This window comes from Microtus pennsylvanicus, chromosome 12 (assembly GCF_037038515.1).
Source record: "Microtus pennsylvanicus isolate mMicPen1 chromosome 12, mMicPen1.hap1, whole genome shotgun sequence".
Lineage (NCBI taxonomy): Eukaryota > Metazoa > Chordata > Mammalia > Rodentia > Cricetidae > Microtus > Microtus pennsylvanicus.
In genome coordinates, this window is record NC_134590.1 from 87905135 (window position 1) to 88146015 (window position 240881).

At 40.5% G+C, this 240881-nt stretch overlaps 3 protein-coding genes and 1 pseudogene across 9 annotated transcripts; 2 read left to right on the forward strand and 2 right to left on the reverse strand.

The window, feature by feature from the left end:
- Positions 1-5578: 5578 nt before the first annotated feature.
- Positions 5579-6404, reverse strand: LOC142832408 (large ribosomal subunit protein eL32 pseudogene; annotated as a pseudogene).
- A 53033-nt stretch (positions 6405-59437) lies between these two features.
- Pnpt1 (polyribonucleotide nucleotidyltransferase 1) lies at positions 59438-96441 on the forward strand. Its single transcript, XM_075942461.1, has 29 exons — positions 59438-59656; positions 62009-62069; positions 62903-62977; positions 63771-63876; positions 64680-64729; positions 65870-65933; positions 66030-66077; positions 67408-67521; positions 67662-67848; positions 68413-68464; positions 68967-69024; positions 71269-71365; positions 71674-71776; positions 75952-76022; positions 77307-77343; positions 77951-78017; positions 78097-78186; positions 79124-79177; positions 83652-83758; positions 84465-84536; positions 84623-84686; positions 85126-85209; positions 85862-85945; positions 87208-87314; positions 87840-87895; positions 90485-90563; positions 91623-91670; positions 92758-92931; positions 94851-96441. The coding sequence occupies exons 1-28, from the start codon at positions 59487-59489 to the stop codon at positions 92914-92916; spliced, it is 2364 nt and encodes a 787-aa protein (XP_075798576.1). The 5' UTR covers positions 59438-59486; the 3' UTR covers positions 92917-92931; positions 94851-96441.
- A 6049-nt stretch (positions 96442-102490) lies between these two features.
- On the forward strand, positions 102491-159892 carry Ppp4r3b (protein phosphatase 4 regulatory subunit 3B). 6 transcript variants are annotated; one of them, XM_075942455.1, is made up of 16 exons: positions 102491-103134; positions 104339-104394; positions 119977-120075; positions 125874-126497; positions 129648-129725; positions 130665-130781; positions 131740-131856; positions 135830-135961; positions 140664-140766; positions 142027-142068; positions 144278-144436; positions 147914-148083; positions 149879-150018; positions 150594-150778; positions 152730-152932; positions 158342-159892. In XM_075942455.1, the coding sequence occupies exons 1-16, from the start codon at positions 102993-102995 to the stop codon at positions 158435-158437; spliced, it is 2463 nt and encodes an 820-aa protein (XP_075798570.1). In that variant the 5' UTR covers positions 102491-102992; the 3' UTR covers positions 158438-159892. The 6 variants fall into 6 exon arrangements, with proteins under 6 accessions (XP_075798570.1, XP_075798574.1, XP_075798575.1 ...); XM_075942459.1 differs by having other exon boundaries at positions 102668-103134; positions 126053-126497; XM_075942456.1 differs by having other exon boundaries at positions 102676-103134; positions 150615-150778.
- Positions 159893-161664: 1772 nt separating this feature from the next.
- Cfap36 (cilia and flagella associated protein 36) lies at positions 161665-183768 on the reverse strand. Of its 2 annotated transcripts, none has more exons than XM_075942463.1 (10): positions 183453-183768; positions 181672-181736; positions 180334-180435; positions 176254-176368; positions 171627-171714; positions 168983-169034; positions 165491-165593; positions 162760-162809; positions 162469-162618; positions 161665-162109 (listed from the first exon to the last, which is right to left on the reverse strand). In XM_075942463.1, exons 1-10 carry the CDS (start codon positions 183565-183567, stop codon positions 162008-162010), a joined length of 942 nt encoding a protein of 313 aa, XP_075798578.1. In that variant the 5' UTR covers positions 183568-183768; the 3' UTR covers positions 161665-162007. The 2 variants fall into 2 exon arrangements, with proteins under 2 accessions (XP_075798578.1, XP_075798577.1); XM_075942462.1 differs by having other exon boundaries at positions 162760-162899.
- Positions 183769-240881: the final 57113 nt, after the last annotated feature.

Here is a 240881-nt window from a genome sequence, read left to right on the forward strand (position 1 = left end):
TGGACATCATCACAGACTCCAGTTGTAGCAGGACAATGGACCCAGACATGGCCCTCAGCAGCAGCTCAACTCTGGACATCACCATGGCTCCAAGGCGCAGCACAGGCTACCCAGATCCATATGGTCCTGGCAGCAGCATGTCCCTCAGACTGTCTAGACCTGGTCTCAGGTGACTGTCTAGACCCCAGGTATCTGCACAGTCCTCAGCGGTAACAGGATCCATGACCATCAACTCAGAACCTGGCTGCTTCTGGGCTATGGACCCAGACATGGTTGTAGACAGCAGCCCAGGCCCATATGACACCATAGCCCTGTGTGGCAACATAGGCCACTTAGATCAGCATGGCCCTCATGGCAGCATGGTCCTCACATACCAACAAGGCCACAGGTTTTGAACTAGACCCCAGGCATCTGTGTGGCCTTTGGTGGAAACATGGGACACAGATGTTAATATAGACCCTAGCTGTGGTAGGACCATGGACCATATACTTCCTGGGCTCAGATGTCACCATGTCCCCAAGTGACTGTGCACACCATTCAGATTGACATGGCCCTTGGACACTGACATGGTCCCAGGTGGTAGCCCAGACCGCTGGCATTGGCATGGCCTTCAATGGTATCCAGAACTATAGAAATCAGTACAGATATTGACTGTAGTAGGGCTTCAAACCCAAACATGACCCCCCACCCAGCTGCAGCCAGGGCCCAGACATCACCATGGTACCTTATGACAGAGCAGACTAATCAAATCTGTATGGCCTTAGCTGTAGCATGAGCCTCAGATCCCCACCTGGCCTCAGGTGAAGGCCCAGCCTTGGGGTTGTTATGGAATTTTCCCTTTGTACACTGTGAAGATTTGTCACTGTGATTGGTTTAATAAACAATAGTTTTGTAATTGGCCCATAGTTAAACAGAATAAGGTTAGGCAGGAGCGCCAAACTGACAATTCTGGGAAGGAGAAGGACAGAGTCAGAGGAGTCACAGTCAGACACAAGGGAGCAGAAAATGAGCATGCCATGTTAGTAAAGGTACCACCACACAGCAGAGTGTAAATAAGGAATATGGGTTAACTTAAAATGTAAGATCTAGTTAGTAATAAGATTGAGTTATTAACTGAGCATTTGTAATTCATGTTCAATCACTGAGTGATTATTTAGGACCAGGTGGTTGGGTCAGGAAATGTCTGTTTACATATATATGGTGTTCAATATGGTACCAAAATTTCCACATAAAATCTGACAAAGCTTAAAAAAAGGATTCTAAGCATAAAACAGCAAAGTCAAGTATGGCTTCTTGGTAGCTGCCCGTTCCCCAGTGGCTCTGTTCACTAGCAGTGAACAGAGGAATAGGTCCTTTAAGAGATGGCTTTCTGACTCAGTGCTAGCAAGAGAAATGGGTGGCTCTTTTAAGAGGCCCTGCTACCAAACACTTATATGGTGTTTATGAGCAGTCAACTGCACGCTACTCAGTGGTAGCATAGACCTAGAAACTTCCCAGAGTTGGGGCAATAAACATGGCTCCCAGAGCTGGTGATAAACATGCCTCCAACATGAGACTAGACTCTCAGGGACCTGACAGAGAGGAGCCAGCACCAGCAGGCCATGATCTAACTTACACAGCAGTATTTTGTGTGTTGTTTTTTGGGGATTTTGCTCATGAAGTCAGAAAAAGTTATGGATGCACAGTAAGGACAGATTCAGACAGAAAGAGCCTTTACATAGGTCACAGTGTGTCTGTGTGTGTGTGTGTGTGTGTGTGTACATATATATGTTGGCTTGAGAGAGAAAAGGGTAAAGAAAGTCTCTAAAAAAACAAATAGAATAATAAAAAATATAATAACCACATAAAGATGAAAAATACACAGAGAATCTAGATTATGTATATTATTGTGTTGTCTTTAAATTTTTGGGCCACTAAAAGAACTTGGATTATGAAAACTGCTATATTAAACCAATCTATATATTTCAAAATTATCTTGACTGTAATGATCTGCCAGATCAGGTGACCAAGTTCTCCCATCTTTACTGAAGTATGCCCTGCCTTGTCCCCGGTTTACTTATGTTTATTTCTCTAAATTCTTCTTGCTAACTTTGTTGCATGTGTTTTGTGCAGTGGCAGGCCTTTGGTAGGGCCTTCCAAGAGGTTCCACTTTGCCCAATCTCTGTTCACTCTGTGTGTGTGTGTTCACAGATGTGACTTAAATGCACCTATGCTTAATGTTACAATTGTTCAATGCATCTCATTTCAGACTACAAAAAGTCTCATGTTTTAAACTAGTATGTACTTTTAAGTCTCTTACAAAAATACTTTATATTTAATCTAACCCTCATTTAAAATATATTAAGCTGTTCTCTACTATTGTCAGTTCTGCTATTAACGTTCTGTTGCAAGTTGTTTTTCTTCTTTCTATCTTTTTACAAGTATAAATCTTACCTGTTAAGAACTAGTATAGTCAAGCTCAGACCCAGCCCTCCAGGCAGATTCTATACTGTAGTTTTACCTGATAGCTCTCAACTGCTCAGATATCTGGGGAATATGGCATTTAAATATTTAATTATTAAAAACTTTTCATAACAAAAAGGGACAGGTTGGCTCCTAGCAGCAGCACTCTATTTCCTCCAAAGACGACAGAAGACAAACGGGCACAGAACAACGTCTATCCTCAATAAGCTTCAACTGCCAAGCACTGACTACTGGGCAAAACTGTTTTTCATCTAAACTGAAGATCACCAGAAGTGGACATAAATATGCTACTGTTTATACAATACATATTTCTAAAACTTCTGTTTTCACAAACCTAAAGAATTCTTGTGAGTTCCAGGGAGCTGAATTGAAGGATCCGCCTTAGAGAAGCCAGATAAACCCCCCTCAACTCCCTGGTTCTAATTTTTTTTCCCTCAATTTAACTTTGCCCTCTGTTCTGCCAACACCTTAAACAGGTGTAAGAGACACCAGACATTTCCATGCCACAAACACCAGACAGAAGCAAAGAGACCAGCTATGTTCATGATTGATAATGAGTACCTTGATAACTATTTCTGTTGTACATAGTTTTATTTCAAAGTTAAAGCTTTCTTTTTAATTAGACAAAAAATGGGAAATGCTGTGGAATAATCCCATTGTACACTGTGAAGATTTGTTGCTGTGGTTTAATGAACAAGATGCCTGGTCAACAACTGAACAGAAAAGGTTAGGAGGGAGAGTCAAACTGAGAATGCTGGGAAGAGAGTGGAGGCAGAAGAGTCTCCAGCCAGATGCAGAGGGAGCAAGAGATGAATGTGCTTTGCTAATAAAGGTACCACCATGTGGCAGAGCATAAATAAATATGGGTTAGCTTAAAATGTAAGATCGAGTTAGTAACAAGACTGAGCTATTGACCGAGCATTTATAATTCATATTCAACTACTGAGTTGATTATTTGGGACCAGACAGTCGGGACAGGAAACAGCCATTGATACTGGGTGTTTGCATGGCCTTTGGTAGTAGCAGGAACCAGGGATATCAACCCAGATCCTGGCTGTGACCCCACACTGATGTCACCATGGACCCAGTGGCAGCACAAGCTATCCAGATTAGCATAGCCCCAGTAGCAGTAAGGTCCTCAAACACCAACACAGACTCAGATGTCTAACCAGACCCTGGAACTTCACATGGCCTTCAGTGGTTACTGAAGCCATGGACATCAACATAGATCCTGGCTACTGTGTAGTCACAGATCCAGACATGGCCCCCAGCAACAACTCAGGCCCAGATATGATCATGTCCTCTGTGAGAGCACAGGCCATTCAAATCAACCTGACTCTGATGGCAGCACAGCCCTTGGACACCCAAATGACCACAGATGATGGCCTAGACCCAGGCATCCCCATGGCCTTGGTGGCAACTTGGGTCATGGATGTCAACACAGACCCTGGCTGTAGTGGGACCATGGGCCCAGACATGGCCGTAGCAGTAGTCAGGGTAGAACGTCAATCTAGTCCTGGGTGGTAAGCAAACCACATCATCAGCCCATTCCTCACTGCCCTTGCCTCTTCAGCTCCGCTTCTATCCACAGCACATGAACCATTCTGCCTCTATTCCTCTCCCATTTCCCTACCACATACTTGGTCTTCATAATGGCACCAGAAGGGTAGCGGATGCCTTTAAGCAGCCCAGACAGTGGGACCGTGAGGATCCAGGCTATCCTGTGGGGGTCTCACCCTCCTGAGCCACATGGCACCAAGCATGCTTGCAGATCCAGTATTGCTTTTTAACTACCAAAGAAAAGGAAAAGCTATAAAAGAGACCAGGGATGTGGCCCCAACCTGTGAACTCAATTTCTAACATTAGAAACTTCCGTTTCACATAAGATTGAGCTGCATGGCGCAGAATTCATTCACAGTGATAATGCGTCACTTCCAAGGGTAGATCAAAGAAAAGCCTTGTCACTCCTGCTTTGCACACTTGAGTGCCGTACAGAGAATGTCAAAACGGACCCATGGAGAGAGACACGCGGCAAGGAGCACGGGGTCTCCCAACAGCTAGACCAGCTTCAGAGGAGTGTGCCACACCTTCAAGTGACTGCAATCGTGAAATGTTTTGACTACACCTCAGGAGAGACCCTGACCCTTGCCACACAACTAAACTGTTCCTAATCCCCTACGCTCGAATGCATGAGACACTAAATATTTGCTGTTTAAACCCACTAACAAAAATTTAAAATAGGTATTTGCCTTTACATTAAGTCAATATTTTTAAATACTAGCTTCTAGATTTTTAAATCTAATTGAGTTTATTATTAGGAGAAGTTAATTTTATAACAGAATTAATCTGTTTTTTTTGTTCACAAGAGTTACTAAAGTCTAGGAAAACTGAATGTCTTCCTAACAACAAATAATATTATTAAGCTGTTTTGAAAATGAAAGTTTAAGTATAGCTTGAAGACAAGATTAAAATGCAGAAAAGAACTTCATTTCTCTCCTACACATTTTAATCATACCAAAGAATCCTGGAATCTTTCGTATATGTTAAACAACCAAATGAAGCTAACTAATCTATAGTGAGGGAAGACACAGCAAATGTCCTTCTGTAAAACTGTGGTACCGTGTTTGAAATAATTATTTTTTTTTTGTCTTCTAACAACATAACTGCAATCTGGAAAGAAAACCACACAGATATGAAAGGAGAGAGAGAGAGAGAGAGAGAGAGAGAGAGAGAGAGAGAGAGAGAGAGAGAGAGAGAGAGCTGTTAGTTCAGGTGTTATTTCTCTTTTCCCCAGTGCCAGCGATGGAATCCAGGGTCTCGCAGGCAGGTACTCCATCCTGGGCTACATCTCGCAGCCTGAGACCAGGTCTCTTTCGGAGCTGGAAGTGGGGAAGTGGAAGGTTGTCAGAACGGATGTGAGAACAGCTGTTTCCAATTACATTTATTTTGACTGCTGAAAATGAGTAAACAATCCAAAAACCATTTACCATGTGACCAGGATAGCTCATTAATACTAAGCCATCTGATTAAGATTGACAGGGATATATAATTTAAGAAACAATTTCTTCTTTTTCCCCCTTTGGCAGAAAATACCCAGAGGGCAGTTTTTGTCGTTTTATTTAAAGACAAATAAAACATGCATGCAAGCAATCTCATTTTCTTCGCTGCATAGCCTGGCGTTGGGACGGGTGAGTCTGATGGCCAGCTGTGCTGTTCTTTCTCCGATGGCCTTTCGGTTCCTGGAGGAAACATTGTGAGCAATCTCAGCACAGTAAGATTTGTGCACATCAGCAGCACTTCTGGCTCCTTGACGCTGTGGACCAGAAACTTCCGGAAACCGCTAGGCAGCATGTGCTTGGTTTTCTTGTTGCTCCTGTAACCAGTGTTGGGCATCAGGATCTGGCCCTTGAATCTTCTCCGCACCCTGTTGTCAGTACCTCTGAGTTTCCACCAGTTTCGCTTAATTTTGACATATCGGTCTGACTGGTGCTGCATGAACTTTTTGGTCCGCTTTTTGTCAATCTTGGGTTTCACCAGAGGCCACAGGGCAGCCATGATGCCGCAAAGGAGATGGCAGCCACCTCGCAGGTAGCGCCGAGGAAGAAACAATTTCAGTGCTAAAGAATGATATTAAGTTGCTGGAAATTTGCTTTTATGCGAATTCGAGTATTTGATACACACTGTTTATTTTCTTAAACACAGAAGTCCCAAAGAAGTGTTGCCTTGTCTGTAAGTCAGATGTCAGATCTACCCCATTCGCGCACCATGAAAGATGTCTGATGGTTTATTTCTTCTCTTTCATTCAAATTCAAAGTGTCAGAACTTACCAGGTGGCCTGCTCTGGCTGAGACATCCACCACACTGGTTTTTAAGAATGAAATGTAACAAAATGCCAGCATAAAGATTACAGAAATGTCTTAAATGTTTTCCATTTATCAGGGAGATTGCTGACCTCGGTCTAAAACAGAAAACAAAAAAGAATTAAACTCTCAGAGTTTCATGTTTTACTCCTCAGAGAGAGCAGAAAGAAAGATATGTAATAGAGAATAGGGAAACAGGAGGGGAGGGGCATGAGCAAGAGAATTCACTGCCAAGCAAACAGAAGACCCAGAATAAGAGAGCAGAAACAACACAGCAATCTGGGTTCTCCGGCTCTGCATGGTGGTTGGGGCAGATACAAAAGAAAGCGCAGATCTAGAAATTTGGGAGGCTAGGACTGGAAGATCAGGAGTTCAAGGCCAATCGCAGCTACACAGTGACTTCGAGATCAGCCAAGTATGCACAAGACAGATACCAAACAGGGAGCAGATTCAGTTAGCCTGGCATCGCCTACTATACCCCTATTTGGCTGAGTCAGAATTCCCTTAAGGCTAAGGAATCAATTCTAATCTAAAAGGCTTCTGTTATTAAATTGTGAATATTATATTCATGTTAGTTTTTCTAATAAGCCAGCTAGCTAGGTATGTATAATGGCAACTATATAAGGCCATAGCCAAGAGATGTTCGTCCTAGCATGTAAGGTTGAAGAAAGATTCAGAACACCAGCCACTGCCTAAAAGCAAATCTGTGGATAGTATCCTTAAGTCTATGTGGGAACAACTGTCACGTGAGACACTTGAGACAGCAGAGAATGCAAATTCTCCTTCACCATTTTCCTTCTTTGAACTTGGTCTCCGAAACCCTTTCATTACCAGAGGAAAAGTCGCATATTACTGTCGAACATCCAAGAAGAAGAAAACGCATTGAAATATTACAACGTATATGCCTCCCCGTGTTTGAGAAATGGGGCTGTTGTACGTTGCCTCCTGCTTTCTGCCTTCAGATACTAACTCTGTATGTTCCTGACTGGTAATCCATGCTGTCCTACCACAGGTCAGGCAGGAAAAAGGTATGCTCAAGACCACGTCACCTTCATGTTAGACCACCAGGCCAGAGGCAGGAGAATCGTGTGAGTAGCCAGCCTTAGTCAGCCTTCTAAAATGGAAAGTCAACAACTCCCTTATTCAAAGTGTCAAATGGACTAACATTAGGATCAAAACCAGATGGTCAGTCGACTAAACGATTACTTTGTTTTTCCTAAGGAAAGCACCCTACACCCTACTTAGCTGTAAGACTCTAATATAATTTTTATCTTGAAAAACAAAAAAAAAAAGATCATTACATGTCACACACACACACAAAGAAAAATGACTTACTTTCATGGAAGGGAGGGGAGAAATCGGGAAAAGAGAAATAAATTGAAGTTTGTGTAGGCTTAAGCAATTTTAATTCTGTACAGAATTCTGCTGTGTTACTTACCCCAGGGTAGAGGTGAGACAAAGTTAGACTTAAAAAAAAAATCAGTATTGACTAGATATCCCAACTGGGTTGGAGCTAAGACTCAGAAGCCGAAGAGACCCCTGTCTCCTACACCCTACTTCTGGGAACTCACAGACCAGAAGTTGGCAGCTGCAGATTAAACATCATAACAGCTGGATGAGGCAACACTTCAAAGAAGGGCCACCCGAAAAGTCAGGAATAAAAAAATGTCAGAGGAAGGAACACAAGAAAACCCATCAGGACAACATATCTGGCCCTGGGCAGCTCATCCTCGGTGCACATTAGAATTTTCTTCCTTTAAAATCAAAATTATTATCTCATTCTAGAAGCTATCTGCTCTTGAGTTTTCATCCATCTCTGAGGGATTTTGGTGGGGAGGGTGAGCCTAATTTTCTGATCTAGAGTTAGAAACATTCCCTAGTGAGAGTCAACAGAGCAACAGGAAGACACTGGGTAAGTTGTTTCTTCTCCTTTCCAAGGACATTGGTTTTGCTGCACCAATCTCCTGTGGGGGCCAGATCACTGCCAGTGCCTCTGGGCAGGAGAACAGTGGCAGCCCCATCTTCACTCTGTGCCTCTGCTTCCCTCGACTTGGTTTTCTTCCTTCTGATGTCCCCCGGCACCCCAGGTCAGTGACAGCGCTTATGCCCTCACTCCCCACACATGCAAATCCTATTTCTACATGAGAGTGGTGAACTAAACTTAGCCCTAAATGTTATACATTTTTCTTTGCATGTATGTAGTGGCCCTCTTCCTGCTGTTTTTCATGTGGTATGAAAACTGGGGACTTAACAACCACAAAAGTGGGGAATCTGACCGAGCGGCAGGTAGTCAAAAGGCCCTGGAATGTAAGAGTTTGATCAAACAAGGACTAAAACCAAAAGCAGAAAGAAGGTCCCTGCAGACAAAAAACATCCTTTACTCAGCTTTTTAACCTTAAAGAGAAGTCCAGAAAACCAAAGTTTTCATTTGTAATTTCTATTTTTCCTTGGAAAACGGTGATGGAACAGGAGTCAAATTCAAAGGTAGAAGGGGGATCCAAATAGGCATCAAAAGTGTGGGTTGCTCAGCTGAGCTTTTCAACATTAAAGAAAAATCCAGGGGGAAAAAAAGCTTCCATATACAAATTGCACTTTCCCTCCACTGAATGCTGAATCCCAAAATAAATGTGCAAGGAAATACTGGAATGTTTTGACTTTAAGCTGCCATTATAGATAGACATGTTTCTTCTCTGTACTAAGGCAGAAATAGCACTCAAACACAACTGATGATATTTTTGTTTCATTTTTCAAACTGATTTTAGAGGAATGTGTCTCTACGAGATCCTTCTGGAAGCTGAAGGGTTAAGCTGGCTGTTAGCCAAGGATTCCTGGGAAAACTAGGCAAGTGCTCCTAGAGGAAAGCTTTGTATGTAAGTGCAGGAATACTGGCTTGATAGCCAAGTGCGTCCTGCGTCCTGCACATGACTCTCCCCATCAGTGACCCAGCACTGCTGCTCTGTGAGCCTGTTGGTTTCTCTAATATGAAACTGGAGGTGATATCAACCTCTTTGTTGGGCTACTATGAGAATTAAATTAAATGATTGTATAGTAACAGGAAATAGTCATCAAAATAATAGTTAATAATCACTAAAGTAACTAGTTATTAACAAGTACCAGGTATAATCTTAATTCAGTATTCACAGAGAGCCTATAAATGGCTTGCAGTTACTTGCTGTATTTCACAGATGCCACTGAATACGAAAGAGAAGGGGGTTGGGGTCACATACCAGTCTTCTTACACACCATGTGACTTACTGTTACTCAACTACTATGAATCATTATTTATTAATATGTCTCCAGGACCTCACAGAAACCTAAGCATTTAATAAGTATCTCTTAACTTGAGAACTCTTTATTTCTTTCTTTCTTTTTTCAGAGACAGGATTTCTCTGTGCTTCTCTGGCTGTACTGGAATTTGCTCTATAGACTAGGCTGTCCTCGAACTCACAGAGTTCTGCCTGCCTCTGCTTTCCTAGTTCTGGGAGTAAAGGCATGTGCCACCACTGCCTGGCAACTGAACAATACTCCTTGGAGCTTTGAAAGGCAAAAAGTAAAGCAATAAAATAAATAAATCAACCAAGTAATTTATATTAACGTTCACAACACCAAAAAAAACATGTTTGTTCTATTTTATCAAATTTGAACAAACTGGAAGTTTAGGTAAAATACACTCCACTACTCATAAATATCACAAGAAAACTGCAGACCAATATTCTTTATGAACACATATAATAAAAAAATCAACAAAGCACTAGAAAACATCCAGCAACATATAAAAAGAATCACATACTGTGACCAAGTGGGATTTATCCCATAATTGCACTGTTATTTGACAGATAAAAGTAGACATGACAATCATGAGTGACCTCCAAGACATGACATGTGCCATTTTTTCATCCTGCTAAGAAGCAGATATGGAACTCCCAACAGGAGGCCTGGGTGAGTGTGAGAGTCCGTCACGAAGAGGAGCTGGGCTTGTGTGCCGGAGCAGAGAACAGGGTGTCTTTGCTAGGAGTTTACAGGGGGAAAAGGCTGAAACTGTAATCAGTCAAATTATGACAGCGTCACGAACTTAGTCAGCTACAAAAGGACCAGGCACAAACAAAACCCTCAGGAGACATCAAGGCTATATCAGACAGAAAGTGATTTTCTGAAAACTTAGATTGTTTAAGGTATTCCAAAAAAATTAGACAAATACAACAAGCAGTGCAATCTTTCAAATTCCAGTGGACCTTTATCTGCTACAGTTTTTCTAAGTTGCCGTATGTTCATGCTGTCTTGTTTGTTTTAAAAAACGGTCATATTTTTGCGCTTTCCAATATGTGCGCAGCTGAATGTCAGAACCACCATAATGAAAGGATCGGAAATGTGCATGCAGAAATATGAAAGGGTTTTGCATTGTGACATTAACTTAACCACAATACAGAGTAAATATTATGTTCTTTCGACATTGTGAGAGTAAACTAATGGCTCAGAAACAACGTGTGGGAGCTGACTAAATTAGCGTTACTATGGAAACATGTTTTCAATTTCCTGACCCTTAAGGTTGATTTCAACACTGCAGTATGCAATGTTTTCCTTTTCAGTGCTATTCTTTCGTACAACACAAATGTTCTCTGCAAATCAAAGTTAGTAAAGGTTCTGAAACCAGGAAAGAAAATGGGGGGAAAACTATATTCTCTCTTTAAAAGGGCAGCCATAGGTCATCTATGGTTCATTTCATGACACAAGTCCTCATCTGGATTGTCTTGATTTTTTCCCAGCAGTTTGCTGGCAGATTCACAAACTCCAAATAAATAGAATTTTTTTTCCACTATCTAATTCAGCATTTGGCAAGAAAACTCAATGATGAATCTATTCCTACCTCAAAAAAAAAGTTTTCTTTTACACATTTCAATCACTCTATAGTCAAATACTAGAGAAATAATGCAAATTTACTCTAAGAGTTACTTCCACAGTATTTCTCAGGGATAAGTAAAACGCAAATTAGATCTCAATATCTAAAATGTCAAAGTAGGATAGTCAGGTTATTCCACCATGTGCCATGTTGGGTACCTTCCTGGGTATCTGAGGAGAAATGATGTAGCCTTCCTTACTGTAAAGATGATGTTCCAATGTACCATGAACCAAGAAAGAGGCCCTCACAACAGAAGATGCTGATGGGCACTTACAGATGCACTTACCCCATGAGTGGTATATTTTCATCATTTCAGTCCCCAGCTCCTCTGTCCCTAGCTTTCTCTCAAATGTATGAGCTCGTGTGTGTGTGTGTGTGTGTGTGTGTGTGTGTGTGTGTGTGTGTGTGTGAATACAAACTGCTTTGCCAAGCCCATCTGATTTCTAGCTGCATTCTAAACAGTACACTTATGCCTAAGATCAGTGTCCACTAGAGTTGCTCCTACGCTTATGGTATTGAGTAACCTACCAGGGGTCTGCTTCTGTCAGCACCCATTGATTTCCTGTAGCTCTTCATCTAGAAGTAGGGCCTTGAAAACTTTCTCCTTCACATTGGCACGTCAACCGGTGCTGCCATTGTGCTGGATACCACACAGTCCTGTCACAGGACTTGAGAGAATGGAGCTGGAACTGACTCGGAAGCATCCTCCCTAGAGACTAGCTTTCGCAGTAGCGCAAGGTGTTTTGTAATCTGCCAATGGAGAGAAGCAATCAGCAGTCCAGTCCAGCTGTAAGCCTGGGAACCACAGCAATGACCACCACAATAAGACATCCCGAGGGTGCAAAGGTGCCACTTAAATCTTAGGGATAACCAACTCCCGCCTAACTGGAATTACATTCCTAATACTGTATGCCTAGCTGAGTACCCGTGGTTGGTGAGGTTTTAACATTTCAAGAGAGGAGGCACTACCGCCGCTTTGCCAAGCCCTTCTGATTTCTAGCTGCATTCTAAAGAGTACGCTTATGCCTATGGTAAGTGCAGTTCTCACCCTGCATCAAAGAAGTTTCTTTCAGATGCAGTTGGGAACTGTTGTAGAGATCCACAATTGGTCAAAATGTCCAGAACTACTGACCATGGGGCGTCCAGCCCCAACTGCTGCATCTACAACACAGCCCCTACATCCAGGGCTCAGGAACCATCACAGAAGGAGTGGAGAGATCGTCAGAGTCGGGGGACTCCGATGCCTGCTGGGAGATCCTGTCTTCTGTATCTTAGAAGGAAGCTGCACCCGTGAAATATGGTTCCTTTTTAAGGCATGCGTGTGTCACAAACCACACAAACTTTTCACCAGTTATTGTGCGGGTTCTGTAAAGTAAAACAAGCAACAATTAGATTATTTCCCCACTATGCGCAAGTAAATGAAGAGTTATAGTTATCCAAAATATGTTCTCTGATGATTTTCTTTCTTCTACTTAAGCATCGTCCCAGTCAGCCTGTATTGCCACCTTCTATGCAGACCTTTTCAGTCTTAGAAACTCATTTGTTCACCTCTGGGATGGGTGCCAGGGAAGTGACACACAACGAACCACACGGTTCCACGTCAGTACCTAGAAACAACTCATAATTCCTGCCTGGAAAGCTGTAGACCTGTGCTATACACAGCCCCTCACTGTGGCGTCCGTTTAGCATTTCTTTCTCAGCATCACTTTCCGTTTATTTGAGGAAACTTGCCCCCAGGGCACTCTTTTAAAGGGAATTATGTACTTACACCACCTCCAAATTGAGTTTTCCAAAGGAGTTTGATCATGTCACTACCCTATTCAAAAATCTTCAATGATCGTCTTTCTTTCTCCTTCCCCTCCAGGCTAATGTTCCAGAAGGCTCTCCACAACCTGGTATCAATTAATAGCTGCAACCTCACTTTCTGTTCCCTTCTACCCAGATTCTCTCTGCCAGATGTGGCAGGGAGAACTTGAAACTCCTGCCCAGGGGCATAAAATATTAACTGTGGACCACGAAAAATGTGTATTATATTCCAGACCCTTTTCCAATGAATTCTTTTATTCTTCACAATTCTTTGCTAGCTGTGTTAGTAGTGCATTCCTTAAATCATTAGACTGAGAAACTGCTCGTATCCAGACCAGATGAGGGGAAAGGAGGATACCTAGAGATCCTGGACATGAACTTGAATCTGATTTTGGATGATCTCCCCTTATAAAGGATGCTGTAAATGCAGGTGAAATTTTTGGGTGGGCAGGAGGATATATGTGATGGATGCTGAGTAGCCTACTGCAGCGGGCCCAACATGGGACCCACCCACTCTGGGGTCACCAGGCTGTTTGAGTGGCAGTGACTCAAGTCCTGCCTTTAGGAGTATCATGAGTTGTCTACATCAGTCCTTGGCCTCCTCTACCCTTCACTGGCTCAGTAACTCCTACCTCAGTCTTTAGACTTAGATATGGCATACTCAGAGACAGTCTGAGCTACTTTACTTATTGGCTAATTGAAGCAACTAGCTTCCTAGACAAAAGCAAGAAATTACATGAGTCAGATATGTTATCTGGCATCCAAAATGGCTGTCAAAGATTTGAGCCTAAATCATAGACAGATAAACGAGATAGGTAGATAGGTAGGTAGGTAGGTAGGAAGAAAGAAAGAAAGAAAGAAAGAAAGAAAGAAAGAAAGAAAGAAAGATGATAGATAGAGATATATATAGAGAGTAGATAGATAGATAGATAGATAGATAGATAGATAGATAGATAGATAGATAGATAGATAGATGACAGATGATAGATATTGACAAGATTGATTTGTATGGTCAATGGAATAGGAAATACAGTTTTAAAAAGAATTGGAAATAAGTGGTACCCTGTCACCACTGAGATCACCCTATAATGTAACTATTTTCACTATTTCTTTTTCATCCTTTGGGAGAGGTCAGGGACCTTGCTGTGAGAAGCAGTGTAAGAAGGCACATATGACAAAGAGCTGAAGGCTTCACCAAAAACACTGGGTTAGTTTAGAAGTGAATCCTCCAAACCTAACAAAGTCTCTGATGACAGTAGCCTATGTGACTCCTTGAGTACAACCTCAAGAAGAAGGTGAAACAGCCATTCAACTGAGCCATCCCCAGATGCCTGCCTCACTCACAGGAATGGAGATATCATATGCTCAGTGCTTAAATCTGCTGATTGGAGGGAACTCATCTCAACAGCAACAAATATACCTAGGGAAGTGTCTTACAACTAAGGAGCAGACTGTAGATCAGAGAATTGTGAGTATCACATAAAAACCACTGTACATAATGAAAAAAGGCCATTATTTGATGGAGAGCAAGGAGGGACTAGGAAACACAGAGGGAATAGAGAGGAAGGAGGTCTAGAGAAGAAAGAGGGGACAGAAGCAAGGAGCGGATAGAGAGAAAAGGGGAGATAGAGAACAAGGAGGGAAGAGAGCACAGTACATGGGAAGGTTTGGAAGGAGGAAGCGGGTCAAGGAAATTATGTAATTAAAATAACAAAAAAAATAAAAGAAATAATTTTTAAAAACCCAAATTACAACTTCTTGCCCATTCTGCCTGTTGTTCTCTTCAGTTACCTGGGGGTGGGGATGCCTCAAATTTTAGCCTTCTTGATCACATGAGTCTTTGATAGAGTCTTCAATTCTTGTGTATCTACCATTTAAAAAGCCATTTACTAAGTATTACCATTTGGTTGACTCTATAAGTGTCTATAAGAGTTGACTCCCTATGAATGAGTGCAGGGCTTCATTCCAGAAGATAAACTGTAATGAAAGGGAAACAGCAAGAGAAGAAGGTGACCCTGTTGACTGTTGTGGTGAGTTTTTCCATTGATTACTGGATGCACAATAACAGAGGGATTTTTAAAATGCTACTTGGTTCCTAAAATTATCACCTCTTAATCCTTCTGCATATTTGAAAAGGATTAAAACTATTCAGTGAGCTATAGGTACATTATTTTATATGATGTGTGTGTGTTCCCTACATGAGATAATGCACACGTAATAGGCAGTCTAAATAGCCTAACTTCATGAAAGGTATAAAATATATTTCTTTCTCCCTACATTTTTTGGGGGGTTCAAGACAGGGTTACTCTGTGTAACAGCCCTAGCTGTCCTGGAACTAACTCTTGTAGACCAGGCTGACCTTGAACTCACAGAGATCCCCCTGCCTCTGCCTCCCAAAAGCTGGGATTAAAGGTGTGCACCACCACTGACCGACCTCTCCCTACATCTTCATGCTGCTCACTGAATTTCCCTTTCTCATCCTTTGCAAACACCTTTGAAAGGACTCGATTAGTAAGATATCCAAACTCATTTAGAGCCTCATATACAATGCTTGCTACCTATAGCTCAGGAATTGTGGCCAGAAACAGAAACAGAAGAGAAGTAGGACCGTCCTGTCTTTTTATTTATTTATTTTTTTTAAGAAAAATGAAATTAGCAGTAGTGGATTTGGCCAACTTAATAAACAAGTATAATTTTAACTTCATTTTTAATACTTATTTTTTTAATTTTATTTTTATTTTTTATTTTTTTATTTTTATTTTTTTTATTGAGAAAAGGAAATAAAACAAGTTTCCGCCTCCTCCCAGACTCCCATTTCCCTCCCCTTCCTCCCACTCTTCTCCCCCTCCCCCTACTCCTCTCCCCCTCCCTCTCCAGTCCAAAGAGCAGTCAGGGTTCCCTAAACAAAGCGCCTACCTTGCTTGGTGCAGGCAGGCTATAGAAACAAAGTAACTCCTGCCCGCTTGGGTGCCCTGAGGATTTGGACCCAGTGCCCAGACAGGCTGGGCTGGGTGATGTTATGTGTCGAAAGAGAGCAGGGGGGCTGAAGTGGGGAGGGCTCTGGATGCAAGCTGGGTGGGATAGGAAGAAAGAGGCAGTATGCAGGGAGTAGAGGCCCTGCAGAGAGCCCAAGAAGGATAGGGGGCTGAAGAACCCCTGAGTTCCCTGTCCCAGGCTGGCGCCAAGGGGTCAGAAACTCACCCCAATGTTGGCTCTCCTGGCGCCGAGAGATCAGGTCTCCCCCATCCAGTCTTTTTAATTAAGTAGTAGGCTTCTGGTGGGACTTATAATAGAGAGAGACAGAAGGGAGAAATGGAATCCTTTTCAGCATTGATGTTGTAATCTCCATGAATGGATAAGGAAAGTGTGGCACATTTACACAATGGAGTACGACACAGCAGAAAAAATAATTGCATCTTGAAATTTGCAGGCAAATGGATGGAGCTAGAAAACATTATTTTGAGTGAGGTACCCCAGACACAAAAAGACAATTAATACGTGTACTCACTCATAGTTGGTTTTTAAACATAAAACAAAGAAAGTCAGCCTACAAATCATAATCCGAGAGAACCTAGTCAACAATGAGGACACTAAGAGAGACTTACAAAGATCTAATCTACATGGGAAGTAGAGAGTAGAAAAAGACAAGATCTCCTGAATAAATTTGGAGCATGGGGACCTTGGTGGAGGGCTGAATGGTGGAGGGGAGAGGCAGGGAGGGGAGCAGAGAAAAATGTAGAGCTCAATAAATACCAAAATAAACATATAAATAAAGAAAAAAAGGAGGAGCTAAAACAATCCTGTACAATAAAGGAGCTTCCAGAGTCATCATCTTCCCTGACTTCAAACTTTACTGTAGAGCTATAGTAATAAAAAAAAAAAAAACCAGCTTGGAATTGGCATCCAAACAGACACATGGATCAATGGAATCAAATTGAATTCCTGGACTTTAATCCACACACATGTGAAAACCTGATTTTTGACAAAGAAGCCAAAAAGGTACAATGGAAAAAGAAAAACATCTTTAACAAATGGTGCTAGTGTAACTGGATGTCAACATGTAGAAGATTGCTAATAGATCCTTATCTACCACCTTGCACAAAATTTAAGACCGAGTGGATCGAGGACCTCAACATAAAGTCAGTTACATTGAACCTGATAAAAGAGAAATTGAGAGTCAGCCTTGAATGCACTGGCATGGGAGACCACTTTCTAAATAGAACACTAGTAGCACAGACACTGAAAGCAACAATCAATAAATGGGACTTCTTGAAATTAAAAAGTTTCTTAAGGTGAGGGACACAGTAAACAAGACAAAACAACAGCCTACAGAATGGAAAAAGATCTTCAACAACCCCGCATCTGACAGAGGCTTATCTTCAAAATATATAAATAACTCTGGAAACTAGAGAACAAAATACCAAATAATCTAACTTAAAAAATGGGATGCAGACCAAAACAGAGAACTCTCAACAGAGGAATATCAAATCCTTGGTCATCAGAGAAATGCAAATCAAAACAACTCTGAGATTTCATCTTACACCTGTAAGAATGGCCAAGATCAAAAAATCAAAAACACTGATGACAACTTATGTTGGAGAGGTGTGGGATAAAGGGAACACTTATGCATTGCTGGTGGAAATGCAAACTTGTACAGCCACTTTGGATGTCAGTGTGGTGACTTCTCAGAAAATTAGGAAATAACCTTCCTCAAGACCCAGTAATTCCACTTTGGGGTATATATCCAATGGATGCTCAATCGTGCCACAAGGACATGTGCTCAACTATGTTCATAGCAGCATTGTTTGTCATAGACAGAACCTGGAAACAACATAAATGCCCCTCGACTGACAAATGGATAAGGAAAATGTGGTACATTTATACAATAGAGTACTACACAGCAGAAAAAATAATGACATCTTGAAATTTGCAGGCAAATGGATGATCTAGAAAACATTATTTTGAGTGAGGTAACCCAGATCCAGAAAGACAATTGTCATATGTACTCACACATAAGTGGTTTTTAAACATAAAGCAAAGAAAACTAGCCCACAAATTACAATCCCAGAGAACTCAGACAACAATGAGGACACTAAGAGAGACTTACATAGATCTAATCTACATGGGAAGTAGAAAAAGATAAAATCTCCTGAGTAAATTGGGAGCATTGAGCTCTTGGGAGAGGGTTGAAGGGGAGCAGAGAGGCAAGGAGGGGAGCAGATAAAAATGTAGAGCTCAATAAAAATCAATAAAAAAGAATTAAGATATTCTTTTCTTTCAGTCCAGCTCTGTAGGTGACCCCAGAGTATCCCATCTATGATTTCAAAAAAGTGACCACTGTAGGCCAAAGACATGAGCCTCTGACTACAGGTCTGTCTCCCTTTGGCTTGTCAAAGTTTAGTGGTCTTGGGCATGAGGAGTTGTTGGGTCTAATGATTAGGGGAATCATTAGATCCTGGAATTAGCACCTGAAGTTGTCAACTGTCTTTGATACAATCTTAGGTATATATCAAAGAGTCTGTGCTATAATCTTAAGTATATAACAAAGAAAGAGCCTGGTGTGACAGGAAGAGCTGAATTACTGTCTCCACTAATCACTGTCAGCTGGTCCATGTTCAAGTTTTCTCACTGATAAAAATAAATAAAGAACACTAGTTAATTTACAATTGAATTTAATACATATGTATGCTAAGAACATGAAATTGCATTATTTTTATTCAACATTTAGCTTGCATCTATGTAAGATCATTAAGTAAAGAACCAGTTGTGCAACTTTCTTAACTCTTCTTAATAATCCTCACTTGTCACATATCATGTGTAGATAAGAGAGCTACAGTGAAGATTTAATGTAAATATACATTGAGGAAGCCTTGGTATAGAATAAGCATTCAACTGACACTAGCTATCATTGTTATTATTATCTCTGCCACCTCAGACAAACAATGTTACTCACAGACTCCAACTTCTCTCTTTTAATTGATAATACTAATAAAGTTCTGAAGGATCTATAAAATAATGTTATCTGGATGCAATTTAAATTTTCTTTGAAAATATTAAATATTACCTGTGAAACAAATGCATGAAACTTTCAAATATTTTTTCTTTTTTTTAAACAAAGTAAATCTTTTTTTTAAATATTTATTTATTTATTACGCATACAATATTCTGTCTGTGTGTATGTCTGCAGGCCAGAAGAGGGCACCAGACCTCATTCCAGATGGTTGTGAGCCACCATGTGGTTGCTGGGAATTGAACTCAGGACCTTTGGAAGAGCAGGCAATGCTCTTAACCACTGAGCCATCTCTCCAGCCCTATTTTTTTTTCTTAAATGCATTTGTGGTACAGGAGAATTGTCTGTATTCTGTCAATCTGTTTATTTTAAATAAACACTGATTGGCCAGGCAGGAAGTATAGGTGGGTCAACCAGACAGGGAGTAGAGGCAGGGCAATGAGAACAGAAGTATTCTGGGAAGCAGGAAGCTCCCTCGGCACTCCTGCCCAGACCACAGAGAAGCAAGAAGTAAGCTACCCTGCTCAGAAAGGTACTGAGCCATGTGGCTAACATAGATAAGAACAATGGGTTAATATAAGCTACAAGAGTTAACAAGAAGCCTGAGCTAATGGGCCAATCAGTTTATAAGTAATTCAGACTCTCTGTGTGATTTTCTTGGGGGCTTTCCGGCTGTGGGGTACTGGTCCGGACAGAAACCCCAACAAGCCAGCCCTCATGTTACACATTTGCTGTATTGTAAGAAAGAAAATAAAAATGGTTCCTTTTCAACAAGGAATGTTGAAGTCTTTAATAAATAAAGTCAACAATCAGCCTCATTTTCTCCATGAGATCACAATTTCCACAGAAAAAAAGACTTCTGCTTTAGTCATTCTGATTCTTATCTATTCCCCAGAGTGTGTGTCTTCTTAACAAATATAATACGAGCACCTTCATATCACTTAAAACAGAAAGAAAATGACAAGACTTGATGGAAAACTATTGACAAATCACAATAAAATGTTACTTCTTGGCATCTAAAATGTAGAGGAGTCTTCTTTCTTCCACACCATCATTAAATATGAACACTAATTATACCACAGAGGAATTAACTCACTCTGAAATTCCAAATATTATACTCCTTTCCTGTTGAATAAGGTATAAGATACATTTTAAAACTGAACATCTTTTTATTTATTTTTTTAAATAAAATATAATAATCTTTACTATTTATAAATAAAATATATCTTTTTAAAGAGGAATCTGGTACATCTAGGAAGCTATAAACCTTTTTTGCATTTTTTTAAATTTATTTATTTATTAAGGATTTCTGCCTCCTCCCCGCAACCGCCTCCCATTTCCCTCCCCCTCCCCCGATCAAGTCCCCCTCCCTCATCTGTTCGAAGAGCAATCAGGGTTCCCTGTCCTGTGGAAGCCCAAGGACTGCCCACCTCTATCCAAGTCTCGTAAGGTGAGCATCCAAACTGCCTAGACTCCCCCAAAGCCAGTATGTGCAGTAGGATCAAAAACCCACTGCGATTGTTCTTGAGTTCTCAGTATTCCTCATTGTCCGCTATGTTCAGCTAGTCTGAATTTATCCCATGCTTTTTCAGACCCAGACCAGCTGGCCTTGGTGAGTTCCCAATAGAACATCCCGATTGTCTCAGTGCGTGCTCCGTCTCCTTCTGCTCCTGATTTGGACCTTGAGATTTCTGTCCTGTGCTCCAATGTGGGTCTCTGTCTCTGTCTCCTTTCATTGCCTGCTGAAGGTTAATATTCATGAGGATGCCTATGTGTTTGTCTTTGGATTCACCTTGTTATTTAGCTTCTCTAGGAACATGAATTATAAGCTCAATGTCCTTTATTTACGGCTAGAAACCAAATATGAGTGAGAACATCCCATGTTCCTCTTTTTGGGTCTGGCTTACCTCACTCAGGATAGTGTTTTCTATTTCCATCCATTTGTATGCAAAATTCGAGAAGTCCTTGTTTTTTACTGCTGAGTAGTACTCTAATATGTATATATTCCATACTTTCTTCATCCATTCTTCTTTTGAAGGGCATCTAGGTTGTTTCCAGGTTCTGGCTATTACAAACAATGCTGCCACGAACATAGTTGAGCATATACTTTTGTTGTATGATAGGGCCTCTCTTGGGTATATTCCCAAGAGTGGTATTGCTGGATCCAGGGGTAGGTTGATCCCGAATTTCCTGAGAAACCGAAACACTGCTTTCCAGAGTGGTTGCACAAGTTTGCATTCCCACCAGCAATGGGTGAGTGTACCCCTTTCTCCACAACCTCTCCAGCAAAGGCTATCATTGGTGTTTTTTATTTTAGCCATTCTGACAGGTGTAAGATGGTATCTTAAAGTTGTCTTGATTTGCATTTCCCTGATCTTTTTATTTTTAATTTATTAGATTTTAAAAAATACTAATATAAGTTCCCACTCCCTCCCAGCCTCCCATTCCTCACACACACACACACACACACACACACACACACACACACACACACCACCCCATCCAATCCTTGGGGAAGGTCCAAGTCCCACCCTACTATATCTAGGCTGGGCAAGGTATCATCCAAAAAGAATAGGTTCCTAAAAAGCTAGTACAAGCAATGCCACTGCCAGTGACCCCTCAGTCTGCCCCAGCCATGCAACTGTCAACTCCACTCAGAGGGAATAGATTGTCCTATGCTTGTTCCTTCCCAGTCCATCTGGAGTTGGTGAGCTCCCATTAGCTCAGGTAGGCTGTTTCAGTGGGTGAACCCATCGTGGTCTTGACCTCATTACTCACATTCTCATTCCTCTCACTCCTCAACTAGACTTTGAGAGCTCAGTCCAGTGCTCCGATGCGGGTCTCTGACTCTGTTTCCATCAACTGCTGGATGAAGGTTCTATGGTGATCTTTAAGATATTCATCAGTCTGACAACAGGGCAAATCAAGATCGGGCCCTCTCTTCTCTATTGCTTCGGGTCCTAGGTGGGGTCATCCTATTGGATTCCTGGGAATTTCTCTAGAGCCAGGTTTCTGCTAACCCTATAATGGCTCCCTCAATCAAGATATCTCTTTTCTTGATCTCATCTCTGTCCTTCTTCCTTCTCAACCATCCCAATTCCTCAAGTTCTCCTCAACCCTGCCCTTCAGTCCTCTTTTGCTTCCACCCTCCCTTCTCCCCCTCGTCCCCCATGCTCCAAATTTTGTCGGGCGATCTTGTCTGTTTCCAATTTCTAGGTGGATCTATATATGTTTTTTGGAGGGTTCACTTTATTATTTAGTTCTTCTACTATCATGAACTATATAGGTTCAATGTCCTTTGTTTATAGCTAGTATCCACTTATGAGTGAGTACATACCATACTCATCTTTTTGGGTCTGGGTTACCTCACTCAGGACAGTGTTTTCTATTTCTATCCATTTGCATGAAAAATTCAAGATTTCATTGGTTTTTTTACCGCTGAGTAGTACTCCAGTGTGTAAATTTTCCACATTTTCTTTATCCATTCATCACTTTAGGAGCATCTAGATTGTTTCCAGGTTCTGGCCACTACAAATAATGCTGCTATGAACACAGTTAAATAAATGCCTTTGTAGTATGATTGAACTTCTTTTGGGTATATGCCCAAGAGTGGTATTGCTGATCCTGAGGTAGGTTGATTCCCAATTTTCTGAGAAACGACCATATTGATTTACAAAGTAGAAGTACAAGTTTCCATTCCCACCAGCAATTGATGAGTTCTCCTTACTCCACATCCTCTCCAGCATAAGCTATCATTAATGTTTTTGATCTTAGCCATTCTGACAGGTGTAAGATGGTATCTTATAGTTGTTTTCATTTGCATTTCCTTGATGGCTAAGGATGTTGAACATGTCCTTAAGTATCTTTTGGCCATTTGAAATTCTTCTGTTGAGAATTCTCTGTTTAGTTCTGTACCCCATTTTTTAATTAGGTTATTTAGAATTTTAATGTCTAATTTCTTGAGTTCTTTATATATTTTGGAAATCAGTCCTTTGTCTGATGTGGGGTTGGTAAAGATCTTTTTCAATTCAGTAGAATGTCATTTTGTCTTATTGACCATGTTTTTGCTTTACAGAAGCTTCTTAGTTTCAGGAGGTCCCATTTATTTATTGTTGCTCTCAGTGTCTGTGCTACTGGGGTTATATTTAGGAAGTGGTCTTCTATGCCCATGCATTGAAGATTTCTTCCCAGTTTCCCTTCTATCAGGTTCAGTGTGATCAGGTTTATATTAAGGTCTTTAATCCATTTGGACTTGAGTTTGGTGCATGGCGATAGATATGGATCTATTTTCACTTTTCTACTATTGCCATTCAGTTATGCCAGCACCATTGTTAAAGATACTTTCTTTTTTCCATTTTATAATTTTAGCTTCTTTGTCAAAAATCAGGTGTTCATAGGTGTGTGGATTAAGATCTGAGTCTTCAATTTGATTCCATTGGTTAACATTCTGTTATGCCAATGCCAAGCTGTTTTCATTACTGTAGCTCTGTAATAGAGCTTTGATGTTAGGGATGGTGATGCCTTCGGATGTTCCCTTATTGTACAGGATTGCATGGGCTATCCTAAGTTTTTGTTTTTCTATATGAAGTTGAATATTGTTCTTTCAAGGTCTGTGAAAAATTGTGTTGTGATTTTGATGGGGATTGCATTGGATCTATAGATTGCTTTTGGTAGAAGTGCCATTTTTACTATGTTGATCCTACCTATTCAAAAGCATGGGAGATCTTTCTATTCTCTGGTGTCTTCTTCAACTTCCTTCTTCAAAGACTTAAAGTTCTTGTCAAATAGGTCTTTCACTTCTTTGGTTAATGTTACCCCCAAGATATTTTATGTTATTGTAGCTATCATTAAATGTTATGTTTCTCTAATTCCCCTCTCAGTTCTTTATTTTTTGTGTATTGGAGGGCTACTAATTTTTTTGAGTTCTTGTATCCTGCCACATCATTGAAGGTATTTCTCAGCTATAGGAGTTCTCTGTAGAGTTTTTGGGGTCACTTATATATACTATCAGATCATCTGCAAATAATAAAAGTTTAACTTCTTCCTTCCGAATTTGTATCCCCTTGATCTCCTTTTGTTGTCTTATTGCTCTAGCCAATACTTCAAGAACAATGTTGAAGAGATATGGAAAGAGTGGACAGCCTTGTCTTGTTCCTAATTTTAGTGAAATTGCTTTGAGTTTCTCTCTATTTCATTTGATGTAGGCTGTTGGCTTGCTGTATATTGCTTTTATTATATTTAGGTATGTTCCTTGTATCTCTGATATCTCCAAGACCTTTATCATGAAGGGGTATTGGATTTTGTCAAATGCTTTTTCAGCATCTAATGAAATGGTCATATGGCTCTCTTCATTCAATTTATTTATATGATGGATTACATTGAAAGAATCTCATATGCTTAACCAGTACTACATCTCTGGAATGATGCCAACTTGATCATGGTGGATGTTTTTTGATGTGTTCTCGGATTTGGTTTGTCAGTATTTTATTGGGTATTTTTGCATCCATGTTCATGAGTGAGATTGGTCTATAATTCTCTTTCTTAGTTGAGTTTTTGTATGGTTTTGGTATCAATGTAACTGTAGCCTCATAAAAATAGTTTGGCAAGGTGTCTTCTGTTTCTATTATGTGTAACACTTTGAGAAGTATAGGTATTAGCTCTTCTTGAAAGTTCTGGTATAATTCTGCACTAAAACCTTCTGGCCCTGGGTTATTTTTCATTGGGGGTGGGGTTGTATGACAGCTTCTATTTCCTTGCAGTATAACTATATTTAAATTATTTGCCTGGTCTTGATTTACTTGGAATATGGTATCTATCTAGAAAATTGTCCATTTTTTTACATTTTCAAATTTTGTGAAATACCTAATGATTTTCTGATTTTCCTCAATTGTTCCTGTGTTGTTATGTTCCCCTTTTTATTTCTGATTTTGTTAATTTGGATGTTCTATATCTTCTTTTGATTAGTTTGGATAAGAATTTGTTTATCTTGTTGATTTTCTCAAAGAACCAGATCTTTGTTTCATTGATTCTTTGTATTGTTTTCTTTGTCTCTATTTTGTTAATTTCAGTCTTCAATTTGATTATTTCCCGTCTTCTACTCCTCCCTGGTGGGTCTGTTTCTTTTTGTTCTAGAGTTTTCAGGTGTGCTGTTAAGTCCCTAATGTGAGCTTTCTCTGTTTTCTTTATATGGGCACTTAGTGCTATGAATTTTCCTCTTAGCACTGCTTTCATAGTGTCCCATAGGTTTGGGTACATTGTGCCTTCATTTTCATTGATTTATAGGACAACTTTATTTTCTTTCTTTATTTCTTCCTCTGCCTAGGGGTGGTTCAGTAGTTCACTGTTCCATGAGTTTGTAGGCCTTCTGCAAGTAGTATTGTCGTTAAATTCGAACTGTAATCCATGGTGATCCAATAAAACACAGGTGGTTACTCCATTTTTTTTATATCTGTGGAGATTTGCTTTGTTACTGGTATGTGATCAATTTTAGAGAAGGTTCCATGAGGCGATGAGAAGAAGGTATATTCTTTTGTGTTTGGGTGGAATGTTCTATAGATGTCTATTAAGTCCATTGGATTCATGACATCTGTTAGTTCTCTTATTTCTCTGTTAAGTTTCTGTCTTGCTGACTTGTCCACTGGTGATAGTGGAGTATTGAAGTCTCCTAGTATTAGTGTGTGAGGTTTGATGTGTGATTTAAGTTTTTAATAATGTTTCTTTTACATATGTGGGTGCTCTTGTATTAGGGGCATAAATTTTCAGGATTGAGACTACATCTTGATGGATTGTTCCTGTTATGAGTAAAAGGTGTCCTCCATCTCTTCTGAGTGATTATAGTTTGAAATCAATTTTTTTATATATTAGGATAGCTACACCAGCTTGTTTCTTGGGTCTATTTGATTGGAAAAACTTTTCCCATCCTTTTACTCTGAGGTAGTATCTGTCTTTGAGATTAAGGTGTGTTTCTTGTAAAAGCAGAAGGCTGGATCCTGTTTACATATCCATTCTCTTAGCCTGTGTCTTTTTTATAGGTAAATTGAGCCTATTGATATTAAGTGATATTAATGACCAGTTAAAACTGAATATCTTTAAATAACCTATTTAATTCATATTTGTTAGTTTGTTGAAAATATCTTGACTGCAATAGCCGGTGGATATTTAAAAAAAATAAATGGAAGCTTCTGTTATGGAAATATATTACACTTTTTATTGCAATCTAGGTATTAAACTAAAATAAAATTAGGCCAACAAGGTGACTCCACCAGTAAAGGTTCTGGCCACTGAGACTGATAGCTCAAGTTCAATCACCAGAACCTGCATGATAGAAGGAGAGAATTGCAAGTTAAACATTGACCTCCACGTGTGTAAATGGACATACACATGAACTCACTAGACAACAGATGAAACACATGAACAAGTTTTTAAAAACCTGAAACAAACCCTATGATGTCTGACTGTAATAAATAAAGTACTCACACAGATCTCTCTCTTTCTCTCTCTCTCTCTCTCTCTCTCTCTCTCTCTCTCTCTCTCTCTCTCACACACACACACACACACACACACACACACACGGTTTTTTTTTTTTAAATCTGAAACAAGCTGGGTGGTGGTGGAGCATGCCTTTAATCCCAGCATTCGGGAGGCAGAAGCAGGCAGATTTCTGTGAGTTCAAGGCCAGCCTGGTCTACAAGAGCTAGTTCCGGGACAGGCTCCAAAGCCACAGAGAAACCCTGCCAAAAAAAAAAAAAAACCTGAAACAAACTCTACAATATCTGCATTAAGAAATAAAATGTAGAAACCCCCATGGGCCAGCCCGGGCCCTCACAGTTCATGCTGGCTAAAGGAATCCACAGGTCTACCCAGCACCCTGCAGTACCAGGTGGGAAGGTGCCATTATGATGAGCAAACATATGGTGGAGAAATGGGAGAGAAAGAGAAGCAGAATGGATCATGTACTACGGAAAGAGGCAGAATGGAAAATAAAAGGTAGTGAGGAAGAGGTTGATGGGGGTGGCCTGCCTGCCATCTGGGCCCAGGCTGGTACCTAGGGACATGTCTGGATCTGTGATCCTACTGCAGCCAAGGTAGGTTGTAGGCAGACATTTCTCTCCCACCCACCAGTTCTCATAAACCAACACAGAAGCTTAATATTATTTATAAATGCTCAGCCAAGAGCTCAGGCTTATTACTAGCTAGCTTTTATATTTTAAGTTAAGCCATATTCCTTATTTACTCTCTTCATGTTATCTCTCTCATTTATCATGGCATGTTCATTCCCTTCTTCCTCCTTATCTGACTGGTGACTCCAGACTCAGCCCTTCTCCTTCCCATCATCCTTAGTTTGTTCACCCTGTCTATACTTCCTGCCTGACTATTGGTCAATCAGTGTTTTATTAAACTAAGTCAAGTGACAAATATTTACAGTGTACAAGAGTATTATTTCATAGCACTTCCCCTTTTTGTGTAATTAAAAAAGGAAGGTTTTAACTTTAACATAGTAAGAGTATATACAACAAAAACAGTTTGTCAATTAAGAATTACAGTTAGCCCTTTTGTCTGCGAAGTCCTTGGCCAGGAAGAGGCCCTTCTCCTGTAGCAGAAGATCTCTCTTTAAAAAATAAATAAATAAAATGAAATAAACAAACCTTTAACAATTTTAATGATAAATAAATGGGGGCTCTCAAGAGTTAAGAGCATGTACTGCCCTTGGAGAGTACCTGCGTTCAGTTCCTAACATCCATATTGCAGCTCACAAGAGCCTATGTCTTGCCCTAAAGGAGGAGATGTCCTCTTTTGTACTTCTCAGGCTCCTGTACTCATACATTATGTTCCCACATGCAGAACACATAATTTTGTTTTTTAATCCTTAATTGTAATTGGAGGTTTCTCTTTTGCCACCAGTTCCCAAATAACCACTCAGAGGCTTATTACTTATAAATGCTTGACTGATGGCTCAGGCTTATTATTAGATAGCTCAGACATTTAAATTAACCCGTAATTTTTTTTATCTATGTTTTGCCATGTGGTTTGTGGCTTATTATCTTATTTTCTACATGCCTTGCTTCCTTGGTGGATGGCTGGTGTCTCCCAGACTCTACCCTCCTCCTATATCTCTGCTTGGATTTTCCACATGGCTCTATCCTGCCTTGCCGTAGGCCAAAGTAGCTTTATTTATCAATCAATGAGAGCCACACATATTCATAACATACAGAAAAACCACCCCATAGCACTTAATAATAAATAAAGACTTGATGTTGTTTTCAACTAAGTCTATTACGTTCTAGCGTGTGGGAGAATTGTCTGTATTCTGTCAATCATGTTTTAAATAAATGCTGATTGGCCAGTTGCCAGGCAGGGAGTATAGGCAAGACAACCAGAGAGGAAATAGAGGTGGGGCAATGAGAACAGGAGTATTCTGGGAAGAAGGAAGCTCTTTCTCCAGTCCTGCCCAGATCACCAAAGAAGCAGGATGTGACCTGCCCGCTGAAAAAGGTACTGAGCCATGTGGCTAATATATACTAGAATAATGGGTTAATATAAGCTACAAGAGCTAATAAGAAGCCTGAACTAATGGGCCAATCAGTTTATAATCTTCTGGAGACCTCTGTGTGGTTTTCTTTGGGGCTAAATGGCTGCAGTAACTGGGCAGAACAAAAACCCCGATGAGCAAGACCTCAGGTTACAGTTCTATTTTATCAATAATGACTCAGGAGCCAGATGCTGGGTTGAAAACCTGCTAGCTCAGAGAGGTAAAGAAAGCAACCAACTGATCTTCTTCTGCCAACATCCCAGAAAGAGATCTTTCTCCTATGCCATCTGAAACAAAACTCCTCAAATTCAATGTCCCTCCCTTCTACTTCCTGTGCATCTCTATCCATCCTCCTGATTCCCTCTTACTTTCTAGGGTTTTTTTTTTCTGTCAGTTGATTGCTTGCTCCACCTCTTAACCTATGGTTGATTTTATTTAATCCTATTTACAATATTCAAATCGAAATCTCTTGAATTAAAGGTGTGTGCTAGGGCTGAGCCACACCACAACTAGAAACAGGTTTTTCCAATAAATAACACAATCTCAGGGTTCACAGTGTGATCAAATATCTTGCAACACCTGGGTCCTGAATTTCTTGTGCCAGCCTAAGGACTAGCTTGGTGATCATCCAGTTGAAGCATAACCAGAAGCACTCAGCAAAATTGTTAACATACAAACTGGAGGACCCTGATCCCAGAACTGCTGCTTCGGCAGATCTGGGGCAGAGCCTACACGCATGCCTCTGACCAAGTGCCAGCAGCTCTGATGCTGCCAAAGGAGAAACAGGCTTTGGGAATTTTCAACACGGCCTGACCCAAGTCAAGACTCAGCTAATGCCACTGCTCTCAGACTTAGAGTTCCTCTCATCCCAGACCCTCGCCCCACCCATAACCTCAGCCAGAATAGGTAAGCAGCAGAGGAAAAAAACATACACCTCAATTTGCAATAAACAACTGGACTTGTTTACTGAAAAAAAAAAAACAAAGTAATCGATTTTAGAATGGTAGAAATTTGAATGTCTCTCTTTTTGAAATCGGTGATTACTTCTTTAAATTTTTACGTTTATTTGCTTATTGCATGTGTGGACGTGCATGTGTCACAGTGCCTAAGTAAATGTTAGAGACCCGGTTGCGGAAGAAGGCTCTCTCCTTCAACCCTGCGGATTCCAGGAATGAACTCCGGCTTCCAGGCTTAGCAGTTGGCACCCTTACGAGATACCTCACCAGTCCCTAATTGCTTCCAGCCTGAAAGGATATCAGAATATATTCGTTTGAAACTCTTGGTGTCGCATTAGTGGCAAAATATCTAATTAAACCCGCCTATCAGTGTAAAGAATAAAAATTTCATTTGAGTTAGAAAATTCCAAAAACCTGCAGAAGGGGATTAAACAACACTCATGCGCCCTCTAGCGGGGAGTGAGTTCTTCATCATTCAAAGACTGGAAGATGCAAAACTCAATCTCACCTAAACAATAAATGAGACCGCTATATGTTTTTTTTTAACACTTTAAAGTTTATGGGTATTACATTTGTTAAAGAAAAGGGTGAATTGATAAGATATATTTGGAAAGTTCACTCATAAAAATAAAAAGAAGCTAAATTTTAGAGCATATAAATTTTGGTTACTCCTTATGTTATCATCTGTTGACAGTTCTTGCCTAAACCAATTATTATTGTGCTGGCAGAAAATATTTAATGTATAGTAGCAGAAAGAGATTTAACATATGCTAACATACAACCATAGAATTCTAGTAAACTCTAGTGATTACCCCATTGTTAATATTCTGTTGGTCTCACTTGAAAATGCCTGATGTTATTGTCGTAGCCTTGTTCCCATTTGCTTAGGCCTCCATAGAAGTAGTTTTTAGTCCTGTAACATTTCCTGACACGGTAACCCAGTCTCTCCAGGTTTAAGTTAGCATTGTCTCATGTTCAGAGTCAGACCTAAAGCATTCAGTTAACAATACCTTTTTACTTTAAGATTTTATTTTATTTTACATGTGTGGGTGTTTTGTTAGCATGTCTGTCTGTGCACCACATGTGTATCATGTCCTCAGAGGCTAGAAGAAGGTGCTGGGTCATTTGGAGCCGAAGTCAGACAGTTGTGATGGAGTTAGACATGCCAATGTTGAGAACCAAACATCTGGGGAAGCAGAGGACCACTAAACAGCTGCTTCATCTCCCCAGCCCTTTTTAAATTATTGTTATCATTATTATCATCTCATCATCATTATTATTGTGTGTGTAAGATGGCGTGTGCATAGAGATAAAAGGACAACAGGTCAGTACCCTCCCTCCACATGAGGTCCAGGGATCAAAGTCAAATCAGGCACAGCAGCAAGGACTTCACCACTGAGCCATCCCACCTCACAAGTCCGTGGCTTTCCATTCTTAACTACCAAGCCCAAACTAAATCCAGTTCAGAACATATTGCTATTTTGCACTTTTCTCCCTTTCTTTTCACAGACTGATTTTCCATTCGATTTCCCCTACTCTCCCAGGGCCTCTGTGTTGCATTACCTACCCCCGGGGCATCATTTACATAGGACAAAATTACCCTAGTGCCTTCAATGCCACGTTCAGATATGATGAAGTCACACCTGTCCTTCAGGCTCCTTTCAATATTCTTCTTTCTCTGGAAGCTTCCAGCGAATCTTTGAGTAGCCTGTGGACATGGTTTCTACCACAGGCCCCTAATACCTTTGTGTTTTTAAATTCTCTGTTCTGTTATCAGATTTGAGGGGAAAGACTATGACTTCTCTTTGTAGCCTCAACTCCTATCCCAATGTCTCATATGTCAAGTGAGTACTAGTATTATAATGTAGATACAATGTGTCCCCAGAAAGATGACATATGGGGAGAGCTTAATCCCCAACAGAAGAAAGTATCCATTATTTTAACCTCATATTGTACGGCAGTATTAATAACAAGCAACTCATTTTGGCAACCAAAAGGAACATAATCTTCTCTGCAAAGGTCTCAAAGCTGAGACGTCCTGGTCTGCCCCTTCCTCCTCTTACCCATCATTGAATCACAAACCAAAGGAGTTGGGAGGCGATGGGAGGGTGCTAGCCTCCTCAATGACTTCTGGGTAAATGGGCTGTCTGGAGGGGGTCCTGCATGGAGAAAGAGGTCACTAAGACTTGACTTGGAAGGGATCTTTGTCCCCAGACCCTTCCTTTTGCTTTCTCTTTGCTTCCTGGCTGCTCTAAGAGTGACTTTGCTCTAAACGCTTCTGCTGCCACGCTGTTCTGCTTCCCTTCAGGCATGAGCACTGGACACTAACCGTGAACTGAAATCTCTAAAACTGAAGCAAAACAACCCTTCCTTGCTTGGGCTGCTTACCCAAGGCATTTTGTCAAAGTGGCACAAAGCTTGAGAGACCTAGTTGCTTACACCAAAATCATAACTTCATGCTGTCTGACTTCCAAGGCCGAGTTGCTGGAGGAGAGAAATTCTGGCATCCAGCGTGTCTCTTTACATTATCTGTAAGGACCACGTATATACAAGGTTAAGTGAATTTTAGAATCTCCTGTTGAGATTTGCACTTTTTCTTTTGCTACAGTTTCGTGAAGTTAAACAAATCACAAAGTTACCCTATGTGAACTGAAGTTCCCAGAAAGGGAGGGGGAAAAAACCCTGTGTTAAAAATTCTAGTAGGGATCTGGATGGTGGCGGTGCACACCTTTAATCCCAGCACTCAGGAAGCAGAAGCAGGAGGATCTCCATGAGTTCGAGGCCAGCCTGGTAACAAAGCTAATTCCAGGACAGCCAGGACTGTTTGTTACACAGAAAAACCCTGTCTCGAAAAAAAAAATCTTCTAGGCCAAATGGCTCCAATTTGATCTCCCCATAAAAAGATGGCTGAGGAGACATGTGCTTATAACCCTAAAAGTGGGGAGGTGGAGACAGGTGGGTCTCATGCTCACTGGTCAGCCAGCCTAGCCTTCAGTGATCCCAAGCTAGTGAAAGGCCATATTTCAACACACAAGGAAACAAATCCCTGAAGCTGTTCTCTGGACTGCTCTACATACACACTCATACAATTGCACACATATACACACATGATGAAACCAAAGAATCTATGAGTTAGAAGGAGCTGAGGCTTTTAAAACAATAATAATGGTGGTGATAGTAGAACACAACTTTAATCCCAGCACTTGGGAGGCAGAGGCAGGGAGATCTCTGTGAGTTCGAGGCCAGCCTGGTCTACAAGAACTAGTTCCAGGATAGCCAGGGATGTTATACAGAGAAACCCTGTCTCAAAATACCATAAATAAATAAATAAATAAATAAATAAATAAATGCCAAATTCAAAATAGTTAATAGACGTGCTAAATAATAGGCAGAAATTCATAAGACAGAGACTACAATGACAATCAGAGCTGTTTATTCCAAAAGGTAAATAGGAATTTCAGATCCCCAAGCAATTTAATCAAGGAAGAATAGCAAATACCTACACTAATAAAATCAGTAATGGAAAAGAGGGAATGTTACAGCAAATTTCAATGAAATTCTGAAAGAAATGGATAAATTCCTAGACACAGATGGCATAGCAAAATCAACTCAAGGGAATATCAACAATTCAGAGATCCCTTAACAAACATAAAGACAGAGACAGCAATACACCATCTCCCAACATGGAAAAACCCAAAAGCAAATGGATTCCAAATCGAATTCTATCAAACCTTTAGAGCAACAGTCCTCAACCTGAGGGTCACGACTCCTTTGGGGACTGAATGGCCCTTTCACAGAGATTGTATATAATATATCTTGCATATTAGATATTTACAGTATTATCTATAACAGTACCAAAATTACAGTTATGAAGTAGTTACAAAAACTATTTTATGTATAGAGGGTCACCACAACATGAGGGGCTTTATTAAAGGACCACAGCATTAGGAAGGTTGAGAGCCACTGCTTTAGAAAGGCTAACACCAACACTTCTCAAATTGTTCTATGAAATAGAAAAGGAAGAAATGCTACAAAACATAATAAAAATCATTATAAAGAGTATCATGGTAGAATATGGAACCAGCAACAAAGCTGTAAAGCAATATCCTTGATAAGCATAGACACAAAATTCTTCTTTCAGTCTTTTAGCAAGGGGTGTGTGTGTGTGTGTGTGTGTGTGTGTGTGTACAATGGAGGTCAGAGCTGGTCCTCTCCCTCACCATGTGAGCTCTGGGGATCAAAAACAGGTCATCAGGTTTGCCAGCAGGCACCTCTACCCACTTAACCATTTCACCAGCCCTACACAAAGATTCATAATAAATAGTGCATGGTGAATTCAAGAACACATTAAGAAGATCATACATCACAGTCAAGTTGGTTTCATTTAGGGATGTAAGAATGGTCCAACATACACAAATCAAATAATGTAATTCAGCACGTATACACAAGAACAGAAATCACTACTGGTCATGGTGAGACATGCCTTTACTCCCAACACTTAGAAGAGGAATCTTTGAGTTTAAGGTCTAGATAGAAGGTTCCAGGCCAACCAAGACACATAGTAAGACCTAGTCTCAAAAATAAAACATTTTGTATTGTTTTTATTGAGCTATACACTTTTGTCTGCTCCCCTTCCTTCCTCCCTTCTCCACTTCTACCCTGGCCTGTGACCCCCACACTCCCAATTTACTCATGAGATCTTGTCTTTTTTCTCCTTTCTATGTAGATCCATGTATGCATCTCGTAAGGTCTTCTTGTCCAATTTATCTGGGACGGTGGACTGTAGGCTGGTATTCTTTTGCTTTATGTCTAAAAGACACTTATGATATTTTTCTGGGTCTGGGTTACCTCACTCAATATGTTTTCTAGACCCATCCATTTGCCTGCAGATTTCAAGATGTCATATTATTTTTTACTGCTGAGTAGTTCTCCATTGTATAAATGTACCATATTTTATTTACCCATTCTTCAGTTGAGGGGCATCTAGGTTCTGGCTATTATGAATATGCTACTATGAACATAGATGAGTACATGTCCCTGTGCTATGATTGAATATTCTTTGGCTATATATCCAAAGGTGGTATTGCTGGATCTTGGGGTAGATTGTGCCCAAATTTTCTGAGAAACCGATATACTGATTTCCAAAGTGACTGTACAAGTTTGCACTCCCGCCAGCAATGAAAGAGTGTTCCCCTTATCCCACACCCTCTCCAGAATAAACTGTCATTAGTGTTTTTGATCTTGGCCATTCTGACAGGTGTAAGATAGAATCTCAGAGTTAGTTTGATTTGCTTTTCTCTAAAAGCAAATGGCTAAGCATGTTGAACATTTCCTTAAGTGTCTTTCAGCCTTTTGAGATTCATCTGTTGAGCATTCTTTGATTAGGTTTGTATCCCATTTTTTTATTTGATTGTTCTTCTGATATCTAGTTTCTTTCTATATTTTGGAGATCAGTCATCTGTCTGATGGGGGTTGGTGAAAATCTTTTCCCATTCTGTAGGCTGCTTTATCTTGTTGACTGTGTCCTTTGCTTTACATAAGCTTCTCAGTTTCAAGAGGCCCCATTTATTAATTGTTTCTCTTAGTGACTGTGCTACTGGGGTTATATTTAGGAGGTTTTCTCCTGTGTCAATGTGTTCAAGGGTACTTCCCACTTTCTTTTTTATGAGGTTCAGTGTGATTGGTTTTATGTGGAGGTCTTTGATCCATTTTGACTTGAGTTTTGTGCATAGCACGTTGATATCCAGGACAATTTGTTAAATATGTTTTCTTTTTTTCCATTTTATATTTTTAGCTTCTTTGTCAAAATTCAGGTGTTTGTAAGCATGTGGATTTGTTGTAGGAAGTCACTTGTTTTTTCCCAGCTACTTAGCTCCAAAATAACCACACAGAAACTGCATTAATTAAATCACTGCTTGGCCCTTTAGCACTTGCTTCTCATTGGCTAACTCTTACATCTTAATTTAACCCATTTCTATTAATCTGTGTATTGCCCCATGGCTGTGGCTTACTGGCAAAGTTTTAGCATGTTTGTCTTTGGTGGTGGTTTCATGGCTTTTCCCTGGCTCTGCCTTCTTTCTCCCAACATTCAGTTTAATTTTCCTCCCCTACCTATATTCTGCCCTGAACAGACCTAAGACAGTTTTTTTTATTAACCAATGGTATTCACAGCATACAGGGGGGAATCCCACATTATGGATTGATATCTGGGACTTCAATTTGATTTCATTGACCCTCCTGTCTGTTTTATGCCAATATCAGGCTGTTTTCAGTACTGTAGCTCTATAGTAGGATTTCAAGTCAAAGACTGTGATGAAGTTCCTTTTTTGTACAGGATTGTTTTGGTTATCCTGGGTCTTTTGCTTTTCCATATGAAGTTGGGTATTGTTCTTTCAAGATTTGTGAAGAATTTTGCTGAAATTTTGATGGGCATTATATTGAATTTGTAGATTGCTTTTGGTAAGATTGCCATTTCTTATTGTGTTAATCCCAATAGCATAGGAGTTCTTTTCATTCTTTTGGTGTCTTATTTAATTTCTTTCTTCAAAGATTTAAAGTTCTTGTCATGCAGGTCTTTCACTTGTTTGGTTAGAAATTACACCAAGATATTTTATGTTATTTGTGGCTATTGTGAAGGATGATGCTTCTTTGATTTCATTCTCATCCCATTTATCCTCTGTATAAAAGAAGGCTACTGATTTTTTTTAAAGGTTTACTTATTTATTATGTATGCAACATTCTGCCTCGATGAATGCCTGCACGCCAGAGGAGGGTGCCAGGTGTCAGTACAGATGGTTGTGAGCCACCATGTGGTTGCTAGGAATTGAACTCAGGACCTCTGGAAGAGCAGCCAGTGATCTTAACCTTTGAGCCATCTCTCCTGCCCGGCTACTGAATTTTTTAAGTTAATCTTGAATCCTGCTACATTACTGAAGGTGTTTATGAGTTGAGGAAGTTCCCTTGTAAAGTTTTTGGGGATCACTTACATATACTATCATATCATCAGCAAATAAAGGAGTTTGACTTTTTCTTTTCCAAATTGTATCCACTTGATGTCTTTTTGTTGCCTTAAAAATAAAACATTTTTTAAAGAGCAGAAATCACATAAAAGACCTTTGACAAATTCACATTTCCTCATGACTAAAGCCCTGGAGAAACTAGAAATACAAGGCATATAGCCCAACAAAATACAATTATCTGAAATGGGGAAAAACTCAAAACATTTCATTTAAAATTAGGTATTCTATTTACATGCTTAATCAATATACCATTCATAGTCTCAGCTAGAGTATTAAGACAAGAAATGAAAATATAAAGGCTCCACATAAGAAAGAAAGATGTCAAGGTGTCCCTATGTGGTAGTTTGAATGTAATCAGTCCCCATAATCTCATAGGGAGTGGCACTATTAAGAGGTATGGCTTTGTTGGAGTAGGTATGGACTTTTTGGAGGAAGTGTGCCACTGTGTGGGTGGGCTTTGAGGTTTCCTATGCTCAGGATACTGCCCAGTGTCTCAGTCAACTTCCTGTTGCCTGCAAGATGTAATTTTGCTATGTTAAAGTTAAAGCCTTTCTTTTTTGTTTAAACAGAAAAGGGGGAAATGATGTGGGAGTGTCATATATCAATCTGTTGATTTCATTGGTTAAGTAATAAACAAACTGCCTTGGCCCATTTTGATAGGCCAGCCCTTAGGTGGGTGGAGTAGGCAGAACAGAATGCTGGGGGGAAGAGGAAGTGAGCTCGGAGACACCATGCTCCCCTCTCCCTAGCAGACGCGATAGCTCTGCTCTCTGAGGCAGACGCGATCAAGCTCCGGCCCAGGATGGATGTAGGCTAGAATCTTCCCGGTAAGCACACCTCGGTGCTACACTCTTTATTAGAAATGGGCTAGTCCAGGTACGAGAGTTAGCCAAGAAGGGGCTAGATATAATGGGCCAAGCAGTGTTTAAAAGAATACAGTTTGTGTGTTGTTATTTCGGGTAAAGCTAGCCGGTGGCAGGCGGCCGGGTGCCAGGAATGTAGCCCCTCCGCTCTTATTACCACACATTAACAACAAGGAAGGCTTTCAAGGGTGATGACTCCAAAGTCTTGGGTTTCTACTAGCAAACTGAAACTCCATATCAACTCAAGCACAACACATCAGACACCAACCATCTTCTATCTACGGACTTTCATTTTAAATAATAAAATGTTTCCTTTGTCTTCTTTTGGGGGGGAGGAAAGAGTTGAGACAGTCTCACTATGTAGCTCCACTGGCCTAGAACTCAACATATAGGCCAGGCTGGCCTTGATCTCACAGAGATCCTCCTGCCTCTACCTCCAGAGTGCTGGGATTAAAGGTGTGCATCACTATGCCAGACCCTTTCTTTGTCTTTTTTTCCATAAACACCTTACATAAGTTTTCCCTGGCACCCCCTCAATAGAACCCAAGTGATTTGTAACCTATGATTTGTGCGCTCACAAACCTTTCCTCAAATAAATCCTTCACAGTTTGAAGGCATCTGAATATATCTTTTTTTTTTGTTGTTGAAAAAATTTCTGCCTCCTCCCCGCCTCCCATTTCCCTCCCCCTCCTCCCACTCCTCTCCACCTCCCCCTACTCCTCTCCCCCTCCCTCTCAAGTCTGAAGAGCAGTCCAGATTCCCTGCCCTGTGGGAAGTCCAAGGTCCTCCCGGCTCCATCCAGGTCCAGGAAGGTGAGCATCCAAACAGGCTAGGCTCCCACACTTAAGGTCATGCTGAATATATCTTTAAACACTGCAAGCAAGCTTTACAAATGATAAAAACTAAAACCAAATTTTTCCATAAAAACATACCAAGCTAGCTTGCAATTGCAATAAAGAAACCTTGCTTTTTGCAGTCTGGTCCTCTCTGGTTCCTGGTGGTCTCTCTGGAAGTCATAATCTGGGCACAACAGTCAAGTCGGGTAGGAGACTATCTCACAATCCCTGTACATAGATACTAGACAATACCTAGTATCTCTAGGTGTTAGTCCATGGAAGACCCTCTTTTAAGGGATTAAAATGTAAATGAATTTGTTTAAGAAATAACTGTGTTTCCTCACATGGTGATATTGACTCCAAACATGTTTCGTGATAATGACAACAATGGATAAGCAAGGAGGAAGGGAAAGGAGAGGCACGAAAACGTAGATGTTCAAACAAAATTATTTTGAATTTAACAAGTTTTTTAAAAATATATGAAAGGGAAGGTAAAAGAAGTCATGGACTTGCCCAACACTGTTAAGTCTATGCAGGTGAAGGAGACCCACGTGCCTGCTTGAGGCTGCTTTCCCAGGAGGGCAGAAGAAACTATGGGCCTGTTTGACACCTTGTAGAGCCAGATAGTCAGGTACCATTGTGGTGAGCAAATATATGGTGCTGTATAGGAGATAAAGAGAGGCAGAATACTTCTTGTCTTATGAAGAGAGCCAGATCTGAAGAGGCAATGGTGGTGAGGAGCAGGCTGATGTAGATCACCAGGCCCATGGTGATGTCCCCGTCTGGCCCTACCGCAGCGGCAGTCTGTGTTGATATCTGTGACTCCTATCACCGAAAACCGTAAGGATAGGGCTGCCCAGAATTGGTCCTGCCCCTTACTCCCTGCAGTATGAGGAAGAGCTGGCCCTGCACCTCCCCTGGGCTGCACATCAGAACTGGCCCTGGTGGTGTGCGTGCCATTGATCTGAGTTCCCAGACGAACTAGCCCCATCCCTTGCTGCCTGCTGCATCTGGTGTGCTAGCTGGGCAGTCAGTGTTTGGAGAGCTCTCCCTGGTGGTGAGGATGAGGGAGAGAGCCAGAGGGCTGACCAACCCAGCTACCACCCAGGTCCACAACTAGGGCTGAGTTGACCCACCCCAGCATCTACCCCGTCTATTTATTGCTGGAGCATGTGAAGGGGAAGAACCTACGGATCTAAAACAGCAAGATCTTCATGACACAGGATATCCAAGAGAAGTCCCAGTGAGGGCCCAGTAGCAACAGTGCAGCATAAACCAGAGATCTCAAAACAGACCAATGAAGACATATGGGGTAAAGGGCATACCGTGTGTCTCACTGGCCACACTACAGCTTCAACAAGAATTTTTTCTTTTAAATTTTATTTTATTTTGGAGGGGAGGTTGCAATGGCAGAGGGCAAATACGAAGGGACAGGGAGATAAATAGAATTAGGATGCATAATGGGAAATCCACAAAAATCAATAAAAAGTTAAAAAAATATATATGAAAGACTAAAAATACAGTAAAATACTAAAGTTAATATAATTTCTCAATTTTAAAATCTCTTTTTAAATATATTTATTTATTACATATACAGTGTTCTGCTTGCATGTATACTTGCAGGCCAGAAGAGGGCACCAGATCTCATTACAGATGGTTGTGAGCCACCATGTGGTTGCTGGGAATTGAACTCAGGACTTCTGGAACAGTAGCCAGTGCTCTTAACCTCTGAGCCATCTCTCCAGCCCCCTTAAAAATCTTTTTTACTGTACTGATTTGTTATTTGTGAACTAGGGTTGGGGGATGAGGCTGTGGAGCAGTTTTGTGCAAGACTGAAATATTCTATCCTGCCAGGAAGCTCCTAATCCAGAAGGTAAACAGCTCACACACAATAGCTTCAGGAAGTCCCAGAAACTGATCAGATTTCCTATGCCCCGTCCTCCCAAGAATAAATAATAAAGACTTCTGAGAGACACTCTTAGACAAGGCAAGCTTCAAAGATTCTGAGACCAGATCACAGTTGCTTAGAAGAAGCAGAAACATACCCCAGCTGCCTGGAAGAGACTTAGATCAACTTAGTTCTTGGGAAGAATATTCCCCAACCTGTTGAGCTGCCTGCAGGCTGTGCAGTGTGCTCCAGATTCCTAGCTTCCGGTGAGTTGTCATTCATGCCCGGCCAACCTCGCTGATACAATCTGTCCTCAAGCCATTTCTTCTCCTGTAGGTAACTATATTCCTTTAAGTAACCCCGATAACTCATTTGTTCACCAAGTTGTACTTTGGTGGTACCTGAGCTTTGATCTATCATGGGTTCCCTATATGGCGTGAGTAGGCATGTGTGTTGTGTCTTCCCAATAAGAGTCTTGTCACCCTATAGGGTAACATGTAGTTTGCATATGTGCCCTGACCAACATTTGAGGACCTGAGGCTAGAATTGTGGGTGTCAGTCTTGGCCTAACCACCTTTACCTGCTGAGCCATAGCACAGTCTGTAATAAGCCTTGTTTTTATAAGCGATACCTATAAATAATCCACAAAGAAAAGTTTTACTTCAAATACAAGCATTTCAGAAAATACCACATAGCCTTGGATGCCATCTCTTTAAAAGATAAGTCACAGGAGACATGGGATTGTGATGAGGGCTAAGGGAGATAAAAACTAGGCACCTTTGTGTCCAGTAGTTCCTCTGCTACCAGCAGCTCTGTCTGTCTGCTGAGCAGCCTGTTCCGGTTATGTCCCAGACACAGTGAATACGTTTTAACAGAAAACCTCAAGCTACTCCGAGACTACTTAAATCCAGATCAATGTTATCATTTTTCACAGCTAGCCAAGGTCCAAACGCATGGTTTCCTTCTCTCCTGACAAACCCTTGGGTCAAATGTCAAAAGGAACCAGAGAAAAAAGGGTGGAGAATGATTTTCACATTCTCCCTTGGCAAACTTTGAAGTGAGCCTACCCCAAAAACCAGTTAAAAGACATCATCATTCTGTTAAGAAAACAGAGCGAGTTTCAGGCAGAAGAGAACATGTTAAAGTCATCCGAAATTCCCTCCAGCATCATCAACTCGGAACAACTCCCAAAATCTCCTCTAGATTTCAGGGCACATTAATTACAACTGTCAAACATCGGCACTCTGAACTGTAATCGCCTAAGCGCTTTTGACTGAGCGTGCAACGCAGGGTTGGCAAAGAGAACTCGTGCTCAATTGCTGTTCATTCATGCTGACTTGAAAGAGCTGTTTTGTTTTGTCTAAGAGAACAACATCCCCACTATCCTAAAAAACAGTTGACCAAAGGTGAATGTTTAAGCAGCAGTCCAGCGTTGCTCATTTCATTAGAAACCAACACAAGCACAAACCCTAATTAAAGCACATTTGCAGAGAACGCTGGTTATGGCGAAGCTATAAAGCTTTCTCTGAAACAGTGTGTGACAAGGCGTGAAAGCATGAGGACTGTGATCAGCAACAAAACACATATGTAGGAAAGAATGACACCTATAGGTGCCAGCAAACCAGTTCACAAAGTAACAAGGCAACCACCAAAGCGGTGATTGGCAGCACCACGGCCCTAAGAGTACCAAGAGGGTCTAGGTTATTGTACCCCGCTGTGATGAGACCTGGGAAATGGGCCAATCCCCACTTTGGGACAAATGCCTTTCTGACTCTTTTATTGAACTGAAAAAAAAAGTCATATCAAGACACACACACACACACACACACACACACACAAAACAGGCTAAAGGGGATTTTATTACCCTTTAACTTGCAAAAAGAATAGAGATAGAATAATCCAGGCAATACCTGCTGCCCCTCTGCCTTAAGGTTTTAGTTAACCAAAAGGTCAGAACCCCAGAACTGCTGTTTACTTGGTTCATGGGGAAGAAACAATAAACTATGCCTTCCATCTATACCAGCAATTCTGGGTGACAATTAAAAATAAGGAAATAGTCCTAGCTACCATTAGGGTTTCCTCGCAAACCAGCAGAAGTTTCTAGTCACGGACTTCTTAATGAGCCCACCTAAGAAGGAAGGGCTGTTTCTGCTTCCTATTTTTAAAAAGTAGGGAATGAAGAAAATCAAGCAAGGAAGCCCAGTTGTATATGCATGCTTGCTTTCCACTGATGGGAAGGTGAACACTCATCTTCATTACTAAATGATATACCTGAAGCAGGGCAACCCTATAAAGAAAAGTGACTTATTAAAAGGCAGTTTTGCAAATTTGGGGGCATCACACTGGTAATGGCTTGGTTCCAAAAAAAAAAAAACCTTCTTATCTGCATTATGTCACCATAAGAGTACACGTGAGAGGAAACATCTCAAAACAGAAAATCCGGAGAGAAGCTAGAGTTCCACAGTTCCTCCCAAAGGCACAACCCCAGTTGACCTGAAACTTGTCACTAGTTCCCATCTTTAAAGGTTCCATACCATCTCCCAATACTGGCAACCTGAGGGCCAAGCTTCCAATACATGAGACTTTAGGGGTCAAGCAACATCTAAATCAAAATAGTTCCCTGTCTTGTCTGTTCCAGGAGTGTGATCTGTATCCTGGATAGTACAACAAAGTGCCCATTATGGACATCATCTTCACGAAATACAATGCCATTGGCATCGCTGCATTCACACACTCTTGCCATGTGTTATTTGTGATTGTTATACACTTTTGAAAGGATTCCAGAATCTTGCATAGTTTCGGAGATGATGTTTTTGTTTTGGAGTGCAGTCTCTCCTCCCTTTGAGAATACAGCATCTTATCAGATCCCATATGTGAGAGCCCGCAATGAACTCACTCTCTCTTGGGAATATTATGTCAAATTTTATCCGATTCTCCATATGTGAGTTACTGACCTCAACCACTGGACCTCAAGTACTTATGAGGTCAGGAGTTTGCCTGACACTGATGGCAAGGCTGCACTCTGTCGGCTGTTCCTGAGGATGGAGAACATGCATTGTGATAGGCTGCACTTGGGTTAGCTTTGTATGAAACACTCAGCTCAGGCACAGGGCTCTAAGGTTCCCCACCCCAGCACCAGAAAGGCCCACCAGCACCAAAGACCTCATGTAGAAGGAGCTGTGGGCAGGCCTGCTTTTGTCCTGCCCCACTCCCCGCACGGCTAGCTTAACACTTGAAATAACAACACACAAACTGTATTCATTTAAACACTTCCTGGTCCATTAGTTCCAGCCTCTTATTAGCTAATTCTCACATCTTGATTAACCCATTTCTAATAATCTGTGTAGCACCATGAGGTGGTGGCTTACCGGGAAAGATTCAGCATGTTTGACCTGGCTCCATTGTGTCTTCCTGACTCTGCTTTCTTTCTCCCAGCATTCTGTTCTGTCTTCCCCACCTACCTATGTTCTGACCTATCAGGCCAAGCAGTTTTCTTTATTAATTAACCAATGAAAGCAACAGATAGATAAAGACCCTCCTACATCAACCTCATGCTGTCGCAAATCTCTAAGATAGTCAGGCTGGATCCTCCAAAGGATCACAGCTACAAAGCCACATCTGAAACATTTGGCGGCTTTGTATTTGAAGCCACATCTCCTCTAATAAGGACACTAACTCCACCAGGACCTACCATTAGGATCTCATTTAACCCTACTACTAATTCAGTAACACTGGGGGCTAAAGCTTCAACATGAATTCACAGGGGCAAGAGGCACTTCAGTCCATTGTCCCCTGGAATTCTCAACCTACATGGATCCTCTACCACTCATTCACACACCCACCTTTGTTTCACAAAAGAGGTAAACTAGCTAGCAAAATTCTTCCAAATGAATATGCCTGCTTCCTTCAAAAGCTTGTATCATGAACTGTAACATGGAGGGGGCCTGCTCGTTGGGGGTTTCCATCCCACCCGGTACCCCACAGCCAGCAAGCCCCAAAGAAAATCACACAGAGAGTCTGCATTAATTATAACCTGATTGGCCTATTAGCTCAAGATTCTTATTAGCTCTTGTAGCTTATATTAACCCATTATTCTTATCTATTTTACCCACGTGGCTTGGTACCTTTCTCAGCAGGGCAGGTTACATGTTGCCTCTTCGGTGGTCTGTGCTGGACTGCGGAGGGAGCTTCCTGCTTCCCAGAATACTCCTGTTCTCATTGCCCCAACTCTACTTCCTGTCTGGTTGACCCACCTATACTTCCTGCCTGGCCAATCAGTGTTTATTTAAAATATGATCGACAGAATACAAACAATTCTCAAAGGCACACAGCAATGTTGCTGTCTGGTGATGATGCTGTTTCTCAAGAAGATTCATTCTTCCAGCGTCTAAAGTAAGTTCCTTCGAAACATCACACACACTCCTCTCCTCTGCTGTGGAATGATACTTCTGTACACTGTGAAAATCTGTTGCTCCCATTGTTAATAAAAAGCTGATTGGTCAATAGCTAGGCAGGATTTGGGGAGCAGAGAGAATTCTGGGAAGATGGGCAGAATCTGAGGAGTTGAGAATGAGACACTGAGAGGAAACAGGAGGTGCAAGATGAAAGAGAGGTAACACCACGTGGCAGAATGTAGATTAATAGAAATGGGTTAGTTTTAGTTGTAAGGGCTAGTTAGTAATAAGCCTGAGCCATCGGCTGAGTTTTTTATACTTACTTAATAATATGTCTCAGTGCATTTACTGGGGAGCCTGAAGTCCAGATGAAAAACTCTGCCTAGGCCGGGCGGTGGTGGCGCACGCCTTTAATCCCAGCACTCGGGAGGCAGAGGCAGGCGGATCTCTGTGAGTTCGAGACCAGTCTGGTCTACAAGAGCTAGTTCCAGGACAGGCTCCAAAGCCACAGAGAAACCCTGTCTCGAAAAAAACCAAAAAAAAAAAAGAAAAAAGAAAAGAAAAACTCTGCCTATACCTTTTTCCCTTACTCTCAGCTACTGTCCTTGTCTCAAACTTTACCAAAGAGGAAAACCTTCAAATTCATCTGCATCTATGCCAAATCTCACATTCTCTCCTACCTTTTACATGCAAAACAGCATGTTTATTGAGAGTTTTTGCTAATATATTAAAATCTTTCTTAAGCCTCTGAAACTGACCATGACTTCTCGTCAACTTCAACTGTCAACTTGACATAATCCAGAATCTGAAGCATTGAGGAATTACATCTATCAGACTTGTCTGTAGGGAACTCTTTTGATGGTTAATTGATAGAGGAAAACCCAGTCCACTACAGGTGGTTCATGCATGTGCTGGTGGTATAAGAAAGCTAATGTGCATATACATGTATGTGCATGCATGAGAGGAGAGAAAGAGAGCACAGTGTTTCTCTGCAACTTCTGCTTCAAAATCCTATCTTGAGTTCCTGCCCTGGTTTTCCTTAATGAAGGATTGTGATCTGGAAACACAGGTGAAATACATCTGTTACTTTCCCAGTTGCTTTTGGTCATGGTATTTTATCACAGCAACAGGAAGTAAATTAAAACACCACTCCCAACATTCTACAAAATAAAAAGTAGTAGACCAACTCCATAGTAAATTCTCAGCATCCATGCCAAATGAATGAGAACATTAATGTTTGAAAGCAGGATTAAGGAGAACCGTTAAAGAAGAGCTGCCACAGGATTACCCACCCCACGAGAGAGGGGGCATACCGAACCATCCTCACACTCAGTCAGACCAAGCAAAGGGCCCAAGAGAACCACTGGCAGAGAAAGGAAAAGACAGGCATCTCCCCCAATTTCACTTGTTTATTATCAAGGAACAGTCCTCTGTTGTCATGAGACAGGAGTGTTTGGGAATCTTATTTTAAGGTATATGACTTTTTTTTTTGTTTTTTTTGTTTTTGTTTTTCGAGACAGGGTTTCTCTGCAGCTTTGGAGCCTGTCCTGGAGCTAGCTCTTGTAGACCAGACTGTTCTCGAACTCACAGAGATCCGCCTGCCTCTGCCTCCCGAGTGCTGGGATTAAAGGCGTGCGCCACCATCGCCTGGCGGTATATGACTTTTGTTTATGCTGCATTTGTTTAACTCTGTGAAGCTGTGATCCTTTGCCTGTCCAAAACACCTGATGGCCTAATAAAGAACTGAATGGCCAATAGCGAGGCAGGAGCAAGGATAGGCGGGATTGGCAGACAAAGAGTATAAATGGAAGAAGAAACAAGAAAGAAGGAGCAATGAGAGAACATGCGGAGGAGGACATCAGGGGCCAGCCAGCCAGCCAGCCAGCCACAGAGTAAGGGTGAAAGTAAGATATAGAGAAGTAAGAAAAGGAAAAATCCTAGAGGCCAAAGGTAGTCAAGATAACTTAAGAAAGGCTGGTAAGAAGCCACATTAGAGCCAGGCGTTCACAAGTAAAAATAAGTCTCCATGTGTGCACAACTGTGTACCACCGTGTCCAGTTAGGATTGCTGGTATCTAGACATTTCATTACTTTCCCTTCTACTTCTTCCACATTGAGCAAGCTGATATAAAAGCTCACATGCTCCCTTCTTTGGCACCTATGGGATCTCTGCCCATACATGCATAGGGCCTTCACACAAGCCCTTCCTTCAAATCATAATAGAAACCCCAGACCAGTCTCTTGTCTCTCCTCTTAGAGCATCTTTGATCAGGTTCCGAAACACTGTCCTATTGTTCCCCAAAGCCTTACTGTGTAAATAGTAAACATTTTCATACCCTCTTAGACATGTAAATTAAACTGGATGACAGTCTATCTTACTACTCCGAAGTTGACATAGCAGGTACATTACAAACTAGATAATACTGGGTCAGCAACTTGGCTCATCAGGGTAAGGTTGCTTGCCACTAAGGCTGCCTCCCTGAGTTAAACTCCTGGAACCCACATTATTAGAAGGAGACAGCTGACTCCTGCGAGTTGTCTTCCACCATCATACACGTGCCTTGGTGTGTGTATGTCCATGTCCACACACCCATATACACAAAAATGTAATTTAAATTTAAACATAAAAATATAAACCAGTGATTGCTTCTTGCATAAAATGTGACCAGCAAAGACTAGACACACGTGCACTGGCAGAGCAAAGAGAGGGGCTAAACACCAGGCTTGGTGCAGAAGCCATGCTGTCACCCCTGGGAATGGCGCATAAATGTTGTGCAAATGGAGCTCACTAGATGGCACGGCCCTCTGGAGATACCCATAAATTTGGCAAGGACCTATGCATAGCACACATAATAAAAACCCAGAGATAAGATACTGGGGATCAACCTGAAGGTCAAAAAAGCAAAGCAGCCAAGCCACTAGAGAGCTCTTATCACTAAGAAATCCTCAGACTGAAAAAAAAGTGAGTTCCTGTCTCATCCTGCCTTGTATTCCTCCCTAGTGCTGGGATTAAAGATTTGTGACTCCCTGGTCCTGAATTAAGGGTGGGAGCCTCCAACACCTGGATCTGTTGCTGTGTTGATCCTGTGTAACCTAGGGTGGCCTTGAACTCACAGAGATCCATCTGCCTCTGTCTCCCAAATCCTGGGATCATAGGGTTAGGGTTTAAAACTAGGCCTCTAGTGGCCTAGTTTTATCTTCTGGTCTTCAGGCAAGCTTTATTTATAAAACATAAATAAAATATCACTATACCTATAAAAAAAGGACTGCCAAGTCCTAGGGAACTCATGGGCTTCAGGCCTCTGTAGCTTTTGCTATGCTTATTCTTATTTATTTATTATGTATACAATATTCTTCCTGTGTGTATGCCTGCAGGCCAGAAGAGGGCACCAGACCTTATTACAGATGGTTGTGAGCCAACATGTGGTTTCCGGGAATTGAACTCAAGACCTTTGGAAGAGCAGGCAATGCTCTTAACCACTGAGCCATCTCTCCAGCATGCTATGCTTATTCTTGTGGTAACTCTTAGTTTTGCTCTGTTAGCTGTGATTACACCTGAGTTTACTGAAAACGAAAGTCTTCATAGAAAAATTACATTTCTCTTACCTGTTACAGAAACTGATTTCTCCGGTCGCCTCTGGCTGCCTTTGCAGCCATCCTGAGTAAGCAGGAGAAACTCACTGAGGTTAATTATTATTGTTTATTCAAATTCCAAAAAGACATAAATATATGCCAAAGAACTTAAGAACTTGGAAAATGGTTCCTTAAAAGATAACATTAAGGGGCTGGAGATATGGCTTAGTGGTTAAGAGCACTGACTGCTCTTCCAGAGGACCCGGGTTCAATTCTCAGCACCCACATGGCAGCTCACAGCTGTCTGAAAATGCAGTTCCACAAGATCTGACACCTTCACACCAATGCACACAAAATAAAGTTAAATAAAATTATTTAAAAAAAGATAACATTAAAAACTTATAGTAACATATAAGGAAAAGATATAGGCCATGAAAGGTCAGACATATCTCTGGTGCCAGGACATGAACACTTAGATATTTTTCCAATATATCAATAAAGGAATCTAAAACTCTCAGTTCCCTTAAAAGAAAAGTATATGCAGAAACTGCCAGGAAGAATAGAAATGTACTTTGAACAGTTAAAAGAGGTAAATATTAATCATTACTATTTAAGGACTTATAAAGAATATGATTATAATTCTAATCCACATAATAAAGGTGACACACAGATTACTTAGAAATGGGTATACACCTGAAAAAGATATCCTAGGCACAACAATACAGGTGATTTTATGTTGTTAATCATAATACTTAAATCTCTTCCTTTGTAATCGTGTGTTTGTTGCTGGCTGGGTCACAGTATGAAACAGATGCACCTAGCTAGATATAAACATTTGGCTTGCATTCTAATGACATGGGGTAAAGGTCAATGACATCAAGGGAGTGGGAAAGAAAAAGAGAAACTAAAATGTTAATGATTCTTAGAAAATGATTAAAGAGAAATGATTTGAAACTGCTCATGCATTAGAACTTGTATAAATAAAAACAGCCTGAGGTAGTTGGAGCTATCAGCTTGAAAGACAACCGTCTGACTCTTCATTCTTCTCTGACTTCACACATTCTTCCTGTGGCACAAGAACCCTGCTGGAGCTGGACTCCAGCAGCTTAGTAGCCTTATGCCTATAATACCAGCCTTTGAGAGACAGAGGCAAGATGATGCTGAGAGAGGAAAGCCTGGGCTGCATAATTGGATCCTGTCTCAAGAAGCAGAAAGCAGGAACGAAGAGGAGGGAGGGTTGGGGGAAGGTGGAGGGAGGGAGGGAAGGGAAGAGAAGGGAAGGTAAGGGAAGAAAAGGGAAGGGAAAGGAAGGGAAGGGAAGAAAATGGAAGGGAAAGGAAGGGAAGGAAAGGGAAGGGAAGGGAAGAAAAGGGAAGGGAAGGGAAGGGAAGGGAAGAAAAGGGAAGGAAAGGGAAGGGAAGAAAAGGGAAGGAAAGGGAAGGGAAGAAAAGGGAAGGAAAGGGAAGGGAAGGGAAGGGAAGGGAAGGGAAGGGAAGGGAAGGGAAGGGAAGGGGAGGGGAGGGAAGGGAAGGGAAGGGAAGGGAAGGGGAGGGAAGGGAAGAAAAGGGAAGGGAAGGGAAGGGGAGGGGAGGGGAGGGAGGGATGGAGAGGGGCAGAAGGTAATAGTTAAGACAAGCTACATCCCCACCTGTCTGTGGCACAGGAATGCATGAGTTCACTGTCTAAAAACACCTGGGAACTCCATTTTGAAGGAACCTCATCCAAGACAGCTGAGCGCTTAAGCAAGATGGTCTCAGCGATAGGAAGCAGCACAACAACCACGAAGACCAGAGGCTGAGGAGCTCACAGAAGAATGTCTAGAAAGTGCTCACATTAGGATATTGTGCTTGTAATCGTGACAGACAGCTCCCCATTAGCACCGCCAGCTTTTGCGCATCTGCCTTAATAGCAGACATGAAATCTAGTCAGTGTTAGTCAAATAAAAACACTTGTAAGAGCTGGGGAGATGGCTCAGTGGGTAAGAGTGTCAAAGACTTGAGTAAAAAGTGACCGTGGCAGTTTGTGCCTCTAACCCCGCTGTGGGGCAGACACAAGCAGAAGCTGGAAACTCAAGGGCCAGCCAGCCTAGCCAAAATAGCGAGGTTCGGTGAGAGGCCTTTGTGCAGGAAGTAAGGTGAGCAGTGATACAGAAGAGCATCCAACACCCGCCTCGAGCTTCTGCATGCTCATGCGCCTGCACGCACACATTCATGTACATGCATAACCAGCACACACACACACACACACACACACACACACACACTTCTTTCCTCTCCCATCTGCTCCTTTTTCCCAAATTCCATTCTAAAACAACTCTAAAACTTACAAAGCAGGATGTAGTTGGGCTTTTTTTTTTCCCTCTTTGAGGATGCACCACCCAGATCCCAAATAACTACATGGAGACTTATTCTTAATTATAATACCGGACCTTAGAGTGGCTTGTTTCCAGCCAGTTTTTCTAACTTAAATTATCCCATTTCTCTTTCACTGTGTTTTGCCTCTGGGGTTTTTACCTTTCTTTCTTCTATATACCTTTCTTTCCTTCTTACTACGTGGCTGGCTGGGTGGCTGGTCCCTGGCATCCTCCACTTTCCCTTTTCTCACTTCTCTCTCTTTGCTCTCTTCCCTAAATTCCTCCTTTTTATTCTCTCTGCCCACCAGACCCACCTATTTCTCTCTCCTTCTGAGCTACTTGATGTTCTGCTCTTTATTAGACCATTAGATGCTTTATACAGGCAAAGTTATACAGCTTTATAGAGTTAAATGCAACATAAAAGAATGCCAGGCAGTGGTGGCACATGCCTTTAATCCCAGCACTTGGGAGGCAGAGGCAATGAATCTCAGTGAGTTTGAGGCCAGCCTGGTCTACAAAGGAAGTTCCAGGAGAAATCCTTTCTTGAAAAACCAAAAAAAAAAAAAAAAAAGAATGCAACACATCTTTGTATCATTAAACAAATATTCTACAGCATAAATAAATTCAATATATCTTTAACATTCCACAGTAGCAGGAATGCATCTCTTGAAAGAAATATTTAACATTGCATCTCTGAACTAGTCAGGGAAGAGGTCTTGAACTGTGTGAGAGCCCTGACTTCTGCTTGAGCTACATTAGATCTGGAAAGAACATTCTAGTCTTAGAGCAACCCTGACAAAATGTTACAATAGCAACATTGATAAAACAGGACAATCTGAACAACCCTTGACCCCCATCAGCTTCTCCCTTCATCTTCATACCACAGAAAGATATTGTCAAGATCTTAGAATTCCTGGCTTACAGAGGGTAAAAATTGCTTACAACTAGTTTATGTTATTCTATGAGAGCCATCAAAGTCGGCTACTTAAAGAATAGGGTCTCAGAGGACACAGACACGAGAGAAGCACTCAAGCACCTCTCCGTGGAACTGAAACAGTGAGAAGCACTGAACAATTAGAGACCTGAGCCAAGAAAATTAGGCCACCTAGTAAGAGCTACAGGGGCAGAGGAATGTATCCACTATGTAACACTATGAAGTTATGGCTCTCCTGAAGACAATCAGTGACTGCCGGAGAGGGGGAATCTGTCTTCCCGAGAGACAAGACTCGTGGTGGGTTATCCAATCCCATGTGGTCAGTCCTAAAAGCATACATGAGAGAACAACAGCAATGGACTCTTCAGGCCACACATACACACACACGTATGAATGTATAGATATAGTCACATGTATGTGTATATACACATATACTTACAGATACATAACAATAAAATTAAAGGTCAATAATTTGAGCGTGAGTGGGGGGGTACATAAAAGGACTAGAAGGAGTACAAATTATGTGGATACAGTACTCATGAAATTCGCAAAAAAATTAAAATATCTATGGCTCTCAGTTTTCTTTTATTTCTTTTTTATTTTGCTCTTTGAGCTCTCATTTGTGCCTAACTATAAGACACAACCAAAATCCAAAAGTCCAGGGAGCTGGAGTGTTAGGCCTCATAAACAAGGAAAGGTAGAGACTGCACAGGAGCAGGCAGATTAGAAATACTCAGCAGATGTATCCTAGATTGCCTGCATCCATACTAGCTGTCTCTATATCCTTGGTAGACTCTGCCTCCTTGGGGTCCAGGGCCTGTCTTTCTACCATCTCTCTAGGTGATGTCACACAGATTGTGATGTCACTAACATGACAATACTCCCACATTTACATTATCTTAGTTTTCTCTGAGTCCCGGGTTTAGATCTGTCTCTTGACAGCTACTGCCTTCCTGACCCATCTAAGACTATCGATAACCCTAAATCCTCCTTCCCTGTATCCGATCCATCAAGTCCTTCCAGTCAAATATATCCCAAAGCTACTTCTTTCTCATGTCACATCTGTCACCATACTGGTCCGTGCCACCACATTGCTACTGGCCATTACACTTCTCTTTCTTTCCTCCTCTGTTCTATTCTAAATGAACAAAGAGATCATCTTAGACTATAGATCAACTCATACTTCACACCTTTTCCCAAGCCTTGCAGTAGCTCCCCATTCCCAGCCTTATCTCTCCCACACTTAACTACTGCCCCAGAAAAAAACACATTCTTCCCTGACTCAGGGACAACCCTCTCATCACAGGCAATTCATCCCTCTGCTGGGAAAGCTGCTGCCTTCTTTTTCATCCCTCTGCTGAGTTTAAATCTCTGCTCCTTAGATTCTCCCTGTTACTATGATGATATGTTCTGTCCCTTTAAAAGACAAGCCTCCCCCAGCCCCCAACCCACTGAGACAATTAGGTCTTTTTTTTTTTTTTTTTTTTTTGCTTTTTCGAGACAGGGTTTCTCTGTGGTTTTGGAGCCTGTCCTGGAACTAGCTCTTGTAGACCAGGCTGGTCTCGAACTCAAAGAGATCCACCTGCTTTTGCCTCCCAAGTGCTGGGATTAAAGGCGTGCGCCACCACAGCCCAGCTCCAGTTAGCTCTTCATTCCTGCTTGCACCTGAGTCTCTTGCCTTTCTCCAAGAGGCAGCTTCTGACTCTCTTTCTTCTCTCTCTCTCTCTCTCTCTCTCTCTCTCTCTCTCTCTCTCTCTCTCTCCTCTTTCTCTCTCTCCTTTTCTCCTTTTCCCCCTTCCCTTCCAAAACCCACTTAATAAACATACAACCTCACTCTTGCATGGCATGCCTATCCATGTTTCTGTCTCCCTGCCCAGGAGCAACCACTGCTTGGGGACCTGCGCCATCCCTTCCTGGGACTGGCTGCTCTCGGAACCCCCTGCCTGCTGCCTGCCCCCAGTGGCATGGTCTCATTACCCATTTCCTGTCCTGGAACTAGCTCAAACTGGCTGGCCTCAAACTCAGAGATCTGCCTGCCTCTGCCTCTCGAGTGCTGGGATTAAAGGCGTGTGCCACCACCACCTGGCAGATTTCTTTTTCTTTTAGGGGTACATTTGGAACTTCCAGGTTCTGTGGGACCCTCACCCTTTATTCTCAAAGGGGTAAGAAGAAATTTCCTAGCAGAATGTTTTCCCAGGAAGATAGTGGCCTTCCCGTCTCCCACCTAGGAGATTCCTAGCACAAGGTCACTTAGCTCAGCCCAGCCAGCCACCTGGTACAGGCTAATAAAGATGGCCTAACTCAGGAACAGTGGCCTTAATCTAAAAACAAGAAAAAAGCTGACATAACAGAATGTGAGGGAGCAAAAGTCCTTGTACCCATGCCAAAGCATCTTCAAAGATTCTCTTTGTAGTTATGCCTTTAAAAGCTTACCCCACAGAGCAGATACAACTCCTCGCTCTTGTTGTAACGGGGATGGAAATGAGTTCCAAACATGTCTGTATTATGCTTATTAAACCTTGCTTATTACAGGCTGGGCCTCTCTGGTGGTCTCTCTCTGAGGGTCGTAATCTGGGCACAACAGTTCATGGTTCTGGTAGCTGAGGGAGAGGAGTCTCAAGATCAGGAAAGAAAAGAGTACCCATCCCATCAGGACCATGCAGGTGGGGAAACAGGCAGTTGGCTGACAGTCCATTTGCAAGGCGGATCCAAGGCAATTCCCTGAAACTTACAAGAACATTTTCAAGTTCACGAAAGTTTCAGATATGTTAGCATCACCATTTTTTGTCATCTGTATTGAAATTCACACTGTAGGAAAGTCAGTTAGCTGGTGTCTGTAAAACAGCTGGAGTAGATTCGTGCCTTTGCCGCCTAGCAAAAGCTATAGCTTTGGGTTGAAAAGTATGAACATTTTTTACCTCTGTCCAGAGAGCCAAATATAGATTGGACAGGCACCATGCAGTCCCTGCCACCTATATGTCTGCCTGAAAAAAGGACACGGCATTTTTTTTTTTGTTTTTTCGAGACAGGGTTTCTCTATAGCTTTGGTGCCTATCTCGGAACTAGCTCTTGTAGACCAGGCTGGCCTCGAACTCCCAGAGACCCACCTGCCTCTGCATCCCGAGGGCTGGGATTAAAGGCGTGTGCCACCACGCCCAGCAAGAACAGGGCATCTTATTAAGTACTAAGTTCACCAGACTGAAACTTGGGAGGGAGGGTGCATGTACTAAGCACACAGATGTACATGCAAAGACACAAGGGCATGAGAAAAAGTGGTATATTGCAAGGGAGTATGGTCTGTTTATTTGGAGTATAAAAAAGAAGTAGAGATTGTAGAGACCCAAAACTGTGAGCCTATTCCACTTTGTCTGAAGGTCAGAGAGCTTGAGTTTGCTCAACGTTGTTGACAACTGTGACTACACGCCCTGACCTAGGGTGTGGTTACTTGGTGTTTTAGACGTTAGGACGAACGGTGGGGGTAGATCCACTGACCCAGGGTGTGGTTACCTGGTGTTTTAGACTTTAGGATGAACGGTGGGGGTAGATCCACTGACCTAGGGTGTGGTTACCTGGTGTTTTAGACGTTAGGATGAACGGCGGGGGTAGATCCACTGACCTAGGGTGTGGTTACCTGGTGTTTTAGACGTTAGGATGAACGGTGGGGGTAGATCCACTGACCTAGGGTGTGGTTACCTGGTGTTTTAGACGTTAGGATGAACGGTGGGGGTAGATCCACTGACCTAGGGTGTGGTTACCTGGTGTTTTAGACGTTAGGGTGAACGGTGGGGGTAGATCCACTGACCTAGGGTGTGGTTACCTGGTGTTTTAGACGTTAGGGTGAACGGTGGGGGTAGATCCACTGACCCAGGGTGTGGTTACTTGGTGTTTTACACACCCTGACCTAGGGTGTGGTTACTTGGTGTTTTAGACGTTAGGGTGAACGGTGGGGGTAGATCCACTGACCCAGGGTGTGGTTACTTGGTGTTTTACACACCCTGACCTAGGGTGTGGTTACTTGGTGTTTTAGACGTTAGGATGAAGGGTGGGGGTAGATCCACTGACCCAGGGTGTGGTTACCTGGTGTTTTAGACGTTAGGGTGAACGGTGGGGGTAGATCCACTGACCTAGGGTTACCTGGTGTTTTAGACGTTAGGGTGAACGGTGGGGGTAGATCCACTGACCTAGGGTGTGGTTACCTGGTGTTTTAGACGTTAGGATGAACGGTGGGGGTAGATCCACTGACCTAGGGTGTGGTTACTTGGTGTTTTAGACGTTAGGGTGAACGGTGGGGGTAGATCCACTGACCTAGGGTGTGGTTACTTGGTGTTTTAGACGTTAGGATGAACGGTGGGGGTAGATCCACTGACCTAGGGTGTGGTTACTTGGTGTTTTAGACGTTAGGATGAACGGTAGAGGTAGATCCACTGACCTAGGGTGTGGTTACTTGGTGTTTTAGACGTTAGGATGAACGGTGGGGGTAGATCCACTGACCCAGGGTGTGGTGACTTGGTGTTTTAGACGTTAGGGTGAACGGTGGGGGTAGATCCACTCCACCCTGAACAAAGGTCAGAGAAATCAAGCGTAATCTACTCCTTCCTTTGAAATAGAATATTTGACCTTGAGTGTGGCTGCCTTCAGGATACTTAGTCTAGTGTAGGTTCACTGCCTAAAAAAATAGAATGTTTTTCTCAAGAAATAATGGCTTGCTGTCTCAAATATTAGGACAAATACCTGTTCTAGCTGTCCTTTGTATCATGTTAAAGCAGTCTTTTGCCTTCTTCCCCGCCACCTTTTGTATTGGGCTATAAAAGTGTATGGAAAAATAACCACAGGTGAACTCAGAACTCAAAAGTCAGAAGAAGAATTCTGCATCCAGTATTCACTGAGTTGCCCTCCCAATACTATCCTATGTCTCTGTGATTCTTTCTCATCTCGGTTCCTCCTACCTAGCTTTTCTAATCCTCACGCCCCTACCCTGGAACATACGAACCCACAGCAGCTAGGATTGTGACACCCAAAAAGGTGGCTCCCGACAGAGATAAGTAGATTGGTAAATTAAAGTTTATTAAAAAAACAAGTAGAAAACAAAATCTTTATACACCATGAGAAACATAGAAATTTAAAACATACTGAAATTTAATCAGAATGAAGACACATTGTGTTTGTGATTCAGAAAGTAACACCTGGCTGTGATATAAAATCTTTTAAGATTTTGTGTGTCTTCACGCTTCTGTGGAGGTCAGAGTTCAACCTGCTGGAGTCTTTCTCTCATTTATCTTGTGAATCCTAAGGATCAAGCTCAGAACATCATCAGGCTTGGTGACAAAGGGATGAACCATCTTTCAGGCCCTAAAGCAGTGTTTTAAAGTTGAGCAGGCTGGTTTATAGCCATAAATAAGGGTCATAGAGTCTACAATTGGTGATCCTAAAGAAGCTAAGTAAGAAGGTGATCCAAAGGAAAAACATATAGTTATCCTCTTGGCTATGGGAAGTAGACAAAATTGCCGGGGAGAAAATTGGGATCTTGGGGGTGGGGTGGGATGGGGATAAGGGGAGATGGGGAGAGAAAAGGTAGAAGGGGAGGATGGGGGGAACTTGGGGAAAAAGGAGGATTGGGATAAAGGAAGGTTGGATAGGGGAGCACGGAAGCACAATTCTTAGTTAAGGGAGCCACCTTAGGGTTGGCAAGAGACTTGAACCTAGAGTGGTTCCCAGGAGCCCAAGCCGAGGTCCCCAGTTAGTTCCTTGGGCAGCTGAGGATAGGGAACCTGAAATGACCCTATCCTATAGCAATACTGACGAATATCTTGCATATCATCATAGAACTTTCATCTGGTGATGGATGGAGATAGAGACAGAGACCCACACTGGAGCACTGGACTGAGCTCCCAAGGTCCCAATGAGGAGCAGAAGGAGGGAGAACACGAGCAAAGAAGTCGGGACCACGAGGAGTGCACCCACCCACTGAGACAGTGGAGCTGATCTGTTGGGAGCTCACCAAGGCCAGCTGGACTGAGACTGAAAAAGCATGGGATAAAACTGGACTCTCTGAACATGGCGAACAATGAGGGCTGATGAGAAGCCAAGGATAATGGCACGGGGTTTTGATCCTACATAATGTGCTGGCTTTGTGGGAGCCTAGCCAGTTTGGATGTTCACCTTCCTAAATATGGACGGAGGGGGGAGGACCTAGGACTTACCACAGGGCAGGGAACCCTGACTGCTCTTTAGACTGGAGAGGGAGGGGGAGAGGAGTGGGGGGAGGGGAGAAGGATGGGAGGAGGGGGAGGGAAATGGGAGGCTGGGAGGAGGTGGAAACTTGTTTTTTTTTTCCTTTACTCAATTAAAAAAAATAAAAATAAAAAAAAAGAAAACTCTCTTGCATGCCTCAGTGTGTGCTGATACATTTACAATGTTAGTTACAATGTTAGTGAAATGTCTACAAATGTGTAATAAGATGTACACTCACTATTCTTGCAGTTTTTGGACAGTTACCTATCACAAGAAAAAGGGGAAAGCAAAAATTAAAACAAATGTATAGAATCTCAACCAAAAGCACAGACCAAATTACACTTCAACTAAGCATATCTTAATGCAATGTTTTACTTTAGTCAAATTGCCACACGGAGCACATGATGGTGTTATTTTGATGTAGTTTAATTTGACTATGAAAGAAAAAAGAGAAAGGGGGTTCTGAGAAACATTGCTGGTAGATTTAGATGGAATCACCTTTCCTATTCTCCAAGTGTCATAAAGAAACGCCTTCTAAATTACACTGTAGCTCTGGAACATATTTAGCAGAACTATAATTCCAGAATGTGAAAACCTCAGAAATCAGTTTCGGTTACTACAGCCCCAAGAATGTATACTTTTTATATTTCTGTCTCTATGCTAACCTAAAACTGCCTAGCATAAACACACTGTGAAAAGAGCTCTGTCCCGGATTCCATTGCTAGTATCAGCTTTTGAGTTTATGACTCAGTTGCTACTATTCTAATGAGTTTAGACTGACATAAGGAAGCACAGACAGACCCCTTGGCCATTTTTACGACCTTTCCAACATTTACAACGAACAGAAAGCTAAGTTATTCAAGTGGTTCTTTAAAAAAGCCCTTTTGTTTGCTCATGAATGTGTGCATAGTATTTGTATGTGTATGAGAGTTGGCATCGTGTGGGTACAGATACGCCCGTGCCCGTGTGGTGTGACAGGCATGCGGTGTGCACGTGTGTACCTCCGTGTGGAGGCTGGAGATTTACATACGGTGCTTGCCTAATAACGCTCCACTATTTTTTTGAGTCAGGGTCTCTTGTTAAAGCTCTCGGGCAAGCCAGTTTGTCTCATGGATTCAGTATGAGCCTCCAAGAGGCAGAATTATAGGCGGCTGCTACTGAGAGGGAGATCTCTTCCAAGGCCCTTCTTTAGATACGAACCTAGTCCTTACTTAACCGAACCAAATAATAATGGGTCGCTTAGTACTTATGTATTGTTACATGTATTTATTTATTTATTTTAAAATATTATTTATTTATTTATTTATTTATTTATTTATTTATTTATTTATTTATTTATTTATTTATTATGTATGCAATATTCTGTCTGTGTCTATGCCTGCAGGCCAGAAGAGGGCACCAGATCTCATTACAGATGGTTGTGAGCCACCATGTGGTTGTTGGGAATTGAACTCAGGACCTTTGGTAGAGCAGGCAATGCTCTTAACCTCTGAGCCATCTCTCCAGCCCCATTACATGTATTTATTAAACGTTATTCTAGGACTCTCTTTTAAACAATGAGAGAGAGAGAGAGAGAGAGAGAGAGAGAGAGAGAGAGAGAGAGAGAGAGAGAGAGAGAGAGAGAGAGAGAGAGAGAGAGAGAGAGAAATTAAGGGATTTCTTCAATTCTGTGTAGTTTTCACTGGTGAGAGCAGAAAAAAGAGAAAAAAGCTGAACAAAATGCATTCGGCTGGGTTGACCCTCTAGGATCTCCGCAGGAACCAAGGCTCACTTCCTGGGCGGAGTTCAGGCTCCCCAGAAACGGAACTGCGTCAGGCCCCGCCCACCCGCAGGCTGGCCAATGAGGCGCCGCTCGGAACGCGAGCGCGGGGTGTCATGGCGGCCTGCAGGCAGTGCTGCTCGTATCTGAGGCTCCGGCCGCCGGGCTGCGGTCCCCTCGGTCCCCTCGGCCGGCCCGGGCGGAATCGGCCGCTCATCTATTTGCAGGCGCGAGCGCTGTGGAGCAGCATCGGGTCCCGAACGGTGGCCGTGGACCTGGGCCACAGGTAAGGAACGGCGTGAGTTCGCGGACTTTTCACGCGGGGTCCGGTCCAGACAACCTTGGTAGCCAAATACCCAGGGTGGGACTCCAGCAGGCTGAATCTCTGTCAACTTCTCTGCTCCAACCTAAGCTCGAGATTTCGTTTTCCGGATTTGAAGTCTGTCTTCCCGGTGCTTCCCCCTTTCCACGCTGCCCGCTGTCTGCTGGGTCTTGACCCAGCCCCTAACTGTGGTGGACTTCCTTCTCAGTGCTCATGACAATCTTCCTCTGTGTTTCCCGAGATCTCGGTCTGAATGGGAAACCTGCCACCTCAAGGTAACCCGTTGTCAGTGTGTGCCCAGGTCAGTTCTCCCAAAAAACGAGGCCAGTGTGAGCCATAGTGGGAAGGGACCGTCGTTTTTTTGAATACCGGTTATATGATGAATACAGCCCTGTTAAACCTCTAGTAAGGTTCTGTTGCCTTCATTTTGTTGTTGAGACAGCAGAGGGTCAAAAAGGGTAAATTTCTCAAAATTAACAAAACTAAGACATCTTCGGCAGGCGCGCGCGCGCGAGAGAGAGAGACAGACAGATTCCCCAGTTTCAAATCCTAGAGGCCATGTATGTAGTATGTGTGGGTCCTCTGTGTGCTCGGAGATCTTTTATACATACAGTATTGAAAAGTAAGTTGGTAAGAGGCAAAGTGAACAACAAAACGGCGTAAATTTAGTAGTTTTCTTGCAAGCAACCGAAAGTGCATGTTCCTGAAACATAATCATCCTGTCTTTCTACATTATCAGAATTCATTGAGTAACAATAAATCCACACACTGTGCCAGTTCTCTTAGCTGAAATTTGCCAAGCACTTCGAGTTTGCCTTGATCCGTGCAGGCTGTTGCAAACATGGTTTCTTTTATCCCACTGGCAGTCACCAATACCAACTCTCAGATTACACATGACACCCCACACAGGAATAATAACTGTGTGTTTGTAACTATGTCGGTTACAGGGTGACTGCAGAAACTGATGCTGTATAGTTCAAAGTCCTGAAAAAGACTTACTAGACCAAAGGCAAAGAGCTAAGACAGGTAGACTACTGCTGGTAGTGTCAGCTGGACACCTGCCGGAGGCCCATAGGGCAAAGCCATAGAGAGTTCAGCTGAAGAGTGGACGGTCACAGCTGAGTCCAGATGGGTGGACATAGAATGTGTAGGCCTACAACACTTTGAACAGGGCATGCCAGTCAGCTCAGCTGAAGCCTTAGGAACAGTCCCTTCTTTGCCGATGAGACGGCAGATCAGTGTTCACTAGTGGCGTTAGATGTCCTTCTCTGGGGTCCAGGTAAGAGTGTTGCACCGTTGCACCCTTTGTTGGTTGGCTGTTTGATGAGTTCCTGGCCCTGTTTTTTTCTTACACACTTTTAATATACCCATGTGTTCATATATATGTGTGTGTACATATATATATATATATATATACACATATATATAGTCAATATATTTGATAAGTTTATAGGTCATGCCTAATGGTCAGTTCTAGACATGAGCTGGTGTCTACTTGAAAAACATAAATCTTGCCTATGTATTTGGACTTTTGATGTTACATCAAAAAAGAGTGTCTAATCCAAGTTTATGGACATTTATTCCTGCTGTTTTTTCCAAAGAGCTTTAAATTTTTGCTCTAAAAGAGCTATCCCTAAAAGGAACCATGTTTGGGTTTTTATTTTTGTATGGAGTATGTGGCTATCCATCCATCTCCATACCTTTTACTGAAAAAGATTATTCTTCTACCATTAAACTGTCTTGACACTACTGTTGAACATGAAAATCAATATTAGTAGTGTTATTATTTATTTTTTACGTTAGCATTCAAAATACTGTTATTTATCAGAAGATAAAAGTCCTTTATTATTTTTAACATAGCATACAAAATACTGTTATATATCAGAACATGAAAGTCTTTGTAGTCAATATTCAAAGTGTATATTTTTTCCAGAAAGCAATGGAGGAATTTTAAAGTATTTTAATTAGGGAAGAGAAGAGTCCGTGTGTTAGTTTACACAGCAGTGTGTCATGAGATGGGAAGCCATAGTTCGGAGTCTTTTTCTCCTGGCCATGCTTTCCCGTCCTCCCGGGGAGTCCTTTGCCTTAATTTCCATCATCTTTAAGCTGCACTTGGGTCTCCTTTGTGCTTTTGATGATCACAAATCCTGCATACCTTGGCTCTTCTTTTTCCCTGAAGTGGGGATAGGGACTTAGATTGGGAGCCTTTTGGGTTTTGTTGTTGTTGTCTTTTTTTTTTTTTTTTTTTTTAGCTTCTCTCAATTAGTTTTTACTAAGCTGAGACTTGTACTGTACTAAATTTTTATTTTTAAACAGAAAATTAGAAATATCCTCTGGAAAACTGGCAAGATTTGCAGATGGCTGTGCAGTGGTACAGGTAAGGAACTAGTCTGTTCTAAAGTCATAGTGGCTGATGTCTTAGTACCATCGTAGGCCATCATATAGTATTGGGAACTAGTTAAGATACCACCACGTGTTTCTGTGTCAGAACCATGCTAGCCCAGCAAAGTCAGTTGGACATAGAAAATGACCTTTAAGATCACTTCCAAACTTTGGGCTTTTCTGTATTCTGTTAATAAAATCTATTATGGGGGCTGGAGAGATGGCTCAGTGGTTGAGAGCATTGCCTGCTCTTCCAAGGGTCCTGAGTTCAATTCCCAGCAACCACATGGTGGCCTACAACCATCCATAATGGAGTCTGGTGCCCTCTTCTGGGCTGCAGGCATACACACAGATAGAACACTGTATACATTAATAATTAAATAAAATATATAAAAAAAATCTATTATGCTTTTTTCTAAAAAAAAGTTTTTTTATTATGCCTTTCATAGTAGTTCTTGAAAATTTTTCTTTATTGTCTAAATTTCCTCATAAAGAGTAAAATACGACTCAATTCATTGATGCGACTGGCCATTTCTCCATGTGAAAACTTCCATGAGTACTCTAATACTGGTCACGGGCAGATAGAAAGGATGGAGATCGCTGCACTGATATGAAATAAGAGATCTTCCATCCAGCCAGGCACGGTGCAAGCACTCACAAGTCCAGAGCTCTGGACTTCTGTAAGCAGAAGTCGGTGGATCTCCTACAGGGCTACATAATGAGGCATTGTTTCAAGAGAGAGAGGAAACGAGTTTTTATAGAGTTTGCTGTTTACGCATTAATGTCTGATTTTAAAAAAGATTACTAATATTTTTGTATCTGTTCAAGTCAGGTGACACAGCAGTGATGGTCACAGCGGTCAGTAAAACAAAGCCTTCACCCTCCCAGTTCATGCCCCTGCTGGTAAGTATTCACTTATCTGAGTCTCCAGTATAGTGTAAATGTCGGATTTGTAATACCATGTCAAGTGTCTGCAGTTAGACTGTACAACAAAGGGATTCCCTTAGATGTTTGAGACTGAGGATGTGAACTGATGGCCAAGTGTGATGAGCTTGGTGGAAGTGTGCGAGTACGTTGTTGTTGTATGTTGTTGTTAAAGAAGCAAAGATGCATTGTCTCTGTGGGTTTTCTTCCAGTTTGAGTGTGCAGCTATATATTAAGTGAAAAATTAATTAGGACTTTTGTGTTTTCCTTTTTTTTTTTCTTTTTGGTTTTGATTTTTTTGAGACAGGGTTTCTATGTGTAAGAGCCCTGGCTGTCCTGTCCTGGAACTTGCTCTGTAGACCAGACTGGCCTTAGATTTGCCGCTTCTGCCTCCCGAGTGCTGGGATTAAAGACATGCGCCACCAATGCCTAGCTTGTGTTTTTTTTTTTTTTTTTTTAATGTATTAGCAGAAAGCAATTATGTCTCACAGGGTTGGTGCGCAAAGTTGGAAGGGGCACTATTTGACTGGGTCAAGGCGAGCTACTGTAGAAAGCAGCAAGACTCGGCAGTCACCTGACTGCTAAGTGAAGGACTTTTCTTTTTCATCAATTGAAACATTCTATACATTCTTCTTCCTGAGTGGTTTAAAAGAATGCTAAAAGCAAATTAAATATTATCTACTTGTTGTCTAGAATATGTTGTGAGCAACCTTAGGAAAGCTTCTGTAGGGGTTCTTGGGATGTGAACCTTAATTCTTCATTGCTGCTTCAGGTTGACTACAGACAGAAGGCTGCTGCAGCAGGTAGAATCCCTACAAACTACCTTAGACGGGAGATTGGCTCTTCTGACAAAGAGATTCTTACAAGTCGAGTAATAGGTAAGATCTCCAGTGTGCCATTTCACATCGCTTCTTCCCATCTCTGCTCTGCAGGGTCTCCTAAGCTTCCTTCACTGTACGGCTGCCTCTGGCTATTTACTCTCAGATGTGTGCCTCCTGAGAGGAAAAACTTGTTCCTTATACCTTATCAAAGCCTTATATCTCGTGAGGAGGCATTCAGTAAATACTGAATGAGTCTGTTGAGCATGTGAATCCCATGCCCATGTCAGTTCTCTGTTAAATTTATCCCTGTGGTTTTTTATTTTTATGTTCAACTTAGTAACTCCTAAAAGCATTGTGTTTATCAGCTATTGAAGTATGTCTGTCATCTTCCAGATCTTTTTTGAGAAGGAAGAAGCATGAGTGTGTGGGTGGGAGGGTGTGGGTGGTGGTGAAGTTCTAGGTTATTCGCATGCTAAGTAAGCACTGTGCTACTAAGTAATATCGCCAGCCTAACAATAGCCCAGCTCTTCGACATCTACAGATACTGTGGGATCATTTGTGGTCTACAGCTTTCTACCCAACAATTGCTAGCCTGTACATATTTATGTGTGTTCCTCAGATAATAAACCAAATGGATGTTTTCTTTGTGTCTGCTGTTGGTCTTCAGCCTCTTCTTTTGCTTTGTTGTTAGGTAATGGTCTGTATTAATGAAAGTGTTGATACTTATCAGTGTTTTTCTTAACATGTGGTCTTTTTGTTTGTGTCTATGACATAATCAACAGCTGTCTCTTAGTTCTGTAGTTTTAATTCGAGAACAGTTCTGCCAGGGCCATTTAAAATCTTTTTCTTTGTTTTGACAGATCGTTCAATTCGACCTCTCTTTCCAGCTGGCTATTTTTATGATACTCAGGTAAATTCTGCTTTGGTTTGGTTAAATTATTTAATCCCTATAACTCTTTCTAAAGAAAGCTTTATAAAGAATTTTTATGGTATTCATGCATTATACTTTTGAGTCACTTTAAAAGGCAGTACTTTGGAAAACCGTATGTGATTGGTGTCATTTTGAGCTGATGCCTGAATTATGAGCAAGACTGAAAGACTGTTGGGAATGCTCTGGAAAGGTTGATGAGAGTCTAAACCGCCCTGTGTTAGGAAATAGGTGGATGTATATAAAAGACAGTGTGATAGTTAGGGGTGGTAGCCAGACTCGGGGGCTGGATTTTGTAGGTCAAATTTATAATAGCTCATTAGGACAATCAGCATAACTGTTTGTTTTGATTTGGTAAACAAGATCTAAATTTCTGTAGCTCAGGCTGGCTTTAACTCTGTGCATAGCCTAAGCTAGCCTCAAACACATGGCAGTCTGTCAGCCTTACCCTTCCAAGTGTTCAGATTAGAGCAGTGACCTATCATGACCATCTTATCACAACTAATTTTAATATCTTTATTCTGGATCTTCTGAACTTCTATTATATTTTAATACTTTCTGAATATTCTTTTCTTTCCTCAAGGGGATTATATACTTTAGTTAGATATACTTAGGTAGCCATTTCAGTAAGTAAGTATATCTTTGAAAGGACTTCAGAGCCTAAAGGAAATTATTCTTTTAAAAATTGAACAGAGGTACATCATTGCAATATAAACTGATACTAATACAAGTACATAGCCAACATTTACAGAATGCCGTAGCATGCCTAGTATTGTCCAGGTTCTTTCCATACAGCGTTTCTATAGTTCTCAAAGGAACTCCTTAGGAAGATGACATATTTTGTCTCAAAAAAACAGAACTGGGAATGTAACTTGGTAGTAAAAATGAAGCCCTGGTCCAGCAGTGCTCGTAGCCACATACACCACATACCCTTGATGAATACAAAATGAGGAAATGGGAGTTTTAAATACCTAGTGTCAAGGATTTAGTTAAATGATAGGTAACTTCAAGGGATAGTTCTTAAATTTTAGGCCAAGTTGCTAATTTAAATCATAATCTGCCCACATTGAGGGGCTATTGTTGTTGCTATCTGTATGTCTAATTTGTTTCCCTTGTTGCTAGGTAATATGTAATCTGCTAGCTGTAGATGGCATCAATGAACCCGATGTCCTAGCAATTAATGGTGGTAAGTATAAGAGCACCAGCTAAAATGATCACTGCTGATTTTTTTAAAGCAATGAAATACTGTAATTTCAGTTTTTTATCTGTCTCCTTTTTAAAGCTTCTGTAGCCCTCTCCTTGTCAGACATTCCTTGGAATGGACCTGTCGGTAAGTTACAATTTGGAAGTGTGAGCTGCTGTTTCTGTTCTTTCAGTAACAATGTGATGGGGGAGTGTCATATATCAATCTGTTGATTTCCTTGGTTAAGCAATAAAGAAACTGCTAGGCCCATTGGATAGACCCACCCTTAGATGGGTGGAGTAAACAGAACAGAACGCTGGGAGGAAGAGGAAGTGAGGTCAGACTCCACAGCTCTGCTCTCCGGAGCAGACGCCTCAAGAGAGACGTCATGCTACCTGCTCCAGGGAAGACGCACGCTATGAAGCTCCGATCCAGGATGGACTTAGGCTTAGAATCTTCCCGGTAAGCGCACCTAGGGGCGCTACACAGATGATTAGAAATGGGCCAGAGCAGTGTTTAAAAGAATACAGTGTCCGTGTAATTATTTCGGGCCATAAGCTAGCCGAAGCCGGTGGCTGGGGTTTTGGGGACACAGCCCTGCCGCGCGCCCCTATTACTACAACAATGTGCACGTTGTTGGTGCTGATTTATTACTTCATGACAAGCTGAACTAGATAGCATGCTAATATTTCTTGCATGTCTTTCAGGAATTTCATCCTTGCTTTGGGTTTTGTTACCCAAAGACTGTTATAGTGCTATTGATTTTATGGCCCTAGGCTTCTTAATTCTCTTTCATTCTTTTTTTCTTTACAGTGGGGGATTACCATAGTACATTGTCTTTCTAGAGAAAACAAACATGTTTGTAACTTATAGCTCCTGGAAGTTGTAACCATACAGTCTGTCGATTTCTTTACAAAGAGTACTATTTTCTTTTTCTTTTTTCTTTTTTGGTTTTTGAGACAGGGTTTCTCTGTGTAAAAGCTCTGGCCTAGCTCTTGTAGACCAGGCTGGCCTCAAACTCACAGAGATCTGACAGCCTCTCCCTCCCAAGTGCTGGGATTAAAGGCGTGCGCCAACACTGCCCTGCTAAGTTTGCTATTATAATGGCACAGACAAGGAGCTTAAAAAATTATATAGAAGTGCAGGTTGTCAAGTAGTGCTTCTCAAAGTAGTCAGTGTGTAAGTGACAACGTCAGTGGGAGAGGGGTACAAGCATCTGCTGTGGACAGTAGTCTGGATATAAAGAGCAAGAACATGATCAAAGTGCACACAAATCATTTGACTTGAGGGATTCGGAGCATCCCACTGAGCCTATAAAGGAGGATGGGATAGGTGCTCTCTGAACTTCCTTAACATGGGAGAAATAGAGAGTTCATTCTGTTATCTGAAAGACAGTGTGGTGCAGCGGCTACTAGAATAATACTGTGAAAAATGGCATGTTTTAATTATACATTGCTAACATTTTAATATGTTTTAGGGGCAGTACGAATAGGAATGATCGATGGAGAATGTGTTGTTAACCCGACAAGGAAAGAGATGTCTTCTAGCACTTTAAATTTAGTGGTTGCCGGAGCACCTAAAAGCCATATTGGTAAATAAGTTACCTATATTCATTCTGCATTTTACTTGCAAGTTGTGTTTTTTTGTTATTTGTGTCTTTGTTTTTCATTTAAAAATACCCTGTTGGTGAAAGATTCTCAGACGGTAACTGTCTCTTTACTCTCTGACTAGTTATGCTGGAAGCCTCTGCAGAAAACATTCTACAGCAGGACTTCTGTCATGCTATCAAAGTTGGAGTGAAGTATACCCAGCAGATAATTCAGGGCATCCAGCAGTTGGTAAAAGAAATTGGTGTTGCCAAGAGGACACCCCAGAAGATATTCACCCCTTCACCAGAGATTGTGAAGTATGCTCACAAGTAAGAACGCCTGCGCAGATGGGCCGTTGCCACCAGGTTCAGGTTCCTCACAGGAGATGCACTTTGTGTGGCACGTTCCTTCTTTACGTCATTACCATAACATAACTACCTATCTGATGCCTACAGGAGGATAAACCAGCAAACGGCATAAACTTAATCCAAGACATAAATTTAAATCTCAAGTAAAAATCAGATCCTTTATTTCTCCATGTCCAGGGTAAAGAGAATAAAACATATGGTATTTGTATATCTAGGAAACTTGGATTTCTCAGAAAGAAGTGGGTTTGAACCAGTCCCATGCCCAAGGCTTGGACGGTGCCTGGCAATACTTAGAACAGGGAGTGACTCTGAATTGGAATTCGATGAGCAATGAGGAGGGAGGGGCATAGTGAGTGGAGGGAACTCTTCTGGATTATACTAAGTACATAGGAGTGAGGTGCAGCAACATCTCACCTTTATAGAGCGCCAAGTAGTTAGTTTGTAGTTCATTGCTGTTTAATTGTTTCAGTTATAGGAACTTCATAGTTCAATTATTGTTTGCTAACATTTATTTTATACTTATAGCCTCGCCGTGGAGAAACTCTATGCAGTTTTTACGGATTATGAACATGATAAAGTAGGTGTACCTTCAGTTCTGTTTGGAGATTACTTTGTTGTACTCATTCAATTCTGTTTGTGCACGTCAGTCCTGTTTGTCTTCAATGGACTGGGTGTGGGCTCAGTAGTAGAACAGTTGTCCTGTATTCCTGAGGCCCTGTGGTTGATTGGCAGCACTGCAAAGAATAAACAAACCTCCAGCAAATGTAAATAAAGCAGTTCTCCTTTGAGAACTCACCCCATGTGTGTCATGCTTCCTTTCCATTGCCTTTCTGCTTCTTAGCCCCTACTGCCTGCAATCTCACCTCCAACTGGACTTTCCTTATAAAGCAAGACAAAGCCTACCTGTTTGTTTTTCTATTCTTTTGTTAAATGCACTCTTTAAGGAAATGTGCAAATATAATTTGAACTAATTAAATCAGGTTTTAATCTTTAATGTTTCTGTTCTTACAGTGTGTTTTTGTGTAGCATTGAAAACATGAGAATTTCATACTTATACACTGACATCAATGCTGTTTTAGATTTCTAGAGATGAAGCTGTTAACAAGATAAGACTAGACACAGAGGAGCAACTAAAGGGTAATTCTGTCTTCATTTTTAAAGGGGTTGAAAGACAAATGTTTTTTTTTTTTTTCAAAAAATACACAGATTTGTTTTCAGATTTCAGTGGTAAGATCATGAAAAACTGAGTTATTCTCATAGTTGCCCAGTTTTATCGTAAATCTGTAATGATGATAGACCATGGGTTGCTGTCATGTTAATGTGTAGAAGTGTGGCTAACAGTGGCCTTGAGTTGGCACCTAGTAAACAATGAACGTAAAATGTTCCTTTCTTATCTGTTTCAGTGTGTTAATGTCCTGTAACCTGTCAATTTGAAAATCTAAAAGAATACTTAAAATTCTTGAGCCCAAAGAGAAAAGTTAGCTGGTCACGGTGGCGCACACCTTTAATCTCAACAGTCAGGAGGCAGGAGAATCTCTGTTAGTTCCAGGCCAGTCTGATCTGCATAGTTCCAGAACACCCAGGGTTATGTAGAGAGACCCTGTCTCAAAAATCAAGAAAAAGAAAAGAGAAGGAAGGATCAACAACAACAACAAAAGACCCCAGTTTGGGGAGATAGCTTAGTGATAGTGTTTGCCCAGAACGCATGAAGCCCTGTATTAAATCCCCAATACTAAAAACAAAAATTTAACAATAAATTCTTCAGTTTATCGTCCGTGACATTGTAACACCAATAATAGCTAGTTTATAGACATTTAGTTAAATGAGTAAGTAGTCTGCATCTGTGCCTGGCACACGTCATCATCAGGGTGATGTTGTTGTCAACCCTAACATTGTCCGGAATCACAAGGGGTGGCTAACTATCCACAGATCTTACTGTGTAATGTCATTCTTGTAACAACTTAAATATGGGTAAAGGTTGATGTGGAGTTCTTAATAATTTTTCCACAAAGAGAAATGTATTTTTTTGTGGGAGCATTTATCAGATTTTAAAATAAAAATTCTTCTACATTTATGTTAATACCATTACTTATAGTTATCTTCAAAATAATTTAGGCTTTTTTGAAAATCAAGAATAATACATTATGGTCAACAAGATGGCTCAGCAGGTAACAGTGCTTGCTGAGTAAGCCTGGAAACCTGAGTTTGATGCCTGGAATTCACATAAAGGTGGAACAGAAGAACTGACTGCACAGTTGTCCTCTGACCTCCACAAGTACACCGTAGCATGCCTGCCCATACACATTTGTCATGCATACTTATGCAGTGATCAGTGATCAATAGGTTTTTAAGAGAATGAGGGCTGGAGAGATGGCTCAGAGGTTAAGAGAACTGACTGCTGTTCCGGAGGTCCTGAGTTCAATTCCCAGCAACCACATGATGGCTCACAGCCATCTATAATGAGATCTGGTGCCCAGAACACTATATACATAATAAATAAATTTAAAAAAAGAGAGAGAGAATGAAAAGATAATCAGTGATGGAGGTTCAGGCCTATAATACGAGCACCCAGGAAGCTAAGACAGTAGCATTGTGAATTCAAGGCCACCCTGGGTTATACAGCAAGACTGTCTTGGAAAAGCAAAACAGAAGTATTCTGAACTGGAAGTATGGCTTTATAGAAACCTGCCTCTCCTGTGTAAATCCTGCAATACCAAAAGAAAAGCTTGTTGTATGTTGAAGATTACAGTTATATGTCTTTCTGTGACCATATTTTATGTTCAAATTACTTTAAAGTTATACATTACTTAATAAAGCAAGAGACTGGTCGATGGCATTGGTCGACATTTAAGAGCATAAGCCTGTGTTGGACTGATCCCTAGAAATGTGCTGTGTGATCTTGCCAGGCGAGCGGCCCGCTACTGACCTTCAGCCCCAGCCCTACTTTACTTCTTTAAGCCTTTCTCTTCTGCTTGTGGTTGCCGTTTCCTTACACGCTGTTGTGAAAGCTAGGGGCACACAAAGCGTGAGCCTGGCTCATGAAAATAGTCGGTAGATGTTAGTGGAAAGGGCAGCTGGTGTGGATGCGTAATGAAGAAAATTGTTTCTCAGATTACACAAACTAAAAGATAACTGAAGATCAACTGTTAGTTACCCTCTTGTAGGTGTCTGTATTGGTCAGGTAACAGGACAGAACAGGGATGGGTCATAGCACAAGCCAAGTTCCTACGCCGGCCTTAAGAGCATTTGATGTATGTGCTTTGTTTACCTGAGAACTAAGTGTTCAGACATCTCACTTGATTTGATTCTGTGAACTTTGGAGAACTTATCTTCCCAAAAGATAAATTTTTGATTTTGTTTTGATTTGTTTCTTTTCTATAGAAAAATTTCCAGAGGTCGACCAATTTGAAATAATAGAATCCTTCAATGTTGTTGCAAAGGAGGTTTTCAGAAGTATTATTTTGAATGAATACAAAAGGTAACCATATTCTCCTGTAGTAGAATTGAGGCAGGCTCTGTACCTGCAGGTTGCCTTGACAGTAGCAGCTTACTTAAAGGAGGGAACTGGGTGTTCGTTTTAGACATGAGCACCTGTTGGCAAGTGTATGGACTATGTGGCTGTGGCTCTCTCTTGATGTACAGAGCACATCTCCAGACACTGATTCAGTGGGAGCCCAAGTATTTATATTAGTGTTTACAATTCTGACAAGTTACTGGTGTTGAGAACTTAATGGCAGAGATAAAGATTTTTCTGACTTCCTGTATGACTTTACTACTTTATTACAGGTGTGATGGACGGGATTTGACTTCACTTAGGAATATAAGTTGTGAGGTAGATATGTTTAAAACACTTCATGGATCAGCATTGTTTCAAAGGGGACAGACACAGGTAAAATATGTTTGAAAGTTATTTGTTTAAATATATTTGCAATGTAGATGCTATAAGTTTGTTTCATGTTTTTGTTTTTGTATGTGTGTGTGTCCTTGTTTGAAATCAGGGGGTCTCTTTTGTTGTTTACATCTACATTTGCATGGAAAGTGAGACTGAGCTACTGTCCCTCCATAGGTGCACCGGAATTATAGATGCATACTACTATTGCCCAACTCTTTCTGTTTGATCTGTTGGTTGATTTTAGGGGTTTTGTTTTTCAAGACAAAGTCTCTATAACCCTGGCTGTCCTGGAACTCCCTGTGTTGACTAGGCTAGCTTCTAACTCACAGAGATCCACCTGTCTCTGCCTCCTGAGTGCTGGGATTAAAGGTGTGCACCACTGTCACCAGGCTTTTTTTTTTTTTAATCTTCTTTTGGTTTTTCGAGACAGGGTTTCTCAGTAGATATGGAGCCAGTCCTGGAACTTGCTCTGTAGACCAGGCTGGCCTTGAACTCACAGAGATCCACCTGCCTCTGTCTCCCCAGTGCTGGGGTTAAAGACATGCACTGCCACCACCCTATACATTTCAACTTTCCTATAGTAGCCTGGTGTATCTTGAGTTCTGATGTGGTTAATTCATCTCCTTTTTACTTTTTCTTTTTCTTTTTTTTTTTTTTTGAGCATCACTCCTTATTCCCAGAATGACAAAATTATGCATATATGATTTTCTTTCTTTTGACTTTCAGGTATTGACTATTAAATTTAGATAGTTAATTTATTTTGGAATATATTGCTGCATATGGTCTATAATGAAACCAATTCACTAATCATTTATTTTTTCCACTGATTTTTGACAACTTGTACTCAAAGTTTATAAATATATTTTTTTACAAAGTTTATAAATACATTTTAAAACTATACTCTTCATTGTTTTGTGGATTTTCTGGCCAGTTTCATTTTCATTATCAAGCCTTTGGGGACACTTTAATGCCTATGAAGTACATCTTCCCTGTTTACATATCTTTCCCAACAAAACTGTTTTAGCTTTTCATGGTACATTGTTTCCTTCATTTGAATGCTAGAACTATGTCAGTTTCAAACAGTTCTTCTAGGATTACATTGGAATTGCACTGAACTAAATATATTCGAGAAAGAAATGGTAGTTTTATCATTTGAATCAGTGCTTTCAGTGAATATATTGTCTCACTTTCGATTCATTTCCTCTTGTGCCTTTCAATGAAACATTAAAGATTTGGCCAGTTAGATGCTCTGGATACTTTCGTACCTCTTCTCACAGTCTCTGCCTCTTAACTGGAGTGCATGGTCAGTTTATGCTTCATTAATGGCTGCTGTGATCACACTTAGGCCTGTTACTTCGTTATTTGTTTCTCTGACCGACCTTTTGTTTCCCTCCTCCTCCTGTCACCTTGCATGTTTACTAGAATTGTGCTTTAGTTATGTTTGCTTCATCGCTGCACCTATGCATTTCTCTGTGGTGATTACAGGGATGGTGGACGTCTTTGGTTTCTGAGTCTAGAGTTAAAATAAGGAAGCTTTGCAGCCATTTCGGTGGATTTCCACCCCTTCCATCCTTTATGCTCTAGTGTGTCAAGTTACATCTACATGTGCCATACGCCCACAGGGCAGTACTGTAACTGTTACTTTGAATGATCATATGCATTTAAAATAGGAAAAAGAAAGCCTTATTTTTATACTGACCCACATATTTGCCATTCCTGGTATTTTTTCATACCTTCAAAAATGTGTCAGTGCTATATCAAAGAAAAGAGTCTTCCTCCTGGAGTAGTTTATATCAAGAGTGAGCCCAAATTTGAATTGTCTACTTCCTGTGTCTTCCATCTGCCACTCTTGTCTGATTCCAGCAGTGGACTTTGCTCTATGCTTATTGAACAGCACAGAAAACATGATATGGGAAAGGAATGCGAGTCTTTACCAGAGTTCACAAGGGAAGAAACTATATCCACTGTTGCTACAAACAGATATTATGGTGGATACTTGCTTTCTTTAAGGTTGCTTTCAATCTATTGGCTGCTGTCAGCAAATGATCATCATAGCTCACACATGTGTGCACGCACACACACACATACAAAGTTCTGGAAAACTTACAAAGAAAAAACAAGGCATAGTAAGGTTGGTTACATTGCTTTCTTGAAGGCTAGTTAAACAGGCTGACTTCACCATAGAGAAACAGACTGAGTATATAGTTTTAAATGGACTTGGTTGTAAGGTTAAGCAAAAATTCAGTTTCTGAAGGCAAGAGGTATTTTTAGAAAAAGCCATTTTAGGTCAGGTGGTGGTGGCGCATGCCTTTAATCTCTGCACTTGGGAGGCAGAGGCAGGCGGATCTCTAAGTTCGAGGCCAGCCTGGTCTACAAGAACTAGTTCTAGGACAGACAACAAAGTTACAGAGAAACTTTGTCTCAAAAAAACAAAAATAAAAACAAAACAAAACAAAAAAAGAAGCCAAATTTTACCACCTGAAGATCCAAGTTTTCAGTTAGATCATTATTTCTGTCATTCTGACCAGGCTAACTTCAGTGTTGTCCTGTAGGTCTTCAGAGAGACACTTCTCTTTATATTTTTTATTTTTATTTTTTTGACTAATCTGAAAATGCCTCTGTCATATACTTAGTCCTTTTTCTTGGTATAGAATTATGGATTGATAGAAGTGGTGGTCAGGGTGTTTCCTTTTTTTTTTCTTTGAGCACTTAAAGATGTGGTATTTCCTGTTCTTTGTCTTTTATCTGATAAAGACTCATTCAAATCATTTCTGTATATTTATTGTTTTTATGTGAGTGCAGTCAAGATGTGCTATTTTTGGATTCCATCAGTATGACTATGAAAAGGTACTTTTCTTAGAATATGTCATACCTAGAATTTCAAGCTTAAATCTACAAATGTGTCTTTTCATTAAACTTGACAATCCAGCCATTACTTTGCAAATATTCCTTTTCCTGCTGACTCTCTTCTCTCCTGGAGTTGCAAGTGCAAGTCATCCTACAGGAGCCATAAGTAAGGTCCCTTCAGAGTGGGTGACTCCATTTTCTTTTCCTTTCTATCTCCCTCTTTCCTTTCTCCCATGCTTGAGTTTGAACACAGTATCATGCTACTTAAGTGCTCTGCCAATGAGCTACCTCCAACCTCTGGATTGACTGGTCATTGTTCAGTGTTGTTATAAATGTAGCTTGAAGATCTTTGACATCCAGATCTCAGCTAAGGATTGTGCTCCATTCCCTGGTTGCTGCTGAAGCTGAACCGTGGGATTGATAACGCTGCTGAATGTCTGGGCTGTGTTGTCAGTCTACTTTCCTTTAAACGGGCAGAGGTTTTTTGACTGAACCTCTGTTGAGGCTTCTTTTATGGAATAATATTGTTTTTATGAATATTCCTTCCTCTTTCTCACCCTCAGCAGCCCTAGTGAGCCCTACACTTAGGCTATGTGTTAGCCTTTTGAATTGTTGAGATGTATAATCAGTCTGAATATTTCAGGGTGAGTGTATACTTCCTGTAATAACTGCCATGTCTAGCATTATGTAGTATGTATTTATAGATTACAACATTTTCCTTTAGAAGAATTAAGTTTGCCAGATATCTTTAGTTTGAGCTGGGATTGTAGCTGGTTTGCAAGGCCCTCAGTTAAAGCTCCAACACACACACACCCCAAATGAGCAGATCAACAAACTACATACGTTTGTTTGTATGTATATATACTCATATACACATGTAGTGATATTTCATTTGTATTTTAATAAATAAAGCTTGCCTAAAGACTAGAGAGTAAAACAGTCCCACTGGTCAGCCTTATAGACCAGGCAGTGATGGCACACATCTTTAATCCCAGTAGCCACACTAGTTTTCCATAGAAACTAGGCAGTAATGGTGCACACTTTTAATCCCAGCACACTATATATATACACACACACATGATGGGAGGAGACAGCTCTCAGACAGTCTGGTTCTGAGTCTCCTGGAGGCAGGATCACCATTTTAGACTGAGGTAAAGGAAAGAGCCAGTGGCTGTCTGTTTTGCTTTTCTGACCTTCAGATTGAACGCCAGAATCTATCTCTGGGTTTTGTTAATTGTGCTACATATTCATGAATACTTCCTTTTGGTTTTAATCTTTGTTGTTAATATTTTAAAACTTAAAGAATAATTTTGTTCTTTTCTTAGGTACTCTGTACTGTTACATTTGATTCATTAGAATCCAGTATTAAGTCAGATCAAATTATAACAGCTATAAAGTAAGTTATATTTTTATGTTATATTTTGTGTGTGTGCACTAGTTATTTCATTCTACTCTCACCACTAGCAAACCCTCAAAGGGCATTGCTGTTCTGATTGTGTGTTTTTTTGAGATAAGGCCTCAGTCTATAGCACAGGCTTCCTTCAGGTTCATAACAATCATCCTGCTTCAACCTTCTGAGTGCTGGCGTCATAGCTAGGAGCCCCCATAGCAGACTTGGTTATTACTTTTATAGCCTGTTTCTCTGTACACTTCGTTTTCTGTCTACATGGTCAGAATTGCCAAGAATACTTCTCTGTTGGTGAACCATATTTTCTTCTAAATCGTTGGTTTGGAACACATTTGCAAAGCATTTATTCTGTGACGTGATTACATTTAGTTTATGTCTATTGCAACATTCCCCATGACCAAATTCTCAGGTAATCTTGAATAAAGTTTGTATTACAAAATCGAGAACAAACACATGAGTGAAATCCCAGGTGCTAAAAATAAAGCCAGAGACTCTTAATGAAAACCGTCTGGTCTCAACTGATACGTAATTTTGTGTTCCCCTCCTGTTCCTTCAAACTCAGCAGTAAAACTGTTCATCTGCTTAAGGTAATGCCTCCTTGTTGCATCATGGTCCTGAGACTCAGGACCTTCCTGCCTAACTGGTGGTTGTAACCTCTAATGTTTTCAGGATTGCTACCCCCAGCCTTGTTTTCATGTACATAGTAAGTTAATAGGTTGGAAACTGGAGATGTATGTACTCAGTTGGTAGAGTGTTTTCCTAACATACACAAAGTCCTGGATTCGGTCTCCGTTATCACCTGTGTGGCATAGAGGTGCACACCTGTAGTCAGCACTGTGGAGGTAGAGGCAGGAAGAGCAGCAGCCCAAGGCTTATCCTTGACTGCATCCTAGATACATGAAACCCTGCCTCTAAAAAGCAGTAACAAAAGACTTTCTTTTTTTGAAAGAAAATTGTGTTCTACAATCAACCTAGAATTCAATTTTAAGTCCCAGCTATTGTCAGACACCTTGCTCTCAGCTACTCAAGGGGCCGGAGCAGGAGCATTGCCTACTAAGGGGTTTAAGACCAACCTGAAGAGCATAGCAAGAGACTATGCAAAACCAAAAACAAATTCCCATTCACTCTCTGTTCAAGTTTTGAGTTTCAGACCAGCACTCATTAATACGCGATTGTTTTTCTGAAAGCATAATAAATCATTTTTAGTGGTTTATGGAAGTAAATTTGCTTATGTCCTTATAATGTTTTTAATATTATTCCTTTTTCTTGTAGTGGGGTAAAAGATAAAAATTTCATGCTGCACTATGAGGTAAGATCATTTTTCTTTAACATTTTTATTGTTGAAGATTTCTATGATACAGCAAAACGAAAAGAACTTGATAGTGTGGCCACTCCCTCAGTCCTCTCATTAATATTTTATCATTTATCTGTGAAAGCTGATTTAGTAATTATTTTATTGCTTAGAAAAGAGACCTAGATGAATAGCTTTCTAGTCAGTAATTCCCTGTTTCCAGCCCCCACATGGTGGTTTATAACCACCCCTAACTCCAAATCCAGCACCTTTGGGCCTCCATAGACACCAGGCACACGTGTACATAGACATGTAGGCAAAAACCTTCTATACATAAAATAAAAATAGATCTTCAAATGAAATAAATTTCCATGACAGTTCCTACTCTTTATGTACACAGGAAGTACTTACAAATTGCTAATTTTAGTACTGTGATACATACTCTGGATTTTTCAGACATCTTCCAGACAGACACATGGATAGAAGATAGACAGACACAGATAGACAGATGATGTACTTTTTAGAACAAAAGTGGGGTTGTATTTTGTAATTTGTTTTATTGTTTTGGTAATGTTTAGGCATCTTTCCATGTCACTTACGTGTGTGTGTGTGTGTTGTTTTGAAGTTTCCTCCTTATGCAACCAATGAAATTGGCAAGGTTACTGGTGTAAATAGAAGAGAGCTTGGGCACGGTGAGCACATTTCTAAGCTTGTGTTGTCTTCTTAGAGAGCCTTGGTGCATTTTGCTCATTGTTTTGTATTCTGATTTAGGTGCTCTTGCTGAGAAAGCTTTGTTTCCCGTTATTCCCAAAGATTTTCCTTTTACCATAAGAGTCACATCTGAAGTCCTTGAGTCAAACGGTACGATATTCCAGTATTTCTTTCCTTAAAAAGACTAGAGCCTCAAGCCTGCTGCAGGAGAAAATATGTTAAGTTGATCATACCTTTGTCCTGAATCTATTTTTAGCTACTAAGTTATTTTGAAAGCTCTTTAGAAATAAATATTCAATTTTTGCATGTATTACAATACACCTGATTTGGGGAACTTTATTTTTTTGCAAACAAACAGCAGAGCAAATTAATCTTGGAGGGGGATCCATCTGACAAAGGATAGCTCCCACATATCAGATGAATAAGTGGGCATCAAGAGAGAAGCAAGGCTTACAGGTCAAAAAGATAAATAGAATAAATTAGTCCATGAGTCAAGACTGGATATTGTCAACTGAGGCAGAATGGGCAGAGTTCAAGGTCTAACAGGTGGTCACAGATTTTTAAGGCAGCACCAAAGTTAGCCACCTTAGTCCTCACTGGATCTCTCACTGACCCTGGAGCTAGGCTGGCAGCCAGCAAGCCACAATGATCCTCCTGTTTCTGCATCTCATGCACACCTGACCTTACACCCCACATTTCTGTTATGCATATTAGGGATTCAAACTCAGGTCCTGAAACTTGTACAGCAAACACTTCTGCCCAGAGTCATCTCCCAGCCCCTTAAGTGAGTTTACGTAGAAAGAAGAAAAGACTGCTGGGCGGTGGTGGCACACACCTTTAATCTCAGCACTCGGAGACAGAGGCAGGTGGATCTCTGTGAGTTCGAGACCAGCCTGGTCTACAAGAGTTAGTTCCAAGACAGGCTCCAAAGCTACAGAGAAACCCTGTCTTGAAAAAAAAAAGAAGAAAAAGAAGACTATTGACTATTTATATTCAAGTGTAGTATATTATAAGGAAATGAGACTAGTTATTTTTCTGTATTTTAAGAAATCAATATATGATAAGTGGTTCTTTTTTTTTTCAATAGGGTCATCTTCTATGGCATCTGCATGTGGTGGAAGTTTGGCATTAATGGATGCAGGTAAAAAAATTATGTCTCAAAACTTTGTACTGATATGCAGCATGAGGTGGGACTGCTGATCCCATGGCGAGGGACAAACACACCATTACACAGGGCATACATGAAAAGAAGTTTATTGGGAAAGGAAAGAAGGTAGAAAGAGACAGAGACACAGAAGAAAGAGAATGGGTGTGGGTGGAGCTTGTCTCTTAAAGGAACCTTTACACCTATATAGAGTCAGGGCACTGCCTGCCATGCGTTCTGGGGTGGCAACTCTGCCTCTACCAGATCCCAAAGGGACAGGGACAGGTTGTGTTTGCCTGGATGATAAAACTGTTAGTATTTTACATATATATTTCATTAGCACAGAGTATAAGATTTATTTAAATTGGATTTAATAAGTCAAAAAGATTATAGATTACCAACCTAGGCCAGACACAAGGTAATTACAAAGTAGAACATCAGATAACTATTGGCTGACATTCTTATTTTCAACTAAAAGACACTGAATATTTGTAATACACTGAAAATTATATACTAGCCTTGGTGAGCCAATGAACTTTCCCCTTACAAAACTGGAACCTTCCAGAATTGACTCCAGTCAACGAAGCAGTTTCAATTAGTAAACAAAAGCATAGGAAAGTAGTTTGGTGCAATCCCTGTCTGTGAAACTCAAAGAAAAAAGACTTCACATTTTAGGCATTTAGAGCAATATCTTGCAAACAGTTAAAATGCTACTCAAAAGAAAAAAGGGGGAAGTGGCATCAAAAGCACTACTAAAAGGATTCCTCTGCTAAGTTGCCAAATTCTCAATTCAGATTGAAATAAAGAAAGGAGGATGTCTAAGTTAGGGTTTCTATTGCTGTGAAGAGATACTATAACCAAAAAACTCTTATAAAGGAAAACATTTAATTGGGACTGGGGCTGGCTTACAGTTTCAGAGGTCTAGTCCACTATGAGCATAGCAAGAAGCATGGTCGCATGCAGGCAGATGTGGTGCTGGAGAAGGAGCTGGGAGTTCTACATTTTGATCCACAGGCAGCAGAAGGACACTAAGTACCACATTAGACACAGCTTGAGCATATGAGACCTCAAAGCCCACCGCTACAATGACACACTTCCTCCAACAAGGCCACACCTCCTGATAGTGCCATTCTCTATGGGTCAAGCATTCAAACATAATGAGTCTATGGGTGCCATATTTATTCAAACCACCACAGAGGATAACCCAGAGTAAGTGAAGCAGTTATGTGAGTATATTTTAATGCTACTTAGAAATATTAAAACTTAAAGCAGGACAAAGCAAAAAACTGCTAATGACCTTTTCCTAGTTCTAGTTAGTATAGGTAAATATATTACAGTTTTCTATTATTCATCTTCATTTATTCATTTTGCAAATCTTTATTATGTGATACCTAAAAATCAAGCACTGATCTAAGTTTTTGGGGAATAGTGGTGAGCAAAATAGTCATTTGTATTCATAGAAGTTGAATTTCTCAGCCAAGTCTCATATTTAAAACAAAACAAAACGAAGTCCAGACATCCCAGCACTTTAAGCAGAGACTAGCAGATCTATATGAGTTCAAAGCAAGCCAAACTGGCATAGTAATATCCTGTTTCAAAACAACTCTGGAAAAGATTAACTGAACAACGAAAGACTTTTTCTTTTCTCCTCAGAGAGGGTCTTATGTAGTTCAGGCTGATCTTGAACTTGCTGTAGATAAGGCTGACCATCTTACAGAATATGCTATCATAGCATACCAAAAGACATCTTAAACTGTGGACAGAGATCTATCCGAGACAATGGAAAAGGACTTCGAAGTTAGAATTATATACTAGCATACAAGGAATAATCAGTTTTGATTTTGTAAGACTAGCACCTTCTATAAAACATGATTATAGAATGTCTTAAGACTCTTAACTCACCGTGCAGTGGTGGCTCATGCCTCTATTCACACCACTTGAGAGGAAGAGACAGGCGGATCTCTGTGAGTTTGAGGCCAGCCTGGGCTACGGATCGAGTTCCAGGAAACTACAGAGAAACTGTCTCAAAAAAAAAAAAAAAGAAAAAAAAAGACTCTTAACTCATAAAAACAAACAATACAGTATAGAGGCTGGACACATGTTAAGAGCATGTCTTGATTCAGCTCCCAGCACCTACATAATGGCTCACAACCTTCTGTAACTCCAGTCTCAGAATACCTTATGCCCTCTGGCCTTTATGTGCAGTGGGCATGTAGGTGGTGCTCAAACATACATGCAAGCAAAGCACTCATACACATAAAATAAATAAAAATCTCTTTTAAAAGGAGGGGATGTATTTTATAATGGAAAGTAGCTATAAAGAGAACAGTAGTGGCGCATGACTTTAGCCCCAGCACTTGGGAGGGATAGGCAGGCGATCTCTGTGAGTTCGAGGCCAGCCTGGTTCCAGGACAACTAGGGCTGTTACACAGAAAAATCCCTCTCTCGAAAAACCAAAAAAAAAAAAAAAAGCAAGAAAGAAAGAGCCAAAAGATACTAAGGAAAATAAGCCATACCCATAACTCATTTTGTTATTTTTGGAAAATAAAAAATGACTAGATTCCAAGTGAGGTGGAGGGATACTTTTGACACAGTAGACCTAGAATTTGTCTTGACAATGTATGATACCTTTGTGCAAACAGTGTAGAAGTTTAGACTGCATTAGGTGCATCATTCATGACTGGTTGAAGGATAAGCAGAGAGGACTGGTTAATCAGTGTGTTGTGAAAGAGAGAGGTCCCAGGTAGAATACTTAAGGATGCTTCATTATCAGCCCATTCCCTTTCCTTAATAACAATGACACGACATACAGGATACTCAGGATACTAATAAGAAGGAATACGGGAAGCTGTAATTGCAGTGGTTGGGCAGTGAAGGGAAGAAGATAGCAAATTTAGGGCCAGCCTGATTTACGTAGCAAGACTCTGTCTCAGTGAAACGGGGGGGGAGGGGAGAGGAGGAAGAGGAGGAAGAAGAGAGGAAAGAAAGAAAGGAAGGAAGAAAAGAAAGAAAAGAGAGAGAAAGGAAAGAAGGAAGGAAGGAAGGACATATAAGAATTGATAAGTGTTTCCAACATGAATACATTAACTATGGAACAACACTTCTACCCTAAAATGGGAGATTTCTAAAGAAAGCAGTTATAGAGTTGACAAAACTGTCTAAATTGAGAAATTGCAAAGAAACTGACTGAGACCATGATATTTTGCCTAGTTTAAAGGTTGAAAAGCTATGTTAGGGTCAGGCAGATTAGGAGGCATGACATGTAGCTGACCTAGAAGGAATAGCCTGTGCAAAATGATGAAGTTATAAAATAGCATGGCTGTGTTTCTCAGAGTATTCAAAAGAACCACTGAAGTAATAAATAAAGCAGATTTTGAAGGCCACTTGAGCAAAGCAAAACAGGTTTGTTTGCATTTTTTGTTTACTAACTTTTTAAGATAGATTTAATTTAATTTTATATGTATGTATAAGTACTTCCATGTCTATATGTGTATCACATGCCTGTTGGAGTAAGGTACATTAAGTGTATATCTTTGGAAGGTAGTTTGACTGTTTGAACAAGTATAAATGTCCATGCCCTTTAAGTACCTCCTCTATGGCTTATCAGAGGAGATGGTTCCATGCGGTGCACAGAGGCCTGATGACCTAAGTTTGATCCCAGGATCCCACAGAATAACAAGAAAACAGACTCCAGAATTGTCCTCTCACCCCTACATGCACACGGTAGAACACATGTCTATACTTAGACTTAAATGCACAAAATAAAATTAAAAACTTCAAATTTTGTTTCATCTGGAAGTGGAGTGGCATATCTGTAATCCCAAATACTTCTGAGGCAGAAGCAGAGCGATCTCTGAGTTTAAGGCCAGCCAGGACTACACAGGGAGTGCTATCTTAATTTAAAAATAGTTTTATATATGGGAGCCATGCATAGTAGTACATAGTTCATCCTTGTAACTGTAGCACTTGGGAGACTAAGGCAGGAAGGTCTTATAATAATGAGGAAAGCACAAATATTTTATTTATTTATTACATGTATATGGGGGTTACTATGTAGTAGGTTTTTACTAAATAAAAAGAACAAGGTAACAGATAATGCTTATATCATGTTTCTCAGAAATAAGAATTTAAAGATTATGTTTATAATTGTAGCTGTATACACAAATTTTCTAGTGGGGAGGTGAACTGAAAGGTTCAGGCTTAGAAAATATACCCAATAAAGGGTTTGAAGAAGGAACCAAAAGCAAAATAGCAGAGCATAGAAAACTTAAGAATTTGCTCTCTTAGGTTTTTGCCAAGTATAGTTATTATCTATTACTTTACAGGTCATTATTAAAGGATCAAAAAGAAATGAGATGGGGCCTATTCAACTCGATTTGATGACTGATAGAATAATGGAATAATGTCAGCAGAATTTGTGCGTGTTTCATGCTACTACATGTCTTATACACAAACTTTGTTTTCATTATAGGGGTCCCAATTTCATCTGCTGTTGCAGGTGTAGCAGTGGGATTGGTTACCAAAACCAATCCAGAGAAAGGGGAAATAGAAGATTATCGTTTGCTGACAGATATTCTGGCAAGTATATTCCCAGTTTGAAATGTTTACAAGTATATTTAAAAGTACATGCTTAGACCAGTCATGATGGCATATGCCTGAATAGGCGTAAGAGAGAAAATCACTAGTCATAGTCTAACCTAAGATTACATAGCAAGTTCCAGGCCACCATGGGCCATGTGGTGAGACAAAACAAAAAATGCAAAACAAATCAAAGACATATAAAAGCCTCAGCCTAGAACAGTGGTTCTAAACTTGTGGGTCCTGACCCATTTGGAAGGGGTCAAATTACCTTTTCACGGGAGTTACCTAAGACCACAACAAAAATAGTATTATGGTTGGGGGATCAGCACACCATGAGGAACTGAACGAGAGGGTCACTAGAAGAATGCTTATACTTCTGGAGTATAGATACAGTGTTTATTTCCTGTTTGCCTTGGATTCTAAAAGATACGTATTACTATATACTTATCCAGAATGGCTTCCTCTGGGATAATTCTAAATTAATTTTTATGTGTTTATTAGGAACAGGCATGAGCTAAACATAAGATGATATTTCCAATGGCAAGCTTTGTGCCCTGGAGCAGCAGCTGAGTGGCAGAGGTGGCTCTTGCATTTAACATTAGAGGAAACACCTTACTTCCAGAGCTAGGACTTGAAATTCTTCTACTGTGACTATAGGTGAACTTTGTTTAAAACTTTACCATAATTTCTTAAATTGTTGAAGGGAATTGAAGATTACAATGGTGATATGGATTTCAAAATAGCCGGTACAAATAAGGGAATAACTGCATTACAGGTACGACCTTGTTTCATTTTTTAAAATTTAAATAATGACACGGACCACTGTCTGTTTATTTATTTATTTTGGCTGTTCTCTATTAGGCTGATATTAAATTACCTGGAATACCAATTAAAATTGTAATGGAAGCCATTCAGCAAGCATCAGGTAAGTCAATACACTGTATGCTGCTCTCATTTCTGTCTAGTTTGTTAATGGAACCTTTAATTCCCACTAAGTTTACTATAAAATGTGGCTGGCTGAAAGAATGTTTGCCTGTGATGCATTGGGTCAGATCCTCAGCACCATCAAAACAGAAGAGTGGGGCCCTGTAATTTAACATGATCAAGTATTAATTATTGATTACATGACTGACTACCCAAATGAAAGAATAGTAAAATTTTAATTTTTACAATTTAAGCAACTTTCTGAGTTTGGAGGAGTTTGGAATAGATAAGGTAATTAAGGTAATTAGAATACAAAGAGTTCCCATTAGTGAGCTAGAGTTTTGATTATACACCAGAGGAAATGAGAGTGAAACTATTTCAGATCACACTTGATTCAGATCACACACTTACAATTTTTATTCCGGTGGTATTTCTTCTAGTGGCAAAGAAGGAGATATTACAGATAATGAACAGAGTAATTTCAAAACCTCGAGCATCTAGAAAAGAAAATGGACCAGTCGTAGGTAAGACATTAAAGTTATTACTGACAGCTTGATAAACATTAATGTTTAAACATTTATTACTATTTTAAAGTGCTTTTCTCTTATCAAAATAAAAATAAGTACATTTTTGCTAACTACATTGAAAGAAAATTCTTTTACAATCATTCATTTACTGTGTTGTGGGGGGGGATGTAGGCATGCATATGCTACATACACTCTGTGTCTGGCAGTCCGAGACCAGCTTCTGGGAATTGAAGCTCTCCTTCTACCACTTGAGTGCTGGGGATTGAACTCAGGTTATTAGGCTTGGCAGCACATGCCGCTCAACCATCTTACCAGCCCTAGAAAATATTTAAAATGTTCTTCCCATAAAGAAATGGAAAAGTGAAAACATACGTGTTTATTCAAATTTAAACATTACACTATGTATACATGTATCAAAACATCACAATAAATACATAAAATTTCTGTGTTCATATAAATCATTTAAAAGACAATTTTGTTTATGTTGAAAGAAAACCAGACTTTAAATTTGAGAACATACTCTTCTACATTTTTCAATAATTTTAATCACAACAAATTTCTTCTATTTCATAATGTACATATGTTTAGGTTCCTATGTCTTTGGCTTCTTTACACGATTGTCTGATTACATGAATTGATTGCATTTCAGAAACAATTAAAGTTCCATTATCAAAACGAGCAAAATTTGTTGGACCGGGTGGATATCACATAAAAAAACTTCAGGCTGACACAGGTAAGAGTTGTCTTAAGTTTGAGGGTATCGTTAAATGCCAAATCATACAAGTTTGCTATTTTATCTCTAGTGTGTTACTCCAGAAATAGTATTTGAGAGATAAAAGATGAGAAGAAAAGTATAAGATGTCTGCCTGTGAGTCTTCTATTGGAATTTTTAGTAAGTCAACAAACCTTCAGGAAGGATAAAGCAGCATGGTGCGGCATGCCTGTGATCCCAGTATTTGATGACAGTCTGGAGACAAACATAGCAAGCCTTGTCTCAGAGAAGAGAAAGGATGACAAAATCCATCATATTCCTTCCACATTTTAAACGAACATTCCCAAATAATTTTTAGCTTTAGCTTTTTATAACTAAATAACTTACGGGTTATTAACTCCTCCTACTTGTGCAGTTTTGACTGAGTTTCATTTAAGCTCTTGTCTAAAGAGTATATGCAGAGACCAGGTACATTCAGGCAGGCAGCTGTCGGTCAGTTCCAGGGTAGCCTGGTCTACATATTGAGTTCCAAGCCGGCCAACCAAGGCTACATTTACTTGAGACTTTGAGTATATGCAGAAATGGTCACATTTTAACCTGTTTCTTCTAGAATCAATGTTGAGATGACTTAATAGTTGTATTTTGAGTTTGCTAAAAGACAAGCAGCAGAGGTGCCTTAACCAGATTAAGAGTGAGAAACTGACATGATTCATTCTAAAGGTGGAAAATAAAAGAGGACGATGAAAGTGTTCTGCTACAATCCCTAGTCACAATTGAAGAGTAAAACAAAAGCCTTAAAAATTAGCCTTGCTGGGATAGGACATGGCTCACTGTTATATCCATAGGACCTAGTAAAATTAGCCCTGCTGGCCAGGCAGTGGTGGCGCACACCTTCAATCCCAGCACTCGGGAGGCAGAGGCAGGCAAATCTCTGTGAGTTTGAGGCCAGCCTGGTCTACAAGAGCTAGATCCAGGACAGGCTCCAAAGCTACAGAGAAACCCTGTGTTGGGGGAGGAAAAATAAATTAGCCCTGCTGGGTTACGGCATGGTTCACTGTTACATCCATGGGACCTAATACAGTGCCAGGCACTTGGTGGGAGAGCAGTGTGTGTCAAGGAACAGTCATTAGCACGGAAGAAACCCAACCCAGCGGCTTCCAGACCTCTCCCTGTTCTCACATTCCTTTTTAGATTAGTCTCCTCTGGCACGAGTTTGTTAATTTTAATGTGTTATCTCTTTTTTGACCCCCATCCCTAACCATGATGCTGGGTTTATTCTAAAGGTGTAACAATTAGTCAGATTGATGAAGAAACCTTCTCCATATTTGCACCAACACCTAGTGCAATGCATGAGGCAAGAGACTTCATTACCGAAATTTGCAGAGATGATGTAAGTATAGATCTTAGTGGTTTTCTGTAGTAATATGGAGCAGCGGTGGCGGGGCTGCGTCCCCAACACCCCAAGCCGCCTGCCCGGCTAGCTTATGCCCCGAAATAATTACACGGACACTGTATTCTTTTAAACACTGCTTTGGCCCATTCCTATCTAGCCTCTTCTAGGCTAATTCTCACATATTAATTTAGCCCATTTCTAATCATCTGTGTAGCGCCCCTAGGTGCGCTTACCGGGAAGATTCTAGCCTATGTCCATCCTGGGTTGGAGCTTCATTGCTTGCGTCTGCCCAGGAGCGGAGCGTGGTGTCTCTCCTGCGTCTGCTCCGGAGAGGAGAGCTGTCGAGTCTGACCTCACTTCCTCTTCCTCCCAGCGCTTTGTTCTGTTTACTCCTCCCACCTATCTTCTAACCAATGAAAGCCAAGCAGTTTCTTTTTATTCAACCAATGACCTTCCTCCATCAGTTTTCCTATTTTTTTTTTCCTGTTACCTTTATTTACCTAATGATTTTTTACTTTACAGCAAGAGCAACAGTTAGAATTTGGAGCAGTTTATACCGCTACAATAACTGAAATCAGGTAATTACAAATAAACAATAGGTTCGATTTTGGGGAGGGGGTGTTTTTGAGAAAGGGTTTCGTTAAAGCTTTGGAGCCTATCCTGGAACTAACTCTTGTACACCAGGTTGGCCTTGAACTCAGAGAGATCGGCCTGCTTCTGCCCCCCAAGTGCTGGGATTAAAGGCGTGCGCCACCACTGCCCGGCATGAGTTCAATTTTTACTGCAAGCCCAGATTCACTTTGTATTTAGATATATGCCACTAACTGTGTGTGTGTGTGTGTGTGTGTGTGTGTGTGTGTATGTATGAGAGAGAGAGAGAGAGCGCATTTGTGTGTAGCTGGGAGTGACTGTTTTCTCTCATTGTATGTGTTGATTGTTGATGTTTTGCCTGCATGGATGTCTACCCACCATGCCTGAAGAGACAAGAGGAGGAGGATGTTGAATTCCTGGGGACTAGAGTAGACAGTTATGGGCCACTAGGCAGGTGCTGGGAATCGGAACCTGAGTTCTCTGGAAGACCAGGAAGTGTATTTAACCACTGAACTTCCCTCCAGCTCCACCCCCTTTTGTGTTTTGCTATGTTTATTATCTGTTTTATACATACAGCTATTTGGCATACATATATATTACACCATATGTGTGTCTGGTGCCCACAGAGGTCAGAAGAGGACATCAGATTCTCTTGAACTAGAGTTACAGATATGTGGATGCTGAGACTCAAACCCGGGTCGGGTCCTCTGGAAAGCAGCCAGTACTCTTAGTTGCTGATCCATCTTTGACTCTGAACTTCTGATCCTCCTGCTTTCACCTCTGGAATACTGGGAGGAGTACACCACAGTGACTTGTTTTTATAGTGCTGGGGCCAACCCCTGGGCTGTGGGCATGTGAGCCCTCTACAGCTCAGCTACACCTCTAGCCCCATCGAATTCTTTTTGTTTTTTTAGCTAATTTTATTTTCTGTGCCACTGTAGTTTTCAATAACATGTTTTATAATTATAATAGATTCTGACATGAGAATTTTTTCTTTTCTTTTTTTTTTTTTTTGGTTTTTCGAGACAGGGTTTTTCTGTGGCTTTGGAGCCTGTCCTGGAACTAGCTCTTGTAGACCAGGCTGGTCTCGAACTCACAGAGATCCGCCTGCCTCTGCCTCCCGAGTGCTGGGATTAAAGGCGTGCGCCACCACCGTCCGGCTGAGAATTTTTTTCTTAAACCAAATTTTTGACCATATTTTATTTTCAAACTATATTTTTACCAGTTTTATTTTCCCCCAAACCATAAACCTAAAACTTACAAATTAATATTTCCTTTTTATTGTTGTTGTTTTTGTTTTATGGCATTATTTGATACTTAATTAACACATTTTTAAATCACTTTCAACCTTAAAAGTATTTTTACCAGCTGAAATTATCTCAAGATGTCACTTCTGCCAGGCGGTGGTGACACACGCCTTTAGTCCCAGCACTCTGAGTTCAAGGCCAACCTGGTCTACAAGACAGGATCCAAAGTTACAGAGAAACCCTGCTTTGAAAAACCAAAAAAAAAAAAAAAGAAAAAAAAAAAGAAAAGAAAAGATGCTACTTCTTAAAAAAAAAAAAAAGGAAGAATTTATTTATTTAGAATATTTCTTGAAAGGTTTTTAAAAGTAATGAAAGAGAATGGGATAAACTGTTTAACATTACAGGTGGAAAAACAAACAATGCAATTGATTGTTTTCAGACTAGAGAAAAAAGGAAGAGAACTTTTTACAGCCATCCATTCATAATTCCAGTTCCAGGAGATGATGCCCTCTTCTGACCTCCACATGGTGCACAGACATACATATATACTTATAGGCAAAAATGTACATATTAAATAAATATAATAAAATGTTATGAATTCTGAAGAGAAACACAAGTGAATACGTATTATAAAAACTTTTCCTTTATCTTCTTGTTCATTTTTAGTCACAAATATTTAAATATAGGGCATAATTCCATATTGAGAAACAATGATTTGGGCTCAGGATATGTGGGTGGATTATTAATTATGTGTGAGTTCCTAGGTTCAATTCCAAGTACTAATAGACGGGAGAGGAGGGCAGAGACGCGAGATAATATGACAGAAGTATATTTGTTATGTAATCATAAGTTTTATAATTCCAAGTACTCATAGACAGGAGAGAGAGGACAGAGACGGCGAGGTAATATGAGAGAAGTATATTTGTTATGTAATCATAAGTTTTATAATTCCAAGTACTAATAGACAGGAGAGAAGGACAGAGACGGCGAGATAATAGAAGAGAAGTACATTTGTTATGTAATCATAATTTTTTTAATCATAAGAATGTGTCCTAGGAGCCAGGCATGCTGGTACATGTACACACCTTTGGTCCCAGTACTAGGGGCAGAATCATGTGGCTCTCTGTGAGTTCAAGACCAGCCTGGTCTACAGAGTGAGTTTCAGGACTACACAGAAAGACCCTGTCTAAAAAAAAAAAAGAGCAAGAAGAATAATATATCCTAGGACGTAGCCTGGAGATCGGTGTGACACCTGCTTCTGTGAAAGCATCAGCTGTGTGTGTCGGTCCATGTACTTACTGTTTTAACCAAGCTGATGTCTTTTTGTAGAGACACTGGCGTAATGGTAAAACTGTACCCAAACATGACTGCTGTGCTACTTCATAACACGCAACTTGACCAGCGAAAGGTAAGAAGGCCAGATTTGTGTGTGTATGGTGAGTGTGCGGTGTGAGCACACACGTGTATGCATGGAGAACAGAGATGCCTAGGGTGTCCTGCTCTGGGACTCCCACCTCCTCTCAGTCCCTTTAGTCTACCAGCACTTCCAAAGATCTTCCCTTTTCTATTCCCCACAACACTGGGGCCATAGTCACATGCATAACTCTTGCTGGCGGTTTATACAGACGCTGAGGATTTGAACTTAGGTCCTCATTTTTGTGCAGCAAGTATCCTTATTTTCTGAACCATCTCCCCATCTCAGACTTAACTTTCTGTAATTGTTAGAAATAATTAATAGTAAAATTACCTAGATTGTTGAGAATTGGATATTTTGCCTAGTTATAGTCACCAGCCACTAATGTTTGCAGTGATGAAATGTAAAGAAACTGAACAGCCCTCCTTAAAGGACTATAATTTGAATATTCACCTACATTGCTTCAGTTATTCATATGAAAGGAAATTTTTGGGTTTTTTTTTTGTTTTTTCATGATATTTCAAGACAGGGTGTCTCTGTGTAACAATCTTAGCTGTCCTGGAACTCACTTTTGTAGGCCAGGGTGGCTTCGATCTTGCAGAGATCTGCCTGCCTCTGCCTCTTAAGTGCTGGGATTAGTGGCATGTGCCACCTCTACCTATGAAAGGGCAGTCTTAACATATTGAGTGAGCCGCATCCCCAACCCTTGTTTTTTTGTTGGTTTTTTTTGAGACAGGGTTTCTCTGTAGCTTTGGAGCCTGTCCTGGAACTAGCTCTTGTAGACCAGGCTGGCCTCGAACTCACATAGATCTGCCTGCCTCTGCCTCCGAGTGCTGGGGTTAAAGGTGTGTGCCCCCATGCCCAGCCTCAGCCCACATATATACTGTACACTAAATAGACATTTGAAGGGCTGGACACTGAAGTAGTAACAGTAGTTTTCATTTTCTTCTGATTACTTTTATATTGTTTGCAAAGTTTGTAATTAATAGATTTCATTAGAAAAACAAATATTACTGGATAATTACATATAACTAATTAATTTTTTTTTTTTAGATTAAACATCCCACTGCCCTAGGATTAGAAGTTGGCCAAGAAATTCAGGTACTTATGCTCAGTGATTATCTTTAAAGGTGTGAATTGAATTTCAGATTCCAATTAGTGTCTATGAAGGAATAGAATAAGCACCTCTGGCTTGTATTTTTGTACACTGCTTCTTTAAGAAGTCAGGGTGGCTTAACCAGACTTGCTAAGCATTAAGAGTAAGATCTTTTCCCTCAAATAGATCATAATTTAGCTTTAGAGAGAGAGAGAGAGAGAGAGAGAGAGAGAGAGAGAGAGAGAGAGAGAGAGAGAGAGAGAGAGAGAGAAAGGCAGACAGACAGAAAAAACTCCACCTTTAGAGTTGGGCAGACTTGTCATTTGGAGACAGTCTTGATAACATGGTGGAAAGCTGTGTCATCTTGGAGCAGGTGAGACTCTGTACTTGACATTAAATGTTTGTGAACTAAGAGTACTGTTGCTGAGGTCTAGAATTCTGATAGTAAAACTGGCCCTGTCTTGTAGTGCTCTATCAGTGAACAGAAGTTGTTGCTGATCTGGGTGTGTATTCCCCATCTGGGCTTCTGTTGTTTAAGCAGCTCTGGGGAAAGATGAAGGCCAAGAGAGCATCTCTCCACGTGTTTGTGCTGTACATCAAAGGGGACTTTAAGCCTGTTGCACTGTTCCCGTTTAATTTCTTCATGGAACGATATACTCTAGTGCAATGGTCCCCAAGTCATAGAGAAAATACAAAGCCCTTAACTGAATTTTGACTTTGGACTTACAGTATAGGAACTTAGAAACCATAAAAAAGGCACAGTTAGTTTATCAGAAACAAAACTAAATGTCTGCTTTCTTTTGCCCTGTTTGGTTGATTGATTTATTGATTGGTTTATTTTAGTCAGTGTCTCAGGCTAGCATCAAACTCAAACCTCCTGCCGAGTGTTGGGACTCCAATAGGGCACTGTACTTTGATTCCTTTTGTCTTTTTTTAACAGCTATTTCATCAAAATATAGTTACTGTGTCTCTAATTATTACTGAGCAGTGCTTTTATTAGACACAAATATTAATTATTGCCTTATTTGTACAATGCAAATTTAAATGTCTTTGAAATTACATGTCAACTTTAAATATGCTTCTTTTACATAGGTCAAATACTTTGGCCGTGATCCAGCTGATGGAAGAATGAGGCTTTCCCGCAAAGTCCTTCAGTCTCCAGCTATAACTGCTGTCAAAACTCTAAATGATAGAAGCAGCATTGTAATGGGAGAGTCTATGTCACAGTCATCATCCAACTCTTCCCCTTGACTCCTGTTGGAAATGGTATTCAACAGTGATATTCTGCAAAGCAAACTTTAATAGTCCCGTTTAATGTGTAGATTTCTATATAATTTAAATATAATGTTTGTATTAAAATGCTCTTTTCTGTAGGTGGAGTTTTCTGTATTGCCAGCCAGTTCCCAAATGACAACATAGAGACTTACTATTAATTGTGAAATCTCAGCCAATAGCTTACACCTGTTTTTAGCTAGCTCTTATAACTTAACCCATTTCTAATCTATGTGCTGTCCAGAAGCTTGTTTACCTCTTCTACATAATATCCATCCTGCTTTCCAGCTTCTTTCATGTCTCCTCCCAATTCCACCCGCTACACAGCATCCTCTGTACCTGGAAATCCTGCCTACCTATTAGCTGTTCAGCTCTTTAGTAAATCAGTCCAAGTGGTATATCTTCACAATGTACGAAAAGATTATTCTACAGTACATTTCATGTGCCTTTTTTATTTCAGGATCAACCTATATTTGCTTTATTTATATTATAAAATCAATAAATATTTATTATTTAAAGTAATCTATTTTTAGGGGGCTGGAGAGAGGACTCAGAGGTTAAGAGCATTGCCTGCTCTTCCAAAGGTCCTGAGTTCAATTCCCAGCAATCACATGGTGGCTCACAACCATCTGTAATGAGATCTGGTGTCCTCTTCTGGCCTGCAGGCATACATGCAGGCAAAACAGCGTATATATAATAAGTAAATAAAAAGCTATTTTTATATCTTAGGACAGATTACCTTTTTGTTTCTTTAATTGTAAACTACTGAAAAATAATTGATCATGTATGCTCTCCTAAGGCTCTTTTCCTCTGCCTTCCTTCTCATGTTTGTTAATGGCCATTCTCCCTTAGGCATCTTATGGCTCCCCTTTACCCAGCAACTGTGCCTAGCTACTGCTGTTTTGCTTACTAGAACTTGCCATTTTGAAAGCCAGAACTTTTTCTTCACCGTAATTACACATTTAATTGTCATTGAGGGAGCTAATTTGGTTCCATTTTTAATGGTATGCCTTTCACAAAACCATAAATATAGTGAGATGAATCTTATAAATGGGTTTCTCACTAGAGTGATTTTTTTTTTCTTGGTTTTTCGAGACAGAGTTTCTCTGTGTAACAGCCCTGGCTATCCTCAAACTCACAAAGATCCACCTTCCTCTGCCTTTCTGAGTGTTGGGATTAAAGGTGTGCACCACCATGTCCAACTGTTTTAATTACCTAAATATAAAAGATACCGCTAGAGTCATTCTTTGTGTGTATATAATTGCCACTGTGTGGATATATATTTTTGTATATATTTTTGGTATAAGAGCTGAAGGAACCATTATTAATGTAATGTCATGTTCAGTTTCCTATTTTTTTCTTTAGACAAGGTCTCATTATGTAGCTTTAGATAGCCTGGAACTCATTATACCAGGCTGGTCTAGAACTGACATGTACCTGTCAGACCCTAGAGTCCTACAATCAAAGGCATGTGTCACCATACCTTGCTCATTGCCATAATTTAAAACATGCTACTAGTCCACAAAAAAAAAAAGCAGATACTACATAATTTAGACTGTCTAATCCTTTTATAATTTTTATAAATGTGAATTCTTACTCAGGGCCAAGTCATAAGCTGTTAAATATGTGTCTGTCCAAGCCAAATACTTTTAAGGTACATTTATATGTAAGTCGACAAACATTATTCTGTGTAAAAAAGCATATTAAACAGCACCAATACCCTTTCTGAATTAGTGAAAGGAACTGAAAATTAAAAATTAAATTTGATTTCTATTTTGGATATACTGTTATTCTGTATTTGTCAAAGTGACCAAGTGCTATAACCCTTAGTTTAAGGGACAGTAACCCTTATTGTTTGGATTTCCTAATTATAATTTGGTTTTCTTAAATTTGCTCTTATTTTTTTTTCAAAGGGACTGTAAACTGCTAATAATTTGGGAAAAAATGAAGCCAGTTCTTGGAACTCAAGAGGGGTGCCACAGAATTTAAATGGACAGCTCACTAATGCCAACAGCAGAAGCACCCTCATTTCTGCATAAACCAGCAGCCTACCATTCGAGCCAGACTTCCCTTCATCTTTATTCAAATCATGGTCGTTTTTCATAATTTCTAATGATGTTTTTGTTTTTGGGAGGCAGCATTTCTCTGTGTCGCCAAGGGTGTCCTGGGAACTTGCTCTGTAGACCAGGCTGGCCTTGAACTCAGATCCACCCTTGCCTGCCTCCTGAGTGCTGGGATTAAATGTGTGTACCACCACCACCAGGCCCTCTAATTAAGTTTTTAATCTGAGCCTATCATATGCCAAAGACTAATTTATAGTACCTGAATACTGCTATTTGCAAATTGATCTTTTATGACCCCTTTTTTGACATACCATGAATTAGTGTTCAAATTTTTATATATATTTGTTTTGTGCACTTAGAAGCCATTGTATGTGTGTGGGGATCAGGAGAACTTGTAGGATGTTGGTTCACTCACACTGTGTGGGTTCCAGGAGACAAACTCAGGGCATCAGACTTCACAATAATCATTGTACCTTTCCTTGCTGAGCCATCTGACTTGCTTAAATTATGGTTTTTATGTGACTATTTTCTTTCCCTTCCAAAACATTTTAAATTTCTGGGTCTAAGATCGAAGCGTGAACATGAGCCACCCTCTCTGTTGAGCTCAGCCAAGCGTCACATTCATTCCACATCTGCTATGGACTAAGCACTAGGCATGGACAGGGGATGTCCGCAAACAGAGCCCAAGCTCGTGTTCACTTCTGCTTGCCAAAACTGGCAGTAAGCAGGGATGTAACATCTGACAAAGAAGCACATACTGTAATAGAAAGGAGTTGGAGTGATCTGTCCTACTGCTGCAGTGTAGACTATGAACAAGATCAGCTTGGAGAGGGAAAGATTTATTTGGCTTACACTGCCCAGATCACAATCTGTTGAGGAAAGCCAAGGGAAGAAAGTAAAACAGGTCATGAGGAGTACAAAATTTTTACTGGCTCGCCCCCAATGGCTTACTCAGCCTGCCTTTTTAAAAAACTTTTATTAATGTATATATATAATATGTGATTATAATATATATATTTTTTGGTGGGGGGGTATCAAGACAGGGTTTCTCTGTAGACCGGCTGTAGAGGTGTGCGCCACCACCTCCCAGTAGACCCACCTGCTCTCTTATGCCATCTAGGACCAACTACCCCAGTGAACTAGGCCCCAGCACATCAAGCATTAATGAGTAAAATGCCCCCATAGCCTTGACAATTGGCTAATCAGATGGAAGCATTTTCTTGTTTGCGGCTCCCTTTTCCCAGATAATCCTGGCTTGTATAAAGTTGACAAAAATAAATAAAAAAATAAAAATCACACAGCCAGGACAAGTGATAAGAAGTTATTGTTTGAAATGAAAATGATCCAGAACCACTTCCCTGAATAGATAATATTTAAAGAGACCTGAATGAAATAGAAGAAGGAAATGTGAAGACAAAATAAACTTTCATTTTATAAGTCAGTTTCACATAGTTTCGTCTTTTTTTTGCTTTGTATTAAGAATATAGTCAAGGGCTGGAGAGATGACTCAGAGGTTAAGAGCACTGACTGCTCTTCCAGAAGTTCAATTCTCAGTAACCATATGGTGGCTCACAACCATCTATAACATCTGATGACCCACATGGTGAAAAGAGAAGCAGTTCCCTCAAGTTGTTCTCTCACTCCAGACATGCAACATAGTACTTAAAGACCAATGCCAAGTATATAAATGTAATAAAATTTGTTTAAAATACATAATATATATAACAAGGGGAAAGAGCAGATATTTTCAAAACATTTAATCAGGCAAACATGCTTAGTTATTTCTGAGGAATAAACAGAATCACAAGGAGTTTTAACAGGCTTTGACAAATGCTTTCTCATGAAACTTGATAATAGGAAAGGCAGACAGTAGAAATGGGAAAGAGACTATAAAGACATTGAGTGTCGGGGATTAAAAAAAAAAGCAGTGTTTAAGTCTCATGGGTGGATAGAATGAATATAGGGCTGAAGAGGAAGAAACAGCTCCACTGCCAACTTTAGCTTGAGGGTTGTAAAGGTAATAGGTTCTGATATCGCTGGAAAACTTGCTAGGTATGAGTGAAGCCATCAACCAACAGAGGTGGCTGTTGTAGGAAGCAGTTGGAGACTGTTGTATCGCTTCTGGGGAATCTATCTAATGCAGAGAGAAGGGGCACCTAACCAAGTATTCCAACCAAGTCAAGCTGATCAAGTGAATTCATTGGGGTTGTATATAAGAGCAATGAAGAATACAGACATGAAGCTACTTCTAAAGACATCCCCACCCTAGTGGTGAATCTTGTGTCCCTGCCCTTCTCAACTGGAGAATGTTAATAGACTCTAAATTCAGTCCCTAGCAACATATACCAAAAAAGAAAACCTGCATTTTCTGACTATCGTGCTACAGTATGATGCACTGTTTCCTTAGGAAACAATATAGTTACTAATTAATAAAGTTGGTAGACACTCTAGCAAAGGTTTCTTGCAATGTAGCTCAAACATCTCTGCCTCTCAAGTGTTGTGGAGTTGCATACATGCATCCTGGCTCTGATTTTTGGTTTTTGTCTTTGTTTTTAAAGACATGTTATGGGCCAGTGAGATGGCTCAGCCAATATAGGCTCTTGCCACCAAGTCTGACAACTAAATTCAATCCCTAGCACCATGTGATAGAAGGAAAGAAAGAACTGACTCCAGGTTGTCCTCTGACTCACACATACTTGCAAGTGAGTGCACACATGCATAAGGAATGTAAAAAGGAGGCTTAAAAAAAATGTTGGGCCAGCAAGATACCTTTTGTAGGTAAAGGCATTTGCCATCAAGCCTGGGTTTGATCCCAGAGATCCACATAGTATAAAGAGAATAAGTCCTGACATCCACATGTGTGTAATGGCACATGCATGTGCACATACACACACTAAATGAGTAAACATGTATTTTTAAATTATGTTATAGGTGTAACAGTTTAACCCCCAGAACACACATAAAAACCCAAACATGGTGGTTTGCACTTGTAATTCTAACACTGGGGAGATGGAGATGGTACCGTGATGTTCACTGGGCAGCCAGCATAGCCTTACTTGGAAATTTCAAGAAACTGTTTCAAAATGAATGACACTGGAGATTTATCTGTGGCCACACACATACATACACACACGTGGTCATTTCATACAATGATGAGTTTGTCATAGTGGCCGGCACCTGTAATTCTCAAAACTCCTCAGGCTAAAGCAGGAGAATCTCTTGAGTCCAGAAATTTACCCAGTTTGGGTAGCATAAACCTCATCCTTAAAATAAGTCGGGTAGAGGAAATGTGACATTAAATAAAAAAAGCTTTCTATGAAGTGTGATTTTAATTGTTTTCTTAATACAGAGAAGTCATATGTGAGCCTGGCTTTAAGGGATGACAAGGAGAGGGTGTTATGGGTCTAAAAAATGCTGCAGGTCCCCAAGTGGCTATAGCAGGCAGTGGGCCACGAAGGCAGCCAGTCCCAGGCAGGGAGTCCTCCCCCGTCCCCCCAGTGGCCCACTGGCCATGAGGGCCAGCAGGTCCGGGGGGGGGGGGGCAGGAAGAGTCATGGCAGCAGCTACCCCTTTGGGAGAGACAGAAAAGGGAAGGACTCAGGCTGGAAGCTCGGGGGTGGGAGGGTGGGGGGAGTTGGAAGAGCTTGTCTCTTAAAAGGACAGGACAGACCATTACAGAGGGGCAAACTGTTGAGTAGAAGCAGTTTAAACAGTGAAAAGAGTTAGAATTAAAGTAACTTTGTTTTGTATGTTCTAGGAGCACTGAAAAATACCATGTTTCATGAAAACTACAGTTGCCTATTAATATTTTTAAATTGTGGCTATAAAATTCCCATAATTTCCAATAATTCATAAACTAGGAGATGATGTTATATGAAATAAAAAGCACAAAATATGTAGATAATTATCATAAAGTATTAAAAATTATAATAAAATACTGAAGGGGCAAACTTATAACCAGATGCCAAAGAAGTGACTTACAAAACTCAATGAATGTCTTTGGTTTTGCAAATATCTATCAAAAATTAGAAACAGGCTGAAGAGATGGCTCAGCAGTTAGGAGCACTTGGTACTCTTTCAGAGGACCTGAGCTGGTTTTCCAGCACCCACCTGGTGGCTACAGTACCAAGGGTACTGATACCCCCTTCTGGCCTGAGCAGGATTCTAAATGCATATGGTATACATATAAATCTTTTTCTAAGTTTAATTTTATGTGCATTGGTGTAAAGATATCATCCCTTGGAACTGAAGTAACAGTTGTGAGCTGGCACTTGTGGGTGCTGGGAATTGAACCCAGGTCCTCTGAAAGAGCAGTCAGTGCTCTTAACCACTAAGCCATCTCTCCAGCTCCACATATAAAACTGGAGGCATGGCTGTCAAAGTCAGGAACATAACATGCACCACTATTGTTCAACTCTCTGGTGGTCTTATTGAGATCAATGTTATGACATTAAAAGGGAGTGTCAGAGAAAAAAAACATTTGCAGATGACCACCTAAGCCACTTACTACAAAACAATTATGATTTACAAGTGAGCATATCAAAATAGCTGTCTTCTCGGGGCGTCAAAAGCTGCTATGTAAAAAGCAAAAGCCATCACCTTTCTTAGCTTTGAAGAGCTAAGAGCAGCGAGTTTGGCCCATCCCTGTAGTCGACACTAAGGTTAAATTATCTGCTCCTAAAGAGTCAATGAACACAATGAAGACCCTTAACTGAACACTTTGAAAACCTAATCCCAGTGTACTGACTTCTTAATACCACATGCTAGCTGATTTTAGTTCCTTCAGTGTGTAATCTACCCTCTTAAACAGGCCCAGCAAATCCCCCAGATTCTGCTAAGATCTAAAGCTAGCTGTGAAGACAGCTCAAAGAGACAATCAGGGCGAATATAGTAAAGGACTTTGAAGAGGGAGGGAGTGCTTGCTTTCACAAGGATTTGTGAGCTGCTTCTACAAGGGCTGAGGGTCTAAGGAGCTCTCATCCACATTTGAAGGCTTCAGGTTTTCTTTTCTTAGTTATGTATCACCTGTGGTGGTTATCCCTGTTGTCCACTTGACCATATCTGGAATTAACTAAAACCCAAGCAGCTGGATAGGTTTGAATGAAAATGGAAACCCCACAGTCTCATAAGGAGTGGCACTATCTGAAAGGATTAGGTGTGGCCATGTTAGAGGAAGTCACCCGTCTGCCTGTGCACTACCTTGCCTCCTGCCAAGATGACAATGAACTGGATCTCTGAACTATTAACTAGCCTGACTTAACTGTTTTCCCCTATCAGAGCTGTCATGGTCACAGTGTCTCTCACAGCATTAAAACCCTAAGATAGTATACCATGCTGTAGCAAAGCTCCTCCCCTCACCAAATAAATGTCACTTTATCAAAGCTTCTACTGGCACCAATGTTTCAGCATTTAAGAGCTCTTGCAGAGGATCAGAACCCACATCAGCCTGCTCCTAACTAAGTAACTCCAGTTCCAGGGATCCAACACCTTCTGGTTCTGATGACACCTGCACTCACATGCACACACCCAAACATTCATGCACAGAATGAAAAATAAATCTTTTAAAAAGGTCCTTGTGGGGGTGGGAGAGATGGCTCAGAGTTAAGACAACTGGCTGCTCTTCCTGAGGGCCTGAGTTGAATATCCAGCCACCACATGGTGGCTCACAACCAACTATAATGAGATCTGGTGCCATCCTCTGGCATGCAGGCATTCCTGTGTGTATAACACTGTGATAAACCTTAAAAAGTCTTTGTGCTAAACATGCTTTTGTCTATTATTCATTCTCTAAATCCAATATAACAAGTATTTAAGTAACATTGGTATTATAATAGGCATTATTATCCAGAGATGATGTAAATTATTCTACAAGAGATGATAGGTAATAAGCAAAACATATGCCATTTTATATAAGGGACTTAGGATACACAGAATTTGGTATTGATGAGTCCATGAATCAATCATTCAAGTCACCTAGAGACCAACACACATACACATTTGTATATGATAAACTATCTTTAAGATACACCATGAAACCTAATGGAAAAGAAAAATGTTCAAAAATTTAGTAATTCAAGATGGAGATAGTAGCATTAAAACAAGTGTGTAACTATATAGGCCACACACAAGAAATGGGCCCCATTTTAGCAACATACACAGACAGGTGGGAGAGTTTTAACGAGGAATGATACAGTCAGTGTTTCCTGAAGAAAAACTGAATAGCAGGAAGCAGGAGATGAAGAGACCTTGCACTGCAAAAGTTTCTCTGTCTTTTTTTTAAAAAATGTATAGAGGTATTACTTATAAAAACAGGACATCGGGGGCTCGGTTGGGCTAGAACTTTTTGGAGAGGATCTGAGGGAAGGTGTGGTTATGGTGAGGTGCTTTCAACAAGCACGAATGGGGCCCTGCACTGTAGATTTCTGCTCTAGCCTTCTGCCCCTACATCTGTTAAGTTCAAAGTTATTAACGGAGCCAAAATCACTCTCTACAGAAAATTCTCTGTAAACCCTGAAATTCCCCGTCACAAAGCTAAATGGGCTTCCAGGATCTGTCCAGTGCTCTTGCAAAGGCCTTTTCTCCTGAGGAGTGGACAATGGGCAAATGTTAGAAATAACCCAGGAGTGTCCTCTAACACTGGGCTAAAAATGGCCTATGTTCTTTCTGTGGCCTTTCCAAAACCAATTATTATTTTCCCTGGCTCAGAGTACACTTCGTACATATCAATCACAGCAATATCCAGCACATATGGATAACAATTCAAGTCCTTTTGTCAAAGGTAATACCCCGCTATAAATCATAGGCTGGCCTGCACCGCTCAGATCCCCCTGTCTCAGTGTTTCCAAGTGAACTCATCACAGGCAGATAGCAGCACGCCAGCCTACAGATTCAGAGAAAAGCAATTAACATCAGATTTCGAAACTATTTTTTAATCAAGCGCCTACTGTACACAAGCTCCACCTTTCAGCATACTGGTGAAATGTTCACGTCTAACCAATCTCAACAAACATAAGCACACTCGGGCAAGTGTTGTGATAACTACAACTCCCGAAATACACCGCGGGGTCACCATGTGCACTTATCCCCATGCTTTTCAGATTAGAGACAAAAGCAGGCCGAGCTGAAGGACCGTATCGTGAACCGACTGGCGGCTAGACAGACAGGACGAGCCGCGAGCGTCGCGCGCGAATCCGTTTCAGCCCGCCGGGCCGAGGCCTCCGAGGGGCGGGGCGTCCGCCACCTTTTTCAGGCGCAGACCGATGGCAGGCACTACGAGGCTACCGGCAGGCAGAACGCCTGGACGGGCCACAGGAAACAGGCAACGCTTCCGTAGAACCTTACAGTCGCCTGCTGCTCACGGTGGCCAGGGAGCACCTCCCAGGCAGAACGTAGCCGCCATGCATCCCGCAAATCCTCAAGAAGAAATCAGAAACACCACGGCGGCAGCCACCTTCCACTGGAGAAGGCAGAAAACCTCGCGAGATCTCCCCGCCCAGGAGGCGGGCCGGAAGAGCAGGAAGTCCCTCCCGGGCCTGCGCCCCCAGTGCGTCCTCCTCGCGAGAGCGCCAGGTTTGGCTCTCCGGAAGTGTGGTTCCGCGTAGAGGTGCTGTGCGCTGGGCTCGTCGGCCGCCGTAGCCCCTGCTAGGGCAGCCCGTGCAACCCTGTTGGAAGAGGAAGAGAAAGGCTGAGAGAGTCGGGTTACAAGATGGCGGATCTGTAGTAGTTTCCGCGGCGGGCGGCGGTAGCCGGAGAGTAAAGGGAAGAGACGGTGGTCGTGCGCAGGGGTGGAGGGAGGGGACCGGAGAGCACTGGCGGCGGGCTCCCGATGGCTCTTGTCACCCCTTCTCGCGGCTAGACCTTTGGAGCCATGGTGAACTCGGGCCTCTCCAGAGCCTCCGCCGCCACCGCTGCCGCTGCCGGCTCACAGGAGTGAGGGCCACCGGCGAGGTGAGCGAGGAGGCGGCGGCTGGAGCGGGGGGCCCAGCAGCCACCATGTCGGATACACGGCGGCGGGTGAAGGTCTACACCCTGAACGAAGACCGGCAATGGGACGACCGGGGCACCGGGCACGTCTCCTCCACTTACGTCGAGGAGCTCAAGGGGATGTCTCTGCTGGTCCGTGCCGAGTCCGACGGTAAGGGGATTGGAACGCGGGAAGAGAGGAGCGTGCCTTCGGTTGCGGCACAAGCTGGGGTGTGAAGTCCGGGCTCGGGGGGGGGGGGGGGGCAGCGCATGGCATGGGGCTTGAGCCTGCCCTTCTCAACGATAAAAACAAACTACTGGGCCTGGGTTCACTCGCCTTCAGACGTGGACTCCCAGTTCCTCCGCCTCCATCCCTATTAAGGATTTGACTCCTTCCGCTCCAATCCCTGCCTGGTTATTGAGGTTTAGAATGTGAAGAGTGGGAAGTCGGTAGGAGACCAGATAGGAACCTAACCCGTGAGATAATGTCACCCCGTACCCGCTTTGGGTACAGTCTGGTCCTTTATGTATGTCCAATATAAAGGGTTTAGTAAAACTCTTCTGAGTGCCTTAGGGAAAAAACGGACTCTTTCTTGGAGTTAGTATAGACCGTTGCTACGATGTAAACACGAGCACCTACGGTTTTACTTTTTGATCCCTCCAGGTTGCCTTTATAGAGAACCGGGGGGGGGGGGGGGCATGGGTTCCACAGTCTCAATAAGTTAGAAAACTAAAGCACACTCGGAGATTGTATTTGTTGATTGCAGAATTCATAGAAAGCATTTTAATATTAAAAGTTGACAGCCATAATTATAATTACAACAGCTACTACCTGTACTCAAGAACTACGCAATTGGAATAACTGATATATGTAGGTAATAGAAGACTAACAATCTTAGATTTATTTTTGGCAGTGTTGTACTAATGTAGAGTCGCTTTTATTAACAGTCAAGGGAATTTTATGTGGGGGGTTTTGTTGTTGTTACTCATTGTCATAGGAACAGGGTAAGTGTAATTTGTATGGTAAGTCTCTCCAGGGCCCTCGTAATTTGTTTTGGTAGACAGGAAATACAGTGAAACAGCTTTTGTTAAAGTTAATCTTCAAATGGACAGTTAGACCCTAAAAGTTTTATTTTAGTTTTCTCATAGTCTGAATATTGGTTTCACGTAAATATTTCCCTCTAAAGACATTTGGAGATAGGATGAAAGATTGTAAGCTAAATATGTAGCCTAGATCTGGAGAGAAAATTGTATTAAAATACATTTTGTAGCTTTAGTTCTTCAGCGTGTGAAGAAACTTGAAACATTTGTAAAATGTGTGTTATTGAAGAAGGCTTTATAGTTTGAGACTTACATGTTTTTTTTAACTCTTTCAGGATCTCTACTCTTGGAGTCAAAGATAAATCCAAACACTGCATATCAGAAACAACAGGTAAGTAGTTAACCAATCTTTAATTTAAAAAACTGTGTTTGTCATCCAGAAGTATTAATCTGACAAAGATGGGAATACTTTCCAGACCAGAAAAACAGTTTGGTAACTAAAGTTAGAAGCCATATGTATTTACCTTTCAGGTTGGTAGAGTTTCAAACTGAAAAGTGATTTTTATATTGGCAGTTTATATTGTTGTTTTTTTTTTTAACCGAGCCACTGTTTGTATTAGAAAACAGTGGGGGTTTTTGTTCTTGTTTATAGTAAGACAGGTCTCTCCTATATGCTCTGCACTAAACCATTTATTCTGAGTCACATTTGAAATAAATGACTTAAAAGAAGAATCAGACTGTTCAGTTACTACCATTAAGAAAGAAATTCAACAATGGTAGTGCATATGTTTAATCCCACCACTTAGGAGGCAGAGGCAGGTGGATCTCTGTGAATTCAGGTATGGCCTGGTCTACAAAGCAAGTTCCAGGACAGCCAGGGCAATATAGAAAAACAACAACAAAATCAGAGGGATACTTTTAAAGCAATGAAAGCCTGTTTGGTGTGAAATTGGATCCTTTGTCCAAGGAAAGGGGCTTATTGAGGGATTTTTAGGTGGCATTTAAGTTCTCCTTTAAATTGTATGCATATTTTTGATATAATCAATTGATAATTGATACTCTATAAATACACATATTGTTAATTATGTAACATTTTCTCAATATTATTGTCTCTTTGGAAAAGGAAATCTGTTTTAGTATTTCTAATTTAACTTTAGGATGACAGATTTGAGTCATCCTTTATCTGTGAATGTTTTCATTTTTATTGCGAAATACTATCAAAATTGAATATTGTAGAGAATAATATAGTGGGCTCTTTATAACACTATCAGTTTACTAATATTAACATACTATATCCTTTTCAATTTTTTGTAATATTTAACATGGGTAGAGGTTAAAAATCTCTTTTGTGTCTATCCCGTTTTATCCATTCTTTATTCCCTATGGTACCTCTACTAAAATTACGTGTATTCTTTCTGTAGATGCTTTTATACCTTTCCTGCATGTCTCTTGTGTGTTTTAAACTTTTATACTATTGATACCATACTTTTACATATTCTTAAATTTGTATTTTCACACTTTTTTGAAGATTTATTTGTGTTATTGTAGGTAGCTTTTTAAAATGCTGTATTATGCTGATGTATGATATATACCTATGAGACATTTGGATTATTTCCTCGTGTGTGTGTGTGTGTGTGTGTGTGCGCGCGCGCGTGCGCGCGCTTTTGGAAGAGGTATGTAAAATCACGATGACAGATTTTGTAGGGAAGAGAGAAATTATTTTAGGTTTATAATTATAGCATCAAGTCTACCTTTCTTTAAGGTCTATGGAAATTTGGATGCTATAAACATTTCACGTAAGAAATAAAATTACATACATTATTAAGGTTGTTAATAGGAAAATTTTTAATGTATGTAATTGCTTTGTACTTGCAGTACATTCTTAGTTCCTTGAAATATCTTAGCATTCAGCTAGTAGCTTTTCTTTCTCTTAGATAATTTTTATATATTATCTCTTAGATAATTTTTATACGAATCTTTTGTCTTGAACATTTGAATGTTTCTCTGTAGCTTAGATATGTATGAGGACATTTAAATTTATTTCAGACTTGATTAGGCAGATAATTAGTTACTCTGTGTTTTGAGTTTTGTAAGATAGCTAGTTCTGGGTTTTTGCTCGTTTGTGGGGAGATACTAATATTTTGTCATCTTTCTCCTACCTACATCAATATAAAATGATAAGGACATTTGCTCATAACTGTGACTCATAAGGCATACGCAGGTCCTTACACATTTAGTTGTTATAACAATTCTTGACTTGTGTAAGTGATCTTTTACCTGCTGTTAATATTGAAAAGATCCTATTGTATGTGCAGAGGCTTATTAGTAAATCAGTCCTCCAGCACATAAGAAAATATAGACTGGTTCTTTAAAAACTTAAGAATTTTGAAGCATACGTTCATGTAAATATTACTATCTAGAAAACTAGTTCCAGACAAATTGGATTTTTTTATACAGTTAAGTATGGAAAGCATCACAGAAAAATACATTTGAAAGATTTTATAGCATATGAAAATGTTTTCTGTAACCAGTCACATTTAAGTAATAGTTCTGGCCTGTTATTTATGACATTCTCTTTCTCTCTCTCTCTCTCTCTCTCTCTCTCTCTCTCTCTCTCTCTCTCTCTCTCTCTCACACACACACACACACACACACACACACACACACTAAGATTTACAAGAGAATTCTTTGGCGATGAGAGAAATATGGAAAAAGCATTGTGAATACAGGAATGAAAACCTGTAAATGGAGTCACCTGTTTTATTTTCTTTAATCTTTTTTAAATTGGGAGGACCTTCTAGTGGAAGTCATAGAGCCATTTGAAGTTATAGTAAATTTTCTATGTAATCTATGCAGTTTCTTCCTATTTTATCCAAAGTCTTGCTCAGTTTGCACTTTTTACCAAGTTGCACAAATTGAAATTCTGAATACATCGTTTTTATGTTTACAAGAATTATCACATTACCAAGATTTGTCAACATATGAGATTTTTAAATAGATTATTCTAATTATTATTTAACTAGGTTTTTCCAAAATTAAAGTTAAAATATTATTCATCGATGGGCTTTTAATTAAAAACGTAAGCAAATGGCTTATTTATAGAATATTTTGCTGTATTAAAATATGTTGAGTAAGTTAAGAGATAATTATTTAATATTCACAGTCCTAGAATTATCCAACTGCTTAATTGTTTGCTCAGCATGCATGGGTTTCTCTTTCTCAAAAGCAAGTATTAGATTGATTGGCTTACTTAAAATGTGTTGGAGTAAGTACTGCTGAGTGTCAGTGATTCAAAGTACTTCCCTATCATGTCTCATACTGAAAAGGGAGAAATGGGAAGATGTATTTTCTTAATACACTTGAATGTGTAAGTTGACACATTAGAAAGAAAATGATTATGCAATACAGCATGAAACAAAGTGTCTGATACGTGTTTCAGATTTTTAAGTTACTTAAAATTAACCCTACTGATCTTGGCTAAATCAAAAGTCAAAATCATAGGGATATAGCTTAGCGTATTTTACATAGTTGTATGCTCATGAGTCCAAAAGATCAGTCCTTACCTCAGTGAAACAATAGAATAATAAAATAACTAATGAATTTTTTTTTCTGCCTAGACCTCACTGAAAATGCATGAAAGCATTTCCTGTGGAGGCAGCTGAGGTACAGAAAGGTTATGGATGAGAATGTAAAACAGGTATATTACAACACGAAATATTGTAAACAGCAAACTTGTATTCCACAGGTGTGGGCGCTAGAAAATTAGACAGGAGAAAGTATAAGAGGCAGGCATCTGTAAGAAGAATTCATCTTGGTAATGGTGGTAGTTGCTGAAATCAATATACACCTGCTTGAATTGCAGGCATTTTTTTTCACTTGAGAGTTTGGTGTACCAAACAAAAGTGAGCCGTTATGAATTCTTACTGGAGACCTAAAATGATGAAAGTGATACTGTGTTTAAGGAAACCTGTATGACAGAAACATAAATAATAGATGAGAAGAGCGTGGTAGAACAAAAACGCTTCGGGTGGGAAAACTTTTTGTAATAATTGTGATACAAGAAATTAAAGTCCGGTAAAGAGACTTGAAGAACTCTGGTATGTTTTCAAGGAGCTGCTAGAGAACATGGTGAACAATTAACCCAAGTGCTGGGATTAAAACCACCATGCCAGTGACCTTCTCATTTTCTTTTTTTTTTTTTTTTTTAAATTTTTTGGTTTTTCGAGATAGGGTTTCTCTGTGGCTTTCAGCCTGTCCTGGAACTAGCTCAGATCTGCCTGCCTCTGCCTCCCGAGTACTGGGATTAAAGGCGTGCGCCACCGCCGCCCGGCCCTTCTCATTTTCTTAAAGTTCATCATCTTCTAGTGGTGCGTATGTAAACAGACGTGTGTCAGTGTACTCTTCCTTTCATAAGCCCAACAACATTCTGTATGATATTCTGGGTTTTGTTTGATTTTGTTTAACTTAGGCTTTAAAACAAGTGAAATAAAGTCTAAATATTAAACATCTGTAACTAGTGGTTGGGTTTGAATTAGTAACGCAGATTCTCATCTAAGAATCATAAAGTGAATTTTTAGCTTCAGCAAGGGACCACCCCCTTAGTAGACAGAAATTAAGAACAAAGCCTAAGTGAGCTTTGTTGAACGGTCCACATTTATTTGTTGACCCAGTACTTAATAGACTTGTTGTTTGTAGGCTGGTCCTAATCTTCTTGAGGGTTTTGTTTTTTAAATTAAGTTTGAAAATTTTTGAAGAAGTGTCCTGGCTTTGGTTCTGTTTGTGGTGTGTGTTGAGTGGGATGTCAAATCCTGCACCTAGCACATGCTAAGTAAGCACTTTGCCACTGACCTACTTCCCAGTCCTTGGTAGAGTTTTTAAATTATCTGGCAGGGGCAATACCATGATCACAAAGGTAGTTTGCCCAGGGGAGGCTTACCGCTGCACTCCAGATGTAGTGGCCCCTGCAGCTCCCCCAAATGTGATAATGGGCTGTCTCTTGTACTCTTCCTGAAACAAACTAACAAAAGAATGGCACCATCCAAAATATAGCATATCAGTCTGTGGGTGTTGGTGAAAAGCAATAAATGGAAGAATATTTGGTTATGGGCTCACTCTTAGTCCAAGCAGGCAATTGAATTAAAGGGTTGTGGAGATGTTGAAAGATAGAAGATCATAAGTTATTTATTTATTTATTTATTTATTTATTTTATGATCATGAGTATTTTGCCTGCATGTACGTGTATGCACATCCTCAGAGGCCAGAAGAGGGCGTCAGATCCCCTGGGTCTGTACTTAACCGTGGTTGTAAGTAAGCTGCCATGTAGGTGCTTGAAATTGAACCCTGGTTGTCTGGAAGAGCAGCCAGAGTAACATCTCTCTAACTCCTAAAAGTTTTTTTTTTCTTTTAAAGTCTTAAAGGTTTTGACTTTTATGTACAAATATTAGCACCATCTGTTCCACTGAGTAGATGGCCTTGATTAATCCATTTAAAGAAGTCAAGAGAAGTGGCTCAGGACAAACTAGGCAAAATGCATGAAAGGAGAGTTTCCCTAAGTGGGTTTTGAGGGAAGAGTTGAAAGAGCTGATGAAGGGTTAGGTCCTGTAATGGAGGAAGGTCATTGGCTAATAAAGGAACTGCATTGGCCCATTTCATTGGTTAGAAGATAGGTGGGAGGAGTAAACAGAACAAAACGCTGAGAGGAAGAGGAAGTGAGCTCAGACTCGACAGCTCTCTTCTCGGGAGCAGACGCCTTCAGAGAGACACCATGCTCCCAGCTCCCAGGCAGACGCAAGCAATGAAGCTCCGACCCAGGATGGACATAGGCTAGAATCTTCCCAGTAAGCACACCTAGGGGCGCTACACAGATGATTAGAAATGGGCTAAATTAATATGTGAGAAATAGCCTAGAAGAGGCTAGATAGAAATGGGCCAAAGCAGTGTTTAAATGAATACAGTTTGTGTGTAATTATTTCGGGGCAAAAGCTAGCCGAGCAGGCGGCTAGGGTGTTGGGGACGCAGCCCCGCCACTCCATATTACTACAGTCCTGATAATAAATAAGAAGAAAAAGGCTGTAATAATTTTTGCAGTGCTGAGGAACCGAGTTGGGGTCTCACACAGGCTAAGCAAGTGCTGTGCTACTCAGTTGTACCCTGAGTCAGGTGTTTTTCTTGTCTCTGAGGTGATTAAGCCTCATACATGCTAGGCAGAATCTTTACCTTTGAATGACATCTCAAACCCATTTTTAGCTTTTAGCTTTGGGACAGAGGCTAAGTGATCTGGACTGACCTGCAACTCAGTGTGTAGCCCAGGCAGACCTTAGCTTGCCTCATACTCCTCAGTAACTGTGATTACAGGGATTTGCCAGCAGGCCCAGTTGTAGTTGCCTTAGTTGAAATAATCATGATAGTTCAATCCAATTTAAAATGTTGGGCTTTCAAGTTAGTTATGTGGAGAATAGAGTACTGAGTGTATAAAAAAAAAATTGTGTGGGTTATGGCAGCCCACAACTTTACTTTCAGCACTTGGGATGCAAAGGCAAGTAAAATACAGAGGTGTCTTGGGGTCAGCCTGGTCTACATACTGAGTTTCAGGCCATCCAGAGCCACACAGTGAGATCCCTGTCTCTCAATAAATAAATACCAAGAAAAGGAAAGAAATTAATTACTTTAATTCAGATTTTGTTGTTTTACCTGCACATACTTTTAGAAGCCAGAGTCAAAATGATTTGGGCCTTAGATACCTTACATAACCAGTTTGGATTTTATTCTGCAGTTGTAATGGTAATCCAAAATAGAATCTGTTGTACGAAGCATGAGGAGTTAAAGATTTATTTATTTTTAGTTGGGCAGGGGCGTGTGCAGGTGGTCAGAGACCAGAAGTATTGGATCCCTCTGGAGTTGGAGTTGCAGGTGATTGTGAGCTGCCCAACTTAGGTTCTGGGCGCCAAGCTCGGGTAATCACTGAGCCACCTCTCTTGCCTACAGGAGGATTTTAAAAGAAACCTGCCTTTATATTGGTTTTCTCAAAAGGAGATAATAGTTTTAGTTGATATCTAGTAAGTCAAATTGTTAAGTCCTAAAATCTATGTTGTCTCCTGAGTGAAAAGTAACATTTCTGTGAGAAGTGTTTTGCTCATACCTTTAGGCCTAGCTACCCAACCCTAATAAAATAGATCAAGTGAAACAGTTGAAAACAATAGAAATAGAAATGAAAATAATGGTCAAACTGACATTTATTTAGACCCCTCTTGTTAGTAGTCAGCGGTGTGACAAAATGGAAACTATGCTGCTCTGACAAGAAGTAAAGACTCCACAAAATTATTAGGTATTCAAAAATATTTTAGCAGGGTGATAATGGCACAGAGGCAAGCAGATCTCTGTGAGTTCAAAGCCAGTCTGGTCTTAAAGAGTTCGTTCCAGGACTACACAGAGAAACACTATCTTGAAAAATATTAATAATTTTCTACTACCTTTTTCAGGTTTACTATGCTCTAAGTAGTTCTAAAAATACTATTAATATTAAATGGTTAACCATTCAAACATTAAACATTTTGCTTATTTCATCTTTATATAATCCTTTTGCTTCCTTTGTGTGTGTCGTATGAAGTAATTGTTGCTTTGAGACAGGGTTTCACTATGCAGTTCTAGTTGGCTTAGAACTCATTCTATCGGCTTTGCTGTCCTCAAAGTCACAGAAATCCGCCTGCCTCTGCCTTCCCAAAGTGCTGAGATTAAAGGTGTATACCACCACACTCTGCTTACAGTAGCTTCTTGCATATAAGATATTAGTGAATTAAGGCATATAATTCATGTTTTGGAGACTACTCTTAATGAAGCGATCTTCAAATCGGTTAAAATGAAAAAGCCAGCCATAGCAGTACACACCTCTAATCCCAGTGCTAGGAAGATAGAGACAGCAGAGTCCCTGGAGCTTGCTGGCCAGCTACTCTTTAAATCAGCTAGGCAGATTGAGCAAGACACCCTTCTAAAAATGAGGACAATGAAGGAAGACATGACCCCAACTTTTGGCATCTCACACAAAGTTGAAATTGAGGACTAGATATATCAGAGGGCATTTTTGATTTACGTTAGAGTTTATATATTGGTTTTTGCTTTTCAGTGCTGAGTATCAAACTCAGGGCCTTACTTATGCTAACAAGTGTTCAACTACTGAGTTTTTATTTAATATCAAGTCATAATATTTGTAAGTACTAATCAAAGAATAATTATTAAATATATTTTGTTGGGAATGGGATTTAGCAGTTAAAAACACTTGGTGCTCTTCCTGAGGACCCAATGTAAATGCATTAAATACAATGTATTTAATAAATTAAAGATAGATTCAAAGACAAAGAAAACCTCCAAATGGTTTACAGTGTGTTTAAAAAAAGTATGTAGGTGTGGGAGAGAAAAAAAAAAGGGATAAAGTCCATAAAAAGAAAGAGGGTGGGGTGTTGCACACCTTTAATCTCAACACTTGGGAGGCAGAGGCCACGGATCTATGTAAATTCAGGGTATGGTGGCACAAGCCTTTAATCCCAGCACTTGTGGGGCAGAGGCAGGCATATCTCTGTGAGTTCAAGGACAGCCTGGTCTACAGAGTGAGTTCCAGAACAGCCGAAGATACACAGAGAAACCCTGTTTCAAAAAGCCAAAAATTAAAAATAAAAATAAAAGAAATAGAGTTTAAGATAAAGCCACATAAAGATGGAAAATACACAGAGAGTCTGGATACTGTATGTTATCATGTTGTCCTTGAATTGTTTGATGACTGAGAAGGAGAATTTGATTACAAATGCTGCTGGATTAATATAACATATATTTTGAAAATGCCTTGACTTCAAAATTTTAAGTCAAAAGGTATGTTACTTTGGAGAGCAGGATTTTGCTTTTGTTTCCACAGGAAATGAGAATCTGTAGATTCATGCTGGGTTAAGAAAAATCAGATTAGATCAAGGAAGATCCCCTGAGAACTCTCTGATAGGAGCCAATGGCCCAGATGATCCAGGGTTTCAGAGGACCTCTGTTGGAGATTCCTCTGAGTTCTACATCCAGAACAGTTTCAGTGCTGCTAGCGGAGATGATCAAGCTTATAGAATTTTCCAGTCAGTACTTGACCATAATTTTAAATTTTCTTTAGGTCCCTGTAAGATTATCTATCAGTGTCCCTAGTCAGGAGGAAGTAGCCTGGAAAACTATACCTGCATTTCCAAATAATGAATTATGGATATTTATCTTTGTTAAGTGTGTTGGTTACAAGATAATGGTCTAGACAAAAAGCTAAACAAAGGATATTAGATTCAGAGTTCCTATTTAAAAAAAAAAGTTGGGAGGAAGTGTGTAGTAATGAGGTGCAGCGGGCCCCGTCCCCGCCACCCGGCTAGTTTATGCCCAAAATAACCACACGGAAATTGTATTAATTAAACACTGCCTGGCCTATTATCTCCAGCCCCTTATTGGCTAACTCTCACATATTGATCTAACCCATTTCTAATAATCTGTATCGCCACTTGACTGTGGCTTACCGGCATGAGTCTAACCGGCGTCCATCTGGGAGAGGAGAGCCATGGCATCTGCCACACTGCCTTCTTCCTCCCAAAATCCAGTTCCCTTTTTCCCGCCTATCTAAGTTCTGCCCTATCAAAAGGCCTAGGCAGTTTTTTTTTATTTGACCAATGAAAGCAACACAGAAAGAAGACCCTCCTACACCAGAAGTGCTATGGGACAATGATCTTATATCCTGTCATCTGCATTATTTTTAATAAAATGCTGATTGCCCAGTAGCCTGGCAGGAAGTAGAGGCAGGATGATGAAAACAGGAGAATTCTTGGGAGAGGAAAGCCCAATCTGCAGTAGTCACTCAGATGTAGAGGAAGCAGATGCCTCGCTGGTAAAAGGTACCAAGCCATGTGGCTAACACAAGAATTATGGGTTAAGATATAAGAATAAGCCTGAGCTAATAGGCCAACCAGTATTTCTTTAGGACTAAATGACTGTGACCTGGTAGGACAGAAACCTCAGTCAACAAAAACCTATGTTTTTAAAATGAAAATTTACTTCTTATTCCTGTTCATTTTGTTAGATTATTGCATAGTGAATTTAATGTTTGTGTGTGTTGATTAAAATCTAAACCTTAGTTTTTAATTGCATAGGTTGAAAACCTAATCGTTTAAAATTAGGGGCACAATTGAGGATGCTTTATGAAGAATAAATCTTAGGTTATTCTTTCTGAAAACTGCCGATGGACCACACTTCCCAAGCTTCTCCATACAGCACCAACAGGACCAAATAATCAAATGCCAGAGAGTATGAGGGACTTACCACCACATTCTGCTCCCTGATGCCCATAAGTCTCTTGGCCATACCATAATGCAAAATGTATTTAGTCCAACTTAAAAGTTCCTAGTATTGGGGCTAGAGAGATGACTCAGTGGTTAAGAGCACTGGCTGCACTTCCAGAGGTCCTGAGTTCAATTCCCAGCACCCACATGGCAGCTCACAACTGTATGTAATTCCATTTCCAAGAGATCTGGCGCCTTCACACATAAAATAAAGTGGAATAAATTATTTTTTAAAAATCCCTAGTTTTTTGTTTTTTGTTTTTTTTTTTTTTTACAATCTTAACACTCTTTAAAAGTTCAAAGTCTCTTCTGAGATTCAAAGCAATATCTTAACTGCAATTGCATGTTAAAATAAAAAAGCAAGTTACTTATTTTTAAGTGTAATGACATAGATTTATACGGGGTGGGAGAACATACTGAGAAAATACTGAACCAAAGCAAAGAAACCCAGGAGGGCAAATTCCAAACGGTCTTCGAGCATTCCTCCCTGCCTCTCCCTTGGATTGGCTTTACTCATATTTCTTTAACTTTCCATATTTCTAACACCTTCAGCATTTGAAGATCTCTTAACACAACTAGGCCTTCACTTCCACAGTTTCATGCAATGCCCTCAGGTTCCATGAGGAAATCCCCTACCACACTCTGTAGCTCTCTGAAGCTGCAGAAGATTATGTGGCTCCATTTAGTCTTATGTCTTTCATGACACTAAAGCCAGTATCATGTACATGATACTGCCAAATTCAGCCATCAACTTGAAATGGACTTTGACCTCCTAGAATCATATTTGTAGAAGCTTTTGTTTGTTGTTGTTGTTGTTGTTGTTCATAGGACTAAGTCAACAACAGAAAACTGCCTTGTAATCTCTTTTACAAGTTAGAAATTTAACTGGTAAGATCTTGCCAGGGGCACCTATAGTGGTTTGATGAGAATGACCCTCATAGGTTCATAAATTGGAATGTTTGGTGTGTTTTGTGATTTGGAGTGTTTTGTTTTGCTTTTCCAGACAGGACTGTGAAACAGTCCTGACCTTGAACTCACTCTGTAGACCAGGCTGGCCTAGAACTCACAGAGATCCACCTTCCTCTGCCTCCCAAGTACTGGGATTAAAGGCGTGCACCACCACCGCCCAGCTGAATGTTTGATTTCAGAAGCCTGCCTCATTATAGTTTTTTCTTTCTGTGTCATGCTTATGGATCAGATGTAAGCTTTTAGCTACTCCTCCAACACTTTGCCTACTTGCCTCCTGCCATGCTCCTCTCACCCCCCACGGTGACCGTAAATTCTACCGTTCTATGGGACTGTAAGTGCCAAATTAAATACTTGCTTTTATAAATTGCCTTGGTCATGAAGTCTTTTCACAGCAATAGGAAAGTAACTAAGATGGTATTACCCTTCCCTTTATCAAGTATAGCTCAAGCTTCTAAAGCTCCTTATTCCTCTTTGCAGAAGCTGTGAGTATAACATTAGGTTTTCTAGTGTTCTTTTTATTTTCAAACTCTGTTATGATATTTTGTTTGTGTTTTAACAAATAAAGTTTGTCTGAAAATCAGAACAAAGCTAAGCCACTAGAGGCCAGGCAATGGTGGCACACACCTTTAATCCCAGGACTCAGGAGACAGAGGCAGGCAGATTTCTGTTTTTTTAAAGCCACCTGGCTACATGAAATTAATCCAGCCCAAAAGAGAAACTGCTTACACAAAGGTGATCCCAGCACTTGGGATCAGGAGCCTTTAATCCCAGCATTAAGCAGGTGGAGACAGGAGTTAACACTCAGAAGAATATAAGGCGGGAGGAGGCAGGAGCTCAGTGCAGTCTGAGGACGCATTCTGAGAACAGGATCAAACCTTTCATCTGAGCATTGGTAAGAACTCTAGTGGCTGGCCACTTCTTCCTTTAGCTTTCACTCCCTAACAACTGACTTTGAGTTTTTATTATTAAGAACAATTAGAATTCATGCTATGTAGGTGGAAGCTGCTTGTCCGTTCTCGGCCGCCCAGTCCTGAAATAATCACACGCAAGCTATATTTGCAATATTGTTTGGCCAATAGCTTAAGCATATTTCTAGCTAGTTCTTACATCTTAATTTAACCCATTCCTTCTTTTTTAATTATCAGTTTTTTTTATTGAGCTCTACATTTTTCTCTGCTCCCCTCCCTACCCTCCCCTTTTCTTCAACCCTCTCCCAAGGTCCCCATGCTTCTAATTTACTTAGGAGATCTTGTCTTTTTCTACTTCCCATGTAGATTAGATCTATATATGTATCTCTTAGGGTCCTCATTGTTGTCTAGGTTCTTTGGGATTGTAATTTGTGGGCTAGTTTTCTTTGCTTTATGTGTAAAAACCACGTAATGAGTGAATACATGTGAAAACTAACTGTCTGGGTTACTTCACTCGAAACGATGTTTTCTAGCTCCATCCATTTGCCTTCAAAATTCAAGATGTCATTTTTTTCTGCTGTGTAGTACTCCATTATGTAAATGAACCAAATTTTCCTTATCCATTCTTTGGTCAAGGGGCATTTAGGTTGTTTCCATGTCCTGGCTATGACAAACAATGCTGCCATGAACACAGTTGGGCACATGTCCTCGTGGCATGATTGAGCATCCTTAGGATATACACCCAAAAGTTATACTACTGGGTCTTGAGTAAGGTTGTTTCTAATTTTCTGAGAAATCACCACACTGACATCCAAAGGGGCTGTACCAGCTTGCACTCCCACCAGCAATGCAGGAGTGTTCCCTTTACACTACAACCTCTCCAGCATAAGTTGTCATCAGTGTTTTTGATCTTGGCCATTCTTACAGGTATAAGATGGAATCTCAGAGTTGTTTTGATTTGCATTTCTCTGATGACTAAGGATGTTGAACATTTCCTTAAGTGTCTTTCAGCCATTTTAGATTCCTCTGTTGAAGTTCTCTGTTTAGGTCTGTACTCCATTTTTTATTGGATTATTGATGACCAATTTCTTGAGTTTTTTGTATATTTTGGAGATCAGATCTCTCTGTGTCTGATGTGGGTTGGAGAAGATCTTTTCCCATTCTGTAGGCTGTTGTTTTTATCTTGTTGACTGTGTCCTTTGCTTTACAGAAGCTTTTCAGTTTCAGGAGGTCCCATTTATTGTTTCTCCCAGTGTCTGTGCTGCTGGGGTTATATTTAGGAAGTGGTCTCCTGGGCCAATGCGTTCAAGTGTACTTCTCACTTTCTCTTCTTTGAGGTTCAGTGTGGCTGGCTTCTTGTTGAGGTCTTTGATCCATTTGGACTTGAGTTTTGTGCATGGTGATAGATATGGGTCATGTTTAAAAAACAAAACAAAGAAAAATATCCATAGTCCATTTTTAGGGAATGTGGGTGTAGTATTCCAGGCTACTTCCTGCTGATTGGGGGCGCTGATAATATTATGGGGACCTAAAGAAAATTTAGAGTTATAATCAAGTCCTGACTGGAGTATCCTGTGAGTCTTGATCATCTCAGGCAGCAGCCTTGAATCTGTTCTGGATGTAGAACTAAGACATCTGGGCCATCTGTTCCTACTGGAGATTTCTCAGGTGGTCTTCCTTGATCGAACCTGATTTTTCTTAATTCAGAATGAATCCACAGTCTTTCATTTCCTGTGGAAACAAAAGCAAAATCTCTTCTCCAAAGTAACATACCTTTTGACTTCAATATTGAAATCAAGGTATTTTCAAGATGCCTATCTTGGATTAATTCAGCAGCATTTATAAGCAAATAACTTGTAGCAGCTGTTGCTCCTTCCTCAGCATTAAAACAATTCAAAGAGAGCATAATAGCATACAGTATCAAGATTTTCTGCGTATTTTCCATCTGCATGTGGCTTTACTTTAACCTCTATTTCTTTTATTTTTATTTTTTGACTTTTTGAGACAGGTTCTCTGTATATCTTTGTCCTGGAATAACTCTGTAGACCAGGCTGTCCTTGAATTTACAGAGATACTTGCCTCTGCCTTCCAAGTGCTGGGATTAAAGGTGTCCACCACCATATTTTGAATTCACAGAGGTCTGTCTGTCTCTGCCTCCCCTGTGTTGGGATTAAAGGTGTGTATCACCACACCCAACTACTCTCTTTTTTATTTTTAAGGACTTTAGCCTGCATATATTTTTAACACACTGTAAACCATTTAGAGGTTTTGTCTTTGAATCTCTCTTTACCGTATATCCCTCTTTTCCTGACCACATGAGTCTTTAATTTACCAAGCAATATTGGTAGGTTTAAAGCCATTACTTTGATGCCTGGATCCAGCCCATTCCTTAGCTTTATGAGATTCCAGTCTCATGGCAGAGGTACCGGCTGTAGCCATGTTTATTGCCACAACTCTATGGTGTTTTAAGGTCCTTGCCAGCAAGCAAGCTGTGACAGTGTTAAACAACACTCAAAAGCTCTGTAGTGAGGACCGCCTGCTTGAAAGAGTCAGAGTTTACCCTGGCAGGATGGCCCAAAAAGCCAGCATTTTAAAACGGCGCAGCTTTTTTCTTGCTATGACTAAAAACTGAAAAGCATGCAGTCAGCCTTTCATCAACACTATTTAAGTGTTTAGTAGCAGGACCTCTTAAAAGAGCTGCAAGGTTTCGCAGCTAAAGCTGAGTCAGGAAGCCTCTCTTAAATGAGAGTGATTGCTTGCCTCTAGCAAGCAGAGCAGATCTGAGAAATTGTTGCTACCAAGAAAACATGCTTTACTCTATTCTTTCCCAAGCTTTCTCAGGCTGTCTATGGATGCAGTTATCCACGTGGGCATCATTCTGTAACATGAGGGCCAGCTTGTTGGGGTTTCTGTCCCGCCCAGTTCCCGCAGCCATTAAGCCCCAAAGAAATCACACAGAGAAAGTCAGCATTACTTATAAACTGATTGGCCCATTAGCTCAGGCCTCTTGTTAACGCTTATAACTTATATTAACCCATTATTCTTATCTATGTTAGCCAAACACGGCAGTAGGCAGGCATGATAACAGGAGCAGCTGACAGCTCAGGGCCTACATCTTGAACCACAAACAGGGAACAGAGGAACAAACTAGAAATGGTGCAAATGTTGGAACTCTCAAAGCCCACCTCTAATGCCAGATAGGCCATACTCCCTAAGCTTTCCCAGATACCACCAACTGGACACCAAGTATTCTAATGCAGAGGCTGTGGGGGCACATTTACCATTCAAAGCACCACACATGCGAACATTCACACACAAAATGAAATAAGTCTATATGTGCCAAAATAGGGTTAAACCTAAATTTGTTTGAAGGTATTTGCATGCTTTTAATCATTTGACTACCACTTAAACAGAAAGGGTCGGCATGTAGGTTGTTGATGAATGGAATGGCTGACTTTCTGGACTGCAGAAAGTAGATGGTTGGAATATCTACAGTCTTGGTCAAGAAGTGTTAGCTAGAGCCTACTTACCTATTCTAGCTTATTTAAATTGCTCAGTGTCATTTTTGATACCAAAGTTTCTCTTCCATTGAGAGTATAGTACAAAACTTTAAAGGTGAAACAGAATACTTTAGGATGTATGCGGTCGCTTAAATATGTTTTATGTTTTAGCTGCCAGTTCTTATCTTTTGTTTATGTTTCATTGATACATCTTTTCTAGTATGGTAATGAGAAACCTTTTTTTTTTTTAAATAGGATACATTAATTGTTTGGTCAGAAGCTGAAAATTATGATCTGGCTCTAAGTTTTCAGGAAAAAGCTGGCTGTGATGAGATCTGGGAAAAAATTTGTCAAGTAAGTTTTTTATATATAAATATTTATAGATATGATTGTACACATTACTTGTTTTTTCTTTTCACTTTAGAAGTATGTATTAAACTATAGGAAGGTAATAAGCTGAGATTTTAATAATCTAGCATGATTTTTGTGTGTGTATTTTCCAGTGCTGGTAATCTGACCCAGGTCTAATTCATATTAAATAAATGCTCTGCCGTCTTTAATCCCAGCACTAGGGAGGCAGAGGCAGGCGGGTCTCTGAATTTGAAGCCAGCCTGGTTTATAAAGTGAGCTCCAAGAAAGCCAGGGCTACACAGAGAAACCCTGTCTCGAAAAAAACAAAAGAAGTGCTCTGCTGCTGACTTGCATCCTCAGTCTTAGACAGATTTTTATTTGTTGTAACTGATTATTCCACTTTAAATTAGGGGCAACAATATTACCATGTTTAGATTTCTCTTTTTTTTAATGTGAACAAGACTGTGAATGTGACTCAGTTGGTAAAGTGCTTCCCTAACATATAGGAGGCCCTGGGTTCAGCTCCAGCTTGGTTAAGCCAAGCATGGTGGCGAGCACCTATAATCCCAACAATCGGGAGGTAAAGGCAAGAGGATCAGAAATCTATAGTCATCGTCAGCTTTGTAGTAAGTTTGAGGCCATCCTAAGCCATATGAGACGTGTCTCAGAATGGGGATCGGGGCCTGGGGAATGTGCTAAGTAGTGCAGAGTTCCTGTAAAACTCCCAGATAACTCCTGCACTCAACTGCATGTAATGCAGCAAGATTTAGCATCTCATGTTAATATAGAATATTAGTTGCAATTAATAAACTTGTGTTAAATATTATTAACTAAAACTCACGCTCTGTTTAGACCTCAGCAGTTTTTTGATGTCCATTTTCCCATGATGCCACATTGCACCACTCTTTTTTTTTTTAACTTCTTAGACTTTTTATGATTGTGATACTTGATAATTACAATTTTAAATTGATTGTGTCTTTTTGTTTTTAGTGACAGATCTGTTTCAATGACTGCCTAGTACAGATCTTTATGTCTAATAGGTTGATTTCATTGTTTGGCTATTATCATTCTCTCACTTGAGCTTTTCTCTATGATTCTTTTTGTTAAAAAGTCTCACTCAATTGCCAGGTTGACCTTAAACCCAGTGATCCTCATGCCTCAGTTTCCCAAGCCTCAGTTTACTGGGATTATTGCATGAACTACTATACCCAGGTCCTTTTGGTGATTCTTAAAATTTTTAAATTGCTTTTCTAAATCTGATCATGATCATTTTTGTTTGACTGTTTTTATTTTGTGCCACATACTTCAAGAAACTGTAGCCAGGCATATTGATGCAAACCCATTTTCCTAGCATTTAGAACCAAAGGATCAAGAGTTTGTGGTCATCCCTGATGTGTGTGTTGAGATATATATATATACATACACACACATGTGTATATCAGTCTATGTGTAGAGATACATATACATATGTATATGTGTCTAGATAAAAGGTATGTATACATGTATGTGTATGTGTATGTGAATGAATTTGAGACTAGCCAAGAACACATGAGGCCCTATCTCAGAAACACAAGGAAAAATTTAAATGAATCTTCCTATTCCCTATGTAGCTCTGGGTCAGTAAATTTTTAGCTGGAAATGGACACTTTTTTTTTTACATGTTATTTTCTTAGTGAGCATTATTAATATACATATACATAGCGTAACTCTGAAATATAAAAATTCCATATAAAGTATTTCATGTATTCATGCAAAATGTACATGGAATAAAATTGAAATTGTTATGCTATTATTTTGCCTTTCTGATTTTCCTGTCTTTAAACCTGCAAATACTTTTTATGTTGTTTCTTGTGCATTCCCATAAAAACCAGTTGTATTTTTAACATTCTAAAATCTCTGTAAATTAGAATTGAAGGCCTAAAAATAATCTGTTGTATGGCGAGCAGCAGCCCATTGTTTGTCCCGGCCTCCCAGCTAGCATACACCCGAAATAATCACACAGAAACTGAATTCATTTAAACACTGCCTGGCTCATTATCTCTAGCTTCTTATTGGCTAATTCTTACATCTTAATATAACCCATTTCTCTTAATCTGTGTATCACCACGAGGTCGTGGTTTACTGGAAAAGATTCAGCATGTCTGATTCTGGCAGCTCCATGGTCATTCTCGTCTGCCCTTCTTTCCAGCATTCATTTCTGTCTACTCTGCCTACCTAAGTGCTGCCCTATCAAAAGGCCAAGGCAGTTTCTTTATTCAACCAGTGAAAGCAACACATAGACAGAAGAAACTCCTACACCAATCTGAATTGTTTGCCTTTAATGTATTTTCAGTAAATATTTGCTATTCTGGTCTTAATTTACACTTCAATGTATAAAGTGAAACTTACCTAAGTAAAAACACATGAAGTATAAAAATATTAAAATCACTACATTATAAGGATAAGAGAATATAGAGACATTTTATGAAGCTGTTTGGAATATTTTTAATGGCATATAAAAGTAACTTAAATGATAAATTTCAAAAATTTGGAAAGTGTAACACCTTTATCTATCTGTTACAACATAGCTGTGCATAGTAATATTTTTCAGTAAATAACATATTACACTGCTAGAGAAGTGGCTCAGAGGTTAAGAGCTTTGACTGCTCTTCCAGAGGTTCTGAGTTCAGTTCCCAGCCTCTACATGGTGGCTCACAACCATCCATAATGAGCTCTGGTGCTTTCTTCTGGCCTGCAGGCAGAAACACAGGGATAACGTTGTATATATAATAAATAAATCTTTTAAAAAATAAGATTAGATTATACCTGTTTGTTACCTCAGCCCTTACTCTTTAATATACAGTTTGGAATATACATATGTGTCTGAAACTTCATGTACTTGTCCTAGAATTATTTTCAAAGTGTTATGTTTATTTACTTGTGCATTTGTGTATTGTATGGGCACGGAGCACTTGTGGAGGAGCACAGCTTGGCAGGGGTCTGTTTTCTCCATTCATCCTCCAGGTACCAAACTCAGGTCAACAGGTTCAGCAGCAAGTTCCTTTACCTGCTGAACTATTTTGCTGACCCTATCCTAGAATTTTACTAAAATTGTCTTACTGTTTTTATTCAGATAGTTCTGAAGGTTCACAAGACAACTTTTAGGTACAGTAGTTGACTGAAAAGATTCAAGTTAACTCAGCGAAGCTGTTTTATATCTATTACAATTTATTACTATAGTAGCACATACAGATTAAAAGAAAATGGGGGATAGCAAATGGGGATAAAGATGAAGGAGAATTCTGTATTTGAGTTTCCAAGCCTCTCTTCCGATAGTCATACAGACAGCACTTAGTTCTCTCAGCTCCAGTGTGTGGCGCACATTAACTGTTGTCAACCAGAGCAGCTACCCAGGGTTTTTATTAGAGACGAATCACATGAGGTTGGCTGACCCTAGCTAGATTCCAGCTCCTCCAGAGGTCAAAGATGGCTCCTAATCCAAGCAACCACCATAAACTACATTGTTAGCATAGGATAATGCATAGACCTAGATATCCTCTTTAAGATACAGGATTGTAGGTGTATAGGTGTTGCCCCTCAGGAACTGGGCATTGGCCAAACCTTTCTTAGGGTAGGTCAATACCTCTGTCAAAATGCTCTTCCACCGAAGTGATCATATTTGATGACCAGAGTGCTGGTGAGATGATTGGGGGTAAAGGTACTTGCCACAAAGTTGACAACCTAAGTTTGATTCCCCCAGAACACGTGGTAGAAGGAAAGAATTAACTTAGACAAGTTATCCTCTGACATACACAGTAAGTTCCCACAAGGGAAAAGTAAAACAATTATTTTTTATGGCTTTATGTGTATTGATGTTGCCTACATGTGTGTCAGTGCATTATGGGCATATGGTGCCATGGGAGACCAGAAGAGGTTGTTAGATCCCTGAGACCATAATTCTAGATAGTTATGAGACATCATGTGGAAATCAAATCTGCATTCTCTGGAAGAGCAGCCAGTACTCTTAACCACTGAGCCATCTCTCCAGCCCTGTAAAGCAAATTTTTCAATGGTCATATTTGACTAAGCATCTGCACTTAGTATAGCACTTGCAATGACAAAACAATAGAGTTACTATGAATGACGAGTATAAGGTAGACATGTTAAAACACAAGCCAGTGAGATGGTATTTACTCTGTAAGTGTAACGACCTAAGTTTGATCCCAGAACCCACAGTGAAAACAGGGAATCAACTCCACAGAGCTATTCTTTGACCTCCACAGACACACCAGGCACTGCCCACACCCATTAATTATAATCATAAAATAAATAGAAAGAAACAACTACACTGTTCTTTAAATTTTTGGGATTTTGTTTGTTTTATAGCAATTCCATTACTATTTCCTCCGTGATTTTTTTTAAAAAAAATTTTTTAAACTAGCAGCATTTTATTTTAAAGATTTATTTATTAATTATGTATTACTGCATGTGTCCCTGCAGGCCAGAAGAGGGCACCAGATCTTATAACAGATAGTTGTGAGCTGGCATGTGGTTGCTGGGAATTGAACTCAGAACCTCTGGAAGAACAGTCAGTGCTCTTAACCTCTGAGCCATCTCTCCAGCTCTTCCTCCGTGATTTACTGCAGTTTGTACCTCACAGTAACTGCTCAGAGCTGTTCCTAATTTCAGTCTCTGAAAGCCCCGCATGGTGGATAAGCGTAACTCACTTTTTCATGTTGTCCTCTGACCTCCATGTGTTGCTCTGTGACAAACACAGAATGATATGAAAACAAAAGCAAACAACAACAAAAAAAGCAGCTATTTAATGTAGAAATTACCCAAGGCAGTTTTGGTGGTACCTGCCTTTCATCCCAGAAGGCTGAGGCAGGTAAATCTCTAAATTCAAGGTCATCTTGTTCTAGAAAGTGAGTTACAGGACAAGCCAGAGCTATACAATGCGACCCTGTCTCCAAAAAAAGACAGGGAAGACAAAGAAATAAATATTGCTAGTTTGAAAGTAGTAACACATACCTTTAATCCCAGCACCGAGAAAGAAGAGGCAAGTGGATCTCTGAATTCGATACTAGCCTGCTCTACAAAGAAGTTCCAGACCAGCTAGGACTACAGAGAGAAACCCTGTTCTGTCTCAAGAAAGAAACAAAGAAACTAGCCAGTGCTTAGCAGATCTAAGTCTTACCCAGGCCAGTCATTTTCATTTGGCATTACATCCTCAGGAGGCTTCAGTGTAATTTCCCAACATAACAGTGATCAGTATTGCAAAATTTAATACGTAAGAGTTGAGTCTACAGTGCCAATGTTGTTTAACTAAAAAGTAAGAGTCACTATCTGTTCAGGCATCTGGTATAATTGAGCCAGTATTTCTTGCTCTTAGCCTTTGAGGCACATATCATTGGATTTCCCTTACTCCATAGTCATCTGTTCATTCCTTTGCCTCTGTTGTTATTTCTCCTCTTCACTTGTCTTCTCCCCCACAGTGGGATTACGAACAAGTGTGCCCACCACCATGTCCTGCATTTGTTGGTTTCTGGAGCTCCGGTTGAGGAGTTGAGGTCCTCAGGCTTGTATGGCAAGTGCTTTACCAACTGAGCCACTGCCCAGTCCTGAGAATGTCATTTCTTAACTAGACTGGCCTTGAATTTCCTGATTCTTGCCTCCACCTCTCAAGCACTGAGATTACAGGTGAGCCGCTGTGCTCGGTGTTCACGGTACTTTTACATAAATTCGATGGTCAGTGATTTGATTTCCAGAGTGTCAAACTATTCTGTATTTTAAGATAACCAGCTGTACTTGGGTGTTTTTAGGTTCAAGGTAAGGACCCATCAGTAGAAGTCACACAGGACCTCATTGATGAATCAGAAGAAGAACGATTTGAAGAAATGCCAGAAACTAGTCATCTAATTGACCTGCCCACATGTGAACTCAGTAAACTTGAAGAGATTGCTGACTTAGTTACCTCAGTTCTTTCCTCACCTATCCGTAGGGAAAAGCTGGCTCTGGCCTTGGAAAATGAAGGCTATATCAAAAAACTACTGCAGCTGTTCCAAGCTTGTGAGGACCTAGAAAACACTGAAGGCTTACACCATCTGTATGAGATTATTAGAGGAATCTTATTCCTAAATAAGGCAACTCTTTTTGAGGTAATGTTTTCTGATGAGTGTATCATGGATGTCGTGGGATGCCTTGAATATGACCCTGCTTTGGCCCAGCCAAAAAGGCATAGAGAATTCCTGACCAAAACTGCAAAGTTTAAGGAAGTTATACCAATAACAGACTCGGAACTAAGGCAAAAAATACATCAGACTTACAGGGTACAGTACATTCAGGACATCATTTTGCCTACACCTTCTGTTTTTGAAGAGAATTTTCTTTCTACTCTTACATCTTTTATTTTCTTCAACAAAGTTGAAATAGTCAGCATGTTGCAGGTAAGTAAATTATTTTTCACAGGTCTATTTTCAAGGTGTTGTGTTGCTAATAATTTAAGCCAGTAATAATGATTCACTTTGTTTACTTTAAATGTTCTATTAAACATAGAAAGCATGACTGTCTTGTGGTTTTTATTTTTTAAGATTTTTAAGTTTTAGTATAAGGTGCTTTTTTATTACATTTATTGTGTATGTGCATGTGTGCTATACTATGGGGAGGGGCATATTTGAGGGCAGCTTGTAGGAGTTTCCCACTGATGAAACCCAGGCTAGCCTTCAGCTTAACAGTGTAGCTGAGAGTGACTCCCAGTTCCTGGAATTACATGCATGTACACCACTCTTGGTCCTACCTACCAATTGTTCATTATTCTTCAGTAAAGGGCATAAGGAAAGTTAAATAACATATTAGGTTCCTTTTATAGCAAATGGGATGTGGTGTTTTGTTGGAGTTTTTTTATATATAATTTTATTTGGCTGACTTTGAACTCAGGATTTTCCTCATTTTTCCTGAGCACTGTGATTTCAATTGTGTGACCTACTATTCATTTCAGGATGCTGCTTTATACATAGACAGAAAAATCAGTATCAGGAAATTGAAAATGTGGCTATAGTGATACTTCATTTTTATTTTAATTAATGAAGCTTGTCTGAAGATCGAGAGTAAAACAGTTACACTGATCAGCTATACAGACCAGGCAGTGGTGACACACACCTTTAATCCCAGTAGCCACACTAGTTTACCATAGAATCTGGGCAGTAGTGATGCACGCCTTTAATCCCAGCAGAGGAATATAAAATGGGAGGAGACAGGTTTCAGGCTCAGTCTCATTCTGAGGATTTCTGGAGGCAGGATCACCATTTTCAGACAGGAGAAGTAAGAGCCAGTGACTGACTGCTTTGCTTTTCTGTTCTTCAGGTTGAACCCCAATATCTGTCTCTGGGTTTTTATTAATTGTGCTACATATGGCCATACTCTGAAGTTAATATAAAGGATGTCAGATTCTCAAATATAGCATCTAAGTGATTGCTTGACTTAAGGGTTTCCAGATCTACAACAGTAAATCATAACATTTTTTTGTAGTTGAAAAATAATGTCTCGAGATGTAGTTCAGTGGTAGAGAATGCTTACTTACCAGTTCCCAGTACTGTCAAAAATAGTTTAAATAAATTGTGTAAACTAATCTACAAATATTTGCAAAATTTTCTTTGTCATTTTACATATATTTTATAATTCTATTTGTGAAATCTATGATATAAAGCAAAGCTTTAAAGGAATTTTATTTTACTTGTTTATTTTTTTTTAAGGTTGGGTCTCACTAGTAGCTTTGGTTGTTTAGAAACTCACCATGTAGGCCAGTCTCATAGTGATCCTCTTGTCTCTGCCTTCTTGAGTGATGGGATTAATGGCTTGTGCTACCATACCAAGAAATTTTCATTTATTTATGATTCATAAGATGCAATTTGTGAAATTGTTAATGAACTTTAAACTACCTGATGTTTTGTTCTTATTTTTGTTTGTACCACTAAGGATTATTCTCATGGTTAGAAAAGAACTCTCCCATTGAGCTATGTCCCAGCCCTGATTTAGAACCTCGCCCAGGTGTTTCATTATCTAAAAAAGTAGCCACATGTACTGTGATAGTTGTCTTATTAAAACAAAATCTTTTAAGGCTTACAGAAAAGGAAAAAGATGATCAAAAGTGATTACTTTTGCAACTTAGAGAAGCAAGGATTTAGGAAAAAGTATCCCAGCTACAGGCTTTATATTCTCAACATATACCCTGAAACATAATGCTTCATAGCTTAAAGAAGTCACAGAAATGGTGCTGTAAGTTGGGGGAGGGGGAAGAAGCACCTGATGAACACCATTAAGATTGCTTTCATGAATAGTTTCAGTGGTTTGGCTGTCACCCCATAAGTGGCAAGTCGTGCAAAGAATTTGAGGGAAAATGCACTTATCAAGACTCTGGAACGTTCTCCTTTGAAAATACTCAGAAAGAGTTTAAAAACCTTTAGCTAGTAAGAATAAAAATTTAATGTGGGAGATCTGTGGAAAGAAACAAAATTTATAAAAGATGTGAACAGGGGAAATACATATTTACAGATACTGCATTTATATTATTTTTAGAGCAAGTCGCTTAAAATCAAGTTTCATAGAGGTGGGTTTTGAAACCTCCTTGTTTGTTCTAAATGTATCAAGCCATGATATATAGTGTCTAAAAGGAGTCAGTGAATACATAAAGAAGTACCATTCGGAGTCACTCTTCTCTATCTTTTCAAAACAGGTTTCCTTGTAGCTTTGGAGCCTGTCCTGGAACTCATTTTGTAGACCAGGTTGGCTTCGAACTCACAGAGATCCACCTACCTCAGCCTTTGGAGTGCTGGGATTAAAGGCATGCACCACCGCTGCCTAGCTTGAGTCACTCATATAGGACCCTTTTTTAATCTCTTTGTCTTTTAGCACTCCCCGTTGATACTTGGTACTTTTCTAACTGGTGAGGATATCTTCAATTAAGTTCTCCACCTTATTTTCGAAGCAGTTTTGAGATCCTTGGTTAATGTATGGTTCATATAAGACATGTTTCAAATGCATCTTTTATATCTGATGGTTTCGTTTTATTCAGACAAGCACAATTATAATTTAAATATCTTTTCTACACTTTAGACATACAAATTTTTAATATCTCTTAGTCATCGGGTGCAATTACCGTAGTGATTTGTCATTTTATCCTTGGCTGTAGATTAAAGCGCTCTGTATGATCTCACATGTTGAAGACTTCCTGCCTGCCGCCACACTCCTGTGCCTGTCTTGTTCTTTTTTTCTGGTACATATGAACTGACAGTGAGATCCTCAGATTTATTTGAGCTATGTTTAAATTAAGAGTAAATAAAAACCGATTTAGAAAAGCTATCAGAATGAAAGTAAATTAATTGACTGATCTGCGTCTGGAGTTCCTGTTTGTTCTCTTCTTCCTGTGTAGTGAGACTCTAGCGTGTGTTAACTTTCACAGAAGTTCTCCTCAAACTTCAGGTTTCATGATGAATATGCTTTTGAATTTCAGTTTGTTTTTTACTATACTTTGTGTGAGGCATACATAATGTAACTATACTTTTGCTAATATTTCACAGCAGTTATTTTTTTTCATGCAGGAAGATGAGAAGTTTTTGTCCGAAGTCTTTGCACAGTTAACAGATGAAGCTACGGATGATGATAAACGACGTGAATTGGTAAGTCGTTTATTCAGTTTCTAAAACTTGTTTTTACACGTTTCAGAAATTCTTAAGATATTATGTGTGTCATTCCCACACACACGGATACCCTCCCCAAGGAAATTTAAATGCCTTATAGCATGACAGAACTATAGACATTTGTTGTAGTAGTAGGTATTTATATAATGGAGATGCAGAAACAAAACTACAGAGATGAAAGGAAAACACTAAAATAAATGAATGATAATATTTGGTTCCTTAGAGATGTTTACTTGTTAATGTGTCTATCAAGGGGTTTTAGGAGCCTTGGAGTTTTGCTTTTGTTTTGAAAGGTAACTATTTTAGAGGGAAGATCAACAATTGCTATTTACTAGATCTTTGCCTTCTTTGAATGTAATCAGATTTGTGGCATTTTTTTACATTAGGTTTAGAGAAGATCAGTGTTTGAGGAGTAAAGCTAGGTTTATTTTTAATATGATGCTAGAGTTGGTTTGTTTGTGAGTACACCCTCGTATGCCCGTGTCACCCTTGTTTATATTTTACAATTGGGGAGTGGTGCACACATGCATGAGTGGAGGTCAGAGGACAACCTGTGGGATTGGCTTTTTTTCTATTGTGTGGGTTCCAGGAATCAGGCTCAAGTTGTCAGACTTGACAGCAAGTGACTCTCCCACTGAGTCATCTGGTCCACCCCGGGCTTTATTTTTAAAGAGACAAGGTTTATTTATTTAACTGTTGCCTAGGTTGGCCTCAGATTCCTGATCCTCCTGCCTCCTGAGTTTTAGGAAGCTAGTATAAGCCAGTATGCTCGCACTAACTTTTAATATAATGAACCAGGACATGTAAAAAGATGAAGTCTTTCAGAAGGATTAATTCCATACTCTGGAGCTAACCTTACAGTATCCCCAGTTTTATCTTCATGTTATTGACTTCTCACTTTAATGTTTAACCTCACAGGTTAATTTCTTCAAGGAATTTTGTGCATTTTCTCAGACATTACAACCTCAGAACAGGGATGCTTTTTTCAAAACCTTGGCAAAATTGGGAATTCTTCCTGCTCTGGAAATTGTGATGGTAATTATGGTTTCTTCTTGTGCTTTTGAAGTTGTGATTTTTGTCATAGATTGATTGATTGATTTATTGGTTTTTCAAGACAGGGTTTCTCTGTGGCTTTGGAGCCTATCTTGGCACTAGCTCTTGTAGACCAGGCTGGCCTCAAACTCACAGAGATCCGCCTGTCTCTGCCTCCCGAGTGCTGGGATTAAAGGTGTGCGCCACCACCGCCCGGCATAGATTTATTTTTTGGATGGTAAAATATTTGCATAGTACTGACTTACCATTTAGTCATTCATCTGATGCTGAGTCACCACAAGAATGATTTGTGCCATCAGTGTTTGTGTTTGTTTTTCTAAGACTTGTTTTTTCCTTAAGTGACACTGTGCTTCATAGAATTGGGTGAGTTGTCTTCACTTTTAATCCAGTTGGTAGAGTGAGAACATACTGAGCCAAGAGTTATAATTCTCAGCTTTCATTTACGTGTATTTGATTCGTAGGCATTCAGATAAAAAAATCTAAATGAGGATAATTTTAAGTCTTCGCTTTAAAATGTGTCTTTTATCTAAAAAATTAGTTTTTTGTTTTCTTTGTGTGTATGTGTATTTATGTGAATGTATGCCACACGTGTGCCTGTGTCAGTGGGTTACCAGTGAGCACTCAGCTCTCTGTTCATGCTTATATATAATCTCTGAATATTTCTTTTAAGATGGTAAAAACCATTAGAAATAAATACTGAGCTGCTCTCAAATATAACAGTTTTAGGTGTGGGGGCGGCGGGGGTATATTTTAATTCAGTTTGGTGTCTTAATCCAGAAATTAGGAGGGGATGCATTCATCTGGGGAGGGAAGAGATACTGCAAATTGAAGTTGAATGTTAATCTGAAATTCTAAGAGTTTATTCGTGGATTTGAGAGAGAAGAGGGAATGCAAGACTAACCTTTGTTACCAGTCTCTAACCCAGCTTCCCTTTTATCAGGGCATGGATGACTTGCAAGTCAGATCAGCTGCTACAGATATATTTTCTTATCTGGTAGAGTTTAGTCCATCTATGGTCCGTGAATTTGTGATGCAAGAAGCCCAGCAGAGTGATGATGTAAGTAATGATGCTGAATTTTGTGTTACCCATGGAAAAGTGCTTACTGTTACGAAGAAGTCATAACCATAATCTTAAATTTAAGAATATATAGTAGTAATGGAAGGCATTTTTTATATTTTAGGGTAATTAAAATTTTAATTTAAAAAGCATTTGAACAGAATTAAATGTGCCTCAAAAACCAGAGGCTATTAAATAAAAATCTGTGTGAGAGAAGGGTTACCTCCCTATGAATTGTGAGTTATTGAGGCTACTATCACTGCTCTTGCTCACCAAAACAAGATGATAAGGTGATATTGCCAAAATCCCACACTCTATAATTGCAGGATAGAGAAATCAAACTGGAACTAACCTATAAGCTTTCTCCCTGTTTTCATCATGCCAGAAGTTGGAAAGAAAAGTCATCAAACAGTCTTATTCAGGCATAAACCCTGTGTGTTATACTGCTAACCTGACAGTCAAGATGTGCCCACCAAAGCAGTAGGAGTACTACTGTTAAAAGGACAACCATCTTTAGTGGGAATACATTTTAATCCTTTAGAAGTGCAGACCAAGTAATGACCTTGTATAACTAAGAATTTGTTTTCACTTACTCAGCTTCTATTTTTAAATGGGACTGAAAGTTGAATAATAAGAAAAATATTATTTTCTTGCTATAAAAATATTTATGCAATATGAGCAAAATGAACTGAAGTTATAGATCTACCTGCTTCTACGTAGCATTAAAGGCATGTGCACCATTGACTAGCTACATTATTTTTGTTAGTTTTATGTTTAGTCTTAATGTATATTTATTTTTACTTTTTGTACTTCTTAGCTGCTTACAATGTTTCTTGGCTTAGTTTTGTTGTTTGTTTTGTTTTGTTGTTCTTCTGCTTTCTGTTTTAAGATTTGTGTGTTTGTGTATCAAGCACATGCACACAGATGCCACTGGGGCCCAGGAGAAGTCATAAGATCCTTTGAATCTATAATCACAAGCAGTTGTCTGCCACCTAACCTTTGTGTTGGAAGCCAAACTTGGCCCCTCTGCTTTTGCTTTGAGACAGTTAGCATGTGCATCAGTCTAGCTTTGAATTTATAGCCTACTGCCTCAGCCTCTCAGGTGCTGTGATGCAGACATGTGTCACCATCGCTTTCCGTTCCTTAAAGAAAGTTAGGGATGCTGCTGTAGTTCAAGAGACAATTTGGGGGTGGGGGGGGCAAGGTGTCTCACACCAATAATCTCAACACTTTTTGGTGCCAAGACAAAAGGGCTGCCACAAGTTCAAGGCCAGCCTAGACCTTCTCACATACTGTTAGAACAAGATCCTGTCTGAAACACCATCCCCCAGAAACATTTTATATTAAGTATGTTACTTTGGCAGTTGTCTTTGTTTGGTTGTTTTTAGAGTGTTTGTTTGTTTGGAGAACATTAGGTGTTGTAGGTTTTACTTAGATTTCTTGGGGAGACCAGAAGAAGGTAACCATTACCCTGGAGCTGGAGTTACAGGCAATTTTAAGCTGCCTGACATGGGTCCTGGGAACTGAACTCTGATACTTTGGAAGAGCAGGACCTGCTTTTAATTGCTGAACCATCAATTTATAGTCTACTGAACACCAAATGATGCTAAACCCTAGTTAATTTTTATCTCACTGTGATATTCTTAATGCCAGCCTTTATAGAAGATAACTTAAGGATTAATATTTCTGTTGAAATTAACATTCTATCTTTGAAGCTTATATGCTTAAAAGGTGTTCATCTTAAATGACCATAAATCTCAACTTATACCATAATAATCATGAACAATTTGCTTTTAAAATTCTTAACTCTTTAAAAATTTGATTAATTTTCATTAGCAATGTTTTCTTGTTTATGTTTAATTGATAACAGAGAAGTAACTAATTTTTCTAACATGCTTGCCCAGGAGACTTGCAAAAGTTGGTTCTCTTTCCACCTTGTGACTTCCAGTAGTCGGGCTCAGTTGTTTGTCAGACATCTGTTTCTAATGCTGTGACAAATCAAAATCATTGGTTTTCAAATGTTCAAGCCTGGTAGAGAATTGTGCTCCAGTTTTTTTTTCTTTCTTTTCTTGGTTTTTCGAGACAGGGTTTCTCTTTGGTTTTGGAGCCTGTCCTGGAACTAGCTCTTGTAGACCAGGCTGGTCTCAAACTCACAGAGATCCGCCTGCCTCTGCCTCCCGAGTGCTGGGATTAAAGGCGTGCGCCACCACCGCCCGGCTGTGCTCCAGTTTTTAATAGTTAATTTTCTATGGCCTGGTTTAGTTGGTTCTTCTTTGCTAGCTGTTTGTGAATTCATGTCTCTTTATTGCTTTCTTCCATAATTATTTCTCACTAGAGTGAGACCCCATCTTAAAAAAAAATTTAAAAAGCCTGCCATGCATTTAAAGAGAGAGGGAGATCTCCTAGCTACTTGGAAGATTCTTTGAGCTCAGAGTTCAAGATTAGCCTGAGCAACTTAGCAAGTTCCATCTCTTTAATGTTTTCCTAGTATTTGTCTCATACACTTCTCAATTGTGATGTTTTGTTTAGTGTAAGCCTAGCTGCAGTGAGTTATCCATTTATACCATTATAGCTGGAGTGTGTTATAGGTACGTCATCTAGGTTTGTATAACTAACTGTATTAGTTACTTTTCTACTTCTTTGACAAAGCACTGTGACCAAGACAACTTATGGAAGTTTATTGGTGCTCTCAGTTCTAGAGGATGAGTCCATAACCATCATGGCAATGGGGTGTGACATCAGGCAGATAGGGAAGGCAGTGAACCAGTAGCTGAGAGTTCACATCACAAGTAAAAGGCAGAGAGCGCTAATTGGGAATGACATGGACTTTTGAAGCCTTTAAACCCATCTCCAGTGACACAGCTCTTCCAATAAGAGCACACCTCTTAAACCTTTCTAAACAATTCTAACAGTTAGGGACCAAATATTCAAATTCATGAGTTTGCAGGGCCATTTTTACTCAAACCACTCTAATAACTGTATGATGTCCATGCAGTAACAAAAGGGCCTGATAACAAGTTGTTTAGAGTATACTTTTGATGACAGAGTGCTTTTCCTTCAACATGACAATCACTTTTTGTCCTATTGTAATGCTTAAGATTTCTGTGCTTAAAAAAAAAATGTTGGTTCAGTCAGTGAAGTACTTTGTCACACAAGCATGAGGACCAGACTTTGGGTCCCCAGAACCCATGTGAGAGAAAACCCAGCACCTATAATCACAGTGCTGGTTAATGAAAACAGGAGGTCTGTGTGAATCAGTGAGAGACCCTGTCTCAAAAAGTAGTGTACAAGTTGGGCATGTCATAATAGGACATAACTTTAATCCCAGCGCTCTGGAGGCAGAGACAGGCAAGACCAGCCTGAACTCCAGGAGAGCCAGGGACTCCGGAGAGTATCTCAGGAAAAAAAAAACAAAAAAAACAAAGGAAGATCCTGCACATTAGCATTAGACTTCTATACACACATACAGTGCGTGCAAAAACAACATATACAAAGAATGCAAAAGTGTGCCACAGTAAACCTAAGGCTACGTCACTTTATGACACTGTTCTCGGATCTTGTAAAAGGTGTGTGCTAAGTTACTGCTTGTGCTTTTTCTAGGAAGAGTTTTCAATTTAAAGATTGAAATGATCAGTTTTAGGGTCACATGTTCTGTCTTCATTTACGCTTGATCAGCCTATTGATTTATATCCAGTGCTAACACCTAGAATGGTGACAGTCTTTGTCGGTCTGTCTGTCTCTCTCTGTCTGTCTGTCTGTCTGTCTGTCTGTCTATCTATCTATCTATCTATCTATCTATCTATCTATCTATCTATCTCTATTCACTCTAAATATTTTCAGAACTTTGGGAAATAGAAAAAAAATCTTTAAAGTATTCTATACTTTGATTTTTTTTTTCTGTGCTGTGATTTCATTCCTTCACTTGGTATGTTTATCTTATGTCAAGGTCTCACGGAAACATATTTTCTTCCAGGATATACTTCTTATAAATGTGGTGATTGAACAAATGATCTGTGATACTGACCCTGAGCTAGGAGGTGCAGTTCAGTTGATGGGACTTCTTCGTACTCTAATTGATCCAGAGAACATGTTGGCTACAACTAATGTAAGAACTCACACTGAGGTCAAAGGTTTTGGGCTTTACAGTCTTAAATGGTTTTGTAGTAAGATCTTTAGAAGCAACAAATATTTTTTTTAATTTATTTATTTATTAAGGATTTCTGCCTCCTCCCCGCCACCGCCTCCCATTTCCCTCCCCTCCCCCAATCAAGTCCGCCTCCCTCATCTTCTCTAAGAGCAGTCAGCATTCCCTGACCTGTGGGAAGTCCAAGGACCGCCCATCTCTATCCAGGTCTAGTAAGGTGAGCATCCAAACTACCTAGGCTCCCACAAAGCCAGTCCGTGCAGTAGGATCAAAACCCAGTGCCATTGTTCTTGAGTTCTCAGTAGTCCTCATTGTCTGCTATGTTCAGCAAGTCCGGTTTTATCCCATGCTTTTTCAGACCCAGGCCAGCTGGCCTTGGTGAGTTCCCAATAGAACATCCCCATTGTCTCAGTGGGTGGGTGAACCCCTCGCGGTCCTGAGTTCCTTGCTCGTGCTCCCTCTCCTTCTGCTCCTGATTTGGACCTTGAGATTTCTGTCCGGTGCTCCAATGTGGGTCTCTGTCTTTATCTCCTTTCATCGCCTGATGAAGGTTAATATTCAGGAGGATGCCTATGTGTTTGTCTTTGGATTCACCTTCTTATTTAGCTTCTCTAGGAACATGAATTATAAGCTCAATGTCCTTTATTTATGGCTAGAAACCAAATATGAGTGAGTACATCCCATGTTCCTCTTTTTGGGTCTGGCTTACCTCACTCAGGATAGTGTTTTCTATTTCCATCCATTTGTATGCAAAATTCAAGAAGTCCTTGTTTTTTACTGCTGAGTAATACTCTAATATGTATATATTCCATGCTTTCTTCATCCATTCTTCTGTTGAAGGGCATCTAGGTTGTTTCCAGGTTCTGGTTATTACAAACAATGCTGCTATGAACATAGTAGAGCATATACTTTTGTTGTATGATAGGGCCTCTCTTGGGTATATTCCCAAGAGTGGTATTGCTGGATCCAGGTGTAGGTTGATCCCGAATTTCCTGAGAAACCGCCACACTGCTTTCCAGAGTGGTTGCACAAGTTTGCATTCCCACCAGCAATGGGTGAGTGTACCCCTTTCTCCACATCCTCTCCAGCAAAGGCTATCATTGGTGTTTTTTATTTTAGCCATTCTGACAGGTGTAAGATGGTATCTTAAAGTTGTCTTGATTTGTATTTCCCTGATCGCTAAGGAAGTTGAGCATGACCTTAAGTGTCTTTTGGCCATTTGAAGTTCTTCTGTTGAGAATTCTCTGTTCAGTTCAGTGCCCCATTTTATAATTGGATTGATTAGCCTTTTACGGTCTAGTTTCTTGATTTCTTTATATATTTTGGAGATCAGCCCTTTGTCAATTGCGGGGTGGGTGAAGATCTTCTCCCAGTAAGTGGGTTGCCTTTTTGTCTTAGTGACAGTGTCTTTTGCTTTACAGAAGCTTCTCAGACTCAGGAGGTCCCATTTATTCAATGATGCCCTTAGTGTCTGTGTTGCTGGGGTTATACGTAGGAAGTGGTCTCCTGTGCCCATGTGCTGTAGAGTACTTCCCACTTTCTCTTCTATCAGGTTCAGTGTGTTCGGACTGATATTGAGGTCTTTAATCCATTTGGATTTGAGTTTTGTGCATGGTGATAGATATGGATCTATTTTCATTCTTCTACAGATTGACATCCAGTTTTGCCAGCATAAATTGGTGAGGATGCTCTCTTTTTTCCATTGTATACTTTTAGCTCCTTTATCGAAAATGAGGTGTTCATAGGTTTGTTGGTTAAAGTCAGGGTCTTCTATTCGATTCCATTGGTCGACTTCTCTGTTTTTATGCCAATACCAAGCTGTTTTCAATACTGTAGCTCTGTAATAGAGTTTGAAGTCAGGGATGGTAATGCCTCCAGACAATCCTTTGTTGTATAAGATTGTTTTGGCTATCCTGGATTTTTTGTTTTTCCATATAAAGTTGATTATTGTCTTCTCCAGATCTGTGAAGAATTTTGATGGGGATTGCATTGAATCTATAGATTGCTTTTGGTAGAATTGCCATTTTTACTATGTTGATCCTCCTAATCCAAGAGCAAGGGAGGTCCTTCCATTTTCTGGTGTCCTCTTCAATTTTTTTCTTCAAAGACTTATAGTTCTTGTCAAATAGATCTTTCACTTCCTTGGTCAGAGTTACCCCAAGATATTTTATGCTATTTGTGGCTATCGTGAATGGTGATGCTTCTTTGATTTCCCTCTCTGCTTCCTTATCCTTAGTGTATAAGAAGGCAACTGATTTTTTTGGAGTTGATCTTGTATCCTGCCACATTACTAAAGGTGTTTATCAGCTGTAGGAGTTCTTTGGTAGAATTTTTGGGGTCGCTTATGTATACTATCATATCATCTGCAAATAACGAAAGCTTAACTTCTTCCTTTCCCATACGAATCCCCTTGATCTCCTTATGTTGTCTTATTGCTATTGCTAGAACTTCAAGCACTATATTGAAGAGGTATGGAGAGAGTGGACATCCTTGTCGTATTCCTGATTTTAGTGGGATGGCTTTGAGTTTTTATCCGTTTAATTTAATGTTAGCTGTCGGCTTGCTGTAAATAGCTTTTATTATATTTAGGTAGGACCCTTGTATCCCTATTCTCTCCAAGACCCAGAAGCAACAAATATTTTGATAAGTATCTGTATTAATTTTTAGTAAATGTAACAGTGTTGTCTGTTCAGTTCCTTTTTTGCTTTTAGCTTTTTCCTTTATTTGTTATGGGTAAAGGGTATACTGTGGAGGTCCAAGGATGACTCGCAGGCATAAGGTCTGTGCTGCTATGACAGGGACCCAGGAATCAAATTCAGGTTTGGTTATGATTGGCAGCGGTGCTTTTTTCTGCTGAGCCCTCACTGACCCAGAATTATTAATTAGATTAGGAATTTAGTTTTTGTTCTTTGGCTTCTATATGATAACTTGTTTAAACTTTGGGCACAGTGTAATTTTTAAATAAGTTTTTGGGGGGCTGGAGAGATGGCTCAGAGGTTAAGAGCACTGTCTGCTCTTCTAGAGGTCCTGAGTTCAATTCCCAGCAACCACATGGTGGCTCCAAACCATCTGTAATAAGATCTGGCGCCCTCCTCTGGCGTGTGGGCATACATGGAGGCAGAAAGTTGTATACATAATAAATAAATACATAAATGTTTAAAAATAAATAAATAAGTTTTTGGTTTTTTAAGACAGAGTTTTAGCTGTGTAGCCCTGGCTGTCCTGAAACTCACTCTGTAGACCAAGTTGGCCTCGAACTTACAGAGATCTGCCTGCCTCTGACTCCCGAGTGCTGGGATTAAAGGCGTGTCACCATGTCCATCTTACAATAATAATTTTTTATTGTTTTTATTGAGCTATATGTTTTTCCTACTTAATAATTTTAATATTAGTTTTAAATAATACTGGACTGTTTTTTAAGATAGTAAAGTAAGGTAACAAATTTTATTTTATGTGGTCTTATCACAATTAAAAAGCAAGAAAGGTGATGTAAACTGAAGGGTTTTATTTGTTTGTTCTTTGTTTTTCAAGACAGGGTTTCTCTGTGTAGCCTTGCCTGTCCTACAGCTCACTCTGTAAACAAGACTGGCTTCTAATTTACAGAGATCTGCCTGTCTCTGCCTCCCAAGCACTGCGATAAAGGTGGACATCACCACCAACCACCCAGCCCTCAGATTCTTAATTACATAAATCACGAAAGGTTCAAGGAGGATTCCAGAATATTAATAGTGGTTATTTCAATATGAAGGATCATTTTTTTCTTAATAAAATTTCCTTATAGAAAGAGAAAGTGTACATTATTTTTAAAATGTTGTAAGTTAGTTGGCTCAATGGTGATAGAAATTAGAGATTGTCTTCTAAATTAAATTTTAGTCTTTAAGGAACAGATGTGGATTTCGTATTTTCTAGACTGATAAATTGCTTCAGTAGTTCTTCAGATCTGGATAGGCAGTGAAATGTAGAGTGTCACAGCCTCTCCACCCCCACACACTTGGGGAATGGACTCAAGACCCTGCACATACTAGTCCAATGCTTACGCACCAAAGTACATTTGCCAGTCCTCAAGCTCCTATTTTTAATCACCTAAAACATTACAATCATAATCCCAGGGGCTGGAAAGGCGACTCAGCAGGTAACAGTATGTGGTCTCTTGCAGAACAAAGTTTAGTTTCCTGCACGCATGTTAGGTAGTTTACAACTACCAAGGAATCCAGTCCCCCCTCCTTCTGGCATATTCAGGAATCCACATACATGTGTGTACACATACATATACATGCACATGAATGAAAATACATTTAAAAAACCATAATGCTCATAGCTTTCAAGTTCTCAATGCCTTGCTGTTTGTTGTGCTCTCCATGGTATTCAGCAGATGGATCTAGTCTTTATCACACTTCAATTTTAAAAGTTGTTCTGAATTTCCATGGAAAAACTGTTTGTACTTTTTTTTTTCACTTTAACTGTTTTAATGTCTAATATGTATTATTAGACTTCCTATATGTGGAATTCACATTGAAGTATATGTAAGTTTGCTTCTTTGATTCTAGATAGTTTGAAAGTCTTTCACATTATCTTAAAGTATTGTTCTTAAAATATGACCTTCACTGCTAATTCTTGAAATGTTTCTTAAATGCAAAGTGTTCTTTTAAACATTTTATTTCAGAAAACTGAGAAGAGTGAGTTTTTAAATTTCTTCTACAACCATTGCATGCATGTCCTCACAGCTCCACTTTTGACCAATACGTCAGAAGACAAGTGTGAGAAGGGTAAGTTCTCTTGTCTGTTTGCATATGATGGCCATAAAGTATTATGTGGTGCTTTTATGGCAGAGGAGTTATTACTGAAAGATTTAAAGTGCAATATGAAGTCATGATTGTCCTTGTCTGTGGTTGTCTTGGTAAGAACTGTCAGTGCCCAATTTGTGGGAAAAGGGTTTTCTTCCTAGTATGTATTTTTTGTTGCTTCTCTATATTTGTTACATGGGTTATGCTTATAACTTACTAATGGCAGGTTCTAGTTCTAGAATTAAAGTGGAATGGAGACAAGATAGTTTTGGAGCAATGTGAGTAAAGAACTGCTTAGGCATTAGTAGCTGTCTAGATCCAGTTGGGCAGCAATTTTTGGTTTATTAGAGTAACCAACTAAGAGGACACCGTGGTTAGATATGGCTGCAGCAGGCCTGTAATTTCAGAACTGAGAGGTGGAGGCAAGAGGATTAGGAATTCAAAGCCAGTTTTAGCTAGCCTGGCGTATGAGTTCCTGTCCTAAAGGAGATGGGGAATTGGTCAAGACATGTTTATGAAATTAATAAAAGTTACAACATAGACATACCCGATTTAAAAGCAGAGTCAGAGAGACCCGACATGAAGCTGCCAGGTCAGACATGGTGAATCTTTCCCGGTAAGCCACGACCTCATGGTGACATACAGATTATTAAAAATGGGTTAAATCAAGATGTAAGAGCTAGAGCTTATGGGCCAAACAGTAATTTAATTAATACAGTTTCTATGTGGTTATTTTGGGTGTAAGCTAGCCAGGCAGAACGAAACAAAGGGGCCCCACCTTCCTTACAACAATGCAGAAATATATGCTAGTTGCTAATGTTGAATAAAAGAAAGTAAAATATGTGTCTGTCTTACCTGGTTTTAACCTCACTTTTATTTTTACTGTTACTATCATCTTTGTCTCAGGTATTTGTGATGTAGGGTTTCTCTGTGTAGTTCCTGTCCTAGAACTTACTCTGTAAACCAGGCTGATCTCAAACTCACAGAGATCCGCCTACCTCTGTTTCCTGACTGCTGGAATTAAAAGTGTGGACCACTATGCCCAGCTCACCACTATTATATTTTAATAATCTCTGCACCTAATTATGTAAAAGATATATAATATTCAACCAAAGAAGGCAGCTCGGTGGTTATTATGAAATTTAAAAGAAATTATGATTAAGGATCTTGTATGTTGTGAAATATGAGGAAAATGTAAAATATTATTTACTGAACTATTTGATTTTAATTTTTCTTTTAAAGATCATTTGCTTGGATCTAACAAAACCAGTACAATTTGCCCTGGTAAGTTTAAATTCATATTTTATGAGTACAAATTGTGAGGTTTTTCTTAATTAGTATGTATGTATATGTGTGTAGAGGAACTTTTAACATCCAAGCATAGACTTGCCTGCCCTTTTATTATAAGAAAGAAAGTTTTCTTTCCAACTATAAAAGACGAGAAACAGATTATTTCCTTGGTAAATTTGTTGTTTTGACATTGTTTTGAGAAATCATCTGTAATTTGATAATCTAGTTCTTATATTTTATGTGTAATTAGCTACGCTCTCTTAGGATCCACACTTTAGCACAGTGCTGTACTTGTCTGTGAGCCTTCATCTTTTACCATTTGCTTCTCTTTAGAATGTGCTTTCAAGGTATGGGACTGATAATATTAAAGCTGTGGGCATTTAGCATTACATTCTTTCTCCCAAGCTTATCAAAGCCCCAGGAGAAACAAGAGAAACCTCTAAGAGAGATTCCGTAGGAGAATGTTGAGAGACTGAATTAAAGACTTTACAATAGAAAGGAGGAAACAATACAGTTAACAGTACAGATTACTGTTTTAAAGTGTCTTTTGTGTGTGGCTGGGAAGATGACTGGAGACCTTTGTTCCATCCCCAGAACCCACAAAAAAGTAGAAAGGAGACATTATCCTTTGATCCCCACAGAATCCCACCAAGCACAGTAATACCCTTTAATTCTTCTCCAGAGGTAGAGAGGTGGGTGGCTCAGCAGTTAAGAACACATTCTAATTTTATGTACAAGATCTGATCAGCAGTTAAGAACACATTCTAATTTTATGTAGAAGATCTGAGTTCACTTTCCAGCACTCGTTTCATAGCTCAAACTGCCTGTAATTTAATCTGTAAAGTATTAACTACAATCTCTTGTGGCCTTCAAAGGCACCTCCACTCATGCGCACAAACACACAAATATACATAGACTTAAAAATAGGAGAAATTTCATGGTTAAAGACTAGTTCTAATTTTACCTCTGGTATTGTGGCTATTACAGAACTTACTTTGGAACAAGTAAGACTTTTCTTGCTCTTGAGGTAAAAACAGTATTTGAAGTGCCAGAGTTTTATTTTGTGTGTTTGAAGGCCATTTTGTTAATTAAAAGAACACTACATTATTTCCGGAAGCAATCAAGACCCATTAAATGTTTGTGTGGACTGCAGAGGCTCTTCTCTTCCAGAGAAACAGAGTTCTGTTCTAGTGCCCACATTGTACAATTCACAGCTACCTGGAATACCCTCTCCAGGGGACCCACATCTTCATCTGGCCTTCATGGGCACCTGTACATGTGTGGCATGAACACACATTGGGGTAGGGGCAGTATGTTAAGTGTGTAATCTTCCTGTTTAAATCGAATGGTTGTACTAGATGGGATTGATTGTGTTAACTTTTTATTTGGCTGTGATTCTGAATTTCCTCTCAGGGTAGTGTTTCTTTTCTAAATCATTATAAAATGATTATTTATCTTAATTCCTTGGTAGATGTTAAAGTTTCTTGTACAGTCATTTCATGAAGCAGAGCATCTAGAAAGGTAACCAGAAAGGTAGCTTCAGGGATCTGAATGGCAGTTGATGAATTGAAGATGGCTACTACTAAAAATCTCCATGAAATAGTTTTTGTTTGTTCCTTGAATAGCAAAAAAATAACGTTTTTCTTAAAGATGGCTTTTTAAAGATGTTAAATGGTATTGGGACTGCCGGGCAGCATAGTTGGTAGAGGAGCTTACATATTGGCTCTCTTCTGGTGCCCAGACCCCAAAGGTGGTAGGAGAAAGCCCATCCCTAAGACTGTCCTCTGCAACCATACTAGCTCTCGCATGCACATGCACACAAATAAATTCAAAAGATATTTCATTGAGCCACTTCAGGTAAGAGCTTTGAGGCCTTTGTTCTCTGTTGTGCCATTTCTGAATTTGTTCCTGTTTGCAGTGATAGCATTAATTAAGAATACGTTGCTAGGAAATTGTCAGTGTGACAGGGTTTATTATCACATTTGTAGATTTATATTGAGCTTTTCTTTCTGTTACTACATTTTTTACGCTAGAGCCTTAAAACCGATAATTTTTTTAGTCTTACATATATAAAAGTAATAATGTATTTATATATGTACCTTTTTAAAATTATATAAAATGTACTTTTGCTCTAAGATACAGAATGTATTTATTTTCTTTAGGTGTATTATATTTATTCTCACTAGATATCTTTCTTTCGTAGATAATTATCAAACAGCACAGCTGCTTGCCTTAATTCTAGAGTTACTCACATTTTGTGTGGAACATCACACATACCACATAAAAAACTATATCATGAACAAGGACTTGCTAAGAAGAGTTTTGGTGTTGATGAATTCAAAGCACACTTTCTTGGCCTTGTGTAAGTAATAATTTAATGAGAATTTTGTTAAAAAGATCACGTAAGGAATACTTTTTAGTAGAGGTAAAATGCCAGTTGCCCATGCAAAGTCATCTGCTTATTAGCAGTGTGTGTGATATTGATGAGATGGCCGAGAGAGCCGACTGCTTCTGCTTCATATTCTGTAATCTGAGGACAAAAGCAAGAGTGGGAAATCGTGCTTTCTCAGATGCATATTGCTTACACTTAGGTTGAGCTGAATTGTCTTAGGTTTTGTTGGAATACAGTCCAATGTGCAATACCAGCATTGCTTGATAGAACTCTTCTGCTATGTCGAAGCTTCTTGAAATAATCAAATTTGACGTGTGGGTGGGTGGGCACATGCAAATTCATTATGTAGCCAACGGTGGCCTGGATTTTTCTAATCCTTCCTTTCTTCCTTCACTGTTGAGTACTGGGATTACAGAGAGTTGTCAGCATATACAGTTTATGCAACTCTAGGTATTAAACTGAGTGCCTTGTGAATGCCAGGAAACTATACCAACTGAGTGATATTGCCAGCCTTGTTTGTTGCTCTTAATACCCCTATCCTCCTTTAGTTTTAGGTCCTTAATATAGCCAGTGTTGGTGGGCTTTAGTGGCTCATACCTGTAATCCCAGCACTTGGGAAGGAGGATCAGGAATTCAGGATCATTCTTCAGTACATAGCAATTTATAAGTTGGCCTGGGACATGAGACCTTGACTCAAAAGGACAAAACAACAAGCAAAAACTTAACGTTAATAACCTGTAGCTCTTATTTTTTCTATCCCTGTACAAGTGTACGTAAATGTATTCATATATATATGAATACATTTCATATGCTTTCACCTTTTTGAAAATTAGATTGTGCTAGTACATTTCTCTGTCCTTCACTACTGCAAATTATGTGATCTTTTTTTTTCTAATGATAGCTAAGTGACATTTCATAGTGTGATTTCCACAATTGATTTACCATCTAAAACATAGATTATAGAATTGATTTTGCTTTTTCACCCATTCCCAACTACACTGTATATAATATAATAATAATCTTTTATATGCTAATGTATTTCTGTAGGTTCACAATAATGGGATTGTCAGGCAAAATGTTTGTGTACTTTTTTATATATTCTTCAGTTTTAACATCTACCTACCTACCAGATTATTTCCCTCCCCAAAACTGAAGCCTTTAGCATTTTTCTAGCACCCTATTGTGTCACACTAATAGGTAGGTAGGTAGGTAGGTAGGTAGGTAGGTAGGTAGATAGATAGAAAGAAACTTTCCCAAAAGCTAAAGCATTGGGCATTATCCCAGCATCCTATAATGCCACATGGACAGGCGGACAGATGAATAGATGGACAGATGGAAAGGAAAAGGTGGAGGGGCAGGGCCTCAATCTGAATTCCCAAGGTAGCTTGGGATGTATTGCATAGCTCTGGCTTATCTTGAACTCGTGGCAGTTCTCCTATCTCTGCCTGGTGCAGGTGTATTTTGAAATAGTCTTATGTAAGCTGACCTCAAACTATATGGCTATGGATGATCCTTATACTTCTGCCTCCACCCGCAAAATGTTGAAATATAGGTCTGAGAGTCGTCATGTTCAGCCTAATTTGCATTTTCATATGTTGTAAACTGAGGGTTTTTTTTTATAGAGCCTTTTGTATATTATAGTTTGTTTTAGGAGAAGTTCCGGTCTTAAACTTGCCTTTTATTAATGTTTTCCATTTAACTTTAAAAAAGAAATCTTTATTGGGACTGGGAAATGGCTCAGTTGAGTCTTGCAAGCATAAGGGCATGAATTTGATTCCCAGAACTCAAGCACAGGGCTGGTAGTGTGCGCACATTTGTAATACCTCTGGGGAGGCAGAGACAGGCTCTCTAAGGCTGTGTTGGCTGGCTAGTCTGCACTAGTCAGTGGGCTTCATGTCTCAAATAAGCTGGATGACTCCTGAGGGCGTCCTCCATATTCCCCATGCACACCTCACACACGTAATGTACACATATTGTCATATACGCATTTTTTAAATGCTTCATAAATTATTATAAATTCAGTTTACCTTTTTTCATTTCTGTGTACTAAGATAGTACAAATATTCTCTTCGCTATTTTTCTCATTTGATTTTTATATTTGCTTATGTAGTATATCTGAAATGTATTTTAGAATGTGGTATGAGGTAATAGTCTAGGTATAGCCACCTATGCCAACACCCTCATTAATAAATAAATCACATTTTTCCATAGAATGAAAATGCTACTTCCGCTATGCAGTAAATTAACAAAACACTTAGACCTTATTTCTGTAATATCTATTACTTCATCTTATCAGATGAAATATTAAAGTGTGTTATATATTTTTGTGGAAGATTTAAATATCTGCCTTTTGAGTTTGCCATATTAACTTTCATATTTGCCCTGGTTATCTGTTAGACATCTGTCCTTTAATGATAAAGTTGTATTTAGTTCATCTCATTTGGAATTACATTTGTATATTAATTTTGAGAGGATTTATGTTTTTATGTTTGGTTTCCATAAATAATTCCTTAGATTGTATATTATACCCATTAATGTCAGTATATCCTGATTGGTTGAAATTCCAGTATATAAGTCTTTGTATGGTTTCAAGCTCACCATCATTATAATAAGGCAAAGGGAATCCTGTTTTTATATAATAAATCGTGAAATGCCAAGTTACATATAGTCCTTAGTTATTACTCTTGTTTTTTGTTAGCAAATGCAGTCTGATCTACCGTAGTTCATACATAATTGACAAACAAATAAATAATGTCATAATGTGAAAGCAGTATTAATTCACAAGTGTTCCAAGAGTAGTTGATCTATATTCTTCATTGAAAACATTTTAAAAGTTTAGATCTGTTATGTTACATATATTCTCTTGGATTGTATCTCAAGAAAATTAAAAGCAAACATCTGCCTTCACACATTCCTACCCTAGAAATGTAATAGGCTGTACCACTCCTGCCCACTCCTGTGCTCCCCTATTCTGTGCTTCATATAATGCACCTACTATCTTCCTTTAAGTGTTGCTAGCATTGGTATTCTATAGATACTGGATTTTTTAATTGTTCTTTTTTTAAATTATCACTATTGTGTGTGTGCATGGTGTCAGAGAATAAACTTATGGAGTCAGTTCTTTCCTTCTACTTTCTGGTGGGTTCTGGGTATTGAATTCTGTTCACCAAGCCCTTATCTACAAAACCAATCTTGTCATTCCTAAACTTTACTTTTGTTGTTGTTTGTTTCAAAGCCCAATTTTTTTTCATGTACTATTTTACTTTTGGAAAGATTTAAACATTTAAAAAAGATTCAAAAATTTAAGCATTGGAAACTTTAAACATTTAATTTCTTTCATGTACTGTTTTATTTTTTGAAAAAAATTTAAACATTACTTTATGTCAAAAGTAGCTATAAAATAATTTTGGTAAATTCATTATTCCCTTTTTACATTTTAAATATTAGGTGCACTTCGCTTTATGAGGCGGATAATTGGCCTTAAGGATGAATTTTATAATCGTTACATCACCAAAGGAAATCTTTTTGAACCAGTTATAAACGCCCTTTTGGATAATGGAACGCGGTACAATCTATTAAATTCAGCTGTTATTGAATTGTTTGAATTTATAAGAGTGGTAAGTTTATATTAAAGATCTCTTAGTAATCATATATAAATAAGTAATGTATATAAAAGTGAAACTGTATGTAATCAAATTGATTTTTTTTATTCCTATTTTCCTGAAATTATTATTCCATACTAGAGGTATGTTGCCATAGTGAGCATAATTCACCTCTTGTGTGTTAGAATCTGCTTCTATTAAACTGAAATCTTTAAAAAGTCTTTTAAAAATCTTTCTCTTCTTACCTGTACATGGACAGTAGTTGAGTGGCAGTAGTTCCTCTGGGGTGGTTTACTCGGGGATCATGTATCCTTCTCTGTGATAGGTAGGCTCTTCCACCCAGTCACTCCCCAAACCACTGTTGAAAATTAGGACACTGAAAAGTGAAATTCAAGTCTTGTAACTCTATTTGCTCATTTTTTTTCAGTTCTGTTTTTCTTGAGGAAATGTTTTAGGATCATGTGTGGCAAGTTGGACATTTCAATCAATCAAGACATTCTTGTGATCTATTGTGAAACAGCAGTTTTCTATTATAGGAGTCATAATAAAAATGGATACAAAATTAATTTTTTCCTTAGAATTTTATACAAGATGCCTAATAAGTAGGATGGAATTTTAAAATTTGAAGGATGAGATCACTGGGAAGTTAAAAGTGGTCCAGCTATCTTTTGTTACAGTTGAGGAAGCTGAGGCAGCAGAAATGACTCTTCTGTCGAAGCATCCGGACAGCTCAAAACACATTCAGCAGCTGTGTCCTAGCACAACTGGAAAGAGCAGTGCACACAGATTAGAGAGAAGCTGATTGCCATGGTCTGCAATTTACCTCTTGTACATCTAGAAACTCTTATAACAAGTCAGATTCTAGTCACTTGCTGCTCCTATATTAAGATTGTTAGGCTCACTAAATGGTTTCTCTAAGAGTGACCACTTGCCAGGAAGATGATTTTTGAGGAGATGAAGAGGACAGAAGTGTAGTGTTGCGTTGGGAGACAAGCAGCACAGTCGATTGCCTCGGCTGCTGTCTGTTGTGCTGCCTTCCGTGAGCTTTCTGTGGACTTAGAGCCCTTTTCCCTTTAGCATTTTGGTAAGACACTGATAAAATGAATGGGTTCACACCTCTCTCCCAAAGCCATCGTAGAGTTTACATTTTTTCTGAAGTAATAAGCTTAATACACTGAATCTTCAACCTTAACATGTCTTTGTTCCATTACAAAAGTTTATTGCCAAAATAGAAACTGTAGATTTCCAGTTAAGTAGTTTATCCTATTTGTATATACAATATAATCAAAGAAATCTGTGCTTATTATCTACTGTGATAATAAGATATTTTGATAGCAGTATTTATCTACATAGGTAATAAGATATTTTGACAGCAGTTAAATAGGAAATCATTAATATTTACTGAACATGTGGTTTAATGTTTGTTTTCTATTAAACTCTCAACCTAAATTTTGTCTTTGTAAAATGGGTATAACTTATTCCATAGGTTGTGAGAATTACATACGAAATTGTAAAAGTGTTCTTTAAATTTTGAAGTACTGTATAAAGCACTAAGACGTAAACTAAATTCATTGCTTTTCAAATGTTCCTTATAGCCCCCTAAAGGGCTCCAGTGAATTGCCTCTCCTTGTTCCAAGTTTTCTGTGGAGTCCTGTCCTGGCTCATGTATAAGGAATCTAGGACATTTATTTTTAGAAGGTGATTTTGAAAAACCTTTTCTGATCAACTTTGGACATATTAACTTTTTTATTTTAATTTTTTTTCTCAACAAGTATATTGTTTTGTAAATATAAATTTTGTACCTATACAGGAAGATATCAAGTCTCTTACTGCACATATAGTTGAAAACTTTTATAAAGCACTTGAGTCGATTGAATATGTTCAGACATTCAAAGGATTGAAGACAAAATATGAACAAGAAAAAGACAGACAAAATCAGAAACTAAACAGGTATTGTTTAAGTATATTAATATTTGTACAAAGCAAAATTAAGTATGAAATTGTCCACAGTTTAGATTTTAACATGTAAAATTTTTATATTAGCAAAACCTCTTCTTATAGGAGGGTCAGCCGTCCTTCCTGCCCCATCCATTATATGATAACTTGCTACTGTATATAGTAACTCAAGATGGATTTATTTTTTTATTATTATTATTATTTTTTTTTTTTTTTTGGTTTTTTCGAGACAGGGTTTCTCTGTGGTTTTGAAGCCTGTCCTGGAAATAGCTCTTGTAGGCCAGGCTGGCCTCGAACTCACAGAGATCCACCTGCCTCTGCCTCCCAAGTGCTGGGATTAAAGGCGTGCCCCACCACCACCCGGCAAAATGGATTCTTAATTTAGTTTACAACATGCAAAAACAATTGAAAAGTTCTCTGGCTACATCTTACATGATGACTGAGATAATTTTGATGTACTATACATAACTTAAAAGTACATTAGTTCATCTTGGTTATTTATTCTTCCCAAACTTACCTGGCCATGAACTTGTAGTCATTGCTCAATATCTGTAATATATATCTTACAGTGTACCATCTATATTGCGTAGCAACCGATTTCGCAGAGATGCAAAAGCCTTGGAAGATGATGAAGAAATGTGGTTTAATGAAGATGATGATGAAGAAGGAAAGGCAGTTGTGACACCAACTGAAAAATCTAAGACTGAAGATGATTTTCCAGATAGTTATGAAAAATTTATGGAGACAAAAAAAGGTACTAAGATCCTGAATTTTCATTTAGAATTGTTTCTCTTAGTAAAACAGTCAGACAGCTTGAGTTTGGTTCTTAGCACCTTGCACACACACACACACACACACAACCATAATAATAATAAATAACTATTTACTTGATTGGGAAAATCTTGCCACGGTATGTAAAACAAACACAAGAATTTTATGCCGAATCATACCCTTTTAAAGTTATCCACATTTTCCAAATTATTTTAGATGTTCATATTTAAAATGTTTTCCTTGAAAGATTGTTTTTGATGCTATTCATTTTGGGTTTAAAAATTTTCAGTTTATACTATTATTTAAACCAAGGTCTCATTGTGCAACCTTGTCCTGGTCTAGAGCTCAGAGTTGTCGAGTCTTAGCTTCTCAAATGCTGTGATCGTTGTGCGTGCCATCACACCTGTCCTTGGTTAGCAGTTTGTTGTCTACTCATACTTCTCTGAGCGGAGCAGTCTTGGCTTTCTTTACAAAAATGAATTGCATTGAGGATTTTCATTATGATTAAATTGTGTGAGTGCTTCTGTTATTAAGTAACTGAGACAATGACAGAAGACTTCACCTCTGATATTTACAGCCTGAGCAAAGTAAGCTCAAAGAGATAACTTTGCTCTTTAAAGTTCAACTGTTATTCAAGTTGCTTAAAGATATAATAGGGGAAGTTGGGCATGGTGGCACACACTCCTAATCCCAGCATTCTTGAACTGAGGCTGTAGAAGCACTGTGAACTCAGCCAGGCATAGGAAGACCCTGTTTCCAAAAAGAAAAAAAAAAAAACCCAAAATAAATCCAGATAATGGTTGCAGCCTCTCCTAACCCCAGCATAGGAGGATTAGAAGTTGAAGGTGATCCTCAGCTACAAAACAAGTTTGAGACCAGCCTAAGGTACATTAGACACTGCCTCATATGGGTGTGGAGGGGTTGCAGTAATTTTCCTACTTGTATAGAACTGAGATATTACTTGTGTCTTTCAAAAGACATAATCACTTTAATTTTATGTCGTAAAGATCACTGACTTGCAAATACCCTTTGAATGTTTAATAGAAATTTAAATGTTGAAAGGCAAAATTTATCTCTTGGACATATTTTGAATGTGACTTATTCTACAGACATTTCCTCTTAGAAAACTTACTGAGTTTACTTAGTATTACTTAGTATATTTTCTTTCAGCTATTCTCTCCAGTCTGACTCATTTCCTATTCATTAGTACCCAAGGGGAACAAAGAGCTTATTGGTGTTCTAAAGAACATTGGTTTCTTTTGTTGTTGTTGTTTTTAATGTAATTGCTAGAACTTGAAGCCAGGGCCTTGAATGTGCTTGACTAGTGCTCTGCCACTAAGCTATACATCCCCATCCTAGAATGCTTTTTATTTTTATTTGTTTTTAGAAAATTCTTTTTCCTTCAGTCAGTTGAGATACTGCCCTCAGTAATATCAAGAGAAGCAGAAAAGCCATGCTTAAGTATTGCATCCATCGTTGGGTGCATGCTGTTAGGAAATGTATTAACAGAATATTAAAGACTTGAAAGGGGTTTGAACACTTTGACTATAAAAGAAATAAGTGGACTCTTATGCTATAGAAAAAATAAGTAAAGGAACTTGTAGTTTTTAAAGAGTAAGAGACTAGGATACTTAAAAGTTGTCTTGAGGCATTTGAACAGGTGACTTGTGAGGGGTCAGGAACTGCAGAGTCAATGCGTGGAGGACAGTAACAGCAGACTGCAAATAGCGTTCCAAGTAAACACTGAGATAAAGCCGTGCACCTTCTGCTGTAAGAAAGTTGGTTCTGTTCTTTGAGGTTCCTAAGATCTTGACCAACAAGAATATGGACATACCTTGACTTTTAGAAAGCAGAGGCAAATTTGTGTGTTGCCACTTTGACAAGTTCTGTGATTTAGCAGTATTTAATAAGGCTCAATTTTATTTTTGCTTTAGCAAAAGAAAGTGAAGACAAGGAAAACCTTCCCAAAAGGACATCTTCTGGTGGCTTCAAATTTACTTTCTCCCATCCCCCCAGTACTGCTAATGGAACAAACAGTACAAACAGTAAGTCTGTGGTGGCTCAGACAGCACCAGCAAGTTCTAATGGGTCCTCTTCCAAAACTGCAAACTTGGCTGCATCGGTTACAGCCACTAAGGTATGTGAGAGAAAGACTACACACAAACTTTGCCTTTTCCATCTGTAAACTACTCTGTTTCCTGAAGATGATTTAGATAGAAGTTTCAAAGAATGAAAAATTATATTGACCTCAGAACCTGACTTCCAACATTATTTGCAAACTCTTGAGGTTCACCTTGCATATCACAGAAATTTTAGGGTGAACATTTTTTTTCCTTCTGTTGTTAGGACCTTTTCGGTCATTTTATTTAGCTAAAAGTCATAATAGATGTGAGCATAGTCCCAGTTCCTCCCTAGGTACTAGTCCTATATTGTGGCGTTTAAGTTGGTTTCATTACCTCACTGGTCTATTAGTGTTACACTTTAAAATATTTTTTTGGATAAATTATTAACAGAATGTCTATACACATTGTTGAGTTCCTCTCCAAAGGTCTATATCCGTTTTGTTCCTATGAGCAGTGTGTAAGTATACCTGGTGCAGTGCAACATTAACAGCATGGTTAACATTTAAATCTTCACCAGTTGGATATGGGTGTGTCTAAAATATCTCTTTCCCCTGGTGTGTCTCTACTAACAGTAGTAAGGTTGAATTTGATCTTCTGTGTTTTGTCTGTTCATAGTGCCTTTTAAAATTGGTTCATATTTTCTTAATTTGAATGGGTTTTTTCAGTTAAGAGTATTAGTCTTTCTATAATTTTTGTAACAAATATATATTTCTCATTGGTTTAATATTATAAACAGTTGATATTTGGAACTTCTTTGTATACCTTCTTTTTAACTTTTACAGTTTTCATTAAATGGAACCATCCTTTTCCCCCAGAAAAGGCATGGTTAGCTTTAAGAAGTATAAATGCAAGACAGCTGCTGATCTAGGGGTAGATGAACAAGTACGTTAACAGTATATGCTAACGGTAAAAAAATAAACAAAAGTCAATTTGAGTACTAACACTCTCTTAGACACCATGACCACGATAACTCTTCTAAAGGAAGACATTTAATTGAGGTGGCTTGCTTACAGCTTCAGATATTAGAGTATTTAGTGAAACAACTACAACTACCCCTGTATAATTTCCTGATATATGATAAAACGTCCTTGCAAGCTTCAAATTATACTTGATTATAAGTTAGACTGTTGCAAAGAAAAAAAAGATCATCTCTTCTACAGTTAGTATTTTATTTTGATCTTTTACTCCTTGTGTACTTGGTGATTATTAGATTTTCTTCCTTATATAAAAATTAATTAGGCATGGTCGCAAATGCCTGTAATCCCAGTAGTTGGGAGTCTGGCAAGAGGGTTCTAGCATTGAGGCCAGTTTGTGCTATATAATGAGTTCGCATCTACACGACAAGCTCTTGTCTCAAAACAAGAAAACAAACCATAGAGACTAGGATTCCCTGTTTCTGCAGTCCAAGCTGTTTAGGGGATTGCCAGGCAGAAGTATCATGAGTCCTGAAGCTCTCAGGTATTGGGCAGAAGTAGGGTAGGATGGGTCTTCTACAAAGGGGGAAGAAGGTTTCAAAAAAGATGTGAGATAATTCAATAAGAAAAACTGTTTTCAGGACTGGAGAGACAGCTCAGAGTCAATTCCTAGCACCCGTATGGCAACTCACAACTGACTGTAATGCCAATTCCAGGGCACCCAATAACCTCACACAGATAGGCATGCAGGTAAAGCAAAATGAAAACAAACCACTAGACGTGGTGGCTTATGCCTTTAATCCCAGCACTCCAGAGGCAAAGACAGGCGGATCTCTGTGAGTTTGAGGCCAAGCTAGTTTACAAAGCAAGTTCCAGGACAGCTAGGGCTGGCTGTTACACAGAGAAACTCTATCTCAAAATACCAAAACCAAATTAATTTTTTTTTAGGAAAAAAATTCTTTTCCACAAATATTACATATTGAATAACCTCATGCAAGAGATGTTGGACTCCTAACTCACTTAATATAAAACTTAAATGAGGGCTGGAGAGATGGCTCAGCAGTTAAGAGCACTGACTGTTCTTCCAGAGGTCCTGAGTTCAATTCCCAGCACCCACAGGGTGGCTCACAACCATCTATAAGGAGATCTGGTGCTCTCTTCTGGCCTGCAGGGATACATGCAAGCAGAACACTGTACATATTTAGTAAATAAATCTTAAAAAAAAAAAAAACTTAATGACCTAAACATAAATACAAAGCTCTCAGAAAACAGGAATAAATATCCATGACCTTAAATTAGGTTGTTATATATAGCACCCAGAGCATGAATGACAAAAGAATAAAAGATGGTGTGGATCAGAAAAGACACTGGTACTGAGTAAATAAAGATAGGCCACCACATGAATTCAAACCCTGTAAGAAGTTGGGTCCAGAGCATGTCACAGACTCTTACCAGTAATATCAAGCCCCAAAGGACATACACAGACACTTCTCCAAAGAAAATAAATACACAGTCAACCTAAATAAGCACATGAGAGAAAGTTTGGCATAATTACTCAGACAAATAAAAACAAAAGCACGGCAAAGAGCTGAAGAGACGGCTCATGAGTAAAGCACTTGCTGTGAAAGCATGCCGGTTCAGAATCCCAGGAACCCACAGAAGGTGCCTGTGTTATCCCAGCATCCCCACTGCAGGGGGAGGAGCCATGAGATCCCCAAGAAGCTTGCAGGTCAGCTAGCATGGCATATGCAACAGCAGGCCATAGTCTCTGACTTAAACAAGTAATGTGTGAAGATGAACACCCAAGGTTGTCCTCTGCTCCTGCTCCTCCACACTGCACAGACAGAAAGGCTTAGACTCACACACATACACAAAAGGTTTTTTAAGTAACACATTAAGAGCAGTTCATACCCACTAGAATTTGTATAATTTTCTTTAATGGACAAATGTTGACTCGGATACAGAAAAATTGCAATCCATATTCATTGATGAAGGGGAGGTAACATGAAGTAGCAGCTTTGGGACACAGCCTAGTAGGCCCAATTCCTGCTTCCTCCCAAAGCTAAACTCATTAACTATATGACCCAGCAAGCAGTTCCATTCCTACAGGAAAATTGAAACAAGTTGTTTGTAACGAGCATTCTGAAGCCTGAGGTAGGAAAATTGAAGGTTCAAGACCATCATAGAATACATAGCAATCTTTTCTCAGAGTAACATTGAATATGTGTTGACTCTAAAATTAGTGGTGATTGATTGTTCATAGCATTATTTATAATGTCAAAAAAGTGAAACAACACAAATGTCTGCCAGTTCATGAGTTGAGCCAACAATGCTATTAGCCAGAAAAGGAAACAGAACAGTGCTGACAGATTAGTGGTTCACACAGTGTATTGCTGAGAATAAATCTGTCAGGGGTTGGAGGTAGAATGACAGTTAATGGGTTAGAGTCAGTGCTGGGGAAGAAAGTCAAAAATGTTAAGAATTAGGAGAGATAGTTGTGTAGCTTTGTGACTAAGGACACTGAATTGTATACTGCAGAGAGGTGACTCCTTCTGTGTGGTTTTAAAGCAGTGATTTGCTTTAGTTGGAGGAGATGGCTTAGCTTAGTTTCTTTCCACTCAGTGCCGGGCCCCACCTACTCCCACCGCCACCCTCGGTTGGCCTCACCGTGGTGTTCATTTTTACAGCACAATTCATATGTTAACATATGGGAAGTGTAGATTCTGTGTTCTGAGAGAAGGCTTAGGGTTATAGGGGTATCTGGTATGCAGAGTTAAACTTTTCCAGTTTTCAGTCTCAACTCTTACTCTTGACCATAAGTACCAGTCTTTTGGGAATTCATAATTCTTACAATTTCATGACAACAGGAAAGAGGATTTCCTGGCTTTCAAGAGACCGAGTCTGTCTTGACAGCTTCTCTCCTTGGTGCCTGCTCTGTTCCAGATTTTAGGATAAATGAGTTTTATTTGTATTTCTTTATCCACTTGCACATATTCAAGTTTCTTTCTTTCAGTCATGCAAGTTACCTTGCCTCTGATTTCTCTTTTCCAAAAAAGATCCTTGACAACTTTCATCTTCTGTTTTTCTTCTCGTCGTCTTTGTAGATCTGCATGTTTTACATTTACTTTCATTTTAGATAATTTAAGGAGATAGAAGACTTCCAGGAGCTTTAGTCACTGTGAGTTGTCCTCCACAAATAGAGCAGCATTGAAACCTGAAATCATATGTCCTAATACTTAAGCCCTATGCCTCTTTCTAATTCAAACTTCAGATGTACAATTTAGCTAAGCAGGAACTTTCTAAATAATTCCTTCTTTAGTTCATAAACTGATAACTGCTTCTAGATGCTCAATCCTCTTCTGACTAATATTAGTGTTTCACTTAATCCTTCATTGGTGCTTTCAGGTATCTGTGTTTACATTTGGAGCCACTTATGAAGGACAAAGTTACTTTGATTTGTTTAGCTTCGAGAGGTACAAAAGGTTTTAAACTAAACAATGTTAGGAACCCCTTTACCGTAGAGCATGCAGTTTCATAGAATTGGTTCAAAATTAATGCAAGCCTGCAAACACCTGCCATTTTCTGCTGAGGGCCTAAACCTTTCATAAGATTTCTGAGGGGAGTCTGTTCAGAGCCCAAACCCTGAAATGTACCTCATTCTTATTTTTAACCATTAGTTTTTCGGAACCATTTTTTTTGTTTGTTTGTTTTTGTTACCTATCTTCAGCCATTTAAATTATTCTTTAAAAAGTCAGTGGTGGGGACTGGAGAGATGGCTCAGAGGTTAAGAACTCTGACTGTTCTTCCAGAGGTCCTGAGTTCAATTCCCAGCAACCACATGGTGGCTCACAACCATCTACAATGAGATCTGGTACCCTCTTCTGGCCTGCAGTCATACATGGAGGCAGAACACTGTTGTATACATAATAAATAAAATCTTTAAAAAAAAAAAGAGTCAGTTGTGGCACACATCTTTAATCCCAACATTCAGGAAGCAGAGACAGGCGGATATCTGAATTCGAGGCCAGCATGATCTAGAGAGTGAATTCCAGGACAGTCAGAGCTGTTACACAGAGAAACCCTATCTGGGGTGGGGTGGATTATTCCTTAAAAGTAAAATGAAAAAAAAAATGTATAATGAAATTAAATTTATGTAAAAACTAGAGACTTTATATCTAACATGCTTTTATCTTTTCCAGGTGTTATTTGAGGGTGGGTGTCATTTTCTTTGTGATACTTTGTTAAAGTGAATTCTTAAGTTTCATGAAAAAAAAATCAAGAAACAGCAGAAAAGCTGAGGGTGGGACTGCCCTCAGTTAGTACACAGTAAACTGTTGTAATTTAATTCCCCTCTTCCATTCAAGTGTCTTAACATCACATATTCTATTTAGAAAATGACTTCTAATATCTTATGGACTATATTGGTACCATGCTGGTTTTTCATGCTAATTTGGGTTTTTTCTTTTTTAAGGTTAAATAAGTTAAAGCATGTTCTTCATTCTTCTATAGGGGAGTTTGGTTGGCTTAGTGGACTATCCAGATGATGAAGAGGAAGATGAGGAAGAAGAATCATCCCCCAGGAAAAGGCCTCGCCTTGGCTCATAGAATACTTGGTGGGAGACTCCCAACACATGGTCTTAACTAAAATGCTGTAGCTGCTCACTGAGCTCAAGTGTGAATGGGAAAGCTTTCTCATGGAACTTAACACACAAGGAGTAGCAGTTATCAGGTAGGAAAGTCTAGTGTAAGAAACCAGGCTCCCCGAGAACTTCATTGTTTCCTAGTGATTAAAGGGTTTGCCTTTTGAGCTGTCCAAAATAAGAAGTGATTGTTGGAGCCTGGGTGAAAGCTTCCCAGCGAGGAAAGTCTCAGGTTTGGGAGAAGAAGGGTTATTAATGCAGGGTTGCTTCAGGGGGTCCAATCTAGAGAACATTGTGAGACTTCAGTACCCAATAACATTGCTTGTATAATGGTGCTGGCCATGTTGTTGTTTTAATCAGTTGCCTCTTTTTAAAAGAAATTTTTATGTAAAACAAATTGAACTGTCATTAGATATGAAGTTACATTGTTGGGGCCATTTCTTTAAATATTTCACAGAAGTGAAACAGCCTTTGGTGTTTGACAGGACATATATACATACCCTAGGTAACAGCACATACCAGTTTTTCTACACCAGAGACTTAGTACATAAAAAAACAAGCTGGGTTCCAAACGGATAGTTTTCTTAGTAGAACTTTTAAAGTCAGCACTTTTAGGGGTAACAGCAGCCAAAAATCACAACAGCAGTATTCTGAAATGGTCCTCCTCAAAACTCAGGAGTGGCTGGGAGAGGGTGTTCCCAGTACTCCCCAGGACAGTCACTCTGCTTCCTCAGTACAGCTAGGTCTAGGTCTCCTTGCGGCTACTGACAAATTTATAGAGACCAATAAAGAATGGTGCTGAACTAAGTGGCATTTACTATCTAGAAGCCATTTTCTCTAGAGGTTATAGAAGTGTCAGAGTCACGCAGCATAGCACGGGAAACTTCCAGATGAGGGTGTCACATGAAAATTGCATTTTTAAGAGAATAAAAAGCACATTCCATGTACGTAAATCGTAAATGAATTTAAAATAACTGAGGCAAACTATTAAGAGCTTTTATTTTTAGAACAGCGAGTTAATTGTAAATATTTTAATGTTAGTTTGCTCATCTATGATCTGAGATCATTGCTGAGATAAAAAAAAATGACCCAAAAACTACAATTTAATGCATTGGGAAAATAATTCTAAAACATAGTAATTCCAGCTGCAGTCTTTGGAACATCTCTGTAGTGTGTTGTGGGTCCATTCTCCTGGAATAGCTTAAAAGCAGCTTCCTGTGGTGGAGATTTTAGAGTTAATTTTAATTTTGGCTATTGTTTGGAAAAGATGGGCTGTCTGTGTAGATATAAAGTATAGTTTTTTTCCATAAAACAGATGTTTATTTTGTATTAAAAATACCACTGTACTTGTTTTACACCATTTGTATACATGTGGTGATATAATGTAAAATTCTGGAATTAAAACATGACCCTGTAATTCCATGATTGAGGCTTGTGTTTGTTTTGTTGTAAATATAAGTAAACTATTTTTGAGATATGTCTAATTTCCATTTTCTTTTAAGAGCTTATAAAATCCATAAAGACTTGTTATAAACCATTAGATCAGAAAGTCTTAAATGCAATTGCAAGCAAGAGTCAACAATCAATACAGCTTACAGGAGATAAACCTTGGTCAATCCTAAGTGTCAGAGTACCACAGTGTGAAGCCATTCTCACCTCTACACCTAGGTGCACATACAGCTAACCTCCACTCATGTCACAATCGAGCTGCAGTCCCTTCACCTAGCATCATTGAGCTACTGAATGAGTGGGCATTCTTCCAAGCAGTGTTGTCAAGCCTCTTCCATCTTAGCACTTAGACTGCTTAGAATCTAAGCAGCTCTGATGTATGTAACTGTTCTGTTCTTACTCTTATATAACTTAAGTGCAAAGTATTGTCTATGAACCTTATGAAGAATCCTTTGATTTTCCTTTCTGAGGAACTTCAAACTTTTAAGTCACTAATATGGGAAAGTGCTTCTTACAGCAGAAATGAATGTCTTCTTAAAACATAAGGGCAATGGTTGTGTGTAATGCATATGCTCACAAGATGAATGGATCCTTGGAAGGCACAACTAGGAAAATTCCACATTAACTGTTGTCGTGAGGACCCTGATGCAGGCTGGGGTGCTTATAGCGTTATCTCCATTAGTTCAAGTCAGAGCACACATCTGTATGCCTTAGGTCCTAAAAATATCTGTAAACATGTACCTAATAAAAAGCTATTTTTAATAAAAAGTTACGTGAAACAGATTAATGTGTTTTTATCACTGGTTTTTCTGAAGGTTGGAGCCTAAATAACAATTTTAGATTCAAGTAGGTTTGGTGAAATTTTAGAAAAACCCCAGTTGAGGTCAACTGCTGCCAAGTCTGTCTGATCCCCGGAACTCAACAGTACAAACCGGCCCCTGACCAACAGGCATAGTGGCATTAGACATGCCCATAGACACACAAAATGTTTTTTTTTAAAAAATGTTGAGTGACTAGAAAAGGGTGCGTATAAAGTATAACTGCAAGGTTCTGAACGCAGGATCTTTCTGGTTACCTTTAAGCAGATAGACTAGTATTTTCCCAGACCTTTACAGAGACAACTGGTAAGTCACATTTTCCTCAGGTTCAGTCACTTGATCCTTTTGTCTGTTTTTATAACAACTTTTATAGAAAAGGTTCTAATTTTCTACGTTTCCATTAATTTTTCCAAGTCTTATTTTTCTGCTTCAAATATAAAACCTTTGTCCAAGATACTGCCATTGGGTTGTATCATACTGTGTAAACCCACATCTCCACTAGACACCAGTCTTGCTACAGCAGCCACACTTTCAAAAATGAGAGTAAGTTTCCAATTCTCCACAATTTCCACGTTACCCTAACCCTTCACATGCCACCTCTACTATTCACACATGCTCTGGTTCAGCTTGAAAGTTCTAAATTACTGTATACCCTCTTCTCTGCAACCACCTGCTGAGTTTACAGCTTATCTACTCGAGGCAGCACAGCCAGCGCAGCCAGCTTGCCACTTCATCACTGGCCTTTCCCCTTCTGACACTGCACTTTGGGCCCTTGGTAACCCCGTGAAAGCTGGGACCCTGTCAGTCTGGTTGACTACTGTACCATGGCTGTGTATCATAACACAGTGTCTAGGAAGAATGAATGAAAGCATGCGCTATCGACCAGTTTCTCTCTGTATCCCCTTTGGAAGAGAAAACATGCACATTTTTGTCTTATTTTATTTATTTAGGTTGTTTGAGACAGGTTCAGGTAACCTAAGTTGGCCTCCAGTTTGATCTGTGCCTAAGGATGACCTTGAATTCCTGATCCTCCTGCTTGCTCCCGCATCCTGGGTGCTAGGATTATAGGCATGCAACACCATACCTGGCTCTATGCAGAAATTTCTGTTAAACTGCCTTCCCTCTTGCCCTTTACCTGTTTAAAATAATAATAGTGAGCTTATAGTTGCATTTAGAAAGCAAATATTTGCTTGAAACTAACAAGTCTTGTTTAAGGATTAAATAATTTATTTTTAAGAAAATTTGGACTGTTTTGCTAACTCTTCATATTACTTATTAATAACTTCTTCTTTAAGTTTCTCTGCAAGTAGTCGCCTCTTTATTAATGTTTGTTTCTCCTCTGCTGTCATTTCTGGCTTCTCTGTCATTTCCTTTAAGAAAAGACAAAAATTAAAAATTAGCTTTATATGTCTAAAATTCTCAACATGCTTCAAAAGAACAAAAAGGGCATTTTCAGTAAAACTTAAAAGTCAACAACCAAGTTTCTCAAATAGCTAAGGTAAGACAGACCATCAACCCTAAGGAACTCAGCATGGGAAGTCAACAAAACTGTATAATGAAATGATTATTTCTGCCTCACAGAATTCCCAGCTAAACTCTCCCGAGAGAAGACTTAGCAGTTGTACTAGCAGATTTGAGTGGATCAAGCAGCAAAATTCATTGAAGACTATTACACAAACCAAAATCTCTTCCCTTGCTTTGCACAGTTGACACATTAAACTAGCCATACCTCCACCTCCCTGGTAGGCTTTCCTTTTTGCTCAGTATTCTGGATCTGTTTTGCCCTCATATCCTTTCTCATGGACATTAGCTTATCTCTTTTCTGCTTGAGATAGTGTTCTCGTTGCCGTAACTCTTCTGTTCCAAGTGCTGACAGATTCTGGTTCAGATAAGAGAAAGAGCTGTCGATATTCAAGTCCACACAACACTTGGACATCGTAATATTGGTCAATATTAAGTTGTAAGATCCTAATGAAGTGTATGACTGTGTCTTGCTCATAGTAAGTTAGCTTTTACTTACTGCTATTGGTCCTTCCATGCTCGAATGTTCTAAACCAGGAATCTTCAGACCTTTTTGTGGGAGGGAAGAAGTTTCAGGCAGCAGCTCCATCTTTCTTGCCAAGGGTTGTACTGACTGATTAGCAAAATGCACTTTAACTTCTGGTAGTAAACAGTGAGACCAGTTATGGGATATTGTAACTTAAAGGACCACACTATTATGGAAAACATTGATACTTCCTAATTCAAACAGCACACAAATACCTCACAATAACATCTTTGGTTTCCAAATTTGCTTCTAAGCATGTGACTGTACACTTAATGACACTGATTTTCTGTCTTACAACATGAGTTGTCAACAGCAATGGCTTGTTTTCTCTTACATACTGAAAGGAACTACTAATGCACTAAGAAAATGTAACCATTCCTACAGCATGAAGAAACTTCAAAGCACATGTAATATAAGCATTCAATAACTGTGCCATAGGTATAATTAACATTCTACTTGCTTTTGTAGTCTACTTTCTATAAGAAAAGCAGGTTTGGGGTTTTTTTTAAGCCTAGTAAAATGACTTAGAAAGTTAAGTCTCTGGCCATCAGTATGATGACATATACGAGTTTGATCTCGGGACCTACATGAAGGACAGAACCAACTAACTCCTGCACCTTGTTCCTGACACATGCACAGAGTACACAGCGGGACACAAGTCTCTCAGTCTCTAATATACACATGTACATCCGCACACAAATCATCATTTTTGAGAGGCTGGGGCTTAGGAGATGGTTCGGTGGGAAAACAGCTATGAGAGAATGAGAATCTTAGTTTGGATACCCCACACTCAAGCTGAGCTTGGCAGAGGACATCAAGCCCAGAGACAAATGGAGCTCAGAGGCTTGCTGGCCAGTCAGTGAGTTCTAGGTTCAATGAAGAGACCCTATCTCAAACAATAAAGTGGACAGCAACAGAGGAAGACACTTAACCTCAACCGCTGACCTCTCTACATGTCTCATCCATGAGTATTCACATATGTGCACACAGACATATATGCCACATATACACATAAAAATTAAAAGATAAAAACACTTTTAATTACATGGGCTATGAAAGAAAACAGACATACAAAGACTTACATTAAAATGATAGAAGTAAAAGGAGCATGGTACATATCTCAAAGGATTAATAATCCTGCCAGGTGTGTATAGCCAGCAAAGAAACTTGGCAAGGATCGCTGCTGAGGTACAGAGAACAAGCTGACTGCACTGCCAGGGAGACCAGAAAAAATCCTTTGCAGGCTCCCAAGCAAAGACAAGTTAGAGCGGCACTTCCCAAAAGGTCTAGATGGAGGCCACAGAACCTGATGAGTTTATAAACAAGTAGCTGCTAATATTCAGGTCACACTAGAGATTAATTTACTAGAAGCAGTCTTGGCTCCTCAAACAGAATCACAGAATTGGAGAAGAAAGGATTAGAAAGCCTAATGAAACAAAATTCATATCTGGCAACTCCATCACAGAAGAGATGCTATTATTTTTAGTAGGAACCAAGAGAAGACAGGAAAAAAAGGGCAAACAATACAAATCAAACACCCTGATTATTGTAAAATTAGGACTTCTTACTAGGTAGGGTCCCATCACTTTATATGAAGTGATCCCAAAAGTCTGATATACCAATTTTACAAAGTCCTGAAAAATCAAGAAACAAGTAGACATTATCTGCCACTTGTTTTGCTATTGACATGTATACTATTTTATGTGGTCTGTGATGAAATTCTGGGCTTTTCTGTTTTCATTTATTTAGATACAGGATCTCACTATTGTCTGGCCTATATATAGAACTCACATACAGAAGAAAAAACAAGACCAGACATAATAAAAGTGCAGAAGGGAACTTTATAGCCCTGTTTCTGTCCTACACTCCTGACCAGTGTTAGCCTGTTCCTTCAAAACCAATGAGCAAACAAGAATAAAGTGGAACTCTGACAAATGGAAAAACCATAATTCGAAAAGCCAGATTGAAGGCCTCTGCCTGTAACCCCAGCACTCAGCAGGCTGAGGCAGGTGGATCTCTGAGTTCAAGGCCGACCAGTACAGACTATCTCAAATAGTATTTAGAGTCGGAAGGCACATTGCACTACTCAGGAGCTCACAACACTTGTGAAGTCACGTTCCTGAATTCATTATTTAGGGAAAAAAAAGGAACACAATGTCCATCTCACATTTTTATCTTTTCAATTCAGAAAAGATGTTTAAAACCATAGAAACCTGTGAAAAGCTAAAATCATGATCATGATTCAATTGCTGTTGCAGTTACTTCTATACAGTATGAGAAAATATTCAAAGTGGATATGATACGTACTGCACAAGTTCATCTGCTAGCATTTCCTTTAAGGACATAATGAATAACTAAACACCTACAAAAAAATGTATTCTTTTCTACTTTTACCTTAAGGTAATTTTCAATTTTAACCTCCAAGTTGAGCTTCCAGCTCACAAATACAAACGTGATTATATGCTATTGAAATTACAAAAGCTGGTGGCTCCCTCAAAGAGAACTGTTACTCTCTGGATTCCAAGCTTCACTGAGAAATGTGGAAATGGCATGCTGGCCATTTCCTAGCTGCAAACAAACTCCACTTAAAAAGCACTTGTAGTAGCAAAGCCACTCAATGTTCCAGGCCTTTGAGGTGAAGCGTGCTGTGGAGCAGCGGTTCTCTCAGGACGTGTGTGTTGAAGTCAGTGCTCCTCAAGCTTACCTGAAGGTGGCTGAACAAAATGTTCTCCATCCCCTTGGGAATTACTCATTTTTGCAGCTTCAGGAGTATACACCGGTGGGTCTTCCATTTTAGCCTCTGATGACTTCAGGATTCCATAACACAATTTTAAAAAGGAAAAAAAAATTAATGTTGACCAATCGATATTAAGCAATCCAAAGATCATTTAAAACATTACTATGCACTGAGCTAGATAATAAACAACTTTCCCCAGGATTTTAAACATGTAACATTTTATAGCTTCTACTTTTTCTTTTTTGTTTTGTTTTTTGTTTTTTGTTTGTTTTGTTTTTCAGGACAGAGTTTCTCTGTGTAAAAAGCCTGGCTGTCCTGGAACTCACTCGGTAGACCAGCCTGGCCTCAAACTCACAGAAAACCTCCTGCCTCTGCCTCCTGAGTGCTGGGATTAAAGGTGTGCGCCACCATGCTCAGCTAGCGCCTACTTTCTTATTTAACTTTTTTAGACTTATTTTGGTGTGTATTTCACCTGCATGTATGTATACTGCACGCATGTCTAGTGCCCACAGATTGGAAGGGGCATCCTAATTCCCTGGAACCGGAGATAAGATGCTGTGAGCCATTGTGTGGGTGCTGGGAACTGAACCTGGGTCCTCTGGAAGAGCAGCATACTCTTAACTGCTAAACCATCTCTCCAGATCCTATACCTCCTACTTTTTGAGGCAAGTAATATTCTGTTTCAAATAATGCAGTACGAATGATAACCAAAGGAGTAGGATTAAGGATGTAGAAGGAACTGTGGTAAAAGCTATGGTTGATGTTTCAACACAATAAAGGGGTCAAGAAAACAAGGAAAGTAAAATTTTTCTCTTTTCTTTCAATTCTAAAAACTAAATGATTATTTACTTGGTAGCATGACCATGGATGAATGAGGAAGACTGAACAATCGGAGGAACTTTGTGGTGGTTTGAATGAGAATGGCCCCCACAGTCTCCTGTCTGAATGCTTGGTCCCCAGTTGGACTCTGGGAAGAATTAGGTGTGGCCTTGTTGGAGGAGGTGTGTCTCTGGGGGTGGGCTTTGAGGCTTCTGCCTGCTGCCTGTGGATAAAACATAAACTGAGCTACTGCTCCAGTACTATGCCAATCTGATGGTTATGAACTCGCCCTCTGAAACTGTAAACCATGCCCCAGTTAAATGCTCTCTTATAAGTTGCCTTGTTCATGGTGTCTCCTTACAGCAATAGAGCAATAATAGAGACAAGACTTTATAAAGAATTCCCTAGAACAGTATATCAGTGATAGTACCATTTTTGATGCGATGCTCTGAGCCTTTACCATGAAATTTAAAAGATAGGTTGCTGGACTAATGATATAAAGTGAGCAAATTTAAACTGACAGAATTCTAAATTTGGGTATAGGGGAAAGGCTAGTGATTAACCTATGACATATAGTAAGCATAGGCACTGTCACTGAGCTACACCCCTAGCACCAATAATTACTTTCTAAGAATTTATAAAATATACTCTTGTAAGAAAGTATGTGCACACCTTTAATAATTACTTTCTAAGAATATATTAAGTATACTCTTGTAAGAAAGTATGTGCACACCTTTAATCCCAGCATTTGGGAAGCAGGGTTTGAGGACAGCCTGGTCTACATAACAAGTTCTGTGCCAACCAGGGCTACACAGTAAGACCCTGTTTCAAAAAGTAAAAATAAAAAATCAAGCTTCTTACCCAGCTGTGAACTCTGCAAGCTGCAATACTGACCTGGCAGACAGGATAACCACGCTGGTGAAATAGGCATGATCATTGTAAGTAAAAACAACTGCATTTGAATGGATCTGAGGCCCACTGCACAGGGATCTCATACGTGGTACAAAAAAAACTCAAAATCCCACAGCTGGGGAGGTCCTACTGCAACAGGACTTCCTATTGCCCTGTGAAATGGACAGGCTGTTAAATCCCACCCACTGATGAGTGCTGTTCTTGGCCACAGAAGCGTGTCTGGTTTTTGTTTTGTTTTTTAAGGATTCATTTTGATTTTATGTGTATAAGTATTTTGCCTGACGTATTTATGTATACTGTGTGTATGCCTGGTACCAGAAGAGGATGCCAAATCCCCTGGAACTGGGGCCATGGACAGCAGAGAGCCACATATGGGTGTCTGGGAAGCAGCTAGCCTTTAATCCCCGCATAAAAGATGGAGATGGCATTCCCTAAGCAAGCTGCCTAAGCCAGCCTAGCCACAGCAACAGAATCTGGGTTCAGCAAGAGAACCTGCCTCAATATAATGTGGAGAAATTGAGGGGCCACCTGACACCAATCCTGCCCCCCATACATGCACATGCATACAGGCGTCTGTGCTTACACACATGCTAACACGCATACATTCACACAAGGCACACCAGTACCTGCTTACACATGCTAACACGCATACATTCACACAAGGCACACCAGTACCTGCTTACACATGCTAACACGCATACATTCACACAAGGCACACCAGTACCTGCTTACACATGCTAACACGCATACATTCACACAAGGCACACCAGTACCTGCTTACACACATGCTAACACGCATACATTCACACAAGGCACACCAGTACCTGCTTACACACATGCTAACACGCATACATTCACACAAGGCACACCAGTACCTGCTTACACATGCTAACACGCATACATTCACACAAGGCACACCAGTACCTGCTTACACATGCTAACACGCATACATTCACACAAGGCACACCAGTACCTGCTTACACATGCTAACACGCATACATTCACACAAGGCACACCAGTACCTGCTTACACATGCTAACACGCATACATTCACACAAGGCACACCAGTACCTGCTTACACACATGCTAACACGCATACATTCACACAAGGCACACCAGTACCTGCTTACACACATGCTAACACGCATACATTCACACAAGGCACACCAGTACCTGCTTACACATGCTAACACGCATACATTCACACAAGGCACACCAGTACCTGCTTACACATGCTAACACGCATACATTCACACAAGGCACACCAGTACCTGCTTACACATGCTAACACGCATACATTCACACAAGGCACACCAGTACCTGCTTACACACATGCTAACACGCATACATTCACACAAGGCACACCAGTACCTGCTTACACACATGCTAACACGCATACATTCACACAAGGCACACCAGTACCTGCTTACACACATGCTAACACGCATACATTCACACAAGGCACACCAGTACCTGCTTACACATGCTAACACGCATACATTCACACAAGGCACACCAGTACCTGCGCCAACCAGAAGGAAAAGGTATTTTCCATCTTTTAAAAAAAGGATAAAAAGTAAAATATAAATATTTTGACTTGCCAAGAAAATATGGCTACTCTGAGGAGTTCTGTAGAAACTTAAATGCTAATAGCAAAAGCCAAGAGTAAGTAAGAAAGAGGCAATGCCAGTAAGACAGACTTCTGCTGCATCTACATCCTGCAAGCACCTGCTTTTTTCGTTTCCTTTCTTCCTCCTGGTCATATTCTTCTTTTGATTTTCTGAAACATAACAAAGTTAAAAGTAAATCTGTTTTGTTTTGTTTTTGGAGACACGGTCTCACTATATAAGCCTTGGCTGCCCTGGAACTCACTTTGTAGACCAATGAGGCTGGCCTCAAACTCAGAGATCCGCCTGCCTCTGCCTCCCAAGTGCTCGGATTAAAGGTGTGCGCCACCACCCAGTAAAAGAGTAAATTCCCCATCATCAAAGAACAAATAGGCAGCATGGTAACCTGGCTATATGTGGACGAGGTGGCCTACGGCACCGTCACTACAGTGTGGACGAGGTGACCTACGGCACCGTTGCCACCATGTGGACGAGGTGATCTATGGCACCCTCACCACAGTGTGGATGAGGAGACCTACGGCACCGTGGCTACAGTGTGGACAAGGTGACCTGCGGCACTGTGGCTATCGTGTGGATGACGTTTCTCTCCAGAGATGGAGAACAGCCATCTACACCCCTGCTCTACAGGCAGACACTGCAGAGTGGAGCTAGTAATAGACTAGTGATAGACTATATTGGTTACCTAATGAAACCTACCTGAACAACCTCCAACAGATTTGAAATTCTAAACCTCTTTGTTTTTTAGTTAGCATAGAAATAAGTGACCTAAACCCACATTTTTTCCCTTTTGTTTGTTTTTCAAGACAGGGTTTCTCTGTTCAACAGTCCTGTCTGTCCTAGAACTCTCTCTGTAGACTAGGCTGGCCTCGATCTCTCAGAGATCCACCTGCCTCTGCCTCTCGAGTGCTAGGATTATAGGCGAGCACCACCACCGCCTGGTCTAAACCCATATTTTAATGGCAAACTCCATTAGGAAAGACTCATTTTGGCCAGGAGTAGTAGGCACATGTCTATAAATCCAGTACTTGGAAGGAAGAGGCTCGAGGTTCGGGAATTTAGGGTCATCCTCAGCTATATATTGAGTTTGAAGCTAGACTGAACTACAGACAACTGGCTCAAAAACAAAAATACAACCTTTGATTCTCTTAGAAATGCTACATCCAGCCCAGCACATGCCCTTAATCCCAGCACTCAGGAGGCAGAGGCAGGTAGAGCTCTGTGAGTTCGAGGCCAGCCTGGTCTACAGAGTGAGTTACAGGACAGTCAAGGTTACACAGAAAACCCCTGTTTTGAAAACAAGGAAAGGGAAGGGGAGGGGAGGGGAGGGAAGGGAAGTTACATTCTTCCAGATGGGGCTGTTTCCCCTCTTCTGGCCTGTCCAGTGGCATCTGAGCTGTCCTGATCAAGTTGTCCTACCACCTCTCAATTTCTTTAAACAGTTCAGAGCCACTCTGACTAGGAAATAGCTGAAGTCAACTATCTCCCATGTTCATAGCTAAGCTTTACAAACTAAAAATCTCAAAGTATTAACCCAACCAAAATAGTTTATGCTACATCAGCTCTAGTGGGAAGAACTGTAACAACCCTAATGAGAGTCAGGAACCAGCCACAGCAAGGGAAGAAGAAAGGCTGCAGGAGACGCCTCAAGACAGGTCCAGGGCAACTGTCAGTCAATGCCACCAGTCCTCGAGACAAATACCCTTCCCTCTGCACACCCGGAAACTCAAGCTCCCAACTTCCCCCACCACAGGGCAGGATCTGGCAGGAAAGGGCTATGTCCACCACCCACACTTCACTTTTGTCCCCACAATCATTCACATCTCCTAAAATTAAATTAAGCCTTGGAATTCCTGTCACAGTTTCCCACTATGTCCATCTTTCTAAAGTGACTACAAACATCCTCACAGACTCAAAAATTACGTGCTACTATGGTTCCTCCCTCCAGAGCTCCCACAGTAACCAGGAGCAAGGTCTTCAAGGAAAAATAGTGCTCACTAACCTTTTTTGGTTAAAGGGTTACACATCCCATGCCAAGCATCTGGTTGAGATCGGAAGAAGTGATTGGTAAGATACTCCTCTGAGATCAACACCTCCCACTCTCCTCCCTAGGTTACAGGTCATTCCTCAGCTGGGCAGCTGGGACAGCTGAGGCAGCTGGGGCAGGTGGGTACAGATACCCAGCCTCCAACCTTGCAGCACCAGCATGAATGGCCTCTAATATTGAGGCACAGCAGACAGGAAGAACTCTGCTCAGCCCAGGTCACACTCTACCCTTCCCTATTAATCAGCCAAGTCTACTGCAGCTCTTTTTCCATTGGTGGCTAGTTCCTTAATCCCATGAGAAAGGACATGTCGGGTGAGGGTAGGGAAATCCTCTCAATTGGACTGATCCAGAATATATGATACAAATATTTTTCTACAGTTAGATATACTACAAATTAGACTTCTCACATGAGAATCTAGAATGCTCTGAAAGGCTTTAGATTGGGAAGGTTTGGATTTCAGGTTTTTTGATTAGGGATGCTCAACCTATCTGTGATCTGTGCAAGTATTCCAAAATCTGAAACACTCGGGTCTTAAGCATTTGAATACGGGACCCTCAAGCTGTGTCACATAACTAAAAACTAAACAGTCATTTCGTTGGTCTTGCTAGGTGGTCATATTTTCTAGGGAAAAGCTTACACCCATTCAGATCATACACAACACTATTAACAGTTTACTCAGAAGCAGTTGAAGCAGCTCACCTGAGGACCTCCCTCAGGATTTTCATCTCTTCCTGTTCAAGATCACTGACTACATCGGCGCCGTCAGTTAAGCAGTCGGGTAACACACCTGTTCAAAACCAAACAGCACACGGAAGACGTCAACTGAAAACACTTCTCACTGCTGCGGTGCATCAAGGACAAAGCAGTTTACAACTGATGACTTCAAATTCTTTTCAAGCCTTATCTTCTTAATTATCTTCCGTTTAACTTTCTCACATTTTAGGGACTCAGTCCCACAGCACTCACAGTTTAGTCAGAAATAGTTCACAGTAACAACATATATATATATGTGTGTGTGTGTATGTATATATACACATACACATATAGTCTTTCACATGATTAAGTAAAAAAAAATTAAAACTTGAAAAAAACTGTATGGCAATACAAATATTAGATGTTATGGTCCTCCATTATCACACAGTATCTACTACTGATATCACTTACCCAGGCTTTTAACGGTGAACCTTAAGTGGGAATGTTCGCGAAACAGAGCCATGTTTTGTTAATGCCTCCATGTGAACGGCAGCATTACCGAGAGGGCCCTGCTCACTATGTGCAGTGACAGCACGTGCTGAACATGTAAAGCATTTGTGCAGATATTGCCAATAGCTTTAAATCATAATTGTGCTCATTTCCGCCCCTGCCGCCCCTCCCCTAACAGATTCATGGGAACTAATTCTAAGTGCTGGTTTAGTTTACTTCTCCCTCGAGGCTGGGAGTGAGTGCTCTGCTCACACCTGCGCTCTACAGCACTGGCAGGTGCACCTTCATCTACCTTCCACTTCTTTCAGCAAATGTGCACAGTGGGATTCTGGGTTTGCTCTAAAGTCATTTAATATTCCAGTTCCCTTGATGTGCACATGCACTTTGGGCTAAACATTCTGTTGAGTTAATTGCAGTCATTTGTATGGAAAGAGCAGGAAGATGCATGCGCACCTCACCCATGGGAGAGTGACACCGTAAACACAGTATCTGTAGTGGAATTTTGCTCAGTCAAGAGCTCCCAAATCCTTCTCTTAGCAACTTCTTTAAGGAGGATTAAAGGCAGGAACAACACAACACCAAGAAATTCTTTTAAATTGTCAAAATACATTTACTCCAAATTATTTGACCAGATACAAACAAGAATCTTTGCATTTTTCTTAGAGGAAATAAAATTCACCAGGCGGTGGTGGCACAGGCCTTTAATCCCAGCACTCAAGAGGCAGACACAGGCGGATTTCTGAGTTTAAGACTAGTCTGGTCTACAGAGCAAGTTCCAGCATAGCCAGGGCTATATGGAAAAACCCTGCCTCAAAAAAAAAAAAAAAGTAAAGGAAGGGAGGGAGGGAGGGAGGGAGGGAGGGAGGGAGGGAGGGAAATTCCAAACATCCTGTTTTGAGCACAATCAACACTGATCTACTATCCTGTTTTGAGCACAATCAACACTGATCTACTATCCTGTTTTGAGCACAATCAACACTGATCTACTATCCTGTTTTGAGCACAATCAACACTGATCTAAGTTAAGCAGCACAGTTCAAGACTGCACTGGAAGCTCCAATGCACGCACAGGGCGAACTGCCCTCTACTGTGACTGCCAGCAGTCACTACTCCACTTCCTCCCTCCTTCTCTGACAGCCATCACTAAGGTCAGACCCTCCCTCCCTCACTTCAGTAGAATGGTGCTTGATCGCTAGAGCTATCACAATGGTCTCATCCCCTTCCAGACAGTTTAGAAAAGGCAAGTGACCCCAATCCTGTGCGATGGGGCCTGAGTGGTGGGCTCTCAGAGGGCTTGCACGAAATGTTACCTTGCTAACAAAAAAAAAAAAAAAGTCACACAAAAAGCAACATTCCTTTCCTCATGAAGCACTGAATCTGCATTGGAAACAGAAAAAGAGGCTGGGAATGTCAGAAGAGAAAAATGCCAAGTGTCAGAGGCCTCGGAGACATCACTGAACCACTAGAGTAAGCAATTCTGGGCTTTTCTCCCTCTGGACTTCTTTTTTTTCTTTAAGATTTACTTGTTATATATACAGCGTTCAGCCTCCATGTATGCCCGCGGGCCAGAACAGGGCATCAGATCTCATTACAGATGGTTATGAGCCACCATGTAGTTGCCGCGAATTGAACTCAGGACCTCTGGAAGAGCACCCAGTGATCTTAATCTCTGAGCCATCTCTCCAGCCCCAAATTTATCTTATTTTGTTTTGTTTTTGTTTTTTCAAGGCAGGGTTTCTTTGTGTAGCTTTGGAGCCTGTCCTAGAACTCACTTTGTAGACCAGGCTGGCCTCAAACTCACAGAGATCTGCCTACCTCTGCCTCCCAAGTACTGGGATTAAAGGCATGCACCACCACCGCCTTGCTCCCTCTGGACATCTTGATCAGGGATACTGTGCTAAATAGCTTTTTATTAACTTGACACAAGCTAGAGTTCTCTGAAAGAAGGAATCTCGGTTGAGACAATGCCTCCATAAGGTCCAGCTGTAGGTCATTTTCTTAACTAGTGATTGATGGGGAGGGCCCAGCCCATTGTGGGTGGTGCCATCCCTGGGCTGCTGGTCCTGGGTTCTAGAAAGCAGGCTGAGCAAATCATGATGAACAAGTCAGTAAGCAGCACCCTCCATGGCCTCTGCATCAGCTCCTGCCTCCAGGTTTCTGACCTGCTTAAGTTCCCGTCCTGACTTTTTCAGTGACGGACTATGACGCAGAAGTGTAAACCCTCTCTGTCCTCCCCACGCTGCTTTGGTTGTGGTGTTTCCTCTCAGCAGCAGGAGCCCCGACTGACAAGACAGAGATTATGACATCTAACTATGCCTGCCATTTTCTCTGGGGCTCTCTTACTGGCAATCTGGAGCAGACAGCCTATGTATAGCTGCAGAAATAATTGTTCCCGCCGGGTGGTGGTGGCACACGCCTTTAATCCCAGCACTGGGGAGGCAGAGGCAGGCAGATCTCTGTGAGTTCGAGGCCAGCCTGGTCTACAAGAGCTAGTTCCAGGATAGGAACCAAATGCTATGGAGAAACCCTGTCTCGAAAAACCAAACCAAAACAAAACAAAACAAAAAAAAAAAAAAAAAAAAAACCCTGAGAACTCAAGAACAATGGCACTGGGTTTTGATCCTACTGCACGTACTGGCTTTTTGGGAGCCTACGCAGTTTGGATGCTCACCTTACTAGACCTGGATGGAGGTGGGTGGGGGGACTTGATCGGGGGAGGGGGAGGGATATGGGAGGCGGTGGCAGGGAGGAGGCAGAAATCTTTAATAAATAAATAAAAAGAAAGAATTGTTCCCTTTTTATAAACATCGAGTTTCCTTACATGGCAACGTGACAACTAGAGTCTGCTAGTCAAATTCACTATCTTAACAAATTTGTCCTCTCACATTAAGTTTTACAAATATAAAGCAATTATCCCCCAAGCCACATTAAAGCGAGTTTCAGGAATATCAAGAAGAGAAGACTTTTCAGAACAAAGCACAGTAGAAGAACAAAAAAGAGACTCTTCCAATTTTATCTACTTCACAGGAACTCGGCTGTATCTCCTGCTTCAGGGTCCAGGTGCTGTTCTGTTACCCACAGACGACAACGCTGTGACCCACTGGGAAAAGCAGCCTAACTTCAGAGCACAGTTACGCTAGCGGCTGTCTAAAGAGGAAGGCTCAACTCACAGTCAGCACAAGATCTTCAACATTCTGATATTTGTCTCATAACAGAAGCGCTACTTGGGCTGGTGCGAGGGCTCAGTTAGTAAAGGTGCTTGCTGCCCATGCTGATGGCCCACATTTGGTTCATAGGATCCGTCCTGAAAGCTGTCTTCTGATCCTCAAATATGTGCCCTGGCACATATGCCCCTCCCCTCAAAATAAAAACAAGCCCCATTTATTACACATTCTACACCCTTGAGGGCAAACAGCTCCCATCCCATCACAAAACAACCAAAGGGTAAGTCTGCTGCCAAACTAGTCAAGTGCTGGTCCCTGTAGCCCAGGACCAGCAGCTCCAGCAACAGCTGGGAACCTATTGAAGACAGGATCAGGTCCCACCCCAGACCCACTGGGGCACAAACTGGAGCCTGCCAGTTGACTCTAGAGCTTCCTAGAGCCTGAAAACCATTTCCTACTAAGCGACAAGTCAGTAAAGAGTGACAAGCAGGGCCAGATGGGAGGTGGAGCATATCTTTAATTCCAGTAATATTGGGAGGCAGAGGCAGGCAGATCTCTATGAGTTTGAGGCCAGCCTGGTCTACAGAGTTAGTTCCAGGACAGATAGGGCTGTTATACAAAGAAACCCTATCTCAAAAAAATTTTTAAAAAGTCAGAGGACAAAGGAGTCCCCCTGTGTTCTCAACCACTCACTCAAAACACTAAACTTAATTAACACAATGGCCTGACAGAAAGGCAAGCCTCAAACTAAAGCATCATTAAATTCCTATCTTCTTTCATTGAAATGTCACACGCCAAATTTTGAATTTACATCCTTAAATCTTTTACTTTAGCCAAAGACTTTCAAATGTGAAATAAATGCATAAAAGGTAATACTGTTTAAGATGATTAAAAAAAAAAAGAGATCAAGCCTCCAAAAGCCTCCAGTTAGTACTCAGATTCTAACTTCAACACTTTACCATTCCTCTCCTGGATTATCCGGATGGCTTGAAGCTGCATCTCAATGTTCTTCTGGACCATCATTGCTTTAAAGATAGTGAAGTCCTCTGCTGCCAACACGGGCTGCAAAATGGCCTGTGGGAGGAAGTCTGCAGGTTAAACTATTTGCCCCACGTTCCTCTCATCATTTGCACTGAGAAGCAGCACATTAGTTCAGGGACGCTGCATCAGAATCACGGCCAGGCGACTCAACTGAACTCTCACGACGTAGCCCCAGCTGGCCCCCAACTCCTAACTCTCCTGCCTTGGCCTCCCAAGTATTGGGAATGCAGGGTATATAGCTATACCCTGCCAAGATTTTTAAAGCCTTTAAAATAGGGTTCTCAGACTAACTCACTCAACTCCCAGGCCTCCAGGGGTCAGACGGGCAGTCTCCTTTCCCAAAACAAAATGGAGAACAACACAGCGGTCTGGTTTATTTTTCTAAGTTATCGCTTAGATATCTAGGTTTGTTTTTCAGCCCACATAATATCTATTTGGTTTACATCCTATCTCCTGAAATTTATTTGGGGTTTAATAACTATTCTGGAACTGCAAAATTATCCCTTAAAGAAACTATCAAGTTACACCAGGTGGTGGTGGCGCACACCTTTAGTCCCAGCACCCAGGAGGCAGAGGCAGGTGGATCTCTGAGTTTGAGGCCAGTCACATCCAGAGAGTGAGTTCCAGGACAGTCAGAGTGACACAGAAAAATCCTGTCTTAGAAGAAAAAAATTGTACCAAGTTAAACTAAATGACAAGAAAATGGAGTATTACAGGTAATAAAGGAAGACTCAAGTGGGGCTGGAGCAGCGGCTCAAGGGCAGTCCTCGCAGAGGACCCACGCTCAATTCCCCACCCACAAGGGCAGTCCTCGCAGAGGACCCACGCTCAATTCCGCACCCACAAGGGCAGTCCTCGCAGAGGACCCACGCTCAATTCCGCACCCACAAGGGCAATCCTCGCAGAGGACCCACGCTCAATTCCACACCCACAAGGTGGCTCACAACCATCTAACTCCAGTCTTAGGGGATCTGACACCCTCTTCTGGCCTCTGAGGGCACCAGGCATATATGTGGGACACAGACATACATATAGTCAAAACATCCTTATGCATAAAATAAAAACAAACCTTTAATAATAATAAAGTTATATACCATTAAGAGTACACACACAACTATTTCCTTAACTATTAGTAATGTTACATTTAGCCAAGAAAAAATGTTTCTAATTAATAAGCAGAATAAGATTTTTTTTTTTTTGGTTTTTTTCGAGACAGGGTTTCTCTGTGGTTTTGTTGCCTGTCCTGGAACTAGCTCTTGTAGACCAGGCTGGCCTCGAACTCACAGAGATCCGCCTGCCTCTGCCTCCCGAGTGCTGGGATTAAAGGCGTGCGCCACCACCACCCGGCCAGAATAAGATTTGAAATGCATGGAAACCCAAAGGAAACACTCAGGTCTTACTTTACCAGAATTTACTTTTCAACAACACCTGAGACCAGTGGAAAAGCTGGCCACACAAAACCATGCAGAGATAACACAGATGGTGCTGTTCACTAGAAGGCAAAGACAATATTCTCACAAAGAACACCATGACCAGAGCCTTCCCCGAAGAATTCCACTAGGAAGAGATAAGCCCTTCCCCCACGAACCAGCTCACCTTCTAGAGGTGCAGCATCAAAAGGAAAGGCAAGAGCAGTTCTGGGTGACATCTACAATGAGTGTGCTATAAAGAAAACGATACAGTACTCTTTTAATTCTGTCTGGGTGACCAGGGATCTCAGGGAGGGAATGGCAAACATTACCTGCGAGCTCTAGACTGAAAGTGATGTGGGCAGCTTGTGTCTGAACCCTTTGGGGGTTAGGACACCACACAATAGTCATGGGGCTTCCTGGTCTATTAGTGACACCAAGTACAATCCTCACGGGCAAACCTTTAGAATGATACTGCTATTCTGTTTTATTTTTGGCCTTTTGAGACAGGGTCTCACTCTGCAGCCTACTGGCCTCAAACTCAATTGTAAGCTTCCTGAGACACAGTATTGGGGTTTACAGGCGTGGGCCATAACACGAGCTATGGGCACTGCTATTGAAATCAATGTGGCAAATAAATTTTCCAGCAGCAAGCTAGAGACTGAACTTGTAATTGTGATCTTTGACCCCTCTTAATAAATAAAAAAAAACTGTTAATAAAGCATATTCCTGGGGGCTAGAGAGATGGCTCAGAGGTTAAGAGCACTGGTTACTCTTCCAGAGATACTGAGTTCAATTCCCAGCAACCACATGGTGGTTCACAACCATCTGTAATGAGATCTGATGCCCTCTTCTGGCCTGCAGGAATACATGCAGGCCGTGTATATACAATAAATAAATAAATCTTAAAAAAAAACAAAATTAATTAAAAATAAACAAATAAAGCATATTCCTGAGCCCTGTTTCAGATATAAGAAGCTATAATCTTTATAAGAGGAGTGTCCACATACGTCTATACATTAGTTCTTAAAACAAAGGTTTCAGAAACATTGCATATTAGAGAAGAGAATCTCAATAGCAAAAGCCAACCTCCATTATGACTATAGGCACCAGTAGCTCTGTGGCCCTGGATATTATTTAATCCCTGGCATCAATAAAAATAGCAGTAACATTTTTATAGTATTTCATGGAGTCTAAGATTACAGAGATTAGTAAAATAGGCCATTTTATGTGTGACTTAGAACTACCAATTAAATAATAACTATCAATTACATAAAACATTCTTATTTTAAATATATTATGATATAAAAATTTGTCTCTGGGACTAGAGAAATGGTTCAGCAGTTAAGAGTACTCAGATTCAATTCCAAGCACCCATATAACAGCTTACAACCATTTGTAAGTCCAGTTCCAGTGAATCCAGTGCCCTCTTCTGACCTTGCTAACCAAATACGAGTATTTAGTAGAGGCCAACGTGAGCTCTTAAGATCACCATCTGAGTAAGAGGGATAGCCCCGTCCTGAGCCTCGAGCAAGGGCTTCCAGGGAGACTGCCTGTGCTGGAAAGCTTGCTCTCCTACTGACGGAGCTGCAGACCTGGGAGCAGCTGTGTGCTCTTTCTCTGCTTTCGTCTCCTCATCTATAGGTGGAAGCTAAATGGTACCAAGAACATAAAGTGAGTAACACCAAGCATATGTCTAAAACATCAATTAGGGAATTGAGCAAGGTGGTTCACCCTTGTAATCTCAGAACCTGGGAGGGCAAAACAGGAAGCAATCCAAGCTACATAGTGAGTTTGAGGCTGGCTTAGTAACACAGCAAATCCCTGTCTCAAAATAAATAAAATAAAAACATCTTTTTAAAGTGTATCAATTCACGAGAACTTTCAATAAGCGTTACTATATGTACCTATTAGCCACCCAGCCCAGTAGTGCAGAACTAAAAGACAACAAAACCAGTCCCATGAACGTTACAGAGATGGTTCAGCAGTTAAGAGCACTTGCAGCTCCGGCAGAGGACCCAGGCTCACTCCCAGCACCCACATGGCAGCTCACAGCTAGCCCTAACTCCACTTCCAGGGAGATCCAAGCCCTCTTCTGACCTTCATAGGTACCAAGCATGTACACATACATGTAGGTAAAACACTCAAAAACATAAACAAAAATAGTTTCATAAGAAGTCCTAAAAACTGGAAACTGCATTTGCTACAAATAGAAACAATAAAAGGCAACTACAGAATTATCAGCATCCTATAGAAATGAAACCAAACCCAGATAAATTCTGTCATCTTAACAACTCTGAGAACAGGATGCTTATTTCTAATTCCATCAGTGCAAATTATTTAAGGTCGTTTAAAAAGAACACATACGGTTCTTTTTAAATAACTCCAGTTACAAGGAACCTGGTGCCCCCCCTGGGTACAGACACATATATGGTACACATGCATGCAGGTGAAACACCCATACATTCTGTGAATGTTTTCACCACACACAGTGTCTCATATCACAACTCTTACACCCCCACAATCAAACACACTAAATTTAACAAAAGTCCTGGGAAAACAAGAGCAGCGTAAGACAAGAGTTAATACCTGTGATGTGCGTGTCTTTGCCAGAGGGGAGGTGCATGCTTCTTGAAACTGATCTTCATTAATTCCTATTTCTTTCAGGTAACTTTCTAACAGCTTTTCAACCTAAACGGGAAAGGTTTAACTCTTATCATTTACATAGGAAAAATCTAAATGGCATTCTGACTGCCTAGAATGCTCTTTGTAATTAACATAAACACTATTATATAAGACATGGAAGTAATAATGTCTTTCACCAGTAAACTAACAGCAAAAGTGGGGTTTTCTTGCCAGGAATCACATGGAGTTTAACTTCCTCTACTGGAGGTAGGCCGAGTTATGATGGGGAACATGGTGCAGCTCCTCTACCCACTGCCTTCTTTAAAATACTCGGAGCACGGGGAGTAAGGGGAGAAGAGTAGTGGAGTGAGAAAAATGTATAGCTCAATTAAAAAAATATTAAAAAAAAATCCTAAGACAACTTTAAGTAAGGGAAGCACAAACCTTGCCTAGAGGCACCGGCTAAATGGGAATTCAATTTACAAATGAGAGATCTTATTGCTACAATAAATCATCACTTAGAGTCTAAAACAGAAAAATGCAAAAATCACTGGAAATTATGAGCCCAAGAACATGGTTAACGCAGCCGGAGCAGGATGAACTGTGAGGCTGAAGAGCTGCAGGGGAGGCTGCAGGGGAGGCTGCAGGGGAGGCTGCAGAGGGTTTGGCAGCTAGGAGCAGCTGCTGATGTCCAGACCAGTTCCCATTCCCAGCACCACACGGGGGTTCACAATCATCCATAACTCCAGTTACAAGGAACCCAGTGCCCCCACTTGACCTCTGTGGATACAGACACATATACGGTGCACATGCATGCAGGTGAAACACACATACATATAAACTAAATAAATCTTTAAAAAAACAATTTTAAATAACTTCAATTTTAAAAAGCACTTTTTTTAATTTAAAAAGATTAAGAATTATAAAATGGCCGGGCGATGGTGGCGCACGCCTTTAATCCCAGCACTCGGGAGGCAGAGGCAGGCGGATCTCTGTGAGTTCGAGACCAGCCTGGTCTACAGAGCTAGTTCCAGGACAGGCTCCAAAGCCACAGAGAAACCCTGTCTCGAAAAAAAAAAAAAATAAGAATTATAAAATGCCTCTTAAAGATCAGTGAAAAAAGCCAGCCACTGTGGCACACACCTTTAGTCCCAGCACTGAGGAGGCAGAGACACATAAATCCTCTGCGAGATCAAGGCCAGACTGGTTTACATAGTGAGTTCCAGGCCAAGCAAGGCCACATAGTGAGACACCCCCCATCTCAAACAAAACAAAACAAAAATCAATGGGAAAAATACTCACTAGCTCTTTGTACTCTTGATGAATTTCTGTATAGGTCAATTTGCTTTCTTCTTCATCATCAAAAACTAAATTTATAAGAGAATAAAACAGTGTAAAAAACCAAATTATTTCATTAAGAATAAATATAAAAACCTTACAAATGGACTTGCAGGAGCCTGTTCTTCCTTCCATCCACTGGGCTGTGGGGTCAGGCTCACAAGCCACCTCCCCAGCTCCTTTCTTTCTAACATGTATGTGCCTGTACTCGCCACTTACAGGTGTGTCTTCTCTTGGTGGACTGGAAACTTCTCAAACAGAGGGTTTCTGGCCCCAGTTTCTGTTCCAACGTAACTCAATATATATTGAAATGTTGATACCACAAAGCTGTCTAAATTAATCTTTAAATTATCTGAAGTAGAAAACAGCACACTGACAGTTTTCCCTCGTGTTCCCGACGGTACTCCTCTTTACTCTGCACCCGTTCCGGGTGACACTGTACATACATTCAATACAAATGCTACTTAAACTCTTTCAGATCAGACAGTTCTGAGGCCACATCACTGTGACATGGTTGTAAACCCGAGCTTTGCTTCTCTGTAAAAATGTGCTATTAGCTGTGACTAGGGAGATGCCCAGGCTCTTGACACCTGTGGAGAGAGGACATGCCCCGCCCTCTTTCCATTCAGCATTTAGTCTCAGTGGCTAAATGAAATCAATGGATGAAATAGTCTCTTCTCAAGGAGGTCAGGCTTCTCCCAGGCTTCATCAATCTTCTAACAGTATTTTAAATTCTTCAGAGGGATACAGGTAAACTACTTTGCTATTTGAACCTCCTTAAAAGTTACCTGCAAACACACTGAATTGGTGCTTGGGTTTTAACAGAATAAAATAAAAGATTCACTGGTCAAACAGCAATCTTTCTTCACTAGATCCATGGACTCTCAGGGTCAAAAGAAGCCCTGCAAGACAATGCAGGATAAGAACCCTCTATTAGCTGAATCCAGATGTACTCAGATACTGCGAATGCCTGGGAACCCATTACCTTTCCGACTGGCCAACTCATCCTGAAAAAGCATAAAAAACATTGCCTTGGCTGCATTTCCCTGCAGCTTGAACTCACCCCAGCTCTACCGCACTGAGCCTCACAAACAAGTCTAATCCCACTAACCTACGACACAAGTTCAGTAGACTGATGAATAGTGCTACCCTCCAAGTACTGCCAAGGGAAATAAAGGCTGGGTGTGATGTCGTTTGCTGTCTTTTTCTATGAATAGACTTCGCTTTGTCTTTACGCTAGGAATCCGGGTATGAAGCGGCCAGAATGCGGGGGATGCAGATCCTTTGAATGTATTGCACGTCTGCATGCCTCGATTGTTAGAAAGGTCTTCTCCCCATCACCTGCTTTGGTCCTGCTGGGGAATCGCATGACCTTCTTTGCAGATGAAATGGCCAGAGTGAATAGTTTTCATTTCGTAGACGGAGCCCACAGGGAGACATCCAGGAGTCCAAAGGAACTCGAGGGAAAACGACACTTCTCCCAAGTAACTGGGGAAGATGCTGGTTACCTAGTCTACTTAGGAACCTGCGGGATGAAGAGGCAGGCCGAACATGGTATTAAAGTTCAGGATATGCGCTCAGGCCGGAATGGGTGGCAGGTCTTGGTGCCCTCTTTCAGGTCGGCAAAGGAACCCCCATCCCACCCCGGGAAGAGGCGAAAGCAATTCCTTCAACAAAACTAACCCTAGGCCCCGGCGGGCAGAGACAACGAGTGCTATTTGGCTTGTTCAGGGTCTGGTTTTTACCTTCGCATTTCTGCTCCACAAAGTCCAAGATGGGGATGGACCAATCCGGACCCCGCAGGAACCCCGCGATGCTCTCCACCACCCATTCCACCTCGTCCTCTTCTTCCGCAGCCATCCCGCCCACACCGGACGACGCGGATGCCTAGGCCAGACTCCCCCGGCCTGCTCGAGCCTTTCGGCCGCAGGAAGCGGACGGAGAACGCAGGCAGCACAGCTCCCCGCAGTCGCCAGGCCCCTGCTTAGACACTACAAGCCAGTTAACGTAAAATGGTCGCTATGACAACACACGCAGCGGCCGGAAGTGAAGCCTGAGTCCCCGCCTCCGAGCTTGGAGGGGGCTGGGCGAGGGACGTTTTCTATTGGCTGGAAGAGACCGGTGCGGTGCAAACGATAGCCCTCCGCTCATTGGCCCGCAGTTGCTAGGCTGAGCGCAGAGGGGAGGGCATTGGCTACCGAGCCCGGAATCGGCGTTCGTGCTTCCAAAGGCGCGGTGGGCGGTGGCTCCCTCGGACACCTCCCACCCATAAGAGTTTTCAGATGCTCTGGCCCAGAAGCATACTTAACTCGAGGACGATTTGGAAATAAAAAGCTGAGCAAAGCTCCGTGAGGTTTACTGATTGGTTCTGCAGTCCGCTTGCTTGGTGTATTTCTAAAAATGGGTCTTTAACCCTTAATCTTAAGTAACAATTGCTAAATTTATGACAAGGACAAAGTCAAAGTTAAGCTTCATTTAAATAGGCCGCCTTAACCAGTTTTTTAAAAGAGCGGTGAGGTCCCGCTCTGTTCCTACTTCAGGGCCAGAGGACACCCAATCACACCAAAAAAAAAAAAATCTTATAATGGCCTACACCTTTTATACTCTTGATAGGCGAAGGCCGGCGGATCTCTTTTGAGTTCCAGGACACCTAAGGCTATCCTGTCTCAAATAATAAATCTTGACATCAAATTCAGTCAAAAGTCCTGACTACTGAACCTTAGAAAGAGCCTCCTCCCACTTTGAGGTCTAGATAAACCCAGTTCCGGTTTACTAATGAGAAATCTCTGCCCTGGACATAGCGGGAGACTAGATCAGTTTCCCTACATTCCTCAGAGAGTGGTGAGGAGAAGATAGAGCAGAGAATTCAACCTGCAGCTTCATGACAGGGAGACTGGAGAAATAGAACCAGAGTTGAGTGTGGTTGGCCACCAGCAGCAGAGGACCAGGTCAAGCTGGGGGCAGGAGCTCATTGCTGGAAGACCAGGAGGAACCACAGCCAGAGGACACTGAGTATCAGTCCCCCAAACCACAAAGATGTTGATGGAGAGAGGGCCCAACTGTCAAGTTAGCAATTGGTATGTTAATCAGTTCACCCTTTCTTCTGTTCAAGAATTCAGTTGTAAACCAGGAGGTCCTATCTGTGGGGCTTTTTCTTGTTGCTCTGTCTATGGTCATGTAGCTGTGGAGGTTCGAGAGAGGTCTTTATTCCAACCAGCTCTATGTTAATAATAAGGTTGCCACTCTAGTTCCAGTATTCACTGAGAAGCCATTCATCTTCAGATACTGCTCAAGCAAGCACTGAGACCCAAGTACTGCGGGTAATGAAGGCTATGCCCTAGCTTGTTCATGGCGACAGCAGCATGGCCAGGGTTCCTGGGAGCCACCTACTCTGGTGTTATGAATGAGAATGTCCTCCATAATTTCAAATGTTTGAATATTTGGTCCTCAATTTATGGCACAGTTTAGGGGGGCTGGGAGGTGTGGCTTTTGTTGCAGGAACAATGTCATCAGAGGTGGGCTTTGAGACTTTGAAGGGCCATTTCAAGTCAGCTCTCTGTTTCCTGCTTGCGGTTCAAGATGTAAGCACTCAGTTTCTGCTTCAGGTGTCACATCTGTTGCTTGCTGCCATGCTTCCCTGACATGGCAAATTCTTACCCTTCTCGAACTAGCTGCAAGACAGACAAACCCTTCTATACGTGGTGTTGATCTTAGCGTTTCGTCACAGCAATAGACAAACAGCTGGTATACCCACATACAGATTGTGGTCAGTTTCTGGCAGGAGGACCATATCATGTAAGAACTAACAATCCCACTCTGCATCACACAAGGCACCCCAATATTCTGTAGCTTTGCCCTGTTAAATGTTCTGTTTCTAGCAAGGTGGATGCCACCACGGATGCTCAGGGTGACTGCTGGCAGTGGAGCAGAGCTTGAGGTGCGGGAGACCCTCTGACACTGTAGTCACCAGGCAGGTGACTGAGCTGAGGTATTACAGATGTCAAAAGGGTGATAATAATGTTAGCCCCTTATCTCAAACAAGTAGTTCATTGAGCCTTTGGAAGTCCCTCCATGACAGATGCATCATGATGGCCACCTGTATGCTCACAAGAAGGGCCAACATGCCATGACTTTGCAGCAGCCTCCACAACATCCTGAGTTAAAGTCGAAGGCTGGAGAGAGGAAGTTCTGAGTTCAAGCTATCCTCCTTTCCAGATCAAGGATGTGTTTAGGGATTTCCAGAGAGCAGAGATAAACACACAAGCAATGGGGGAAAATACTCATAGTGGCACGTGAGAAAAGCTACAGACAGAAACAGTCATTTACAGTCAGTGACCCCACAGTCTTTTCCAAGTGGGGCTCCCCATTAGAGAGTTATCCACCTGGTAGGTTGGCCCATTGAACACTAGTTGTCATCTGCTGTATACTCCTCTGGCCTCTAGCAGCACAAGTCAGTGTGAAGTAAAATTAGTTTATTGAAAATGCTCTCAATGTAGTCACTAAATGTGGGTTTCATATAAGTAAGCAAACACTCTACAACTAAGTTATATCCCCAATCCTTTTCTCAATTCTATTTGAGACAGGATCTCAATAGCTTACTCAGGCTTGCTTTGAACTAGCTCTATCAAGCCAGACTTGAATTTTTATGGTTCTCCTGCCTCAGACTCCCATGCAACTGGGATTTCAGACCAGTCTGTGTCACCAACTCAGTTTTGGTGCCTACTGAAGTGGCATTGTTCAAAGGATCTCTAAGAATTTTTTCTCTTGGGAAGTATAAATGGACTCTTACCCACTTACTCCTAAATGCCCGATAGCAGCTTCCCAAATACTTGACTTGGAGGCTTAATGTTACTTATAAATGCTCAGCCAATAGCTTAGGCTTATTACTAACTAGCTCTGATGTTTTAAGTTATCCCATATTCCTTATTTACACTCTGCTATGTGGCAGTACATTTATTAGTATGATACATTCATCTCCTGCTCTCTGTGTCTGCTGACAACTCCTGACTCCACCCTTCTCTTTCCCATCATTCTCAGTTTGGCTTTCCCACCTAACTTTATCATGTTCAGCTATAAGTCAGTCACCTTGTTTATTAAAGCAATCACAATGACATATATTCAACCAGTGTAAAAGAATATTCCACAGCATTTCCCCCATTTTGTCTAATTAAAAAGGAAAGTTTTAACTTTAATGTAAGCAAGTATGTATGTTACCACTCTAGAGATGCAAAGATATCCTGACTTATCAGGAAGCCAGACTATATTTAGAGCTGCAATAGGACAGCTCTGTAGGGGTAGAGATGCAGCTGGAGGCTGGCGCCACAATAGCCACCTGGAGGGAAAGCTGTCCTGACTTGTGAGGAAGCCAGGCTACCTGAAGTTGGGGTGCAGTGGGGGATGGACTTCCCATAGGTTATAGCAATTCTGCTCTTCTAGAGAGCTGCTACAGCTGACCTCTGAGCTGTTCACTTAAGGGAATGTCCTACAGACCTATCAGCTTCTTCTTGTGCCCAAGATGTTACTTCTACTACACTCTGCTAAAAGGGAAGCCCCTGCAGAAATGTAGCAATCTCTTGCTGCTCAGGTGCAAAGTTACCTTTTCTGCTTCCCTAAGGGAACATCCCAGAAAGGTTATTCTGTTCTTCTGTTTTGCCTTGCTCAGCCCCCCCCCACCAAAGGGAGTCTTGCTCAGCCCCCCTAAGGGAGCATCTCAGCAAGGTTTTTTCTTCTCAGTCCCCTAATGAATATCTCAGAAGGGATCTTCTATTCTGTATTTATTAATTATACATTACATTTTTAAGTGAGTTGCATAAACACAATATCTTAATCAAAAGTAGAAATAAACATATAACAAAATTGATCTTAAATTTGTATCAATAAACCAAGATCTATACTAAGGCAAAGTACTCATCTCTATAGTATATCCCCTTTAAATGTCAATAAACTTTTATAAACAATCATTTAGGGAATTTGGGCATTGTTCTCTAGACTACTTCCTGCTGTTTGTGGGTGCTGTTAATCAGGTCTTTCATGGGGGTATTCTGTGTGGTAGGTCCATCTCAGCCAGCAGTCTTGAAACTGTCATGGATGTTGGGCCAACTGGACATTTGCTTCAGGGGGTCTTGTTTGATGAAACCATATTAAACGTTAAGGAATCCACAGCTTTCTTTCCTCTGTGGAAACAAAAGTAGACCCTCTTTTCCAAAGCAACATATTCTTAGCCCCAAATTTTGAAGTCAAGATAACTTTAAAATATATGTATTGGTTTAACTTAGCAACCTGTACAATGAAATTTCTCCCTGTAATTAACTTATTCGCAGTCAAAAAATTTAAAGAAAATACAATAATATACATAACCCAGAATCTCTGTGTATTTTCTGTCTTTATGTGGCTTTTTTACTTTATTACTTTTTAGTATTTTAGTATTTATTTTATTATCTTTTCTCCTTTAATCTATAACTGTCTGTATTCTGTCTCTTTAAAGACTTTGTTGTATTTTTAAAACCTATTTCTTTACTTTCTATACTCGTTTTCTCACTTCCAAGCCTATGTACATTTTTCAACACATTGTGACCCATTCATAGGTTTATTTCTGTATGAATCTGTCTTTACTGAGTATCTGTAATCATCTTCTGACCAGCAGTGCTTTTAAAATGGTAAGCAGCTTGGTTGTAGCTATCCTGGATGCTGGCTCCACCTCTCTCAGCCTTTCAGTATGGTGGAGGTATGTTTACCACCAGCTCTGGGACCTCTGGGTAGGAGCCACACCCATCACCTCAACTCTGGTAAGCAGTTGGCCTGTGCTGCCCTCAAGTAACTTGCAGCACACTGCCCACTAACCCCATTTAAGTGCTTGGACTCCTGAAAGAGCCAGAGCTGTTCATGCAACTAGCATGAACCAGGAAACTTTCTTAACGGAGTCACACAGTTTTTGTTGCTACCGCCAAGTCAGGAAGCTTTATCTTAAAGGAATCATGCTTCTGCTTGCTTTTAGCAAACAGAGCCCACATAAGAAAATACTGCTACCATGAAGCCATGCTTAACTCTGTTTTTCTGTGTCTATAATTCCTTCCCAAGCACTCTCAGGTTTTATGTAAATGTAGCTGGCCTACGATGGGACACCATTTTGTAGATAGAGATTGTTCATTCATTTTCTGGCAGCCCAGACCTGATTAATAACACAGAAACTGTATTAATTACAACACCGTTTTGTCAATAGCTTAGGCATATTTCTAGCTAACTCTTACATCTTGAATTAACCCATTAATCTGTGTATCACCACAAGGCTGTAGTCTATCGGTAAAGTTCTGGCATGTCCTTCTTCTTTGACAGCTACATGGCATCTCCCTGACTCTGCCTACTTTCTATGTCTGTTCAGATTACCCACCTGGCTTTACTCTAATAAGCCACTGGTTGAAACAACTTCTTTAATAACCAATGGTAATAAAACATATTCAGAGCATACAGAAGGGAATCCCACACCATGGGTCTGTGGTCCTACTGTAGCTGGGGGTCAGGTTCATGTCTGTGACCCATATTACCATCAGAGGCCGTATTGGGGTCTATGGTGGTTTGAAAGAAAATGGCTCCCAAAGGGAGTGGCACTATTGGGAGGTGTGACAGCCTTGTTAGAGGAAGTGTGTTACTGTGGGGTGGCCTTTGAGGTCTCTTTTCTCAAGTTTCCCTCATCATGACTGGCAGTCAACTTCCTGTTGCCTGCAAGATGTATGACTCTCAGCTCTAGTACCACGTCTGCCCGTACGCCGTCATGCTCCCCGTCCCCTCTGAAACTGTAAGCGAGTCACCCTCAATTAGTGTTTTCTATATGCCTATGGTGACTCTTATAGAGAAAACATTTAACTGAAAGTGACTAGATAGGGTCCATGGTCCTGCTTAGATGAAGGCTGTGTTGACATCCATGGCACGTGTTACCGAAAGGCCTTGTGGACATCTGTGGTCTGTGCTGACACTTGAAGCCATGGGCCACATGGATGGTTTTTTGTTGATTTTGTTTTTGTTTTTCGAGGCAGGGTTTTGCTGTGTAGTCCTGACTGTCCTGCTACTTGCTCTGTATATCAGGCAGACCTCTAACTCACAGAGATCTGCCTGCCTCTGCCTCCCTAGTGCTCGTATTAAAGATATGAGCCACCATTCCCAACCTGAGGGTTTTAACTCTACAACTGAATTTGGAAATTTGAGTTCTGGAAATCCCTGATATGTTCAGGAAGGCCCTCTGTTGTGGCTGGGTCTTCAGGGTTAAAAGGAGATTGCCACAGTGACCTCTGTGTCTGGAGTTAGTCTGAGCCCCAAGAATCCCACATTTTGTAGGGAGATTTGGGCCTCTGAAGAAAAAAATTATCTTCACAAGACTGGCTTTTGGAGAATTAGATCTGAAGTGGCTTTGTCTGTGTCACAAATTAGTGCTATCTCCTGCATGAGAGAGCTCCTAGAAAGCAAAAAAAGAAGTGGCCCACCCCCTAAGGATGAGACCCTAAGGAAAGATATCCCAATTGTCACAGAGCCTCCTGCCATTCAAAGGCAAATAAGGACCAAAAATCTGGGGGGACTAGAAGACCGTCGGAGTTGCAGCCCACGCCTTTAATCCCAGCACTTGAGGGGCAGGAGCAGGTGGATTTCTGTGAGTTCAAGACCAACCTGGTCTACATAGTGAGTTCCAGGACAGCCAGAACTACTTAGTGAGACCTGACTGAAAAAATAAAACAACAATAAAGAATATGAAACAGTTGTCCTTAGGATCTAACATTATGAACCAGAAGATACTGGAAGGAATCCATCCCAAGAAAATGAGCACTGGCAACTTCAATGGTTATTTTTCTAAGTCTCATTATTGTGACTAAATGTCTGACAAGAAGAACCTCAGATGGTCTCTGTTGCCCATCCTGACTGCAGAAGGGCAACAGAGACAGTCACATTGTCTCAGAAGTCAGTAGATAAAGAGATAAGCGATGGCAACTACCTAACATTCTTCTTTCTATTCAATCGAGGACCCAACCCATGGAACAGTGCCACCCACACTTAGGGCTTCCCACCTTAGCTAACCCTCCCTACAAATTCCCCCACAAGCATGCATAGGGCTTTGTCTCCTGGGTGATTCCACATCCACTCAACGTGGCCATACAATTCACAGAGTGAATTGAGACCATGGCTTCATTCATGACCTTCAGATACTAGCTGGTTCAGTAGGAGCCATCTGACCCATTTACTGCCAAAATAGGGATGTTTCATAAAGAGTTAATAGCCATGAGCTTGCCAGTGATAGACTGTAAGCTTTTTGTGTTTCAAGACCTTTGGGATCTTTAATGACAGCTGTAACATGAGTGACCATTAGTGAATTCCTAGCGTTGGATGTATTCCAGGTTCTGTCAGGAGACGTAAGGTCTATAGCAGAGAGAGAGGGAAGGCACTGGAGGCCTGAGACAGGCCCAAGTCATCACTGGACATTGGATGTCAGGAATGCTATAAAAAGCCTCTGGAGTCAGCGGGACCTGGTGGCATGGGACCTGGTTGCACATCAAGTATAAAAGTTGAACTTATTAGGCTGCTGTCAATACCAGCGAGAAGGGTCAGGGACCAGAAGTTCTAACAAGAAGTGGTCGGGGTAGAAAAAGTCACTCCAGTGTTGATAAGAACTATGATTCTAGTTCCAGCCAAATCTAGAGTCCCCAGGGGCATTTTATAGAGACGGAAATTCAGGAGCCTGTACAGCCTCAGGAAGCCCTCAGTCCTCAAAGGGAGGGGGGCCGCTTTCCCTTCTGTGTTTTTCACAGTCCAGGAACACAGGGACATTTGTTCTTTTTCAGGGTTGAGCTGAGCATGAGGTCCTTGGGTGGAGATTGACACCCCTCACAAAAGAGAGGGCTTCTCTTCCAATGTGTCCCCACTTTGCAAGACTGGTTATAGGTCCTGGATGGGGCATATGATCCGATGGATTTGGGACTATCTTGATCACTCAAGGCTGGCATGGTTGAGTGCAGTGAACCAGCCTTCCACTAGATGGCGTGCTGGGATTGCCTGAGGTGGCAGGGAATTAAGTAAGGTCCCGGCTGCGCGCTGGCAGGCTCTTTCCTCTTCCCTTCTCTAGGTTCAGCCACGCTGGCTCTTGAGGTTTCCTCCCAGTTTTTAAGGACCTTGAAGTCCGTGTCTAACAAAGTAGCGAAAGGACCCTGGGGTTAGGGGAGAACTTCATTTCATCTTTGACGTTTTTGCTTACTAGCAGAGAGGCTTTAAAGACGTACAGCACGGCTAGGATGGCTTGACTCACGAACTCCCTGAGTTGGAGATACTTGCCCTCAGTTTCATCCAGTCCAGACTGAAAGAGAACAGTGTTTTCAGAAGCTCCCGTGTTTCTCCCATCACGTATTGGAGGTTTGACACTAACCCTTTCCATACCCTCTAGTAGTCTTGGAGAGCCTTTCTCCGGGGCATCATTGCCTTTGTCAGTGGGCTGACCAGGAGTTCGAGTCAGACATGGGACAGACATGGGCCAGGCCATCACTGAGTCCCAAGTGTGAACCTTATCATCCCAGGCATAGGCTAAAGATGGATACACAGCTGTTCTCCACACAGGAAGCAGGTGGCGAGGATGGCACAGGTGTCTTGTCAGGGTATGTGAAATGCCAGAAAGAGGTCTAATGATTCTTTAATTAAGGTGGGAGGATGTTGGTTAAGTGACCATAGTTTGGATTATATTATGGACAAGATAGACATGGGGAAGGGGATGCTCATTCAGATGATGGTACTATTCTCATTCGCTACCTTCCAAAGGGGAAGGATGTTTTCCAAGGGGGAAGGAACAGCTTGTAACTGTTCCCTATACAAAGTTCACGAGTGAGTGTGTGCAGACAGTGCTCATCCGCGTGTGCTGAGGGAGTGTCTGGAGAAAGTTCCCCAGGTTCAAAGGAGAGAAGGGAAGAAAAAGCCAAGGAGGGGGAGGTGAGAGCAGAGGTATCACAGGCCAGCAGAGGGGCCAGAGGCAGAGCAGACCACGTGTATGCCAAGGAAGGAATCAAGATGGCATCTCAGGCTGAGGTTCAGGGAGGAGAGTCTACTGGGACCCACAGTATCCCTTTCACAACTGGGGGGTGTTAAGGCCATGGAGGCCTAAATATAAGGAACCTGAATCCCTCTCTAAATTATGACAAAGAGGTCTAATTGTAAGGTGAAATTATAGCTTTATGTGCCATGAATGAGACAGTGATCTTAGTCTGGAGTGGGTTTAAAGACAAATTTTGTTACAAATAAAAAATGAGCCTTTTCTTTTTGAGAATCTGAGTGTCAGATTCAAACAGTCTTGAGAATACATTCCTGGACTCACAGGTGTCAGAAGACAGAGAGCATGAAACCATCCTGTGGATCTTACCTGAGGTTCAGTATCCCCCAAAGGCATCCTCTGTTATCAGAGAAATGTAGTCTCTCTGCCTTAGGTGTGCTCTCATCTGGGAGCCTCCTGGCTGGTGGAGGTAAACCTGGCTTTGGTTCAGAGCCACGCCCACATAGCTGATCAGGCAAGGAAACCTCTCAAATAACTGATGTAAGGCGGGGAGAATGGGACCTCATCGTTCTGGGGAGAGCAAAACCTAGCTCTGTGGAGGTCTTTAGGATCAGAAAGTAGGGTTCGAAGGGGAACCAGCAGGTGTAAACATTTCACTATTCCACCTGCCCTTCCTTGGGAGAGCCCCAGAAATGCCGGGAGAGAAAACAGAGGGAGCAGGAAAGGAAAGAGGAGTCTTCCCGTCTGTGCAGACGCATCCCGGATGCTGCCACGGCCAGCCTTATCCTGTGTGTGGAGAGAGTTCCGAGAAGGAAGAAAGTAGCCTTTTTTTTCTTTGCAGACCACATAACTGCCCACCTTCCCCTTGACCTTGCTTTCGCCTTCGGCAGAATCTGTTCGTTTCTAAAGGCTCGGAATACTTTCTGCAAGGGATGGAAAGGAGCGCCTTAGCTTGTGCTCGGCTGGTGACGGGGTTCCAGCATCACAGCCTCTGTTCTCAGGGGAGAGTCACCACAGCTGAGGGCTTCAGTTGCCTGCCAGCCTCTCTTTGAATTTTATTTTATGTGTATGCGTGTTTTGTCTTCATATATGTCTGTGTGCCCCTGTGTGGTGTCTTCAGAGACCTCAGGAGAGGGTATCAGATCCCGGGCACTGCAGTTAAACACAGCTGTGAGCTACAACATGGGTGCCGGGAATTGAACTCAGGTCCTCTGAAAGAGCACCTGGTGCTCCTAACCAATGAGCCACCTCTGCAACCCCCACCAGCAGAGAGAAAGGAGAGACGGGAAAGCAAAGGCAGAGTCCCTGTCCAGACCACCAACAGTGCCAGGTCAGGCAGGGAAGTACAGTTTTCTACCAGACTGACTGGTGGAAAAAGTGTGATAAAGACTACACACTGGGAAAGCGTCAGTGGATAAGAGCACACACTGCTCTTGCAGAGGACCCGGGTTTATAACTCTGCACCCATGTGGGGATTCAAAGCATTTGAAACTATAATCCAGGGGCTCTCACCCTCCTCTGGCCTCCACAGGCACAAGGCAGACACGTGGTACACATACATACATGCTGGCAGACACAAATACACAAATAAACATCTTTCCACCATGATTACACCAGGGGCCAATGCGATGGCTCAGAAAAGCCTGTGAAAGCTCAGTGACCCGAGTTTATTGTCAGAACCACCGTGAAGGTGGAAAGAGAAAGCTGACCCCACAAAGCTGCCGATTCCACGTGTTCTGCTCCTCCTCCTCCTCTGGAGAACCGTGGCAATAGCTGAGGTGTGAAAAGGAGCAGAAGAGGAGAGAATTCTTCTGGTATGTGCAGACTCATCCTAGACACTGCCGCAGCAAATGACCTTCACGTGTGCACACACACTAATAACAGTGGGTACAGTTGGATTGTACAAAGACCGCACCCCGTAGGCCGCTTGTGCTTTTAAACAGCGACACTTCAAATAAGAGTAGAAAAGAGCAATAAAGCGTGTTTGATTATTGGATTCTTTCTTTTATTGATGTCTCAGATGCTCTTCAGAACATGACGTCCGCCATAGGAAAGTCCTCAGAGGAAAAGGCCTGTAAGGGGATGGGAATACTTTCATGACAGTCAAGGTAAGGTCCTTGGTGTGATCTCACGTGCCTTTGCGTAGGACCATCTGTATAAATGAGTGGTGGTGTGGGAGAACTGTCTGTATTCTGTCAATCATGTTTTAAATAAATTCCGGGCAGTGGTGGCGCACGCCTTTAATCCCAACACTCGGGAGGCAGAGGCAGGTGGATCTCTGTGAGTTCGAGACCAGCCTGATCTACAAGAACTAGTTCCAGGACAGGCTCCAAAACCACAGAGAAACCCTGTCTCGAAAAACCAAAATAAATAAATAAATAAATAAATAAATAAATAAATAAATAAATAAAAATAAATAAATGCCGATTGGCCAGGCAGAAAGTATAGGTGGGTCAATCAGACAGGAAGTAGAGGCGGGCGATGAGAACAGGAGAATTCTAGGAGGAAGGAAGCCTATTCCTCCCACTCCTGCCCAGATTACAGAAGAAGCAAGAAGTGACCTTAAGTGACCTGCCCTGCTGAAAAAAGTACTGAGCCATGTGGGTAACATATATAAGAATAATGGGTTAATATAAGCTACAAGAGCTAATAAGAAGCCCAAGCTAATGGGCCAATCAGTTTATAAGTATTATAGACTCTCTGTGTGATTTTTCTCTGGGACTAAATGGCCGTGGGAACTGAGCAGGAAAGAAACCCCAACAAAGCAGGCCCTCATGTTACAGAGTGGGCATCTTACTATCTTTCTACGTTAAACGTTTCACCTCCCTGTCCTGTTTGAGCCTGGCCATCGGGACGAGGACTACCAGGGTTAGACTCTGCTTGTGGAAGGCACCACAAGGCACCACAAGGCACCAGCTCAGGCTTCAGAGTCTAAATGTTATAGGTGGATGCTTTTGTGTTTATTTTTGATCTCTTTATGGCTACAGTTTTGACTGTAAACAAGGTTCATAATCTTGTTTGTTTCTCTGAAAGGTATGTATTTATAGCTGGGGAAGAAGTAAGGTTTGTAACGGCATAAACGAATGCAGACAGATTGTAAATATATATCTATATCTATCTATCTATCTATCTATCTATCTATCTATCTACCTATCTATCTATCTATCTATCTATCTACAGCTTTAATGGAGAAATAGACTTACAGAACCACCCTTCCCGCGGAGACCAGGAAAGCAGAAGCAGCGGGTGGGAGCATGCTCGCCAAATTTATAGGCAAACATTAGCCTGAGGCGAACACGCCCCCTTAGGGGTGGGACTTATCCCTACATCTCCCCTTTTTGTCTAAATAAGACAGAACTAAACCAAATACAACTATATACAATAATAACAAATAATAAATATAACAAACAATATTGAAAACAAAAATTTTGCTAAACATTCTATCTCAAGGAGTCTAAATAATGTAGAGTAACTACAATTATATAATCTTCAACTCCGTCAAAGATCTGAGAAGGGAATAAATATTACTTAACAAATGAGATATATCCAAAATGTGCAACAATTGACAGAGACAACTGACTACCTGGGCAATCACCCAAAGTCTCGTTTGCAATGTTGAGTCAACCAACTTTGGCTAAGGCCTAACATAACTGACATACCATTATTAAAGGCAAGGAACTTTTCAAAACTATCTTACTCTGTCTTGGCAGGATATGACAGTCCTGTTTTATCCATTGATGCACGCTCTGTATCTCTGTCAGTGGTTGAAGCATGGGCATTTCTTTGCCCAAAGGCCAGTTCTGCCAAATAGAAAGGCTCCAGGTGGAGTGTCTTTGGTGCTCAACATTCTCTTGGGAATAGAGTGGTGTTGCCAGGAGCAATTGTGTCTCACTATCACGAAACTCTGAGTTAGATTAAAGGCCATTTTCTACAGCTCTTTGAAGAGGTTGAAGATTATCTAACTATACTAAGTATAATCTCTATATATCTAGAGAACCTGATTAGTCTAATTATTAATGACAAACTTAGTTGACTATCTATATAATTCTCAATAGCTATCTATCTTAAAGACTAAGACAATAAACAACTGTGTAACAAATGAGGATAATGACCTCCAAATATAAACACTGTACAAATATACATTGCAATATGGTAAATATATATCAATACACAAACATTATATAAGTATCTTAATCAGAGGTAGAAATGTATACTGCAATATGGTAATTATATACAATATATATCAATACAATATATGTCAATACATAAAAAATATTTTAAACAGAGATAGAAACATGCATGCATACAATAGTCAATATAATTTAACTTTGTATCAAAATACAAGAATCGATACCAATATATTTGTCTAAAAACAGTAACTCACAATTATAAATCTATTATCCCATCATTCCCTCTTTTTTTTTCAAAATGATCCCTGAGCTTATAAAATTCCTCCCCCAACCTCCCAACCCCTAAATGATGTCCCTAAACCCAGGGGCAAACTTTACTGGGAGAGGGGACGTCGTCCTCTAGAATTACTTCAAGCTGTCATGGGGGCGACGTTCTTTCTGGGGGATTCTGTGAAAGTAGAATGATGGTTAAATTTCAAGATCAATGTCTTTTAAAATTGCAAATAGTCTCTGAGTATTTTGTGGAGGTCTGGCCAGAATGTTGTACAAGATGTGCACCATTTCAGCTAAACAAGTTGGAATCGTGTAGGGATAAGTCCCGCCCCTTAGGGGGCATGTTTGCCTCGGGCTAATGTCTGCCTATAAATTTGGCGAGTGTGCTCCGAGCTGTCTCTTCTACTCTCCTGGTCTCCGCGGGAACGGTGGTTCTGTAAGTCTACTTCTACATTAAAACTATATATATTTACAAACTGTCTGCATTCGTTTACGCCGCTACATTTTGGCGTCCAACGTCAGGCTATTTTGCCCCCGACTCAAGCGGGTAGCCCGCTAGCTAACACAGCAACCTCCTGGGTGCTGTTTTTCAGTTAGTGACTCCGGCCCCAGTGCCGAGTCCGAGACATACTTGGCCACACAGGCCCATTCTGCCTGCCTTGGCTAAGTTTTACAGCGGAACCCCACTGCCTGAATTAGCGGAAGCTCAAGTACCTGCGGTTTTGCAACAAAAGCTGCCACAGCGGCAGATTTGGTCTGACACAAAGTGACTTGGCAGGGCAGTGGTGGCGCAGGCTTTTGATACCAGCACTTGGGAGGCAAGGGCAGGCGGATCTCTGTGAGTTTGAGGCCGGCCAGGCAGTGGTAGCACACGCCTTTAATCCCAGCACTTGGGAAGCAGAGGCAGACGGATCTCTGTGAGTTTGAGGACTGCCAGGCCGTGGTAGTGCACGCCTTTAATCCCAGCACTTGGAAGGCAGAGACAGGCGGATCTCTGTGAGTTCGAGGCCAGCCTGGTCTACAAGAGCTAGTTCTAGGACAGGCTCCAAAAACACAGAGACCAACAACTAGCAGGAACCGATCATTGCAGGTAAGAAATTTTTTCTTTTATAAATAAAATGTCTGAACACATTACTGTTCAAGAATTTAACAGTCTTTTTAATTGTACCATGTGGGAGATTTTACAAGAGGTGTCTATCACGCCACCTCTATGGATCCTTCTGGGATTCGTAGTTTTCATTGGCACCAAATGGTTTGATAATAGAAATATGATAAAGTCTTTACGAGATGAATCCAGGATTCTTAAGGCAGAGATAGAACGCTTAAAAACAATTGAGAATGATAACAACTTCTCAAGAATCAGTTTGAAGTTCTCCAGACTGATAACAATCTTCTCAAGAATCAGTTTGAAGTTCTTCAGACTGATAACAATCTTCTCAAGAATCAGTTTGGAGTTCTCCAGACTGATAACAATCTTCTCGAGAATCGGTTTGAAGTTCTCCAGGCTGATAACAATCTTCTCAAGAATCAGTTTGAGGTTCTCCAGGCTGATGTTAAGGAGAAATTCATTACTATGGAAGAGGGAACAGCTGATCTGGATCGTAAGGTTCAGTCCCTCTCTGTAGGAACTGAAACATTAGTGGCTGATATTAAGGAGAAATTCATTACTATGGAAGAGGGAACAGCTGATTTGGACAATAAGATTCAGTCCCTTTCTGTAGGAAATGAAACATTAACTGAGAGAATCAAAACTGCTGAATGTGACAATCGGATTTTGTCTAAAGCTTATGACAAATTGAGGGAAAGATTGTCAATACAAGAAGGCACGGTTTATGCCATAAAAATTATGTCCAAAGATAAGATGTTATCTCTAACGGACAAACTTCATACTTTAGAATCCTCAATGAAGGCTTTGGAACATAATTCTGGACAGGAGATTCAGACATTGCAGAAGGCAATAGTGAATAGAATTGAAAAGATTGAGGAATTTCTAAATTCTGATGAAGAAGAGCAAAGGGTAGAAGGGCAAATTTTAACTACATCTGTGGGTAAATCTCTCCGGGACAATTTCCACAAAGCTCTACCAACAGCTCTACCTGCCTTTCCAGTAATAACAACAGAGAAGGTGGTTGGTTCCAGAAACCCTAGGGTCATCAAGGAGGATACATGGGAGCCTGTCCGTATGAATGACCTCAAGGAAATTAAACAGGCTGTCATGACTTTTGGGATGCAAGCCTCTTTTGTTAAAGAGATGCTAAGATCTTGGGCCACGACAAACAAAGCAACCCCCATGGACTGGCTCCAGCTGAGCTCTGCAGTACTTGAGAGTGGACCACAATTGAAATGGCAATGCTTATTCAGGCAAGAGGCTAAACTCTTAGAACAGCAGGAAAAAGCAAAGGGAATTGACATTTCCCTAGATAAAATTCTAGGTGAAGGGCTCTTTTCCGACCCTCAGGAACAAGCTAATTTGGATGAAAACACACTCTCCATGTGTACTACAGCAGCCTTAAGGGCTTGGGACAGGGTACAAGACCCAGGACAGAGAATAGAATCATTTGTCAGAGTTAAACAGGGTCAGAGAGAACCCTTTAGTGACTTTTTACAAAGATTAACTAAGGCTGTACAAATAGGGATATCTGACCCAGAAGCAAGACGTATAATGATTGAGTCTTTGGCTTATGAAAATGCAAATGTGGAATGCAAAAGGATTTTGGGGCCTTTAAAGCTCAGATCAGCGCCTTTGGAAGAATGGGTCTTGCATACACTCAATGTTGATACATTTGATTATGGCACTGAAGCATGGGTAGAAGAAGCAATTTCCAATGGTAAAAGGAGACACCAGAATACCAAATGTTTTAATTGTGGCAAAATGGGTCATATGAAAAGGAATTGTAGACAACGGATTTTCAGAAATAATAATAATGCATCTTTCAGAAATAATAATAATAATGCATCTTCTAGAAATAACAGAAATAGGAGGACTCAGCCTTCAGGTTTATGTAGAAGATGTGGAAAAGGCAGACATTGGACGATTGAATGCAGGTCTACAAGAGATAGACAAGGCAACCTGATACAGTCGGGAAACGTGAGAGGGGGGGCCTCACAGGCCACCATGGCAAACATGGTTCAGTCATATCCAGTTTCTGCAGAGAACGTGCCTCGTCAGGACAATTAGGAAGCCCCATGCCTACTGTTACAAGCAATAATGATCAGAAAGATAAGTTACGTGTGTTTTGGCAAACTTCTGTAAATGATCAAAGACCTAAACTGAGAGTGTGTGTAAATGGCATTTTTATTACTGGCCTGCTGGACACAGGTGCTGATGTAAGTATCATTACCCCAGAATCTTGGCATCCATATTGGCCTCTTCAGAATGTAAATGTTCAGCTCCTGGGAATTGGAACCCTATCTCGAGTAAGGCAGAGCACGAGATGGGTTGAATGTATAGGGCCAGAGGGACAAATAGGAAAATTAAAGCCATATGTAGCCAATATCGCAATGAATTTATGGGGTCGTGACTTATTACAACAATGGAATACCGAAATTAACATTCCTGCTACTTCTAGAGCCTATAGTTCTGAGAATAATATTAAAAGATATTACAAACGGAGAAAACCGGCCATTTGGGCTGTACAAGAACAAGCAATTGATGTCCCTTCAGAGATACCAACAGCCTTGCCTCTAAAATGGTTGACTGAGAAACCAATATGGACAAAGCAATGGCCTTTAGCTGAGGAAAAGTTACAGGCTTTAGAACAGCTGGTACAAGAACAATTAGATGCTGGACATATAGAAGAATCTACCAGCCCTTGGAATTCTCCTGTATTTGTGGTTAAGAAAAAATCAGGTAAATGGAGAATGGTGACAGATCTCAGGGCCATCAACAAGGTTATTCAACCTATGGGCCCTCTGCAATCTGGAATTCCTTTGCCCTCTTTATTACCAAAAGGATGGCCTCTCATAGTTATTGATTTAAAGGATTGTTTTTTCACTATACCTTTGCAAAAAGAAGATAGAGAAAAATTTGCCTTCACAGTGCCTACTTATAACAATTCTCAACCTTCGAGGAGGTACCACTGGATTGTTCTCCCCCAGGGTATGTTAAATAGCCCCTCCCTGTGCCAATATTTTGTGAACCAACCATTGCAAATAATACGCAAGAAATTTCCCAAATCTATAGTATACCATTACATGGACGACATCTTGTTATCCGATTCAAACATGGATACCTTGAACAGACTGTTTGAAGAAATAAAGATACTTTTACCTAAATGGGGATTGCAAATCGCTCCTGAAAAGATTCAGAAGGGAGATTCTGTTAATTATTTAGGTTATAAAATAGGTTTGCAAAAAATTAAGACACAAAAAGCACAAATTAGAAGAGATCGCCTACGGACTCTTAATGACTTTCAAAGACTGTTAGGAGACATTTCCAGTCTACGACCAGCTATTGGAATAACACCTGATCTAATAATTCATTTGAACAAAACCTTGGATGGTGATAAAGATTTAAACAGTCCCAGAGAATTAACAGCTGAAGCAGAAAAGGAACTGACAATGATTGAGGAAAAATTACAACAGGCACACGTGGACAGGGTGAATCCAGAGCTCTATTGTATTCTTGTCATACTACCATCAAAAATTTCTCCTACAGGAATTTTAATGCAGAGAGATGATATTATTTTGGAATGGATCTTTTTACCACATAAACCAAGTAAGAAACTGAAAACTTATGTGGAAAAAGTCTCTGAGTTAATTATAAAAGGCAAGCTGAGACTTCATCAACTAGCAGGCATAGACCCAGCAGAAATTATAGTGCCCTTCACTGCTGATGAACTAAAGAAATTATGGGAAGATAATGAACCATGGCAAAGAGCTTGTGTTAATTTTTTGGGAGACATTAATAACAACTATCCAAAAAGCAAGCGGCTTAACTTCATAAAGAGAACTTCTTGGATTCTTCCTCGAATCGTCCGTGATGCTCCAATAACTGGAGCCCGTACATTCTATACTGATGCCAATAAATCAGGGAAGGTAGGTTACAAATCAGAAGACTTGGATAAGGTGGAACAAAGTCCGTATAATTCTGTCCAGAAAGCAGAATTATATGCCATTCTTATGGTGCTAAGGGATTTTAAAGAACCTATTAATATAGTTACAGATTCACAATACGCAGAAAGAGTTATTTTACATATTGAAAATGCTGAATTTATACCTGATGATACTGAACTAACCTCATTGTTTCTCCAGGTTCAAGATTTGATCAGGAACAGGCTTTGCCCTATGTACATAACACACATCCAATCCCATACGGGTCTGCCAGGTCCTCTAGCACAAGGTAATGCAGAAATTGATCAATTACTGATTGGTAGTGTGCTACAAGCCTCTGAATTTCATAAAAAACATCATGTTAATAGCAAAGGTTTGAAGAAAGAGTTTTCAATTACATGGCAACAAGCTAAGGAGATTGTAAAGAAATGCCCTACTTGCTCTTTCTATAACCAAACGCCACTGCCTGCAGGGGCTAATCCAAAGGGCACCCAAAGGAATGAAATCTGGCAGATGGATGTGTTCCACTTTGCAGAATTTGGCAAATTAAAATATGTTCATCACACCATTGACACTTATTCAGGCTTTCAGTGGGCAACTGCTTTAAGTTCAGAAAAAGCTGATTCAGTAATCACTCATTTATTAGAAGTCATGGCTATCATGGGTATACCTACACAAATAAAAACGGACAATGGTCCTGCTTATGTTTCTAGGAAAATGAAACGGTTTTTTGATTATTACAATATCAAGCATGTTACAGGTATACCATACAATCCTACAGGTCAAGCAGTCATAGAAAGATCAAATCGAACTATAAAAGATATGTTGAACAAACAGAAAGGGGTAGAAAACACCCCCAGAAATAGGCTACATAATGCTTTGTTAACCTTGAATTTTCTCAACGCTAATGACAAAGGAACAACGGCTGCAGAAAGACATTGGATAATGGAAAAGTCTACTGAAATAAATCAACCAGTTTATTTCAAGGATGTGCTGACCTCACAATGGAAGCCAGGATATGTGCTACGTTGGGAAGGGGTTTTGCTCTTATCTCCACAGGTGAGGAAAAATTGTGGATACCATCAAAATTAATAAAGGTTCGGTTTGAAGAAGAGAAGCCACTTGGAACAGATAAATAACAATTCTTTCATAAGGATGGCGAACATACTGATGGTAAGAAATACAGATAGGTTGGAGGCAGGGTTCTTTTCTTATCTCCACAGGAAAATACTCATCTTCAAAGAAATTGAGGGAGCCTGAATATTTAATTACTGATGGATGGACACATTTTGTAAGTATTAATTTTTATTTATATATCTTAATAAACATTTCTTTATAAATATATAGAGCTGGTTTTGAAGTTGGACTCTGGCTCAGTCCCTCTCCAATTCCAAGCCTGTTAGTAAGAGAAAAACCCAGAGTTTCTGGAGTTTCTGTCTCATGTCAAGAGCCATGATATGGGACAGAAAGAAATATGAGTTTAGAAAACATCCATGCTTTTCTTCATATCTATCATACTTTTCATTGAATACATATATCATGCCTTTTATTGAATATATATATGTATGTATATATATGTCTATATGATTAATGTTTAAGTTTTTCACAATGAACAATGGGTTTTTCCCGAAGTGACATTTGAAGTTTCCAGGAAGAAGATGGGGCCCCACAACAACTCTACCTGGTTGATATGACGTCATGATACTGATAGCGCTACTACAAGACCTGTTTTGGATACCAGCTGCACAAGACGATCCCAACTTGGTTAGCTGAAATGGTGCACATCTTGTACAACATTCTGGCCAGACCTCCACAAAATACTAAGAGACTATTTGCAATTTTAAAAGACATTGATCTTGAAATTTAACCATCATTTTACTTTCACAGGATCCCCCAGAAAGAACGTCGCCCCCATGACAGCTGGAAGTAATTCTAGAGGACGACGTCCCCTCTCCCAGTAAAGTTCACCCCTGGGTTTAGGGACATCATTTAGGGGTTGGGAGGTTGGGGGAGGAATTTTATAAGCTCAGGGATCATTTTGAAAAAAAAAAGAGGAAATGATGGGATTATAGATTTATAATTGTGAGTTACTGCTTTTAGACAAATATATTGGTATCAATTCTTGTATATTGAAACAAAGTTAAATTATATTGACTATTGTATGCATGCATGTTTCTATGTCTGTTTAAAACATTTTTATGTATTGACATATATTGTATTGATATATATTGTATACATTTACCATATTGCAATGTACATTTCTACCTCTGATTAAGATACTTATATAATGTTTGTGCATTGATATATATTTACCATATTGCAATGTATATTTGGACAGTGTTTATATTTGGAGGTCATTATCCTCATTTGTTACACAGTTGTTTATTGTCTTTGTCTTTAAGTTAGATAGATATTGAGAATTATATAGATAAATAGTCATCTAAGTTTGTCCTTTATAATCAGACTAATCAGGTTCTTTAGATATATAGAGATTATACTCAGTATAGATAGATAATCTTCAACCTCTTCAAAGAGCTGTAGAAAATGGCCTTTAATCTAACTCAGAGTTTCGTGATAGTGAGACACAATTGCTCCTGGCAACACCACTCCATTCCCGAGAGAATGTTGAGCACCAAAGACACTCCACCTGGAGCCTTTCTATTTGGCAGAACTGGCCTTTGGGCAAAGAAATGCCTATACCTCAACCACTGACACAGATACAGAGCGTGCATCAAAAGATAAAACAGGACTGTCATATCCTGCCAAGACAGGGTAAGATAGTTTTGAAAAGTTCCTTGCCTTTAATAATGGTATGTCGGTTATGTTAGGCCTTAGCCAAAATTGGTTGACTCAACATTGCAAACGAGACTTTGGGTGATTGCCCAGGTAGTCAGTTGTCTCTGTCAATTGTTGCACATTTTGGATATATCTCATTTGTTGAGTAGTGTTTATTCCCTTCTCAGATCTTTGACTGAGTTGAAGATTATATAATTGTAGTTACTCTTTACATTATTTGGACTCCTTGAGATAGAATGTTTAGCAAAGATTTTGTTCTCAATATTGTTTGTTATATTTATTATTTGTTGTTATTGTATGTAGTTGTATTTGGTTTAGTTCTGTCTTATTTAGACAAAAAGGGGAGATGTAGGGATAAGTCCCGCCCCTTAGGGGGCATGTTCGCCTCGGGCTAATGTCTGCCTATAAATTTGGCGAGCGTGCTCCGAGCTGTCTCTTCTACTCTCCTGGTCTCCGCGGGAACGGTGGTTCTGTAAGTCTATTTCTACATTAAAACTATATATATTTACAAACTGTCTGCATTCGTTTACGCCGCTACAGAATCGTCTTTTGCAGATGGTACCCAAAACAGGTTTTGTAGTAGGGCTATCAGTATCATGACATCATATCAACCAGGTAGAGTTGTTGTTGTGGGGCCCCATCTTCTTCCTGGAAACTTCAAATGTCACTTCAGGAAAAACTCATTGTTCATTGTGAAAAGCTTAAACATTAGTCATATAGACATATATAGACATATATATATATTCAATGAAAGGCATGATAGATATATTCAATGAAAAGTATGGTAGATATGAAGAAAAGCAAAGATGTTTTCTAAACTCATATTTTTTTCTGTCCCATATCATGACTCTTGACATGAGACAGAAACTCCAGAAACTCTGGGTTTTTCTCTTACTAACAGGCTTGGAATTGGAGAGGGACTGAGCCAGAGTCCAACTTCAAAACCATCTCTACATATTTATAAATAAATGTTTAATAAGACATACACACACACACACACACACACACACACACACACATATATATATATATATAAATTAATACTTACAAAATGTGTCCATCCATCAGTAATTAAATATTCAGGGTCCCTTAATTTCTTTGAAGATGAGTATTTTCCTGTGGAGATAAGAAAAGAACCCTGCCTCCAACCTATCTGTATTTCTTACCACCAGTATGCTCGCCATCCTTATGAAAGAATTGTTATTTATCTTTTCCAAGTGGCTTCTCTTCTTCAAACTGAACCTTTATTAATTTTGACGGTATCCACAATTTTTCCTCACCTGTGGAGATAAGAGTGAAACCCCTTCCCCAACGTAGCACATCTCCTGGCTTCCATTGTGAGGTCTGAACATCCTTGAAATAAACTGGTTGATTTATTTCAGTAGACTTTTCCATTATCCAATGTCTTTCTGAAGCCGTTGTTCCCTTCTCATTAGCGTTGAGAAAATTCAAGGTTAACAAAGCATTATGTAGCCTATTTCTGGGGGTGTTTTCCACCCCTTTCTGTTTGTTCAACATATCCTTTATAGTTCGATTTGATCTTTCTATGACTGCTTGACCTGTAGGATTGTATGGTATACCTGTAATATGCTTGATATTGTAATAATCAAAAAACCGTTTCATTTTCCTTGAGACATAAGAAGGACCATTATCCGTCTTTATTTGTGTGGGTATACCCATAATAGCCATGACTTCTAATAAATGAGTGATTACTGAATCAGCTTTTTCTGAACTTAAAGCAGTTGCCCACTGAAAGCCTGAATAAGTGTCAATGGTGTGATGAACATATTTTAATTTGCCAAATTCTGCAAAGTGGAACACATCCATCTGCCAGATTTCATTCCTTTGGGTGCCCTTTGGATTAGCCCCTGCAGGCAGTGGCGTTTGGTTATAGAAAGAGCAAGTAGGGCATTTCTTTACAATCTTAGCTTGTTGCCATGTAATTGAAAACTCTTTCTTCAAACCTTTGCTATTAACATGATGTTTTTTATGAAATTCAGAGGCTTGTAGCACACTACCAATCAATAATTGTTCAATTTCTGCATTACCTTGTGCTAGAGGACCTGGCAGACCCGTATGGGATCGGATGTGTGTTTGTACATAGGGCAAAGCCTGTTCCTGATCAACTCTTGAACCTGGAGAAACAATGAGGTTAGTTCTGTATCATCAGGTATAAATTCAGCAGTTTCAATATGTAAAATAACTCTTTCTGCCTATTGTGTCAGTGACTATATTAATAGGTTCTTTAAAATCCCTTAGCACCATAAGAATGGCATATAATTTCGCCTTCTGGACAGAATTATAAGGACTTTGTTCCACCTTAATAAAGTCTTCTGATTTGTAACCTGCCTTCCCTGATTTATTAGCATCATTGTAGAATGTACGGGCTCCAGTTATTGGAGCATCACGAATGATTCAAGGAAGAATCCAAGAAGTTCTCTCTATGAAGTTAAGCCTCTTGCTTTTTGGATAGTTGTTATTAATGTCTCCCATAAAATTAGCACAAGCTCTTTGCCATGGTTTATTATCTTCCCATAATTTCTTTAGTTCATCATCAGTGAAAGGCCCTATAATTTCTGCTGGGTCTATGCCTGCTAGTTGACGAAGTCTCAGCTTGCCTTTTATAATTAACTCAGAGACTTTTTCCACATAAGTTTTCAGTTTCTTACTTGGTTTATGTGGTAAAAAGATCCATTCCAAAATAATATCATCTCTCTGCATTAAAATTCCTGTAGGAGAAATTTTTGATGGTAGTATGACGAGAATGCAATCGAGCTCTGGATTCACCCTGTCCACGTGTGCCTGTTGTAATTTTTCCTCAATCATTGTCAGTTCCTTTTCTGCTTCAGCTGTTAATTCTCTGGGACTGTTTAAATCTTTATCACCATCCAAGGTTTTGTTCAAATGAATTATTAGATCAGGTGTTATTCCAATAGCTGGTCATAGACTGGAAATGTCTCCTAACAGTCTTTGAAAGTCATTAAGAGTCCGTAGGTGATCTCTTCTAATTTGTGCTTTTTGTGTCTTAATTTTTTGCAAACCTATTTTATAACCTAAATAATTAACATAATCTCCCTTCTGAATCTTTTCAGGAGCGATTTGCAATCCCCAATTAGGTAAAAGTATCTTTATTTCTTCAAACAGTCTGTTAAAGGTATCTATGTTTGAATCGGATAACAAAATGTCGTCCATGTAATGGTATACTATAGATTTGAGAAATTTCTTGCTTATTATTTGCAATGGTTGGTTCACAAAATATTGGCACAAGGAGGGGCTATTTAACATACCCTGGGGGAGGACGGCCCAATGATACCTCCTTGAAGGTTGAGGCAATGTAAAGGCAAATTTTTCTCTATCTTCTTTTTGCAAAGGTTTAGTGAAAAAACAATCCTTTAAATCAATAACTATGAGAGGCCATCCTTTTGGTAATGAAGAGGGCAAAGGAATTCCAGATTGCAGAGGGAACATAGGTTGAATAACCTTGTTGATAGCCCTGAGATCTGTCACCATTCTCCATTTACCTGATTTTTTCTTAACCACAAATACAGGAGAATTCCAAGGGCTGGTAGATTCTTCTATATGTCCAGCATCTAATTGTTCTTGTACCAGCTGTTCTAAAGCCTGTAACTTTTCCTCAGCTAAAGGCCATTGCTTTGTCCATATTGGTTTCTCAGTCAACCATTTTAGAGGCAAGGCTGTTGGTATTTCTGAAGGGACATCAATTGCTTGTTCTTGTAGAGCCCAAATGGCCGGTTTTCTCCGTTTGTAATATCTTTTAATATTATTCTCAGAAATATAGGCTCTAGAAGTAGCAGGAATGTTAATTTCGTTATTCCATTGTTGTAATAGGTCACAACCCCATAAATTCATTGCGATATTGGCTACATATGGCCTTAATTTTCCTACTTGTCCCTCTGGCCCTATACATTCAACCCATCTCGTGCTCTGCCTTACTTCAGATAGGGTTCCAATTCCCAGGAGCTGAACATTTACATTCTGAAGAGGCCAATATGGATGCCAAGATTCTGGGGTAATGATACTTACATCAGCACCTGTGTCCAGCAGGCCAGTAATAAAAATGCCATTTACACACACTCTCAGTTTAGGTCTTTGATCATTTGTAGAAGTTTGCCAAAACACACGTAACTTATCTTTCTTATCATTATTGTTTGTAACAGTAGGCATGGGGCTTCCTAATTGTCCTGACGAGGCACGTTCTCTGCAGAAACTGGAAATGACTGAACCATGTTTGCCATGGGGGCCTGTGAGGCACCCCCTCTCATGTTTCCCGTCTGTATCAGGTTGCCTTGTCTATCTCTTGTAGACCTGCATTCAATCGTCCAATGTCTGCCTTTTCCACATCTTCTACATAAACCTGAAGGCTGAGTCCTCCTATTTCTGTTATTTCTAGAAGATGCATTATTATTATTATTTCTGAAAGATGCATTATTATTATTATTATTTCTGAAAATCCGTTGTCTACAATTCCTTTTCATATGACCCATTTTGCCACAATTAAAACATTTGGTATTCTGGTGTCTCCTTTTACCATTGGAAATTGCTTCTTCTACCCATGCTTCAGTGCCGTAATCAAATGTTTCAACATTGAGTGTATGCAAGACCCATTCGTCCAAGGGCGCTGATCTGAGCTTTAAAGGCCCCAAAATCCTTTTGCATTCCACATTTGCATTTTCATAAGCCAAAGACTCAATCATTATACGTCTTGCTTCTGGGCCAGATATCCCTATTTGTACAGCCTTAGTTAATCTTTGTAAAAAGTCACTAAAGGGTTCTCTCTGACCCTGTTTAACTCTGACAAATGATTCCATTCTCTGTCCTGGGTCTTGTACCCTGTCCCAAGCCCTTAAGGCTGCTGTAGTACACATGGAGAGTGTGTTTTCATCCAAATTAGCTTGTTCCTGAGGGTCGGAAAAGAGCCCTTCGCCTAGAATTTTATCTAGGAAAATGTCAATTCCCTTCGCTTTTTCCTGCTGTTGTAAGAGTCTAGACTATTGCCTGAATAAGCATTTCCATTTCAATTGCGGTCCACTCTCAAGTACCACAGAGCTCAGCTGGAGCCAGTCCGAGGGGGTTGCTCTGCTTGTTGTGGCCCAAGTTCGTAGCATCTCTTTAACAAAAGAGGCTTGCATCCCAAAAGTCATGACAGCCTGTTTAATTTCCTTGAGATCATTCATACGGACAGGCTCCCACGTATCCTCCTTGATGACCTTAGGGTTTTTGGAACCAATCACCTTCTCTGTTTTTATTACTGGAAAGGCAGGTAGAGCTGTAAGTAGAGCTTTGTGGAAATTGTCCCGGAGAGATTTACCCACAGATGTAGTTAAAATTTGCCTTTCTACCCTTTGCTCTTCTTCATCAGAATTTAGAAATTCCTCAATCTTTTCAATTCTATTCACTATTGCCTTCTGCAATGTCTGAATCTCCTGTCCAGAATTATGTTCCAAAGCCTTCATTGAGGATTCTAAAGTATTAAGTTTGTCCGTTAGAGATAACATCTCATCTTTGGACATAATTTTTATGGCATAAATTGTGCCTTCTTGTATTGACAATCTTTCCCTCCATCTGTCATAAGCTTTAGACAAAATCCGATTGTCACATTCAGCATTTTTGATTCTTTCAGTTAATGTTTCATTTCCTACAGAAAGGGACCTAAGCTTATGATCCAAATCAGCTGTTCCCTCTTCCATAGTAATGAATTTCTCCTTAATATCAGCCACTAATGTTTCGGTTCCTACAGAAAGGGACTGAAGCTTATGATCGAAATCAGCTGTTCCCTCTTCCATAGTAATGAATTTCTCCTTAACATCAGCCTGGAAAACTTCAAACTGATTCTTGAGAAGATTGTTGTCATTCTCAATTGTTTTTAAGCATTCAATCTCTGCCTTAAGAATCCTGGATTCGTCTCGTAAAAACTTTATCATATTTCTATTATCAAACCATTTAGTGCCAATGAAAACTATGAATCCCAGAAGGATCCATAGACGTGGGGTGCTAGACACCTCTTGTAAAATCTCCCACATGGTACAATTAAAAAAACTGTTAAATTCTTGAATACTAATGTGTTCAGACATTTTATCTATAAAAAAAAATTTTTTTACCTGCAATGATCGGTTCCTGCCAGTGGTGGTCTCTGTGTTTTTGAAGCCTGCCCTAGAACTAGCTCATGTAGACCAGGCCAGCCTCAAACTCACAGAGATCTGCCTGCCTCTGCTTCCCAAGTGCTGGGATTAATGGCGTGTGCTACCTCTGCCTGGCTGGCTTCAAACTCATAGAGATCTGCCTGCCTTTGCCTCCCAAGTGCTGGTATCAAAGGTGTGTGCCACCACCGTCCGGCCAAGTCACTTTGTATCAGACCAAATCTGCCACTGTGGTGGCTTTTGTTGCAAAACTACAGGTACTTGAGCTTCTGCTAATTCAGGCAGTGGGGTTCCACTGCAAATTTAGCCAAGGCAGGCATAATGGGCCTGTGTGGCCGAGTGTGTCTCGGACTCGGCACTGGGGCCTGAGTCACGAACTAAAAAACAGCACCCAGAAGGGTGCTGTGTTAGCTAGCAGGTTACCCGCTTGATTCAGGGGCAAAATAGCCCATGTTGGATGCCAAAATGTTATGGCATAAACGAATGCAGACAGATTGTAAAAATATATATACAGTTTTAATGGTGAAATAGACTTACAGAACCACCGTTCCTGCGGAGACCAGGAAAGCAGAAGGGACTGCTGGGAGCACGCTTGCCAAATTTATAGGCAAACATTAGCCTGAGGGGAACATGCCCCCTTAGGGGCGGACTTATCCCTACAGAGTTTGCCCCTAAATAACTAACCCTCTATTTCTCAGTTCTGAGATAGTATGGGATTTCTTTTAAGCATCCATCCACACTTGGGAATTTCATAAAATGTACACTGAGCACACACTCTTCACATTCCTCCCAGTTGTATCTTTCTACACTTCTCCCCTTTCAAAACAAAAAGGAGAAAAAAATGCACCAAGCCGAATACATGTTTCACATATATTTATAGGAACATGGTCAAACAGTGTTCAGATCATTAAAGATTGCTAATTCAATTCCCGGCCCCCTGCCCCACAAAAATACCCATCATTTGTGAAGATCTATACACTTCAGCAACTTTATCACATTTTTAAGACTCTCTGCAATAACTTCCCATCTGGACTGCTTGACCCATTTGCTACATACATACATACACACATACATACATACACACACATACATACATAAATTCATGCAATGTGTGTTTGTGTATGTACAGACACACATGCTCTTCTTGTACATTATCAATGTTAGGCCATAGAAAACTGTATATGTAACACCAACTGAGTCAATCAGAACAAGAATAGTCCCTAGAGCCACAAGCACTACCTGAAACAAAGGAAGAAGAGGTGAGTGATTAGTATCTTAGCTAAAATGCCCCATTCCCGATGCCCTAAGCCCTAAGCCACTCATTCTCCCTGCCAGTTTCTCCCTGTGGGTCTTGGTGAAGAGCACCTGGGAAAGGACCTTGCAACTGCACATGCCCAGGCCTCAGCCCAGGTAGACCTGGAGTTGGTAACACAGAGCATTGAACTCATGCTTGGTCTTCTTGGAGTTACCCCCAACAGAGCCCTGCACATGACAGAAGGTGCTTAGGAAAGACCATGAGACAAGGCTCCAGCTGAGAGTTTACCAAGCACAGCTGCTGGTGCACAGACTGCAGAACCTGGAAGGAGAAGAAGCCGGCCCAGGTGCACTCTTCAGGCAGAAACTCCAGCTTTGCAGTGGAAAGAAGGTGGCCGTGGCTCCTAGTCTGTGAGCAGCAGTAGCACCTAGTCCTCCCACACCATTTCAGAGACCTAGGTCTTCTTGCAGACCGCCAGCAGGTACTCACCACTGGCTAGGAAGAAACCAGGGGCTCCGGAGGGTGCTGGGACTGCATCTCCAGATACCTTGCCTCAGTGAAGTCCTCTTACCTTGCCCTGCGCAGGACCATGGAGGGGATTCTCTGGTCGTTTGCTGGCCTGACACAAGAGAAAAGAGAATTTCCCCTGGTTTGCATGCACTGAACACAGAGCCATCCTCAGCCCAGGCTGGGCTCCGATGCGGCCTGGGGCTTGGAAGCGCCATCTGGCTCAGAAGTCCCCATCTGTTCCCGGGAACCGCTCCTCTGTCTCTGGGCCGCCCTGCTCTGTCAGTGGATGTCAAAATTGCCTTCAGTCTTGTTCCAGGCCACAGTGAACATGAACTCGAGCTACTAGCTCTCCTTGAATACATGGGGCCACACTGCCACCCAGTCAGACATGAGCACCTCCTCCAACTCCAACAACATGGTAACTCGAGTGGCCGGCTTCTCCTGTTCTCTCTACCTCAATGTATCCAACCATATCTTCTCACCAGAAAAGGTAAGGCCTCCATGATGAGTCAACAAAGCCTGCACATCCATATTGATTTCCATAACAGTTATACAAGTTTTATCACCCACAAGCAATGGACAAATGTTCCCCGTGCTCTACACCCTAACCAGCATGAGCTGTCACTTGTGCTATTGATCTTAGTCATTCTGACAGATGTTCAATCGACTCTCAAACTGGTTTTGACTTTAAATTTCCTTAGTTGCTAAAAATGTTGAACATTTCTTTGGGCTTTTCTCAGTCATTTGAGATTTCTCTATGGAGAATTATGTTTATATCTGTAACCCAGTTTAACTGGATTAATTGATTTGTTGATGTCTACTTTCATTAGTTCTAATTGCCTCAATACAATAAGTTGGTTAATTTCTTGGGAATTTTATACTGAGCACTGAGCACACTCTCTTCCCATTCCTCCCAGGCTTACCTTTCTACCCTTTTCCTTTTTCAAAGAATAAAAATAAAAATGAGAAAGAAAACTACACCAATCCGAATTTGTGTCTCTCATATACTCAGTGGAGTATGGTCAAACTCACAGTGTCCAGATCCTTAAAGATTGCTAAGTTTATTTTCAGACCCTGCCCCACAGAAAAACCCATCATTTGTGAAGATCTATATACTTCAGCAACTTTATCAAACATTCAAAGATTTTCCTCGGTACTCCCTCCCTGGACTGGTTTTATATTGATTTGTTTGTGGGGAGAGGTTGTCACAGAGCCTTCAATGTCTCTCATTCATTGGCGCCAGCAGTCAGGAATGCCCCAACCTGCCCTTGCGAACAGCAGAGGAAGCCATCAGCTGCCACCCATACAGCCCCATACCTTCCCAGGTCGAGCCCCTGAAAACTCGGGCTTGAGAAGGAATAATAAAGGGTCTACAAAAGAAGATTCCTTGCCCCTAAAATCTGGCAGCAGCAGGGATCACAGATTTCCACATGGACTTCCAGTGCTTAGATATTTGTAATGTGAGCCCTCTGTTAGATGTGGAGTTAGGGAGAATCCTTTTTTAGTCTGTAAGTTGCTGTTTTATCCTATTGCCAGCGTTCTCTGCTTTCCAGGAGAAAACTGGAAAGCTGGTTTTGAGAGGTCTCATTTACTTATTGTTGATCTTAGTGCCTGCACTATCAGTGTTTTGTTTAAGAATTAGTCTCCTCTGTCAATTTATTCCAGACTATTCCCTGGTTTCTCTTCTGTCTAGTTCAGTAAAAATGGATTTAGGTGAGGCTTTTGAATCACTTGGACTGGAGGTTTGTTCGGGCTGACAAATATGGTGCTATCTCCTTTCTTCTGCACATGGAATCCAGTTAGACTGGCACCATTTGTTAAAGATATTTCTCATGTGCATTGCATATTTCTGGCTTCTTTATAAAATATCAGGTGTTCATAAGTATGTGGATTTGTGTCTTGGGCTTTCATTCAAATTCCTTAATTAACATGTCTATTTTTGACATTATCATGAGGATTTCATTACTATAGCTGTGTAAAATAACTTCTAATACCATCTGCACTATTCATATAATGCCTATATTTTCTCTACATTTTGTCAGTTTGTACATGAAGGGAAAAATTGGTTATCTAGATGTGTAGTTACACTTTCAAATAAGTTATATGTAATTATTGGTCCATGCCTAGTGTATGTCATGACTTCTGGAGAAGCAACCTAGGAAAGGAGAGAAAGCTACCTATTGGGAGATTCTTAAGCTTTTCAATTTCATTTTATTTACTTGTGCACATGGCATATATGTATATATATCTGTATGTATATATATATTACATATATATATATACACACACATATAAATATACACAGCAACACACACTATTCATGTACATTATCCCTGTTAGGCCATAAAAAACTGTACACATAACACCACCTGAATGAATCAAAAGAAGAATAGCCCCTTGAGATGCAAGCACCAACTGAACCAAAGAAGAAGAGGTGAGTGGTTAGTCTCCCAGAAAAAATGCCCCAATCCCTATACCTAAGTCCTAAGACACTCTTCCTGCCTTTCTCTCCCTGTGTGTCTTGGTGAAGAGCACCTGGGAAATGATCTTCCAAACGCACTTGTCCAGGCCCTGGCCCAGGTAGACCTGGAGTTGGTTGGTAACACAGAACATTGATCTCCTGCTTGGTCTTCTCAGGAGTACCTCCAAAGAGCACTGTGCACATGCCAGAGGGCTCTTTGGGGAAGACCCACAGACAAGGCTCCAGCTGTGAGTTTACCAATCACAGCTGCTAGTGCACAGACAGCAGAACCTGGAAGGACAATAAGTCAGCCCAAAAGCACTGTTCAGCCAGATACTTCAGCTATTCTGTGGAAGAAAGGTGGCTGCTGCTTCTAGTCTGTGAGCAGTGGTGGTGCCTCTTCCTCCCTCGCGATTCCAGGAACCTTGGTCTTCTGGGAGACTGCCCTGCAGTCACTCACCACAGGAACCAAAGACACCAGTGGCACCAGGGGGGCTGGCATGGCAGCCATGACCACATTTTGGGATTCCTTGCCTTTGGGAAGCAGTTGGCCTTGCCCTGGGAGAAGCTAAGGAGGGGCCTCTAGGTTCTTTGGGTGCAAAACCCTGAAGAGGAGAGAATTCCTCTGGGGCTGTGTGTGCTGACCATAGAGCCATCCTCAGCCCAGGTTGGGCTCTTATGCCTCCAGGGCTTGGGAGTGCCAAGGCAGAGGCAGTGGCTTTCCTCTGGCTTAGGTGTCCCCATCCTTTCACTGGAACAAGAAACACACCTCAACCTCAGGACAGACACTACATCAGAGTAAAGGGTTGGCAAAAGATTTTCCAATCATATGGACCTAAGAAACATGCGGGAGTGGCTATCCTAATATCTAACAAAATTGATCTCAAACAAAATCAATCAAAAGAGATAGAGAAGGACACTTTATACTCATAGCAGGAACAACTCATCAAGATGTAGTCTCAATCCTGAATATCTATGCCCTCCATTCAAGAGCAACCACATATGTAAATGAAACTTTACTAAAACTTAAAATTGCACATCAAACCCCATACACTAATAATAGGAGATTTAAACACTCCTCTCATGACAGTGGACAGGACAAATAGACAGAAATGTACAGAGAAATAAGAGAATTGACAAATGTAATGAATCAAATGAAATTAACAGACATTTATAGAACATGGCACCCAAACAAAAGAGAATATTCCTTCTCAGCACTTCATGAAATCTGCTCTAAAATTGATCACATCCTCGGTAACAAAGCAAACATCCACAGATAGAAAAAATTGGTGTAATCCACTCTGTCTTCTCAGATCACCATGGAGTACAGTTAGAATTCAACAGTACTACTATTCCCATAAAGCTTACAAACTCATGTAAACTGAAGAGTCAACTACTGAACCACCCTAGGTTCAAGGAAGAAATAAAGAAATTAAAACCTTCCTTTTATCCGATGAAAATGAAGGCACAACATATCCAAACCTATGGGACACTATGAAAGAAAGCAGTGCTAAAAGAAAAATTAATAGCATTAAGTGCCCACATAGAGAAAATGGAGAGAGCTCACATTAGTGACCTAACAGTATGCCTGAAATCAGTAGAAAATAAACAAGCAGGCTCATCTAGGAGGAGTAGAAGACAGGAAATAATAAAATTGAGGGCTGAAATCAACAAAACAGAAACACAGAAGAGCATAAAAAGAATCAATGAAACAAAGAGCTAGTTCTTCATGAAAATCAACAAGATTGGCAAACCCTTATCCAAGTAATCAAAAGGCAAAGAGAGAACAGTTAAATTAACAGAATCAGAAATAAAAAAAGAGGGATATAACATTGGACACTGAGGAAATTCAGAGAATCATTGGGTCCTACTACAAAAATATGTACTCCACAAAATTGGAAAATGTAAAAGAAATAGACAATTTGTTAGATAGATACCATCTACCAAAATTAAATCAAGACCAGGTGAGCAATTTAAATAGAACTATAAGCCGCAAGGGAATAGAAGCTGTCATCAAAAACTTCCAAACCAAAAGAAGCAAAGGGCCAGATGGTTTTAGTGCATAATTCTACCAGAACTTTAAAGGAGAGCCAATACCTGTACTCCTCAAAGCGTTCCATATAATAGAAACAAAAGGCTCATTGCCAAACTCTTTTTATTAAGCTACAGTTAACCTGATGCCAAAACTGCACAAAGACTCAACCAAGAAAGAGAATTACAGATCAGTCTCATTCATGAACATCAATGCAAAAATTCTCAATAAAATAATGACAAACCACATCCATGAACACATAAAAAAAATCATTCATTATGATCAAGTAGGCTTCACCCCAGAGATATAGGGCTGGTTCAACATATGAAAAACCTATCCACATATTCCATCATATATAAACTGAAAGAAAAAAATTCATGTGATCATTTCATTAGATGTGGAAAAAGCATTTGACAAAACTCAGCACCCCTTCATGATAAAGGTCTTGGAGAGATTAGGGATACAAGCACCAAATCTAAATATAATAAAAGCAATACACAGTAAGCTGACAGCTAACATCAAATTAAATGGAGAGAAATTCAAAGCAATTCCACTAAAATCAGCAACAAGACAAGGCTGTCTGCTCTCTCCATATCTCTTCAACATATTTCTTGAAGTTTTAGCAATAAGACAACATAAGAAGATCAAGGGGATTCAAATTGGGAAAGAAGATGTTAAACTTTCGTTATTTGCAGATGATATAGTAGTGAATATAAGTGACTCCAAAAACTCTACCAGAGAACTCCTACAGCTGATAAATACTTTCAGTGAAGTGGCAGGATACAAGATCAACTAAAAATTTCAGTAGCCTGCCTATACACAAGGGATAAAGAAGCTGAGAGGGAAATCAGAGAAACATCACCTTTCACAATAGCCACAAATCACATAAAATATCTTGAGGTAACACTAAGAAAGGACATTTGTTAGACTATTTGACAAGAACTTAGTGTCTTTGAAGAAAGAAATTGACGAAGACATCAGAAAATGGAAAGATCTCCCATGCTCTTGGATAGTAAGGATCAACATAGTAAAAACGGCAATTTTACCAAAGGCAATCAATAGATTCAATGCAATCCCCATCAAAATCCCAACACAATTCTTCACAGACCTTAAAAGAAAAATACTCAACTACATATGGAAAAACAAGAAACCCTTTGGATGTATATCTTGGTCAACCTAGATATAGTAGAGAGGGCCTTGGACTTTCCACAGGGATGGGTGCCTTGTCCTCTCTTAGGATTGGAGGGCGATGGGTAGGAATGTGTGAGGAGGCAGTGGGAGGAGGAGAGGGTAGTGGGAATTTGAATTGGTATTTTTAAGTAATAATAATAAATTCATGACCTCATCTCTAATTATTATTGCTACTTATGTAGGTACATATAAATGAAATATGTAATATATCTTATACATGCATATGCTATATAGATTTTTATATACATATATACTATTGTCTTACTGTTTCCAATAATTATTGCCTTGTGAAGAGGTGTTTAGGTCTGAACACTGGGATTAGATTTCAGGTGGCTCAACTAATTTTATCATCTCCCTTTCTCTGTCTTCTCTCCAAAATGCCCCATATGCCCATATATCTCTTATTGAACCCCTTCAACTCTATGCCCTCTTTTTATATTAATTATATATAGATATGCATCATATATATGTATTATGTTATATGTACATATTTTGTTATATATGTACATTATTACATATTCCTAAGTATATAAATGCTATGAATACTATCATTAACTTTGAAATTAGCAAAGCAGTGGATCTCCAAGTGAATTTTTACACATTCTTAATTTTGCTTTACCTGCCACGTTCTTTAGCCAATATACCCATGGTAAGACGATACTTCTAAAAATACTATGACCTTTAGCTAAATGACATCAAGAAATCAGTCTCAAATCAACCACCAAACTTCTTCCCTACTGTCTAGATTTCATAATGATAAAAGGTACTCTCAAACTGATTTGTGAAGAAAAGACATTAATGGTCTTACCCAACTTTAGGCCTAGTACCTAAAATACTTAACGTTACAGGTAAGATACGTCTGGTGATACAATATTTGAAAGCCTATTATGGAGTACTTAAGCACTTTCTAATTAGATTGAATACTTGCTCCTCAGAATAGAGTTTCATGTTCGTTTTATGTTTGATTCAAGGCAATACTTGGTAATGCTATCTTACAAATGATCATTCCATCAAGTTGCCTTCATATTTTATATGTGCATACCGATAGAGCTATGCTGATGTTAACCTTAATCACAAAGCTTATTTTGCAGTGAACAGAAGTCAGTGAAGAAGTTCTCAACATATTAAGCATAAAAGACTGAATTCTCAATCCTAAACAGTACAATTGTCTTAAACCCACCACTACCAACAAGTTTTCAATAACAGCAAGAAGGAGAAAGCAGAGTGAATGTTACAGGGAAGAGTATTACAGGGTACTGTCTTGTGTACATGACACGGCAGTAAAAATCATGACCTTAGAGCAGCTGTGGTTGTCTTCACAAACCTACACAAGATCAGGAAAGCCAAAATCCGAGTGTAGATGGGCAGATGATTTCTAGATACCACTCAGTTCTGAGGAGATACTGGTAGTTGTTGGAGGATAAAGAATCATTCATTTTGTGTGTGTGGCTTTTGGCATGTTTTCCATGCTCCATGAAATGGCCCCAAACCCATTCACATACGGACATGATTAGTTGTATTATAAAAACCAAAAATATTTAAGTTAGGAGGAATACACACAAAACAGATAAGAGATCATCTTGGTAGGATAAATGGGATTGGATACAGTCATGTTTAATGGTATACATGTATGCAATTCTGAAAATTAACAAAAAATTAATATTAAATTTAAATAAATAATGCAGGTAGATGTGTTTGGTACTTGATCCTCTTTCCTGATGAAATCATGATTGATATGTTCACTTGCTTTCTGTTGCTGTGATAAAACACTACAAAACCAATCCAGAGAGAAAAGACATTTATTTCATCTTACAGTTTGTAATCATTATCAAGAGAATCTAAGACACCAAGTATAGACAAGAACCTAGAGGCAGGACCTAAAGCAGTGACCCTCAAGAAATGCTGCTTAGTGGCTCGTTCCTCATGGTTTTCTCAACTTGTTTCTTTATACAGCCCAGGACCATCAGCTCAGTGGGAGCCCTTCCCACAGTGGGCTAGACCTGCCTGAATCATACATTAACAAAAGAAAAATACCTGTTAAGTTGTTCAGATGTCCTGTTCATGTCTTCTCCCCATGTGTGAGATGTAGTCTGGACATCTAGTGTCCCAATCAAATCTGGCCTCTACACTCTGTTTCAAGATAGTTTTAAAGCTTTTGCCTAAACATCCCCTATATTTCCCCCAACACAGTTTTAAAGCTTCTGCCTAAACATCCCCTATATTTCCCCCAACACGCAGGCTCCTTTAACACAACATTCAGTCTGTTCACACAGGCGTACATTTCTTTGCATCATGGGAAGCACATCCTCTACATCAGCCAGGCTCCATATGTCTACCTGATTTCTTTACCCAAGTCATTAGTATTGTAAGGGAGCCATTTCAGGTAGGCAAGACTTGGCTCTTGGGCGATCCCAGGTGTCCACGGGCATGTCCCCAGCTGGGTCCTTGGGCAGCAAAGGAGAGGGTGCTTGAACTGTCCGAGTCCCAATATCACACTGATGATTATCTCTAATATCACCATAGAATCTCTGTTCGGCCATGAACGGACATAGAGCCAGAGATGCTCATCAGAGCAATGGACTGAGCTCCCAATGTCCAGTTGAAGAGCAGGAGGGAGAAGATGAGCAAGGAAGTCAGGACCGTGAGTGGTTGGTCTACCTACTGAGGCAGCATGCCTGATCTAATGGGAGCTCACCAAATCCAGCTGGACCTGGACTGAATGAGCATGCAATCAAACCGGACTCTGAATGTGGCTGCCGTTGGGGACGGACTGAGAAGCCATTGATAATGGCACTGGGACCTGTTTCTACTGCATGTACTGGCTTTTTGGGACCAGTCTATTTGGATGCACACCTTCCTAAGCCTGGAAATAGCAAGGAAGGCCTTGGACTTCCCACAGGTCAGGGTTCCCTGCCCTCTCTCAAGCAGGGACGGGGAGGGAGGAGGTTGAGTAGCAGAGCAGGAGGGGAGTGGGGGGGGGGGAGGAAAAGAAGTGTAAATTTTTGAATGGAAAAATTTTAAGAAAGAAAGAAATTTAATGGGGCCCTGGCGGCCTTGATGCTCCTCAGCCCGGGGCACTGGCGCGGCTGCCTCCCCCAGGAAAGATGGTTGTGCACTGGGCATGGCCTTTGCCATGGGACCATCGCCTGCCACTCCTGATGCCTCCACCGCCATTAACAGCACACTACTGCTATGCCAAGCTGCAGCCCTGGCTCTGGCGATGGTCCTGGGCTCCCTGCTGCAGCAACCTATGCAGCCCCAAGGAGCCTCAGAGCTTGAGGAGGACAGGCTGCTGCTGAGGGAATGCCTGGTCTCACTCAACCCCTAAGAACCCAATCAGAGAAGTCCAGTGCTTAGGGCTGCAAGCAGTGGCTGGCAGCGCAGGGACAGGCAGGGCAGGGACCTAGCCAACTCAGGAGGAGACTACTCCACCCTGCTGACCAGCCTCCCGGATGGCAGAGCTGGAGGAGGAAGAGCTGGAGGGGGCTGAAGAAGAGGACCTTGCTGCTGCTGCTGCTGTGCCTACCAGGGGCCACCGCCTCCTAGACCCAGCAGACCCTGCTAGGGCTCCCGGGGTCAGTGCTGGTGCCAGCTTGGGGTTCTATGCTCCGGAGCCAAAGGCAGCGGCATCAAGGGTGCTATAGGGAGGTGCTCTAGGGAATGCTGAGGGCAGAATGGCAGCAGCGCTGTCCCATGCCTACTGTCTGGGCGGTGCCAGGGCCAGTGCAGCCACTCTGAATGGGGAGCAGGCAGCCCTGCTGAGGAGGAAGAGAGTCAACACCACTAAGTGCATCCTGGTGCCCATTTCTGAGCATGTCGCCTAGATTGTTGATGTCAGGGTTGATTTTCCAGTATAAAAGTTGCCTTGGTGGCATATTATGATGTAATGGTAATTGCTTTTATAATAGTTAATTGTCAGTATTGACACCTAAACTCTAGCTGCCATCTTGTAGATATGGATGAATGTTACCAAGTATGTGTTTTGCATTTTGTTTCATCAGACACCACAACTAATAAGCCAAGGAATCAGCATATATTAAGTGAGTGTACTGTTTCTACAAACCATAAACTAAACATGATAAATTATCATTATAGTTTTGTATTTGCTAATTTTACCTCACTCTTTTTTATGTATATGTAGGGAAGTTATAGTGATTATAAATTCAATTTGAGTTACGTTTCAAACCATATAATTTATGATAAAGGGCCTTTAACTTAAGATGGCCCATGCACTGATATTATATACATGCTGTAAAAGAACTATAAGGATTTTATTGTTCTGATATTAAAAGCTATGTAATAAAAACTTGTTTCCATTAACTTGAAAAAGAAAGAAATTTAATGGATGGATCTAGAAAACATCATATTGAGTGAGGTAAGCCAGACCCAGAAAGACAAATATTATATGTACTCACTCATAAGTGACTTTTAGACATAAAGCAAAGAAAAACCAACCTACAATTCAAAATCCCAAAGAACCTAGACAACAATGAGGACCCTAAGAGAGACATATATGGATCTTGCTGCAGCCAGTGCAGCCTGGATAGCCAAGACTTGCAGGGGGTGCCCAGAGGCTTCTTTTCAGGTGGAAGAACAGCAACCTTTAGTTTGCCCAGCAACCTTTTATACATCTACTGCTTCTGTGGAGACCTACTGGCCAGAAAGAACACAAACATCCTTATCAATTACAGACCACCAGGAAGTTCCACTGTCAGTAAGGGGGAGGGAGGGCAGTTGGATTACAACAGATCTAATCTACATAGGAAATAAAAAAGATAAGATCTCCTGAGTAAATTGGGAGCATGGGAACCATGGGAGAGTGTAGAAGGGGAGGGGAGGAAAAGAAGGAGGAGTGGATAAAAAGTAAAGCTCCATAAGAACAAAAAATAGAACATTCACTTGCAACATTCTAAAATAAATTTAAATAAATAAAGCATATGTGTGGAACAGAAGCTTAAAAGAAATCCTACCTAGCTCAGAATTGAGAAATAGAGGTTTTTTTTTTTTTTAATTTAGTGGTAAACTAACATATCAGAATTCTCTGCTTGAACGGAGAACATAGATAAAATCCAGCAACCCAGCAATCTAAAAGTGCAGCCAGGGGAAAAAGAAGAAAGGGTAGACACAGGCTCTGCATCAGCATATATGGTCTAAGAGACAATGCCCCAGTAGGTGGGTAACCACAAGCTGTAAGACTTGCTACAGTATCTCTGCCTTTTGTTTAAATAAGAGAGTTTTAAGCCTATTATACAATTATATATAATTAGAAGAAATATCATATCCTAAGTAGTTTAAGTCTTGTATAATAAATAACTTAGCCAAATCATGAGAGGAAAGTAACTACAATTATCTATCCTCCAACTCCATTGAGGCTTTGAGGAGGGAAATAATATTACTTAAGTAAGCAGGAAGTGCAATCAAGCAACTTCCCAATGTGCAAAAATGACAGAGACAACTGGCTATCTGGGCAATCACCCAAAGACTCATTTGTAACATTGAAGCAAACAACTTTGGCTAAGGTCTAGAATAACTGACAGACCATTTTCAAAGGCAGGAAAATTTCCAATACTGTCTTACTCTGTCTTGGCAAGATTTGACAATCCTGCTTATCTATTTCCCGATACTATGCATCTTGTCAGTGGTTGAGGCATGGGCATTTTTCCCCAAAGGCCAGTTTTGCCAAGAAGAAAACAAGCTCCAAGTGGAGTGTCTTTGGTGCTAAACATTCTCTCAAGAATAGATCAGTGTTGCCAGGAGCAATTGTGTCTCACTTCAACAGAACTCTAAGTTATTTACATGTCATTTTCTACAGCTCTTTGAAGTGGTTGAAGATCATCTATCTATGCCGAATATAATCTCTATGTATCTAAAGAACCTGATTAGTCTAACTATAAGTATGATAAACATAGATGACTATTAATCTGTAGTTATTAATACCTATATAACATAAAGACTAAGGCAACAAACAATTGTGCAATAAATAAAGAGAATGACTTTCAAACATAAACAATGTGTAAGTGTCTTAATCAGAGGTAAAAATGTACATAGCAATATAATAAATATATGCCAATATATAAAAAAATGTTTAAGCAAAGGTAGAAGCATGCATGCATACATTATTCAATATAATTTAACTTTGTATCAATATACAAGAATCTATACCAATGTAATTGACTATAAATAATAACTCATAAGTATTCACTCTATTACTCACTATTATTATTAGTGTGAGTAATCTCATACCAATTTATTATCCCATCCAATTTCCTTTTTTTTTTCAAAGAGATCCCTGAGCCTATAAAATTTCCCTCCCAACCCCCACCCTATTGTTGGGAGAGGGGATGTGGTCTTCTAGAATTACTTCCAGCTGTCATGTTGGCGATGTTCTTTCTATTGGATCCTGTGAAATAAAATGACGGTTAAGTTCCAAGATTCACTTCTAGTATAATTGCAAATAGTCTCAGAGTATTTGGTGGAGGTCTGGCCAGAATGTTGTAAAAAATTCACAATTTCAGCTAACCAAGTTAGAACTATCTTGAGCTGCTGGTATCCAAAACAGGTCTTATAGTAGTGCTATCAATATCATGACATCATATAACCAGGTGGAGTTGTTGTGGGGCCCAATCTTCTTCCCAGAAACTTCAAAGATTACTGCAGGAAAATTTATTGTTCATTGTAGAAAATTTAAACATTATTTATATAGACACATACAGACATATATGTTCAATTAAAGAAACGATAAAGATAAAAATAGAAATGAAGAAAAGTAATTTTTTTCCTGAATTCTTTCTTCTTTCTCTCCCATATCCGATGGCACTAGACATAAGACAGAAACTCAGGATTTTTCTTTTAGCAACATTCCTGAATTAAAGGAAGGACAGAGTCATTGTCCAAATCCAAAACCAGCTCTATATATCCATAAATATATACACATATACATATACTTATACATATATATACATACATACATACATATACATATATAGATACACACACACACACATATACCCTATCATTTTTACTTACGAATCATATTCGATTTTCTTGATGATCCTTATTGGGTAGTAATTTTTCCATCTGTCATCATTCAAACATACAGAGTCTCTTGAGTTTTTGAAAATGAGTATTTTCCTACAAAGACAAGAACAGAATCATGCCCCAAACTTATATGCTTTCCTTACCACCTGTAAGACTATCACCATTGTGGATGAGCTGTCATTTCTCCTTTTCAAAAGGTTTCTCCTTTTCGAACTGAGTCTTCATTAATTTTGAGGGTATACATAGTTTTTCTTCTCCTGTGGAAATAAGAGCAAAAGCCCTTCCCCAATGCAGCACATTTCCTGGCTTCTATTGTGAAGTCAGCACATCCTTGGAATAAATCGGTTGATTTAATTCAGAAGACTATTCTGCTATCCAATGTCTCTCTGCTGCATTTGTCCCTTTCCCATTAGTGTTAAGAAAATTCAAGGTTAATAAAGCATTATGTAATCTATTTCTAGGGGAATTTTCACCCCTTTCTGTTTGCTTAACATATCCTTTATAGTTCGACTTGATCTTTCTATATCTGCTTGACCTGTAGGATTGTGTGGTATATCTGTAATATACTTAATATTATAATAAGCAAAAAACTGTTTCATTTTCCTAGAGATATATGCTGGACCATTATCTGTCTTTATTTGTGCAGGTATACCCATGGTAACCATAATGTCTGATAAATGTGTGATTAGTGAATCAACCTTTTCTGAGCTTAAAGCAGTTGCCCACTGAAAACCTGAATAAGTGTCAATGGTGTGATGTACATATTTTAATTTTCCAAATTCTGCAAAGTGGAACAATTCATCTGCCAGATTTCATTCCTTTAAGTACCCTTTGGGTTAATCCCTGCAGGTCATGGTGTTTGGTTATAGAAAAAGCATGAAGAGCATCACTTTATAATCTCCTTAGCTTGTTGTTATGTACTAGAAACTCTTTCTTTAAACATTTGCTATTAATGTGATATTTTCTATGAAATTCTGAGGCCTGCAACATGCTTCCAATCAATAACTGGTCAATTTCTGTGTTACCTTGTGCTAGAGGACCTGGCAGACCTGTATGGGATCGGATCTGTGTTATGTACATAGGACAAAGCCTATTCCTGATTATGTCTTGCATCTGGATAAATAATGAAGGCAAATCTGTATCATCTGGTATAAATTCAGTAGTTTCAATATGTAAGATAACTCTTTCTGCATATTGTGAATCAGAAACTATTTTAAGAGGTTCTTTAAAATCCTTTAGATCTATGAGAATAGCATATAATTCTGCCTACTAGACAGAATTTTAAGGGCTTTGTTCCACCTTACTTAATTCTTATGATTTGTACCTTGCATCCCCTGATTTATTTGCATCAGTATAAAATATATAGGCTCCAGTTATTGGAGCATCATGTACAATTAGAGGAAGAATCCAAGAAGTTTTTTTTATAAGGTTATGTCTATCGCTTTTGGGATAATTGCTATTAATTTCTCCCAAAAATTATTACAAGCTCTTTGTAATGATTCATTGTCTTCCCATGACTTTTTTATTTCAGTAGTGAAAGGCACAATAATCTCTACTAGGTCTATACCTGCTATTTGATAAAGTCTCCATTTACTTTTTATATTTAATTCAGAAACATTTTCCACATAAGTTTTTAATTTTTACTTGATTTATGTGGTAAAAAGATTCATTCTAAAATAATATCATTCCTCTGCATTAAAATTACTGTAGGAGAAATTCTGGAAGGCAATATGACAAGAATACAAGTAAGATTTGGATTCACCCTATCAACATATGCCTTCTATAATTTTTTCTCAACAATTAGCAATCCCTTTTCTGCTTCAGCTTTTAATTCTCTGAGACTATTCAAGTCTTTATCACCATATAAGGTTTTGTACACATGAATTATTGGATCAGGTGTTATCCCAACAAGTGGAATAGCCTGGAAATGTCTCCTAACAATCTTTGAAAGTCATTAAGAGTCCATTACTGGTATATCCTAATTTGTGCCTTTTGTGTCCTTATTTTTGCAAACCTATTTTATAAACTAGGTAATTGGCAGAATCTCCTCTCTGTATTTTTCCAGGAGTAATTTGTAATCCCCATTTTTGCAAAACTTTCTTTTCTACTTCAAACATTCTTTCTAGAGTATTCATGTTTGAATCAGATAGCAAAATGTCATCCATGTAATAGTAAATTATAGACTTAGAAAATTGCTTACATTTTATTTCCAATGGCTGACTTACAAAGTATAGGCACAATGTAGGGATATTGAGCATTCCCTGTGGGGGGACAGGATATTAATATCTACTAGTAGGCTGATAATTATTATAAGTAGGCACTGTGGAGGCAATTTTTCTCTATCCCTTTCTTGTAAAGGTATAGTGAAGAAACAATCTCTCAAATCAATAACTATAAAAGGTTATCCTTTCGGTAATAGGGGTGAAAGAGGAATTCCAGATTGTAGAGGGCCCATAGATTGAATAACCTTATTGACAGCTCTTAAATTTGTCACCATTCTCCATTTACCAGATTTATTTTTTTACAACAAATACAGGAGAATTCCAAAGGCTGGTTGATTCTTCAATATGATGAGCATCTAGTTGCTCTTGCACCAGTTGTTGTAAAGCCTGTAACTTATCTTCAGCTAGAGGCCACTGCTTAACCCATATTGGCTTCTCAGTTAGCCATTTTAAAGGTAGGACTGTTGGTATCTCTAAAGGTTTGCTAGTTGCTTTATGTTCTTGTACAGCCTGAATGGCTGGTGATCTGTGTTTGTAGTATCTCATTACATCCTTTCCAGAATTATGAGTATCTGGGACTGCAGGAATGTTAATAAGGGTATTCCACTGCTGTAGCAGGTCATGGCCCCATAATGTTTTTGCAATGTCAGCTGCATATGGCCTCCGCTTTCCTCCTTGACCTTCTGGCCCAATATATCAATTTATCTTGTGCTTTGCTTAATTCAAGATATGGTTCCAATTCCTAGTAATTGAACATCTGCCTCTTGAAGAGGCCAATTTCGACGCCACAATTCTAGAGTAATGATACTCACATCCTTTCCTGTGTCTATCAAGCCAAAAATTACAATTCCATTTCTATGCACTCTCTGCTTTGGTCTATGATCATTTATAGAAGTCTGCCAAAATATACATTTCTTATATCCTATTGGGATTTTTGACTTATCCTCTATGTTAATGCCATCATCTGGAACACTATGGTCTTGTACAGAAGGCTCTATATTTTTAAATTTTCCTGGTGTGACATGTCCTATACAGTTACTGGGAATGACTGGGCCATTTTTGATTTAGGGGCCTGCGAGAGGCCCCTCAAAAAGTTTCCCAAGGTTATTGGGATGCCTTGTCTGTCTATTGTTGATCTGCATTCATCAGTCCAATGTCGGCCTTTGACACACATTCTACATATACCTGAAGGCCAAGGTCTCCTATTTTTGCCATTCCCAGAGGAGATATTATTCCTAGGAATTCCTTGTCTACAATCCATTTTCAGATGTCCTATTCTACCACAATTAAATTATTTGGCAGTTTGATGTCTCCACATTCCTTTGAAAAGTGCTTCTCCTACCCAAGCATCAGCATTATAGTCAAATGTCTCAACATTCATTGTTTGCAGAATGGAATGTTGGGTCCCTTCAGGACATGCCTTCACACCCCCACTTGATCTGTTTTGCACTCTTGTGTAAAAAAAGAACAAAAACAAGAACAATTTGTGGTTTTCAGCAATGTTTCTAAAAATGTTTACCCCCTACGGTGATGAGCTTCTTGCTTCTGCTGGCTCAGCCTCCCCTGCTGAGGGATATATATATATGTGTGTGTGTGAGAAAGTAGAATAAAGGCTTGTCTTTAGAACCTGAAGTTGTGTTTTGTGTTAATACCGACGGCCCTCACTCAGAAGATCTACAATTGCCATGCTGGCATGGCAAAGTGGAGGTCCCACTGAGATCTGAGAAAGAAGGGGTAGTGGTCTGGGTTGTCCTCCACTAATGTTTTTGGGACACTCCTGAGAGGGATCTTGGAACTTATCTTTGGAAGAAGCAGTACCATCTAGAGGGGAATTCAATTTATCCTAGGGTTGTTGATGCAGAATATCAAGGAGAAAAAAACTTATGACATCAGTTACTCAAGGAGTTACAGTAATTCCTCAGGGGAATAATACACAATTGCTCTTAGTACCCCTAGTTAACACCTCCAACCCCAAGGCTAGGTCCAGCCGGAGTGCTAAGGGTTTTGGGTCATCTGGCCCTGCAACCTTTTGGATAGCTCATATGAAAGAAAGGCCACGATTAGAAATGATTATTGAAAAGTAGTCATTTAATGGGATTTAAGACTCTGGAGCTGACACCTCTGTCCTGTCCTTACAATCCCGGCCTAAGAAGCAGCCATTAGAAAGTATTACTGCCACCCTACAAGGAATAGGTCAAGCAAGTCCCAAGAAGAGTGCAAAAATATTAAAATGGCAGGATAATGAAAGCCATGAGGGTTACTTTCAGTCATATGTCCTCCCAGAACTCACTGTTAATCTCTGGGAAAGAGATGTCCTCAGTTAGACAGGAGCTGTCTTGACAACTCAGTCCAAACCACCACCACCAGTGGCCCAAATTATACAGCAACTGGGATGGAGACCAGGGCAGGGGCTGGAAAACAATCTGCAGGGCCAGTTGTAACCAGTGACACCAGATAAACAAATTACCAGACTGCTGGGAGATCGAAGTGGTATAGGCCATTTTTAGTTAGGGTCACTGTTCCCAAGCTGGTCCCAATTCCTATAACTTGGAAATCTGACGATCCAGTTTGTGAGGAGCAGTGGCCCTGGACACAAGAGAAATTGTAGGCTGCTCATGCCTTGGTCCAAGATCAGCTGCAGGCTTGGCACATTGTTCCCTCTACTTCCCCTTGGAATATACCCATTTATATCGTTAAAAATAAATCTGGAAAATGGAGACTATTACAAGACCTCTGCGCTCTCAATGAGGTGATGCAGCCTATGGGTCCTCCTCAGCAGGGATTGCCCTTTCCTTCAACCATACCCTGGGGCTGGCATATAATTATAGTGGATTTAAAGGACTTCTTTTTTACTATTCCTCTAGCCAAACAGAACTGTCCTCATTTGATGGAGGAAGGTCATTGGCTAATAAAGGAACTGCCTTGGCCCATTTGATTGGTTAGAACATATGTAGGTGGAGTAAAAAGAACAGAATGCTGGGAGGAAGACGAAGTGAGCTCAGACTTGACAGCTCTCCTCTCGGGGGCAGATGCCTCAGGGAGATGCCATGCTCCTGCTCCTGGGAAGATGCATGCGATGAAGCTCCAACCCAGGATGGATGTAGGCTAGAATCTTCCCGGTAAGACCGGCGCTACACAGATGATAAGAAATGGGCTAGTCCAGGTGCGAGAGTTAGCCTAGAAGAGGCTAGATAGAAATGGGCCAAGCAGTGTTTAAATGAATACCGTTTGTGTGTTGTTATTTCAGGGCATAAGCTAGCAGTGCAGGCAGCCAGGGTGCTGGGGATGCAGCCCCGCCACCCTTATTACTACAAATGGTGCCCAGACGTGTGGACAACTGAACCCACTGAAAGCCTGAGAAAGCTTGGGAAAGAGTAAAGCATGTTTTCTTGATAGTGACAATTTATCAGGTCTACTCTGCTTGCTAGAGGCAAGCAAGCTCTCTCATCTAAGAGAGGCTTCCTGACTCAGCTTTAGCTGCAAAACCCTGCAGCTCATTAAGAGGTCCTGCCATGAAACACTTAAATGATGTTGATGAAAAGCTGAGCGCTTGCTTTTCGGTTTTCAGCCGTAACAGGAAAAAAGCTGGGCCATTTAAAAATGCTGCGCCGTTCGAAAATGCTGGCTTTCTGGGCCGTCCTGCCAGAGCAAACTCTGACTGTTTGAAGCAGGAGGGCCAACTACAGAGAGAGGACTTGTGTGTTGTCTGTGGACATAATACTGCAGCTTACTCGCTGGCAGGGACCTTGAAATGCCAGAGACTTGTGGCAATAAACGTGCCTACAGCGGTACCTCTGCCATGAGGCTGGAAAGCTAAGGAATGGGCTTTAGTCCTACTGATATTGCTTGGTAAATTGAAGACTCATGTGGTCAGAAAAAGAGAGATATACAGTAAAGAGAGATTCAAAGACAAAGAAAATTTCTAAATGGTTTACAGTGTGTTAAAATATATGCAAGCTAAAAGTTGAAGTTCTTAAAGTAAAAAAAAAGAAGAGAGTTGTTGTGTGTGGTAGTACACACCTTTAATCCCAACACTTGGGAGGCAGAGGGAGATTGACCTCTGTGACTTCAAGGTGTGGTAGCACACACCTTTAATCCCAATGCCTGGAAGGCAGAGACAGGCGGATTTCTGAGAGTTCAAGGACAGCCTGGTCTACAGAGTTACTTCAGGTCAAAGATACAGAGAACCTGTTTCAAAAAGCAAAAAGTTAAAAGTAAAAATAAACAAAATAGAGGTTAAAATAAAATGCACAAAGATGGAAAATACACAGAAAATTTTGATACTGTATGCTATTATGCTCTCTTTGAATTATTTGAATGCTGAGGAAAGAACAACAGCTGCTAAAAGATATTTATTTATAAATGCTGCTGAACTAATCCAACATAGATATTTTGAAAATGCCTTGACTTTGAAATTTGGATCTAAGGACATGATGCTTTGGAAAGGAGTTTCTTATTTTGTTTTCACAGAGGATGAGACCCTGTTCATTTCTTCTATTTGGATATGGTATGATGGACCACGCCCTCCTGAAAGGTTGCTGTGAACATCTTCAGAAAATTGCTTTGTGCAACTGCCAACTGAGATGAAACTAGCACACAGGTTATACCATGAAAGATGTAATTAATGACACCCCCATTCAGCAGAAAGCAGTTTGGAGAGAAAAAACTGCGCCCATGTTCCCAAATATGGTTTATAAACGTTCTTTTACATTTAAAGGGGGATATGATAGAGATATGAATAATTTACATTGATATGGATTTTGTTTTAGTGATTTAAATTTAAGGTCAATTTTGTTATATGTATATGTGTTTCTGATCTTGATTAAGGTACTGTGATTGTGTAGTTCATTTAAAAATGTAATGTATAATTAGAAATATAGATTATTAATAGATAATCATAATAGTCAAGTTTGTAGTCATGTTAGTTAAGGTTTTCTTGATGTACATAGATATAGTCATTCTTCATATTTTTCAAAGACTGCAGAATATGGCATTTAAAATATTTTAATAACTTAGGGCTTTTCATGACAATGAGACACGTCTGCTCCTGGCAGCACCAATCTACTTCAAGAGGAAGATGGGCATCGTAGAGGATCCTTATGGAGTTTGATAGCTATTTGGGCAAGAAACTGCTCTTGCCTGGACTGATGCATGAACTGGACACAGAGAACCCGCAGAGAGAGGACTGCTAAACTTGCCTAAAGGTGAGATGGTCTTTCAGGGTTCCTGATTCATGAAAGAGTCTGAAAGACATTCTGCAGGACACAACAGATAGTGACTGAACTGACTTTGAATTTTCCTGCTTTATGGAAATGTCTCTGGATAGCATGGGCCTGTAGGCTGAGGATGGATGCCCCAACGGTACAGAGGAACTTTGAGTGACTGTCCAGGCAGCGAGATGTCTCTGTCATTTCTAGAGTTTATAAGTTGCTTTTTTCTTGTTTGCTTAGGTTATATTGTATCTTTTTGGAGTCTTTGATGGAGTTAAGAATAGTTAGTTATAGTTATAGTTTTCATTAGTTATGATAAAGATTATTGTAATTTTTACTTGATAACTGTTTTGTTATATGTAATTTTGCTATGTTAATGTCAAAGCCTTCCTTTTTTTGTTTAAACAGAAAAAGGGGAAATGATGGAGGAAGGTCATTGGCTAATAAAGGAACTGCCTTGGCCCATTTTATTGGTTAGAACATAGGTAGGTGGAGTAAAAAGAACAGAATGCTGGGAGGAAGACGAAGTGAGCTCAGACTTGACAGCTCTCCTCTTGGGGGCAGATGCCTCAGGGAGATGCCATGTTCCCTGCTCCTGGGAAGATGCACGCGATGAAGCTCCTACCCAGGATGGATGTAGGCTAGAATCTTCCCTGTAAGACCAGTGCCACACAGATGATAAGAAATGGGCTAGTCCAGGTGCAAGAGTTAGCCTAGAAGAGGCTAGATAGAAATGGGCCAAGCAGTGTTTAAATGAATACCGTTTGTGTGTTGTTATTTCGAGGCATAAGCTAGCAGTGCAGGCGGCTGGGGTGCTGGGGACGCAGCCCCGCCGTCCTTATTACTACACTCATTTTGCTTTTAGCCTCCCTTCAGTTAGTTTTAAGGAACCAGCTTTGCGATTCCACTGGATTATACTCCCACAGGAGATGGCAAGTAGTCCTACCATATGTCAATCTTATGTTGCTGCTGCCTTGGAGACTGTCTGCTGTCAGTTTCTACAGTTGTATATTGTTCATTATATGGATGATTTATTAATAACAGGGCCTGATCAAGATCAACTATTCAAGGCTTATACTCAAATGCAACAGGATTTAGAGAAGGCAGGGCTGATCATAGCTCCTGGGAAGGTCCAAATACAAGCCCCATATTCCTACCTTGGGTATCAATTGACCATGGATTGAATTAAACCCAAAAAATTAACTATTGACACCTCTCATTCTTAAAACATTACATGATTGGCAGCAGTTACTGGGAGACATACAGTGGATATCCTCCTCCCTAGCAATCAAAACAGATGACTTAAGACCATTGTATGATATGCTCTTGGGAGATCCTGACCCAACATCTTCCCTAATATAGATGCCTGTGGCCAGAAAGGCCTTAATGCTTCTTCTGGATAACATTGAAAAGGTCTATCTCCAGCAGATTAATTACGACCAGTCATTAAATTTTGTAGTTCTTGCTTCCAATTTTGCCTCTATGGGAGTCTTTTGGCAGGATGGACCTATTTTATGGCTTCACATGCCTGCTTCTCCAGCAAAGGTATTCACCTCATAATATGAACCTATATTACAGTTACTTTTGAAAGCTAAGAAAGTTGCTGCCCAGACATTTGAGAAGTATCCTGACAAGATGATAACACCTTATATTAAAAACCAGCTAGCACATTTACAGTGGAATGTCATGTCCCAGCTTGGGGGCTGGGTCCAGCAATTGTCTAGAATGCTCTCATTTGTACTGATATTGCTTTTGGGGTTATCTGTTTTTTGATTCTCTACCACGTTATGTGGCAATCTCATATACAGGACACTGTTACTCAACAATGTTGCTCAGTCTGTATTATGGTTATCAGGAAGCACACCAAGTCTGGCTGCAGATGCTGCAGATGTCATTAGAGATCCCTACAACAGGCAACTGTCCTGGTATAGAGAGCTCACCTTAGACAGAGATTAAGGCCTCCTGTAGATGGGTAAGAGCCTCTATCCGGGGGAGTCCTAAAACAGGGGCTCTCATGCTTTTAAAATATTAAGGGGAAAATTATGGGGTCCCTTGAGGACAGGCCTTCACTTGATCTGTTTTTCACTCTTGTGGAAAACAAGAACAAATCAAGAACAATCTGTTGTTTTCAACAATGTTTCTAAAGATGCTTACCCCTAAGGTGATGAGCTTCTTGCTTCTTCTGGCTTGGCCTCCCCTGCTTAGGGCTATATGTACTGTGTGAGAAAGTGGAATAAAGGCTTGTCTGCAGAACCTGAAGTTGAGTTGTGTGTTAATCCTGACGTCCATTGCTCAGAAGAACTACAGTTGCCATGCTGGCGTGGCACAGAATCCATTCATCCATAGGTGCTGATCTAACCTCTAAAGGCCCAAGTATCTATTTTGCATTCTATGTTTGCCTTTTCAAAAGCCAGAGATTCAAGTAGTACTCATCTAGCATCTGGTACTGCTACTCCTATTTGTACAGCCTTACTTAATCTTTGTAAAAAGTCAGTCAAGTGTTCTCTCTGTCCTTGTCTAACCATGGTATATGATTCAGTTTTTTTCTAGTTCTTGAATCCTGTCCCAAGTATTTAAGGCTGCTTTGTGACATATTCAATTGGGCATATTGACCTTAAACCAACAAGTGGCTCTGGTTCAGGAGTAAGTGGACTATGTTTGGACTTTTCAACAGTTTATCATGTTATGTGTGTTACTCATGGCACTGCAATGCATGCTTCTGTTAGTGATATGGAACTCAACCGTCATGTGAACGGGATTTGGATTACTGCTTTTGTTCATTTTACCACCCAGTTAGTGCATGCTTGATGGTTGCAGTGCTGGTCTGGCACCTTGGAACTGTCAGTCCTGGGGACACTTGGTTTAAGGCTATGTATCTGGGTAGTCACTGATAAGCAATACTTTGGGGGCAGGATGCTACCTAAGACAGGGAATATTAGAGGGCTATTCCCCATGAAAGGCAAGGTATTATAAAATAAAACAGGGTGAGTTGTTGTGATTCACCTGCCCTCTCTCCCCCTGACATGCAGGGGAACTTCCTTGCGGTCTGTAATTAAAAAGGATGTTTGTGTTCTTTCTGGCTGGTGAGACTCCACAGAAGCAATAGAGGTATAAAAGATTGCTGGGCAAATAAAGGTTGCTATTCTTCCACATGAAAAGAAGCCTCTGTGTCTCAATCCTGGCACCCCCCTCGCCAGTCTCGGCTATCCAGGCTGCACTGACTCTAGCACCCCTGCCAGTCAGGGGGAGTGAGGGCAGTTGGATCACAATAGGCTGCCTTATCAACTAGGTCAAAGCAGTTTCTTTATTCAACAAATGAAAGCAATATAAATACAGAATGACCTCCTACACCATTTCCCCTTTTTCTGTTTAAACAAAAAAGGAAGGCTTTCATTTTAACATAGTGAAATTTCATATAATAAAACAGGTATCATGCTAGAATTACAGTTACAATATTTAGATCTATTTTATCTTTTATCATAACAAAAGAAAACTCTAACTCTATCTATCTATTCTTCAACTCCATCAAAGACTCCAGAAGGATACAATATTACATAAGTATATGAGAAGTAAGCAACTTCTGAAATTCTAGAAATGACAGAGACATCTCACTTCCTGGACAGGCACCCAAAGTTCTTTTGTACCGTAGGGGCATTCATACAGGCCCATAGTATCCAGCAGACTTTTCCATGAAGCAGAAAATTTTAAAGACAGTTCACGCATTTTCTTTTGTATCCTGCAGAATTTCTCACAGACTCTTTCATGAATCAGGAATCTCAAAGGATTATCTCCCCTTTAGGCAAGTTCAGCAGTCCTTACTCTGAAGATTCTTTGTTTCTAGTTTATGCAACAGACCAGATAAGAGCAGTTTCTTGCCCAAATGGTTAACCAGCTCCCTAAGAAGTCTCTTTGATGCCCATTTTCATCTTGAAGTAGATTGGTGCTGCCAGGAGCAGACATGTCTCATTGTCAAGAAAAGCCCTAAGTTATTTAAATATTTTAAGTGCCATATTCTGTAGTCTTTGAAAGGTATGAAAAATCCCAATCTGAAATATATCTCTGCACTTCTAGAAAATCTAACTAACATGACTACAAACTTGACTATTATCGATAATTATCCATTAACAACCTATATTATACGTTACATTTCTAAATGATCCACACAATCACAATACCTTAATCAAGAGCAGATACATACATATATATATATATATATATATATATATATATATATATATATATATATAACAAGATTGACCTTCAATTTATATCAATAATGCGAAATCCATACCGCTGGAAATTATTCATATCTATATCATATCCCCCTTTAAATGTAAAAGAACCTTTATAAGCAATATTTGGGAATATGGGTGTAGTTATTTCTCTTCAAACTGCTTTGTGCTAAATGGGGGCACTGTTAATAAGGTCTTTCATGGTGTATCCTATGTGCTAGGTTCATCTCAGTGAAGTAATTTTTTGAGGGTGTTTATGGCAAATTTTCAGGAGGGCGTGGTCTATCATACCATATTGGTCTAGAAGGAAAACACAGGGTCTCATCTATGAAAACAAAAGAAGAACCACTTTTCCAAAGCATCATATCCTTAGATCCAAATTCGGAAGTCAAGATAACTTTATAATATACATGCTGGTTTAGCTTAGCAGCCCATATAGTGAGATGTCTCTCTGTACTTAGCTCTTTCACAGTCAAAAATATCAAAGAAAACACAATACTACACAGAACCAAGATTCTCTGTGAATTTTCCATGTTTACGTGGCTTTTTAAAATCCTTTTAATCTATCATTAACTGTACTCTGTCCCTTTATAGACTACTTTTTTTTAAAGCATTAACTTTATTTTATGACTATCTATACTCTTTCTCTTCTCCCTCCCAAGCCTATGAATTTATCTAGCAGTATGACCCATGTAGAGGTCTTTTATGTCTGAATCTGTCCTAGTGCATTGTCTTTAATTCTCTACTGTCTTGAAGAGCTTTTAAAATGCTAAGCAGCTAAGTTGCGGCTGTTCTGGATGTGGATGTTGGCTCCACCTCTCTCCAATTTCAAAATGGTGGACCTACCATTTCTGCTAGCTCTGGGGCCACCAGGCAGAATCTGCACTCAGCACTTTAACTCTGAGAATGAGCATGCAGCATATACAGCCAAATCTGCCAAGCAGAGCACTGCACAGCCTGGAAACATCTCTCTGTATGGCAGCAGAAATCTGCCATGTTCGCCTGCTTGTGCACACCTCGTAAACCTGATCCTGCAGCCTGCCCAGGCAGGGAGTGCTGAGTTGAAAGTACGGTCGCAGGTATTTTGTTCCTGATCCCGAGTGGGCACACAAACATCCGAGCCCACAAATGCCATTTAAGTGCTTAATATTTTGCGTTTGTACCAGTGCACAGCTCAGGAAGCCGTGTTTTAAAATGGTGCAGCTTCTTTCCTGCTGCTATTGCTGAGTTGGGAGAATTTCTCTATGGCACCCCACCAGCAAACAGAAAAAGGCTGTGTTAAACTGTATATTTGTGTCTAGAATTCCTTTTAAAGCCCTCTTAGGTTTTACATGGAGTTAGTTGACAATGTTGAGGTGCCAATCTGTTGTAGGAAGAGCAGCCTGCTTTCCTGTCGCTGGGCTAGCTTAGCCCCTGAAATAACCATACAGAAATTGTATTAATTAAATTATTGCCTGGCCCATTAGCTCTAGCCTCTTATTGGCTTACTCTCACCTCTTGATTAACCCATCTCCATTAACATGTATTGCCACTTGACTATGGCTTACCAGCATGAGTCTAACCAGTGTCCCTCTCGGGCAGGAGAGGCATGGTGTCTGCCACACTTCCCTTCTTCCCAGCATTCTGTTTTGTCTACTCCATTCACCTAAGGGCTGCCCAATCAAAAGGCCAAGGCAGTTTTTTTATTCAACCAATGAAAGTAATACAAATACAGAAGGACCTCTTACACCAAGGTAGAGCCAAGTTTAAGGCCAGCCTGGTCTATAAGCAGCACTTCAGTTAAATAAAGGTCATTAGTAAGACTCTAGTGCAGTGACTGACTACCTACTGTAATTCTCTGGCCTGCCTAGACACCTGCATGCATATGTACATGTACAAGACAAAAAGCAGAAAAACTGACATCACATGGATATGGATAAAATAAATCTTTCTAAATTAAATTTTTCATTTATTTTATATCCCAAGTGTGATTTACCCCATTCCTCTTCTCTCATGTACTCAGTTCCCTCCCCCCATGTACTCTTCACCCCCAAATCCACTCCTCCTCTCTCTCATTTATAAAGGAGCAAGACTCAATGAGTGTCAACAAAGCATGACATATCCAATCAGGGAAGAAAATAGAGCAGCCACATTGCAGCCCGGACATGGCCTGAAACTCAGCATCACACCCCATCCCACAACACTACACTCCTACCCCCACCCCTACTCACAACACAGGCACCCATCTTCCCATGCCAAGCCCCATGCCTCCTCCATCGGGGACACAAATGACTTGCAGGAATGAGGGGCACGTTGGGGCACGATGAGGGTGCTCGATGAGGAAGGAGATGGAAGGGAGAGAAGGCTCAGGACTCTGGCTTCAGGCTGTGGCTGAAGACTGAGGAGGGCCCAGCTGGCAGGTAGGTTGATGGCGGTCTGGTCAGCCATCTGACTTGGCCTGGTGTGACTGAGCCAGGTTCAAGGGCATTGGGCAGGGAGGGTTTGTCGGGACTAGGTGGCTGAAAGGAGTGAAGAGGACTTGCAGATGGGTGTGCAGACAAGCACAGCAGAAACGGGCTCTCTGGGCACAGCAGCGAGTGCTACCTCCGTCTGTGGCCATACCACCCTGAAAGAGCCCAATCTCCTTTAATCTCAAAGTAGACTGGTTTGGGCCTGGTTAATACTTTGATGGGAGACCTCCTGGGAATATTGGTGCTGTAGGTTTTACTTTTGGCCTTTTTGGCTCCTGTGGCCTTTGCAGCAGGCCGCGGGTCAAGAGTCACACTGGACAGGACAGGCTGCTGTCTCTGCACATTGGAAAGAGTGCAACTCTGATAAGGTTTGAAATCCATCCACTGTTCAGAGCCTGATGCACACAGGAAATCCACAAGGGGAAACACCCCAATGGGGAATCCCAGGACCTTCTAAAGAGCTAAGAATCACAAAGTGTTGGCATATGAGTGATATGTAAGATATGCCTTTGCTTTTTGCTGCAGTTTTCCTACTCCTTTTCGCGGGCGAAAATGCATGTTTAACAGAGCAAATCAAAGTGTCCAAAAGAGGATGTCTGCATCCATCCTGTTTTAAAGAGATGGGTTTCGTTCCCTTTACTTCGCACATCAAAGAAGGCACTCCGGGAGGAAATAAACCATAATTAGGCACGAGCGAGCAAGCAGGCAGACCCCCTTCCTCAGCCTAGCCCATCCCCGCCCCCTGGGCCCTGGCAACCTTCCAGGGCTCTGGCGCAACGCGGTCCAGCGCCTCAGCTCCAGGCCCCTCTCAACCGCGCGCGCGCCCGATCCCGCGCGCGCACCAACACGCCGCCAGAACCTGGGCGGCGGCGGGCCGGCCGGGGGCGCGCGCTCGGGGGCGCGCTCATGCAGCGGTTTTTTTCTCCCACAATCCAGAGGCAGAGGCGCGGAGGGCGGGGAGTAGGCGGAAAAATAGCAGCGCGGAGGGAGCGGCGCGCTCGCCCGACCGGCGGCGGGCGCGGGTGTGCTGCGGCACTGCGGTTCTGAGGCCGTTACCCCAGCTCCTCCAGAGGGCGGTGGAGGAGGCTGGAGCGCGGCGGCGGAGCGCCCGGGCGTCGCTGAGGCACCGGAGGCTGGCGGGGCTCCCGCGGCC

Coding starts and splice junctions, on each gene's coding strand:
- Pnpt1 (XM_075942461.1), top strand. CDS start 59,487: ATGGCGGCCTGCAGGCAGTGCTGCTCGTATCTGAGGCTCCGGCCGCCG. Junction 71,777..75,951: donor TTCAAAGGGGACAGACACAG/GTAAAATATGTT, acceptor TTCTTTTCTTAG/GTACTCTGTACTGTTACATT. Junction 79,178..83,651: donor TTTGGCATTAATGGATGCAG/GTAAAAAAATTA, acceptor TTTTCATTATAG/GGGTCCCAATTTCATCTGCT.
- Ppp4r3b (XM_075942455.1), top strand. CDS start 102,993: ATGTCGGATACACGGCGGCGGGTGAAGGTCTACACCCTGAACGAAGAC. Junction 135,962..140,663: donor ACATGTTGGCTACAACTAAT/GTAAGAACTCAC, acceptor ATTTTATTTCAG/AAAACTGAGAAGAGTGAGTT. Junction 142,069..144,277: donor AACCAGTACAATTTGCCCTG/GTAAGTTTAAAT, acceptor TTTCTTTCGTAG/ATAATTATCAAACAGCACAG.
- Cfap36 (XM_075942462.1), bottom strand. CDS start 183,567: ATGGCTGCGGAAGAAGAGGACGAGGTGGAATGGGTGGTGGAGAGCATC. Junction 176,369..180,333: donor CAAAGACACGCACATCACAG/GTATTAACTCTT, acceptor TTCCTCCCACAG/GCCATTTTGCAGCCCGTGTT. Junction 162,619..162,759: donor GCATGGAAGGACCAATAGCA/GTAAGTAAAAGC, acceptor TATCTGAACCAG/AATCTGTCAGCACTTGGAAC.